The sequence below is a fragment of the Dromaius novaehollandiae genome, chromosome 6 (genome assembly GCF_036370855.1).
Source record: "Dromaius novaehollandiae isolate bDroNov1 chromosome 6, bDroNov1.hap1, whole genome shotgun sequence".
Classification (NCBI taxonomy): Eukaryota; Metazoa; Chordata; class Aves; order Casuariiformes; family Dromaiidae; genus Dromaius; species Dromaius novaehollandiae.
The window spans coordinates 43,587,591-43,875,948 of NC_088103.1; the positions used below are offsets into that span (position 1 = coordinate 43,587,591).

Consider the following 288,358-nt stretch of genomic DNA (forward strand, 5'->3'; position numbering starts at 1 on the left):
GTTTGTGTGAAAAGAAAGCTAAGGCAGAGCTGTGTGTGCTCCCCAGCCATCTTTGAAGAGAATGAGGTGTGTACTTCCAGTTTTACAGGTGACTTAATAGCTATAAGCTCAGTTTAATAAAGATATAGTTTCAGTAGGCTGCCTAAAGTACTAAAGTACAGTTAAACAAAATAGTTTTGCCCTTAACTTTCACCAGGCCCAGCACACTTAAAGATATTAATTTTGAGCAGAAAACTGATTTCTAGCTCTAAAGAATATGTCACATTAGGAACGGTCTTTGTCATCCAATCCAATCCATACCAACTCCTGGGGTGGAGGCCAGAAGAGGCAGGAGAGAAAGGAACCCCCTCTTCAGAGGAGGAAAAGGTGCTTTATACCTCTTATTTAAGATTTTGGGATCTCTGGGTTCAGTTTTTGCCTTTACCAGGAATATTCTCAGCAAGACTGTAAGGCAGTTGCAATCTGTAAGGTGGGTGTAGGTAGTAGTACCATGTGCTTATCCTTCAGTGACTGTCATGCAGTCATCAAAGCGACTATAACTAAATCAAAGTTTTGTCAATCCATACAACTGTTGTGACCTGATGATCTCCTTAACACTTTACAGGGAAGGCACAGGTTTTTGCATCTTTCATGGACATCTTAAATGCCGGAAACCCCAGGTTAGTGGAGCATCTGTGAGAAGTGCCATTGCAATACTATGGCTCTCTTGATGAAAGGGTGAATGCTAATACATCTGAAAAAGTCAAAGCTGAGACAGGTTGCAGCCCTAGGGTCCACACACTGGATATGGTTCTGTTTTCTAATATATGTATATCAGATGAGTGAGATGTTTTCTTAGTAGGCAAAATAATTATCTAGACATCATGGAGCAAAGGCAAGAGGATTGCTGCAAGTGTCACAGACTGGGGTATGACATCTCTGAGGAGGAAGGATAAGAGCTGTCAAAACCACTGATTGCCTTGAAATCCAATTCAGTCTCAGCCAGCACCATCAAGGTCATGTTGTGTTAGTTAAAAAGAGTAGGCCTGACCAGCCTTTCTAATAGTCATTTGGGGTAAATTACATTTTTCTTGGGAGAAGCTAATCTGTTTCCAAATGCCAGTGCTCAAAGGTCACAAATCTGTTCCTCCTAGAGTATGAGGGGAAAATTCATCATTGAAAATGCATGTCAAGGGGGACGTAGGGGTGGAGCATGATTGTTTCCAGCATTTAAAATCTTCAGGATATGCTCAGATCAGCTTTGATTTGAGGACTATTAACTTTTTGTTTGTTTTCAGTGAAATTAGGAACTCTAGGTAGCCCCAGGATTAAGGACCTGGGGCTTCAAAGAAATTGTAAATGTTGTGACACTGGTGCAACTACAGATTTAGTAGCTGTAAAGTTCCAATTTGGATCCTGACATGGTTCAAACATGAATTTCCCAGGAAAATGTTCATCATACATTATTTCATCTGTACATTAGTGCTTTATTTCAGCATAGGCTCTAAGAAACAAATCATTCATACATGTTTACAAATCTGAGATCATTCCACCAAATATTTTAGTTGTTTATGTGTGGCCTTTGTATTTATTAAGTAAAATGAAAGAAAGAGGCCTAGAAGATGATTCCATTGTGTCCTGCTCTGACTTTATATGTCATCTTCATTTTCATCCTTTCCTGAGAAGAATGTAATATGAAATAATGGATTTTCCCCTCTTTTGATATATTTTTCCTGAAGTTATGGAAAATAGGCTCACCAGTCACCATAACAGGGTCCAACCCTAGTTTTCTGCAGAAAAGTTCAGAGCCAAATCAAAGCAAATTCAATAATTAAATTTTAATGACGCGTGTGCCATAATTACAGCTCAAGCTGGGTGCCTCTGAAGAGGGACCCCAAACAAAGAAATCCCTGGGCAATTATAACTTTTTCAGCTTAAGTTTCCCACCCCTCACAGGGTAGTTTAGACCAATAGTAATTTTTCGGTCTGGGGTCTCCTGCTCCTTATTGGGTCTCATTGTTGTTCCTAGTTAGGCTGTTTTTCTCCCTTATCTTTACTGCTGTGGTTTTGCTGATGGTTGTACCTTCATTTCTCGTTGGGTCCTACTGTTGTCTCTCAAGGTCCTGAGGAGGAGGAGGTGATTCCAAACCATAACAATTATCACTGCCCCAGCAGTGAGGAGAGGCTTTGTCCCTCAAGGTCCTGATGCCCTGCACCGGTCTTATTTCAAAGCCTTGACATCCTCCCTTTCGGAGTGTGAGATGCAGGAATGCAGACTGCTCGTAACTTCCTTATCTTCCCAGCTTGAACCAGCTCTGAGGCCCTTTTCTTACTGAACTAGGTAAAAGTTCATTATTTTATCTAAGTGCAGCCTAAGGCTTCAGCAAATTTAGCTACTCATGCTAAGCAAGTTTTATAGAAGTTGTGCTAAGTGGCTACCTCTAGACAGTTTCAGTTCAATTTTCTTTAACACTGAGAAGAGAGTAATTTGAAGTAATGGATTTTTTTTCCTCTTTTAATACATCTCCTAAATGAAGTAAATTGTTCTTTTTGAAGATAGCTTATGTAGTATTAAATGTTTGTGCCACTTTCTCTTCTTTATCTTTGGAATTCAGCAGCACTGATAATATTGTGGTCATAGGCATCAAACTTTCTCAGCTCCTTATGGACAGGACAAGCAGATAATATTTGAACAAAGATTTAACAGAGATATCATGTAATCTTATTGTACATATAGAAGGCTATTACTATGCAGTGTTATGCGACCACAGTAAATGGCATTGACAACCTCATATTTCCTCTTCTGTGTTCAAGATGCAGCTGCCAAAGACTAATTCAAGCTTTCAGTGACAAACTGTGGGGAAATTATGTTTTTAATCACACAGCTCAAGCTGGAGTGCCCAAAGTTATGTTCAGTTTCTATCCATTCACTTAGAATGTTATCATCTGAATAATTTTTCTTTTCATTATGAAAATCCCTAAGAATGTGATAGATCTTTTAACAAATTTTGGTTCAGGACTCACTTTGTAATATTCTTTTTGTCCAATGTGTAGCAGTGTCTAAAATTCATTGCTTTCAATTACAGCAGCTGTCTAAAACAAAATGAATGAAAAAATGCCATTATATAATTCAATAATAATATTAGTGATGATAGCACCTAATAGCCATTGAATACAAAGTATTAATAATCTACTTTTACATTACCTATCTTGCTCCCATAATGTGTTCCGAAATGCTGAGCTGTCTTTGTAAGACTAGCCGCCTGTTATCTTGTTAAGTGCAAAGTGATGGTGACTACCTCACAGAAAAACTCGGGGACATCATAAAGGTAGGGAAATCTGGCATCCTCGTCAACTGCATAAAATCCAGTTCAGTTTACCAGGCTGTTTGGGAACTCCACCTAAATGTATTCATGCATTGCCTGTTAAATGTGGGTAAGAAAGATTATCATATTCACCTCAGATATTTGATGGTGAAATGGTTTTAAATTGAAATTTAAATGAAGGCTAAAGTTACCTTTTATTCACCCCCAAATTTCATTTTCATCTTGGGCAAAATAAAAGTTCTTTAAATAAAAATAATTTTTAGTTTTTAGGAAAAAAACTGATTTTTTTCATTTAAGATTGAAATGCTATTTTTGTTTTAAACACAAAAACCTCTGAAAAAAATTTAAGAATTCTTTTTTAAATAAATAAAACCTGAAAACTTGATAATTTTTACTGACAGTAAGAATAAATATATTTGTAATATTTTCATAATATGTAGTGTCATAATAAGGAATATGATTCCCTCACTCTCTGTAATAACCAATCAATCTTATCTGTGCAAACTGACAGAGAAGCAAACTACTCAGAATGCCTCTGGAATTTACAATACCTTACTCTATATCCCTTCCATGATCTGAAGGATTTGTAGTTTAAAATTATTTCCGCTTGATTTCTTAATGCTATAAATTATAGACTTTTAGTTTTGATCATTTAAGTTTAGATGAATGTCTCTCATCACCACAGTATCATTGATTAATTTATTCTTACAAGTTGCCTGATAAGTAGGGAAATACTACCTCTGTATAAGGCAATTAACAATATACACATGGAACGGCCAAGGATTGAATGTATATTTGCTGCACTGTGGTCCGGGAGCTTGATCTTCGCTGTCCTTGAAGTCCAGAGGGAGACAGATGATGACTGCCTATGACCTACTATTAGGTCATTGATTACATTCCATTAGGAATGATTAGGTCAAACTTTAGCTGTTCTTTTTCATGTGAACTAATAAATCTATGAAATCATGCTAAGCCAAAAAGAAGATTAAGTCATGTTTCGTGGTAATTGCACCCTTCTTACAGTTAGACTAGAATTTTCTATTAAACCTAAGAAGTGTTTCTGGATATATCTCAGACATAAAATTGATTGTCAGAAGTTAGAAATTATTGGCACAATTTCTGACTTTTGGGAAACCTCTGATAATGAGATTGTAGGTGTTAACCTAAACATTAAATTATTCAGTTTTCATGAAAGGAGAAACTGATTAAAATTAATCGGAAATCCTCTTTAATCCAGGTCATGAAAGATCTGGCCAGAGGAGAGCATTTACCATTAGTGCTTTAGGCAATATTAGAATGAGACTTTCTAAAATAGTTCATGCCCTGAAAGCTCTTCTGGCTACTGTTCTACCATTTTTAGGAAAACTCTGCTGGAATGTTAAAGGACAGTAATGTTTATTTTGAATTTAAAATGAAGTCTGGAGCTTCCATTGTCCTGATTGAGAATAAGATAAAACAGACTCCCTCCTCCCTCAGTGACCTTAGGCATGAGCTAAGAATGGGAGAAATTTGGAGAACCTGCTACTTGCCCTTAAAAAAATCTAAATATTTCAAAAGCCGATGTTAAAGGAACTTTACTAAAGCAGAATACATGGAACACAGTAAATTAATTAAAAATCATGATTATAAATATTCCACAAAATTAATGTATTGCTATATGTAAAGCAAAATATAGCTGCAGTGTATATCTTTAAACTCAACAACAACAAAAAAGATTTTTAATGTCCAAACTTGTTAAATTCTAAGGTATTAAGGAACACTAACAGACAGTCAGTTTCAAAGATTAAACTGTGAAGAAGCAAAACATTGCCCTGGGTTCAAGTGACTCCAGAAATGTCAATTGTTTGCTGAACTTAATGTAGTCTGTTAAGACTGCGGTATCATGTAGCCACGACACTGAAAGATTCTAAGGTTAGATTATCTCCACCAGTCCTGGGACAAAGGCAGAGGTATGTCTGGCTGGAGTCAACAAGAAAGTGTCTCTCTATTCTGGGTTTACAGTGATGCCCTATAATCAACACTGTGTGAGCTCTACCCAAGCAGAACAGCTAGTGTGAAGCTACATGTCTGAGAGGGCTGTGCTGACCATCCTCGAACACCATACTGTTGTGTAGGAATAGGTAGGTGAGAGGCACCAGGAGGGCAAGAAACATATTCTTGAAAATTGCTTCTCAGAAAGGAATTTTGGAACATCCCAACATCTTTGAATTCCTCCAGTTCACAGGGACGTTATAGTCCACAAAACATTGGTTTTACCCAAGTAATTTATATTGATTACACAGAAAAATAGTCAACCACTTGCCAACTGTATGGGTAATACACAGCAGGGGGAGGACAGCAAACATTCGATCTAGCTTTTTAGAAACCTTTGATTTATCACTTCTAGATGTGACTGAAATCCCATTCTCCACTCCTTTCTCTTTTCTTTTTTCTTCCATTTCTACTTTGTTTCCCATTTCTAGTCTTTTCTTTTTTTCTATTCTCCCTTTACTTTTGTGGAAAAAAAAGCCTACTGTAAAAAAACAAGACAGCAACAAAGCATAATGAAAAACAAGTTAATTTCTAAATCTGTTTCCCCAACCATGAACTTGTGGGGATACATTTTTAATATCCTGAGTCATTTGTTAATTAGAAGATGTTGATGCCTTTGAGGACTCCTGGTGGTATGATCAAAATTCCAAAAGGATTTGTGTACTTCTAGACTGCTTTGAAAATATATCTCTGCCGTTAACAAATGGGTCAAGATATGTAAAAGCTGAAAAGTTGAAAGGATGTTCAATTGTTTAACCAAAGAGCAAGACAGGAATTGAAAATCATCATCCACAAAGTATGAGCAGTTGCCTCCGGGAAAGACTACAGTAAATATAACAAAGTAGTACATGCAAATACACTGACAAAATCCACTTTCCTGTAAGTGAGTTGAAGAGACAGACCATCTCATTGGTGCAATCAGTTATCTTTATAGAGACTGTAGGGTTGATTTTCATATTGTTCTTTTCTGAAATTAAATTTACATTTTAAATCTTAACTCATGCCATTTTAGTAATTTGTTCTAGCACCTATCTCTGCCAGTCACTGCCACTGCAATTTCTGTAAATTACAACCAGTCATAGCAAGGGAAAATTAAAAATGTAAATGTCTCAAGTTTAATACCCATTGCTGTTGTGGAAATTTTGTTGGCAGCTTTGTTCGTCGGAAGCTTTGTTGACAGGGCAAAAATTTTTCACTCCAAGAATTAATTTGCTGCCATGGTACTTTCTCAGCAGAGTAGCAATGCTGAGGTTACTTAGCATGATACATATTAACAGGTAGGCTGCATTTAGGCAAGCCATGCCCACATAAATCAAATGCTGTTTCTAGGCAGCATCCCTTTTGCCAAGAGAACAATTGGCCAGATGTGCACAGCAAGACTGTTCACATCACAATCTGTGCAAAGCATTGGCTTCACTTCCATGGAAAGAGCAAAAAACCAGAAGAGTTCGAACTTATTAAGAGAGAAAAGAATGGATCAAATTCATTCTTGTAGTAAATCCACTGATGTTGCAAGCTTACATTAGAAAACTTCATTCTTTTCAGAGGCAAAATCATCACAAACAATGACAAGGGGTTTTGTGTCACATTAACACTTTGTAAAAGAGCCAGAATGCTCATTCTTTATTAATGAGGATTCTCTTTCACAGATGTGCTTTGTCCCAGTAGCTGCAAGTGGTTTCAATGTTACAAGTACTTTTATGGGAAATGTCTGGTTTACTAACAATTAAACAACAATTTTCAAAGAAGAGTTGATATGAAATCCACAATGCATCAGTTAATGAGGAGTTTTTGCTAAGCAGCCTCCTGCTGTTTGTGAATCCTTTTATTTGAGGAAGTCTGGATAGGGTACCACTGAATATTGATTATTAAAGACTTCTTATATGTGACTGTGCACACATACTGCAGTGATGGGTAGCATGATTTTTCCACTCATTCTTCAGAGCTACTTACAAAGAAACATCATGCTCCCTCCCCCCACATATCTGCTAGTATTTTGTGATCTATCTGCAATCTGGAAGTATTTCCTGTTACTAGATCCTGTTGTACACAAAGGTTCCTTGGACTCACTGAAGAGAATAGAAAGAATAGAACAGCTATTTAAAAAGTGCAGATCAGATTGTTTTCAGCTTAAACAAAGACACAGGAACTCAATTTGTCCAATGGCCCTTCTGAGGGCTGAAAAGATCTAAACGAAACATGGAAATTGGGAAAAAAGTTGTTGCTGATGGTTAATAATTATGCAATCATACTTTTAACTAATCTTTGTAATGGAATGAGGAATATGTTTAATTATATGATCCCAATGGCAATATCTGAAACAATCAAGTTTCTATTTGGTTCTCTTTTTATTCCTCCCTGCTACCATCCTTGTGTAACTTCTAATATTGCTAAAATAGTGGTTAATGTGCAATATTATAAATTTTAATAAGGATATGAGTAAGGATAGAACAGCATAAACATTTACAATACAAGTAAAATTAGTCTCATCTGTTGCAAAAATTATTTCTTGTGAGCTACTTAACTAGTCCTCCAAAGTTTTAAAAACATAGTGGAAAAAAACAAGGTAAAAATCGAAGAAAATTTGATACCATTTCAGAAGGGGAAAAGGATGGTAAGGCTTTTCTTTTTTTTTCCTTCTAAGTGAGCAGTTATTCCTTGGTAAATTGTAGCAGAACAGATTAGACATCCTCATTCATACCAAACAAAAATCAAGCCCTTGAGATTACTTGGTTTTAATTACTTTACAAAGGGTTACAAAAGAAAAGATTATACTTTGAAACTGGCTTTCTTCCTTAAAATCATATAAGAAATTGTGGCTGTCAGCCATGGAAATCATTGCAACTATCCAACTTGTAGGATTTTAAATGCAAATAAGCATGTAAAAACAGTTCTACATCTTGGAAAGTCAAAGGACTTAAAATCTTCTGCAATTTAAAACTTCATATTTAAATGAAATTTTGACAAATACAAAACCTTATCAGTATGTGTCTGCTTATTTTTTATGGTACACTTTGTGCATGTAAATTGCACTTACAATGTGCATGAAAGTTTCTTATTTTTGGCAGTAATATATGCTTACTAACATACTTAAATGACTGAATTATCCTTTAAAGGAATATAGAGTAATCTTATGCTTGTAAATGAAAGAATATATATATGCTCTTTGATTTAGAATTTGTCTTGACTCTCTTCTTTTAAGAAGATAAGTCTTAGAAGAAAACCCATATGTGGACGTTAGGGACAGAAGAACTTTAGGTCACCATGTATATCTGAGGATATAAACTTGTATGGAGGGTAACATACATTGGCGCTGACATCAGCCAATTAATCATGCATTTAGCCAGCCAAGCAATAAAGATTTTAGAATTTTTGTCTGACTAAAATATGTACATATAAATGCTTTTAATAAACTAAGCAGAAGAGATGCCAGTGTGACACCTATGTTCATTTTAGAAATATAGAATGCTACTAGCAAAATAGAAAGAGCCAAATCTCTCAGTCTAAATCCGTATGGTGGTGAATACAAGTTAATGGCAGATTATGCATGGGCATAATGGCTTAATGCCAAACAATAGAACAGAATAATACATTAGAACTCAGAGTAGACTTTTTTTCTGCATTTCAGTAATAAATGTATTTATAAGTGATTCTGTAAGGTAGAGATTTGTAAAATACAAAAATATATTTGTAAAGTATAAAAACATATCATTGAATAATTAGGCAACAATAGTTGTTTGGTTAATTATTTTAAAGATAGAAAGTCCTATCCATCAGAACTATTGATTCAAATATTTGGCTAACTGGCCATGAGTTAAGCAGGAGGGAAAAAATTAGACAACCCTAGATGACAAGAATAGAAAAGCTTTTGGTTAACATTAAGGTGATGAAAAGCAAGCCTATAAAACTACCAAAACATATACTAAGGTAGCAGACCCTGCTGTGTCAGGCTTTGGTAAAGCCTTTCAGTTATCTACTAGTTTTTTATCTTACCCATTTATCTTTCTTCTCCCAAACTCTATGCTGCTTGTTTTCTTCACTTGCTTCTGCTCATGACTGATGAGTCTGAAACGGTCATTTTGACCAAAGCACTCACCACTGAGTGACACAGGCAGTGGAAGATCCCTCCTTCCTTTACTCTTCCCCGTCAACAAATATGCGGAAACAGGGGGAAAAGTGCCTTCTTTTGGAGGCTCAGACCTCTGCCTTTTCAGCCAAATAAAGAGGATGATTAATTGTGGTAGTATGTTCTGTTTCTCACACAAGAATTTGGAAGGTGTTTCCTCCTTTCCAGAAGGTGTGAAGCAACCTCTTCCGGGCTGCCTTTCTTCTTGCATGGACTAAACAGCTCTTGTTCCACAGAAGAGCTGAGCGGAGTGAGCAGTGTACCATGTCTTGGCTTCTGAGCTCTCCAAAATAAAGACATCGACACCCACTTTGTGGGCGAGTAAGCACTGCACAGTTGATCACTAGGGACAGGATTCTGGCTCCTGCTGGGGTTTAAGCTAAGTCTTACAAATTAGTTTGCAATAGACAGAGTTACCCCAGAATGGTCATCTGTAGCTTGGAGTCTTACTTCTGAGCACCTCTTTCACAGTCTGTACAATGTGTGAACATTGCCTCTCATGGGCACAGTGAGCAGTCACAACTGCACTGCACATTGGCTGGAGGCTGGAGGCAGATTCAGCCATTTGGATGTGAACAGTATTGTTTCACCATCATATTCAGTTCAAACTGTTTAAAGCTTAGGAGAGAAAATAACTACAGAAAACCAGGAAGAGAGTTTCTTTGAATGCATTCATGCCCAGTCATGGCTGAAACTGACTCTGTGAGGACTATCAGGCATAACAGTTGATATAACAAAACAGGTTTGGTATTGTATAAAGTCTTAAAAAGTCCTCTGACTCATATATATGAAGCAAAAGAAACAGATGCTTTTTACCTGTCTGAATGCAAATAAGAAGTTTTGAGCTGTCTGCATTAAAATGTCAGAGAAATTTTAAATTGGAAGTCAGACATAGGAATTTGTGATTTCATTTCAGAAATTATTTGTTAATAATTATTTTTTATATCAAAATCAAGAATGCCTTGTAATACCACCACTCCGACTTCAAATCTCCCTTGGCTTTAATATTATATGACTCATGCTAAATATTTAAATATTTTTATAAATTTTTTCTGCTCCAAAGCACACGTGTTTGATGTGATTCAGACTGTTCATTCTGCTTTCAAATATGGATATTTTATTTAACTTCTGTAGAGACTAGGGAGCTAGAGAACTTCTGTACTTTTGTAATGGAAAAATCATCTACGATAGTCCACTCTATGTAAAACATCTGTGTTCCCCAGTGCATGCAAAATGTAGCATGATATTGAAAGAGAAGAAACATGGGAATGCAAGAATGACAATGGAACAGAACTGATAAGCAGGAAAAAGCTTTGTGCTTTGGGCTCAGAGCGTTAGATCTGTTGATCTTGTCAGTGCAAAACTGGCTGCTTAATTCATATTAAACCAGATATCAGTCCTTCTCTTCTCATAGGAGCTACAGCAATATGTGTAAGGGCTACACTAGCTCAAAGCAAGAAGGTTTTACTTAAGCCTTCTGCAGAAAAAACTACAGAGACATGTTTGCCAAATTGCTACAGCAGGAAGAAAGAGCTTGTGGGGGAATAAGAAATAAAATGAAGGAAGCGCTTTCAAAAATAGTTGAAATCTTAGCCTGTCAACATTATGTTTACCACAGACTTATGTTTACCATGGTCTGGCAGGTGATTTTTGTTGGTCACATTGATCAGCATTGCTTCATTGTCTCCTTGTGATCCTTCACCTTTTATATTTTCCTGTCATCTCTTGTCTTACACTTCAGTAACTTCTTAGGAGTTAGGTCCAGCTCTTAGCTGAGCTTGTTGAGCTCCAGATGCAAAGAAGTTGTAACCATGGACCAGAACACGGTCTTATTTGGTAGTGAAATGATCGAAGAGAAATGTTAGGCTGTGGGGAACTAGGTCCATATTGAAATGAAAATTGTAGCTTCCTTGGTCAAGAGAGAATGAGTGCTTCTCCAGACCATGGAATCATACCTTAGCTTGATACTGCAATAATCTGCTTTTTATTTTGTCAACAACTTCATATAGCTGATCTTTGCTTAAAGCAGTGTTGATACCATTTGTGTGGTATCCATTTGGAGAGGAATGCAGGCTGTTGACTTTAAATAGTTTGGGCACTCCATGAAACCAAAAAGACATGATATAAAAAAACATCATCCCAAGACAGAAGAAAACTAGTCATCTTCCCACAGTATATAGGAAACACCAGTATTCTGATATGTATGTCATTTATTTTAATTTACCAAATATTGCTTAGATAGTTGATAATAGTTAACAGAATGTGTGATAAACTATGAGCAGGTTTTTCATTTGTACCCTCTACAGATTGGTACTTCTCAAATCCTTCAAACTTCCTTTCTTTCATGCTTTCATTCTCCTCTCCAAGGAAGAGAAAGAACTGAGGTAACCTCTGCATCTTAAAAGTATGCAAGAAATGCTTTGCTGTGTTAAGTCTTGCACTACGGGGAGCATGCCGAAACATAATTCTCTACACTGCTACTGCAGGAAGCCACCTGTGGTTTACATCTGCTGCCCATTAAAGTTTAGAAGATGGGAACTTTGGTGACATCAGATACTGTGCTTTTAGTACAGACATGTAAGCCTTAAAACTCATTGCCTTTTCCCAAAGTGAGTTTTAAGAAATATTCTCCCTCTGTCAGTCATCAAGAAAACTAGCAATCTTAGAGAAGTCATTTCTCCTGTACTGAAATCTTCAATGTGCCCACATGGCCATCAGTGTGTACACTTATTAAATGATACCCATTAACAATTAAGGATTGGATAGTCCTTAAACTGTACCAATTTTTGGAGAATTTTTTTTCAATGTCTTCCTTCTGAAGGGAAGATGAATATTTGTCATGTCCCTAGTAAAAGAATATTCCTTTTTTCCCATGCTGGAGGTACTGAGAAAATACTGCTGTAATGGATCTGGGGAGTTTTAGCACAATGAATAACTTACCAGTTTGCAGACTAAATGCATCATGAAGAAGTGAGATGAAAACAGACATATATGGACTGTGTGTTTGCTGGATTAGGGAAAATATTTCCTTACTCCATATAGGAAAAGAAATTATTTTGCTTTTTCTTCAAGCTGCTATCAGCACTTTCATAATTTAGGAAAATAAATGGAAGCTGGATGGGCAGGCTCCAGTGTTAGAGACTTCAGGAGTGGGATGCTTGTTTTGTGCCAGCCCAAGCATGCAGCAGCCTACTTTCCCCAGGATGTAGATAGAGAAATTGTCAATATACAAACAAAAGTTTAGTACTGCTTCTAAAAGGAAGAAGTAATTTATTCATTACTCAGCACTGGCAGAATTGAAGATTTGGCTTACAGTGAAATTTCTTTGATAGTTGTGAAAAAAAAACAAAAAAAAATGTTTGCATATAACTATTTCAAGGTAAAGGTTTCTTACTCTTATGATTTCTTTTCCAGTAAGAATGCCAGTCATCAAGTATATTATTGTAAATATGGCCTGAAGGAACTGGCTTAAAAATGAACATAAGCTTTTCTTCCCGATCTCATGTGAGTAAATGTAGCTGTCCTACTTTGGAAAGGAGAGACAAAGGAAAACTGAAATCACTCCCAGTGCTTGCAATACAAGAATACAGAGATTCCTTTTTGGCAAAGTTTCAAGGCTGCAATCTGAAAATGTTTTGCAAGAAAGAGATAGAGGTACATTTTCAAAAGCAACAAAATCACAGTTAAAATCAATAGATTTTAAACTCCTAAGTCACTTTCCACTCTGGAAAAATCTGACTCCTTAAATTACCTCACCCAGTGTTACTCTGAAAGGTTATTTCCATTTTAGTTTGTTGTGATAAAATCAGTTTTCAGGTGCTTCTAAATACTACTTGTGTGAAAAATTATTACCGCTTTGTACATTCCCATATAAATTCCCCTATAAACATAAGCTCCCACATACATTTATTATAGCTCTGCCCTATGCCCCTACAATGAATGAAGTTTTAAAAGATGTATGTTCTAGAGTACTTTATCTTTTCTGAACTTTTTCAACACTGACTGGGTCATTTCAGGGGAGCTTATTGAAGAGTGAAAGAACACTGTGTTTGCTTGTAGAAGTGCTAGATATTAGAGATTTCTAAGTCATACCTTTCACTGTAATTCCCACTTGAAAAGAGCTCACACTTCTGAGGAGTGATATGTCTCTAACCGATAAAACCCCTCGAAAGAATTTCATGTCAACCCCTGAAGGCCTTTTTTTTTAATCTCTCGTTTTTTCCCTGTGCTTCACAATCTGAACAATCAGAAATGGAAAGGTAAATAAAATAGAGTATGGGAATATTGCCACAATGTGGAGGGTCTTAAAGTCAATTCATCACACAATTGAAGCCAGTCAAACTATCTCATGCATGTATGAGAATGTACTAAAACAACAACTGCTATTATTTTTGTGGCATCTATTGCATCTTGGGAAAATAGTATCACATTTTAAAGAATTGCCTTTAAGCAAGAGGATGTGAACATTTTAGAAAAGTGCAAATAAGCAAGAAGCCAACTCTCTCTCCACTACTTTCACTGAAGGGAAAAAATAGATGAACACTGCTGATGCCACAGAATGTAAAACAACATACACAGCTCGACTGGGACTTCCAAGAAATATATCTCAAGAAATTCACAGTTGGTGAGGAAGGGGTCTGATCTTTATTACAATGACAGTTTTTTCTTTTTTTTTTAATGGACTCTTCAGAGGATGATTTTCATATATATGTGTACATGGTATTTGTCTATTAGTAGACACAGTATTTCAGCAGTCATTTTCTGCCCTGCAATCATTTATAAGAACAAGATATTTTATATGTCAAATATCATGGCTCTTGTGAGGAATTTTTCTTCTACATTACATTTAGCAGTGATCATAAAACTTGCTTTTTCAGCACTATTTCAAAACCAGATCAAGTAATGACTGTACTTATGGGAAACATTAACATAAACTCTTTAAAATCTGAAATCTAAACAGTAACAAATCATAGAAAAAGTACTAAGAATGACTTTATTTCTCTCAGTCACCTAATACCATATGAGAAAGTAGTTTAATGTGTGAAAATCGGTCATTGCAGGAGTCAGCCTTATTGAAGAAAATCTCTTGTGACTTGCCTTTACTCCATTGACCACGTATTTTTTCCTTTTTCTGCAGTTCCTGGACTCTGCTTTAAACTAGCTGCTATTAGCTTCCACTTTTTTCCACTTCTTATGCATGCAATTTTTCTGTAGCACTGCCTCCTAACTGGTCCAGCCAGTATTCCCCACAGACAGACCTGTTCCCCTCTGCTAAGAGGCCATCCAAACCGCACAGTCAGCCATAGCCAGCAAGATGTTTCCCACTGACCTAAGATTCTGTACTGTTTATCACAGTGGTATGCTTTCAGATCCTTTTTCAGGGTCTTCTTTCATCCTTTAACCAAACCTTAAAGGTCATTTGGTATTCTTTCCTTCAGGAGAATAGGTGGGGACCATCTTCAGTGGACCAGCTGATTTTTCTACATTTTTAAAAATATTTGGATTCTACACAGCAGCTGTGTAGAATTATTCTCTGCCACAAATCTGAATATTTTCTTCTGATGCCAATATGTAGATTATATAGATTATATTTTATTTCTGCCAGCTATATGGATTGCCACAGTATCTTCTGATTCTTATGAACTGCCACCCTCCTCTCTTGTTTCCAGGTGGCCATTTTTTGCTTTATTTAAACTGGTAAGGTGACAAATCCCAAATCAAATTGATGAGAAAATCCTCAGCTGCTCTGGTGCTCTTATACCTTTGTTCCAAAACCCGTATCTTATCTTCCTGCTTGTGTTCAATTTATAATTCCTCCAGAGGAGAAAGAAATCATGGCACATCTAGAGATAAGTCACTGTTCATCACTGTACTGAATGAGAAAGAAAACCTTGCACATCCTATTTCCAAAATTCTTCTGAAACTATTTTTTGCTCCTGTTTACCTGCCAAGGCTTTGGTCCCCCACTTAATATATCTCAGTGTATCAAAGAGGACAGAATACTTTCCAGGAAGGCTTTCAAAAGAGCAAAAAGTTTCTCCAAAGAACCCAGACCCAATAGTTAATTGCTGTGCAGCACTCCTAAAAAATGTTTTTATTAGAAAAAACATGGACAATTATGAAGCTGCTAATGAGATTTAATATGTAGTGCCTTATCAGAAACCATGCTCGAGTCATCACCTATAACTTGTCGTAGTGTCAGTCTTTTGTAGTACCAACTGATAGCACAGTAACTGCCATGAGGACTGAAGCCCCATCAAATCTGATGAACAAACTCTTATTTTAATTAATGTCACTGTTTGTTTGCTAAAGCCATTTGTGTTTAAACAGAGACTTGATCCTTCACAGGCTTTCTTAGCCTCTTATTTGATTATTTATATAGCATTATCTTACCAAGCTTTAAGTATCTTCAGTCTCTCTTAAGCTTATAAGACCTTCAGAAGCTCAAATCTCCACAGTATCACCTTGTTCATAAATCCATCCAGACCACAGAATTCACATCCCATTTTGCAGAGGGGAGACACTGGTGCAGCACTCATTATGGGTCAAGCGACTGATATGCTAGGATGTTTGTTTCCTAGCCTCATGTAGACTGGACTTCCACATATCTTGCCATATTGAGATTTTCCATGGATGTCTTCCATCTAAATCCTTGAATCAAGACCCTAGATGACAGACATCAACTGCCAAAGTTCACTGGACACTGGAATCAGACAAGTCATAAATTTTTTTTAAATAATGTGAGAACATTTAATGAAAATGTTATACAAACATAAGACACAAATATAGTAACGGAAGGTTAATGTTTTGAGATGAATCATTTGTCAGCTGTATCCAACCTAAATATTAAGGAGTAGGATATATTACATGCAGTAATTAAAAATACTTTAATGGATATACAAAGGAGTGGAGTTATTGTTACCATGGTTGCTAGGCATTTGAATTTCCAGATTTAGTGAAAAGAAACATTAATAATAACAAGGATTAAGCTTTTCCCTCCCATTTAATATGCAGTATACATGAGGACACTTTTATTTCTCAATATTCACTTTATCAAGTGAATGATTCTTAAAATCAGTCTTTATTATATTTTCCAAGATTTTTTTCATGAAGTATGTCTTAGAGATTTCTTCTTCCTTAAACGTTTATGCCATGGAGTAAATGGGTTGTCAGAAACATTAGTTGATTTAACAGCCTTGAGTATATTACATTGCTGCATATCATAGATTTCAAATCTCAGCTTCACATTAGTAGCCACTGTTACTCTTATTGTACATAAATGTGTCTTAGAGTAAAATGCATCAATGCAAATAAATTGCTTATTAGCCACAGGAAATTTTAGTTTCTGTATATGCCTAATTAAATAGTAAACAAGTGCTTTCTCAGATTGCTAGGTCATTTCCAAAGCTCTGAAAACAGTCAGACAAGCTTGCTTCTCGCTTTCTATCCAACTTCTGGATCATTTAGTAGCATGGATATCTACTGCCCAGTCTCTAGCATCCCAGATACAAAAATTCTATGCCTATCTGTAACAATATGTACTCAAGGTGTATAGAAGGCCAGTGCCTGAATTTCAGCAATAGTCATCAGTGAAAAAAGCTCAGGATTATGTTAGCATGATCGCAAATTTTAATTTTACTTCTGAGGAAAAAACTAATTTTGAAGTCCAAATCAATCAAAGGGGCACTGAGTGTGGATATCTGGGACTGGCATTCTCATTTCCTCCCTCTGTCTGTGAATGATTACACTGATATTTCAGATTTATGTCTGTGTATCTGAGGTATTTCTCAGGAGGTTTTTCATGCTGTCCATGTGCAGGATATCACAGGATTGATGGATCCTATTACCCTTATGCTTTATTATTTTCATGTAGAGCCTCTAGGTTGCAATTTAGCTCAAAACTTTCAGCATGAGATGCTCTAAAAATACAGAGAAACAGACAATCCCTGTCTCAAGACCTCATAAACTGAACAGACAACAGAAAGGTGGGTGACAGTAAATATTCATTGTCTTTTACTAGATGAGAATGGAAGTAAACAGACATAGATTCTGATAAACTCACTGTCACTGGGTACTTTTTAATGGATATGACTGCATTAGTCAGTATTAGACAAGGTGATGTGATTTAAAGAGACTGGCAAGTTCGTGGTAGGAACAGATACTAATCCTTTTAGTCTCAATTCACTGTCTTATTCGTTAGTCCTCTCTTTATTACATTTATGACTTTTCTGATGCTGTGTTTTCAAGTTTTTAACAAACTTATATTACAGTCAAAGTTGATGCAGCAGTAATTTACCTGTTCAATCATATTCTAGTTAATTCTTTCATGGTACCGATACTTGGATGAAAAGATGTTGCCTGGGTAACACAATAATCCTCTATTTTTTTTTTACAAAAACTTTAAATCTTTTATAATTCATTTCATCCCTCATTCAAAGGATTAAACTGCCCCAATATTGCGGTCCAGGATCATTACACTGTATGGTTCCAACTCTTAAGTAGTTTTTGACTTTCTCTTCACAAAAATCTACCCAAGCCAGACAGGAGAGGGAAATACATGTGTCCACATTTTAAAGAGATAACAGACACAATGCCTTTTTCATACACGTAAGAACTCCAGTAATTATGGGCAGTGTGAGTCACACAGACCCAACAGCAATACAGCAGTAGGAAGCTCATTCTCCCCATGTTGTTCTCATATCTTGTTCCAGGTCTCCTCAAACACATACTGGGCTGCACATTAGCAGTGTATACCAGTGGGATGAGATCTTTGCCTTGAAAAGGGCTAAAAGAAGCCCTGCCAGAAGGCTGCCAGTGTCATTATAGCTAGATATAAGAGAAGAATCATAGTTTGATCAGAGGACTGTTTTCTGAATAGTTGTCCCTAAACGAGATTTCCTGAACTCACATCTGAAATCCAAACAGTTATGTTTAACGAAATTTTTCTTTAACAACAGCAGATAGGAAATCTACCTCAGCTGTGAACTCTGCTATAGCAATATCTTTCAGGAAAGTGGGTGAATGTTCATCAGCAAGAGTATTCAAAGAAAGGTCATGAAAGGACACATAAAGGCCAGTGCCTCTCAATGACTGTGCTAGAGTAGTCATGAACACTTGAGGATAGGATGAAATCAGAATGAAATGTAACAAAACCAGTGCTACAGAAATTAGGTTTAATTTGTGAATAAAATAATAATTTATGTTGCATTTCATCATCTTTTTGGACCCTTAAAAAAAAAAAGAAATGCTGAAGGCTAAGAAAAATGTTTGTGGAAAAAAAAACAGCAGACCATTTCAGAAACTTTTCCTTTGATGACATCTATTCAAAACCAAGTCTACCTTCAACCCGCGATGTCTGGTCAGTGAAGAACCAGCCTGATGCACATGAAAGCCACCTCTGTCTTGTCCCCTATCATGCAACTGACCCTACTGTTTTCCTTCACTTCTGCTCCTTCTTTTCTCCCTCTTTCTTACCTTTTCACTTGATTCTGAAACTGATGCCATTGCACAGCACCAGGTGATGGGATGAGACAGCCAGGAAACACCTGCTGAAGGAGAGGGAGTTGACTAACCCAGCAGGATTACAAACCAGGTATGTAAAACAAGCCCCTACAGAGTTTTTCAGGGTTGACCTACTAGTCCTGCACCTTTGTGCTTGGTTACTGCCTTGTATCCTGAAAACCTCAACATTCCTCCCGTCTTTTACCATTCTGCCTCTCTTCCCCTTTCAGTCTGTCTTATTAAAAATAGGAAAGTAACCATGACTTGCAGAACAGCTTAAAATTCAACAGTAACCTTCTTCCTCACTAAGAAAGACTGTTTGAAAGATTTTTAGACTTAGCTGAAGCACATTCACTTAAAGGGAACCTGATAGATTTTTGAGTTTCTTGCATAGGCATTCAAATTCAAGCCTTTTTCCTATTACTCTTCTTTTCCTCTTTTTGTGCAATTTAACCAATACACTTCTAAACTTTGCATGCACTCTGAAGAATAGCTGATACAGGACTAAGCCACTCTTGAACCATGTTTACATGTTCACTGCTGTGAGATGACAAGGTTTACTGATCCCTTTGGCAGTCTGAGACCACGTATTCCAACAGAATTAATGTTTAAAACAACTTGTTCCACTGGGATCATTCTGAGGAAGTTGCTGCTACATTAACTCAGTTCTCACCCTTCCATCAGAGTTTGGTTCAAGTGGGAGGCTTTCTGCACTTCCTCCCCTTCCATCCAAAAGGAAAGCACAGCAAAACTAAGCTAAGCAAGGAGAGAATAAGTGACTGTTAAGTGTATTTTAAAATACATGTCTCAAAGTGGCTAAAGTCTAATTTCTTATCTTTGCTCCAGCTGGATACCATGAAGTATGTGAGAGGAACTGTTGGTTTTGTATCACAAAACCTCTCCTTTGTAATAAGCAATATTACTTTTACTTTACTGTGCAGGTGAGCAATCTTACCAAAGTTGACTCAATAATTCATTTCTCTATTTGCTAAAAAGGTAGCGTTTGTAACCAAAAAACAACAACAAAAGGTGCAGAAAAGCAATGGAAAATGCCTATCTGTAGTGCTAAGGACCATAGACTCTGGGTGATGTAGTAATTTCACTGAATAAACACCTTGACATGAAAGAAATTTCAAATAGGTACTGATAATCATCTGTGAACCTTCAACATATATGTGCACGGTGCCTTCATTCTAGGGTATTGAATAACCACCAGAGACAAAATGCAAAAAATACAGAGAAATGTTTTGTACTTCAGTGAAAGATATTTTAGTGGCAAATAAATTGTGCTTGTTGGGGGGAACTTGTTTTTCTGTCTTTTTAAATAGAGAATAAAAGAATGTTAGTCCTGTTTTCAGGACCATGCCTTTTGTTTCCTATTCCATTTGGTATTTTGTTATAGTCCTTTGCCCTTGGTCTGAATGTAACAAGGCATTAATATTTATGAAAATGGCTCTGTCTTTGCCTATAGGAGGATGAATATCTGTTCACAGAGATCTGTAAATGGTGACACTGCTATCTGTTAGCAAAGGTGGATGTTCCACTTAAGATGGAGCAGTTGGGAGTTTGTGTACCATCCTAACCAAACACTGGTGAGTGCCGAAGAATTTTTTTTTGTGGCTGTGGCTCACCATCCTTTATCAGAAAATGAGCAATAATTTACTCCAATTATCAGCTATCTGAATAGAAAAATTGATATTTTCTTTCATCTTCCTTTTTGCTGTTCTTCTCTTTGCCTTTTATTTTCCATGAAATGCTCTTGTTGCCAAAAAGTTGAGTGACAACTGGTCCTGCGAGTATTTCAGTTTTAGAAAAGCCATGCTTTCCAGACTGACGGGCCCACTCATATCTGAACCCAAGCAAAATATCTGGCCTCCGAACTAGCTGGAAAAAAACCTAACATAAGGGTCCATGCAATTTCTAAAGGGATACAGCTATATCTGCAATGTGGATGTTAGCATGTGATAATGCCTTGTTTATCTTGAAGGCAGCACAGTGCCTTGCAAAAGCTGCTTGTCCTAGAGTGTTTCCTAGAGGATCAGCTTCACATGCAGCAAGACATAATGGGCCATGCAGCAGCTTAGCAGCTGTGCCACAGACAGCCTAGGCTGGCAGATGTGGAGGTATGGAGCACTGCTTTCTGGCCTGTGTTCCACCAAGCAGTAAAGGCATTGCCATAAAGTGTCTGCACTGCAGTTCTATCAGAGAGCTAAAAGGTTGGGAGCAAGATGCTATTTTTTAGTAAGAAATCAGTGTAAACATATTTCTTCTTCGGCCTACAAGAAATACCCTGCTATTTTTGCCTTTTCTGAATAGCTGAATGAAATAGCTGACAGTTGACAGATAAATATGGCAGTGAGTTAGACCTCATTCAAGCACAGCAGATTTCACTGTTTTCTGAGTATTTGAATCTTTTGTACTGCAGACAGTCTCTCTCTTCTTATTCTGCTCCAGTCTGAAACTGCTGCCTTTGACAGCTAAGACACACATGCTTAGCAGCTTTAGTAAAACTGGATTAGGCCATATGTGCTCACTTGGAAGGAGAGTTCCTGGATAATTTTTGAACTTTTCAGTTGACTGCATTTGGTATAAGGAGGCAAATAATTGAGGCTCTGTTCAAAAGCATCTGATTCGTCATAAAGCTGATAGGGCTCTAGGAGTGAAATGTTTCAGACTCTGAAATTTGTATATTCATTTTGTGATTTTGTGTTAATTTCAGCAGAACTGTGAAGTCTCAGCAATAGAATCTTTTTCATAAATACCTTTTTCTATCATCTTTTTCTGAAATTATGAAATGAAATGAAAAGATCTCTATGAGGGTTACAGAGTTAGGCTGTGATTAGATTAGTCTTGACTTCAGATGCATTTCCTTTGCAGAAAAACCCCTCACTTGCTTGGTTTTAAATAACAAAGTTATCCACACTAATGCTCACTATTGAATTCCACCTGAATTCAGGCATGTTTTGAGATATTTGCATTTTCTTTCTTTAGTGCAGCTTTAGAAATATCTGAAGTGTTTTGCTATACAAGCATACTTTGCTGAATAAGGATGTGATTGCTCACACTTCTTTGTTGCATAGGAGCACTTTGCTGAAAGAGAACCTAATTCTCTGAGTCCTGATAGATCTGAAAATGGGATTACTCCTACCGTTTCGGTTCAACAAGGGACACTTAATTAGGAGAACACTTAAGAAGTCTTAAATGCTTGGAGTAGAAATGATAATGCTAGGGTAATAGCAATGTGATTTGTAATGCAAATACAACTCTGCTCAATATCCTACATGACTTAGTTACATATCCTGATTTCAAACAAGGTTTTTTATAATGGAATGTAACATAGCACATTCTCCAATTGTGGTGGTTTGTTGGTGGATCCCATGAGCTCCTAGAGCTCTAGCTGAAGGCCATGGAAATTAAGGAAGTCTCAAAAGCTTTAACAAGGATTATTCCTGCAGTAATTATTATTATATAAAAGCAAAAAAGAGGAAGACTGTGTGTACATCTATATTTTCGTGTCACTTTTTATTGCTCAAACTCACACCAGCGTTATGTAAACTCATGAGCCTAAAGCTATGTAAAACCATAGTTCTGGTTATTTAATATGATTTTTTTACTTCACTGATTTTTATGGTCACCCACAACCTTGTTCTCCATATGAACCTTGTGAGGACATTTGGTGCTGAAGCTGTCCAGAAAGAATTCTCTCTCACTGGGCATCATTTCTTGGACACTTGCTAATCCCACAGGCTTTAGTGGGCTAAACAGCATTATTGACTGTGCAGTTAAGTTTGATATTTATTGCTTGCACAGCAATCAAAAATGTATCACTATATTTACAGGTGAATGAGCAGACTAAGTGTCTCACCTGAACCTTCTGCACTCTTATTTGGCAATGGTGGACAATAAGATGTAAAAATGACCACTGCATCACATCAGCTTTTGCCACATTTTCAAAGAGGTCACCAGAAACCAGTTTTAACTCATCTTCTCAGACACTGATTTTTCCTAAGATCAATCAGATTTCAATTTTTATGAGATATGAACTTCTGTAGATTTATATAAGGCACCTCTGCACAGAGCTTTGGAGCAGGGCGTATTGCTAAGTAATAGTATCTGTAGAAAGGCTCTCTTGATTCTGAGGAGTGTACTTGTGCCATCAGAAGCCTTTCTTGCAAGAGAGGTCAAGAGTGGACGCTGAGTTGATTTTACTGTAACAGAACTAGAAAATATTTCTTAAGATTACTATCAAATAACCATCCCTGTAGTCACTACCCTTCTCTTACAATACCTTCCACAGTCCTTCAGCCTCCTCTCATTTGGAATAACAGCAGCACTTCCTCTTTGTCCACCCTTGATTTTAGAGTGCATACTGCTTACCACCACAGAAACAGATAGTGTCTCTAGTTTTGGTTCACATTCATTGCTGTGCCTCAGTTTCTGCGTTGGTGAGGAGCTCCAGGGAACAAGGGGTCACACGGAGTCCATCCAGCGCACACCTCTTCTTCCCCTCTGACAGTTCTTCTGTATCAGACATCTCACAATATTCCCACTTCTTTCAGCTCTTCCAGTGACTCTTATCATTGTCACAAATCTCTTCCTCATCTCCTCCTTCTCTCTTTGAAGAATCTTGATAATGTATTCAGAGAGACGACTGATGCACTCTGAAATGATTTTTGCCCCACTATCTGACCCAGAAAACTAGTCCACTCTTACATTCTTAATTCTTCAACCTATTATTTTGCTGACACTGTCACCACTTCCTTCTGTCCTTCCCTTCTCCTGGTATCTTTCTTCTTATCTTCAACTACCTTAATGTATCTCTCTTAGGCATTTCATTTACCCCTTGGTTTTCTGAGGTCAAGAAAATGGATGGAAAACTTACAAGGCTGTCAAAAGGAGCCCCTGTTTCTGTTGTGTGAAAAAGTCCTACCCTCGCCCCAAAATACTGCCACAAACCCAAGCCAACAAACCAAGCAAACTACCAAAAAAACCCCTAAAACATGAGTAGCAACAGGATGTCCAAGGATACCAAGTAAAAATACAGGATAGACAAAAAATAACTAATGAGGTTAGTGGTTGCTCAGGATCTTGCAGAATTGATCTCTTGAGGTGTTGTCCTCAAATGGTGGCATAGAAAAAGGAACAAAACCAAACCTCTATTTCTCCAAACACTGAGATATGTTTTGGGATCAGGTTTTGAGAAAGGAGTTCCAGTATTAAACAGTTACCTTAAAATTGTATTGAGTCATGTACTGTATTTCAAGGGCAGATTTATTTAGAAGAGAGTAGGAAAAGACATCAGCTGCAGGTAGTTTCTTGAGTTCCCCCTTTTACAAATTCAGTTGTGATTAATAAGAAAAAAAGAGGAAGAACAGGGCCTATTGCACCTTTTGTAACAAACTGACACCACAGCATTTCAAAAACATTAGGATCTTGCCAACTTTGGCCATCTAGTGGCATCTTTTTCACTACAAAAAATAACAATCAAACAATTAATAGCCATCCCTATTTTGAAGAGAAGCAAAACCCGCAAACAGTACAACATATGTCAACTACAACTCAAAAAACTTGCCTGGAGCTATCTGAATCTGACCATCTTACTAAAGCTGTGGCACAGAGAAAAGATGTAGCTTCCTCCAGTTCATTAAAAATATTGGAATTCCAAACTTTTTTCCATTCAATATAACCGTATAAAACAGACTGAGCACATGGTGTCTGCTGACTGCTCCCGGGCTTTGGCAGGGATCACAGAATACAACTGCAAAGAAATGGTTTGCTGCTCTAGTTTGAAAAACTCCAGATGCTTCAGTGCTTTGCAATCTGGTGCATTCCTGTGCAAGTGCACAGTGTGTGCTTTTGTCTTGTTCTTGCACTAGGATATGTCCGTCTGGATGTCTTTGCCAAGTAGGAACGACAGTTTGGAAAATGGGCAGATTGGAGCATGGATAACACAAGGTAGGGCTCAGTACCTTGTGGTGAAAGGTTTTTGTCACTTCTGAGGGACGGAGCAGCAACACTGTGATTACTGCAACAGAGCTGTTGCTGTTGCCTTTCTCTATTTAACAGGTAACTTTGGAGAAGAAATGAGTATGATGAAAAAAACTAGTCGGATCCAGTAATTGGTTCTGCAGCATCAAGGCACCCAGAGATCTGGCACACAGGGTTTTTGACGTGACAGATCCTTTGACAGATACTTTTTAGACGGGTACCTTTGAAGGAGCAGTTGGACATTTTTGTATTTACATAACTTTTGGTGTCGCGGTTGCAGGCCGGGAGGAGGCACATGGTTTCCCAGAGGTGTTCAGCAGAGGCAGGCTGGGGCTCAGCGATCCCTGTGGAGCGTTTTCCTTCCAGGCTGCAGGATCTTAACTTAGGGAGGCTAAACCTGCGCCCTAGGCCCAGGGGTGCCAGGTGGGCGCTCTGGGTTTCCCGGCTATAGTATCGGCAAAAGGTGGCACGGCCACCGCAGGGGGCCCTGCGCTCCGCCCAGCACGGCCCAGTGCGGCGCAGCGCTGGCCCCCACCTCGGCAGCACGGCAGCCGCGCGGAACTCGCGTTCCGGTGCCGCGGGGCCCACCCGGAGCCCGGCGGCACGGACCGGCGGCGCACCGCCGCGGCGGCGCTTCCTGCTCGGCGGTCGCGGAGCTGGGCAAGGCCGGAGCGCGCTCGGCCATCGCCGCTCCCCGCCCGCCCGTCGGCATGCAGCCCTTCACGGTGAACATCAAGCTGTCGGCGCGGACCCTGACGGGCGCCCTCAGCGCGCCCAACAGGGGGGCGGCGGACTGGTGAGGTGCCGCGGGCGGGGCGGTCGGCCGGGCTCGGGGCCCGGGGCAGGGGGCCGGGTGATGGCGGGTTGTGTGCTTTTCCCCCGCGCGGGACGGGAGGGCCCCGAGGCCGCGGGCCGCCTCTCCCCGCGGCACACCACAAGGCCGTCTTGGGGATCCTTCGTGCCATCCTGATACGCTCCTTGGGCTCCCCAGCCTGCTGCCGCCTTAAGTTGATGGATCCTCTCTCTCTCCTGCATTACTTGGGTCTCTTCAAGCTTTCTGTTAGCCAGAAGGCCCCGTGGTTTTAAACTTTAAGCTGAGGCTTACACATAGGTACTTTTATATGGTAAGTTGTTGTGCGCAAGGCAGGATCCCATTCTGCTAGTCACTGGGCAAACTTATGACAGCCCCCTTCTCTCCTCTCCTGTCCTCTCTGTTCCTGCAGAGGCCAGCAAAGCATAGGCAGAGAGCAGTGAAGTTTGAGCTGCCCAGTTCCCAAGCAAGTACAAAGCCATGTCCTTAGAAGAGTTTATTCTGTTTCTATTCTGATAATAACATTTGTTTTTCTAGGCAAAGGACTTATTGATGTAATAAACTATTGAGGTTTGGGTAGCTTCTTCTGGTTTCTAATATGCGCCTTTTTCTGTTATATTTTGAGTAATGTACAAAATGGATATATACGTTGGTTTTTGTATTTATCAACAAGTTCACCCAACTGTTCTGGGAATCATTACCCTAATGCTGCTGAAATCTGAAGCAGAGAAATTAAAACTTTTGAAAACTCTGGCCTTTAAGTTTTTCAGCTCTTAAAGCAGTGAACATTGCCTGAAGTTCTCTGTTCTATTTTGACACTTTGGTTTTCTTCCTTGACTGTTCTCCTTTGCTTAGTCTTCACCATAGCTTTATGATTGCCGTCAGTGGCTGCATAATCCATCCTGTGAGGTCAAACAGGCCTCAACAGATTTTCATAATTTCTATAACCATTCATGTGTTGTTTCAGGGGGAAAAAAAAGAAAGAATATTTTACTTATCAGCCTGTTCATTTATAAAAGTGGGGAATGCTTTTACAATTTACAGAAGGGGATGTTTATAGATGGACACGAAGCGATGCTTTGTGGTTTCGTAGAGTTACATCAGCAAATGCTTCAGCAGATGGTGCTGGAATTGCATTTTGTAGTGCTTCTGGGTTTTATGTTACTAAGTACCGTTTACTGCTTGATATTTGTGTCTAGTAGTATGAATTCATCTTATCTTTCCCCCAGAAAAGCATTGTTATGGGTGTGAAGTGTTATTTGTTGGTTTTTGCCTGTTTAATGGTGATACATGCTATTCTAGGGGATGGCAAGGTTTGATTGCATATGGATGTCATTCTCTTGTGCTGATAGTTGATGCCAATACTGCTCAGACTTTACAAGTTTTGGAAAGACACAAAGCTAATGTTGTCAAGGTGAGATATATGTGTTTTAAGGTATATTATTTGATTATGGTATATTTATTATTATTCTAAATCACTGTAAATACTTGATATTATATGGAGCTTGACTTTTGCATGAAGTCTGTTATAAAATGCCTGTATTTTAAATGATCTCTTTTATGGCTAAATCAAACCATACATGTTAACATTTTAGCTGATATTGGTGGTGTACCTTTAGATAGATAGAAACATACTTGATTGTGTTGTAGGACACAGAAAAAAATGTTTCTAAGGAGACTCTTAACATTACAAAACAGTAAATGGATCTTTCCTGTTGTGGGGGAACCAACGCAGCATTCAGTCAGGAAGTTATTCTATTTTTTTCTTCTTTTTTACCTATAGAAGATGGCAGCCAGAACTCTGACCTCTATTTTAGCATAAAAAATGGCTAAAAATTAATGTTAAGTTTAGGGCAAACATACTTTCATTTGCAGGTCCTCAACTTGAAATGGCATCAGTGAGACTGTTTAACTTTGGCTCAAGTGTGGAACAGGATGCATTTCTTTGATAAAACATTTGTTTGACCGTGGAGTATGACTGGTTCTGTCAGGGTTTAGGGGAATGTTTGACTGACAGATTTAATGTTAAATAGCCCTTAGCCCAGATGCCATGGCAATAGAAACATAGCCAGTTATGTAGGTGACGTTCACACACCTTTTTGGAAAACTATTAATAGCTAGAAGTTCTGCAGGACACTTTGTAATAATTTTTGAGGGGAAATGCAGGTCTTTTCCTGTTCTTCTGTGCTCTCCATCAAGCTCTACGCAGGTTCTTGGGCTGCAGATGCTGCTTTTTCGTGGTCCATGACCAGCCAGTAGACTAGGATAGAGGCTACATCTCTGCAATCTTTACATAGGAGAGTTGTTCCATCATTTCTGTAGGAACCACTTCTTGCTGAAATATCAGAGGCAAGATGTGAGTCACCTCACTGTGTAGAATTTCTGGTTTTGGATAAATATAAACCTAAATTAAAATGGATAGTTTCGGTCTTCTGCCTCCACTAGGTAATATTTTATATTTTATAAGCCAAAATAGAATAGGCTTCAAAATAATTAACAGGATAAGAATGTGTTTGTTCCTTTAAAATTTTCCCCCTTTTTTTGTTGCAGTGTTGACGTGTATGTTTAAATACTTGCTTACACATGCTGTATTGTGAAATATGACCTGCTTATGTTGTTACAGAGGCAGCACTAGTATTAGGTATTTAAAGCTCATTTTCACAGTTGTTCTATTTTGTATGTCCAGATTTCTGTTTAGTTGACAGATTTGATATAATACCATATTAGAAGGCAGTCAGAAGTTCATGAAGTAAAATAGATTTACTGTAGGTTTTTTTTTCTTTTTTGATAAAAGAAAAAGTGTAAATTGCATGTTTGGAAATTGCATGCTATTTTTTCCCATATATAATTTTCTTTAAAGAAACAATCCTCAGATAGATACACTGAAAGTGTTTGGGACATGACCACTGTCAGTATTTTAAAATTAAACACAATTGTTTTGTCTTTGGGTTTGATAATAACAATTTACTGACTTCTGAGTCATCATTTTCTGATGATGCCTTCCTGAACAATAAAAATCTTAACTTTTTAAAGTGCTTTTGAAATGGCAGTGTATTCAGTAGTTACGCAAGTGGTGGTCTTTCTCTATCTTCTTATACCATAATGTGTTTCTGTGCTACAGAGTCTAAATGCTTTTTTTTTTCATTTTGCCAAGTATATTGTTCAAATTCTACATGTATATATTACTGTTTGTCTTGTGGATAGGGCAATATTGATGTAGATCCATATAAGAACTTGGCCAATAACCATTCAGATAATCACATTGTGACTTCTGAAAATGACTGTATAGTTTAGGTGTCACTTTAGCTTGTTTAGGCAGAATCTTGCAATTGATTATGGCAGAAATGAAGATTGAGAATTAAATTTAAAAATAGATCCTTAATATAAATTTTTAGACTTGTGTACTGTAACATATTTAAAAATAATGCTGATACAGTATTCACAAAGTGTTGAAAGTTAATTTCTTCCAGCACGTTTGTGTATTTACCCAAATCTTATAGGGAGTTTTGGAAAGATTGTAATGATTGCCCAAACATTGCTGTGAACTTAGAGCTCGTGCTGCCAGTATATGTAGTCTATTCAGTGAAAAATCTGAGGTAACATATCTGATTCTCATTAAGAGGAGGTTATTTACAGTTATCACAGAGCAAAGGTGTGTACATGGCTGCTGCCACAGAGTAAATGGCACTCTGTGAATCAATACCTTTGCTTGCCTTTGGCACCTTCTTTGGGTAAGCATATCCTTGGCCTTAGTTATCCTCAGGCTAGCCTTTACAGTGAACAAAAAATAAATTCCTGTGTCTAAAATTGTATAAAAATACAAAATATATACAGTAAGGCGGTAGGAGCTATAGTGATGACTTTGTTCTAAAATTTCTGCTTAGGTTAAAAAATAAGTTGTAGCAAAATCAGTTTTTGTTCCATCATTTTAATGTGCTTCAGTTACATTTTCAAGCTTTGAGAAGTGACTTTATTTCAAACGTTGAAGTCCAAATATATAGTCTTTATATAATTTATAAGATAATATTTCAAAACCACCATCTGGTGGTTTATTAACAGAAATAGGCTCTAGGAAAATGACTAATTTATGAGGAGAAAGAGTAAAAAATATTTTCTGCTTTAAGAAGTAGATATTATATGAGAAATTATTATGAGACCATGATCATTCCACATAACTTTAGATGCATTCATAAGTGATTTTCTTCAATTCCTGATTATTTTATTAAGAATTTATGCCAAGACCATAAGCTGGAGGGGATCTTTAAGAAGTCCACTGTGTACGTTTGACTACGTTAAATTCTTTGTAGTGTAGGTTCACACCAACAAACTTGGTCAATAGGGAATCTTCTCCCCAAAAGACAGTGCTTCAGTTGTGCAGAATTTCATAGCTCATCACTATCTGTAATTAAAAAGCAAAGAAATAAATAATTGTTTCATAATCATTCTGCAATCTATTTAGTGAATTTTCATTAAATACTTCCTGTCCTTTGGCTTCTTAACTTTATCTGGAATAGGTAATGGTCCCACTGAAAATTCTGTCATGTTAGTTTTCCGTGTGATAGTTCTGTGTTTGTGGGAGATTGACAACTTTGTTATACCTGATTTTATGTTGGTGTGTGGATGAACAGTGTGCTTGTAATAAAGTATTTTTCTTTTCTTCTTAGGAAGAGTACTTTTACAAAAAATGTAATTATAGGAAAATTTTTTGATTCACCCCCAAAAATGAGAGGAATGAGGTGTACATTTGTGTCTGTTTTGATATATTAATGATCAGGGATAATCTTGCTCAGTGAATTTGGTGAGATGCAGGGCACAGACTGTGAAAAATAAACAATTCTTGCCCTTGTTTGTCTCCAATACTGCTGTATTTTTGAGTCAGGATGGAGAGGCAATGATCACAGTAAGAAAATAATTCCTTCTAGGAGAGGATCAGGTCATGTGCGGGGTTTCTGGTGGAGCACAGTGTGACTGCAATGAGGAAGGAAGGCTTATTGTGTTAGAGCTGCACGTGCTCTGTTTAAGACTGCTCGCTTTTTATTGTTCGTAACTGCTGACAGCTCCAGCCTTGGGATTTGATGTTTTCCCAGCTTGGTATTTGTTTGGAAGTAGTATCTATTTAATTGAAGAAGAAATAGCTTTGTAGATTTCTGCTGTTACTTTTTTTAATATTACATATTCACAATTCCCATGCAGGTGCCCTCACAGGTAATTATCATTATTATTATTATTTTTGAACAGCGGGAAGCAGGAATTACAAAACTAAAATTTGCAGATAGAGGAGACTCTCCAAGGAATTATTTTCGCTATTCTGATAGAAATATGCTTTAGCTTTATACTCTTTTAAGTATTGCTTACTGTGCGTATGTAATGTTTTCTTTAATTTATTCAGCTATGCTTTTTGAGGTGCATCCTGATCATACCAGGGTAGATGGGTAGCAAAATGGTGGCTAGTCTTCTGAATCCAGTTGTAAATCTAATTCATTTTTCAAGGTAGTGCTGCCTAATGATAATTCTTAAATATATGCTTACACAGATATCATTAAATGACCAGTGAATTAGCATTTGACCAGTTTTCATTTGTATCTTCAGGTTAAATGGGCTAAAGAAAACTACCATCACAATATTGGCTCTCCATATTCTTTACGTTTAGCTTCTGCTGATGCTACTGGAAAAATAATTGTTTGGGATGTGGCAACGGGAACAGCTCGTTGTGAAATACAAGAACATGCAAAACCAATTCAAGGTAATGATAATGTATGATGTTTGTATGGCAGTTACTTTAGGCAGCATTATGTACAAGTCCATCAGCTAGGATTTATAAACTATGCCCAGTTTTGCCATCGAATTTTACTGTTGGGGTTATTTGCCTTCTGTATGTTTATTTACTCATCTTCCGTGTAAGACTTACTGTCTCCTGGACTGATGCCATGTTAATACATTGTGGTAGTATTTTCCAAGTTCTTTTGACAAAAAGTAGCAAACTTTTTATTAATGTTATTGACTGAAATCATAATATTAAGTGTCAAGTACATCTTCCTGTTTTTTGAATTGGGGATCTAGTGCAGCCTGCACTCCATCTGAATATTAATGCCATTTGTAGAGGTATAGTATTTTTTACAGCATTACATTGCTGTAAGTTAGAGTTTTGATTGTGCATGTTTACTTTGATAATTATTTAGATGATTCATGATTCATTATATAGCTACTGCTGGCCAGACATACTAGCTTGATAACGTAAATTTGCACGGTAACCATAAAGAGAGCTTTTTTCTGAGCATCTGTGCAATTGCCTGTTCATAGGAGCAGTAACGCTTTTCTATGCATAGATAGCAATAATAGAGATATATGTGAAGGATTAACAATTGAACAGTCAAGACAAAGAGGAAATTTGGGGTGGATACAAATGGTTTTTGCTTTCATTTGAGAAGATAGTTTAGTAGTGGCATTTGCTTCGTATGATTCTGCTTTAAAAATGGTAGCCCAGTGCAACTGGGAGGGTGTGAAAAATACCCAATAAATTCCCCTAACAGAGTAGATGGGAAAGGAATAATGTTTCTCCTGGCTTCTGTTTGTGTTCTTCTGTTAGTGAGGTGAATGTTCCCTTTCATTAGTTTGCACCTTGTACTTCATCAGTGAAGAAGTTACAGTAGTGGTTAGAACAGGGAGTCAGAAGATCTAGACTTTCTTCCTAGTAACATCACACATCCATTATCATCTTTATTGTTGCTTAAATTGGTGCTGTTTGTATTTGATAGCACTACTCTCCTACTATTGCACCACTTGATTTGGCGGGGACGGACTTGCGATAAACACTTTTCTGTGTATTGGAAACATTCAGGACAGATCAGTCCAAGAGCTGGCTTGAGTACTGGTTAGCTTTGTGAAGGACATGCTACTGTGGCTGGCCTGTTTCCAACGCCTGAACGGCTGTTGGGACTGGACTGCTTCCAGCATTGGACTAGCTCTTTCGAAGTCAGCTGGGAAAGATAACTCTACAACTGCGGCAGCATTTACATGCGCTGCGGCACTTTGTGATTTTTCTGTTTATTGCTACTGCTGTCTATATTAGCAACATGTCTACAAGTTATTTCTGAAGTAAAATTTAGAGTACCTTTCTTTTGCAAAAAACCCCTACCATAGTGAGTTTCTAAGAATAATTTGTAGTTTATTTGGGCTATTTTAAAAAACTTACCATGACCTTTGCATTTTTCCTGTTTTTTATTTTGAAATCTGTCATCTGAAAACCCACTTACAAAATTGGTTTTTTTTTACGTTATGCTTCTGTTTTTATATACCCTGCAAAAGTAGGTACAATATAGTAGCATTGCCTGCCTGTAAGTCATATAGTAGGACACTGAATATTTATTCTTCAGTGCAGTTAACTTTATTAGCATTTGATTGTGTTACAAGTTGTTTTTTTTTATCCCTGACACTGAGTCACTGAATGTTTAACGTGGTTTTACCCAGGCCGTATGAAGCGGTTTTTTTTGGTGTCATCCCCCCTGCCATGTTTGCAGACCTAGTGGAAGCCTTTCAGTCTGCTGTTCTATTGGGTGGGGAAAAAAAGTCAATAACCAACAGAATTAAAATTGTGTTGTTTCCTCAGTCCCTACTTTTATATACCAGTAGCCTATTACAAAAGCAGCTGGTCAACTACTTTTCCTTTCCATCTGAGCCTCTGGCTGTTTTCTGCAAGCCTGCAGAAAACAGCAGAAATGCAGAGACTGGAGTGATCTGGCAGCTCTCTGTGTGTTGTCTGCAAGGGCTTCACAGGATAAAAGCTGGAGCTTCACTGTTTCAGTGAGAAGAAAAGTGGTGCTTCATTGTAAGGCATTCTTCATTTGATCCAAACTCTTCATTTGGCTGAGAAGGAGTCTGGGTACATATGGTGTAACTGAGTAGGACGCTGAAGGTATTTTTTCCCCCCGCCCCGTTTCTGAAACTCAATGAGAAACACTTACCAGCTCCGAAAAAAAAGCTGAATTGATAAACAGAAAAATATCTGAGCAGAAAAGTTTTTTCCACATCTTAATGGAAGGGAATATGCTGTAAGGAAGGTGTGAATTGGTGAGTCCATGCAGTGGTGGGAGCTGGACTGGGGGCGAGGCTTTGCCCATTGCCTGCCTGACTCCTTCCATTGTCTAGTATGTTGTCCCATGTAGTGTGCATTGCTACACAGTTTTTTGGTAATTGTAATACAGCTCCTTTCAGAGTTTGCTTTTACCTCAGGCCCACTGAATTCAGTTAAACCAGTGCAAATTTTTAGTACATTAGAATATGAACGTAATGCTAATGATAAAACATACAGCGCAGATAAAATGATTTAACATGTATCATCTTTTTTTTTTCTTTTTTTAATATGTTCTCTATTGAGTAGCAAATCAAACAATGTTGCTCAACAGGATACACTGAAAATACATTATACAGTCCATTGAGTGTCTTTCATGTTTGTTTTTTAAAGAGAAAAACTGCATATTGAAAACCATCGTCTATGAAGATTTGAATAATTGTTTCTTCTCATCAACTTAGAAACATCTCAAAAGTAATTGATATTTCATACAAATGATATATGTGCATTTTTATAACATCCTGATGTTAACTTTATTATACATGGCATGTGAAGAAGTGGTACCATCTGGTAACACGAGCTATAAAATTTAAATTTAATGGAAAGAAAAATTGAAAGTTTTGTTATTTACATCCTGTGTTTCATATCAGAGACATTTTAGTACAATCATCGTTTCCAGTCTTTTTTTAATCTTACTAAATTTGTTCTCTATTTGTGCAGTTTTATATATTCTGCAAAATTTTAGATTTGTTCGCAGCTTTTAATTTGAAAGCCATTTCTGCCTTTCTTCCCTCTCCTCTCCCTCCTTTATTTTTACTTGTCCTGATTAGAACGCATTGTCCAGGGTGTTCAAGCAATGGATATTTTTTCTCATCTGGCAAGTAAATCTAAATGAGAATTACAAAAAGGGTATGGGAAGAGAGAAACAGAAATTTTCAGAGGGCATCTCAGTACCCATCTCTGATTACACCTTTCTTTTGGTTAACCATTTGTACTGTCGGGCTGTATACCTAAGTATTTTGAAATACTAAAACATTATAGGTATAGACTAAAACCAAAATGCCTCTAATATAGGTATAGAGGTGCTAAGGTGAAGCAATACTTCTTAGTATGAGGTAGCATACTTGATGATATCCAGATGAAAAAGGATTTACCTGTTTCAGTACAGTTTTACTGGTATAGGTACCTCTGGCTCTTCTGACTGATGTAGCTAAGATAGAAAACAGCCTCATATACCTGTTTATCTTAAGTATTTGTTAAGTGAATTCAAGCAGTGATGGTCAGCAAGCTTGCTTCTTTAGACTAACCATGTCATTTAAGCATTGTACTCGTATTCTAGAGTGCAGTACAGTCACTTTGATTTTACTCTTGAACTCAGGACTCTCTGTTAAAATTATTTGAAGTAGAAAATGCATTTTCTTCCATGTCTAATGCTGACACCATTTTAGTTTTTAAATATAAATTTGTTCAATTCATTGTGACTCTGTGATGGTTCTGGATACTACAGTGTGTTGTTTCATATAGAAATTTCCTGGCTGAAAAGAATCGAATCCTTCAGCTGAGGTTTGGGTTGTGTGCATGCGTGTGGACATGGATAATCCACTGCATTGTTACTTGTTACAAATGTAAATTCAGGGAGCAAAAGGAATTTATTTTTTGGAATCAAGGAATGAAAACATGATGTTCATAAGTCAGTGTTTGTTTCTTTAAGGCAAGGTGTTACAGAAGAAGAATAATTTTAAAATAAATCTTTTTTTTTGAAAATTAATTTCAAAGTTGACTGTTTTTCATTCTTTGTCTTGACAGACATGCAGTGGTTATGGAATCAAGATGCTTCTAGAGATCTACTACTTGCAATTCATCCACCTAATTATATTGTACTGTGGAATGCAGATACAGGCACCAAACTTTGGAAGAAAAGTTATGCAGAAAATATTTTGTCTTTTTCGTTTGACCCCTTTGATCCATCACACTTAGCTTGTAAGTTTATAAAATAGTAAGAAAGGACAATTTTAGTACAATAGGCTAATTTGCACTGGCAGACGTAAAAAATACCTGTTTGATGTTATCAAGAATCATGGATACTTATGTTAGTACCACTAGTTCAAGCTGGAGATGAATGTTAAGGGGAGGAAAAATAGACCCACTCTAAGAAATGTAGCCAGAGAGTTTGCAAGAGCTTGGTGTGACCTGAATATGTGTGACCAGGAAAAATGTGTTAGTTAAATGAGAGATATTGAGATTAAAGTAATGGATTAGGGATAATAATATCATTAATGCCAGGAGGAATTCTCATGGCAAAGACAGGAGAGTCTTTCATTCATATTGAGCTGAAAGATGCTGCTGTTTGAGGGGAAAAGTGGACATTGATAGGCAAGACAAGTCAGATGTCTGAAAAGAAATGTTTGAGATTTTTATAAAGGTGGAAAGCATGCGAAGAGCAAGCTGGAGGAAGCCATTTACAGAAACTCCTGTTAAACTGCCATAACAAGGTACAGAAGGCTTGGATGCTGAGGAAGAAAATCCAGTTAGATAAAAGTAGACCAAGACTGAGTAGCATCTTCAACATAAAGGATTTTTTTTTTTAAAGGAGTACAGTGTTACCCTCAGTTTCAGAAGAAATTCAGATGCCAAGGGAGATGCAGTGCATATTTATTCACATTTCAGCAGAAACAAGGAGAAATAATGAGAATGACCATTTTATTCTTTAATTTAGCTTAATTACTCCAGATCTGTAATGAGATAAGGTGCAGAATCAAGGCTTTATATTTGTCTTTTTTTATCTGCTATACCATTCAAACTGGAAAAGACTTTTTGTTCATAAACATGTAGAAAAATCTTAGCTATCTCTTTACAGCCTAAGTGAATCTTTATGCTGCCACATAAGTAATGTGAGTTAATGATTTTAATGATTCTTTGAGCAATGCTCTCTGTGAGAATGGAAATGGTGATATAGCCAGTGTCAGTAACCCTGCTTGCTTTTTGCACTGTGAAGCTTAATGAAGAAGAGTTGATGACAGAGAGTCACTGTATGAAACAAATATGAAAGGACAAACAAAAGGTTTCTGCCAGTACTCTCACATTTTTTTAGTATAGACTTAATTTTGAAAAATGGAGTTTTGTGGATTTTAATGAATTATAATAGACCATCTGCTACCCTTTCAGTATAAGGTGCCTGTTAGCTAGAATTATGCGTTTTCCATCTAGTAGACTATTATTAAAGCCATTATCATTTCTCCTTATTGAAGTTGCATTAAAATAAAACACCATGATAAAATTGCAGATTACGTTTTGCCATAATAAAAACTGTTTTTCTTGATACAGTACTCACCAGTGAGGGAATAGTGTTCATCTCCGACTTCTCTCCTTCCAAAGCTCCTGCCAGCTCAGGAAAGAAGGTCTACATTTCCAGTCCCCATTCCAGTCCTTCTCACAACAAGCTGGCTGCTGCTACAGGGGCCAAAAAAGCCCTTGATAAAGTAAAAATTTTAATTAGTAATGAAAAACCAAGGTAGGTTACAAATATTTCTTCTCAGATATTTTTTATACCTATGTATTCTGTACATATTATTAGATTAAATATTATGAGATAATTTGTAAAAGATCACATTGGTGTAGGAGACAGAATAAAGAAATTGTTGTTATGTATATTTGATCTTGCAAAATCTCTCATTACCCTGTAAAGCCAGTATAGACTTTAATGAAGGAATTGGATTTTGTTCTCCTTTGACATCACTGAATTTTACTTCATACCTTCTGATTGAAAAGCCAGTTTTTACTCTCATTGGCTGAAACTGTAGATTGCTAATGGTGCTGCTGTTATTTGTCTATTTGTCTTTAATCTTGATAATTTTCAAAAACTGCATCCAGTTAGTTCCAGAGTTTCCAGGAATGCCTGGCAACCCTGGGCAGACTTCTGTTGACTTTTAGTGAAAATCAAAAGACAGGAAAAAATGGTCAAAAGCAAGTACCACTGGTTTATAAACAGCAGATCTTAAAGTTAAGTGGCTATTGACTTAATTAGGAGAGGCAGTTACAATATGGACATTTGGAATGAAAACACACACTGAAAGCTTAGCATAGGGAGAAGCTGGATATACGCTCATAGATGGGAACCCTGGTAAAGCATAAGATGATATTCCATGAGTGAGAAGGAAATGGAAAATCTAGAGATTCTTAGAAAGACAGGGTTTGGGAAGTCGTGGGTCTAAGATTATGGGAAATGGAAGATGATGATACAGGGCATTTATGGGGGGAATAGAGGGAACCCATGCTTGCAGTCAGAACTCCACCTATAGACACTAAAAAGAAGGAAATCTTGTAGGCTACAACTGTGGACACCTTTCATGCTTGGGGGCACTATGCAAGTGCAGTAAGAAGCTGAATTCTCAAGGCAGTGAAAGGTACAACACAACTAACAAAATCTCCATTTGTATTGACATTGAATGCAGTGAGTGCAGTTTCTTTCATATTTCAGGTTAATTGATATTTAGTCCTGTATTTAAATTTTTAAAATAGGCAAATGAACCATGCTGTCTAGAAATCAGTACTTCACACAGTACTGCCATTTTTGAAATAACCTTTTTTCTTTATTGACTATACTTTGTTTCAACATCTAAGCTAAGTGAATATAATTGAGAATTTACAAGTGCATATGTCAAATATCAGCTGAACCCAAGAAACACAAATGCCTGCTTTTATTCCAGCGTTTCTTAGAAAACTTGGTCAGAAGGTATGTGTTGTACATGATCACTTCCCCTATTTTGAATAGCTTCTGGTTTCATTTTATTATCAGAAACCTTTGAGGTGGAGCATACCTCTAAAACTGAAGCTTTTGTCTGGTTTGAATGAGAAAACTTACCAAATTTTGCATCATCCTTGTTTATGATAGTAATTGGAGTACGACTCATTTAAAGTGAAGTAACATATTTAGAAGAAAGGTACTATTCATAAAATATGTTTTTCATCTTGCGGAATGGAAGACTGCCCGTTCCTCTCTTAGGTTCTAACCATGATGATTAGCGTTCATCTTGCCTTCGGATCATTGTTGCAGCCTAGTCCAAGTTCATGGAGCCACAATGATATGAGAAGAAGAAGAAGGAGATGGAGAAGATGTTCTTTCTCCCCGTTTGGTTTCAAGTTCAAATGTTAAGCTTTAGGACGAACAAGGCCATTATATAAGGGTTTAATATTGACAGTCGTTCTTCCAGTTCTGTTTGTAAAAACGGCTGTATCATCCCAGCATGTTTTGTATAAGTGGATGGCATAATGTTCTCCCTTAGCTAACAGCTTCATGCAGATGTAAATTCAGAAACACCTTTTTTGGCTGGGGGGGTTGGGGGCGATAAAAAGGGGCTAAAAGGATTTGTTTCTACTGTGGAATGAGAAGGTATATAGCAAGAGAACTGAAAATTAGTAGCGGTACCTGAGAAGAGTTCTGTCACTGTCATGTTGTGTGTGATATTGCAATAATAGGCTTTTTAAATTTAATATAATATAAACAAAATTAGAATGTAAACATATGTACTGTGTTTGTAAATTTTATTATTTTTTAAAGCTAAATTTGTTACAAGTTTGAGGGCTTTTTAGAAATTATCTAGACCTCTTTTTTGTGGTATAATTCTTTTTTTCCTTTTGTGCTTTCCATTTATGTACTAAAAGTATTTCTCAAATCAGTGACTGTGAGTACAAACTAATCAGACTGTATTGTCAGTCAGCACTTAACAACAGACTTTAATGCGTATTTGAAATTTATGCTCCATTTTAGTAAGCTGTTTAAATTGCGAACAGAGCAGAAGACTTGATGCCATGTCATTCTGTAATCATTTAAGAAATTATGATTTTTATGTTAAGTTAAAGGGCATGATCTTATCTTTTTGTGTTTTATTGTACCTGACTTGTACTGCCTCTGACAGAACACCTGGTTTCCAAATATTGAGACAGTACATATGCTGCTGCAACATTATGTGTATTCAGTAATAACAGGAAACCAACAAGTGCAAACAAATGAACAATGCATTTTCTGAATTCTTCTGATTGCATTTTAAATTGTATATGGATGTTGCTAAGGGTATGGTAGTAATCTCTCTTTCTCCCTCCTTTTCCCTCCAGAACAGCACAAAAACTAGAATGGGAAAAAGGGAGGAAAAATTTTAGCAGCAGTGATTTGTCTGACTTTACATAATTTTAAGGAAGCTTTGAGGAAGGAGGAAAAGGAGATTGTCAGGAGACTGATTGCAAACATGACTTGCACTCATGAAACAAGGAGCAATATGTTAGAAGCTTTTAAGGGGGGGATTTGGTGTGTGGTGGAATGAGGAGATTAAAAACAAACAAACAAAACCCTTCAAAAGCGGTGCTTCAAAACTGAACACAGTATAAGAATCGTTAGCTTCAGTGTGACTTACATGCAGTTCATTGGATTACATGTGCCTAACGAACCTCTTTACCTTGCAGCCTCTTACCTGTTAAAATTGCATCACGTCTGACTTAATAGTGCTACAGTCAACATTCCTATATAACATTCCTGTTCTTCAGTAGTTTCTCTGACTTGGAAGACTGGTATTTTAGGCTAGTTCACTTCATTTCAAAATAATGTAATATGTATAATAATATAAAAATTGAAATAAGCAGTATGTTTAAGGGTAATTTCCCATGAATACCAGTAAATGCCATGGTAGCTAGCACTGTTCATAACTGAATTGCTCAGTATTTGAGATGTATAAGAATTATACTTGTTTTCTTTGAATCACGTACTATTTTAAAAATTACTTTATAATCTTTTTTAAACAAAAGTTAACAGTGTATTTTGAAGATCAATGTTGCTTTGCGGTACTGTAGCAATTAAATGGATTTCTGCAGTTCACTAGCAATCAAAATAAGCAATATTGCAGGGAAATTAATCCTGTTAATTTTATTTTGAACTCAAAGTATTTGTTAATACAGAAATGGATTAAAGGTGTTCTTCATTTTGGGGCTACTTAAAGTTTATCTTTGATATATTACAGTGCTGAATCTGTTACACTCAACGATTGTCTTCAATTGTCATACCTGCCTTCCAAAAGAAATTACATGTTGTTACTCTATCCCAGAGAAATTTTGATACTTGACTTGGAAGTGAATCAGACGGTGGGTGTAATTGCAATTGAAAGAACGGGTGTGCCTTTCCTACAGGTAATAAAAATTTGACTGGTTTCTGTCATTGTAGTAGAATGTCAAGATCAGCTGTAAGCTCATGACTCACTGATAGTTGTGTTTTGATTTAGTAAGATGAGTAAGAAAAGTAGTAAACACGGGGGGGGGGGAAGTGGCCTCTGAGCCACTGTTTAATTTAGTTTCCTGACGTCTGCAGCAAATCCATCTCATTTTGTGGTGGTAAAAAAGTTACCAGTGTGGAAACAGTGCTGTGGAAAAAGGACGTTTCACTTTCTGGCAGTTAAGATTTTTGTATACAAGTTGATACTAGCTCTCTGAGCATGTACCTTTGCTTGATCAAATAGCTAAGTCTAGTCTGAGGTGTTAGTGAAGCATCTTTATTGTCTTGGAATCATGAATTCTCACATCAAAAAGGAAGGTTTAAAAAAATCATAACTGAAGTATATTTATGAGAAAGTGGATGTTAAAGAAAAACTCACTGAATTCCTCAAAACCATCTATCTGTGCTAGTATCATTAGCATCATCTGTTGATTCTTCAAATAGATTTCAAATACACTGGTCATCTTTTGAAGAAAAGATTCTCAAACCTGGTTTACATAATGAGGTTCACAATTTACATATGTGCTAGTGACTTTATGAGCTGATAGGCTAGTTTATTTTCAGTTACTTGATTATAGAAGTCTTCAGGTTCATTTAAAAAACTGTTGTGCCAAATTGACTAAATTCTTGGCTTTTTCAGGAATGTTTGGGTGTGTTTTGAGCAGTAAAGTGTAGTCTCCAAAGTTACAAAGAGCTGTACTTTTTTCCACAATATACCATTGTGCATTTTACTATTTGATTAGTTTTAGGAAGAAGATTAAGAAAATTTCCTTTAAAAACATGAGATAAAAAAGTGACTTTCTTATTATTTAGAATAGGTCATATAGAGCTGTTGCCTGGGTTTTTGTTTGTTGTTTGTTTGTTTACTTTTTCTGACACTGATTCTTTCTACATCAGTTTTTTTTAAGTTTGCCTTAGTCACCAGTAATGCAGCTAAGCAAATTCATCAAAATAGTGCCTTAGTGGTAAAGTTCTTAATGACTGTTGTGTATGCATTATGTTCATTTACAGGTATACTTTGCAAAGGATATAATTTTGTTAACCAAATATAATATATCGTCTGTTTACATAGGTAATTCCTTGCTTTCAGCGTGATGGGTTATTTTGCCTACATGAAAATGGCTGTATAACTTTAAGAGTTCGCAGATCTAACTGCTGTATAACTGGAACTCCAAATGAAGAACCAGGTAAGTTTGGTGTCAACAAATAGCCAGAAATGAACTTTGAGGCATTTCAGTTATTTAGAAGCAGTATTCAGACCTGTTGTTTCAGGTTTGAAGGCATCAACCGTCATGCCTTGTTCAGTATGGTGAATTACAGCTCTTCCAGTGTTTTTTTCTCTTAAGTAAATTCATTGAGTATATACTGCATTTTCACAAACTTGTTTTTGGTTTCCCTGATATATAATGCAAAATAAGACATGAATATCCTGAAAATCTTTTCATTACCGAAGATATTTTTTAATTGTGAAATGGCCTAACAATCTGATATACAAATGAAATTTTGCATAAAAGGTGATTAATTTTTTCTTTTTTATCTTTAGGGAAAAATGTATTTTACTGACAACCATAAAGGTTTTTGGAAGTCATTTGGTCTGAAGAGTTGATTTTGGACCTACTTTCCCTTGACTTAGATCTACATTAAGTTCTAAACTATTAAGCCTTTATCTTTTTTTATGGAATATTACAAAGAGTGACTTCTAAATATATATAGCTAAGAGGATAGTAAAAGATGTCTAAAAAAATAGTTCTGTAAATGTATAGTTAAGGGGACAAGAAAAGACGACTAAAATATAATTCTGTAAATGTCATATCCATTGCAAGAATAAACGATTTTTTTAACTACTTTTTTTTAATGAGGTTGGTAATTTTTAGTGAGCTGCAGCACTACTGGCTTCCAGTTTTTACCAGCAAGTCAAACAAGTTTTGGATTGTGAGGAGAAGATGAAGTTTCTGTCCAAATGTAAAACAGTAACTTTTTAGATTTTGCGCGATCCAAGTGGAATAAGCCACTTTAACGACAGAGTTACGCTTTGGAGAACTCTTCAGACCTGTGCAGTGAATACAGAAAAATCAGCAGTATCTGATTTATTTATTTTTCTTCCCTCCCCCGAATAGTTCACAGGAGGCATGTGGATTTCAACCACAGAATTCCGTCACTGTATGTTTTCTGTTCTAATTGTTTGTCTCGTGTGGCACATTGATGTTGCAGATCCCGACCCAGTTCAGGAGCTGATTTATGATTTAAGAAGTCAGTGTGATGCAATTAGAGTAACAAAAACAGTTCGTCCATTCAGTATGGTATGTTGCCCAGTGAATGAGAATTCTGCAGCTCTCATAGTCAGCGATGGCAGGGTAATGATCTGGGAATTAAAATCCAATATTTCTGGCAGAAGTTTTCGGAACAGGTAATGGGATTTATTTTTCTCATCAAAGCTTTCATTTACCAGAGGCGCTTATTCTTAATTTATATTCTAAAAGTAATGATGTTTGTTGTGCTTGTGTGTATGATAGTGTGGCATGTGCTATACATATGTATGAAAAGAAGATGAAATATATCATCCAAAGGGATTAGTATTTACTCTTCCCCCTTTAAAAATAATTTCTTCCTAAGTGGATAGCATAAGGAAACAAAAGATAGAAGGAATATTCAGAGGGAACATTTTCTTCTTATTTGTCTTTCTTCAGACTATACAATTTTCCACAGGATTGGAACCATGAGTTTCAGTCACACAAAAAGCAGCCTGCAAAATTAGTCTGGAAATTACTAGGTTTTTAGTAGGGAACAGATACTCTGCTAGCTTCCCATGAGTTTGACACAGAGCAATATGAAGCTGCACAGCAAGTGGCTGGAATATGGTGGTGTAAACAATTAACATATCTGATATCCAAAGCATTTAGTGTTTTAGATTTTGAGCAGTCTCTAAAAATGCTATGTGAAATAGTATAGTTCTTTGAACATTAAGTGTATTAAGGTCACTTGACTGCAATAAGCGTTTGACTATGGAATAAAATAAATTGCTTACTGGCATAAAAGAAATATAAAATTCTTGATACACTTTTAAATTCCAGAAATACCAGATTTTCAGCGTAGCTCCTTTTGTTGCTAATCAGTGATTTAACGTTTTTATTGTTGGTGTTCCCAAAAGTACTATTAGCTGGATTCTTTGTGATGCATATCCAAGAGTGCTGTTTATGATCCATATGTTGCTGGTTTTTATTCGTTGGATTCGTTGGAATTACATTTCTAAAACATTGATTTTTGTCATGATTATAGAGCTAGGAATAATGGAATAATACAAGAATTACTGGGCCTAGAAGATTCTCAAATATGGTTGGGTTGTACTGAGAAGTGAAAATTCTGTGCCAACTAGAAATATTCTTTAAGGGATTTTTAGGAGCCTTCCTCCTTTGGCTCTTGCTTTTGCTGGATTTGATCTGATCTTGCTTAAAATTTGAACAAAAAGACTGTTAAAGTGGGAATTTAAGGAGAAAAGCTTTCTGTGTGCCTTAAACTGAATTTTTGCATACACCTGGGTGCAGTCCATGGTCTTTGGTGATCACGTAGGCCTGTCCTTAGTCCAGTAAGATTATTGTCAAGGCTGCAGGGGCTGTTCGAGTCCCTTTTATTGGAGATTGCATTGGAACCCCAGTTGCAGTCACTGGGAAAAAATACCCCCAAAACTGATGCATAGATACCCGACAAGAGTATAAACACAGGTAATATGATAAGTTTCTGTTGTACCTTTGTATACACAAAGCCAATCATGCTTCATCTGTTTATGTGAAAGGTATTGCTTCAGTGTTGGCCTTCATTATCAGGATCCTTTATAGGAAGTATTCTTCTGAGCAGAACTTTTGGAATCTGTGTTCTTAAATGTCTAAATATTTCTGATTGCTCACTAGGTGTATTTATTAATGTAGCTGTAAATATTAATAAACAACGTGTTTGAAAGGCTCCTTTCAATGCTTGAGTGCACTTCTGAACAACAGACGTAAATCTGTTTTTCCATGTATAATAAAAGTTACCATTAGCTAAACAGTTACAGTTCGTTAAAATTTAAAAACCCATGCAACTAAGATGAAAATAGTTCTGAATTGTGTACATTTTCTCATGATAGAGTTGTTCATGGAAGCTGGTGTAGGAAGTAATCATTTCAAAATAATTTTGCAAGTAATAAGTAGTGGGGATGCTGAAAGAACAACATGAGAAAATCCCAAAACTCAGGACATGAGTCAGTTTGCATTAGGAACTTATTTTCTTTCTTTTACAGCAGTTCAAGTGCATCACCCTTGTATTCCCCAGTTTCATTCTGTGGGCTTCCTATAGGAGCATACCAAAATAAACTTCCAGACCTATCATTAGACAACATGATAGGTAAGAATTTCTTACACTAATATTGTGGTTACTAATTTCTAGGATTTCTGAATCGTTGCACCTCTTAACTTACTTGAGAACTATGTATGTTGGATTTTTTTCTATGCAATTTTAGTAGCAATTACAAAATAAAAGAAAAATAATTCCTGCTTGCTAAATAAATTATTGATTGAACTTTAAAGGTTTTTTTATTGAGGACTATTGTTCAGAGGTCATGTGCTCTAAGAGAAAAATGTAATTTACATTGGAATTTGGCCAAAAATCCCATTCCTTCATTTTTTCAGAGTAATCTTAACTAGATGAAGACAATTTAACTGATGTATCCCAGGCCTTTGTGAAAGCTAGATAGCTACTAACACTTCAGTACTGAAAAATATTCCATAAAGAGGTGCCATACAGATAATTATCTTTATGTACTGAAATTGATTTTTATTGGAAAAGTGTCTAGTGCTCCTCAGAGGTGCCAAGGTATGGATTTGGATTTGCTGTTGGTAAAAGCTGTCTGTATTGCTGGTGCAGACATCTCTTACCAACATGGGATGTTATCTTACACTTAATCTCCACTGTTTGAAGTTGAAATGATTTTTATCTTATCTGCAGTTTCTGTAGTCATTTACATCATAGATATTGTTAATTTGTACCATTTATCACTTGAACTGGTACAACTGACTGCAGAAGGAAGTGAGATTATATCTTTAGTTTTGCACATCTTTAGTATGTCAGCTGAGGAAATTTCACTCTTAATTTCCAGCAGTGGACTGCTCAGTTTTACTGCTTGAAGTAATATCTACATAAGTCTTTGAATTGTTCTAATGATTTTAAAGTGTTTGTAACTTAGAAGAAAAAAAGGAGAGGAAACAAATAGAAAGTACCCTTGGATGCAGGAAGAATACTAAAACAATTGTAGTTTATTGTTTTGTACTTGCTTTTTGCCTTTTTAGCTTTAGAAATGAAAGTTAATACTGGAGAAATCACTAGCTGAAGTGCAGTGTTCCAGAGTTTCATCATACCTAGTTCAACAGGAAGGAATGCCTCTTTAATTGAACATTGCTACTTTATATGTTAGGTTGTTTGTAATTCTTATTTCTTAACCTCCTGTGTCTGATAATTTTCTGCGAACTCTGAGATTAAAATGTAATACTAACAGGAACTTTAATTTTTAAAGCAGGGCAAGGCACAGCTGCTGGAGAAGAACAGTCAAGAAGTTCTTTTCTGCAAGAAGTCCACCTCAAATTTCTGCTAACTGGACTTCTTTCAGGACTTCCTTTGCCTCCGTTTGCTATCCGTATGTGCCCACCTCTTACGACAAAAAACATTAAACAATATGAGCCACTCCTTGCTGTTGGTAAGTATCTTGAATAGTTTATTGATTACTCTGAAAGTTATATATTCCAGGTTAAATACAACCACAGTTGTATTTAATACATACATACAAATAAATACATACAAATAAATTTCTATCATTTGATCCTGTGCAACTAATCTCAAATAGTGACCCTTGTATTAGCTTGCATCTAAGATAGTCTTTGGATTCTTTTTTTTCTTGAACTCATGGCCTGAAAAGTGGCCTGAAAAATTGCATTACACTAGCTACTCTGTATTTATCCCATCATTTGCTATAATTTTGTCTGTTGATATGCTCATCGTTTTCCATGCTGCTCTCTCTTCATTCTAGACATCGATAAATACACAATTCTGCAGCTTTGCTTTCCTAGAATCAGTAAAGAGAGACTATACATTTCATCTAAGTACCTAAAAGTATACTTTTATGGTATGATTTTTTTCCTAAATGAAGCTATTTTGTCTTATCACAAATGTAGTAAAACTCATCTAGATTCTGCAGTAGTTTCACTGAGCATCTGATTTTTTAAAGGCTGAGTTGTCCCTGTTTAAATATCTAAATAATATTATCTTTCTGTCAAGCTCTTTGAAATCACATCAGGGATTTCACTACCTATCCACACTGACTGGTGTCTATCTGTGCAGTCAGTTAGAAGATTGGAACAGTAGATACACAGGCGCTGTAAATTAAAATTTGTAGTAGGTCGTAGAATCACACCTCCTAATGCTGGTTGTTCAAACATGATCAAACGTATCTAAAATATCAGCTGATCCTGGGCAGTCCTCTAGATTACAACACTGCATGCTGCAGTTTTCTTCCCATTACTTTTCTTCTAACCATGTCTCCAGAGACTGTGCTTGTCAGAAGTCAGACTTGCAGGTTGTTTGTTAGTCTTAAGGTTGCCTGTGCTATAGAGTCTTCTGGATGTGGCATAGGTTTTTGGAGGGAGGAAGATAAAGGTAAATGTTACACAGGAGCTCATAAGCTCCTCATGAGCATGTCACTCCAGTAATGAGTATGTCATACTAATGCATGTATGTACATGTGCAGTTCTCGTAATACTTCTGTTATCACTCAGCCCAGTGTACCATCAGTAGTTGTACTCTAAAATGTAGGCAGGCTGCCAATACTTGATACAATGCTACTAAAACATAACTTTCAATCCTATAGAAGTTTTAACTGTTGCTGTTAGAACAGGTAAAATATAAGATTAAGAAGCTAATAGTAGGTGCAGAGAGCATTCACAGCAAAGTCTGCAGCATCCTACACTTGAGGTACCTGAATGACTCTTTGGGGTTCCATTGTTATATTTAAGAAAGTTGATACGGGTGCAAAGAAAGACCATAAGTCTTTCCAGCGTCTATTAGAAAATTATAATTTCAGTGTTCCCAAAAGTTTTTGATCTACTTTTAGCTAACAGCAACTAGTTTATTGATTTGTAATTTGAAAGAGGTCATTATCTCAGGGACGAGAAAACAGAATTGCTTTAATGATCTGATAAAATTTACTCATGATTCTTCCCTAGGATTACTGATGAAAATGGTTAATACTCTTCCTTGAGTAATCAAAATAAAAACAGTCCTTTCTCCTGTGGTTGGGTATGTGGTGAAAATGCAAGAAGAATCAACAGATTTTCTGCAGGCCCCACAAATAGGTTCAGGAAAATGTCTTGACTCAAAACTAATTTGGCTGGCTGCAGAGAACCTCAGAGGGTTTAATTTGTAATTAAACTGTAGAAATCAAAATACCTATTCTAAAATTACATAATACATAGTAGTTAAAGATGAAAAAAGAGAAATAGCCATAAATCTTGCATTTTCACTGAAGTATGAAAGAAGAGTAAAGCTGGTCTGTATATTTTTTTTTTAAATCACTTTTTGTAGGTACAAGTAATGGCTCTGTCTTGGTGTTTCATCTTACAAGTGGGCTCTTACACAAAGAGATAAGCATCCATTCCTGTGAAGTCAAGTAAGATTTTAATTCATACTATTATCCTTTTGGGAAATGAAAATTATAACATTTAATGTACAAGCAACAAGCAGTGTGGCTGTCTTGTTTCATCAGTAATGACACTCAAGAAAATTGCCTGTTGAGTAGTCTGTCATAATGAGTAATATATGGACTGTATATAAGCAGTAACTCACTATCAAATCTGGAGTGAAAATTATATTGAAATATGAATATTTGAATTGTATCCGTGTAGGCTGATCTAAGATGTGTATTGGCTGTTTTCAGTTTCTTTAGAACATTATAGTACAAAGAAGTCTTTTTAACACAAGAAACTTTATTACAGTGTCTTATTTATATAATGGTCATTACTTGTACATTTTACCCTTTCACATAATGCTGTTTTGTACACCAGCATGTTTCCTGTCCTCATGTGAGGCTGAAACTTGAGACAGTTCTAGCCCTAGCTGAATTTAGCATAATTTTAAAAGATTTTAAAGACCCAATACATGATTCAGCATCTAGCCATCCTAAATATGGAACACAGTAAGTTTTAAAGCTCTTATACTGTATATTTTTAAGTGTGTGCACAATGGCATAACTATATGGCAAAGATACGAAAGATGATGCTTGCTCGATACATATTTCTGGACTGATTTGAGCATAGGAAATAAAATATTTTTAGTAGTAGTAGTACAGATTTATATTAGAGTCGTGACATGAAGCCTTGTTCAGGTTTAGATCCTCATTTTACTGTTCATTCTCCAAAACATAAGAAAAATATGGATGTCTCAGCACAGATAGCTTTAAGAGAGTTCATTATCTAAATATACTTTGAATCTACCACCTAAATCGTGTATGTATAGTTGCATTTGTGGTGTGATTGATAGGTCTTGTAAGAACAGAATTTCCCTTTCTGTTCTAGTGCATTTGAGTTTTACCCTTGTTTCATATGATTAATTACTTACAAGATGTTTTTGCTTTTTTTGTTCTCTTACGCAGCCCAGGGGGATACTGAATCTTGCTTTATTTTTCATTCATGTGACTATAGCATTCAAAATTGACACTGCTGCTAACACTGCACAGATATGGTTAAAAATATTTTTTAAAACCACTACTAACATTTCACAGATAGGGTTGAAAATATTTCCTTAAGATTGGGACGCATCTGAAATACACTTTGAAAAATATTTCCTTATCTTTTATTTGATTTAGATTGTGTGTATTACTGGAAGTATAGTTAGTGTGGGCTTTTCACTTTGCAAGCGTTTTGCAACATATGAACAACTTTAACAGTACATTGACTTTCCAGGAACTGTCCTTGCATAGATGGTATTTGCAGAACAGAATTAAAATGATTATGAATTCTGTTTAATACTCATAGTCAAAAGCAGTCATCTGAGCAAATCTTCGAAAGATTTATTTAGTTTCTCAATTCAGCTTTCAATGATCTGAGTGACTTTCTATACAATTCTGACAAATTCAAAGGAATGCTTTAAGCAATGTGGAATAATGCCTCATAATTTTTTAAATATTTTTGGAGTGCAGCAGCTTTTCTTTCAGTGGGAATTCTTACTTTACCTCCAAAATGTTGGGTTCACTTTTAATTCATAGTATACCTGCAGGGAACAGCATTATTTTAATGTGTAATTGATAATACCCTCGAACTGTAGCTAAATGCCGGCAGAGTTTTCAGTGCCCTGTAGTTTAAAAACAGAAAATAATAAAACTCAGGTCTTTGAGCGTTACAACTCAGGCAGCTATCCTTTGTATATTACCTGTGCTAACATAACACACACAGAGTTGTCTACGTGCTAGTAATTGTGACTTAAAAAAAAAAAAAAAAACACCTCTGCAGAGGTGTACTGTGATTAGGAGGAAGAAAGTGATTCTCTGTCCCGCATTTAAGATAGTACTAAAGAAATAATGGAACAGCTAAATAGCAGTCAGTGACAAAATGAAAACTTATGGATACTCATGAGTATGAACTATGTGGGTGAATTCTTTCTCTTTGAGTTTAGTTTGGTTTTTGATTGGGAGACACAGGAAAGAAACAGCAGAAGTGCTTCAGAGCACACTGAAGAAAAAGTCAGGCTACTGCTGGGAGCATGAGTGAGGGGGAAAAACTAGAAGGAGATTTTAGAATGTGTGCTGGCTGAAAGAAGCCGTGAGTGGAAGATCAGTCTTTTGTGGTTCCTTTAGGATACAGAGAAATGTAGTTAATTTTTATTACTAAAAATATAGTTAATTTTTTATTACTAAGAGGAATTAGAACAACTATGAAATAACTAATTCTGTTACCTTTTCTAACTGGAGCAATCTGAATTTTTCATAACCCAGTGTGGTAAGATAGGTGGTGATAATACATCTTCAGTGTGGAAGAGAATACGTTCAAGGCATATATTTAAAACATCCGTGATTTAGCTTCTTGTTCAAAGTGGTTCATTCTGAATGCCTTTCCTGCTACTTTGGCTCCTTCCCATATAGGTAACTATGACTAGAGCATTGCTTCTTAGTTTTTTGCTGATGCCTAGCAAGTTCAAGGTAGCAACAGTTTTAATTTTTAAACTTAAAATCTTACTGACTCTAACTAGAATGTGTATGCCCTGCAGGCAAAACTTGACGTCTTGCTTGAGAATTACTACCCAACACCCATGTTTTAGCAGTCAAATTTAGGCTGACTCTCCTTTGGGAAACTATTTTGCAAACACTCATCACCTACTTAAAAAAAAGAAAAACAAAAACCCTTTCTCACTTAGAGAATGATGCATGAAAAATATCTGCCAGTTCTGTCTTTCAGATGTTAGTGAACTTCTCTTTTTTTTGTGTACTTGTAAATTATGCATTGCCTGACAAGTGCAAGCAGCCTTGCAGTGAAATCTTGTGTATTCAGAATTGAATTCTCAAGTCATTGATACAGGAAGTTGTGGAAGGAGAAAGTATAAATGAAAATAAATAATAAATAAAAGAGGACATTGGAGGTATGAATGATTGGTGGGTGTCTCAGTGGCTTTTAAACATCTCTGCGACTCAGCAGGTTTCTAGATTGATGCTTATCAGAAGCTAGATGTGTAGACCAAAGGAAGGAACACTCTGCCCTGGTAATGAGGCTCTTTCCTTAAGCATTTGCTAATGGCCATCAAGTCAGCACATGGGCCGGATTTGCTTTAAATCTGATACTGTATGACAGTTCTTAAACTCTTAAATATGCTTACACTTCATAGCATCAGACATCATGTAACTCTAGTGTTTTATTTAGGTGCTTGACATTAAGAAGAAAATCTTCAGATTTCTAAAGGTGTCTGTTTGAGCTGTTCATAGTCAATGTTGGAGAGTTAGAAGTCAAAACTTGATGTCTGTTAGCATGTTATACATTGACTATCAACTATCATTGTAAAGACGTTGCATTTGAATGGTGAAATTTGCAAAATCAGGTCAATCTCTTTAAAGATTTTAAAGATAAAGTTTTCTAATTTCTAATTTTCTAATTTTTATAATTATGTCAATAGTATACTCTCATCCCAAATAAAGACTTGCAAACATTGAATGCTACGTGTAGTTGAAATATATTATATAATTACAATGAATAAGCTGCAGTGATATGTTTCAGAATTCATCAAAAATACACTGTATTGTGAATAGTAGCTTTTCATAAAAATTAGAATCAGTATATCTTCAAATTCTTATGAAAGAGACCAAACTTGTTGAGAAGAGTAAGCTGTCGTTGATTATGACTTTTAAGTTTTGCAATTGAAATGGAGTTTGATTTTTTTTTTAATGTTATCTAGAACTTAAAGTATTCAGCATTTATTGTGTTTTTCTTTCTTAGCCTTTGTCTTCTTAAAAAAGAAAAAAAGTTGTTCTATTGCTGACATTCACATTTGGACGTGCAAAGCATGCAAGTTCTTTTGAAATACAAGCGAATTACTTTTGAAATAATTACATTTGAGGTTGAAAGCATTTTCTGATGATATAATTGAGGTTTTAATTTTCTTTAAAATACTGCTTCATTTCCATTCTTACTAAAGTAATTGAGTCAAGCTGTATGTATAAAATCTCTGATTTATATTTTAAAAGAATAGATCTGGTCTGTAAAGCTAGCTGAATGAAACCCTTAATTATAGCAAATAAAGATGTCTCTTAGGAGGAAACTTTGCATAATGGAAATTCTGCAATAGGGAAGTCATTACTTGTTTCCTTCATTAAACCTTGAACCACTGTCTTCATTAATTCAGTGAATAAATACTTTCTTCAGAATCCTTAGTTGGTATATATTGCAATAAAAAGTACACTGTTTAAGGTGCAAGCAGATTAGCTAAGATTTCTTCTTGATTATGAGTGTCTTGGGATTCTATAGATCTTTTATTGGTATTGACAAATGGCCAGCTGGCAGCAAAGAAACAGGACTTCTCATTCGTTAAATCTGAGCTGATAAATGAAATATAGAAAATGCTTCAGCTATTTGAAAGAGAATGCAGAGTTACTACTAGGAATAGCAGTGTGTTACAATTATTCTGTATTATTTCTAAAAAATAATAATAAAGAATAATAGATAAAAATTAGAAAGGTGTCGGAATTCGTTTCATCCATTTCAAAATGCTGCCTGTATTTATGATCATTTACAGACCTGAAACATCACACATTGCATGCAATCATAAATTTCTTTTTAGTTGTTCTTGTATTACAAATAATAATTACAAATTACAAAAATTGAATACTTTTCATTTCCATTGAAGTTATTGGCAGAACTTTCACAGGTCCTATTTGAAAAGGATTTGGTCCTAAATTCTGAACTTTTCTTGAGAACTTAGGAGTAAAGCTTCCCACTTTTAATAACTTGAACTAAAAAAATCAAGATAAATAAGGAAATAATTTGTATGTGTAAAATATTACAGGAATGCTTTTGCTTTCACTAAGTTGCATTTAGGAAACTTTACAACTTCTGGACTTAATACAGTGTAAGCTGAATCTAGTGACAGTTAATCAAACTGTTATTTTTTTGTTTTGTGTTTCACATATTCTGTTGCAAAACCATGATTTTCCAATTGATGCAACAGGATAGTCATCTTAGAGATAGTTCTTAAGTAATCTGTTTCTGAAGGATTTGAGAAAAACCCAAGTCTTTTTATCCATATGAAAATGAACTTGTGTATATGTTTGTGTATATATGTATTAGAACAGTCTTAATTTTCTTTCAGATTAGTTCCTCGATTTATTTCACAGATAAACCAGTAGAATATTTATGCTGGCACAAAGTATGTGTATGGGAAATGGGGAAGGACAAGACTATCTCATTTTGAAGATGTGTCCTATCACATTTTGAAACTCTTTCTTATATAGTTTTGTGGTCTGTGGTATCCTACTCAAAAGAATTTGCTTCAAACCCATACAGGCTGACACTGTGTTACATTAGATCGTAACTTTGCATCCTTACAACGCAAGGTATTTTTATTTTGAAGCCTTGGCATGATCTAAGAGAAAAATCTGTGTGGGGTTGTCTGCCAGTTGTTTTGTGATAGTTGTCTTTGAATCTGTTCAGTGACTGTTGGCAGATCTGAGTTAATTCATAGTTTTTCCTACTTGGTAAATCACTGATTTCATCAAAGCAGTGCTTTTAGTCCACAACAGTGCTGAGCATCTGTGAGGGGTTTTTTACAAACGTTGTCAGTGTTCCTAACCAAAATTTGTGTTTGACCAAACCAGAATCTAATATGGCAGTGTAGTCTGAAAAGACGGTTTTTATTTTAATTTGGTGACTTTATTATTGTACGTACATCACACTTGTAAATGCATATTTTCTTTTTATGGTAAAATACAGTGTTTCCATAAATTGTAGAAGACTAGATCTATGCTCTTTACCAATTGCATGAAATCATTATTGTATTTCAGTCTAGGATATTTTCCAGCCATTCAAATATTTCTGCTAATACGCTCCATGTACTGTCTTCTGATGACAGGGGAATTGAGTGGATAAGCTTGACTGGTTTTCTTTCCTTTGCCACATCAACACCTAACAATTTGGGGTTAGTGAGGAATGAGCTGCAGCTGGTGGATTTACCAACAGGTCAGTATTTCTTGAGAAATCCGTTTAAGAGGCTGACAGATTTGTTGGTGAGTTACGAATACAAGTTCTTACTACTTTTTTTTTCCTAGTTGTCATGGCAAAAAAAGAATAATGAAGAGAAATTTAACTGATTTTGCTCTTCCTTCCTTGTGAAATCACGTAATGTGTTCCAACTGGTGCTCTACAGACCAATTTCAAACAATAAGTTTGTACAGATGTATGTGGCTTGGATTCAATAAAAGAATGACCATGTGTCAGCAGGACGTTTAGCAATATTCACAGAGTGTGGATATTAGAGGCTTATTTTATTCACAAAATTCATGTTTTTCCAAATATGTTTTGTCATAGGCTACAATTTGTTGTTTCATGTGCAACTGATACAGTGTTGAAGCATATATGTGGTGCCTATCAGCAATGGATAATTTTTCAAGGTAGATCAGGTTTGTGACCAGAATTTGGGTCTTAAAATCTAGCATTTCAGGAAAAGATACAATGATGCATTTTAAGTTGATGCTGTTTGTAAAGTTGTTCTTCTGAATTTAATATACACTCTTTTTGTAGGTTAATACACTTTCATACATAGTATCTCTACATGTGGGTTTGAATGTAAAATGAGTATTTTAATAATAAAATTGCATACTTTTACCATTGGAAGAGTTAAAAATTATATTTTATAATTATTATATAAATTAATATTATTATAATGTAAATTATATAATTGGAAAAGCTAAAAATAAGTAATTTTAAGAATATATACTATTGGTAGTAAACCTGACAGTCTGAGTCTGTGTCTTTTCAATCACTCAGACCTTATGGCACATAACAAGTACATTTGTGATTATTAGTTCAATATTTGCACAATACCAGGGAGTGTAATTTGGGGGATTAGGGAGCCCAGAATAGAAGCACTTCAGTAAGTTTAAATTGTTTTTCAATGTGAAAACCTAGAACCATTAATTTCTAATTGAAGAGCCTGAGTCTTGTTGCACATGAACAATTCTGAATTGCTTTATGTAGCATTTCTTTACACTTGTAGAAAAGACTCAGTTTTTGTATTTCCAGTGTGCTACACAAAGTGACTATTCTTTTAACATGACAATATTGCAGGGTTTTTCTTCTGATAATCTCTTGCTCATTTGTTTAAAACAAAACAGGGAGCAAGGAGATGAACTTTGTAAAATGCATTTCATGTAAAACGTGATTTGGATTTTTCACTTAGCTTTTAAATCAGTATAGAAACATTTATAATGACAAGTGATGAAAGGCTCAGTATTTCCACAGGCAAACAAGTTTCAAATAAATATGAATACCTCATACTTCAGCATATGGTTTACTTAAAAAAAAAAAATCCCTTTTTAAAGCCTACAAGAAAGGCATAAGTACTTAATTGAATGAACATTGGTTCTGCTGTCAATATTAGCCCAAGTTTCTTTTTTAGGGCTAGGAAAAGAGTGCTTATTTGCATTCACTTCATAAATGCTTTGACAAAATTCTTATTTATGTTTCTGAGCTATGAACAACAATAAAGAAAAAAAATGCTAATGTGTTTGATCAGTAATGAAGAAAATAGAGCTTTAAAGTTTCCTGTTGACTGGCCTCTAACTAGTATTATTGATAGCTAGCTCTATTCACATAGATGGTGTAAAATGTGTTATCTAGCTGTGAGTAGCCACGAGAAGTATTTTTGAAAACCTGTTTTCAGGAAAGAGAAGAAACTTGTATAACAATTGCCGTGATATATTTAATGTTTGTAGATCATTCTGGATTTCAGTGGTATGTATAACACCTTTAATTCTGCAACGCTTTGTACAGGTGGGTCAAAATTTTGTTGGAGATAAGATCATGAGTTTGTATGGTTTTTATCGGTGTTCATTGTTTTACCTGGAAAGAAAATAATGGTTTCACTAAGAATAGAATGAATTAATACTTCACCATAGAAATAATTTCAAAACTCTTGTCAATTTAATACTAGATTATGGCAAAATTTACTTCTCTTACAAAATTTGAAATCTACTCAGGGATTTCTAACTTGAGGAATCAAGAATATATTTTATATTGTATTGTCTTCGATTAGAAACTAATACCTCCTTGAATTCTTTCTATACATTTACATAATGCTGGTTATTGCATTAATCTCAGTAGTTGTGCTCTGGAAGTGAGTCTTTTATGAAGTATTAGACAGTGGAGTTTGCGTTATGGTTTAATCCTTAGAAATACAGGACCTTAGCAGTGATAAGAGTAACATAAGATATGGCAGGCCAGTTAGAGATGTTCTGGTTTCGTTTGGTTAACTATTTCTGTTTTCTCCCATGTCACTTTTATTTTCCAGGCAGGAGCTTTGCATTTCGTGGGGAGCGAGGTAATGATGAGCCAGCTATTGAAATGATAAAGGTGTCTCATTTGAAGTAAGTAGATGAGCCTTGTGAAGTTTATAAATTGTACTGTATTTCATGAAGATCCTCATTGCTTACTAGAAATAATCCCTACCAAGAACAATCACTTCAGAGAGTAGAGAAAAATATGCAAACTGCATCAAGAGAAAATATACTTTCACATTCACACCTTCTCTATTTTGATTTAATATTCTCTGGTTGACCTTGTCAAAAACTTAAGAATCCAATTAGATTAGAAATGTTTGATTTTTATTATAAGTCTCCTTTTATATGATTTAACCCTACTTAAGACTAGAAGATTGGGATCAGGGATGGGGTATTTTTCCGTGAGTTTATTAAATTCCTTAAATAAAATATATATTTCACACCTTTGTAAATAATTATCTACTGGAAAACCAGATGTGAGGTAAAGATATCTGAGAAGCCAGCTGATGAATGACCAAATTGCTTCCCATCAAATCCTGCTCATTTTGAGGTCTGGCCCGTGATGAGAGTCCCTAGTCTTTATAATAACAAAAATAACAACAGTAGTATTCTGTAAGTTTACTTTATTGGTGTAAATGTGTTTAAAATAGTGCTGAATTCAATAGAATATTGTCTTTAAATTTTCAAAGGTTTTTCTTTATAGTAGAGAAATAATGTTCTTTAGCTTGAATAGGAAGCATCCTGGGAATTATGTATGTGTTCTAGGGAATTCAGATGAGTTCAACCATATAATGGTCTTCGTAATATGTTAAAAATTAAGAACAGCAATGGTATTAAGTAAGAATAGGAAAGGATAGTTTATTTGAATAAAAATGAATGCAGTTGAGGAGAGTAAATAAAACTATTATCTGTATTTTCATGTTACATGTAAAAAGTGCTAGACCGAAGGTATTTTAGCTCCACAGATGAAAAGTCTGAAGACATGACTGACAGGTGGTTTAGTATAAGAGGATCTTCTACTCATTTATCACTGGATTAGGGAAGTGGCATGCATCTGGAGTAGAGAAATAAATCTATTCAAATTACAGTCTTACAGGCCTGTGGTCATCAACTCAGGCTGAATGTAGCCAAATTGGAGGTGCTGCTGCTTTCTCTGAATTCCTTCCCTTGTCTCTTTACAGTAATTGAGCAGCATCACCAACCTGACAGAAATTTCTGAAAAAAAATTTTTTTGTCTTGAAAGAAGGACTCTTTTCAGGCAGACTCTTTTGCACCCAAGTGACCCAAGGGAATCACAAGCTTCTGTGTGAGATTTGAGCCAAATTAATTTACTCCGCTTCCCCCGAGTTTTTGAGGGTTTCCAAAGTGCTGTTATAAACTTCATGTATGAAGTAAAATGCTAAAATTAAAATGGAATGATTACCGTTGATGTAGTAAAGTCTTGTTTATTTTAGGCAGTATCTAGCTGTAGTATTTAAAGACAAACCCCTGGAAATCTGGGATGTCAGAACATGCACTCTGCTCAGAGAAATGTCAAAAAACTTCCCTGCAGTGACTGCTCTGGTAAGGAATAAGATCTCTATCGCTCGCTGTTTATTAAATCTAATACGTTCAGACAGCATAATAACATTTTGCCACAAAATTGTTGAAAGATTTTTTTTTTTATCTGTAGCATACAGAGAAGTGCTTTCACCCTTCCTTTTTCTTTTCTTCATCTGTTATCAAATAGAGGCAAGAAAAAAGGAAATACTTGGTGAAAAATTGGTCTGCTTCTTGGGAGGCGGGAGGTGAGGAATCAAAGAAGGCAATTTTCAATGAAATCATCATAATTAGCAAAAAATTCCCCAATAAATTTAGGTAGTAAAAATTCATATTTTCCATTTTGCCTGAATGATTTTTCACAGGAATGGTCACCTTCTCATAACTTAAAAAGCTTGAGAAAGAAGCAGCTAGCAGCCCGTGAGGCCATGGCCCGACAGACGGTTGCCTCAGATACTGAAGTTAGCGGTGTAGAATCTTCTGTTATCAGGTATTTCTGATTAGTAGTTCATTTAATGCTGTGTTGTTGTTTTGCTCTGTATACTGTTGTTTTGTAGAATGAAATATTTTGGAACTGATTCTTAGGTACATATCAGGTAGAGCAACTTTCTGGGCTCCTTTTAGTGCCTAAACAACACAGGAAAGCTTTTAAATGTGGAACTTTGATTTACTGCTGAATGAGAGAAACAGTGTAGCAAGTAGGACTTCTGTCTGTTAGTCCGTTAGTTATCTGGTTCTTGAAGTAAAACTCTTATTTGCCCCTTGAACAGTCCCACAAGTATATAAATGAGTTACCTCATTTTTCTGGTAAATTGTTTTGAAGGCGTTTTTACACTACTTCTGTCATTAGTTAGGGAGATCTTGACTTGCAGTTCTGATTTCGGGAAGAACCTATGTCTCACTGTGTTCTCTTTAAAGTTTGTTACAGGAAGCTGAAAGTAAATCTGAGCTGAGCCAGAACATCTCTGCCAGAGAGCATTTTGTATTTACAGATACTGATGGACAGGTTTATCATCTCACAGTAGAAGGAAACTCAGTAAAGGATAGTGCAAGAATTCCTCCTGATGTGAGTTCCAATTTTCTGTATAATTGGTGCTTTAATTTTTTTCAATTGCCAGAGAGAAAAAACATTAGGAAAATACTTTTTAATGGCAAGTAGTCACTAAATTCAGTTGCTTGAAATATGAAATAAAAGTTCTAACTTTGAAGTCTGTAACAATTTTCTGTGTTTTTCATGTTCTTATCGTTTTCTGTTTTAAAAATGATGGAATAAATGGCTTTTATATAAGCTAGAATTGTTTTAGTCCCTGACTTAATTTCTGGATAAATGACACAATATATATTTTTCTTAATTTTAGTAAAGCATATATAAAAAGTTTGAATAACAAAAGAATAAAAGAATTATTTGGCCTATCTGTGAGGTAGACAGAAGCCATGAAGTTTGGTTATGGTTATGATTTGAAATGTGACAATTTCAAAAACATGATTTTGGACATCAATGTTTTTTGATTAAGGTTTTCAAATACATTTTATTTCATTGCCAGTTATTTAAAGAATTTCTAGCCTTGCATTTTTGTTTGTCTTTCTGGATTTTCTTTGTTTTTTAAACTTTTAAAAGTATCTGTAGATGCTTTAAATATTTTGTTTTTTGTTAAATTGTTTTGCAGTGTTGTTTGATTGCTAGTGAAATGGAGACATCCTGAATAGTTTCTTTGTATAGGAAACATTGTTAAGATACGGTCCCAAAATTATGAAAAAGTTAAGAACGTGTTTTTAGAGTTAGTAGCGCTCAGCTTCATTTTACATAGTGATAGTACATAATAGTAATAATAGTAGTGGTACATAATAGTATCAAATTATTAGTTGGAGAAACGTCATTTATTTTAATTTGTTGCCAATATTGTCCTTCGAGAGTTTTTAGGACAGCTTTATCTTTGCTGAGAAATCAAATGTTTACATCATTTGCAGATGAAACTTAGCTGTTCATATTCATCATTTTAACCTGCTGAAGAAGGAAAAATTCTCATCTTCAAGAGAACTGCTTTTAATTAGGTTCTTTGATTCTCTCAATCCTGCAGAGATTAAGTGTAATATATTGCACAGAGCTACTGTCTCTGGCTTATGCCTGCTTTCTTGAAAGATCAAAACAATCTTAAATCAGAGTCCTCACAGTGCCAAGCAATTCAGGTAGCCAAGGGTGTAGCTTTTGTAGACAGCTATTTTCAGAGAGAGCTTTACAGGTAAATGGGGCGTTAGAACCTGTCAGAAAGGGTATAGTATTTGCAAACACTTTTTAGGTTGTAGTAATGTAGTTATTGCTGCTTTTCTGTAGTCATGATAATGAGGGGTGGTTATTTCTGTAAAATTGTGAAAAACCCAAGCTGCCTCTATATCTGTTTATGTGGATCTCCAAAGCATGGTATTGAAACATGATTAGGCACTGTTAATGGATTTTATCTTATGTCATAAGGAAGACTTGAGTGGGCCAGAGCCCTCTTTTATGAGTTTAAATAATTTTTTTTTTTTATTTTTATTTTTTCTATTCAGTCTCGGAGGCATTGAGAAGTTGATCTGTCAAACTGGAATCTTTTTATTTTTGTGTCCTACTGTAGCATACACTAGTATTGTGTTTAATAATTGAAATCTGTCACCTTTGACTTTTTTGCAAGAAGAGACAGAGAAGTGTTTTCCATTCCTTTACACCCAAAATGTCTTAAAAGGAAAAAATCTTTTGAAACATACTGAAGCAAATTTGACTGACTGATAGATGTTTATATTCAGTCAAATTGTTTCTGTTTTAATGGAGCAGAATTTTATCTATTCATTTCATATAATATTTGAAAAAATGAAGTATTGATGTTGAAATGTTTGTTCCTATTGTGCCCTATTAATGACAAGATTTTATTCTGCTTCCTGAATATTTCCAGGGAAGTATGGGTAGCATTACGTGTATTGCCTGGAAAGGGGATACCTTGGTTCTTGGAGATGTTGATGGAAACTTAAACTTCTGGGACTTGAAAGCTAGAGTATCCAGGTATAAATCAAATTAAGCTTGACAAACATGAGATAATGAGTGTTAGAAAGTGTGGGTTTTTTTCTCATTTCTGTTCTTTGCTGTAGATGGTCATACATTTGTGGTGTTTGATGAAACAATATAAGTATTTCAAAATAAAATTTCAAAAATACCTTCTGCCTGATGATTCTTTATATTTCGCAGTTTGTGTTTTCAGCTGATGTGAAATACCATATTTTATCAAAGTTTTAATATCATCTAAAGAGGTTTCTCACTATGGTAAATCTGTAATGGCTTCTGATAAGATGTGAAAAGTTGTAGTATATGTTTCAGGTATCTGATCTCTTTATTTTTCATGATAGTTTGCATAACCATTTGTGTGTGTGTACATACATATATACATATATATACATGTATGCGCACACACACACACACACACACATATACATATACAATATCAGGATCTGTAATGTTTATGCAGAGGACTAAACCACCCAGTATTAGCTGTAGAATGATGAGTGTTAACCTTAGGCTTTTCTTTTCTTAGGGGGATCCCTACACACCGAAGCTGGGTGAAAAAAATACGTTTTGCCCCAGGGAAAGGAAATCAAAAGCTTATTGCAGTGTACAATGATGGAGCAGAAGTTTGGGATGCAAAAGAGGTATGTATCTGTTGTGTTTCAATATTCATTTCTTTGCAAAATACACATACCACTTCTCAAAATCAGGAAGAGTACTCACGGTTTAAGTTTTACTTAGCCATGATTCTTGGTTGACAGCTATATAATAAAGTTGTCTGGCTTTTCTCAGAGGACTTCTAGTTCCTATAAAACATTTTCAAACTGTCATCAAATTAAAAGTACCTTTCACTTATAAAGCTGATATGTCTCTGAGATACCCTTTGTCATTTTCTAGTAAAGTTTTTGAGGCGCACATCGAAGATTTAAGGGGGCGAGCTTCAATCTTGGAATTTGAATCCTTGAACAGGAGAGTATTTTTATGAAAGATTTCCTAACTTCTGTGCATGTTAAAGAGTATGTATTCTTCCATGCATGGATTTAATTTATTAGGAAATACCAGGAAGCTAGACACTAGATAATTAACATTGTCTAGCTTCTCGTCTTACTTGAAAATTCTGTAGTAAAGAGGAATGTTCATAAATCTTCTGGGGTTTACCTCATACGTCTTCTAGGGGATTATAGTTACTATGGGAAAGGAAGGATAATTGTACCATTTTAACTTACCCCCCTGGAGTAAGTTCAGAGTATAAAATTGGTATTTTAATTTTTTTTCTGTTCACTTTGTAGTGAGCACCAGTTCCTGACATGGACATTTAATTTGGGTAGTATGAAAACCTCCTTTGATGATTAGAGTTGGAGCAGATGTGATCAACAACTGTGAATTATGTAGGCAGAGTAGAAACCCGTGGACATTCCTCCTGTAGCTGTTCCCTCTTCTTTTGGGACAAAAGAAAGTGATTTCCACATGAAAGTTTTAAAATGCATTCAGAACTTCAGCTGAAAATCTGTAGAAATATTTTACAGTCTCACTCTTATAATCCTTATAATTCTCTCTTCAGAACTTCACCTTTGCCTACAACCACTTAACCAGTACGTCCAATAATGTCTTCAGTGCTGAGACTGATCAAGCTGTTGTATATTACATCTCTCTAACTCCATACTTTGCTCTAGAACAAGTGAAAGGAAACAGCAGACTGTTGATTATAGTGGAAGCTTTTATAACATTTCCTTATATTAACATTTTTAATGTTTGTGATATTACGGAAGGGTAACAAAATCTGTAACTACTGACATATGGTTAAAAGTACAGTTTAGAAGGTTTTGCTTATCTCAGGGGGTCCTTTTGTTTGTTTGTTTTGTGGATAATAAATCATCCTATTTCCATAATGCTGTATTAAAGTTAGGCCTAAATATATTTCTAGACAAGTTCAGTATTTAACAAAAAAGCATATGTTTATGAAGAGAAAGAGTTAACTGATGAGAACCTCACTTCTGCCCTGATGCACATATGCTAGATTAAGGGACTGGAGTTAGAAGTTATGTAAATTCTTACCACTTTTGCCCTAGAAACTTTATTTCAGAAATCATACCACAAAGGCAGCTATATGGCTGTACTCAAAAGGATCCTCTCCCAGGTCTTGGTTTGGAAAAAATGTTGTCTCAGGGCAATCACATGCCCTACTCCAAGGTTTCTAAATTTTCTGCTTTCCAGAGGAGACAGTCATAAATCATCTTAATAACAAACTTCAACTTTTATTGCAAATTTTGTGGTATGCCCCATGGGAGTGTGACAGAGTGTTATGCTGTATGATAGAGAGCCTACTAAAAATGAAAAATATCTCAACTTTTCAAGGTACAAATGGTAAGCAGTTTAAGAAGCGGAAGAAATGTCAATTTCAGGATCCTGGATGTAGATTGGTGTACTTCAGACAAAGTCATCTTGGCGTCAGATGATGGGTGCATTAGAGTCCTAGAGATGTCCATGAAACCATCATGTTTTAGAATGGATGAACAGGACTTAATAGGTATGTTGATTTTCCTTTTGCTGTTGATTGCTGGATATTTCATTTTGAGAGTGGGCTATAAGAATGTTCAGGACTTTAGTAAACTGGAGAATGGTCATATGTAGATTAGGTATCGTTATATATTTTTCATAGATAGAGACAAATTTTGTAGGCTTAGTGAATATGGGTGTTTTTACAGTAGAAGTTTAATATCCCAAATTAGCTATACTTTTTAATATTTTAATTGAAATATAAACTAACAAAATATGAGCTGCTTTTTTTTACACATGTCTAGAAAATTAGTGTCAGAAATATCAGTACATCACCTGTGTCTCACTGTCTAAATCACTGAAATTCATTGCATGATTTCACAACATCTGTTAATATGTGGAAATGTTTTTTGTGAAATTTCCAGATATTGAGGCCTGCTTGTAGACTAATTCTTTGCTTTCCAAAGTAGATTTTCCCACTAAACTCTAAACTGTTAGTAGTTAATGTTGTTTGACTTTTTTACCGTGCACTTAAATAGGGAATTTAAATAGTTAAACTACATTTTGCTATTTATTACTTTTACGTTTATAGTCTCAGGGGACAAACAGACTATGCAGATAAATGGTAAACACAGGAAATTCTGAGTTGGAGAATGTTGTTTTTAAATTATGAGCCAGTTGAAATAAATGTGCAATGAGTTATTATTCAAAATGAGAAATGTTTTATGTAATTTGCTGTTACATGTGATAAATATTTATGTTCACTGTAGTTTGTTAACTTTTGTCTAAAGAAAAAATAAATTTAAAAATCAAAGATCAACTTAGCACAGTTGTCTGTTAGGATACCTAAATTTAATGAAAATTTGCATTCATGTATAATTATGTAATTAATTTGGGAAAGTTTAAAGGAAAATTAAAACTAAGAACTTACCATGGTTTAATAAATTACAGTTTCTTTTTTGGTAAGTTGCTAGAAACCCAGCAACTTAGGAACGTGGCTGGACTGAAAATTCTATGTAAATTGGTATCTTTTATTTTACTCATGACAGACCACACTTGCAGTAATGACACAAACTTACATTCATGTTTGAAATATTTTTGAACAGAATCCTCAAGAAAATAGTATTCTAAAGATATGGTGGTGTCTTCTACTCCTCCTTAATTTGTTTCGGCTAGGGGCTTCAAAACAAGTTTCTGTGCTGTTTTTGTAAACGAACAGGCACTTTGGTTTAAATAAAATCTTTTTATTTCAGCTGTCAAAGAAGTAGTTTGATCTAATGGCATGTTACTATAACAGAAGAAAAATACTGTATTTCTTGGATGTCAAAAGTCACTTCTCTGTAATCTAGCTACAGCTTTTAGGCAATCATCAACATTTTGCTGCAAGGAAAACAATTCTGAAAAGTTAAAATATTTTGCAAGATTTAAGAGAGTCTGCTGGGGTCTACTTAATGGAGATAGATGTTTTTCAGTTTCATATACCTATTTTTTTTCCTTAGGAAAAGCTTCTTTCAGATTTTGAAATATGATTTATCAGAACAGGCTATCTACCAATATAAACAATGGCACTCCTTGCCACTCTGATAGAATATCGGTGTGTATGTAGTCTGTTCATACTTTCAAGTTCTGCATTATCAATTTGAATAGTCGTGACTCTGGTAGTAATTTTGTGCGTTTGTTCCTCCCCACCCCTTTTTTTTTCTTTTCCTTTTATTTGCCCACAATAGAATGCATCATCCTATATTGTTAGGCCAACGGATTGGAAAGTCTGTTCTTCATTTGTTAGTTGAAATTGAGATGCATTTTAACAGTTCAAAGTTCACTCTCTTGGTGGTGATAACTGCAGCTGCTAAATACAACAGCTTGGACTTACGACTGACTTTTTTGCAACTCTGGTGAAAGGAAGATGTTTCTCACTTACGAGTTGTTTCATTTCTTTGATGTTAATAATCAGAGGATACTGAACTCTGCACTCCGCCCCTGAGAACTCATGTCAAAGGCCAGTCTGCTACGTAGAGCGTCACAAAGGAATATTTGCGTAGGTTTGCCCTCAAAGCAAACAAGAGATTGCCTTAGAGACAGTTTTACCAAAAAATACCACCAATTTCAAGCTGATGAAAATAAAACTATTCTCATGAATAAATAAATCTTTTTCGTATTGTTTCCTGAGAACTCATCCTGCCCTTTCTGTGGCAGCTACCCAGACAGATTCTTTTATTCTGATGCTCTCAGTGAAGTACTCTGTAGAAAAGGAGAGGAGGATAAATATGGTCTATCAACCTGATTCCAGAGCATAATTCTGTGGTTTTCGTTTCATAGAGTAGTAGCTTAGAGCTCTTAGGAGGTTACCTTTCTTAGGAGAAAGAAAAGATGGGAGATTTCTTGAGCACTTTAGTTAAGCACCTTCTTTGTTTTTACTGCTTTACTTCTAGCCAAGGTTAGCTGTACAGATCCCCCAGAGCTTGTCAAATCAAGTATTGTCAGAGAGTAGGTAAATTGTATCATTGTTGTGCTCCTGAGGAACATGTAGTTCTTTGTCTCTTCTTTTCTGGTGTTCCAGGTAACTGCTTTTTTTGTGGTCTTTTTGGTCCTCGGTCCTGTCTTGACTCTTACAATTTCCTTAATGCATGTAGATTCTGACTATGACATACATAACAAAAAAACCCCCCAATTTCTGATACAGGGAACTATGATGTGGGGTGTCTGAGGAAAAAAAATCATTTATCACAGCTATTTTTATTATCAAATAAATGCTCTGTAATATTCAACTATAAAAACTGGTGTTGTAAAACCAAGTAGTCTGAAATCAGGATATGCCAGGATTAAGGTTGCCTGTGATTTAACTCCCATTCTACCTGTATACTATGGCAATTTTTAAATTCCAAAATCATGTTTATAAGATACTTACACCTTTCAGACCCTACTAGACCATTCAGACACAATGACAGTGAATAATTATGTAGTGATGTAGCTGGCTACTATTTATTTTCATTTTAAGTCACTGGGTAGTATTTACTGCATATCATCCAAACCTCATACTGAATATTACTGTTTTCTTAATTTGTATGACAGATAGATCTTATTTGCAGATATAAACATGTATTTAATTCCCATTTTATGCTGAAGAAGATACGACTGCAAAGTGAACTAAAATTGCTACCTTCCACTTGGGTATGGGTGCCCAAATAATTAGTGCCTTTTATGATCAGAATAGTTTTCTGCAAATTGATATTTGAGCTTCTGAGTGTTTAAGTTCTTGGAATATGATCACTTGTATATTCGGTATTTCTGAAGTTTTCATTCCAGCATGGTGGAAAATCCTTTGCCTTCTATGAAATATTCTTGCTTGAATGTAACAATAAGTTTTTATGTCTAGTAACCCATGGTGTGTATATGAAAAGATGTGATTTATGACTTTCTTCTGGTGCTTGCAAACAAGGTGGTACATTTTATGGTTAGTGAATAGAGTGTTATTGCACATAAACCACTCAATAATGAATTTTTCCTTTTCTTTCAGAACCTGCATGGTGTCCCTATCTCCTTGTTCCAAGGGCTTCGTTAGTTTTAAAAGCATTCTTATTGCATCAGCCGTGGAATGAGAAATACTGTCTAGATATTTTACATGTGTAAGGAGATACATATATATATTATACATATATATATATATACATATGAAGCATATATATCAAACAAGTGGTTGACAATGAGGGGATGACAGGTCATAGGTATGTATAGGACATAGAAACAAGAGAAATGAGCAAGGAAGGAGAAAGTCAAATTCTTACAAAGTTCTTGTAGAGGGATAATCTCTTCTAAAGGGATACACGGGAATCTGTGAGCACAGATAGGACAGAGAAGAGGTGAAGAGATTGTGAATTGTGGTGGGTGTAGGAGTTCATAATGTCTGCAGATTTGCAGCAGTGAGGAAGAGATTAGTGCTGGAAGGACTAAGCAATTGCAGATGCATGCGTGGCATTTATATATTTTGTGAAATGGGTAAGGCAAAGGGGTAGGGTTGATGATGGTATTGCAAACAAGGAAGAAGAAAACAGGAAGAAGAGGTATAAGATGTAAGAAAAAGGATTATAAGACAAGAATGTAACTGCTAGAGTCTCAAAATTGGAAGGAGTGTAAGAGAGGAAGGTGATTTAATAGTGAACAAGGCGTTGAAGTTAATGAAGTACCCTGAAAATATCAAGGTGAATGAATAAAGAGAAAAGGGGGAAAAGCAATGTTAGTAGCACTGATTCAGTGAGATTGAGAGAAAGCAAAGATAGTCTTTAATTGTGTTTTGGAACCAGTAACTAGAGAAAAAAATCTTGTATGAGTTGCTTCTGTAAGAATACGATAAATGGATTTCACATACACTCTTGTGTTTTCTGCTACCAATAATTCTCTTCCTTTTCAGATCATATTGTCAATTTTTGTTTTAATGCAGTGATTATCCAGAAAATGAAAATATTAAAAACCTGATTCAAGAGCAACTGAATTCATTATCCAAGTAAGAATCTTCTTATTAAAATTTCTAAGGTATTGCATTCAGAGAAGGCACAAAACCAAAATTTACGATGATTGAAAACTTAATGAGGCAAAAAGCATTATTTTTTCCTTAAAGATAAGCTTTGAGTAATGGCAGCTTTTAGTTTAAGCACATTTAATAACTTTTATGTAATTCCTAAAGATGACCCTCTATTCATTTTTTAGAAAAAAAGAATTTTTATTTTTATTTTCTCTTATATAAAAATAAACCATAATACATGTTTAAAATATATATGTATATTTTAATAAGCAGACTGTCTAGAAGTAGTTTGTTAAATCAAAATGTACTGTTCTGGCTATGTGAAGTGGGTTGGAAGTCAGTATTTTTAACATGGACTTACTATAGCAGTGGCTGCCAACAAAAGATTTAAAGATACTGATTGGAATCAGTATATAATTTCTAACTTACTAGTGAGCATTTGTAGTTTATTAGGCAGAGCTTCTCCATGATACACAGTCATTTGATGTTGGTCCAGACTGTGTTGGACTTGAAGGACACTGCTACCTAAATATTCCAAGGTTTGTTAAGACATTTAAGCTCTGAGGCAGAAAAGACACTTTTGAAAATCTTCTGTTGAAGATATACCTCTAGAGTAATGTTCATACTCTGAATGATTCTTACTTGAATTGCTCTGCTTACATATAAAACTGATTTTGGCATGCCATTTACATTATGAAAATTATTATTTGGAACTAGGCAACAGAAGTTTTTCCATTTTCCTTTCCTACTTTGACTTAATAGGATAGTTTTTCTTTTTTGCCAATCTGAAAAACATGTAGAAAACCTATATGCATACATATGGACCTCTTAAACTATGGCACTGCATAATTACATAGTTATTTGTAATTATTTTAATCTTGTAGCACTGCAACCTATATTACATCATCTTATACACCTATGCGGCTGTTCCCTTTATTACAAAAATAAAGGTTTTTTTGACAGACTGATGGTTGCTATTTAAACTGGTAGAGTGGCTTGCTCCTTGATGTTTAATTATATTTCAAATTTTGTATACTTCCTGTTGCAACTTTTATTTGATAGATGCTTTTTTCAGTTCTGAAAAGGAGCTGTGCATTTTATTTTTTTTATTTTTTATTTATTAGGTAATAAATGCTATTTGTGTTTGGAAAAAAAAAAAGCACACAGCATTTTTACAGATTACTTACAATTTTCTCCCTTTGCAGTGACATAAAGAAACTTTTGCTTGATCCGGAGTTTACTCTTTTGCAAAGATGTCTTCTAGTTGCAAGGTAGCAGAGATTCATATAACTGTATAAAGTGTTTCTTAGTAAAATCTTGATCCTATTAATGCTTATGAATGTGCTTAAATTTTAGCAATTAACTAATTCTCCTCTAACTCAGGGCACTTGCTGAAGTACTTGAAGTTATGCATACATTTGAGTGTTTTCAGGATTGGGAATGGAAATGTAACCTTATTGAGACACTTATTTTCATTTGCTGGGTGTAGAGAACATTCCTCAGTCTTGGTGGTACTTTTGTAAACACAGTTCTACTAACTGCATTAAACTTATTTGTACAGTGTAGCTCAAAACTTCACATCATACAATATATTATATGCAAACACTGGGAGGGCCTGTTTTTTCTTTATTTCAAATTACCTGTTCTGTGTTGTTTTTCTGCTTAAGCTGTAGTTAATTGTAGTTGTCTGTAGTCACAGACTTTTTTCTAATTATTCCTGGTAACTTTCTTGTTATTGAAAGAGGATATTAATGATTAAGTGTAAAATCATAATAAAAAAGCAGTTATACATGTATTTATATGCCGAACATTCCCTTGTAGCTTTATGAACAGATCATTGAATTTGTTTTCTCTTGTAATAGTCTCCTATTTACCTAGTTTACTGAATGTTCCTAATCTTTTTTTTGTAATTTGTCACCTTGTTAATGCAAAGTACTTCTGGTATCCACAAGAATGTATATTCTTTGTATAAATATATTTTGAATATATAACACACATGTGACATATGAAAAATATCTTTGTGTTTATCATCCTGATTTTTTATCTTCTCAGACTGTATGGAGATGAATCTGAACTGCATTTCTGGACTATTGCTGCTCACTATTTGCACAGCTTATCCCAGGAAAAACTTGCAAAACCAGTGGATACAACCATACTTCAGGAAAAATTGGCCAATCCATTGGATATATGCTATGACATACTGTGTGAAAATTATTACTTCCAGGTATTTCAAGGAGTTTAAAATGATATTTAATAAGGATGTGATCATAACAATAAAACGTCATCATTATAACTCTTTTAGTAACTTTGAGCTTTTCTCTATACATATTTCACTTTTATTAATAACATACAGCTTTGGATTAAATCACTCCCTATTTTTTAAAAATAGGGAATTTTTGGAACTCCCGAAATGTTTTCATATTTTTGAAATGCTTATTTTCATCTGTTCTATTACTTTTACATGTCTGATATTTTTTAATTATTGTTATTCTTTGTACAGAAATTCCAACTCGAAAGGGTAAATCTCCAGGAGGTAAAGAGATCCACATACGATCACACCAAGAAATGTGCTGACCAACTTCTTCTCTTAGGCCAGGTTTGTGTGTAATATTTGGATTTTTTGATCTTCTTCTCTGTCTTTTTATATGCTTATGCAGTTCGACTAAGGTTATGTCTGTTTCAACTCATATCGCTTCATAGCTGTATTCCCCCAGTGCCTAATTTTTGCTGTCTTAGTGTGTTGTTACATTGTAGACTGAGTGTAATCACATGGCAGAGGGTACTGTTCCCCTATAAAAATCTTTCCTTGTATCTAGTGACTAGAAAGGAAAGATTATGTTCTGAGTTGCCAAGAAATAACTAAATAATAATATCACTTGGATAGGTCAGTCTGCACTTAGTACTGCCATTCTAGATGTCAAAGGACGTGCTTAAGCTTTTCATTGGAGTGCCTCTGAACCGGCAGGTCTGTATTGACTGTTGAAAAACTGTACAGAGCTGCTCACTGAGACCATGACAAAGGTATTGTTGCATTTGTTCAGTATATATAATTAGCTTGGTTTTCTACTAATGCAGTTGTACTACATCCAGTTCCAAAAATAGCTTTAGTGCTACTGGCATTTGAGCATGCCCATAGTTAAATCTAAAAGGTTGGCAGAGGTGCTTAGTCTTTACTAACTATCAGGAGATAAACTGTAAATGCTGTTTTATTGAATCACTGTACTGGACTGCATTATATATTTAATATGGCTTTTCATTATTTCAGTAATTATTTAAGCCATCAACTTGACTGACCTCAACTAATTGACTTATGTAAAAGTTAGGTACCTCGATATAATGAACAGGCTGAGATGGCATGTCTGGAGAGTGATTCATCCCATTCAGAGATAGGTATCTACAGTTAGTGTAATCAGTCTTCCTGGTTAGGTACTCCTCTGTAGCATCTTCAACAGTTCATGGAGAGGCAGCTACTCTACAATAGATGTTCTTCTCACTTAAGTGACTAACATTTAAATAGATGAATTCCACCTTTATTTTAAAATAACAGACATTAAATGAGTTCTTGAGATCCTGGCCAGTTTCTCTATCTTTTATTTCTTCTGTGCTTATTTTAAATACTTCTTATCCTTTTATAACTCTGTGAAAGATGATGTAAACAAGGAAGTTAATGTTCTGAAGTGAACTTTTCTTTGGCCCCTTCTAGGAATCTCAGGCTGATTAAACATGTTATATTCATGATGAGTCTTTAAATGCTATCTTCCCTAGGGATGCTTTTCTGAAATACAGTCCTAGTCATTGGTACACTGGTAGATATATCTCTAGTCTGTTTTAGAATAACTTTTCATGTCTTAAAAAGTTTAAAATACAATTTAAAGACTTTTTTTAAGTGCCATGGTCAAAGGTGGTTTTGTTTTTTTTTTTTTTTTTTTTCCTCCCTTTCCAGACTGACAGAGCAGTACAACTACTGTTAGAAACAAACTCAGAGAATGCACATTACTACTGTGATTCACTCAAAGCTTGCTTGGTCACAACTGTCACCTCATCAGGTCCATCTCAAAGCACCATTAAACTGGTAGCAACCAACATGATAGCCAATGGAAAGCTTGCAGGTAAAATGCAATTTGGATTTTCTGTTTACTTATGAACTAGTAATTCTGATTATTATTATTATTAAGGCTGCTAATGCAGCTGGGAGAGGAAAATGTCCTGTTATTATAGATCTCGTATGTTGTATATTTTATAGTATGTGCTATATACAGTGATTAACCCAGAAATGAGCAGCAACTCAGTTAAAAGTTCAACTTGTTTTGACTCTTTTTTCTTTTTCTTTGAAACTGTATTTTTGGAGTGATTCTCTTAGCAATTGTTTGCACGCACCAAAAGAGGTTGAGTATGTAAAGCTACATATTTTCTGCTTTCCTAATTAAAAAAGTAAATAAAAATTCATGTCTTATTTTTGAAGTTAAAATACAGACTTAGTTTCATTTCCATTTCAGACCTTGCTTCAGAAAGTTTTTTATGTGTGTTCTTATATGTACATTAAAGAATTTTTTCTAAAATCAGTTTTTCTGATTTATAGAGATTATAGTATTTTTATGATGAGAAGTTCAGTGAACATCCTGTCATTTCAATTTATGACAGAGATCAGTGGGAGCTTTCTGAGGTACTTTGAAGCTCTTCAGCCTGGGGAAAAGCCTCAGCACCCAGAATGTATGGAGAATCAAGTAGCAGAAACTAGGGTTTTTCATTATCTTCATATACAGGGAAGGAATATGAGGGATCCTTTTTCTGGAGATGAACGTTCTGCTCACACTTACATAACAATTCTTTTGGCTTATTATGTAATCTGCTTTTATTTTCTAGAGGGTGTCCAGTTGCTGTGTCTGATAGATAAGGCTGCTGATGCCTGTCGCTACTTGCAAACTTATGGTGAATGGAATCGTGCAGCATGGCTTGCAAAAGTTTGTAATTTCTCAATTTTTAGTTTATTAACATAAACTATCTGCTGAGTATATGTAGGTATGAAGGCTGCTGTCAGTGTTAAAATTCTCAAGTTAAAAGACTGAAGCATCAATTCAAAATAATATGATCAGTTATTTGCATGCATTAATATATAACAGGCCAATCCATTCAGTCAATATTGACAGATTCTTATGTAAGAAAACTGCCATTCATCCTCTTGACTGAAGAGATACGCCCTTTCAACCAAATGACAGCATTGGGGCCTGAAAATGGCTGGAATGTTCAAATATCTAATTTTTGAGCAGTAAATTGTCAAGTTGTTCAGATAACACATATATAAGCTCTACTGGCGTATAACTGCAGCAGCACAGAGCTTATCCTAAACTTCAAAAACCCACTCTTAGAATAAGTGGATAAATACTTGCAGTGAACTTGTGCTAAGCTTCATGCAGTGTGTGTGCTCATTTTAAAGTTATCACTAACCAAATAATTTGCACCAACTTCCTGTATGTAGACATACCTATGGTAATAGTACCTCGACATACCTTTAATTTTCCATATTAAACTACATAATGGACAAGAGTTAATCAGGATGATCTTTCATTGTCTCTAAATTTTCTGTTATGTTCCTCCTGCAGAAAGGATGGAAAAAAAATTTCAGTTTTCTAAATTGATGAATCCCACTCTTAAGAAAAAGGAGGGCATTTTGTCTTTCAATCTTCAGCAAAAGATAAAGATTTTTAAGTTTTTGATATTTGAGATTTCAGTAAAGCTTTGCCATAACAATAATATTAAATAATGGCATGGAAATGTCAAGTGACTTGACTGGGCTTTTTCTCTATACATATTTTTCTTTCTTTTCCTTATTGCATTCATTCAAGGGATTAGTGTATTTTTTAATTATAAAATTGGTAATTTGAGATACGTTATTTCTGCCTGGAGGACTGAAAAAAGGGAAGGAAAAGGAAAAAGAATGTTTTGTTAAGTTAGCATCTGAGAATTCATAACTAGATTTTCCATCTCTTAAAGGTTCGTTTAAACTCGGAAGAGTGTGCTGATGTGTTAAAGCGTTGGGTAGATCACCTTTGCTCTCCACAAGTCAATCAGAAATCCAAAGCCATTCTTGTCCTCTTGTCACTTGGATGCTTTACAAGAGTTGCAGAGATGTTGCACAGGTAAAGCTGAAAAAGCATAATCTATATTTTTTTCTTGTTTAAAATTGTCATTTGAACATACATCACTCAGAAGCCAAAGGGATTTCCACAATTTAATTTCTGACATTTATTTGCATTTAGAGTAGTTGGGTTTTTTTCTTTAATTGACATTCACCTCAGCAGTGCATCATTTCTGTGTGTTTATACTGATCTTTTTGTTGCAATTGCAGGAAAAATACCAGCATTCTAATTTGCTGCAGGCTTTAAGATTGCTAAAACTTTTTGACCAAGCAGTAACAATTTATAGTAGCTATGATTAGTTCTAAATAAGTTGAGCCTTGATCTTTCAGAAATGTTGTATCAAATGTCAGTTCATTGGGTGCAAGGAGGAGTGGGGTGCAGGGTGGTGTACGAAGCTTGGTGAGATAGCAGTGCCAAACTGATGGATGGGAGGGGCGTGCGTGATGGGACAGTGTGATGTGTTGCTATGTACTGCCCTAATACCGCAGGGTAGCAGCACATTACTGTGTGGGAAGCCCTGAGCAGTGTCATTATGTAGTAAACCCTCAACACCCTATGAAGCGTGAAGGTGCTGAGAGCAAGTTGGAGCAATAGGGGAAAGTGACGGCACAATATGTGATGTGGTAGTATGAATATGTGCATGGTGGTAGTTAAATGGCAACATTGTTTAACCCTAATGATGTTCAGAAGCCCTGTAGCCCTTGGTGAGGAAGAGATTTGCCACTCCAGAACTATGTGGAAAGTTTTAGAAAGCCTGTATGCAAATGACTTGATGCAGTGTCCTGGAATACTTTTCTGTTTTCCTCTTCTAACAAATTATTCTTTTCTTTTCTTTTTTTTTTTCTTCAACAGTATGAGGTACTTTGATAGAGCAGCTTTATTTGTTGAAGCTTGTCTGAATTATGGGGCATTTGAAGTTAATGATGATACAAATATCCTTTTTTTGAAATCATGCTTTGCATTTATGTACCCATATACAGTTTTGTATGAACCAATTTTACATGTACTAGAGTGCACAGGAATAGAAATTCCTATTTTTGTTTTCTAGGGTGTGTAGTTTGAAGGGATAACAAGGATATATGTGAAAAGGAGTCCTTTGCATAAATCCATAACACCGCCTTCTCCTAATGTTCTGCCACCGTTTTCCAGTGGTACTGAAAAACAAACGAAAAGTGAAAGAAAAAAGAATAAAAAGAATAAAGAACAAATGATAAAATGTTCTTTGCAGAATTTGGGAATTGTTACTTCAAAGCATACAGTGAGATCAGTGGTTCAGTTGTTTTTTAAACACTGTATTTCAGAAATAAAGAAACTTCAGTACATTGAGTCCTTCTGCACACCAGCGTAGGGTTCTGCTGACTGAAGTTCTTTATGAAGGGTTCAGTTTTGAGATAGTGAGAATAAGGAAAGTTAAAAATCATAATTCAGGATGAGCTGAAAGTGTAATAAATAATTCAAATGGTATCTAAAGTATTCCCCAGTACAGTCTACACTTCTAACCTGGCGTTACGGAAACTCTAAACAGTCATTCTAACTTTTCTATTTAGGTATATGCAGTAAATAATAATGCATATGTAAATAATATTTGATTGTGTTCTATAGACTCATCAGCAATGTCATCTCATAAATAAAAAATCCACTGATAAGTCGTGTAGATGACTTGGTCATTGATCAGATGCATGTGGAGTTTTGTAGTATGTTCATATAATTTCTTAATTTCTTTGCAAGTTAGGAGGTGGTATAATGAGGAGCTGCTTATGTTCATTTGCATTTTATCTCTTTATATTTTATTTCTATTTATATATTACTTTAGTTGATAATACTTCACATGTCACCTGGTAAATGCTAATATGCAGTAAATAGCAGCATTTAAAGCAACTTTTTTTGTCTTTACTTGCACTGGGAAATATTTTAGATGGAATTTAACATTTTGTTCCAGCAAAATTAACAATATTTGTCCTTTTCAGTTTAGGAGAGCTAAGGAGTGAGAAAAAATGGGTTCTGAGCTTTTAATTTTGCCTTTCACTTGTGTTTTCCTTAATCCTTCATTTACATAAACTGATCCATGCTGTATTCGCAGATTATGCCAGGAGCTTGAAGATCCTGGGCTTTAAGCAGGGAGCTATTCTCTTTGCCTCAAAAGCGGGAGAAACTGGTAAAGATTTATTAATTGAGCTCAAACAGCCTAAAGAGGAAGTGACACAAGAGTAACAATTTATCGTTAAAAGGAGATTTCCTGTCAAACAGGGTGAGATCAATCAGGATTAGAGTCCACTGTGTGAAAATGAGTTTTCTCCTGAATTACTATAATAGCTGATATATTTGATATGAGCAAAATTTGTTAAATATGTGTGGAGGCCAGGTTAAGAACCAGTTAATAATACACTTTATCTCATTTTTATGTTTAAATTGTCTTCATCTACAAGAGAAGAGATGGAAGCATACGATAAATTTGTACAAGAATATTTCCAACTTTTTTAACTAAAGCAGAGATGAAAATTTAAAAATTTGCTGAAGGAATTCTAAACATATGTAGAAATCTACATTTACTTCTAAAAATCAAATCTTTATAGATCTTCACTACTATTGTATTTATATGTGTAAATGACTCAATCTGTACTGTAAAAATATAAATATATTTAAAGAATAAATAGAGATCACAAGGCACACAGTTCTTTCCTGGAAAGTCATGTTTTCTCAAATCACATTTTTCTGTTTAAAATTGTTGTTTTTTAAATCAGTTCATGCTATTGGCATTTTCATAACTGGCTGGAATGGAATCTTCACTAGGTTTAATTATAGAAATCGTGCAGTTTATGAAAATCCATCAAATATCCTTTGTTCAAGATATTCTTGTATTCCGTGTTATTGTTACATGTGCGTTCCCTTCACACCTTAGGGACTAAATTCTTCCGTGTGTTGACTGGTTACTGGGATCAAAGGTCTGGAAGAGATCCTACCTCAAAAGCAGCAAGCATTATTGTCCTGCATACTACTCTTGAGCTGCTATTGCTGTCTCCACTGTTACTGATTTATTTCCTATTTGATTGTGTCATTAACAGTAGGCAGAAAGAGCATTGCACAAAGCCAAAATGTTGGCATTCTAGTGAGGTACTTCTTAATGATAACACTTGTTATGGTCCAGATGCTTAAGGATGCCACTGATGACCTCTTTTTCATTTTCGTGCCAGTATTTCATCAGAAGCAAAATAGCTTTTCACAGTATCATAATGTTTAAGTGTTTGTTTTCATTACTGTTTCTCATGTTGGATGTATCTTTTTAATTTATTACTGGATTCATTGAGAGATTTTACAACAGAAGAGTAGATGTTAATGTTAAATCATACTTACAAATTGAAGACTGAAGCATGTGAAAATTATTCTTAGCTAAAAAGACTTTATTCCTCTTTAAATAAAGTTGTGGGAGCTACTGAAGTTTATTATGCAGTAGTGGAAGGAATATCAATGTAAAATGTCTCTCATTGCTTTGAATGTAATTCATGCGTTGCTTAAAGGGCATTGGATTCTCCTTATGTCTGAGTATTTTGTAGATGTATATTCTACCCTCCTTCCTCGAGGAGCACCAGCTTCAGGACATCTTTTAACTCCATGAACCTTTTCATGCAGATCTAAAATAGCATTTCTGATATAACTGGGAAGGTTTTTTCAATATCATTATTTTCAATAACGATGGTTTTTATACAAATTGAAAACGTGAGTTTTGTTGCTCTAAACATAAAACTAAATGTTTTAACAATAGTAGTGTGTCTTGTTTCTTCCTGCTGCCTATTACAAACACCATAAAGTATGAACATTCTGTTCAATGTATTACAAATAAAGCTTATATAGTTACTCTAGTTTGGGAAAATAAGTATACAATGAAATTTACCTTAAGCATTAACTGGAAAACAACAAAGTTATGCAAAATGACGTGTCATTCACAATGGGTTAAATTCTGGCTCACAGTGACTACTACTACAACACTCCTTAATTCCTACTCTGCTTCTCAGAAGCAGTACTTGCAGACACTGTTACTGCATGGTTGATATAAGCACACTTGAATTTTGCCCTCAACAAACCACCTAGAGTTGTTTGCCATTAGGTCTCTGAGAAAAAATCTGCTTTAATATATGTTTGGAATTATAAATGTGATCTTATGTTTTTAAAAGAAAAACATTGCAAAGGCCTTTTAATATTGAATGTTTCTATATACTTCTAAGTGTGAAGACTGTGTGATACTCCATGTTGAAACCTATATGAAGAAAATATAGTGTAAAAGTGATTGAAAAATTCATTTAGATAATAGTGCAGTTACACTACAATAATAAACTACACTTTGAAAATCTCCTGCATATCTTGATTTAATACAAAAATGCCATCAGTTTTACTCGATCCGAATGGTGATTGTGTTAGTTATTTTTGTCATTTTGCCTTCCAGACTGGAACTATGCTCATGGCTAGTTTTAGTAGAGGAAGTGGTTATCCTTTGTTAATATTGATTACATTTTCCATATTATTACTAGTGAAATGTTGGTTGTAATGTTGGTCAAGGTTGTAATTACCAACCTTAATTAACAAGCATAAAATTAATGTCAATGAAATTAGAGCAGGGCATTGTCTACCCTTTCCAATCTTTAAAAGCATGGAAATAAGTGATGAAAAAGAAAAACCTTCTTTTTTATTTTCATGCTACCCTACAGACTGCTAATACTTTTCCTCCCTTTTCAGCTGATATAAGCAAGCTTTGCACATCTTGGTTTTTGTCGAGGAAGCAAGTACTTCTGCATCACTTATATCAGTGTAGATAATCAACTTTTCAAAATATGAAATGCATTTGACAACAGTGCTGAGATCCATGTCAGTGAACTGAACTCTTTTTTTTTTCCCTCTTTGCTAGTTCAGGTAACTTTCCTCTTGGCTCTTAAGGTACTTCTGTCACATCAGCTTAAAAGTTGATTAAAAAAAAAAAAAAACTACAGATGAATGTATGATATGTAATTGGAGTTTTACAGAATGGAATGTGAGAAGCTTCCCATATAGTATTTTTAAAGGACAAGTCTGAGAGTTTGGTATGTATAAAGAAAGTGAATTAAAGCAATAAAAAAAAGTTTCGAGTAAATATGATTTTAACCTCTTTAAATCCCTGTAAAAACTCCTTTCTCTAACCACTATGAAGAATACAAGTTGCAGCCAAAGTTTAGAATCTGTATTTTTTGTTTTGAAGCTTCTATCAAAACTGAAGTCTGTAATGCAGCCACAATTATGGAATCTGTGTTTGTCCCTTCTTGGAAATGAAGAAACAGTAGAGGGTTTGCAATCCAATATATAGAGAGTCTTCATTCATCTCTTTTTGAACTTGGGTCTTATGTTAAGTAAGCTTGTTGTCTGATGATCTGAGCAGATTATTTGGTAGTTATTTTAAAATTTATTTGTGAAAGGCCAGGACCTTTGTTTGTAAATAAGGGGTTTTTTTTGTTTGTTTTTGACTAAATGTCATTGTCGGAATGGAGAATTTGTAAATTAGATTTTATGGCATAACTAGTGGTGGTTACCCCTTTCATTATATTACATGAATCATTTTAGACGTATATGACCAAGATTGTCTGCTTCGTAAATAAATAATGTGCATATGATTCTGCAGGGATGTAAAAGCTGACTTTATCTCAGTGAAGCGTTTTGAAATGTGCATATCTTTTGTGTGAAGCTCATTCAGTCCTGTGGGCATTTTCTTTTTCTTTCTAGATCTGCGCACATTCAACTAGTGTCCTTAGAATCTGAGAGAAGTCTGTATAGATATTATCATGGTTTTTTTTGTGGTATTACTTAACTTAATTTTTTTTTTTAATTCATGATGTAATTTTTAAATAATTTGGACTTACTTTCTTTGATGCCTCCTTTTATGATAATTGATACCTTTTTTTTCTAATAGCAAACAAAAAGTCTAGAAAATAGTCTAGCAGCAGCATTTCAGTATAGCAAGCCCTGATTAGAGTTTATTTGGAAATGGTATGTGAAATGATACAGGCAGTCTATGTAAATTAGTCATATCAATTAACAATGTCTAAAATTGCCTAACTTGGGTGAGCTTCTGAAGTACTTCTCCAGAAAATTAAAATATATATCATTATATATATTTGATTCATGGGGAGTAATCTATGGAAAATGATGAACTGTACTATTTTATTGCAGTGTAAAAATAAGTACTATATTGCAAATAAAATATTTATAATTCACTTTCATTAAAATTCAAAACATTTTTGACAGCCTGCCAATGACTTTGCAACCAGATAGAGGCATATATTATACATCAAGGAAACCTAGTCCAGAATGTTGTGATCAGTATCTGAGTAAACAGTCTAAGATGTTGTTTTGCAGGAGTTGACCCTGGAGACAGAAAAACAAGGATGATCACAGATTCTAGGACAGAAAATGGGTTTGGTTGGGTAATTGCCAGCTGCAGCAAAATTGTGTTCTAAAAGGTCAACTAAAATTTTACCTGATGATGGATAATAATAATTAGGTAGTAGAATTCAACACAACTTGATATTAACATGAACACTATAAGAGAATTCATTAGTTCAGGGTAAAAATTTTGTACTGATGTAAAGATTGGCATAAAATTCTTTAATCAGGCTGATACTGACTCATTAGTATCTTGAATTGTGACTGCTTGAGAGTAAGTAGTTCACAGTTTATACTTAAACGCTGAAGATATAAGCCATAGCTGTGCTGTCTTCTAAGCAGCAAAGCTGGTGTTGCTGCAAAGCAGAAATTTTGAGCAGAATTAAAAAGGAACGAGCTAAGATTAAAAAGAGTTGGTATGTAACATAGGTTTCTTACTGCAGCATGTTTTATAATTAGATTCCATATTCCACTCTATGATGATTAGTGAAAATTGGTACCTAAAATTCCTGTAGAATTTTACCTGTAAAATTCCTTTTTTTTAAATGAAAGCTAAGATAAAGTTTTTGTGCTTAATACAAGCAGAACAGAAAAAAATATGCCTCACAATAATGTCTAAAGGATGTATTTAACTTCATATGGGAAACCATTTAGCATCCTACTGCTCATCAGACTTTTATCCAGGTTATTATATTTTTATTTTCATTAAGTATGCTACATTAATTTTATTGACTAATGATTTTAGTGACTTACTAATCAGGTAAGTTAATGTAGTCTAAGTATTGCAAAGTGTAATATTTTTAAAAGCTGATACAGATGAATCAGAAAGAGATGAGAAAACAAGTAGGCCTACATTGGTTACACTTAGACCTTGTCCTGCAAAAGTTTTTACACACGTAGCTGTATTCATTTGCTGTTCAGTTTATTATATAAGTGAATTAATAGCTTTAGTTAACTAAACACATTATTCAGTTACTATTAACTGTGCAGTGGTTGAAGAGAAAAATAGTGTCAATGTACTTTATTGCAAAAGCGACTCTGGTAAGAAAAGAAAGTCAGAAACTATAAGGCTATAAAAGGTGGCAAGGGTGATTTAGTGAGTGAATATCTCAGAGGCAATTAACTGAGCAGAAACAATGCTGGGGAAAGAGTAGCTTCTGCCTTCTCGCTCAGTAAAGGTGGTGGGGACAGATATCAAAGTCCAGCATAAATTTCCAAGAAGAGTGAGAAATACTAAAGGAAATCAGGAAAGGAGGAGAATTTAACAATTCTTAAATTGAACTGGAGAGGAAAAGCCTTGGAAAGTCCTCTTTCTTAGTGTCTGGGGAAAAAAGACAAGTTTTTTAAAAGCCTAGTGTTAAAGCATAGGAATAGGAGAATGGCAAAAAAAGGAGTGGATGCTGAAGATGTATTTGCAGATACTCAGGGCACCAACTTCACTTTTTATTTACAAAGTAACAGTTTTATTAAAAGATTATTCATGAGGAGATTCAGTGGAACTGTGTTCTCCACTCTTCAAAGTTTGTAGTACTAAAAATTGGGCTTAAATTTCAAAACTCTGTGTTCATTTTCCAAAAAGTAGCTACAAAAGTGATTCAGATTGCTTTCCAGCTACATACCTATTTATATAAATTGATGGTATGTTGTATGTTGCTTTGTGTAGGTGGGATCTCATAGAAATAATAAGTTGCCCCACAGGCAGAATATTTTGTCCACACCCATCGATTCAAAGGGAGAGGAAAGGCATTGATTACTTAACTTGCCATGAGAACTAGAGCAGGGGATATTGACCAATTTTAAAGATTTGACTTATTATTCACTAACAAGAAATGTTAAGGAAAGCTTGAAATACCTTTTAAGCAATAATATTTTGTTTGAAAACCTTTATTGGATAAAGTCATAACAGAAGAAAACTGAGTTGTGGTGTTCTCTTCAATCCTTTTTATTTTTTTAATAACTTTTTGACCATTATATATGAAAATAGGACTATTCAAGAGAATGATGAGAGAATTTTTGCTTGTGTTTACTCTTTGCCATTTTAATACAGGATGAAAAGGCATACAGTTTTTATTGCAATATCTAGTTAGTTGTTACAGTGGAAAATTCTTGACTTACCAGAAGGATAAGATCTGAAACTAAGATTTTTCAAAGCCCATAGGAGGATTTGGACACATATCTTTTGATGTAGTTATTTTCCATGAAGTTCATGTCTAAGCTAGCTTTGCAAATCTGAAACTGAAGTTCCCTAATACATAGGCAGATGTTGCCAATACATACTGTTAAGCTTTGTTCTTCATCTTCAAAGTACTGTCCTTGCCTATTGTGATTTTTTTCCTTTGTGTTTTGGAGGGACAATGCAAAATTTACCAGAATAAGTTGAATTTGTCTCTGTTTCTTTAAAGGGTGATCAAAAGACACAGTCTACTTTAAGTATTCTTAGTAGTATGTATAGAATATTAGGAGATCCTACAAAAGTACATCCTGACAATTTAAACAGAAGACACTAATTTCTTAGCAAACTTTAACAAAAGCAAACAATGAAGAGAGACTGGAGATGTAAAGATACAGTCTGTTTTAAAGAATCAAATATCAGAATGCTTCCAACGTTCTATAATAGAGAACATTGACCTTTTCAGCGTTTTCTATTATCTTACTGTCTCCTCAGTCCATATGAGCAAATTAAGTTGTAATGACTTGGGGGAATGGAATGACCAGAGAATTAAAATGTAAAATATTGAAAAGGACAAAATGTAATGTATTAGTGTAGGTCATAGGTACACCTTATGAGGGATTACAACTGGTACCTCCTTTATCTGATTCCACCTGCTCTGACAATAGTGATAGAAAACGTGTAAATACATCCTATTTAGAATATTTAGAATTTCTTTGCGTTTAACTGGCTATTGCAGATTTTTTCTTTTTTTTTTTTCCTTCTTTTTAATGCTTAAATGGCTTTCCAACTTAGATATGGCAATTCTGGAAGGAAAGGAAAAACATGATTATCCAGAGGAGGGAAGTAACTAACATATTCAAAATGCAGTTATAGAAGGTAAGTGGTACTCATTTTCCCTGCCTAGAGGAAGGGAAGTTAAAGATTGATTTCAGGGTCTAAAACCTGGAACCAGTGATAACAAGATAGTAGGTTTATCTCTATAGTATTCATTGAAATAGTTGGTCCTCTTTCATAGGTTAAACTCCCTCCTCTGCCTTCCCATTTTTTCTCCTTACTTAATAATGTGGAGGATATGAGGGGATTATAATGATCAGATTCTTGGAATGGCTCATGAATAGGGCAGCAGATACTACAGATAAAGTGAGTGCTGTCTGTTAGAGACTCCAAACTCAGAAGATGGGGAAGACAAGGACATTCAAAATACTCTCTAGAGTGACTTTATTAGCTTTATTGGTTAATGTATTCCTATTTACACAATTTTGTTGCCTAATGTCTTATTTGTAGGTAGTGACAGAGAATGCTGAAATTCTCTCTGGAATTCATAAAAGTTGTCTTTGAATAATTGTTTCCTCTAATTCTTGCCTCTCTCAGCCTAGCCAGTATTTCTGATAGGTCTTGGTCCATTGATACTTTCGTATCATAAGAGGAGAAGAAAACCTCTAAAAATATTTTATCTTAATATGTAATACTGTTTAATATTAAATTATTAATATTAACTTCAATAGTGTTAATAACATGATTCTATAGAAAGCTGACAGCAATTTTATTCTTATATTTACTGTTGGGCTTATGCCGTCTTCTTTTAGAAGATCGTGCTACTATTGCTATGGTTTAACTAACTTCTTAAAACAAGTACACAAACTTAGAAGGAATAGATTTACCAGTAAGAATCCTGGATTTAATTTGATATTGATTGGTCAGAGGAAACTGTACATGCACACTGAAATATGTTTGCTTAACTATTAATGGACAGTTTGCATTTTAGTCCCTTATTCCTGCTGGAATGGCCTTCTTTTTATTTTGTTTATGGTCTACTCACTATTCAAGTGGGTAGAATATAGGGTTTCATTTTTGCCAGCATGGATACCTGATTTACATAGGGTGTTTTTTAGTAAAGTAGGTAAGTCCTGTTGTGACCTGCAGAAGGGCGTTGGAGCCCAGATGTTTCTTTCTCTTGAGTCAGTATTAGTTGGATTGGTGAAAGTCTCTCTGTCTTCCCCCTCAACAGGTAGGGCGGGGTGGCGTACACATCACATACCCTTCCAGGCATTCATTCATTCTAATAACTGGCACTTGTCTCAACAGGAATTCTTGGAGAAAATCTCTAAAAGATACATTTTTAGGGAATGTAATGTGATGATCGCTTGGCTAAAGTAGAATAAGGTTAATGGTGTGGCCATATTAATTTGGTAGCTAATTATATTTTAGAGGTGTATTCCTGTCAACAGGTTTATTTTAAGATAGATATTCAGGATTCATCCTTCTCCTCCCTACCCCCTCACTCTTTGCCTGTATCATTCACTAAAATGATAAGCAGTAAAATAGTTAATATGGATCATTAGTATTTTAATTTGACTTCAGAGTTAGACCCATGTATATTTACAGCCTGTATATAGTAGATGGGAAATAAAAGAACCTGAGCCAAAATACAGCATTGTTATCCTTTATGATTTAATTCAGTGGTAAATGTAAGCTTCTCTTCAAATCAGAAGCCTTGAGGCTGTTTTTGTTATAATAGAAAAGGAAATGCACATCTTTTGGGGATGACAGGAAATCTGTTATTAGGTATGTATGAAGGTTGTTTCTTCATCTCATGTTTCATGTTCTGAAATCATGCCTGGTAGGTTTATACTTTCTGCACAAAACTCCACCCAGCAATATTTATGAAAATGCAAATGATAATTTTCTCTACAGGCAGGCAAATGCTTGAAAATAGGGTCATACCAGTAGAAGGATTTCTCATCTTTAACACTGCCAAAATTGGCAACATTCAGAAAGGCAGGACTGAATCAGTTTCTGAAAACTTGTTTGTTTTTTGTTTTGGTTTGTTTTTTCATTGCTATGATTTAAGTGAATTTGTTCAATTGCTGATACCAGCTCTTAGGAATACATAAAAAAAATTATGTGGGTATGCAGAACTACACATGGCCCATTTAATATACCTACTAGTCATGCTCTGTTCTAGTTAATTCTGATTTTCATTTCTTTAGCACCCTTTGATTTTTCTATTTACTTTGAACCTTAAAGGAAAAATCTGAAATAGACGATGTCCCATTTAAGTATAGTCTCAATCTCTCTGAGACGAAGATCCCAAGACACTTTTTAGAGCACTGTTTATGTGTTGCCCAGTACTTCATCTCTTCATCACTTCCAGTGTTCAAGATTATAATTATTGCTAAATATACATATGTAAATGGATGCCATACTAATCTCCTTGCTTAGTAGCTAGCAGTATCTAGTCTTTACATCCAAGCTATGTCAGAAAGTTTTGCTAATGGTTTCCATGTAATATATTTTCTCCAGGCTCTCTATCTCCTCTGAGTTTAGCATTTTTTTTTTCCTCTGGCTTCAGCCTAAGCAGTCTTGCCTCATCAATAACTTGCAAGATTGCAGCTGCAAGTATCATTTTCCAGAATCATAGCTTTGATCTCATGACCCATGCTTATGTATTTTTCATTCACTTCTGTCAGAAACTTGGTTTTGTTTTTCAAAAACTCTTTAGGGCTGATCCTGACCATTCTTATACCCACCTGGTATTGAGAGCTGACTTTTGCATCTAGCGCTCAGGTTTTCACTTCTGAACACCTGTTTTGTGGTTTTTTTTTGTTTGTTTTTTTTTTTTTTGAATTCTCTGATCCTGCTTCCTTGTGTTTGGGAGAAGATCATTTTTTCAAAGCTTTTTTTTTTTTTCCTTTTTTCCTTTTTTCCTTTTTTTTTTTTTTTTTTTAAGATCGAGGGCAAAATAGGAAGTTATGAACAGATGAATGACAGCAAAGTGATCCTGGGAATAGGCTGTTCTGCCTGTGTTCCACCCTCCCATTTTTGCTTTGGTTCTTACTACTGTGATAGGTGAGCACAAAAATGCAGCAATAAATGAAACAAAGAAACCCCCTCCTAAGCAAAGGTGGAGCTATGGCATGGTGGTAGGACAATAAAAGATCCAGTCAATGCTGGGGAGATGAAGGTGAAGAGATGGAAGAGGTGCATATCTGTTCTGTCCAAGAGCACCACTGTCTTTCTCCCCTCCCCACCTTGCTCTTTTTGCTGAGGAAGCTGCTGTGCTGTTGTTGGTGTGTTGTCATTTGGGAACAACAAAAGTAAAGGGTATCCAAAATTCACTTTTTTCCTGCATTGCTAAGAGACCTTGAGCTGGATCCATTTCAGATTATCTTCCTTAATGTAATGACTGTAGGCCAATTACAGTCAAGTCTAGTAGACCCACCAGCCTGACCAGCATTGTCTTATTGTAGCAATCTGTCATCTTTGGCTCAACACATAAATTGTAAATTCCGTTACAGACATCATGTTTGTTCCATATCTGTACAGTTAGCATCTTACTCCATAGGGTTGCTATTGCTGTGCTAATGCAAACTATCCGAGAGAAAAAAGCTTCAGTGTAATTCCGTCAGCCTACTGAACAACTGTAGTCTTGTCTGTACTTTCTGATATGCTTTTTCAGATACTTTGGTACAAATAAAGCAGGTGGTTCAGGAGTCTAACCTCCAGCTGTAAAATACAAAACTTCTTTTAAAAACATGCTGACTTACTCTTTCAGCCAAGTTCCATGCTGACCATTGCATTGTAGGTTTACATATTTTTTTCTTATAGTCAGTCTGGGCTAAAAGGAGAAGTTCCTTTCATCCCTTTTTGGAAGAACAAATTTTACCCAGTCTTCTTGATTCCTTCTATGACTCCTAGATACAGTTTTTCCTTGCGTACTACTTGGTGTTTTACCAACAGCCACCTTTCTGTTGCAGAAGAAAATGGCCCTGGGAGCTAGCTGGACACATTAAAGCAATGGACCTAATGTTTGGAGAACAATTTGGGACCTTTGGAGATGGAAAATATAGTTTATTTAATAGTAAGCTATTTGCTTGTTTTAACAGAATGCCATTTGCATGAGAAAATACTTGTGGGGAAGCTGTTTCAGATTCATTTCTGAGTGATAAGGGCACAGGTATGCAGCTGTGAGTGCGTGAGCTTTCCACTCCCTTTTGCAAAAGATTTCCGCTTCTGGTCCTACCAGAGGAAGTAGCTTTGAAACCAGAGAATTGTTCATGTCAAGGCTCGTGAACACAAGTTTAGGAATGATTTGATCTTTCCTCATAATCAGAAGCATCCTCTAACTTCTGAATTCTAATTTATCCTTCTGAATTCTAATAAATTCTTCTAATTTTGGGGGGGGGCTTTCAGGTCCACCATAAAACTGGATTTTTTCTAACCAAAGGTCAGTGGCTTTTGACACTTGTTGCTACATATCTGTTGCTCTCCTTCCTAGTTTGGGACCAAAGACAAACGGGTGAGCCATAAGCTGGGCTGTTACCACATGCCTTTTTTGTCTGGTGGTAAAGCGGCCTAGAACAGGGAGACTTGGTCAGAACTGCCCTTGTTGGATAGGTTTCAACCTAAAGTCAGAAGTCTGTGCTGAAGAAAGGTTTCTCTGTTTTGTTTTCTCCCTGCATTCATATGCACACTAAGCCAAGAGCAGCCTGACATTACTCTGCAGTTTCTTCTGAACATGTTGAGATAAGTCAGTGCCCTTGAGCATTAATAGCATTTATTAGTTTTTTTCCCTTGACTGATAAAATTCCCCCAAATGCCTTTTTTCTTTCTATTTTTAATTCTTTGACTGATCTGATATATCTTTACATCACTTAGGCTATATCTAATGTGGTCTTTTTCAGGAATAAAGGAACTTGCAAAGCCCGTTCACTCAGATAGCTAGAAGCTTTGTAGTCACACAAGCACAGTGGATAAGAAAGCTGCATGCTAACTTCCACACGTTCATTTCCCAGCCACACTGCTCTCTGCATGTTCCTACTCTCTTCTTTGTGCTGATGCTCCTGTGAGAGTGTCACGAAAGAGGTCAGGTAACTGAAGTGGCTGAAAAGTAAATGGTTTTTGTTTTTGTTTTGGATTCTTTGGGGGGGAAGGGGGGTTAGGTTAACATTTGACTGGGTCATTTTCCTGAAATGGTTCACAATATGCTTACAAAGTGCTAGGGCACACTTAGGAGAATACAGATGTGAAGGTGGGTGGTTAGGGTTGTCTGGCTTTAGATTGCTTGTGCAGACATAGAGCTGCACTCTTGCAGTTATGCAGAAGCAGAATTAATAAAGTAGACTATGTTATTAGAAAAGTCACTTGTAAGTCAACTGATTGAAATCTCTGGGGAGAGCTGAATGTGTGAATAGTTTATTTTTTATTTTGAATTACAAAATTTGAGTTATGACAGCTATATTTGGAGATATCAATAAAATCGTTTGGATTGTAGGTAGCCTATATCAGATGTTCATGGTGTGTCCCATCAGTGGTTAGAAATCAGTAAAAATGGCAAGGTGTGAAGTTACAAATATCTGAATCTTTTTGTACATTGCTGTGTCCTCATTTCAGTAGTTTCTTGCATCTGAAATTTTAACTAATATCTTTAGTGATTGAAGCATCATATCTTGACTTCCAGTTGTTTGCCTACACTCCCTATCTATCTAGTAGGACATAGAACAACTGGTTGATTTCACTTGCAGTACCTTTTTTTTTTTTTTTTTTTTTTTTTTTAAATTTCTGACACTCCAAAAATGGAGTTTTAGTTCCGCAATCCATGAGGACTGTTTTGCCAATCATTAGTATTGGGTTTTGGTTTTTGTATGTTACAGTGCTACACAGGACTTGCAGCATGCAAAACAGAAACAGCTCATTCCTCCAACATTTGGGAGAGAAAGCCAGGCATAGCCATTCTTCTAAACTGGAACAATGTGAAATATATTAATTCTCCCTTCCCTTTAGAAAAATAATGCTTAAGTACTTATCAAAATGAAGAGACTTTTCGTTATGACTGTTTCTCCCAGTTCTGTTTTATGGTTTACCTCAGCATCTGTTTTCTTTCTCCAATCTCCAAAGTTAAGCCTGCTTTTAATTAAAAATAGGCTGAAAGGCAGATTCTTGCACTGCAAGAAAAAGCAGCCTTGCTAATATGAAAAGAGAGCATGAAGGTAATTTGTCAGTGATCACCTGGTCCTGGATGAAAATTTTTTTGGTAACAGCTTTTCCTCCCAGTAGGACTAAGCCAATATGTAGGGGGGCTTTTATTTTATGCCACAGCCATCTCATAAAAAAGCCAAGACAATTTCTTTGAATAAAACTGAAATCATCTTTCTGATTGCTTTGCAGGCACATTCCTCAGCCACAAAATTATTTGCAAAGAACATTCTTCCCTTTCTCATTCCACCATGCTTCCATTTTTGCCGTACATTTTAAAATATTTGTATTTCTGTGAAATTCCAGTGCTTTGTAATAATCTCTTATGTGACACCTATCTGAACCCAAGAGATACTTTGAAATCATTATCTTACAAGTTAGCATCCCAGGCACACCCCATAGGTAATCTGGTTCTCAGTATTCTTCAGTTTTTATTTAAAGACACACCGAAACAGCTTTAAAAAAAAAATAAGATGAAAAAAACAAGTGCAATACAGATACAGAAGAGGAGACAAAAGAGAAGTTCAGAATCCACAAAAGATGAATGAGATGACTGAGATAAGCTGGAGAGTCTGCAGAATAAGATGGGTATCTTTTCTATAACCTGAAGAAGCCAGAGAACTTGTCTTTTACCTTCTGAAGGCAGAGTGAATGCTGTGCTACTTTAATTCTGAGGAGGTCACTAGAGAATACAGACCACTCGAACTGAAAGGGTACTGTAGGGCAAAAGCACGTTTCCTGCTCTTTTAAAGTTTATGGTATTGCTGTGGAAGTTGCACCATCTCCTGACTAAGGAGCTTGGAAGGCAAGGGAGACTGTTGCTCAGCCAGCTTTGGATGTTACAGCCACATCAGAATTGTATGTTGCTGTTGTCTTCCACATCATTCTTGATGCCAGCCCTTAAATACAACACGCGCTGCAATGTGCAGCCAGGGAATGCTGCAGGTGCCTGCCAGCTGGAGTGGATAGGGAGAAACATAGAGCTTCCTATTTCAGTATACTTCCATAAGCACAAGACTCCCTTGATAGGCCAGGAGATAGTAATGCCCTGTATTTCATCATGACTCTTTGGCTACAATAGAAAGTCAAAGCAGGAAGACAGCTAGCTGACTTCTAATGTGAGCACATATATCTTACCCCCTTTTTATATACACAAAATAGGTAAGTTTACTCACTTTTAAATTTTCTATTCTCTTGTTGGACATCTCCCTTTCAGAAGCTTCTAATACAGATCAATCTCTGCATTATTTTTTAATTACCCTAACTTCTTCCCTTCCCCCCCCCCCTCACTTCTGTAAGCTCTCTCATGATCACTTTTCCTTTCCATATTCACTTTCCTGAGTCCTGGAACTCCTGCCCCATGGGGAGATTTAAACAAGTCACCATTAAAAGTTATAAGAATGTGTTGTTTCATTAAAATCAAAAAGGAAACATTGCAATTCATACAGGAGAGGGCAGCAGAGATAAGGAAATGGAGAGGCTGAAGAGGAAATTCACTTGCACAGTGAAATAATGTGAACTGGGTTTTTTTTTTTCCTTCCTACTAGAAAACTTTCACACAGATTCAGTCCTTAAAAAGTGTGACAGCTCCAAGATACCAGTCAAGCAGGAGCAATCTCAATTACGGATTTTAGTGTAATTTATAACTGGCTGCAGGCTGTTTGGAAAGAAGAACATCAAGAGTATCCAGTTTTCTTACAAGGTGATAAGAGTTGGAGTTGTTTTTAAACACTAGGCCACACCTCAGCTGAAATGTGCTTTGCCTTGGCAAGTAAATAATGCTCGAAAATGCATTAATGAGCATGATCTTAAACTACTCTGCATCTAATGCCAACAGAGTAAGGTTTGTTTTAAAGCTTGGTGGCTGGTCATAGTCAAGTCTAGTTCGACTTATCTCTGTGTTGAAGAAGCCTCTTTCAATTATTAATTATTTACAATAAAAGTGAGATTTTCTTCCTAGAAAATACTAAAAGCAGATCCAATGAACAAAGAAATTACAGCAAATACATCCTATGTTCAGGTTACAAAAGTAAGCTGTTTCTTCGTTTACCTAAAGGATCAGAGGATGCTGAAGCCAGTAATCCACAGTAAGTTGTTGGCACTATTCCTGTGTAGGAGTAGAGATCACAGTAGCTTATTTTGCATGTGTAGGAAGAAGAAAAGAGCATAGAAAATTTATGACAGGAAATTTTTTTTCTGTCGGTTTTCAAATGTACATACCTCAGCACTTGCTGGTATGGGTGGTTCTGGTGAATAGTGAGTAAACTAGGGAATTTGGTAGCACAGCTAATGAGAGGCAGTGAGTTTTGGACAATAGATTTGGATTCCTAACTCTTGCATCACTCACTGAACACTCTGCATTGGCTTCACAGCATCCCCTTTGAAGAGAAACCAAACTGAAGCTACTTCTCTTTCAGTGTACAGGCATGTTGCAATACTTAAAGCCCTGTATGAAATGATTCTGAACCCAGAGCAGTTTTGGTTTAGCAGGAAACAGTGCCCTGCGTTTTCAACTGGAAAACAAACAGAGAAAGACTCCCCCCCCCCCCCCGAAGCCTCTAATATTTCTGGCTAGAGATTACAGTCTCTACTGGTTTTGGTTCTTGAGGCCTAATTCAGCCCAGGCCGTAAGTAGGGTTTCATTTTAACTGTCTGAGTATTCCAGTGGAGCTTTAAATGAATGGTAGTTCCGGGGAGGTTTGTTCTTGTGCTTAAAGCAAAGCTGCTTATTTGCTAGATACAGTTTTTCAGGTAGCACGATCAAAAGTGCTGAGAAAAAAAAAGGACAGTGATGAAATTGTCCTTAAATAGCTGATATTGAAAGGATTTTCACCATTACCATGACACCATCTTCAATTAGCTTGTGCCACATTCTGACTTCCCCAGAGTCTCTCATTTCCTTGCCCTTTTAATATTGCAGGCTCATGAATTATGTGGGGTGGGGACCAAGGAAGGCATATTTCTATTTTTCATAACAGTCATACAAGACCCAACTCTAAATTTCTGAGAAAAGAGCACAACCTACCAGCAAGAGAATGCACCAGAAAAAAACAGAAGAAAAGTGCTGTGTAGTCTTTACACAAGAAGGGTTTGTGACAAACATGAAGGTAAGTATTGTGTAATGTTTTCTTTCAATAGACATAATTTATTTTATAAAGCAAGTAATTCTGTTTTAAAGCACAGATCTGCTAATACTCACACCCTGAGTCTAGAGATTTAAGAAATGATTATATAGAAAGTGCTTCTAGTCCTTATTGAATGTTTATTGGCCACATTCCAACTTTTAATTCATTCTGGGATCCTGTTTTGTTTCTGTCTGAATGATCACAGGATGGCAGTGTCTTAGAGCATTATTTCTGTCTGAGGGGAGATTAAATTTCGCTTGTGTTTACAGGAGTTTGAGGTTGGCACACTGCAGTGCAGAGAGGAGAGGAAAGGAAGGGTGCCCCCATGCCACACAGTTTTGAAAGCCTCCATATTCCAAACACGAGATGTTGTTTTGTCTTGGCTCTTTGGAGCTGTGCTCATTTTGGACTTGTTAACCCACAAGTCTGAGGAGATAGTAAAAAACTCTGAGCAATGGGTATTATTGAATCTGTCATTTGCAGATCTAGTTGGAAGCTAGCTCAGACTGATAGCAATTGCAGCCCAGGAGAATGATAGATAAACATGATGTAACCACTAGTGATACCAAGGGGAGCTCCTTTTCAAGAGGAATTCCTGATTCACCAATACATTGTTTTCTTGGCTTTTGTGTTATGAGAGATTTAGAGGTTAAAGTTCATTTCTTAAACCTTTGAGGTGATCCCAGCAATAAAACTGGGGCATTGTTGACAGGGCTACATCATTTCACTTGGTCTGTACTTATAAGACAGAAGTCTGGATTTTTTTCTTTTTTATTTCTGGTCATTTATGCTTGTATGATTCAGGAACACCTGATCTGAAAGAGTCCCTTTTGCCTGCTTTTTAAAATGTGTGTTTCTGATCTCTTCTTGCTCTGTAAATATGAACTTCCAAAGAGGCCTTTCAATAGATTTATTCACAGGTAAGTATAAATCTTTCAAGTCCACCTTGACTGCTGGGAAGGCCAGAATACTTACGAAGACAAACAGGCTGTGATTAAAAAAGGTTCACATCTTATTGGAACTTCCACAAAACTAGTTAAACCAAGCTTGAACACTGTATCTACTTGATGCACAACCACTTGCAGTCTGCATGTAGTACATGCACGCTTGGAATGGGACTTTAACTTGTTGCTCTGAAGAACCGATCTGACGATTAAAGCTACTGGAGAGTTATGGCTAGCAGAAGTAGGACTGCCCAGAAGGAGGGAATCAGTGTAGTTTCCTAGTGCCAGCAATAACATGAAATGAAAGTTAGGAAATAGTTTTACTTTCTTAATACTCTTCTAGCTATATGACTGATTTTGCCTGCTAAGTCTGTGCCCTGCTGAGGCAAAGGAAGCTGAACCAATTTTCCCTTATGGCTTAAGTTAACTTTTGTCGTTTGTCTGTTCTCCACCCCTGATCAGGATGGATATTCAAAGCAACCCTGGCAGCTGGACATTTTCTCTCTTTAGGCTGAGATTTTGAAGGGATCTGTCTGTGTAAGGGGCATTTTTGTTTGTTTGTTTGCAATGTACAAATGCAGTAATGTGATGCTCTGCATCAAGTTTATGTGAATGGGTGCCAAATTCACGTTATATGGGATCCACCCATATAACTTGGCATAATATTAAGAGTACTACTAATCTGCAAAATGAAAAAAGACACACACACACACAAAAAAAGACATGTTACTATTTTATATGTTGTTCCTGTATTTTTGGTATCTAGTAAGAATATGTTCATAGTAACCAAATGTATCTTTTTAGAGAGGTGCCTCTTTGTATACTAAGTATGTATCTGTCTTCCAAAACATAAAATTAGGCTTGATCAGAAAAAAGCAAAAAAAGCATAAACTGTTTTTATTTCAAAATTTCAATGAAGAATTGCATTTGTTTGTAGAGACATTTGACTAGCTGTACAGCTGTTTATAATTTTCATCACTATATTTTTAATTTTTTTACATGTTGAGCATAGCCCTTTCTTTGTCATATTGAATTTTCAGTTAAAATTTATGTCCGAATCACTACTAGCTTTGTTTATATGTATATAGGAGTAAAGAACCATACTTCATGGGCTGGGGTGTTTTCCTGAGACAGCTGTTTGCATAACATACAGTACTGTTAGGCACTCTTCTTCAGGGGCTTCTAGCCGTATTGCCACTTTCAGAAACAGCACTTTGGAGAACTTTATAAGTGTATTTATTTGTCATTATAAAGCTTCTTAGTGTATATATAGAGTGAGCAAGTGACTTAAGGTCTTGGCCAGTTTTGTTTGTATTAAAAAGCACGTAATTTCCCCACTAATACAAAACAAAACCAATATTTATGAAGCATAGCTATGGCAAGGAGTGAACATTACATTGCTCCAAGACTTGCTATCATCCTTGATTAAGTGCCAGAAAAAGCACTGTTGGAGCAAAGGACAGTGACAGTTTTAATGTTGTGTATCTCAGAAACTATTGTAGCTGGAAAGGCTGGAGGAATCCCAATAGCATAAGGCCTTCCTTTTATAGATTATAGTACTTCACGTATCATGACTTGGAAATGACATAACTTCAATCTGAATCACCCTTATTGCTGATTGTTTACTCAGCTACTTTTCAAGATAGTTTATTGCTACTCATTTTTGTACCCACTAACCATACAATAGTACTGGATTCTTACTTATGAGAGGAAATGGCTTTACTGCTAGCAAATCTTCCTTTCCTAGTGCTGTTGCAGTGTCTTCGAAATAATAAAATGTTTCATTCACGGAGGAATGGCTTATGCTGAAAGACTCAATTCCCTCCAAAAACTTTCCTTCTCTTGAAGTCTCTGTAGGGGTCCGTCCCAGCCAGCTCTTTTCTTATGTTTCATGCTTTTTCGATATGTAACTTTTGAAAATGATTTGCTCATCACTGTCTCTGGAGTAGACGATGTTATGGCAGTAATTATCTCAGAATGGATGCTTTGTCACAATTAATTGCTTCAATTAATGTCCTTTTGGATTTGTGGTCTTTTTAAATGAAATATGTATGTGCAAATCATGGGCTGCTGTTTTCTTTAATTTTCTTTTCCAAACTTTTTGTTATTTAAAATTGTTCGCTCTGTTTTCTCTGAATAACATTAGGTTACAGGTTCTCTATGGGAGTCCAGTTCAGGATTCAGCAATAAAAATGAGGGAAGAGTTAATTGCTTGGGTTCAGTCCCATAGTATTGTTCCGTCCTCTGACTCAATGAGTAAAATCTTTTAAATGAGATTGCTGATGGGAATAGTTGTATTCACATGAGGTGCATAATCTGCAGGAGAGCTTTTCAAATTCACTGTGATACATCTTCAGAGTGTAACTGAGTGTAGCTCTACTGAAGCCAATTGCATACCAACCAAGGATCTGCCTGAAGATTTATGTACAACTCCCTCACTAAATTCATTCATGCTAAATTATTCAAAGAGAATGAAATGAAAGGGCATGTTAAAACAAAAAAAAAAAAAAATCAGGAAAGCAAATTCATATTTGCTTTGAATGTTTGTAAGAAAGGATTAGATTCTTTTCTGCAACTTTTGGCAGGTTCAGCTCTGGCAGTAATTATTCATAGCAAAGATGGATTTTGTATGAGAAAGAAAGAAAATGCACATAATTCCCAGGGAGTCTAGACAGTCTATGCAATTAAATTGATCTCTGACGTCTCTGGACTCTGGACAGTAGGAAAGGATAAAAATGAAATTCACATTCAGTATTCATAAATTCTTAAGGCCATCTAGTCTTCCATGATGCCATGTGATTCTGCATCTGCTCCATAGTTGCTGGTTGGGCAGGAGCCCATCTTTCAGAAAGATACCCAGTCAACATTTAAAGTCTCATTTAAAATTACAGTGTCTGCTAAAAAATGTGTGCTATATTTCCAGACTGAATTAGTCTAGCTTTAGCTTCTAGCCATTCATCGTGAAGTCAAGCCGAGGGCATTTCTGTATGTCAGGTCCAGAGATCTGTTGGATGCAAGCCAAGTCTGATCCTCTTAGCACAGTTGATTAGTTTAGACATAGTGTTTTGCTATCGTGGTTACCTGGCTTCTGAGTCAGAGTTGATTTGCACTCTGCCAGCATATCATGTAGGCATGCCTCAAAATTTCCACTGCTGCCTTCCCCTGGTTACATAACTTAATCATTTCACTTCAGAGTACAAAGGGCACTGTCTTTCTAAGACAATGTTTGTAGTGAAACTCAACATTTCTCGTGCCTTTGTGTAACAGAGTTTATTTCTTTCAAAGACCCCTCCTGAAGCTCTGCATGTAAGTCTTGCCAAATGGCTTGCTGATCTTTTCCTGCTTCCCACTTGGAAGCACTTTCATCAAGGCATCATTTTACTGATGTCTGTCTGAGACCTGCCTGAGAGCTGAACTGAGATTTTCATTGTGATCATATTTCAGTTTCTGAAAATCATTTCTGGACTTCCCAGCAGTAGTGATTCCTGCAGCAGACTCATCCAGCAGTCTTTTTAATCTCAGACAAGGTATCTACCCAAATCAGAAAAATCCAGGCCTGGATACACTCAGAATGTTCCCTATGCACCTAACTGTTACAGTGCAATCACTCTGATGTGTCCTTAGTCTCACATTCTGTTGGCATTTCTAGACATAGAAGCAGAAGTAAGTATTAGGTTGCTTTCCATTTCTGCGTGCTTTCCTAGCACAAAGTTAAAAGCAAGGAACCCTCCACACTCCCCTTCTATGAGGCAGCAAATTACTTGCGTGTTCAACACTGCTAGTCACAGAATGAGACAAACGTTCCAGTGGCAGTAGTGACTGCCATCAAGGAATATGGTTCACTTCAGATACTGTTTACAGACCACTTAATGGAGAGTCTGACATGTATTTGGCATGGCACTGTAGAGATTCACTTACTTTGTCCCATGCTATCAAGTGAAATTCAGAACACAAATTCAAATTGAATGGAAGCATTATGGAATCATTAGAGGTTGCTGATGGATTTGGGCTTTTCCTTTTTGAATGCAGAAGCTATCATCTCTCCTTGCTGCATCTCTTATTAGCTATCATATTTTCACATTATGTACCAAGCAGAATCCTTTTACTGTGACCATGTTCCAAATTAAACTTTAAGATTCCAGGAAAATTCTAACAAATGTTTTAAATCAGTCAGAACTTAAGCTAATGAAAAAGGCGGGAGAAATGTTCCTGCTGTGGCATTTATGTTTCTGCTTACAACACAGTATCACTTTCATCTGAAAGGCTGGCCTAAGTTATTTATGTTACATATAACAGGACAGAAGTTTAAGACAAAGCTGAGCAAATGTCAAACAATTTACCATGGAATGGTTTCTTGTTAGGAGTCTCAAAAGCAATGCCCCCCTGTTTTCTGGCAGGAAGAAAATGAAGCAGGAGATGAACATGCAGCAAGTCACTTCCTTCTTTTTCCCTCAGCTTACCCATTTGTAAAGTGAGGGTGATTTCTGTATTCCTATGGCAAATTCTCTGAAATCCATAGCTAAAAACTGACTGTAGGATTTTACAAGGGCCTAATGGCAGATTCAGTCAGAAAAGACAAGCTCTATATCAAAGTGGATGGATTATCATATACACTTAATGTACTTTATTGTATAATCAGTTGTTGCTATTACAAAATCATAAGGCAAGAGAAAATGCTGCACTGGTAGTATTTCCTGAATCTTTATTTATTATGTTCTTCGGTGTGTACCTCTCGCAAACACTGCATATGTTTGGCCCTGCTATTTAAACCATCACTGGTCACTACAGGTCACAGTGTAGAAATGGTCCTAAAACATCCCACTGTGAACAGATTAGAATTCCATAACAAGCTAGTAGCAGAAGAAAACACATATAAGCCACCTGTAAATATATAAGCCATTTCTGAATACATTAGGGCCAGAAAAGTGTTCTTGTTAGTGAAATGCACAAAGCTGCACAGATGAGTTTTTCCAAAGTAGCATAGATCTTCTCAACAGACAGGTCAGGCTCTTTCAAACAGACATAAAGTTGGTTAGCTTCCTGAAAAGTAGGACAATCTCACTAAAAAATAAGCAATAGAGATCATCTTAGGGCAAGATAAATTAAGGGTCTGGAAAAACTTGTACACAGAAAATTCTCCTTGCTTACAGAAAGCCCTGACTATTCCAGGGCTGTCTGGCTCAATTTTGATGAAAAATATGCAAAATTCACCAAAATCAATTGTGCAGTAAAAGCAGCACTTTTCCAGTAAAATCTTTCATGTAGACAGGACAGTGGTGCCTGGTGAGACTTCCGTGCATATGATTTTGAAGCATGATGAATACATTCTCGGTATTTGGCTGTTTGTGGATTATTTATCTACACTTGAAGAAAGACCAGTGAAAAATCAAAATATTTGCTGAGGTAATGATAGTGTTGTTAAATAGTTTTATTTTACTGGATTTTTTGATAAAGATTGACCAGCTTAGAAATGCAGACTGACATTTAAAAACTTTTGGATTATTAAGCCCTCTCAAGCTTTTGAGGTTTTTGTTTAAGTGAAGACAGCTAAGCTGTGTTCCTCATCATTTATCTCTGGTGTATTCAAATGCGCAACAGATTAGCGATGCCTGTTTTAGTATTGATGAAAAGCAAAGAATGCATTAGAATGCCTTTATCCAGCAAGGGCCTGGTTTCCTTTGCTAACTTCCATTATTTTCCTTCTTATGTGAAATTGTATTCGTACAAACAAATTGTGAGTGGAATATACTACAAGCACTAGGCCTGATCCTAACAAGTTTAAGTTTATTGGAGGTTACTGTTAATATTTTTTCACTGGCAGCATTTTTGGAGCCCATATTTAAAACACTTACCAAAAATAAGTCATGAACTATTTAAGGTGATAACTTTAGATTCCCTTTTATCCCTCTAGAGAGCCGGGCCTAAATTAGAAAATCCGCTCATACATTTTGATTTTTCTAAACAGGTAACAAATCTGAATTTCATTAAAAAAAAAAAAAAAAAAAAAAAAGCTCTGCTACCTCCACTACTATTTTTTCCTTATAATTTCTTTCAGATATACAGGATATGATAGAACAAAATTAACAGACAGATGAAATAGTCCCTTTTGAGCTTTTTGGTAGTGTCCTTCTAGGATATCTAAAGTTTATGAAACTTTATTGTATGGCAGCAGGGAAAGAAATTATAGAAGCCGAGGCTTACTAAGCCTTCACTCTAGAATTCTACGCTGTGACATGTGGAAACAAAAATACTCTTTCCTGCCATGGATGGTCATAATATACTGTGAGGTTTCCTACTTACTATACTAGCTGCTCTATTGAGGAGCAACATTTACCACCCACAGGAATTTGTTTTACAGTGTGATGCTTTGTACTTCAGCATCTAAGTTTTGGTAGGACAGATGTTTCATGACCTTCAGACTGTTTTTGGTCCACAGGATACTAAGACATTTGTGGAGGTCTGTTTGATCTGAAAGTAACTCTCTATTTCCATCTGGTATAATCCAGCATATTTCTTTACCATCTTCTAAAACCAAGTTATTTGCTTTTACACTATGCCCTGGAAAGTATTCATAACTTACAATCAATCTATGAACCTCTGTTTCTGTTGGCAGATGTTCTGCTTCTGTGGACCTGACAATAAAGGCATCTTTCCTGTAACCAGACCTCAGCTGGAGCAGATCAAAAATTGAGAGATGAAAGGTCAGAATTTGAAAGATGAACAAAATATTTCATTTTCACTAGAAAATGTAAATTGTGTGGACTGAAATTTCATAGCAATGCATCTGATTCCGAAAGCAGATCTTACTAAAAAGACTGTCATGATTAGGATGTAACTTGGTCAAGAGAGGACACTAGAGCCAACTCGGAAGGTCAGCAGTTCCACATACCTGTGAGCAGCTGACAACCAAGTAAGTAGCTGGCTGCTAACCTATTAAATGTTCTGAAATATTTGCTTTCCCTTTGCTTCCCCTCACCCCAAAATCCACAGGAAACTTTTTGGTTTTCCAAACCAAAGCTTTTCCAGAATGAAATTTCTGTTGTAATTCCTAACTTAAGAACCCCTCCCTTCCCTCTCTGTCTGTCCCTATTTCCTCCACAGCCTGTCTACAGCTGGGACGGAGAGTCAGCCTTAAGCCCTATTACATCTCCAGTGACTCAATACATCACAAAAGTACTTGGCAATGTCTGCTAATGATCATGCAGTAATGTGACCAGTTCACCAGACTTTGAGCCAGTGCTGGGACATGAAGTTAAGACAGGGAGTACAGGGCATTAGCCAATGCTATTCTCACCAGCTCCAGAAAAGTTTTCTCTGAAATGGTTTATCCATACTCCAAATTGGATGAAGCCAAAAAGGGAGCACTAGCTTTAAGGCATACACAGTATATACTTAATAAAATAAAGCTTTCAAGAAAGGAATGTATGATCTAATGCAATCCTAGAGCAACAGTAACTCATGCTTCAACAAGTTGCATGCATTTTAGTGTCTGTGTCTGATAACTTGCCCCTACTTGTCAATCATAATTATTTCCCACTAAATGAATGTTCAGCTCTTAGTGGTCAAGAGATTCAATGCTTGAAAGAGCAACCCCTTGGCTGTCAACTAGTATATTTCCTGACGTGTAAGTTACTCAGGTAGCATGTGAACTTAGCACAAGTTCAGCTGTTATTACAAACCCCTGTTGGATGGTATATGCATAACACAAAGTCAGAAGAAAAGTCAAACTGAAAACAAAACATGTTTCAAATAGCTGGAAACAATTAGAGCTGAAAGCAACAGGGCATGTGATACTATCTTTGTCATCCGGAAGCGAAAATTGCCGAGGGAGTGTTTTTTTGTTTGCTTTTTTGTTGTATATGTAATTCTCCCCCACCACCACCTCCCCAGAACCTAGGCAAATATACACTAGGAACAGTGCAGGTTGTTTGTCCAGGGGCAGAAGATTAAGCATCTGACTTCTTATGGTCTCTTTCATTTTTTGTCTATATAAAGCATTTTCACTGTCTGTATAAAATACATTCTCTAGTTTAGCTTAAAAGACTTTGCCCTCAGAGTCCAAATTGGCATCCAGATATTCTACTGTTTTCAGCCATAAACAGCTTCACACAGATGATACATCAGAACTATTAAAAGCTTTTGTAAAAGGGGAAGACTATGCTCCTGAGTTATTTGAAAGTTCAGGAGGTGAAAAACATTTCCTGCTTCTATAAATGCCCTATTTGAAATTAAAGAATTTCATTACAATGGTCATTTGGAAGCTGTGGCTAGCAGTTATCACTTTAGGTGGGAAAACTGATTATGGTTTTGACAGTAGCAAAATAACAGCTTATGTATGAGATCGGTAACTAGATTGGTGACTATCTTCATAAAGGTATAGTTCTGTCTTGAACTGAGCTTTCCTTTGGTGTCAGCATGCTTTGTAAAGAAAATATTAAGGCGTGAGTTTAAACATCAGTTCTCAGCATGTGGGTTCTTCATCTGAATATTCCGAGAGAAAACTTAATTTTGAGGGGCAGAGGGCAGATGAGGGAGGGAGAATGAATTCTCAGTACTGTAGGGATCATAGGAAAACTCAGATTGGAAGGGGTCCCAGGAGGTCTCTAGTGCAACCTCCTGCTCAAAGCAGGGTCAGCTCTGGGGTCAGACCAGGTTGCTCGGGGCTTTAGCCAGTCTGGTCCTGAACACTGCTAAGAATGGAGACTGCACAGCCTCTTGGGGCAGCCTGCTCCTCTGCTTGACCGTCCTCATGGGGAAAAAGTTTTTGTATTGGCACGTTAAGCCACGTGACTCTGGGTATTTGAAATCATGAGGCAAATGTGATCACTAGTAGCCTTTCAGACTCTTCCCTTTCTGTGAGATGTGAACCTACACCATGTGCCTTTGAAAGCAGTGCTTGGTCATTAGACTACTGTTTTGGGAGAGAGTTTATCCATTCTGTCCCGATGGAGCTATTGCAACTAATATCATGCATTTCTCAGTCAGAGATAAGGCAAGCAGGAGTCCATTGATTGAAGCCCTTGCTGAAGACAGCAGACAAGAATTCTGGCTGGCATTTTGCCAGCATTTCAGCTTTCCAGTATTTCACATGGGGTATTACCTGGCAGGCATGTTCTGTTATTGCCTGTTAGATTGAGTCCATCAAGCAGGAGGAAAACGAGTAATGGATTCATAGCACCAGATGGAGTTTTTGCAATAGCTAGTTCCTGTCTAGACTCAATGAGTTTTAATTGTGAAAACACAGCTTTTCTAGAGACTTTTGGTGCCTTCATCATCATAGAACACCTCATCAGGGTTTGAGAGACTTTAATTTTTGCAGTTGGGTAACTGAAGTGGCAGGTAAACATCAATGCCTCTGTGGTCTAGGGCTTCTCTCAGTAGCAGCCAGAGCTTTTCTTGTTGATTCTGCGCATTCAGTCAGCTACCAGCTGTGACTCTTCTAGCTGGGTCGTGGACTTCATAGCTGGTGCGCACTGGGGACAGCAGAGCAGAGTTTTGCCATTTGTTTTGCCTCCTATGCTGCAATGGTGCAGCAAAGGACAGAAACTGCATTCAAATTAATTCTGAACTTTAAACACTAAACTAACTAAAGAGATGAGAAAGCACATGGGTCTTTTCAGACCTTGAAGTGTTTGGCATGCAGATATTTGATGTCTCAGTAGGATTCCTCCATATTTAAATTTAAGCATCTGTTTAACATTTTAGAGTTAAGAATTCTGAATATTGTATAATCATCTCTCTCATGTTGGTACCTGTGATAGTATGTATATATTATTGATACTGGCTGTCTGGAGGTAATTTGAGCTCTGTTGATAAGTTCCTAGGGTTTTCTTCTTTTTTTCTTTCTTTAATGTTATAGAATTTAGCTTAATATACATATTAAGCTAAATATCAGTACACAAATACCAGTTTCTATTTGTCTATTTGAGCTTGTTTGTTTGCCAGTACTGACTCCTAGGAATGTCCCTTACCTGCATAGACAGTATGTATCCAAAATGTGACTGACTTTTAACACCCACCAGTCATCAGCCTTTATGGTTACTGGTTAATAAATTATTTGAATAAGAGATTTTTTTAATGTAAAGAGTTACAATGTGATAATATATTTTGATGATCTTTTCTATGACTTGTAGATAGGGCTTTTTATTATTGTTTACATGTTAAAAATTAGCATAAATAAATTGCCTTGTTTTCTGACACTTGAAGAAAGACCAGTGAAAAATCAAAATATTTGCTGAGGTAAGGACAGTGTTCTTAAATAGTTTTATTTTACTGGATTTTTTGATAAAGACTGACCAGCTTGGAAATGCAGACTGACATTTAAAGCTTTTTTTCACAGCAAGGCTTTTTTGTAAATGCAAATTTTTTATTTTAAAGCATTAAGGGAATCAGAGCAAGTCCTAAAAATGTGTATTCAAGCAAGTGGTCTTTACCTTCACAATCCTGTTACTATAGATGTGACTACTCAGATGACTGAAGGTTGCAAGATTGGATCCAGAGTAAATACTTGATTTAGTGGGATAATATTCTAAGTGCTTTGAAATGTTATTCAGGGTAATAATCCAAAGTGTACTTATAATTTACTGGGAAATGTTTGCTGTTCCCAACTTACCTTTTTTTCCTTCTATTGGTACTATTTGATATATACTTACTCTAGCCCAATGTATAACATAAAGTTATTTTCCACTCATTTTAAATGCTTTCAGATTAAACAACCATAGCTTACAATATCATTGTTTTCTTTAAAAATCAAAACAAAACCCAAACCTTTTCAATTTCTTTCAACATCAAAGAAAGGGCTTAAATTTCGAAATTAAAAAGTAAAATACAAACACCGAAGTTTAGTCTGAGCCATGAAATGGATTCTAGTATGTTCACAGCTGTGTTTCCAAAAAGTTGTTTTGAAGACACTCATGGCGAAATCTAAGGAACCATTTACATACTTCTATCATATCAGCTAAGAAGTAGGTGAACTGGTCTTTCTTGACTCCATATCTTCTAATTCTGCCAAAACTGTGCAGAGCACTTCAGGCTTTTGCATATTCTGTTCTGGGATATCAACCACCTCTCTTGTTGAAATTCAATTATTGTGCAGCCAAGAATACCAGCATTATGGAGCTAAATGGAAAGGAAGTGGTACTTAGGCTTGTGGCCAAGGCGACTTTGGGGATACTCGTTTGGTCCCCATCATTGTTGTTTCTGTCAGGTGGAGTCAACCTGCTTGGGTCTCTTCCAAAAAAATGTAAGAGGAACAATTATTGTGTTTAGGCCAGTTGGGCAATTCTGGCCACAAAGGTTTAGGTACGGCATGAATCTCTCCATGCTATGTCAATTCATCTTTAACTAAGGGTCTCAATTCTGCAAATACATCTCTTAAATGTTGTGCTTTCTGTCAGGAGTAGTCCTGCTGAAAGATATTATTACTGAGTATAGCATATATATTTATATTTTCTAATATGGTATTTGCACATCCTAGTAACTGCTTGGTTTTTTAAGAAAATGATTAAGAAAATAATTCTCTACAAATCTGTCCTAGGACATTTAACTGTTTACTCCTTCAATAATATTTAAATTTCTCTCTAACACATATAAACTCTTCGAGGAGCTATTTACCAACCTGTGTTGCATTTTTGTGTGTATACATGAATGCAAAACACATGCACAGCCAGCATTTTTTTTTTTTTTTGTATTGTACTTGGGACCAGATATTTTTGCTCTAACTGGACTGAACATGAGCTTCCATACATTTCAAGCAGACTTTTCAAAGAAAAGAGGAGCCTGGTGAGTGAAAAGGGGAGAATGCACAGAATCCAGCCCTTTACCTTCATCTAACTTATGAATGCCTCAACAGATTTATTTTGTTTTGACTATGATGGTGAAAACAAATTCACTGCTTCCTTAGGTTGAGATCTTATCGAACAAACTTTAGTACAAAGTACACCTTAGATTCAAACTATAAACCCTTGAAAACAGAGGCTTATAAGGACACTGCTGACAGAACTTTTAGTATTGCAGCAGAGTTGATGCCATTATAATTGGTTAAAATGATCTCGTTTTTTAAGGTAAAGATTTGGATCTGTTGTTACACAGTAATGTCTTGAAAATAGAGGGAAAACATTACCTAGGCTGACTCACAGAAGTGCTTTAAAAATGCTACTAAGATTTAAGGCATAATGTAAATCCTATAAATCTACTCTGCATTCTTTCACTGGGAATGACTAACTTTGATGAAAACTAGGGATTGTAAATCAAGAACCTAAATAAGGGTTTTTTTGACATGTAAATATAGATTATACATTAGCCATGCTCTGACTTGACTGCCTCTTGATTCCATAGGGCACCCACAAAGTTTTTATTCTTTATTGCAACAGTTTTGCTTATAAAAGCTGGTAAGCAAAAATTGTAGTTTAGCATTCCTCTTGGGAGAAACTATTTTGTAATGATTTGGGAGGGCAAATTGTTTGCTGTCTAGCTGTTTTGCTTTTCTGCCTCCCTATTCATGCGTCTGTTGCTTAGGATTTTGTGGGTGTGTGTTATCAAGGAAAGACTAGTACTTCTGAAGGCACTCATGCAACTTTCTAAACACAAATTAGAAGGAAGCTAACTAGAAGGGCTAACTAGAAGGAAGAACACACACACGCACACACACACACTTTTCAGTGTATATAGGGAAAGTTTGCTCTGTTTCTGAAGATGTTTTAAGACGTAGCTTCCATGCCAAATTATACTTCAAAATCCATTAAATGTCCTTAGTAAAATGCCAAAAGCTTTTCATCGTGTTATCACATATATATTTGACCATTTGCATCTTTGGCCTCAGCTTAATTTGTTTTCACATTGTATTCTTGTCTCCACAGTGTAATTCATACAGTACAATCTTGCACAATGAATACTCCCCTACTGCTCCAGCCGGCTTATCTTAACAGAGACCAGGCCTGCTGTTCTCCCAGCAGCCAGCTTACTTAACCTTATCTACTTTACGCTTCTATATTTAAACAAGGAGGGCTCTTTGTCGCTGAACTAATATAAAACATAACTTGACTAGATGGCTGACTCTTAAAGAAAGGGCATCTATCACTTTTATGTGGCATTTCAAAGAAGGAGGCTGAAAGACAAAGAAGGGAGTCTGTCTTAATGTAAAACTAGCAGTTTAATGATTAACTTCTCTTAACACTTAATCAGTTTATGGTAGAAAAAACAACAGTGCATTGTAAGTGTTACGTTAGGGAGTTTGTTGCACTGTCTGAAGTGATATAAAAACCAGATATGGCTGGTGTACAATAGTGTATGATTCATTTCAAAAGACACATGAATCACAGAATGGTTGAGGTTGGAAGGGGCCTCTGGAGATCATCTAGTCCAACCACCCTGCTCAAGCAGGGTCACCTTGAGCATGTTGCACAGGTGTGCAGGTGTGTTTTGAATATCTCCAGAGAAGGAGACTCCACAGCATCTCTGGGCAACCTGTTCCAGTGCTCAGTCACCCTCACAGTAAAGAAGTTGTTCCTCATGTTCAGATGGAACTTCCTGTGTTTCAGTTTGTGCCTGTTGCCTCTTGTCCTGTCATTGGGCAACACTGAAAATAGTCTGGCCCCATCCTCTTTACACCCTCCCTTAAGATATTTCTATACATTGATAAGATCCCCCCTCAATCTTCTCTTCTCCAGGCTAAGCAGGCCCAGCTTTCTCAGCCTTTCCTCATAAGACAGATGCTCCAGTCCCCTAATCATCTTCGCAGTCCTACGCTGGACTCTCTCCAGTAGTTCCATGTCTCTCTTGTACTGTAAAAAAGTAAAGTAAGTAAATGAAAGTAATACTTAAAACAGGAGGATGGGGAGGACTCCTCTACTCTTCAGGAGAAAGTTTTGGACTGCAGACCATGACCTTTTTGTACACTTGTGATGGTTATATCAGGCTGTGCAACCTCCTTGGACCTCAGGCCCTTTGTGGTTGTCTCAGGACAAGTGTCCTGCTTGTTCCAGAATCTCTGCAGACCCAAAGGAGAGATTTTGCTCTGCAGAGAGAAATGTGGAGCAGGGGCAGTCAGGCAGCTGCCCTCTGTTTGTGAAAGGAAAAGGACTTACTTGAACTGCTTGTGGATAGAAGGTGTTCCTTTGCAGGAACTGTCACATGGTGTGCCCTGGCTGCTAGGAGGCATTGAAAAAGGACTTGGGGAAATAATGCAGAAAAATATTCTTCTAAGAACTCCATTGTCCATTCTAAATAAAATGAAAAATGAACTGAGTGCCCCTGGATAGAGATCACCTAGTGGTGGTTCCAATAGGTGTTTCTCTGGGTTGAAGGAGGTGTGCATCTTCTGAGATGTGTTTCATTCCAAGTGTATTGTATGAGTCACTGCAAAGGACAGTTCAGACATACTTGCCTTGATTTACCTGGGATGGAGTTTCAACAATATGCAGTCTGTGTTGCCATGCGAAATTGCAGCTTGACTTTTGCATGCTTACGTTTTGGCCTAAACTTCTTAAAAGGTGTTTAAACTTTCATGAACCCAGCCTATGCTCAGGACAGGGGCGTCTTATTATTAAACACTTTTTCAATGTCTGTAACAGCTTTCACCCAAAGACCTTAGGACACTAGCATACACTCATGATTAACTGCACACTCTGCATTCTGTCCAGTAGAAAACACCTGGGAAAGCCATGTCAGCTCTGAATATACTTTCCCAACATCAGGACATTGTAGAGAGAGGGATCTGAACTGAAATCTGATTTAAAATACCTCAGACACATTTTGAGTGGCCCTTTTCTTTAGCATGATTTAAATCAAAGTCATAATAATGACTACTCAGGAAAAATATAGATACAATACAATATACAACTAAAATCTGTTTGATGATTACGTTGTGAGATAAAGGACAGTCCAAGGTTTAGACTGCTACTGTATGATTTGAAGACCTGTTTTCCAGGGTTTTCTTTCCCTATTACAAGATATTTGAGGAGGAGAAGGAAATTGTTATGCCTATTAAACGGGTAGTGCATTTGAAACAACAATACTTTCCTACAACAGCATTGAAGAATGACATCCATACCAATGTTAGCTAGAGATCACAGATAATACATATTCAGTTGCTTCTGTTGACTTAAGTGGTATTCTCTCAGCAGTGAAAGACAACATGAGTGCAGTGGTGGCTTCCCTGCCTTGCTTTATGGCCTTCCTGCAAAATAAAAAAGGCCTTGCAAACTTTGGGTCTTCTGTCTAGGTAACTGGATTTTGTTTCTGTGAATATATCGGAAGGCAGCTATCAACACTGATTCTTACAAGGTCTTCTACCTCCTTTCAATCTTTAGGACACAGCTAAGTATAAAACCACAGTGTTCCACAGCCGAAGCTTTCTGCCAGCTTTCTTACATGGCTGAAATTTTGTAGCAATATCACCTGTAGGTGTGACTGACAATTCCTAAAACCCCAGAACTTAGAGGTGGAAAAGACTGTTAGGTCACCAGCTCCATTTCCCTGCCGGGGGGGGGGGAAATATGCTGTGGTATTTCTGCAAGTCTTAGAGCAGAAACAGCTGTGCCAGTGCTGGTTGTCATTAGTTATTTTATTTGTGAACATAAGACTAAATCCTGGTGGTTCTGAGCACCAACGTCTTATAGCATTGGGATTCCTAATAGCTCAGTTCTTTCCAGATTTGGGGCATTACAGTCCGAAACATGATTTCCTGTGATCTTGTGTCCGGAAGAGCAGAGGACAATAAAGCACATGGATGAATCAGGTTGTTTACTCAGGGTGTAGTTTCTACAGCTGGGAATGGTTGTACAGCTAGATATACCCACTCAGTATGACACCTTAGTCTGGCCTTGCCTATTTTTAAATCAGAGAGGAGTTTTTCTATACTTAAGTGTATTGTTTCCCTCCTTACTACTTTTGTACTGTGCAGATCACTGGGACCTTTATTTCATTTCCTGCAAAGGGTGTTTCAAGCTATTTGTTACTAGCTAGATGTTAACACATTTTGCTTGAAATTGTAAGGTAGGTGCTTTTTTTTTTTTCCTTTTTGTTTCTTCAAGTCAGAATGAAATTCTTTTACTGTTTTATGTCACTTAATGTATCTGAAACAAAGAAAACAGAATTAAAGGAAATAGTAATTCAACTTTTACTACAATATGAAATCCTGTTTGCTCTCTGAGTGCACATCAAATGTTGACATTAACTAACAGATATGCCACTTCCATGCCAGGGTTTCATTCTTTGAACATGAGATCAGGCTCATTCTGTGAAAATAAATATTAAAGAAAACATGCTCAGCAAACTGTTCAGCTCATAAAGGCCCAGTGCTAGGAAATCTGGGCAGTGGCTTCCACCCCCACTGAGGCTTCCTCAGCTCACAGCTCTCGCTTTCTGAGATTTGCATTACAGCTGTATTTATTGCAGATAGCCAATATAAGCCCATATTTGTTTAGTTACATGACTTCAGTTTCCACTTTCCCCCAAACACTGTATTTTGAATGAGTCCTTTTCTAGACACTGCAAGTATCAGTACCTTTACTATTTTTCAGCTGCTTCTGTTTCATGATAACCTGGCACTTTCTCAGCTTGCTTTTTTGCAAGGAAGCAGAAGTGTTTTTTCAATGTTCTTTTCTTTTTGAGTTTCTTAATGTTCCAGAGGTGACCTTACAATTTCCAGTGTGCTGCATGTCTACTATACTTCTGCAGCTGTACAGAAATTGTATGTGGCACACACTCTTCTTGCCTAATCTTCAGAAGATATTTAGTCTTTAGGATACAAGAAACTAATGTACCTATAGGAAACTGTCAGTTTTTCCCCTCAGCCTTGGATCTGATGCACTTTGCTGTAGAATGATCACTGGTTCTAGGTGAGGAATTTAAGAGCCAAATTCAGCTTTGGTAATGACCTTTGAATACATCTCATCAGATGAATTGGACCCAATTTCCATTGTCGCCTCCCCAGACCTCCCCCACACCCCAAGGCAGGCAAAGCTACAACGTTCTAGAGAAATGAGGTTAGGTGGGTATGAACAGTTACTGAGGACATTAACCTCATCCCTGACTAATTCTGGTCAAGTCACTAGAGTTGCTTCAATTTTTCCTAGCAGTTAGTTTCCAGCCTCATGTTACCTGACTGTGCCTGTGTCTGATCTGAGCTAATGCAGTGTAAGGTTGGAGCTCCATTTACATTAGACCATTCTGAGAGCAGTCTCTGTCCCACTCCATTTCATGGTGCCACTTTATATTAATCAAACTTGCTAAGTGAGGGCAGCTTTCTTCAGCAGGTTAGGGAACGGCCATTATCTCATAGCAAAGAACTGGAGTCATATAATACTGAACAGTTTTCATTTTCCTGGACAAGAAACAAAATTTGCCACTCAGTAAACATTATATACCACATTTTTAATTTTATTATTTATATCGTCGTAACAGCAAGAGGTCCTGGACAGCCAGAAGCTCCATAATATCAGTGCTGTGTGTGTATGCGTATGTATCCTTTTTTCAAAGATTTCCCAAACTTAGGCCTACTCTTCAAGGAACTTCCTGTGGGTAGACCCTCCTTGCTTTTAGTGACACTCTGTGACTATCCTGGGAACCAGCTCCTTTCAGGATCAGGGTCTGAATAAAGGTTAGATGAAAACGGGTAAGTGAGTAACTGTCTAATATGACGAAAAAGGAGAGGGAAATCCTCTTCCCTAGGGTTACATTTAAAATTGAATAGGGAGCTGTGGGTTGAAAGGTTAGAGAAAGAAATTATTTTCGTTTCAGATGGAATTCTTGTAGGAGGAGAGTGTTGAAATGAGGGAGCTCTAGGGTTAAGAAGGTTTCTATGCTCAAGTAAGTGGTAGCTGAGAACTTACTTTAAATAATTTGAGTAAAATTGGTGAGCAGGGAAATTAATTTCTTTTCAAAATGATGTGGCAGAAAGGCAAAGCCTTAGGTTACAGCTCAAACAAAAGGAAAAGGTAAATGTTTTGCATTAAATCCCTTGCGCATTTCATACTTTTATAGACAGCTTTGAAATTTATGGTGTAGATGCATTGGTTTGAAGTACATGCTTACCTTGCCTGACCTCCCTCATAATACAGGCCTTTGAATCTGACCCTGTAATTTCTGCATCAAGCACCTCTCTGTCTGAGCTATAACATGTCTTTTAGATATCCATCTAGTCTTGACTGGAAGACTGCAAATAAAGGAAATCCATCTCATCCTTAGGTAGCTGTGTTTAAATCACTATGATAAGCCTGTATATCTAAGGCTTTCCCTGAGGACAGGACATCAACAAGAATTCTCAGCGCTCGTGGAAGGGTAAGTCTACAGAACCAGTCATTATTTTCACCAACCGCAGAAATGAGTAAAATCAAAGTGTTGCCATAGGTGCCATACAACACAAATGTAACATCATTCTGGAGAGGAATTTAATCTGAAACGTATTCTTCACAAAGTGGAAGTCTAAGTTAATATTTGTTTTTTGAGGCTGATAGTTTGGTGGCTAGACAGTTATACTACAGTGAGAGCAAGCTAAAAACTCTTTGAAAAAAGGAGGGCGGGTGATGTTCCCTTTGAAAACAACTCTTTTTATTTTTTTGTAGTGCGTATTTAAAAATGACCTTTTTCTGTCCCAAATGAAAAATTGCTATGAAAATATTTCACTTTCTCTTTTGGGATTTGAGGACTTTTAGAGGTTCTTTTTTGGTTACCTATAGGTTTCCCCTATAGAGAAAGGATGGAAACAAATGACTACGTTGTTGTGGGCTGCTACTCTGTCCATTCCTTGTGGTTTCTCTGTACCAGGAGCACCTGCCCCTCACTGTTCACTTGTTCATACTGGGGACTGCTGAGTGATCAGCTTGCGTGTCCTACGCTGGAAACAACCAGCAGATTTCTTCTCCTCCTTCTGTATCCTTCCTGGAAATGAAAGCACGCCATGAGCTTCATAACAAGGTGTTTACCATCACCAAGTTTATTACTCCCCCGCATTGGCTAAAAAGTTGCCCCCAGCGAGCAGAGCTTAGACATGTGCTCAGCACTGGCAAGAGGGCAGGGAAAGGGGCAGATGCAAAGCAGGGGAGCTTATGGGGCTCTGGAGAGGTCCCTGCTGGTGCCAGAAATGTGCTGTCAGTACTCCAGTAACACAGGACAAACAAAATTTAGGAGAGAATTTTGCCAAAACTGCTGATAATTCTGGCTCATTCCAGTTATGTGCCCTTCACTCTTGAGCCCTTCAGACAAACTGCATGGGTCGTTACTGAAGAACTGCAGTACCTAAGTTGTCTATTTTATTATTTTACACATGCTTTTTTTATGCAGACTGTGCCTGGGATGACTCTCATTTTGAACTTCAAAATATTTTATGATGTGGTGATTTTGTGATAAAGGTAAGCTTTATACACACACTGTAACATTTTCCAGCATTGTGGTGTCTATGCTAAAGATTTAGGTGAAATTTAAGCCCAGTTGAGAATGATGAGAACAAAGTTGTCTGAGGTAGCATTACACTGATTGTTTCTATTTCATGCTGATGAGCTCCAAGTGATGTTACTCTCTAATAGCGGGAGATATCAACCCAAATTTTAGTTTTGTTTTCCTTTCTACCAGCATCTGTGAAGAACTATATTCATAGTTTTTCAAACCTGAGCATGAAGTTTCAGCTGGACCAATTTCCATAGCATTAGATGATATACTTTCTGTATTATTTAAATGTTATAGCTTTTATCAAAGTTTGACCAAACATTCTGACTTGAATGATCCAACGGCTCTGTAACTTTTTATATGGATCTTCTGATATGTTTTGACTTATCAAGGAGCTATGTTTTCTTTTCCTTTTATCTATTAATTCTTTACTGTAAGCCTCAAATGTTCTTACTTTTCTGCCTCATTCCTTTTCTCTCTCCCACTTTCCTTAATACAGACCTTCTGTTCCCAGCACACATCAATCAAAGTGTAAATCCCAGACAAAAATAATCAGTGTGTGTGGCTGCTGGGTGCAGCTGGAGTTGCGTGGCAGCAGCCAAGAGCTGAAGCTGCCTCGTTTGGGGTTGAATGAAGGCACACAGCATGGGCTAGGCCTCAGCTGGTGTCAATCAGTGGTGTCTAGCAGTGTTCCTTTGGTGGGGCTCTTGGGTCTATTTTCATTGCGTTTCACTGGAAAGGTACATGCTCTTACTGTGAAATAAGTCCTGGGTGACTCACTCAGAAATAACAAGATTTCCTCTGTGGTGACATATGAGTAAAAATGCTCTTTTCAGTGACATCACTACCTTCAGATACCTGATGTCACTTTACAGTCAAATAGCATTAAGCTGTATATTTCCTATACAAGTTTTTCCTGTATTTTACTTGTTGTTCCATCAATAAGATCTGATGAGTGTAAACTAGAAGACTTAAATCATATGGCTTGATAGTAAAGCAATTGCCATCATCTTTTTATTAGATTTGTTTTAGCTGGGCTTGCTCTTCCACTGATACTTTGGTTTCTTTGTCTTCTGCTGTTTTTCCAATTATAGATAATCCAAAAAAGATTTTGCAGCATTTAAGATTACTGAGGTAACCTCTAGGTCATACTGTTCCATGTGTTTCTGTGTTCATCTGGACTGCTTTGGCATTACATTCACTTTCATGCTATAGAAAGAGCTGTTCCACAGTTTTAGTTAATCTTTGGACAAAACAACTAGTAATGTTCATAAATGACTGCACAAGCATCTGAAAACTATTCTGGTTAATTTAACTACAGAAGTGTGATGAATCTGAAAAATATGAAGGAGCCTTTCTTCAATTTGGGAAAATCTTTTTAAGGCTAGCAAGATTCCCTCTGCCTCACCTCAGAAAACTATCCAAACAATCACTCTTCGGATTTTTTTCTTTTTTCTTTCCCCCTTTTTTTTTCTTTCTGTCATTAAAGCTTCTTAAGAAGAGGATTGAGTAGGTCACCATCAGGTCAAGAGGCTTTGGTTATGAATGCTACCTTTCATTTGCTTGAATAGGTAACCGCAAGGCCCTGCATAACATTTGGTATGGCCTTGTGTCACCAGTCATTAGAGATGAGGTAAGGTGTTTATGGATGGAAGTGTCAAGTGTTTGGTTCCATAGCCCAAAATTTTATGCAGTGCATTATTTCTTCCCCTGTCCATCAAAAGTTTGGTTAACAATGACAGAGAACAGCTTTGTTAAAAAAGTAGAACAGGCTGGATTTGTTTAAGGGCAATTATGTCAAATGCAGTTGGTGGTAAAAGTACATTAAAAACAGTTCTAAATGCTTCTAAGTAAGGGACTAGAGCTGTGGATCTTATTTTAAAAACTTAGAATGTCTGAGGTGAAAAACGTAGAAGAAAAATGAGAGCTGTTTGGATACATGTGACATGAAGACCAAGGAAGCTAGGGGGAAGGATGAATGAGAGAGATCGGAAAGTAGGGTGTCATGTGCGAATCTATCATAATGCAATTTCAATTATTTTTGGCTTCTTAAGAGGAAGTGTTTAGGATGTTATCTGAGGATATACAAAATACCGAAATCCCTAAGGAAAGTTACCTTTCTGGTGCATAATATGATTAAGTAAATACAATTAGCTAGTAGCCTAGTTTCAGGAAGGAGGACATGTAGGCTACTGAAGTACCCAATAGTCCATGGTAGCTGCTAACAGCAGTTTAACATGACTGGAAGAATTCTGGCTGCTTAGAGTTGCTTATATGCAACTCTTTTTAAACTTCTATTATTCCTACAATACTGAAATCATAAAAGATTTATTAGGGAATTTAAGAATCCTATACATAGCATACCAATACATTAAAAGTCATCATTCTTAGGTCTAGCTGCTGCTTAGAATTAACCCAGACTGGAAGTGAATGAAATATAAATTTTGTATAGAATAGCAGGAATATGCCCTACATGTGGCATTTGGCCACAAAGCTATACACTTCAAGGAATCTATTGTGCCAAAAATGTAAAGAGTTTCCTTTTTTAGCAGGCCACAAGGAAAAAATGTATAGATTACTGTCCTGTGGAAATTTTAGAGAAGTGCTCTTCCAGGTCAGGAACATGCTGGTACACTGCTACAACTACAAGTGTTCCTTTCTTTACAGGCATTTATGGGCTCTTCAAAAGATAAAACTTTTTAGACTAGTAGGGATTTATTTCACCTGCCATTAACTATTTAAAAGTTAAGATTTTAGTCCAAACTAATTGTCTAGCTTAGTTAAAGGAAAGAGAGCCTCCATGTGGCAATTCTTCCCACTCACTTGTAGATGGTTATTTAAAGATGGGATGAATACTAATGTGTTCATTAATCTGTCTTCATGCATGAGAAGCAGAGGACCTACCATGTTGTTAGGCAGAGCATTGGAAATATGAAGTAAAATGTTTACTTTCCAAAGGTAATTAGTTGCTAGTGAGGTCCTGCCTATTTTAGGCATTACTTTTAAAGGAACTGGCTAGATTTTGGCAAGTGCCAGCCTGTCCAATGATTGATGATATTAAAAAATAAAAGCATTTAATTTGGAAGGCAGTATCCAAATAACTCCCAGTGGTTTCTAAATCATATCTTGAAAAAAAAAGCCATGCTGCTCCTGCAATAAAATTAAGAGAGCAAGGTAGATTAATACTGTCCAATATAATCATCTGACTTCCAGTTGCCTCCCAGACTGTGTTGAAAGTCTGAGTTAGTTAGTTAGATAGCTCAAGTTGAGAATTCAGAAGCAAATTGTGAACAGCCTCCATCTACAATAACCGTCAGACTAGATATATTTGGGGTCTGCTTTTCTATGTCTTATTGTAATCAGTTATTTTTATTTTATTTTGATTGCTTAACAGGATATCACTAATTATTGTGGAAGGAAAGTTAAATTAAATCAAAGATTTTCCAAGAGCTTATGGGAAGTACAGACTCATAGCCCAGGAAACATTACCAGATTCAAGTCAACTCTACAGTTTGTGACCACAAAAGTGTTTTAGGAAATTTTCTTTCATTTGTCTTAATTTTAATTATCATGAGGTGCTTACTGAGATGCCATGTGTAATGCTTAAGTGACCTGCTTCTACTTTACAAGTGAAATTAGCTAAAGACAAGCAAGGTTTTGTGCAGTTTTTTTCTGGGACATTGAGGGGAAGGCAGGTGGTAAAGCAGTCAGTGCCAACTATTACAGGGCTGCCCTTCTGGAAAGTGAAGTTGAGGTGAAAAATGTTACCACATCTCTGGTTCACCTTTCCCCTCTGAGCCTCCCACCTTGAAGGGAACCTGCAGTATTCAAAGGCTGGCATTGTACCTGCAGCCATTCTAAATAACGTAAAATATGCCCTGTTTCAAGGTGGGTGGGCAGTTAAAGCTAAGGTAAACAACCTGCTTTGCCAAGCAATATTTTTTTAAGCAGTAGGCAAAATGCATTTCAACACATGAATTTCAAAAGAAATAACCACAAAGATGTGGAAAACATCTGCAAGCCTTTGTTGTATTGGATTGTCTAATTGTAGTGCTCCCGATGGGAGTGCAAAACCCATCTATAAGTCTTCTGCAAAATTGTTGCAATAGCATCTGTGAAGCAGGTTAAAAATGCAGCTATCAATTGGTCATATTTTCCTTGTGAAAATGAGCATGGATTCACACACAGTCTCTATGAATCTGTATGCAGATTACTTCCCTCTTATTAATGGAGGAAGGCAGGATAGAGGAAGGGCCAAAAGGGATTGCTGTCCCCCACCAGAACACCCCAGGATGGCACGCCTGGCTGTGTGAAACAGCACTGCACATTCGCCTATTGTGTTTTAAGATCTCAGCCTCAAGATTTACTTACTAACATCCCCAAATACAGCTGTGATTCCCAGATGTCATGACAACAGCATATTTTTATCAAATGTACTTTGTCTTGGATAGTTTCATTTCATGTCTTGGAATACCATCACTTTGAATGGGAAAGAGATGACCATTTCTATAGGAACAAACAACATTATATAACAAGTTTATAATTATTCATAGATAAGGCCAGAAGGGAATATTATGATCATCTAGTCTGACTTCCTACACAGTACAGGCCAGGCTGCATTGTTAAACAAAATCATATATTTTAGAAAGCTATCCAGTTCTGTTTAAAAGATTTCAACTGATGATGAAGCCATTCCTGGGGAGTTCTGGTAGTGATTGATTACTACTGAGTAAAAGTTGTCCCCTTTCTTCCTGTCTGAATTTGTGTGACTTAAGCTTGCAGTCTCTCAATCTTACCATGCCTTTTTCTGACATGTTAAAAAAATCCTCTAATATCAAATTTTTTTTGCCCTTTCCTCTTTAGCTATAGATTAGGGTCTAGATAATTGCAGATCACTTTTGGAATTTTAAATAGATCTAGCTTCTAAAATTATTTCATTTAAAACAAATCTTCCAGTGCTTGCATCATTCTTGCATCTGCCCTTTAGTCTATCTCCAATTTTTAAGTAACGGAAGTTATATATACAGTTCTTCCAGATCCTTTTAATTTCTCCTTCTGTCTACATTTCTTAATAAATTTTCCCCTTCATTCTAACAGGTGATAGTGTGAATCTAAAAACTTGCACAAAACCGTGACTGCCACACCACCCCCAATATAATAATGCTGCTTTTACAGATCTGCTTTATTTGATAATGTCATTCCAGCTGATTAGTGCAGTGCTGGCTAGTGAACCAGCATGATGCAAGGCAGGGCAGTCTCTGTTACAAACGCAGTTCCGGGAGGAATAGAAGGAAAACAGAACAGCCTGTTCTTGCTGGACTCCTGGATGTTCAGATCTTCATAAGCAGAGCCCAAAGTGCAATAAGTTAGAATAAACAGGATCACACTGAAGGAGCCTGTGACTACAAAGTAGGTCCAATGCTATGAAAAGCTTTGACTAAAACATCTAAAACAACAACTCTTAGGGAAATACCATAGACACTTACAATACTAGTTAATGTCATTGCATCTCTAAAAAAAACATCACAGCACTGGTTCGAAATCATGGCAGTGCTACAGCTTGGAGTTTTAGAGGTCTTGGACTACATAGTGTGTTTAGTAAAAGGCCTTTTTCTGGACTCTACCTGCAGGATCTAGTGTGTATTAGCATCCTATTTTACATGCATACGTAGCCTCTCTCTCCCCCTGATCCAAGCAAACTGGAGGCCATGTAGCCGTGATTAGCATGGCAGTGATTTTAAGGGAAGAACTCTGCAGAGAGAGTGGGATATGGTGGAATAAGGTTATATCTACCCTAAAAAATGCTCTGTAGTTCCCCCCCCCCCCAAAGGGTATAAAAGATTATAGGTATACAAAAATACATTCTTGCCCTGCATCAGTCAAAGCTACTCTGCATCTTTATTGGCCTGAACAAACACCCAGTGAAAAGATCCCTGTTAGATTAGACCCAGAATGTGGCTCTTGTCAAAAATTTACTGTTCAGATTTCAATAGCATAAGACTCTGATCCGTTTCCTGTGTCTACTTAGAGTCAGATCTATTTACTTTGCTCTTTTAATAACCTACTGCTACTCTTTAGGGGTTTTTCCTCAGTCCTATAGAAGTGGAAGGCAACAGGGGTCTCTGCTCACATATTTTGAGATTTTTAAACATTTTCATTATAAGATCTTTTTACAAAGTATGACCCAGAAAATATCAGGCTTTACATTCATATCTTTTTTTGAGCTCTCAGTGATCGGCAGTAGCAAAGCTATCCTTTCAGTGCTAAACTTTACAAGTTTGATCTAGAAATAATTGCAAGGTAACACCAGGATACAAGTTTTACAAGTTTGCTTTTCACAAAAGTGCACCATAACACACATCACTGAGCTTTAGTGTTTTGTATTTGTTTTCTCAGCAAAAGAAAGATCTCCTACCTTTATTGAAATGGTATGAAAAATACCCAATTCAAAAGCATAAAGAGGACATTTGAGACTGAAGTGACATTTACCACCTCTGGGTTTTTATTATGTTTAAAAAAATGGATACCAAGTGTCTAACCCTTTGAAGTTTTCTTCCATGGATTGTTTTCATAGTCAAAATTCACATATGGTTACATCTTGATCTTTTACTGTAAGAAAGAAGAGAAAAAAGCTTATATATCCATCTGCCATTCTAGGACATGGGTGTGAGCCATACATTGTGATTTGGTCAGATTGTTTCATTGCCCTACAGGAGTCAGAGAGTTTTTCCTCTCAAAGTTCACTTTCTCAGATAGACTTCCCACTTCTGTTATATTACAGAAATAAGAAGCACGCAGTGCTGCATACCTGTATCCAGTAAAGCACCTCTGAATGTATAGTCCAGAAATGAATCTTTCAGGTGGCAGAGCTGAATTAGAAGTCCTACCAGTAATAGATCTCTTCTGGCTCTGATTCCTGGGATTATGTGACTATAGGCAATGTTACAATCAGTGTTATATGTCACAACAAAGGCAAATCAGAAGATAAAAATAATTCCGAAAGCATGATGAATAGGAGATAGGAGTTTTAAACAATTTCTGTGTTGCTTTACAGCAAGGAAATTGTTTTCAAATTGAGATCAGCGGTATGATAAAGGTCCACTCTGTCAGGAAGAGAGTTGCAGAGGACAGTGCTCTGGGGAAATGTTGCATTGCTTAAGCAGAAATAATACTGTACAAATGCAATCTTGAAAGTATAATGCCTGTTCTCCTGATTTCAGTGCATTGGACTTATTTCAGTTTAGAAGATTATAGAAAATGGTACTTCTGGGCTTACTGTGCTAGTGATAAACACAGAAGCTGCTTAAAAAGTTTTCCAGGTTAATTTCATCTGACAGGTGACTGATAACCCTTTTTGAATTAATGTAACATTAATACAGGATGTCCCGGTAGGCACAGGTTCTGTGCCTTTCCTACTGGCAAGTTATAATATGATACAAGTATCCAAGTGCCAAAAATATTTTTTCTGTTTTGCTTGGTATCACACAGTGAAGTACTGGAATGCTAAACAAACAAAATGCAGCCCGTTGCCATCAAAAGCTTGTCATGCCAGTACTGAAAACTGATCCATAAAAAGCAAGGTCATTTCTATCTCTCTGGGCAGAAAATGATGCTTTTGTTATCTTTGACAAGTGCGCCAAAGGATCCAGGTCTGTGACTGGGGCTGAAATACAAAAAATACTAACAATGATGGCTGAACCAGTGTAAAATGGCTGGCTAACTTCCCATCATATTCTGAGCCCTGTCGTTGGTAGAAATCTAGTTTTCTAATAACCTATGTCTGGGTCTTATTGGAATTCACATGTAGAGACTGCTTGCCTTTTCCCCTACCAGCAAAGCTCTGTTCTTTCAAGGATGACAGGCCAATAGTATCCCAGGGCATACTGAGCTAGTGCCAAATTTCTTCTTTGTGGATCAAATAGCAGGAATTGGAATGAACCTTCCTCAAATTCTCTTTCAGGATCTCCTCCAGGCTAAACTTTGAGGTTTGCATAACTCTGAAAACTAATCTGACTTTACCTTGGCAATGAAGAAGAAACCTCTTATTTGTGCCAAACAAAAATATATTTCTTCTTAGTAACAGCTTTCATTGCTTATATGTCATTTCTATCTTTCCATTTCTTTTCTCCTGCTGTGATTTTTCTGTCTTTTGACTTATTTTTACACATACTGTTTGAGACATGCTGAGACAAGAGTAGGGTACATACATTAGTTTATCAGAGCATGTGAATTTGATGTGGTCAAACAAAATGTTTAAGTAAGTGGTCTGAATGTGCTATTCAAAGCTGATAGATAATATGAATAAACTGAAAAATCATTTTTCCTTCAATTCTTGAAGTACCCCCATAAACCTCAATAAGGACAATCTAAGCCAAATGGTCTCAAGAAAATAAGAATGTCACTTTGCAATTAATAGATAGAACTGTATTCTTAATACAGTGTAATACACTGCCAGAGTAAAAGTAAAGAAGTTATCATTTTCATTTTCAGTTGAGCCAAAGAACTTGTGTGATGCTTTTCATTTTCTCATATGAAACATTATTTTTAGTTGAGGTCAACTACAGACACACAGATGTCAAGACATTGTACATATTGCCACTTACATTATATGAGCAGTTAAAAGAAAGCTTAGTTCAGGACCCTGATCTGTAGTGGCAGGAGAGGGCCTGTGTCTCAAATGTGCATACTTATTTACTCAAAAAAAGACAGTTGCATGCTTATCTGTTCAGTGATACAGCTGTGACTGCTTCCTGGAACTGCGTTCTAGCAACAGCTCTAGTGGTAGGTTCCTTAGAAATTCCTTAATGTAACAAGCTCTATAATAATAATATTGAATTCCTGGCAATTTTCTATGTCCTAGTGTGTTTCAAAATATCACAGATATGCCCTCCTTTTAAATCCCAAATCAGATGTCTAGGAACTGATCGTGCCCCCCTCCCCGATTCACACTTGAATCTTTTGTGGAAGAACAAAGAGAAAACAGTCGAGCTGTTCATTAGGTATTTAAATCAAGAAGTGTCAGAGAGGCCATACAAAGAGTGGAGCTGCTACGACAGGTTAGGAACAGGTTAGGCTGGATCACATCGATCACTAGTTACAGCTTTAACGCTATAGAGGAAAATTACTGAAGCACAGTATCAGCAACACACAGCTTTCACTGCCCCTTTGTCTGTCAGTGCTGTGGGTGATGGAGTACAGGTTGTAAGTCCTTGATGTTAAATATGGTAATGCCCAATGGAGTTAAAGTTAATAATAAAGAGAAGAACAAGGCAACAAAATGTCGAACAAAAGGGGCGTGTTTAAGTGTTTTATTTGGGAAGGCTGAGTTTTTCGTTATGATGTAATGGACAAAGAGTTTAACAAACACCAAAAGTTTTTAGGTTTTCTATAATTAGATATAAGCTTTTTGCAGTAAGAATTTTGCATAATTATTCAGCAGTGAAAAGTACGTATTCTGTATGTTCTCTGCAAGCATTCTCTCTCTAATCTTCCACATTAGTAAACACTTTAATAAACATATTAATAAATAATCACTTACTGCTTTTGAATGTTTCCTGTTGCTGTTTGATGTCATTGAGCTTAATTTGTCCTTTACACCATGATTAAGCTTGGCTTGCTTTTTTTTGTTGCCTATCTTCTCAGTTTTTGTAGTGTGTTGATACTTGTTTTAGAATTCTATTTAGAATAGATACAAATAGCAAAATGGAGATGTCACTGAAACAGATAGGGAGCCTGTGTAATGAGAACTGAAAAGTAATTCTCTTGCTCTCTTCTCCAGATAGATTATGTTCATGAAAAGAAACTGTGTTTAGAGTAAAGGGTTCACTCTATGTCAGGTTATTTTTTCCGAAGAAAATGGAATTCAGCAACAGATTTTTGGTATACTACATCACAAATTCAAAGCATACCACTCCACAGAAAGAGATGACATGATCTAGAACCTCTCTATACTATTAGATTTCATCAGAAAAGTTTTCTATAAGAAATTATGTTTCCATAAACAGAAGATACATTTATTGACCACACAAGACAAAATCATGGTTTTGCAATCTTAATTCCCCGGCCCATAATGACATTAATTGAACTAAAGTTATTGGTTAAAAATAACTTCTCTGTATTTTGCCTGCAACCTGGCAATTCTCAGCATATGCAGCTGTATCCCTTTTGGAGAGGAAAGTCATGGCAGAAGGTACATTGACACTTAAAATAACCCAGTTAAAGGTCAATGTTGTCAACTGTCTTTGCTGATCATTACTAAAACGTTCACTTGGATGGCATGTAGTGTAGCAAGTTCGAGATAGCCCCTGTATGACTCCTTCGGAACCTAAGTTAGGTACAGCATTACAGAATGCTAACAATGACAGAAAATGGTGCAACAGGGTTGACCTGTTCTCAAACAACACTCAAACACTGTATCTCAAATAACCATTCTTATTTGTGATGATTCGTCCTGGAAAACTCAAAAATTGTATAGTTCTGGATTCGAGTCCTATGCAGCAGAAGTTGAATTCTCAGAATTTGGTGGTTCATTGATGGAGTTTTACTGAGATTTAATTAAGTCAAACAGAGAACAGAGAAATTTCAAGGAATAATTAGAAAAAAGAGATGGTTAATGGTTTGTCTCAGTGGATCCTATTTAGTTAGCACTGCTTTACTTTTACACCTGTTTGTTGCAGTGCCTGAATTCAGAGGATTTGATTTCCAACTCTCTATGTTCCATTTGGAAACCTGGTGAGGACAAACAGCCTCCCCCCGCTGCCCCCCAACCCCCCCCATACACACACCGTTGCCATTTCTGACCCTGGTAAGGCAGCATGACTTTGGAACTGATCATGCTGTTGAATTCAATAGAAAGTTCCTCACTTCTGCTGGTGACTTACCAGCCATTTCCTTTGCAGGATCAGTGTTGTTATAGCCAAGCTGTTATCAAAGAATGCTATTGTGGTGTGTGGCATATTAATTTGACACATCACTAGTTTGGAAGTAATTATTTTAACACAGGTGTTATTTACCTGCATGTATAATTATTTTCTCATACAGGAAGCTATAAGTGTTCCAGAATGAAAATAGTTTGAGTTTAATAAGAAGTCCACTATCTAAAAAGAAGTAGATTGCCTGACCAATAAAGCGGTATTAGTTCATTAGTTCATTCATTCATTAAACATATTCTGAGATATATGTCTTATATTTCTATATAAAGGTCTTGTAGAGAAGAACTTTTGATTTAGGATCTTTTTTTTTTTTTTTTTGTGAAATCTGGTGATTTACCTGGTTATTGTGTGACTGACTACACATGAAAACAGATGCTGAAGTTTCTTTGGATGTTTAGTTACCTTGAAGTACCTACTAATTTTCCTAGGAGAGAATTTGAAATTTTCATATGTCCTAAGTCACATTTCAATAATTCAGGACTGTGGTTCAGCTATTTCAGGTCCATTGCACACCCCCCACGTGGAGAAGCCTCACATAGCCTTCTGTCAAAAACATATGGATATAATATAGTGGGAAAGAGAACATTTAGCAACAACCAGCCCATTTCAGCTCCTCTGAGAATGGTATCAGATTCCTTCCCCACTGGAGCTAGTCAGATCAAATTAGACAAAGAGCCTGAGTCTAAAAGTGCTGAGCATCTGTAGTCCCATTGACTCACTCGGAAATGTAGGTACTCAGTCGTTCTTTGGAGGTTAAATTCCTCATGCATAAATAATTGTGCCTGGCTTTGTTCTTCAGATAGGTCATGCTTCTGGTGGTCAAAGGCTGAGATCTGTACCCATGCAGTGTAGGCCAACCTGCCCATTAACATACTATACTTGAAGTGAATTCACCCTGTCTTTAAGACTTCTTTGTCCTCTCAGCTTCCTTTGTTTGGAATAGTCTTCCTTTTCCTATGAGCGCAGTAGGGTTTCCCTTGGCTTCTCATTATCAGCTTTCTCACATTCAAAAACCAGTGCAGAGTAGGACCTTCTTTCCTCTCTTAACACAGAAGAAGAGGTGCAACTACCAAACCTTTCCCACCTTATTTGTGTTTTCTCAATGCCATATCTTGTCTGTGAACCTTCCTTTGCACCTGAATTTCCTGTAAGCTTGGGACCCCTTATCTGTGTGTTCCCTTACCTGAGTAAGGCATTACTTCCCCTTAGATGAGGAATCTGTGTCCCTGCTCCAGAGCAGAAATTTATCACAGGCCAGGACACACATTTGGGACTGAAGAGTAAGTCTTTTCTGCTGGTTGGACTCAGACACCACTGCTGAACTGATGTCCACAGGCCTGGAAAGGTCACCTTGGTATAATGAAATTCGTAGGCAAACACAACCTTGTGTCCACTCCTCCCATGTTTTAGGCCATTGCCATGGCCGAAGAGACTGGTCAGATCCTGGCTCATCACTGGTATGGTTTCATGAGGACGTTAAAACAATTAGGCCAAAACTGTGCCTCAGTTTAGGCTTCACTGTGAGCGCCTTGGCTGCAGCTATTAGTCCTGATTACTTCCTCTGGGCATTTTGTGCCTAACACCTTGTTATAGTGTCTCCTCAATAAAGGCTTAAATTAGTGTTTCTAGTATTAGACTGAGTGCATTTATCTTAGGCTAAGAAGACCTGCCATAGTTAATAATTATGCTATAATTGGAACTTGCCTTCTTTGACATCACCTCCCGACTAACTAATTGAATTGTGTCTAGTTATTCTCTCTCACTATTTTTTTCTGGCTATTCTGTTCCAGCTTCAAAGGTAACTCCCTAGCAGTATTAAGCTAAAACTGAATTGACCTGTCTCAGAAACAAAGACATGAGTTAATTTTTTACACTACAGAATTTCCTGAACAAGTTAAGCAAATGAGGTAAAAGTTTGTGTTTTTGTGCATAGTGGAACGCAGTGAGTTCTTCTGTCACCCAGGATTTTGAGACCCAGTTTTGCTGTTGTTTTGCTTTCAGCATAATTATTTCCGCCAGCACAAGATGGGTTTCAGAGGCTTCCAAATCTGAATAGTAGCATTATATTCTCTCACCATGTGTAAATGAATATGAGTTGTAGAATATTAAAATTTTGTTCTTGGGGTAGTTCAGAGCATATAACACACCCTTCAACATGCTATTTATAAACTGGAGAGAGAAGTGAATGTCTCAATTGAAACAGCCAGCTGAATATGTGGCTTACAACATATAATGTGCTTGCCTTATAATGTTTGCATTTGTGGGAATATTTCTTTTTCCTGCACTTTGTCATGCATTGATTTTAAATGACTGATCCCTTGCACGATAGCCTGTGCATCTGTGATACAGGTGGCAGGCAACCTATGGCATTCTTGAATTTTTAAATAAATAAGTTAAAATAACAGTGATTGAAATTGTGGCTATATTAAACATGATATGAATAAGCTGACTTACATAAAGACAGCTATAATGCAACCTTGAATTCACTATGGATTAGGTATCACCTCATCCATTATTCTAAAAACATTTCTGGGGAGAAAATGCTAGTTGACTACCCACAATTTTTCTTGGAGCGACAAGGGAGATGTTTTGTCCTTGAAGTCAATTTGTTAATTTCTTAAAAACATGAGGAATAGTGGAACATTATGTTACTCTCTCTAGATATACACAGACTATCTGAATAAAACAGATCAATTTTCACACAGAGATTATTTATTCTGGTACAACAAGCATGTCATATCTCCACTAAATGCCTGTGTAAATCCACAGCTGATGTAAATCACCAAATCTTCATTGACTCCTATCTAGATAAAGTGTACCCTTCGGAAATGCCTGGCATCATTACCAAAAGGGTTAAGCAACAACAGACTAGCCAGGATCTGCAAATTCAACTAACTGCCTGCAACCTCAGCTGGGAAGCATCCTTCCCACTATGGAGAAATTCTGTGCAAACTCATCTTGAATGACTTGAAGTGTGGTTTTTCCTACTCTAGAAATAGTACAGCCATGTCAGATATCCTAGAGGACAAAAATATAATTTAAGTAATGTATATTACTTAACAGAAGCGCTATTCCAAACACGCTGCATAAATCCATACTCTTGGTCATAGCAACTGAAGCAATCCCCTTTCCTCTTGGGAGAAATGGAACTCCTGGCTCCATGTCTTGTGCCTCCCACTCCCATCCTTGGAGTGGGGTGAAAGGATTTAGGAGACATTTACTGTGGCAACAGGCCCAAGCCCATTTATTTAATTGCAGAACTATTTTCCCTTTTTGTGAAGGGAAAGCACACAGCCTTTCTTTGTACACTACTTCGTGGTATAGTAGAACCTTTCTTGATAAATGCAAGACTTTTGTACCTGTATGATTGACTGGTTATACTAATGGACCATCTGCTTCACTTGTTGCTGTTCACGCTGTGATCTTAAAGGCTATCCTCCATCGTGTGATGTATTTGGGTGCTGTTAGATTTGTATCTAGGTTCATTTCAGGTTGAGATTTTTCATAGTTGTTTAAGAAATTAGGATGCCAAATTCCCAGCACACTTAATTGAAGTTGATGGGAAAATAACATTTATACTTTATAGTAAAGGAAGTAGTGCAACTTCAGCTTAAATGGCAATACTTCTATTTGAATGTGTTTGGATTCCTAGAGTTCTTCTCTCTCTCCTTATCATTTGTACCCACTCTTCCATTTCTCTTAAGAGAAGGAAATACTGTACATCATCTTGGAGGAAACTACTGATAATGAAGCAAAACACCACAATGCGGAAGCAACAAAAGAGAACACACTAGCTACTGCTTCTGCTTTGTCTTACATTAGCTGTGCGATCTTACCATGTTTCTCTACCACTGCACAGAGATATTCCTTTTCTGGGGTACTTCTGAGAAGTCATCATTCTTTAACTGTTTGGGATTTAAGACTAAAGGGACTACACAGTTCATTGCTATGGAACATTACAGCTTAAGTAGTTATAAATTCTATAAACTTCACAAAAATAACATCAGACCCAGTTGAATGTTTGGATGCCTCACAACTTGCTACATCCAAGTTTAGGACATGTTCTTTGGTGCATATCCGTTAATATAATGGTAGGAAATTATTTAGTTATAGGTACCTAGAGCTCTTTCCTTTTTGGACTATAGATGTTAATAGTGAATGCAAAAAACGAAGTCATGTCTTTAATTTGTTTTAAAAATAAAACACTGCTCCCTACCTACATGATACCTTGAGCTCTTTCCAAAGTTCTATAAATGGGCTCAAAAAGAAAACCCTAGATCTATGAAATGTGGTATGTTGATTTAACATCTGGAAATACTCGCATGGTTGTCATCACTGGCTTTCAAGACAGTGAAACAATAAGCTTTGTGATTTCTAGATATTCACATAAGGAGTACCTAGTAGCATCATTGCTAGTAAATAAAAGATTACATTTTCTGCACTGGAGACTGATGTTTTAAAGTTCGGGTTTGGGCATTTCCTGTCAGCCTGTTACTAATGCCTAATGTTAGGAACTATTTGTTGTTACTTTGTAACTAGAGAAGGCACTCCAGTGCTCATTAGGTAATCTTTATTGGACCATTTCAGCCTTATTTGTATGAATACTACCCTTATTACGTGCTTAGTTCCATTTATTTCATCTGTTAAAATTAGATATTTCCACTGCATCCAGAAAGCATCCATGCACTTGGCTACCAGGCCAAGAACTTGAAACTAAATGTTAGAAACTGTTTTAAAGCAATATCTTTTACAGTTTACTATTCCCATCTCTTCTGTTCAGGAGAAAGGGTTCCTAATGCCTGTGGTACTAGTGCCCCAAATGGAAAATCAAAAGAAAGAACACACTGACAGCTGTGATTTTATTTAAAGTAAAGACTGCACAGGTAAGAAAGTGAACATTCAAACATTTCATTTTATACGATAAAATATGAAGGTAAAATCCCCATGTTCAAAGGTCCCCTTGCATGTTATTTTTTGCCAGCTCTGGCTGCTTTTTGTATGTTTCCTAATTGACTTAAAAACAAATGAGAGACCGAAAAAAGAAAGTAAGCGGTTCCTGGCCTTTTTACCAGTTTAATCCTCTCTTTTCACGTTTGCCATGTACTCCTTGGATTTACAGTCTACTGTTTCAGAATGTTGTACTGAAAATACCAACAATACAGAAGAAACAGAACATTAGTGTGCTCAAGCAGTGTGACGTGAGGAAATGGCTAGAGAAAGTAAAGGACTTTCAATTAAACAACAGAAGAAAACAACCAAAGCATTGTTTATACACCTTTGTGTAGAAAACATCCAGATTTACATAGAAGACTAAAAATTGTGCTTGTTTCTTTTTCTATTAATTAATTTTTAAAGAATTCTTTTTGTTTTTCAGCTAAATCAATAAATACAGAATAGAATAAAAATAAAGACAGTCCTTCCCTACAAACATTTCGAGGAGAAAATGTCCTCTGAATTTTAACAGATGTCCTTCATTCACACAACCTGCAGCCTATAACATAGGCACTGGCACTGTAGCAGTAACAGGCATCTTCTGAGAGTTTCTTTTCATATACATCATTCATATTGGTATCAGCTAAATATGCCACAGATAAAAAATTGATAGAAAACTATCCAACTGAGCTTTTAAAAAAGCTGTGCTAGATCCTGCCAGGATAGACTCAAGGATATGGTGTTTAATCATTCTGTATTCTTGGAGAAAGGACCAAGATTAAAGCAGTGAACTAAAGGATATGAAAGGTTAGGAAAAATACCATGTGCATGAAGCAAGGTTACAGATGGACTTGACCTTCATAACTGTGTGCTGAAATACCCGCTTAGGCAGACAGCTGGACATGTGTTCCCTTTAGAAACTGGGCAAACCCTTCAGTTCATTTCACAATGACCATCAGATCATGCTGATGTTCTTGTGTTAGTTTACATTTTAATCAGTGACCTGAAGATGGCAGTCTCTAAGTATCAAGACCAATATCTAAAATAATAGAGACTTCCTATTTATCTGTGAAGAATTATAGCTTTCTGTACTGAGCTTGATTGTTCCTAAAAAAACTACAATAAGCAGATAGAGTGGTGATGTGTGTTAATCCTAAACTCAGCTAGAGACCTTGCCCTACCAACAAATACAACAGCCAGGGTTATGAGGAATTACTTCCAGTAATTCCTCCAGAAATGAAAATAGTGGTTCAGGATCTCATGACCTACATTGTGAACTTAATTCGTAGCATTACTGCAAGGAGTTTGTTTGTAGAGATTTTCATTGTATTTACTATTCCAAACAAAGGAAATTCTTGGTCATTTTCTTTCATTGCAACATTTTCTTGGAAGATTCATTTGTATATTTTTACTTTCTTTTTGTTTGTATATTCTGTATGAGACATGGAAGAAATTTCAAAACAATGCATGAACCAGGATTTTCCTTTTCAATATAACATCTAGTCTTCAAAAGACTCTCATATATGTGGATTTGGGACTGTACTGCTAAACTAGAAATCTTTGGAAGTTGACACAGATGTAGGGTTTCCAAGTTTTGGGGTGTCCCATTTGATGATACAAATGGGTTGGGTTATCAGATGATATAGCTACTATTCATCTCTTTAGCATTTTGTTTGCTGAAACCTTCTGAAGACAGCTACTTCAAATTGAAAATCTTAATAAAGATGTCACTTTTGAAAATACTGACCTAACAGTTTTGTCTTTTCCAACTGTGTTATGTTATACCACCTCAAAAGTAAGTAGCTGATTTATCAATTATTTTGGACATATTCTCATGGCAGTTCTGTATTATTATGTTCTGGTAAGGACTTACGCTACAAAGCCAACAGAGGCCTTCCTAAGCATGAAGAAAAGGCCTGGCAGGGGAATTCCTTGTGACTTTTCTATTCCTTTTTGAATATGATGATATGAATACAACATTTGATAACACTGCATGTGCTATGCATGTGATATGAAAGTCTTCCCAAGACTCACAGCTCATCTACATGTCATACAGTGATATGGAAAGGATTTGGATCCTTTATTACAGGCAGATACTGTAGGGTTTTTTAAAGCAATTCCAGTTCGAATATGGATGTAAATGTTCTCTCTGAATTCTTTTTCAAAAGAAGATTTTGGACAGAAATTAGATGAGCTAATCCATATGTTATAACATATGCCATACCAAGAAGAATGAAAGATATTAAAACCTGGAAGCCCATTAAGATACATTACATTTAACCTACTTTAATTTTTTGAAACAGGATTCCTCTTTTATGAAATAGCAGTCAGTTCAGCTTTTCCAGCTTTATGCCTGTGTAATGGAATCATCCATCAGCATGACTGGTGATCATCTAGGGCTTAATGAAGGAGATTCTAGCAATTATAAATCCTGATATGTGAAAGAACAGGCCGACTTCAGGAGAGTTCTACTCTAGCTTTGTATCATGTCAGATATCTCTACACTTAGGAAAATAATGTAATACCACAAGAGCCAAAGATTTTTGTGCACAGATACCTGAGCTGACACAGTTGCAGGATAGCCCCTTTCAGCTGGAGTGTAAGGCTTTGTGGCTTATGTGAACATTATACTAATGCTTGCAGCACACTTTTCAACTGCATGGTGCAGATAGGCCTTGTATTTTCCTGGAAGTAATATTAGCCAGACAACAGAGCTTAAAAGAATGTTTTTTTTTCTATGTTTGAGAGATTGGAGTCAGTCTGGATTCCCAGCACAGGTACCACCAGCCTAGCAAGACTTTTATTCAGTCTAGAAAAGTGTTTATTCTTACAGAATGGCCTCTTCCTGTATCCAGAAGTTATATTATTATGACCTTGTAATAAATATTTCTGTTATATTTTATTCTGCAATTCAATTGTGATTGAAGGTGTTCAGTTGATAAAGGAAACCAGAAATTATTTGTGGAATAAAAAAAGGGGGTGTCTCTTAATAGTCATTTACAAAGACTTTTGGGTAGGAAAATGGAATGATACTGTACACAGAAAAGGTGTTGAAGAGGAAGGATCCTGGAAGGACACAGACCCAAATGCAAAAGGAATTTTCAAGAAGAATGTAACCAGAAGAAATATGACTGTGCTACTATTTTTCAATATCTATATATCCTTATATTGATGAAAGTAGAATGCAATTGGCTTTGGAGTCTTCCCAAAACTATGTATTTCTGAAGGGCTTAACAGAAGCACTTAAACCAAATGACCTACTAGACAGAAATAAGGAAGAAGGTACTTTTATGCACTGCATCTTGGCAGTAGTTATTCTTTTTTTTATTCCCTCCTGAAGCCTGAAGTCCTACACTGGTTTACTCAGGGGCTCAGCTCTTTGAGGAAGGATATTAGGCAAGAGTATGACTGCAGGTCTCTCACAGAGAAACAGAGGAGAGAGAACGCTGGCGTCTACAAATATGCAGGAAGCTAAAAGCACAAGAGGCTACCATGGTGGACTGCAGACGCAGCATCCCAGTTAGTGATATTCTGTTCCAACTAGCTGTAGGCAAAGTTATATAAGAACGCTTAGGATCTACTTCCATCTTCAGTATAATATGGCCTTCTATTTTCCGTGGTATTGCTAACTACCAAGTGAATAGGAATGAGCAGTTTTTTTAAGGCATGTATAGCAGTATGGTAGAGCCAGCCACAAGTGAAACTCAGCATCTGATCCCACCTGATGAGGAGAAACTCAATTTCTGGGCTGTGAACAGGTTTAAACTCACTCATGTATAACTTCAATTTTAGCATGCAAAATGCTCCTAATTGACAGATATGTTCATTACAAATGGATCCTATTTAATTCAGCTGCTAGTAGTTCACTATTTAGATGTCATCTCTCTGTAATTCAAATATGGCTTATTTACTGAAATTTTCCTTGCATTGGAAATAGGACCAGCTTACCGTAGAAGTGCACTGGATCATTCTGACAGGTTCAGAGAGTGACCTTCCAGAGGGCCTACTCCATGACTCACTCTGGCTGCTGAGGCACTATCACAAAATCCCTTGCCATTTCCCACCTGCTCTCAATAACACTAAAAATAGACCTGAGACAACAGTTTACTGGCAAGCATAATTAAAGGAGCATTTTTCTTCATTAAATTTATGTTAAACATAATCTAGTACAGAGGTTCCATTCAAGGAACAGATGGTAAATGCAAGGTAATACAGAAACAGATTAAACGATAATGGCAACAGTAGATGTATTTGCACAAAGCACAAAGCTAGTAGATGCTAAATGTTTTTTAAATGTCCATTTAACTCATGGGAAACAAAATGATTTCTTAGAAGTGGTTCTGAATTTGTTCACATGCAAAGTACTTTAAGGAAGCTACAGGATAAAAGGCTCACAAGATCTCTATCTATGAACATTCTAAGTCTACTAAATGTTGTGAAGAAACTTCTGGTTTTACTAAATTATGATATTAAATAAATAATTTGCTTAAGCAAAGAAGTCAAGTGGTTAAAGCATGAGAATTAAAGCTGAGGTGTATGGACATTTCCAGTGGGAGTAACTGCCATCTTGAGAATGGTACAGCAAGATCTGGTTTGCCTCCATCAGAGTAGAGCCAACAGCTCTTTTGGTTGTGTGGCCTTTCTTTTCCAGTGTGGCTGGAGGGAGCTGACAATGTTGCAGTCCTTGGGAGTTGAGTGAATGTTTTAGGACCAGACTGTGACAGAATTTCTAGAAAAAGGGCAACAGAAGAGTGTTCCCCTCATTCCTTGTTTGGCTTGACAAGAAAATGTCAGAAAAACTCTTGTTAAAACTCAAGTTTTCCATTATTTTGAAACAACATCCAAGGGAATTACCACAGTTATTGTAAAAAAAAGAAAAAGCCTTGGACCCAGACTCAGATGACCAATGCTCTGCCAAAGACCGTGCTGTTATATTTCCCACTGGCTGTGGCCATGCAAGAGGGGCAGAAGGAAAAGGACTGTGTGCAGCTGGACTGTGATGTCCACAAAATCACCTACTAGATGGTTGGATTTTCCCAACCACCCCTTAAGAAGCATGTTCTCAAGCTCCGTTAAGAACATCACTGATGGCAGTCAAAGACAAGCTGTGAACGGAACAGGGAGATCTTGCTCTTTCTGTTCTCCTCTTTTAGTGTGCTCCCCTCATTTTCTTCCTTTGCTCTCTCCCTCTCATTTCCCTGTTTTTCGCTGTGTATGTTTTGTGGTATGTAAATTTATGCAAGTATATTTATACTCATGCAAACAAAAGTTATTGCTTTGAAAATATTACATATACAAATATCTGCAGAAGAAAAGCCAGTGAATGGATCTTATACACTGAAACAAAATAAAGCAAAACAAGGAAAGTCCAGATTTATTACAAAACTAAAAACCCACAGCAATTCCTGCAAAACAGTTTGCTTTAACTAGAGTAATAATTCTTTGAGACAGATTATATGAGCCCCTTACACATGAGAAATTGTCCCTCTGATAGTGAAATGCAACTCAATCCAACAAGGAGATACAGCTCTGATCTTTAGAGCTACTAGACTCGTTGGCTAGAAAATGTGCCTTTTTGTGTTGCTACAGAATATAAAAGTATTAACTTTTCAACTTTCTAAATACAGAAGATCATAGAGTTTTCAGTTATATAATTTTGGAGTTTACAATGATGAGATGCCACAATCTTACACTCAGAGGAATGTGCAGATATCATTTTCCAAAGTACCTAAAACTTGCTGTGTGTTGATTCAGGGCATTCATCTGGGTGAAATCTAACCCATATGAAAATATGCTCAGATTTGAGCTAGATTGGCTCTAATCCTTGTTATACTGCAGGATCACAGTAGTACCAGTGCTGTTGCAAGGAAGGAGGTAACTGTAGAGCTGGAGAGAGAAAGAGGGAGGGTTGGACTGTAGTTTAGCTTTCCATGGGAGCACACCTCATTGAAATACAAGATTCCTGGGTCACACTGATTTAGTGCTTACTTTCCATGAAGTAAGAGTTTGACTCTAACTATTTTCCTACCCCTCCACCCCCTATTTCAATTCCTCTATTCCTTCTCCAGTTTGTGAAAGCCCTGCTTGAAATTTCATAAAATCCACTTTTCTTAGTTTCTTTTTTAGAACATTGCACTATTAAAATAATAAATTCTTTCCTTTCCTTAGCAGCCTCTAGCATATATAATTTTGGCTAGCAGCTTGAATAAACACGTCTCTTCCCATCAGGGCTGCATAAACATATTGGGTGCTGCCTGATCCGAGACACCTTTACTCTTTCTTAGGCATTTGTATAATCTACTGCAAGATGCCATGGAAACTTCACAGTCTCCAGCATAACTGAAAGTACTAACTCCACATATTTAATGTTTAAATGCTCTCTCTCTTTCATCCGACTTGGAAAGCAATCTTATCACCATTTGTTTTATATAAGCCCCACTTCAGAATGAATTAGAAATACCACTCTCCTATTTTTTTTTTGGTCCGTCCAGTCCCTGTTTTCTGACTCTTGGAAAGGTGATAGTGCTATTTTCCATTTAGGGAAATGGATATAATAATGTTTTAATTGTCTCCAAGGCCAGAATGCTAAAAGGGCCTGAAGGAGTTGGGTGCTTGAGTGGAAAGACCTCAGCAATGTGGAGGGCCTACTTCTCTTTGAACATTTAGCAGAAAGTATGCATTTCTGGGATTTTCAAAGGAAACTACAGGGGGTTGGCACCAACCTCCTATCTGCTATCTCCAATGCCTTAAAACCCTTCACCTCCTTTGAAACCATATTGCATACATGTACATTTTGACATAAGTATTCCACAAATAACTGTAAAGGTCTATGAGGCACCTTACACTGGGACTTTGGTCATAAGATGTGAAGCTACTCACTAGTCTGGTTGCCATCATGAACAGTGAGGACAGTGAAAATTCAGCATATCTAATCTCTTCTTACAACCATTAGAAGGAATGTGAAATGTTGCACTGAGAAATATAATCTCAAATGGAAGAACTATATAGACAACAAGTGGTACATTAGGGAGTTTATTATTTCAATTACACTAGAATTCACCAAATAAACCAGATCCTTTATCCAGTCTAGACTCTTTGTGTCATAACAACAGCTTAACAACGTTATATAAACTTAGCTGATGATTCTTTCTGCTTTTTTTTAAAGCTGTTTTAAAAATTTTTCTTTGGTCAGCTGAAGTCAAAATTTTGAGGATAAAAAATATCGGTTATTGAAAACCTCTGCTGTGAATAAGGTATTCAGTTCAGGGTGGAGATTTCGCTAGTGATAAAAGAGACCAGACTAGCCAATAGCAATTCTGGTTACAAAATGAGAGTGAGCAACCCCGATTTTGTTGAATAAGTAATTATTTAGAGAAAGTAGGACAGTTCCAAAAGAAGAAAGTACCAGTCCAATAGCCTAATCGTTGAACACCAGAATGGTAGGAAAATGACTTGAGCCTATGTTAATTACAAGATACTCTAACAATGAGGCAAGCATCAGCATGATTCCCTAATTTCAATTATTTTCAGTAAGTTTTGGTTTGGTTCCAGCAGCTCCTCTGTTACTGCAGATGTGCACTACCCCAGTCCCCGCATCTCTATGGAAGCTCTACTGTGAGCGCAATCCAGGTGGAACCCAGATGAAAGCTGTGCTTTTCTAATACTTCACATACTAATAGGTCAGATGAAATAACCTAAAGGAGGAGACTATTTTAAATGTCCTATCAATTTATTGACTTTGAAATGTAAAGAGACCAAAACCAGAATTTATGGCAGAATTGCTTAAGAACTTAGCAAATAGCCTATTTACATTATCATTAATAGTAGCCTTAAAAGGATAGTCACACCCTAAATGAGCTTTGCACAGTACACACATATACAAGGACAAAGTCCCTGCCCAAATAGCAAACAGTTGAAAATAATTTATTTCCTTGTCTATTTCTTTGCAATAACAAAAGTTTAAAATAGAGTTACTGAAGATTTAATTAAAACCCCCAGTGCTACCTACAATATTGAGATACATTTTTCAGTGCACTTCGACCTTCATGGAGCTTGAGGAAACATTTTAGATTTGTAGTCACCTGAAACACCTGTTGTGGGGGTGAATAAGTTAAAATACTGTGAGATGCTCTGGCACTATCAGCGTTGGTGGGGACAACTATGAGATATATGTCAGTGCTACACTTTGGCAGATGGCCCATGGTTTTGGCTCTGCTGCTGTCTTGTGAAAATGAAGAGCAGAACTCTGCTCTGCTTGGGAGCAGAGATGCATGATTAGCTATAACACAGCTGCAAGGACATCCAAAAAGATCTCATTTTAGGGAGCAGCATTCTCCACTGGAATATAGTGAGAACTTTTCAGGCTCTGACCAAGATTTTCAGAACAAAATGTTCAGGTGTCCACTAATTTTTAGGCATACCATATTTTTGGGCAACTGTCCCAAAGACATGTCAACTTGAATTACACAAGTAAAGCATAACTACAGCTCCACCTGAAGGTGACAAGAACTATGGCTCCCTACTTCATAGCCCCGGACCTGCTGCCCCTTGAAAGTACCTTAGTTGTCTCCTGCCTCTGAGGTACAGTTTATTCTAAGGCTTAGTTGGATAGTGTTTCTGTTACTAGTTGTTAGAATAAGACATCGATTGTATCATGCATTAGAAAAAGTCCTAATGAGGCTACAAATTCTTTCCAGCTAAGCAGAATTGTGTAGAACCAGTTAGCATATTTCTCTGGGAAAATTCTTTTTACTTTGAATTATGCTGGGTTATTTTAAATGTGATTGCTCAAGGACATACTTGGTCCATGGTGTTTTTTTATTATAACATCTTTCTGACTATTGTGCTCATTTTATGTAAGGACATAAAAGCCTTCTTTGTACAAACTTTCATCCTTATGGAATGCCAGCTAAAAGCAGAAGCAGCATCACAAGCAGCTGTATTTGAAATAGTCATGTGATGTCCTACATGTGAATAATTGAGTGGAACTACAGAAAGACTCCACCCTCCTCAGTCTTCCTCCTTCATGTCAGCTTTGTAACTCAGAAGCATGTGCACACTGCTTCTGTTGCAGGCCCGCATGTTGATGAGGAGACAAATTGTCTTACCTGATCAGATCCCTGAATTAAAAACTGAGACTGGCAACACATCAAGTAACTAATTTATTCCAGATGTAAGCAAATGCATAACGGCAGGTATATATTGGAATTTAGGTCAAGCATACAAGAGGGACCAATAGCACTGAGCCACAGGCTTTAATACTACCATAATCAAGAGACCAGGCAGGTTTAGTCCTGGCAATTGAAGTGGAAAGCTGAGAATAATTACATAGCCATAAAAATAGTCCCCTTGGGCATTCATAGTCTGCCCAGATCACTAGAAATGATTGTGATAAAAAGCATAATGAAATAAACAGATCTGATGGTATCAGTCAGAACATCTATTACAGTAATCATAAAGCAGACTCTGCAGAGAGATCTTGGGGAGGAGAAGAGGAATAGTGAAGACTAGCACGTGGCAAAGTGCAGCTACTTAGCCATTTGGGCAACCAGATGTTTTAAAAGTGACCTATATAAAAAATAATGATCAGCTGACACATTAGCTGTAGCAGTGCACTCAGAGAAAAAAATCTTAAATTCTATGACTAATGTCAAACATTTAAAAATAGTTATTTGGAAAACTGCTGTTTATTTCAGGCAGGTGTTCGGTAAAGCCTTTTCAGGAGAGTGAAGATGTCTGTAGAAATCTAAAGCATACAAACTAAAGGAAATAGCCTTAGAGTCAAGAAGTAGGCTGTAATGTAAATTATTCATAGCTGGAAATTAATAATTAGTCATTCAGTGACAGAGGAGACAGGAAGCCTGGACAAAGTGTTCATTAAAAGGTTGTAGTCCCATTTTCAGGCAGGCTGGAAAGTGATAACTAGAGTCATCAGCCAAAGAAAAGCCAACAATGCACCCAATTAGGAAGAGGTCGTCTTGCAGGACTAGATTATAAATCAGAGAGTCTTATAGCTCTTTGAATAAAGCTGTTTTATCCACCGATCCAGTGAGAAATTAAATGAAAAGCTGTAGACACCATCCATAGGTGAGCTCCCAAACTACTCTTCAATGAACAAGGAGTCATCTACTCCTTGAAAGATGTCCCTCAGCTAACAGAAGTCATGTAAGTCTATGGAGTCACTTAGTTACGATCATGTGAAGCACACAGATGTATAGCGCTAGGGCATTACTGTTTAATATTGTCTTATTTTCACTTTGAGTATTTTGGGGCAGGGGCCATAGTGACCTAGGGCTCTATACAGTAAGTACTAATTATAGGGCCTGTATGCTCTCTGGTGACTATGCTCACGAAAAGGAAATAGAATGAAAGTTTTCAATTAAATAAGGGAAGTGGAAATGTATGAAGGTCATAATGCACTAAACAGAGCTGTGTAGAAAAGCCAATTATTTTTAAAACTGAAGTTTGATCTTTTTAACACTTCTAGAAAAGTTTTGTTATCTAACTACTCTCCCACCCAAACCAAGTATTTTGGGGGAAGATTTGGGGCTTTGAAACACAAAAACTAGAAAATCTATTGAATCTAAACCTTTTTTTAACTAAAATTCAAGATTTTTTTCCCAAAACCATTTGTAATGAAAAAAAGATGAAAAATCTGCAAAATTTTCATCTCAACCTGAAAGTATACTTCTTATTACAAAAGATGGTTAATAACATGTATAGTAATGTAAGTTAATTTAAGCCATTAAATTAACTCAGTTTCATAGATAAATACAACTCTGTGTATTTGTTACTAGTGAATTCTCTAAGGGCTTATCCGTTTGATTTTTTTAAGGGGATATACATGTGGAAAGACCACTCAAGGACCGAAAGCATTTGAACAATGATAGTCTGCATTTCTGTGTCAGGGAGACTGTGTCAACAATTGATGCATAATGCTTCTTTAAGCCTTAGCCTTTATCCATCTTAAGCAGTTATAGGTAAAGCACTCAAGCTAAGGGCTGAGGGTGTTTTTATATTGTATGGGACTTAATTAGGGGCATTGTTCACGTTGTGCTTTGAGTTTGTTTTGTAAAAAGGCAAACCATAAAGGTCCTTCTGAGCAAACTGTATATAAACTTTTTGCATGTTTTACAGAAGAGAAAATGTATATGAGGGCACCTATAGTATACAAAGAAACAAAGTGTTAAATTCGGTCACATATCTGTAGGAACAGGTCAAGAAAGGGGTTAAATGGAGTGGAAAAAATGAGGGACAGAATATTTAGGAGACAGAAATAATTATATAGTGAATTTTTGGCATGTGGACATTCTCAGAACATATTCAGTCAAATGTCTTTATTGTATTAAAGTTGGCCAGTTTATGTTATTTGAGTGGCATAGCAGTGAAGATGATTTTTTAGGGGCCAGAGGGAGGAAATTAGAAGACTACATATAAATCAACAGAATTGGAAAAATTTCATAATATAGAGTTGTAACAAATAGTGTTTTAAAATATATTCACTTATTTGAAAGCCCATACCAAAGCTGCATATAAACTCACAAGCTACCAAGAGTTTGAATAAGAGACTCTGGGGTTTTACTCATAAAAATGTGCTGACATGGTTGGGTTAATTTTTTTCCATTAAGTTTAATGGCAGAATTGGAATGTATGTCCATGCATGACTTGAAAGAAAAAATGTCCAACTTGTGAAGTCTGGTACCAGCCAGTGAATGAGATTATAAGAATGGGAACATAACATAGGGCAAAGCTCCCATTTTTCTCCCATAAAAATGAGTGATCATACTGTCAGCAGCAAATGTGATCTTACTCTAGTGAATGCTAGAACTATCATGCTGCATTTCCTGTGGCAATGCAAAGCTGATGGCAAAGATACACACATTCACTTCCTCTTGACTTTATTTTCTTTATCATGTTTATTTTTAAAACAAAAATGTCACTTGTAGATAGTGAAAAATAAATGGAACTAGGCTCATGGAAAGGGCTGTTTTTGCTGCAAATCAGTTATGTCCTTACCAGTTCCAAATATCCTGAGAAAAGTTGTTGGAAATACTTGAAGATTCAGGTTATAAATCAGTAGAAACCCTTACTCTAGAAACTCTGCATAGTGATATGAAAACCAAAGCATATTGTTGCATGGTATGAAATGCAGGCTTGCTCCTGCTCTCACATTTATCAGTGACCACGGCAACATGGCCTTCAGAGGTGCACCTCAGCTGCTCTGAGCAAGTGCCTTGACAAGGCTGAGGTGACTGTGTATCCCTGGGGTACCATGGGCACGAGGAAGAGAGTGGATTTTAACCTCAGACTCTACCATCTACCCACACAAAGCAGGGTAATGAGGAATCACATTGGAGAAGTTACTTTCACTCCAAATATGATACCAGATGAGACAAGATGAAAGTTAATCCCTCACTAGGGAGAGAAGCTAATGAATTTAAACACTAGATAACAAGAAAATACTAGCTCCAGGAAAATACAATGGGTGGGCCCACTGCTTACTAGTGCCAAAATCGAGTACAAATATTTAAAAACAATATCATCTGTAAATTATAGGGGTAGAAATAAAGCAATTACTAAAAAGAGGTAATTTGTAGCATGATAGTGGCAGAGGTGGAAAGGTCTTCATTATACTGACTGCTCTCATTAGAGCTATAAAATGTAAACGCTGTGCACGCGGTTGTCTGCCATCTGCAAGGCCTGGCAGCCTGCAGGCTGGCTGTATGGGCAATCAAATTTGCACATTATGAATGATAAGAAAGCAGTACAGTGGCAGAGGCAGCTCATGATGTGCTCTACCATGCAGGTGGTGTTTACAGATAAGTGCCTTTTTGGAATGAACACTTGAGGTCAAAATAATCCAGGGAGTTGTTTGAGCAGAGAGGCAAACAATATTAAAATAAATATGAGCTCATTGTAACCCTTACTGTTTAGACCGTTGTGTTTATGGCAGGCTTCCCAAACAGAGCAGTTTCCCTTTGTAGTCGTGCAATGCACCTGCCACATCTACAGCACAAACTCACACCTCTGTTTTTGCATTGGTAATCTATCTGAATGCCCTAGCTGTGGTTATGGGTTGGGTAGTCAAACGAACGAGCACCCAGATTAGCCTGCTATTTCATTAATATCAGTTTCTCACAGAGACCAGAATTTTTGCTATGGTTAGAAAAAACATTTTTAGTTGTTTCCACAGCATCATACGCCAATAATGTCTTTGAGGGACCAACAAAAAGAATCAGTGTAATGTACGTGTCTCTTCCTTTGGAATTACACATTTAGAAGATCATTAAATATGGGCAATGTTATTTTTCGTACTTTGAATCTTAGTGAATAGCACATCTTTGAACATAGTTTTGTCTGAAAGCCCAGGTCAAATATATAACATTTTTCTTCAATCTAGTAGTAATAGCTATGCAATGGTCAATGTACTCAAATTTTTGTCAAAGACATGATGCTTTATTTCTTTTAAGTAGAACTTTTATCAACATTTACCAGAAAGCTGAATTAGGACACACTAAGTTTGGTGAGATCAATTCTGTGATATTATGAACCAATCTAAATATATGAAGAATCTAAAGAGTTAAAACAAATCGCCAGCTAAAGAGCTACCTGAGTGAAAGTTCTTTAATTCTCAATGCATGATTTAGTGCTGATTGAGAATAATACCAGGCACTGAATCCATTAACACTCACCAAAATCTAGTCTTTCTAATACTGGATCATTTTGTCAGTGTTTTCTTCTGTGCAGGGCTTCAATAAGCAATAGCTTGTTGTTAGCACTTTCAGTGCAAGCATAAGACCTTACTGGCTCTTACATCTTCTGAAAGGTATCCACCTTCCCTGTTAATTATTACACTGTTTTGTAGGTTTTGATGTATTAAACAAAGGCTGCCCTTATAGTGCTGATTCTCTTTTAACATGCTGCATTTACAAAGCTTGCTAAGCAAGAAGCCTTGTAGAAAAGATTTATTTGAGATAAGTATTTCTTGTTTTCTGAATGTGACAGAAAAATGAAAACCTAAAAATTTCGAGCTGTCATCCTTACTTTTAAACAGGACTGGGGAAGAAGTGTTGCTCTGTTTGGGTCAGAGTACAGTCAAAGACTTGACTTAACAAAATATATTTATTAGTAAGGAAATAGTTTAGCTGCTCAAAAAACTCTTAAAAATACCATGCTGGATATTTTATAATATTTATTATAAAAAAGAAGAGCATAGGAAAAAAAGTTATGGTATGTAAAGTAAATGATAAGGAAACATTTAGGTCATCTTTCTATGGAATCAAAAGCAGAATGGCATGTAGTTGATGGTCAGGTTTGGTAAACATTCAACTGTTCACTATCAGGGAAACTTTACTAATTTTCTGTTTGGAGGCTGCAGAGATAAGAAAAATGTACTGCCAGCTTTTTTAATGATGTCAGATCCTTAAAGCTGCCTTTTGACACAGATATTACAGAGATGGAACAGTCTTCTATTTCCTTCTAATAATAACCATCATTCACAGGAAATTATGTTTCCAAAGGGTACTTCACTAGTTGTAAAATACACACTTTTAGAAATATATACACACAAATGCATATATAATATGTATGTATACATATATATACAAGCATAAATATGTATTCACATATATATGTATATACACCCACACACATATATAAGAGACCATTTAAGATGGACTGTTCAGTATCGCCTGTACAGGGCTTCCTGGGGGTTGTATAGAGCACTTCACTGTCTCAGGGATTTGCACGGCAATCTACTGTGAAATTACAATTTTTTTCAGTGCTCAGTGGCTGCTCATGTTTGGGGCATTGCAGCGGCAGGAAATGAGTTTTATGAATGCTGATGATACATGATTGGAGCCCACTGCACAGCTCTCTTCCCTCCACTGTGGAAGAGGGTTCATCAGCTCTGTATCCCCTTCGCCCCTCTATCCCACAGGTTTTACAGAGCTGCTGGAATGTCCTGGTGTTTGTGTAGAGTTGATACTGGGAGCAGCAACGTATGGTGCCTTCTGGGACAGAAATTGCTGCCTCAAACCCATCAGCGTAGCAGGATCCCTGCTGCTCCCAGCAGGTTTCTCTTTGCAATCCCACCCTTTTGCTGTCTTTCAGCAAGTCCCCCCTACTATCCCCACTGCTCCATGGAAGCTACACTCTGAGGCAGTCTCACAAGGCGCACCGCTAACAGAGAGGGTATACACCTGGATGGACTCGAGGCTGCTAAGCCACACGGTGTGTGTGAGGGGGGCTTCAAAGCAGTCTGTGTTGCATGTAGGAAGTGCTGCTCACTCTAGGAATAGCTGAGAGGGGACTGTTATATTTTACTGAAAAACTGATAGCATGGGGAGTCATTGGAGAGTTTGGGATGTCACTGAGATGGGTGCTGATGTTCAGGGCTGCCAGCTGCAGGGATGCAGGGAGCAGCTCAAGCCCAACCTGGTCCAAGGTGGGAACACTGAATTTTTCTACTGCAGGGATGAAGAGCCAAAAAAAGGCTAGGGCCGGTCTGGGCTTTTGCTGCCATTTCAAGGTGAAGGAGTGGTTTGGGAGGGTAGAGGGATCAGAAGACCTGGGTTTCCTGTTCCTGCTAGGGGGAAGAAATGATGGCAATGACGGATACTGGTGGAAGGCCCTCTTTTTGCTTTCCACAAGACGGACATCCCAGATGGACACACTTCCCTCCTGTTTTAGCACTGCATCTGTGCTAGGCTGCTGTGCTCATAGCCTATGTCTAGAACTAGCTTGGGTTGGTAAGTCAAACCTTAAGAGATGGCTCAGACCCAAATAAAGGTAAGTAAAAGGAATCTTATCATCTCAACTGCAGGCAAAAAACTCACACTATGGAAGTCACAATATCGAGAGATACTGGAGTATTCAGATCCTACATAAAAGGAGCTGGGTGTTAAATTCAGGTGAAAATACCAAGATATCAGATTTTTTAGTTTGCCACCTCAGAGCTACCCCAGAGCATTTTACTTGCAATCAAAAGTGGTGCCTGCAGACTACAGATATATACTAGATGTACGGGTGAAAAACTTGGGATTATGGCAGGAAGACATTCCTGAACTCAGTTACGAATGATGTTATGGACCAGCTATAATTTGCCACACCCAGGCACTTGAGACTGCACTCTTGGGGCGGGGGGGGGAACGGTGTTGTGAACTGAGCAGAAATGTAGAAAAAAAATCAAAACCTAGAAGCATCCTTTAGGTAAAGCTGTGTTCAGTCTAGTGCTATTGATTTTCACAAATATATTCTTATTAACTTAAGCTTACAAAGTTTACCTGGATTTTGACTGTGTATTTGTTCAGTTCTTTTAAGTTTTGGATATAAAGAGAAAAGGGACATCTCATCTTTCCCTTTCCCTTCCCCCTTTCCCTTTCCTCTACTCTCCTCTTTTCCTTTCTTTCTCTCTCTCTCTCTCTTTCTTTTGTATTAAATTATTAAAATAGGGTTCACTCCCAAGAACTATGAATCAGGAAAGGGATTCACATTGGAACAAATCATCTCTGCAGGTCTGAGGAGACATTAGGATACAGTTTTGTTGATCTTTTTTTTCTTCTTGTTAGGGGTTTTACAAACTACTGGGCTAAATTTATCAGTGGTGCAAATGTTGTGTCTGATGAACTAGTGTAGGAAGATCAGAAATTAAGGTGTCACAATATTAGAAGGCCAAACTTGTCATATATCATTCAGCACAGCTTACATAAGAATTAAAGAATTAAAGAAGAATTAGAGTAGGTTTGTGCTACCCCCTGCACTCCCTGATCATCTCAGCTGATAGGGCTGATTCTGTCCCGGAGCTAGTCTATAGCAATCTCTCAACTTCCATAACGATGAGTAACAATACCTAAAAGCATTAAATGAATCACTGGAGCATGGCGCATTCCAGGTACTTCTCTGCCCAGAATTTCCCTCCTCCTTGCCCTGAGACACGAGTAATCACAATGGTGGCATCCAGCCAATGTCCCAGTGGGGCAATGCAACACAGCAAAGCCTGGTGCTTCCAGCTGAGCATGGTCTATCTCTCCTAGTACTGTAAGGTGCCTGGTACATTTTCTGACACTCAACAATTGACAATAAATAATAAAGGACATACATGATAGATAAATTTAATGCCTCCCTTTTATTATATGGAGTAAATGATGCACATAGAGAATAAATCACCCAAGGACAGGCGGGAGTCTATGGCAAAACTGACAATGGCATCCTGAGCTCACTGACTCTCAGCTCAATGCATGAAGAGAAAGGACTTCTTCCCTCCCTAGTGATTAGAGTGCAAGCAATCAGCAAAACAGTATCTGTGCTTCTTAAAAGTCCCCGTGGAAACAAAGTGAAGGAATTCCACAGCAATAAGACAGAGAACTCTGGATTTTTTCTGTGCCAAGCCCTTATCAGCTTACTTGTTGATGACAAACATCTGTGTCCCCTTCAAAGGCAAGCAGAGGTACCCTTTAAAGATTCCTAGTCTTATCCACAATATTGTTGTAAGAAACACTGAACTGGTTGATTGCATTTTAGGAGCATCTGTATCTGTGTGTGGTCAACTCTTCCTGCAATAAGTCTCACACATGCTGCAAATATCCGCACATTGGGGAGTGACATCAAATGGTCCCGTCGGATCATGGGAGCCTGATTCTATTATCATTTAAACTGCTCAAATGCCAGAAGAGCTGTACAGACCTTTACACAGCTAATCCTTATCCTTGCCTGTATGGCATTTGCTTACATGCACCCAGCCACTGGTGAGACACCTGTCACTGGAGAATGAGGAAGAGGAAAGTGTCATTCCTGCAGAACCAAGTGAAGGGCTTAAGAGATTTTGTGTTTTGGATACTGAAAGTTTAAGGGAGAAGGCTGGGATCAGTTCAGAGATGTTATATTTCACCCCAATATTTGCTTGTTTGTTCCTATCTAGTTTGCCTTTTAGTTACTTCTGTGTATCATCTTTTGTTTTAGGACCTTACACTTGCTCCTCAGCTTTCACCATCAGTGATCATGTGATATTTTGTCTATAGCATCAGCTTGCAGAACTGACCTGGTTGCAGCAAAGCAAATGTCCCATTAACCATCAGACCAGGTTCCAGTCTGCCTTTGCCTACCTATCCCCACTGCACATGTAAGGTGAGAGTGTAATAACACTTCTCATTAGATATGTTTGTGTGCTTGTGTACAGAAGACATTTCTAAGCTCTTCCACTGGTCAGCCATGGCTACTGCAGTACTACATTAAGGATCCTGTTCTAAATGCAGGAAGTGCTTGCAGGAAGCAAGAAATAGAAGCACAACTGATATGTGGTATGATATCCCTTGCTAGCATGTATGGCAAAAATAAGAGGTTCTGCTTTCAGTGTGTCCAATAATTTCATCAACTTCTATACACGCAGACCTCGCAGGTACGTCAGTTTGAATTCTGATTTATGCCTCTGAGAGCAACAATGACAAATACATTATCATTCAGTAACTAATTTTTCACAACTCCTCTTAGAGTAGTAGGCTCTAATAGCTCAGATATCTACTTGAAATCAATAAGTTTAAAGACTTTCTTTCTGTGCTTTTGTAAGTCACTTTTGACGAATTTAACATCCATATGACATCAGAGTTCAAAGGACACATTTCTCTGTTAAAGTCAGGGTTAGAAGAGAGCTGCCACTGAGTTAAGTGAGACAGACTTTAGGATGACATTGCTCATAATTTCTCAAAATATTCCTGGCCCTGAGTCAAAAGGCGCTGGACCACTGTATGAAAGCTGTATATTTTCTTTGACTGATACTGATTTTAATTGCAGCTAATTAGTATTGGACTGTTTACATACCATGTCTGTGTAAGGTTGAGAGACTGATGATATCTGGTAGATGATACATATTCCAGCTGTTAGAATGGTGCAGTGTTTGAAAGTTAATTAAAAAAGAAAAACAGATAAAGAGCGGAAGTAACAAAATATGTAACTTAAAATGCTGTTAAAATGTCACTGTTATTAAATTTAAAATAACTCTACCTAAAACATTGTTTTATCACATTCTTTTTTACATCTGTACAAAAACCTTGGTAAAAAAATCTTATCCTTTTATTTTTAAATGACACTGAACGAATCCTGAGTACTTAAGTGGTTAACTTTGAATTGCCATGCTTTTTTGTTAAGTCAAGAATACTAAGCTTAATCCCCATGAAATTGAAAACATCAGATTTTATAGCCATGAAAATGGGACTTACAATGGAAATGACAGCTGACACTCAACTGAAACAGATATATTGGAGCAAAATTTGAATACTCGATTTTTAATTCATTAAATGATTTGTTTAGGCAGGAGTTGCCGTCTCAGTCATTTTGTTTAAGGTAACAGTCAAATATCTTATTTATAAAAATGCTTTCTTGGTTATTGCACATATAGCTCAATTTAGCATTAGGTGTAAGCAGTAAACCTGGAGATATTTTAGGGGTGATTAAATTAAAAAGAATTTCATCTTAAAACATGCTAACACACCTACAGAATAAATAATTTCCTGAAGGAAATGTAAATATAAAGTGATGAATACCCTAAGCTGATGAATAACATAGTTTTAAAAAAAGCATGAATCAGATTATTAACACTTATTCCTGCAATCAATCCATGTGGGTGGACCTTGCATCTGGAAAAACCTTAGCTGACACCTCTAGATCACTGTGTGGTTGTAAAGGTCCATATACACCCACATACGGATGTGACTACGGACCAGGGACTAACCATTTAGCTCTCTTTAATCATTCATATCCCAGTTGGATAATGCCAAAGAAGGTCAAATATCATTGACCACAGTGTTTGTGAAAACTTTCTGCCAAGTACAAGAGAAATATATAAACAATGAATGTGACTTTGCTCATGTTCTTAGTCACTTCATTAGCAAAACCAAGTGGTTATTATGACTTGCAACACTTTTCTTATTTTAAACACATTTTATTTACAAAGTATTGGGTGCGTGACTTCTTTTAATTACACGTTTTGGTAAGGAACACTGGGAAAGCCCAGAGAGGTCAGAACAAGGGTCCTGAATTATAAGATGTTACCCTTAAAATCAATCCCTACTGGAAAAAAATATGATGATTGAGAGGTCAGTGGTGCTAGGGGAAGCATTAGATAAGCCACAAGCTATTTGAAGTAATGGTTCCTTTGATCTGCCAGGCCTTTCGGTACATAAGGCAATCCAGTGGTGGGCTAGAGGCCTTGCTAATCTTCCTAATGATATGCTTAGGATGCTTAAGGTTGAGGTTAAAGAGGCTTTTCAGTGCAGCTTGACTTGTGAACTTTTGATATAAAGAACTGACCTTCTCCTCAACGGTATTTGCAAAGCATCTGTTCACATTAGCAAATGTGTGGGCAACTGTATGTATGAGCTTGGGCCAGAAAAGTCACATTAGAAAGAAAACCCCTTGATTACCTCTATCCATTAACACCACAGAAGCAGTCCCACCCAGGGCAGTGATACAGTAGGGTTCCCACAGAGTTCTATAAACAAAGTGTATTAAAAACAAGGCTAGTTTGGAAGCCTTGAGGGAAACAGGAAATCAGAGAGCTGAGTTGGTCAAAATCTCTGACAAGTAATACTGGACAGGGTGGTTGGCATAGCACAAATGTGTTTGGGAAGACTTAAGCTCCTCATTGCAAGGTCTAATTTTTTAGGTTAATCTTTAATTTTACCATTCACTCAAAACCACAACCAAAGTCAGGCACAAGAGCAGTGTCAACACATGACTAAGGAACTTAAAAGTAAGCTTGGGAAGCACTTAGCCACAAGAGTTTGAGAGTCATCCAGAAAAAAAAAAAAAAAGAAAGCAATCCGTTTTGGCACCACTGAGGCCTGAGGCAATTCATTTTTTCTAGAAAACCGGTATTCAGTGTCCTGCTCCTGCACATGCCCTGCCATCTGACCGAACAGAGCAAACAGAGCACATCCATGTCCTTCAAACCATGTGAGATTCAGAAAGACAACCCACCAACATAATGCTATAAGAAGCCCAGTTAGTCAGATTTGCTCAGACTGTTGCTGATACACATGAGTGCACTAGTTCAGCAGTCATGGCAACTTTCATTCCAAAAAGAAGAAGTTATCAATTGCATTGCAGTGTAGGTATGGCTCTTTGGCTAGTAGCCCACAGATGATACGTAGCTCCCAAATGATGACTAAGGGGCCTATTAAGTGTCACAGATGTCATAGACTCTCCTGTGTGCCCCATGACACTTGTCAGATGAGTGCAGATGAAACCTGGGTAAACAGCTGCCTGAGACAGGTAATTGTGGGATGCTGTCACCTCAGGATCACATCAGAGATGGTTGGAGTGCTGAGAGAAGGAGCACACAAAGGTGGAGCCGGGGCATGTCTTGCAACATGAATATGACACTGGCTGGTAGCCAGTGAAGCCAAAAGGGACAAAATGAGATCCAGGAAGTTGGTGGGAAATGCTTAGTCCTTGGGATTGAGGGATCTACGGCAGCACCATACAGCAAGAAGGTAGGGCGCATTTGCCCCCACACCCAGCTCAAGCCAGAGCAAAATCTTTTTCATACAAGCTGCTGGGATAGCTCACTTACTCCCAACTTTTGCCCAAGTGAGCTTTCTTAATCAACTAATTAAAAAGCCCCATGTAGTGGTTCAAGTACTTGCTCAAGAAATAGAAAAGCCCCTTTCTTCACCTTCCTCTGCTGGCAACAGTTGCAACCTACCTGCTAGTCTACTGGGGGTGGGACAACCATCCCCCTCCCTGAGGAAGATGAATGTCCTTAATCAAAGGCTGAAGAATCATACTCAGATGCTTTCAGTTGCCCAAAGACTATTTAGTTGTTTCATGCAAAGTAAAATAGCTTTAACATGAGGAATTCCCCACTTCAGAGAACTGGACATTCTAGTGGTTAGTGTTAGAGCATGTCTGTGGGAGGTAAGGGATGAGTCACCTCTCCAATGTAAAAAAAAATTGCTAGGGTTTTTCATTACAGGTAAGTCCTTTAGTCAGTAGTCTACAGGCAATGACTGAAACACATTTTTTGAGGCACTGCTTTTGAATTTAGGTGTCCTGAGTTTGTTGTTGTTCTTATTTATTCATTTTTGTTTTATTTATGGATTTGTGTCATTACGTTCCTGAGTTTCACTTGAAACGACAGTGTGACATCCTGTTTTACACTGGCCTATTTTTATGTCTGACTGCACCTGAAAGGGAGGTGTGGGTTTTGTTGTTGCTGTTTTGTGTTGTTTTGTTTTGCTTTGTTTTGCTTTTCCTGTAATTGGTAGGTTTTGAGTAAATCTACCCAGGACAGACAGGCAGGGAATCTTATGAAGCCCACTACAACTTAAGGCTGAGGTAGGTACTAGGCTTCTCAATGATGATAAGGCTCAGCTTTGTGTACATGCAGAAACAGGGATGTAGGCACTTTGGAAACTTCAAGAGCAAACTCCCAAATACCTAGAAAAATTAGACAACTGCAAATCTTACTTGAGTTTTGAGGGTCTAAACTTTGGGCATCTAAAGCAATAAGCTGCTGCTGTGAATTTGGTAAATGCATCCCTCTGAAACTTGGCAAATCCAGATTCAGCTTCCAACATGCTTCCAAATGCACTAGCATTTTGTGTGTGAGTTATTCAACATGAATACCGAGAAAATATAGCAAAAATTTTTTAAAAAATCACCTTTCTAGTTCATTGCTTGGGGAACCCCTTCTAATAGGCAAACTTTTGTCTACAGTCAGTAAAGTAGCATGCATTAGTAGTGTGGCATGAGGTGATGTAGGGTAAATATCCCTTCTTTTAGGAATCAGGGCTGGTGGCTTTACCAATACTGTCTTGCCAGTATAGTCTACTGGATAAAATGAAGGACTGGAAGTTCTGAGATAGCTTCAAAAGAACTGAAAGGGAAGTAAAAGGCCTGATCTTATTTAAGACACGCTCTTCTTGCCTATGTCTCAGCAAGCCCCATAGAAGACTTACGCATGTAAACAAACTATCACAGAGGCTAAATAGGGCTGCTAAGTCAAAAGGTGAGATCATGGAAACCACTAATCATTTATTGCCTCACCTCAGAGGCCTCTGAACTACATGTGGCTGTCACTTTCTGACTTTAAATTTCCCCTGGTTTTGGGCCCGTCTGCAAACCCAGAATTACGTCGGTGCTGACACTGCCAAACAGCCTGGCACGTCATACACTCCACCGAGCCTCTGAAGGTACACATCCCCCCACCTCATCCTGTGAGGGCCGCTGTGAGGGAAATGTTCCCAGATTACATCTAGCATATGCTGATATATTAGTCTGCTCATAAAAAAAGTATGGTGGCTGCTACTCTGTTTCAAAAATTAGTCAGAAAAAGAAGAGACAGATTGTTATTTTTAAAAAAAAAAGGATATTAACATAGGAAAGGGGAGCTTTCCCATTCACATTCAATGGGATTTAAACCATATCTCCTGTTTCTGAGCAGTGTGGCCAACAACCAGACTGGAGATTGTTCTGGATTACAGTTCCTCCCTAGCCACCCTGCTGAAGCTATGTCAAAAAGTATTCAGCCCCCTTTGTGTTTGAAAAGAGAGAAAGGCAGAGAGAGATTTTGCTTACCTGTATATCTAAAATTTTGACATTGTGAGTAGACAGAAGTAGTCATTTGAGTTCTTTAATGCCTAAGCCTAACGGTGTAAAATCAAGGTGATTTAGGTGCCTAAACACCTTGGAGGATTATAATCTGTCAGAGTGAACCAATATCAACAAGGCACAAGTTGGCTGAGACATCAGAAAATCAGTTTTGACATTTGAGTCCCACTCAGGCAGTGATTCTCTTTGTGATACTGGGCAGAATCTGAGAAGCTGGGTGTCCAAGCTCTAGTGCTAAATGCTGTGGCAAGATCTTTAACAGTGTTCAGTATTTAGCAGTGCACATCATTATCATATTGGGAGTGAAGTATCTTTAAAAAAATGGATCCTGAACACTTTAGTTTATCCATTTTCATGCACTCAAGTAACAGCATATTGGAAAATGTAATAGGACCATACCTGCATCAGTTAAGTTTTACATTTGTAAGACAGTAAGATGAAAGCTTATTAACACTCTAATTTCCTGGTCATTCTCCAAGGCACCTCTTGTGGGCCACATCATTTCAAATATGAAATGCCACCTATGTGGAACCAGAAATAGGACTTTCTTATTTACTTAAGCCAAAAGTAATTCTCAGAAATACATCTTTCTCCTATGTATGTCAAAAACTAAGCTAGGAATACGGCTATAATTAAGGTTCCACAGGCAGATATAAGTATAACATTACTCTGTAAATTATCTCTGCTGTAGATATTGCTCTCTTCCTCATGAAAGTTTCTGGTTTTCTGTTCAGAGTGCCTAATAGTAAATGTTGTCACCTGTACTGACTCCCACTTCCTCTGACAAACATGTAGAGATTCATATTGTCTGTATGTCTGTTTCTCAGAGACAGCAATTCACCACCACCCAGAAATGTTTGGAAATGTTTATTTGTGTGGATGTGCATGAACACGGAGATAAGTGTGTGGGTGCATGTTTATATATTTAACTATGCAGAAGTAAACTTTCTGGATGGAAGCTGATAAGGGTCAGATGAAAGTAAGCACTGAAATCATTGCTTAAATAATAAAAAGTCCTTTTTGGGTCCCCATAGAAACAGTGCCTCACTGACATTGTTAAAGCATATAACTAGGAGCTGGATATACAGGGAATTATACCAGATGCTCTAAATATTGAATAAAACAGAGAACGTGAATTGGACCAAATCTTGAACCTATTTGCATAAAGGAAAGATTAGTCAGCTTTAAAGGGGTGCATGTTTCATGCAGAGGGAAAAGATGAAAACAGCAGAGAAAGAAACCAGAGCTGAAACAACACACAGATTATGTGCGTTATCATAACATAACAGGTAAGGCAGGCATAACAACCATGGCCTGTGCATGCAGAAAATCGAACAAAGGAAAAAAGTTCAGAGAGTGTAAAATTAATTACCTTATACTTATGAGGATACGTGGTTATGTGGTCAGATGGGAGGACTGAGAGCCAGGAGGCTGCCGGCATCTGACACCAGACAAGGATCTGAATCACCCTAGGCCAGTCCTATGAGCTCTTTGTGCTTCATGGAAACCAAAATGAGCTAGGCAGAGTCTCGCTGGAAACCAATGCTACATCTAAGAAATGTTTTCCAAATCAGGTCATGAACATGAAGATTGCTCTGGAAAGTACCTAACAGAGCACTTAGTATGAAAAGCCATTTTCAAAAACCTCCAAAGAAAGAGAGCTTTGGCAAAAGTATCCCAAAGCTGCTGTGAGCAGTTTTAGGGCATTCCCTCAGAGAACTCTCTTCTCCCAGTAATTTTTTAGTGTCCCACTTCCCATGAGACTGACCCCTTAGAGAATATGGAAGTAAAGTGGCTATTTTCTGAGCTACTCTATTTTATTCAGAGTTGGACTGCAGTGGAGGCCAAAACAGGAAAGAAAATCCAGTTCCACTGAAGTCAATGGCCAATCTTCTATCAAGCTCCATGGGGCAAGATTTCTTCCTACTGTAGATATGTAAAATAGATTACATGAAGAAATCAGGAATCATATTTCTGAGTTCTAGTAATAATAACAGCGAATTGATGCAAGTTTGAGAAGAATCAAATTTTAGTCATTCATAGCTTTCAGCAATATTGATCTTCTGCATTAGCAGTCGGCCTCTGATGATGTGCAGTTGCTTAATTCTTTGTGTACTTATGGCAGTTTTATTGGCTGGCTTTTAGTGCTGTGTGTTTCAGTGTGCATGAGTAGTATAGACTTACAGTTTTTTTACACTGGGAAGTTTTGGGGAGTGCGTTAATCTGGGCTGTGTAACGTGGACAACTGTTGTGCAAGGAGAACACAGTTTCTGCTTAAGCTTCTTCCATTTGGAATCCTTTGCCTATCCATTTAGGGATTTTTCTCACTGTAGAGTATACGATATCTGCTTAAATTCTGGGTCTTTGGGGTCACACTAAAGAAAGCTCTCATTTTTCTACGCAGTCAGGTAGGATGGGGAAAAGAGTCGAACATTGTGAGCTGGGATGGTAAGCAACAGGCCAAATATAACTATTCCTGTAGGAATGCCACCACTGGAACACAGCCGGGGAGACCTCTTCCTGAGGCCAAAGGCTGCATACTTACCAAGGACAGAAACAAAAGCCCAGGTTGTTGATAGGATTGACACAATAAATATGAAAAACAAAGTGGCTGTAGCTAAGAGGAAAGTGGGACTGTTGCAGTGATTTCACAAAGAATAAGATAGAAAAAGAAGTAAGAATGTAAAAGCCCTTGAAATGAAAGGCATTAATGGAATATCATGGAAAAAGTAGGGGGCATGCATATCGCGGTTGACAGGTAAAAGCTGATTTCCTTTTGAGATTCTGTTTAGTTACAGATGTGGCAGGAAGTTTCAGTAGAAAAAAAAATCACAAAAACCATACCAAGCGTGTTGAGAGGTGTGGGTAGAACAGTGTCTGTTACAGAAACAAAGGCAATATTTGTATGCTTTAAAAAGGGCAATCATTGACATACGTGACAAGAAACATAAAACAGTTCTTTGATTTGAGCCACAGACAGTTTTCAGGCAGATTTCAAAGTTCATTCACTCAAACATTGAGTCAGACCCTTTTTGACATAAGGGGTCTCATATGTGAAAAAACAAATCTAGTCTGTGGTATCTTAGCCAAAGCACATTCTAGCCAGAAAGGAGTCAAAGGGGATCCTTCTACCATGGCCGGTTGCTGCAAAGACAAGTCTGGACTTCTCCATTCCCAGCTGAATCAACTGGCTGCATGCTTTTATTTCAAATGAGGATGGCTTAAAGCAGTGAAGGCAATATCACCGTTCTGAAGTTGAAAAAAACAAAAACACTAAAACACAATCTGCCTTGAAGCAGAAGAAGATGAAGGGAGTTGAAGAGGAGGATGATCAGCCTCCAGGCCCCTTTCCTCTCCCAAACCCCTTTACCTGGAAGCAGGAGGGCAAAGGCAGGTACTAAGCTGAACTGGGAGTACTGGCAGCAGGCTAGCAACTGCCTGCTTTACCTAAAGTCAGTGCCTGGTCTCAGATACTTAATTTTTGCCATCAGTGGCATAGGAACAGAAATGTATTAACAATCTGTGGCTACCTCATGATCAGTCTCGTATGCTGTGGTGCTACTTTAAAGATCAGTTGTAAAGGGCTTGTAATGTTTCTACCGTTTGGAGGAAGCAGCAAGCCATTTGTAATTGCCCAGGGGTGATATGCTGTTACATTTAGACATTGTAAGAGATTCTGGCTGGGTGTTTCTCACCAATATTACATGTCTGGAATCTCCAGCTTCAGGGCTACAATCACCTAGTTTATATTTCTGCTTGTCAACATACGCCTAAGTGTGTTCCCTAACATCATATGCCAGAGAGGCACCAGCATAACTACAAGGATGGAAATTGCCCCAAACACATTTGCCATAAGGTCTTAGAAGTGAAGAGAAGCTTGATTCAGTTAATAATTAATAGCACATTTTTGTAAGTAGAAAAACTCATGTTGTTTGTTATAATTCATTGTTACAAAATTTGATTATAGTCTGCTGAATTTATGAGGGAAATCCTCAAAGCTCTGCTTATTTTTTGGTGCCAGAAGACTCAGTTTTGTTATCCTTAGCAATAATTGGTGATAAAATGAAGAATTTGGTATGATTTATACAAAAGAGTTTATATCTTCTGTGTACATAAACACTGTTCCGTTCATACCATTAACTCTTGAAAGTTGAACTGAGAAATACGTGATTTAAAATGCAGTTTAAAAGCTAGTGAAGATCAAAAATGATAAATAGCTTGACAATCTTTTTGGAAAGGATGTAAGTCTTCATGCTTCCAGGACATAAGATAACCTCTAATTAATGGGGGCTAATAAGAAATTTTTCCTGTCAGCAAGTTATTTCATAATTGCCTGCTGTTAGGTTTCCTGTACTTTTCTCCAAAGCAGCTGGTACTACTTCTGCAGGAACAGTACAGTTAAATCGATAAATCTCTGACCCAATTCTATATTTCTAAGAATGTCTTTTTGATGTGAACTTTTCACCAGCCCATGACCTAAGTTCAGCTTTCTTTGTAAGATTAAAAACTGCTAGAAGTCAGAATAAATGAGTTGCTTTCATTTAAGTGCTGTCTTCATTTGTGACAGGAAATAAAAAACTAAATCCTTCAACTCGTGTGTTGGCAAGTAGGAAGGAAGACAAAAATAATTTTTTCAGTGACTTTGTCTTGAAAAGCAGTTACTTACTTACCTTTTTAAAAGGGACACACAAAGCACATGTGCATTGTTTCATCTAATAGGGTGAAATAAACAGTTTATGCCTTGTGAGGATATCTGGGAAAAAGAAACCCCAAGAAGCATCTGAGCTTTGGAGCTGCATTTAGTAAGCCTCCCCACCTTTGCATTTGTCTTCTACTCTAACACTTACCATTTTCTCCTGATACTTCCACTTGTCTTCATCAAAACTACTTTTGGACTAAAATCTCATTTTTGCTATATCACAGTTAGGCCGCCAGACTAGCCTATTGTTTGTGGTCATATAAAAACATATGTCCTTGAGCTTTGGAGCTGCATTTAGTAAGCCTCCCCACCTTTGCATTTGTCTTCTACTCTAACACTTACCATTTTCTCCTGATACTTCCACTTGTCTTCATCAAAACTACTTTTGGACTAAAATCTCATTTTTGCTATATCACAGTTAGGCCGCCAGACTAGCCTATTGTTTGTGGTCATATAAAAACATATGTCCTTGAGCTTTGGAGCTGCATTTAGTAAGCCTCCCCACCTTTGCATTTGTCTTCTACTCTAACACTTACCATTTTCTCCTGATACTTCCACTTGTCTTCATCAAAACTACTTTTGGACTAAAATCTCATTTTTGCTATATCACAGTTAGGCCGCCAGACTAGCCTATTGTTTGTGGTCATATAAAAACATATGTCCTTCAGTCTAAAGATAAATGGAGAAAATTGGCCTCTAGAAGTGCCTTTGCCCTTTTATCTGTTATACAAAGATACTAAGGAGGCTTAGACTAGATGCCTAATTTTAATCGAAAAGAATCTCATTTTAGGTATCTAACGTACACTGGGAAAGAGGTTTCTTAACCTCTATCTGATAATATAGTTTAAGACAAAAACATATCTCTCACTTTAAAAGTACAGAAAGTAAGGATAGAAAATGGAACATTTCTAGTGAGTGATAAAACTGTGGAAATACACACCTTGTTTTGGAAGATGGTCCCTCATGTATTTCAGGGTCTGAAATAAATAAAGGAAGACTTCACTGGACATGAACAAGCTTTGGATCAGCACTCTAGGCAGTTCAACAGAGAGACACTTTGCTGAGGTATATTTGCAATTCCCTCCCTCCACTCCTTCCTCCCATCAATGTCAGAGCATGAATTATACTCTCTTTTTTCTTGTGTAGACATGCACCAGGAAAAATGAGTCTTCTGTTCATGCTTCAGATCACTATGATTTCTGAAAGCTGTACTGATAGTCAGTTACTAGCCATGAATAAAGCCTTCAAACCTTATTCTTACAATTACAACACTAATTATAGTTTTCTTAAATAAAAGGCTTCTATAAACTATCATTACCCATAAGATTTTATGTTGGCAGTTACCCCATAAATTGTGTAAGGATTCTACCAGGGGGCTGAATTAACCACACATTGCCTAGTCAATCCTGTTATCTGTTGAAAAGAAAAAATACAGTAGTTATGGTTAATACTAGAAAACCAGCTATGCATTCCCCCCCAACCCGAATATCTGCAGAAAACTTATTTAATATCTGCAGAAAACTTATTTCACATTTAGTATGCACTGTTTAGTTTACAGTGTTGGTCTAAATTTGCAGCTGATGTAAACAGATGTTAATCCACTGAATATTGATTTCCATCAGTTCAATGTCTGGCGCACAGTGCCGAGTTCTCATCCCTTTGTATTTAATGTGAGGTGTGCTGTTAACCGTCACCTACAAGGAAAACACCTCTAATGCCTATTTTATTTTTCTTAAAGGAAACAGGGAACTTTGGAGGATAATTCTGGTAAAAAGGAGACTATGCCTATGTCCTTGTGAATGTTTAGTGTTTACACCATTCATTTGTATGCAAAAAATATGCATTGTTCAGGGCTGTATCACAGCTTGCCAGAAATAAATGTGCACTGGAAAGGAGATGGTGTCTCAGCTTCATAGTTTGCACCCCTGTATTAATTTCTTCTGTCTGGTAGTCAACAATGCTGACACTTAACAGGAGAAACTGATCCCTGGTGTAATTCCAATGACCCCCTGTAGAATTACCTCATGACAACTCTTATCTACTCAGTAGTAAGCGATAAATTAAACAGGACTGGAAATTTGGAACCATTTCAGAACTTAGGATATATAGAGGTATGGTGCTAAATCAGACATTTTCTTATCATGCTCTGTAAATCCACACTCCCTTCCTGTACATAATCAGGTATTTTCTAATAAAACAAAATACACATATGTAACATAAAAAAATCTTATTCCTGCTTATGCAAATACAATTTTGTGTGTCACACGCTATTGCTCTGTGAATTGAATTTTGTCATTTGCCTCTAAAATTTGGTCATTTGGCTGCATGGCAATGACTTCCACCTAAAACAATTTACTTCCCAATTACTTTACCAGGCAACCTTTCAAGTAATTAAGAGAATTAGCAATGTATTTTCGTGCTTTTAAAAAGTACATATGTGAAGAGTTTTAAAAAATTTCAGTATAAGATTCCAAGAGTGGCACTTTGCTTCCACTTAGATTTTTGCTGGGAAAACTATCAGGAAGTTCTATTAAATGTATAATGCTCCCCAATCTATATGTGTAAACCAGTTACCAGAATTACAAATGCTGCAAGACTACCTGCTTTCTTCCACAAAACAGTATTTTGGGATTTTTCTGTTTTAATCAATCCACTTGTGCTCCACTGTTTGGATGAAATATATATATATATTTACACACACACACACACATATATATATTCTGTGCATATTCCTGTTGTATTCTATGTGCCTGATGATGCCGCAATAGCACTGGAAGATTTTCGTTCAGCCATGTCTTCACTCAGATCTCCAGAGTGTATCCTCTTGTTCCTTTGGGTAGAATTCAGAACTAAAATTGCATGTGCTGAGGGGTTGCTTAGAATTAAAATACACTTTGCATATGCATAGAACAGACGTGGAAAAGGGCATGATTATGTGGAAGTAGGAGCAATTACGTGGGAATGAGCATTGAAGCACTGAAGTTGTATGCCAAGATAAGTAATTAGTGTACACTGTATAATTCTGCTGCAAGAGGTGCTTCAATTTAAGAGCAAATTAAAAAGATTGAGGAGAATGACTTAAAGTTACTAAAACATTTCATGATTATGAGGAGCACTTTAATTTAGGAGATAATTACTGGTATCGTCACATTCTAGCATATTGAAAACCTGAAGGCATTACAATTATGTCTATGTATGCCCCTATTGTGCACCAAATTCTGGATTCCGAACATCTATGTTTGCTCTTGTTTTACAAGGTCTTTTTCTCTGCTTGGGCTTAGAGAGTTCTTGTTACTCCCTAATTTTCAGGCATTTAATGAGAGCAACGACGAATTCAAGCCTAGGATCTTTGAGATGTTGCAGTGACCTCGCTCACATCCATTTAAAGCAAATATTTGGTTTCCGTGGGTTCTGAAAATATGTACACTTTTAAATACACAGTACATGTAATGTGGAGATAGTTTTATACAGGCACAGCTCTGTCAGTTTTGATGGAGTTTCTACAGATTCATTGGCAGAGGAAGGGAATAAATACACTTTAGTCTGAAAATATAGCTACAAGTGTATATAAAGTAATTCACAGAAAGATTCTTCTCTCTTTACTGGAGGTGAAACAGAGAATTGAATTCAGAATATACTATATGCATACATATAATATACACACACACACATGAGAAAAGAGAGAGAAAGAAAGAGGATCCTTTGTTGTGTACTCAAACTTCTTTTTAGAACCATGACAATTTTTAATTAGCAGTGATCCTAAAAATACATTTTTGCGCTCACATTAGGATTGAACTAAGGATACTATGGAGCTATAAGTCTGTGCTTCTATTATCATACCTAAAGCTCAGTACCTGGCGTTGTAAAAGAGGCACATCTCTTGCAGAATGAGCAAGGAATGGACCCAGCAGAAGCTGAAAGGCTGTGACTATGGAGTTAGCTATTGAGGTAACTTTACATGCAAGCAGTGAGAGAGCTCTCATAGTGAGCTCATATCTGGCCCAGAAATATTTAAAAGGCATCAAACAAGGTCTCTAATAACTTGGAAAATCTAATCACTTGGGTGCATAAATCTTTCAGAAATCAAGGAGAAATATTCATTCATGTCACTTTGTTTAGTGTGAATCCCTCTTGTTCAAAGATTTTTCTTAAATGTTTACAAGATAAATATCCAAGTATGAAAAAATTAGAACAAATTCAACATTCAAATGGGACTAAGAGAGAAGGAAATAGCTGACTTAATTAGATTTTAAAGGATGATTCAGACCAACATAAATCTTAATTAAAGGACAAAAATAATTACATGTAATTAATGCCAAACTATCTAAAGCTAAGGAATTTAGTTAGCCTTGAGCACAGTACCTAACACACCCAGTGCATCTAGCAGATGCTAATTTAGATCATGGAGTTTCTTTTACGTTTGTAATCATTTTTAATGGTGACATTTCTTTTCCCATTAGGGAATCAGTGCTGATATCATAACCAAGCAAACATTTCCAAAACATAGAAGTGTTTATATTTTGCTACTCCTGAAGCTAAAATGATATTGGTCAGAAACAAGTGGCATCAATCATTCTGCCATTGGATATATGGGCATAAAATTAGTAAGATGAACACCAGGTTAGATTTTGTAACTTTTCTAGCCCTGTCTGCAACTCAGTAGAGCTCCTCAGCCGTGGATTTATTTACAGTGGTAGGATAGCTGTCAAAACCTTAAATGGCAATTTTTTGCATCAGTGTTATAATTGAAGTTTAGTTCTGACTGCAAAGATTTAATTCTCTATGAAGATCTGTTTCATACCCATACTTTCCAGAGCATCTTAAAAGACATTTTTCTTTCTCCAGTTTTCTATTGTGCAAGCCTACTACATGTGTTGGAAAGATCGATAAAATATTTTGCCATTGACAAGAACTACAGTACCACCAGATGAATTGACTGGATTTAAGAGTATGAATTTTGTTAAATGATGCAGGATGCATTTTGATTTAGGCAGTACAAAAAGAAAATCTCTGTTTCTTGAGTCAAGCTCTACTCTGTATATATCAGGGGTTTTTGGTTACAGGAGTTGAAAGCTAGTGTATATGGTAAGTTCCCCCCCCCCCCCCCCCCCCGCCAATTTACAGGGTTTCTTAAGCCTTATTTTACAATTAACAAATGATGGAAGTATGAATCAAATCTTACCTTTCTTCAGACCTCAGAGACATTCAACCATAGTGGAGCATAACGAGTCCCTTTAGGAACAAAGGATGGATCCAATTTGATTGTGAATTAAACCTCAAGGTAAAGTCTGACTGGGAAAGGGACAGAAAAAATCAGTCCTAAGTTTCCAAGGCAGACTAGTTGTGGTAAGTATTTGATTCCACATTCCTCAAAATGAATGGACAAGTCTCTGTTCCCTGCACCCGTGGGGCTAGGCCCCCTTGTCTCCCTTTGTCCAAATGACAGATGGCATAGATAGCGAATTGCCTAAAATCAAGAAACAGGGATATAATTTTCCCACATAGAATTTCAGAAACTTGCATGATGCTCAGGTTTAGTTTGGACGGCTGCAAAATCATGCAGCAGTCAGGCAAGTCCCAGCCCGCTTGGCATTTACAAGTGTGCTCAGCTGCCCCCCTCTATCATGTCGCCCTGACTCCAATCCCCTGCATAAAATGGCACCAGAAGTTCATTTAAATACACGGGACTTTGTAACTCAACTTTGCTTTTGGCAGTAATTGGGCTGGAAAAGCCTGAAGTAAAGTCAGCCTGCTCCCCTTGGATTCTTGCTATTTGAGTGTGGAAAGAGTAAGGCGAACAATGTAGTTCTCTGACTAGTAGGACCATTTAGTTACAACATACCTCTATAATTACATTGGTCTGTACTGGACTCCAATTCTTCTTACTGTGTTCTTGTTGCAGGCCAAAACCAAACTGATTAAAATCTGCTTTTTTATATGATTTCTCCTTTTACTCTGTTGGTTACCTGTAAACAGGAACAATATGGCATTCTGCAAACCATTTGTTTTACTTTGTAAAATAGACTGTAGTTATAGGCAAAGCCCAAATTCCTAACTCCCTGTTTTCTTGGGAAGTGCCTCAGGGATTCACTGCCCATTACAGACTTCTGCTGTTGGCTGACAGTGGGGCCAGGCGTCTGCCTGCGTCCGACCTGACAAACCACCACCTTTATACAGCCCCCCCCCCCCCCCCCGCAACCTCCTCTTCACTTACATACTTGATACAGAAGTGTTTGAGCATCCTCGTTTTTCCCCACTTCTACGTGGGACTGCGACCTGAAAGGCCTTAGAGAGAAAGGCCATGGAGAAAGGCTGTGCCTGATCCCCTATGCATAGGGGTTGGTTTGGTGCAGAGCCATCTGCCTCACCCACATGCTAACCCTGTGTGACTGATTCCCCTTAACTGCTTTACCTCTGAACGGAGATGTCATCAGGGTTCCCAAATGGGAAACAAACCACATCAGCATATCCCTGGGCTGCCAACCAAGAGTGGGTGATCTTGATATTTACTCTGCAGGCTGAGCAGGCGATAAAAGGCAAGCAATCCCTCAGTTTGCGCAGCTTCAGGGAAGTCATTTCTGTTCTGTGATAGAAGAGGTTCTGCAAAGGTTCCCAAGGGAGCCAAGAGCATAACTGCCATTGGCAATCAACAGAATTAGCCCTGTTAGGGCACATTTGAAAGGCCATCTGAAACTGTTCTATATGCCGGGAAAAGACTGCTATGTTCATGCTATTCATCAGATTCCCTAGTTGTAAAATGAGGTTGATATTCACGATGTTATTATGAGAACTAGGGGAAGTTGTTCCCCATTCTCAGTGAAGGAAAGCAGTATGAGAATGTCCTAGTACTCCATGCTTTCAGACAGAAGCTATATAATTAAGTGCATCCATTCAGTTGGCCAGTAAAAATCAGGTTATGAACACCTTCCTCTCTGAAGAGCAGTACTTCACGCATGCACTCCAATTAAAATTAATGGGACTGTGAAACCAACCATTGCCCAACAGAGTATCCATTTTATATACATTCATTGTGCAATTAGGAAGGCAGTTATAAATCTGTCCCCTTGACCTGTGGAGAGATATAGAGAAACTTGTATTTTTACCATATAAATCCAATGCCTAGTTTTAAAATTTAGTTTTCATATTTAAAAATGCAGAAGTTTTAGATAAAGATACTTCTCTTGCTTTGCTATGAATATAATTTTTTTAAAGCCTGTCTACGTCAGAAGACAGAATTTAGGCACAAGCTTAGCAAAATATAAAACCTCAAAACATGCAAATAAAACAATCATTTATGTTATATAGCGCAGTAAATATGCTCCAAAAATAAACTTGGGTGTGCTTCTCCAACTTCAGTATTACATAAACTAAGTACCCTGCAGCACAATTGGACTGACTTGAATTTCAAACTAAAACAAATATAAATTGGGATGTGTTTCCTGTTACTGTTGTTATACTTTTTCTTTTAACTTTAAAAATGCATTATATCCCATAGTACTAGATAAGTGAAAATTAGAAGTGTGATTTAAAGTAGTGAAGTAATTACATTTTATGTTTTAGATTTCTAACATATGTCTATGGAAATGTTCTCACCTATCCCAGTTTACTTTCCCCCTCCCAAGTGCTTAAGCATGGATAAGACATACCTGGGAGATGCATGTGAGGGCTTTTTCTTAAAAGAATTTAACCCCTGACTTTTACAAGCAGAGACTCGATTTCTAGATATGAGTTCTTTGCCTGCTTTGCAGTAAATTATATTTTACAATCATGTGTAAAACTGCATCCAAGTCTCTATTTTGCATGACACTTGGAGTTCTTTTTTATTGACTTGTATTGCTTTTTGCCAAAGTCAGAATGTTGGAAGCAAGGCCAATGCCATGTGAAGAAATGTCTAAAAGATGAAGATTGCTTAGGGTGGAAATAAAAGGAACAAAATAAGCATGTCCCTTTTTATGGTCATATTTACTTCACAGACAGCGGAATTAAACTAAACTTGCTGTCATGAGAAGATGAAGCTATTTTCATGCATATAATACAGTTATTAGCTATAAGAGTCTTCTTATTCAGCAGCAGCGCTGGATAGTGATGGGTGTGGAAGACAGCTTTATCTCAGCACCACTTATTTCTCAGACCTCTTCTCTACTTTTGATTCCTCCTAGCCTATTTGCTTTCTCAAAATCATTTCTTTTCTCATAATCTTCCCCCCTTTATTTTCCCTTTTTTTCTGAATATGTGTAGGTTATTTGAAGGTATGGATTATTTGAGGATATGACTTATTTTAGGAGTATATTTGACTACTTGTACTTTTAAAGGGCTATTTTAATCCATATCCATGAAGATAAAACAAATTCATACCCTTAGTTCTATCTAAGCAAGAAAAAACCAAAAAATCCTTTCAGGATATTTGCTTTTACCAGCCATCACTATTCCCTCAAGTAGATGAACAAGAGGAATTTCAGGAGGTGAGTTAATTCCCCCTGTTTTTATGCTGCATCTTTGTGAGCTCTAGATTTCAGCATGGGTGAGAGCAATGCAGCGACTGCTCCGCTGATGATAACTGATCATGCACCCGTTGTTTGTTACTTAGAGCACTGAAGCTTTTGCTCTCTACTCACCCTGATCTAGTCCCCAGCATGTAACTTTTTACATCCTCTGTCAGTGTGAAGAAACACACAGCAAATGAACCTACGAGACTCTTTGCATGAGACATGCCCTTCTTAGGTGGGGACAATTTCCACTGGCAGATGAAGGCTACATTCTGCCACTCCACTCAGTCTGTATGACACAAATTGTTGAAGGAAAAAAAGAAATATTTCAATTTTTTTTAGTTTTTTCTAAAAGCAACCTTTTTTTTTTCACTAGGGTTTTGAACACCTTTGCAGAGGAACATGAATGTGTGAGCTTAATCCTTTTTTCTCAGATTCAGATACCAACTCCCAGGCAAAACCCTCCTCACATTTAAAACTTCCTTGCACATTCTGCTTCCCCCATATATACATACATTCAGGAGACTTAGGACTTGAGAGGGAGGAACGAAGGAGGCCGGCTAAGATGAGGGATATCTGATGACTTCCCAGCAATGCCAACAATCTCAGCCTGTGTTTGCTGAATTTTTCCTAGCGTGGCCTGAGGTTTGCAAATGCATCAAACCACAAACCAACAGTTCTGTTTGCGAAGGCCAGAACCCAAGATTTAATATTTACAGTCAGAGAAGCAAATATTTTACACATTTCTACTATGTCTTTACTGGGTTTAGGGGGGGGGGGGAAAAAGAACAGCTTTCAAAGCAAAATTCAGTTAAATCCATCCAGTCTCACCTCTGTTCATATTGAAATCAATTTGGACTGTGAGTTTCACATTATTTCAAAGGAAAATCAAAAATATCTCAAGTTCACCCTTTAAAAGGCACAAATTCACCTGAAGTACAGGTATACTGTAGGGCATGTAACCACTTCAGTGTTTGCCTACTCCCGTGTCCATGCTGCTAGCAATACCTCAGCCAGTTAGTTTAAAGCTTTAATGGTGAGCTTAGTTCTGCATATGCCATCATAACATGTGCTGCTTTAGAATAACATAGATAAGGAAATACGCATTGTTTCTCAGAGCTCTTCAAAACAACCCATCTGTATCAGTCTATATATATTCATGGTTTTCATCACCTTATGATATACTCAGTCTGGCAAATATGAAAACAAACAACATAAACAGAAATACACAAGTTTTTTAGTTTTCAAATTATTACCATCTGTGTCATGCAGGTGTTTCATAACCATAGAAGTGCCTGTACATTCTTGTAAATAAATGTACCTGGACCAGTTATCCAAGGTGAAGCTGCATGCTACTATGGGTAAGTCATTTTTGGCATACAGGTTAGTAGCAAAGAAGTTCCCTCAAGTTCCTTTGCACTCAACTATCCAGTATAGCCTCAACCTGCAAGAAAGAATTTTAGGAGAATGAAATAGAGACTATTTTTGACACTGACTACCTTTCTTCTGGGAGATGCTCACTCATTGTTTAGAATGGCATTTTCTTTGGCCTAGCAATTCAGGAGAAGTCTCAACCTCTTCTTCCCCCACTTCTTGAGGTGAGAAAAAAACCATAGTCACCGTTAAGCTTGAAAGCATCTTGATGATTCATAAATTAAAGACAATATTTTGCCCTTTCCAGGTAGTGAAAGGAAAGATGTTGCTCAAGTTGTCAAGTAGTTGTGCTCAGCATGGCAGAGGCCATTCATCTGAACAAATAATCTGTACAGAAACCTGCATATAGAGAAAACAAAAATCTATGGCCTAAGGATGGCCATAGAACTTAGAAAACAGTGTCAAAAGCAGCCACAAGAGCACCTGATAGCATAACAAAACAACTTATACTGAACTAACAGAACACTAGGTTAATGGCTTCAAGTGAGATACTTGTTATCAACAGATAAAAATTGCATTTGCTGAATAAAAAATAACAGGTTTGATGAAGTCATACTCTTTAGCTGAGCAATGGTGGTATCCCTTGTGGGCATCCAGTTTTCTCCCAGAGGGCTGAACTGATTATTCTGACTCAGTTGCTGTTTACCTAGAAAATTAGATAATGCAGCTAGCAGAGGGCCTAGTTGTGCTTACTGGGTGCATCTGAGGTACTAGGAGTACTCACTATTACACAGAGCTACTTCTTGCTTATTCAGAATCAGGCCCAGAAATCTGGAAGTGCTGTTGAAGCAGAATTGCTTGGCCAACAAAGACAGTGTTTTACATGCCCTGATCTGTGAAAGCCAATCTCTGCAAGATCTTTCATGCAAGCTGTTGAGACACTAAGACGAGCTGACCATTCTCTCTGGCCAGGGATGAAGGTAACAGCATCTTATCCAAGATAGACACTGGGGAGAAATTCTACCCAGCTGCATTCGAATATGTTTCCTTGTTCCCTCGGAGCAATTGAGGGTAAGATTGAATGCCACATCATTTACCAGACAATACTAGCATATTTCATTTCAACTTTCCAATAGATCTATGCTGCATAGGGTAGCGAAAAACATTAAGGCAGCACATGAGAAAGAATAAGACAGGGTGAGAATCCAGCAAGAAGAGATCTAATGGAGTGAAATCTAAGAGAAGAAATCTAATGGGGTGAAATCTAATGGGACTTCTACCTAGCAGAAGTTTTTTCAATGTTCTGGAATGGGATTTTATACTTCAACAGTGGTTAAGTGTCTACACTGATTTCTGCTCTACCAGCTGTTCTATATTATGCGATGATCCTGAATGTTCGTCCAGGAATAAATCCTTGACTAGAGAGAACTAAAAAGTAGTACAAAACCTTATTCAATAATAAATAACACTGCAAGGTCTAAACCTGAGCCGCCTAAACAGAACAGGTTTATAGACAACAGAAATCAGAACACCTCTGTCACTTGGTTTGAATTGATATAACTGAAAATAACACCTCAGAAAGAGCTACTCTGTTTTTCTTTTTTTTCCAAAATGTAAACATTCAGTTTAAAATTAACTTGTTTTGACTGAGTAATACAAAGGCAAAAAATGAAAACAAAATAGTCCTCATTTTGGTGCTAATCTTTCTAACCGAAATGACTATAAATATTGCCTGGGCTTATGTGCTCGTTCTTCCTGGATTTGTGAGGCAGGCCTCAAAGAGAGCTGCCCCCTCAATCACTGACTAAGCTCCCACAGCAGTGGTGTCTGGTAGAAAAATAAACTGGATGTACTGTACACAGGCACTCAGCCAAAAGTACCTGGAAAATGAAAATCATACTTTAAAGGGGAAACACACAAAATCCATGCTCACAACACTTATTCATTGTGCAAGTACCCTCATTAAATATTAGATGGTAAAATGTAGGTAGAAGAAAGTGGAGGAATATAGTGTTAGTTGTTAAGTGCATTAGTCTGTAATGTACTGCAGTATAATGTCCACCATCATTACCAGCCTTACTTGACCAGAAGTTTTTGCAGTGAGAGAACTCCTCCAAGACAGTCATGAAATTTTTAGTACATCTCATGTTATTTTTTATTCCTGATAGTGTGCTGGCGTCCTGGCAGGCTCAGATTCAATTAGGACACATTCAGCACTGTGTGTATCACACTAATCTTCCATGCAGCAGGACAGGAGGATCTAGGTGAAAGTCCTAAGAGGAGCTGCAATGGATAGGAAGGTGTTCACAATAAAAAAAGTGTTGAGTTATGGGGATATTGAGTCATTTGCTGTTCAGAAAATAAATGCAACGCACTTGCTTCCTCGACATTTAATGGCTCACTCTGAGAAAGCACAATCCTTCCTGGGCTGACAAGCACCATGGAAAGAAAAGGACAATTTGCACCTTCCTCATTGGTGCACACCGATTTGCTGCCTTACTCAAATTCATTCTTTTTCTTTTTCTTTTTCTTTTTCTTTTTCTTCCTTCCTTCCTTTTTCTTTCTTTCCTTCTCTCTCTTGCTTTCTCTCTTTCTTTCTCTTCCTTTCTCTCTTCTTCCTTTCTCTCTCTCTCTTTCTTCTTCTCTCTCTCTTTTTCTTTCTTTCTTTTTCTTTCTCTCTCTCTTGCTTTCTCTCTCTCTCTGCCTTTCTCTCTCTCTTTCCTTCATATACAGCAGACTTTATTCTCTGAGACTTTAGAGAAGGAGATTGGTTAACTTCGTCTCACTGCAGAGCAGTAACATCGCTATTTCAGTCCAGTGTAGAGCTTCACCCTACAAGATCCCTAATGCCATAAAATATGATTATCATTAATAGGATTAAGAAAAACTGTGTCTTTCAATCATGCCCTACTATGCTATACTACTATACTACTAAATTATGGCCTTAATTTTTGACAGAAAGAAGAAAAAATTAAAAGTATAATGATTTATGCAAAGCTTCTTTTGTTCAAGTCAGTGACATTCAATAGCTGAAGGCAGAAAGAAAATTACATTCTAATGAGAAATCGTTTATCATGCAAGACATGGGGAAAGAGGAAATAAACCTCCTTTAAAATAAAAGAGCTATAGAGGTGTTAAAAAAGTATGTGATTTTCTGGAAGAAAAACAAGCTGTGCAGCTTGGATGTTATGATGTAGAACATCATTATTTAAAAAAGCAGGCCTAATTGCATAATTTGACATTTTAGCACAGATTAATTCTCCCTGTATCAAGCAAATAGTCAGACTCACACGTGGTTAATTCCTGTAACTTGACTGAAATGGAAAGGTGCATTCTTACAGAGACTTAGTTGTTGGTTTTGTGTTTTTTCTTTTTCTTTTTCTAAAGGAGTGATAAAAAGTAGACTGAATATGCAAAGAAAAAATGAAAGTGAAGAAAGGTCTTTTGTTCATTTGACTAATCTTTACATTAAATCTTTTCTTCCAAGAAGCGGATGTAGGATCAGTTACAGCTCTATCTGAATATTCTCACATTTTTGTAGAAGAGCCAAAGAATATACTGTTTATAGAAATCTTGAGAACTGCTTCAGGTGAGATGACAGATACAGCACCGACTTCCTACCCCTTGTTCCCCTCTGCTTGACAGCCAAAACTAAACAATGCAACTTGTGAAATAAAAAAAAAAAACAAAACAAAACAACAGCTGTTGTGTTCACAGCTGTAGTTTGTATCCAAGAAAATAGTATGTCAAGAAATGCTCGCTAGTCAATGCTAAAACTCCCACTGCTTTCAATGGAAAGACAATTTCACCCCCTGCGTAAAGTGCAATCTAATCTCTCATAGCTGTGGTAACAGTCAAAAGGAAAAGGAGACAAAGGCATTACCGAGAGGAATGGAAGTTCTATATGAAGTTGCCTTTTTATCCCTTAAAAGTTTCCTAGATTATTTTAACTGGTAATTAATACATATTTTTGTAAAAAAAAAATGTAAGAAATGAATATTTACAATTTAAACCCATTTCATTAAATACTCTAATAGGCAGCAAAATGGCAGTGTGCGAGTTTTATGTCAACCATTGATATAGGAGGCTATAGCTATACATTGACCACCTGAACGGAAAATGCAAGTCAGGCACTAGTTTCATGTTGCTTTCCTTCTGTCTGCAATGCCAGCTTAAGATGTTCCAACAGGAATATTTTTACCTGGATCAGTTCACTGATCTGATGTATCACTAATACCAACAGACAATTATGGTGGCAGCATGAGGGCAAGAACAAATGTCTGGAAGTGGAGAAGTCTTAATCTGGCATTGCTGGTGAAGAAAAGAAAGAAATGGAAGAGTGCTTTGTCCTAAGCTTGTTGTGAGACAGAAGGGACAAACACACAACTTTTTGTTATCTCACTGTGTCAGTGCTTGTGCTCAAGTATATCAATTCTTTGAGGAAATATATCACAAGAAGTGCTTGCAGCATGACCTAATATGAAGGAATTAGACATCTTTACAGCAGTAGTCTTTACTGTGACTAGGGTTTTGATACAGGAGATAAACAGATAGCTCTTGGTGGAAAAGTCTGCTGATTCTGTCTTTACTTATGGCTGGCACCGTCAGCCCTTGGCTATGGTAGGCAGTACATGTAATGTTTTGCAGCAAAGAGCAAAGTAAGAGAAAAAGAAGGGCCATGAGTGACCTCCAGCAGAGGAGGTCAAAAGGAAATAGTTATAAGGAAAATGCATCATTTAGCTTCCTCTGCAATGGGCTCCAAATTTTGGCCCAGTATTTATTTAGAAGCTAACTGCAGCAGAAAGTATTCATTTCCTTTAGAAAGAGTAGAGATTAATTCAAAATGACAAATTCAGAACCATAATTCTTTTAGATTTCACTGGGGGACTTGGGCTCCAGATTTCAGCTTGGTCCACTTTAGCTGTAGGCCAGGGGAGCTTGGCCTTTCTTGTTGTGGAGATATTCCTATGAGTTTCTCCCCTCTACCAAACTGGTAACTTTTCATGCTGCATAGAAATGTTATACCTTGGAGATTTCTATTCTTTTATTGAGTTTGGTTATGATAGACCAATGGTCTGAGAAATTAGTGGCGAGATTGATGGATAAAGAAACAGACAGACATGTGGCTCTATGAACTGATTTTTAGGGAACTGGGTTAAATTTCCTTAAACAAACATTCAGTCGGAGACTGGAATCCAAAGCTCCTCTCTCCCTGCAGAGTATTTTTTTGCCTGTAGCAAACGTTTTTTTTTCCAGGCATGAGCCTGGTATCCACAAACATCACAGGTTATGCTGCATTCATGGCAGAGTTATTCAGTTCAGGATGCTCCAATGCATAAAAAAATACCACCTGTTAATTTTAGTCTCAGCACAAAATTTGGGTGTGGATAGGAGCACAGCGCCCCTTCCTGAAAGGTACCAAGACTTCTTGCAAGAAGTTGAGACACAGGGCTATGAAACAACTCTACAATGAGCAGTGAATTAGATTAGAAGTTTTTAAGGCTCTCTCATTTCTGTATAAACCTGCTTTTTTTGGCCCAACTGCTGCATGGCAGTTAAAGTGTGTGGTTAAAAGAAAGCACGTGAGCAGACCTAGTTAAGTTCCATAGACTGCTTACCTTCTTCCAATGGGAATGAACTTTAGGAACTGGAATCTTTAAATTTAACAATATGAATGTTTTCTTACATGAAAAATATGACTTTGTGTCTAAATGACACATGAAATGGTCTAAGGGATTGGCGATAATAATTTGCTTTATAGAAAGAATGTCAATGTAAATAGCCAAAAGGGACCTAAAAACATTGAACTTTTAGCCTGTTGCCAGGTGTTCCTTAATGTATCCAGGAGACATCATTTGTCTTGTCAAGTGAAGCCTTTTTCACATATTACAACCTTTTCCTCTAGATAACCTTTATTAGGTTATAGTGGGGAATTAGCCCTTGAGCCATTGGGCAAGACTGTTTCATTTGTATAGCAAGATATGAAATTTGCTTATTTTCTTGGCATAACTTCTTCCTACAGGAATGTCAGTTTTGCACAGGTAGGCAGTGGATGGCACTTTCAGAATATTTCAGATTTTTCATCTTTGAATTCAGATCAGTTTTGTGATATTTAACTTGAATGTAAGAGTTGCTAATCTTTTCTGAACATTTGACTCTTTCATGGACAGGTACTACAAAATGCTATCATTGTTAACAGTTGTAAACATATTTTTATTGCTTTTCAAGGAGATGGGGTAAGTCACTTCCCACTGACAATTTACAAACCTTGTTAGGTGAACATTTTAGCAGTAGGAGCAAGTAACCACTAGAACAATCCAGTGACTGGAAATGCTTCCAAGTCTTTAATCCAGCGAAGAGGCCTGCCTGGAAGACACATTTAAGCCAAACTTAAGTGAACAGCCTCTATGGAGGGATAACTGGTAGGCCTGTTTAATAAAATGAGTTAAACAAGACAATATAGACAACAAAGTAGTCTCTTCTGAGAACCAGAGTATAAAAGACCTCTTGTCTCGGTGTCATTTTATGTGCTTTATGTGGCTTAATTTCTCTCTGACGGGTATAAAAGACCACCCACCATGTGGCACATGGCCACTATTTTTGTGGAAACTATGATAAAAATCGATGTATTGTGGTTATCTTACTGGCTTCACAGCAGGAATGGAGAACGGTCTTGTTCTCACAGTCCCTGGTCCAAGATGATGGGAATAGCTTTGTTGACTTCACCAGGCCTTGGAGCTAGCTGTTAATAAAAATATAGGATGATAGTGAAGAACAAACTTACAAAACGCTTGACTGGCAGCACAGGTAGGCTGAAGGTTTTTGCTAAACCAAACAACCATTTTAATTTAATTTCCACTAGAAAAATAGGAAAAATTGAATGCTTGCCATATGGTGAAAATATGTTAAGCTTCAAAGAAATAGAAATAATTAAATACAACTATGAAACGTTTTTTAGGTTTGAATAGTATGCCAGTTTCAATGTTATAAAACATATGCATATAATCCTATTAAAGCTCATTTGAAAAAAAGGGAACCCTTTGAATAATGCAAGCTCTTAGATCACATTTTTCACCTGTGTATTTTGTTTTCACTTTAATCACTACTGTTATAATCAAAAAGCTTGGTGTGATTTTGTGTACCTTTGACACACATCAGCTATTTCAGTTTATTTTACAGGTAGTGTCAACATGAACCAACCTTTGAAGATATAGGAATGAAAACTAAAAAATGAGTAAATATACCTGGAAACAGTGGGTCACTCTGTGGTCATAAGAAAATATTAAAACCAAACCAAAAACCAAGGACCTAATGAAGAAAACATCCTTGTTTGGGAAGTATACTACAGCTTGCCACTGTACTTCTCTAAGTAGGGACTGACAGAAGTCATAGGCTCAGAGGCGGTCCTGACCTGCAGCCCAAGTTTCGAACACAGCAGTTTCTGCAAGTATTAGCCAAATCTGTGCTACTGTGCCATATACTTGTACTTTTCTGGCCCTGAGGGGGACACAGACTGCCTGGCAAAGCAGGGTGGAAGGACAAGGAAGCTTTAGGCTGCCCTCTGATTTCTGCCCCTTTGCCCTGACCCAGAGAACTTGTGCATCTTCTGTGTGGCACCACAGCTTCTCTGCAGCTGTAGTAACAGAGACAGCCAAGTAGCCTGGCAAGCAGAAGACTCCAAATACACAGTTTTCAAAAGCAGGAGAAACCCCTGAACAGCCGCTCTGGAGTGTGTACTTCTTGGCTTGCAGCCTGGGACTGCTGCAGCACAGGGGTATGCCCCTGAGCATCCCAGCTGACACCAAGGTTGTGTCTAGTTCCATTACCATAGCTTTGAATCAGGTAACTTCATGCTGGCATATACCTGCTTTCTTTGTCTGTACTAGCATCTATACCATGTAGATGGCAATTGCTGGAATCAAGACAACAAAAAGAGAAAAATGTGAGCTTCTCACTCCCTTTCTAGTTCTACTAGCCTCACAGGGAAAACTGGTGACCCAGATCAAGGAGCTTTATGAATACTTCTGGCATGAATACTGTAAATGGCATGTTAAAATGCACTCACACACACTAAATACCCAATTTTCCACAGATAGAATCCCCTCCCCAAAACCTCTCTGTACTAAAAGGTAGTAGGTCACATGAATACTTGAGGAAAAACTAATGCAATGGGGAAGGAAAATGGCTATATAACTTTCCCCACAGTTGTTTTTTTCCTGGACATGAAGACTTATCTTACACTCCTAGACCTTTCCAGTAGCTGCTTTTCCAGCATGAGCGCCCCTATCACTTCAGTCCCTCCAGTGGATAGAGGGGGCCTGTCTGACTACAGCAAGGGGCTGTAGTACTGTGCAGTACTTCAAATGTTTTTTTACAAAGTTTCCCTGAGTGCAGGCCTTTCTGGCCTACATTCATATTTTATCCAGCAGTACAAATCACTAACAATGCTTACCACTTACCCTTTCTCCTTGATTACTCTTTTTATTTATTACAATGGGCTGATGTAGAGAGACCTCAGACAGAACACTGTTGCCCTAATATATCTGACCAAGATATAAAAATGTCAATCATGTCTCAAGCAGTTTACAGGCCACTTTCAAGTTTGCATTGGAAGATTCACCTCTCCTTTACATTATCTGTAGAAATGAAAAGCATAGTAAATTTTCCAAATGGTTAGCTAGGCTACGATTTGCCTAATTTCAAAGCCTTTCCTTTTCTGAACCTTTATCCCATAATAGCTATGATAAATACTTTCCAAGATAAAGCTGTATTTCTATTAGCTTTGTCACTAATTTGATCACTAAGGCTACATTCCTTCCATTGCTTTTCCTCAGGTTTGGGTCTCTGTTGATTTAAGGCAAGGTATTTGCACAGAAGCACATCCTCTCTACTGATGCCAATGGACTTATGCCAGCTTATCCTAACTGGGGAAAACCTGCCCTTTTCAGCTGTTCCACAGTTTCTTCTGAAGGGGTTTCTCTGAACACGTTCGGTGCTCTTTGGATTAAAGTGACTACAGAAGTGTAAAATATTATCACTTATTATTGCTGTTAAATAACAGCCCTGACAATTAAGAAAACACTTTTGGAAAGAGCATCCATGCATCTCCCCCTCAGCATGCACCAAACAAAGAGCTACACTGTTTTTCCCAGCAACACAAAAAGTCAAGTTCCTAAAAGCTCAGTCATAATTTTGGCTTTACAAAAGGGATTTTAAAACGTGTCTTTTGAACAGTCATTTGGGTGGTCTACCTACCACAGGATTTGCAGTGATAGCTGTTTTGTTTATAAGAGTAAGTGTAATAACAAAGCTTGTATATTTGCTGTTGTTTTGGGGGTTTTTTTGATGGAGAAAAATGAACCATAACTGAATATTTCTTTTCTTATAAAAGCATATCAATCTATTGTATAAAAATAATGATTTCAAGGTATTCAGGACATTTCCTGCAGTAGAGAAAACAGTAACTGGCTTTATTATTCTCCTTGAGTAAATATGGGTCAATATATTCTCCTCTTTAACAATATTAGACACATACACTTACATAGTAAAATACACCAACTTCAACAGAAAGAATATAAACTAAAGTGCAAGAGAATATAAGCCTATAAGACTGAACTAAATATGAGTACTTTGCTAGCGCTGCTTAGAAACAAATGCCAGCAGCCAAGTGTTGCTCTACAGCAACTACCTGGTAATCTTAAATATAGGAAGTTAGCATTTGAGAGGCCTTGCAGTTTGTGTCACTATTTACAGCAAAGTAGACAGTGCTTAACACTTGCCATTCTACCAGTCTAAATGGCTATAAAGATTGCAAAATAGCAATCCACAGGCTTTGTCATTTTTTTAAAAATTTTGCATTCTATTATATTCTTACATCAATAGCACTATTTAAACTGTTTGCTGAGACCTGCCTACATGTGTAACAAGTTCCATCGATTAACTGAGAGTTGTGATTAAGTGTCTGACTGACATGCTGATAACAGAGAAGATATCCCAAAATAGCTGAAACTGAACATTTTGCACAAACACTCTGAAAGGAAAGGACCAGTGCTTTTGTCCATACTTGGCATTCCGCATGTCATTTTAAGCAGGGGAAAAAAAAAAACTCACTGAATATCCATGGATGACAGAGGGATCTAAAAGGCAAATTTATATAAAAACTATGGGATAAATTAACATTACATGAGTGTTGCAATCAGACTTCCTAACCTATGTGTTTCTTACTATCAGGTTTTCTTTTTCACAAGACCCTCATAAGTGTAAACTCTCCATTGAGCACAGGGGAATACTTATCCTCTATAGCTACAGTTGGAAAGCCGCTGAAAAAATGTCACCATCCTCTTGGATTGAGGAATACATATAGAAATGTCACTCAGTAATCATGACTGTACTTAACAGCAGTTTTCCTGCAAGAGTTAAAACAACTATAATGAACACTAGGTAAAACTTACAACACCCTGCTAATTAACTCCTTCTGAGGATGGTCAGCTGAGGTCATATGAATTTATTAAGGTTATAAAACAAATAAGAAGGAAAACTGAGGAGTTTCAGCTAGCCTACTTACACTGATTTACTCTCTATCAAAGCAGAAAATCAGTAGAGCCTGCTTTTTGGGGAAGGCATACGTGCCTGCTCCAGTTCTCATTTAGCTTCACTAGCTATTTAGAACAAGAAAAGAATGCCACGAATTTGTAGCTACACATAAAATGTCTAAACTACTGACCTAACAATAAGAAACAATCTCTCCAGGAATTAGCAGATTAGAGGGAGAAAAAAACAGCCAAAAGTTAGCATTGACAGATAAAAATGGACTGCAATTAGCAGTAAAGATTAAATAAAGCTAAGAAGAAAGAAATGTGCTGATATTCTGGACCACTGTTATTATTACTCACGAACCCCACTGCTGGTGGGAAACTCCTGCGTTTCCTTATGAATGCACTCTACAGTAACCTAAATAATACAGACAGTAAGCTTTGAAATCCATTGTTTCTGTGGGCATCAAAATATCTAATGAATGTGGCTGTTTTTCTCCTATTACAAAGACTGCGATTTATTTAACCTCACTTCTGGGGAAAAAAAAAAAACATGTTTTGAAAATTTTTTTAAAGTCAAAGTTTAATTTAAGAGCTGGTTTCTAAACAGAGAGTCCTGATAACTTTCGAAGTTTCACAAGTTACTCAGAAAAAACTCTCAATAGCTGGAGCAGTTAGCAAGAGCTTCAAGAAGTAACAAGCCCTGTAACCCTTACACAGTTGTACTAGGTTGAGACAATTAGAATTTGCAGACAGGTACAAGATTGTATCTTGTTTGACAATGGAAAACATACATAGAAATAAAGCATAAGCCAAGCTAGCTAACTGTAGATGGCAGTTTGGAGGCTGACTTCGGACTGATTCTGTCTCTTAATGGAGGAAGGAAAAAGTGTATATTCATACCAAAGAGCACTTTCCATTAATAGTAAGGTGCACCGAAGACATTTTCTACTAATCTATAGCCTAAGTCTACATGAGGAAAAAAAAAGATTTAAGTGATGAACTTTGAACTACTACCATTCAAGAATAAGATCTGGGGATCGGAACAGAAAATTCTATGAAAAAGTCAGCTCAGTACTCAGCAACTGTCAAAAAAAAAAAGGAAAACAATGTTATGATGCTAGGAAAGTAATAGAAAACAAAGCAAAACAAAAGAACATCTTTATGTCAACTTATCAGTGTGCATGATGTGCATGAAACTTGAGTGCTGCATGTGGTTTTTGTATCTCCTGGTCTCAAAAGGATATAATAAAACAAAAAAGATCCTAAAAAGAGCAGCAAGGATAATCAAAGCAGGGCTGGATTCTATGGAGATAAACCAGGATGGTTCAACCTGGAAAAAAGACATCTGAGTGGACATCCGGGGTAGGCTGAATACGGGACTCTTGTTCTCTGTTCATGAAATAAAGGAAGCAGGTAGCAGGTTCAGAGAAGTTAAAAAGGAATGCTTCTGCATACAGTGTGTAGGCCTGCTGTAGAATTCCTTGAACTAAGATGTCAAAAGCCTGCATGCATTAAGAAAATGCTGACTTGAATTCATAGAAGAAAAATCAATGTAGGGCTCAAGAAGCCCAGAGGAGCTACCTCTGATTTCTGGGAAGTCCCTAAGCATCAAATTGTGGGAAGTTAGGAGAGTACTCTTAAGAAATACTGCCACTATCTTGCTCTGCTGATGAAGTCTCTCCTTTCAGTCATGGTCAGTGACAGGGTACCTGCCTAAATGGACCCGTAGACTGGTAAAGCTGTTTTTAAGCTATGTTAGGTTCCCTTTAGTCCTGTAAAAACTATGTCAATTGCCTGCATAAAGAAGCAACATCAAGAAGTATTTCACATAGTACCTATTTTCTAGCTCAAATTTAGCAGCTATAAATATAAGGCATTATGAAACAGTACTCTAGGATTTACTGTCAGGTATTCTTCACACAATACTGATCACAGAATTATCTCCAAAAATGCATTGTTGAGAGAAGAGGCCTAATATCTAAACACAGGAATACAGTTCTGAAAAGGAGTCACACAGATCATCAATTTAAGTCCGCTAATATTCTAAGAACCAGGTCATATAATCCCTTTTATAAACTGTTCAGGCTTCATTACGGTTAAATTTATTGGCCTCCATTTTTCCTGGAAGGCTGTTTCAGAACTTCACTGCTCTGATGATTAGAAACTTTTTAATTTCCAAGTGAAATTTAATATGACAAGTTTATACCATTCTGGAGAAGTGTTACAGTTGGCCTCTGTACATGCATCATAGAACAAATACCAACAGGGGAAAAGAGCAATTCAAGTTAAAAAACAATAATAGCACCACGGTATCCCAGGCCAAGCACTTTCCCCCAATTTTAGATGCAGATCCCACTGCAACCTTTAATTCTTAGGTAATAAGCTACTGCTGAAGTAACTCAGTCTGTTCTGATCAGCTCTGTTTTATATCTACAAATGTGTATTAACCTCTTTCCAACTAATGAATCACTGGGCCTGTTATAACTCTAATGAAGAGATTTCTTTCTGAAAGTGTTGATAATCCAAACATGCTCACTTGTTTTTCCTGCCTTGAAATACACTGTAAGTGTAAGCACATCTCTGGAGAGTTTTTCTGTAGAGATTGAACCAGAGACCTTTGGATCTGAATGAAGAGCATGAGCATTTCCATTTGTAGCTAAAAGAACAGCTGTGGTAGATCAAAGGTATAGCATACTCCAATGCTTCTCTATATGTGACCTACTGTAGAGGGTTAGCCTGTAAACTCTTTGGTCAGAGTTGCCCTCAGACTTCTCAGCAGTGCAGACAAAACTGGAAGTAGCCAAAGGCTGGGGATGAGGGGTGGGAATTTCTCCTGCTATCAAATAAGGAAGAGGCAAAGCTGGAAGAAAAGATGCGGAGACCTGGCTTTGCTGCTTCTCTTGCTGTTCAGACACTGGGAAAGATGGGAGCACCAGCTGGTGTTTCGATGAGAGGCTTGTCGCTGATACTCTCCCTAGGTATGCTCTCGAACATACACACGCTCTGTCTACTCCTTTGCAGAAGGAATGGCAGCAGTGTTCCTGGCTCTCCAGGGCACTGGCAGAAGGGGCGCAAGTAGCTGGACTGTGGCTGCTTGGCCACCATTGTAGAGCAGTCTACTGCCCTAGGCAAGTTCTATTTTGTCTAAGATTGAAGCCAGCCCTATTTTGTGGGACAAGGACTATGCCTTCCTTTTAAGATATAGCACAATAGAGCAATGGTCTTGACTGGAACCCTTGATCACTACAAAAATATAAATGTAAGTGCTCCTTGCAGTTCATTCTCTTGGATATAAAAACCATGCCTCTCTTGCAGGCATTTTTGCTGTTCCTCCAAGTATAGTAAGAAGAGATGGGTGGCTCTGTGTTCCCGCACACAGACAGCAGTGCAGAACAGGCACTGGCCTTTGCACATACATTGTCAGTCACTTTCCAGAAATAACTACGAGTAAATGAATTTTACTTATAGCTCCTAAAATTTACAAAACATTTGCCATGCTATTTATCGTGTGTTATTTCAAATAAAACCCTAGACCATACAACATTTTCAGACCGATCGGGGACAAAAGAATAGTGACAAGCAGTTTTCTCACCATGAGGTTCAACAATACATTGTTTTTAAGTCCATTCTTAGAAATGATTAAAGGCAGCCAAATCTGGAACTAACACACTTTTCAGTAACACTTTGACCTAGAATTACTAGAAGGAAAATAACAATGTACAATAACTAAGAAAATACAGTTGTTATCTGAGATCTGTCTCATAACAATTTATTTTGCTCCCCCATTTGCTTTCAAATCTCATTTTACAGCACTTGTAGTTCACTTATATCCCACAGCTCTGTTAGCTGTCCAGACCTTCTTGTTCTGTCCTCCTGCAGATGATGTGCTGGGCCCAACCCTACAGAACATTCAGCTGGCCTAGGAGAGGATAGGATAGGATCCTAAAGATAGGATTTGGGGATGGTGATGCACTGAAATAGCAGCTCCTAAGGCATTCCTCTCCTGGTTATTTGTGCATGGCAAGCGTGACAGTGAAGAAAGAGTGTGATCAGACCCGATGATGAATCTCACCCTCCACAGCTGTGTTGAAAATTGTTCAGTCACAGCTGAAGATCCGACATCTTGTTTCTCCTGTATCAGAGCCAAGGTTACCAGGCATTGTGCACATTTCAAATGATAAATCACAAAAGCCTTTTGCTCTTGAGTCTTCTCTTTTATCAGTGTGTAAAAGCAGTGCACCACTTTACAGCCTCACCCAACACTGGAGGCTATAAGCCTCCCTGTTTGCTGTTGTTTTGGTATAGAAAGAACTAGGACCTGCAGTAATGGTAATTGCCAGTAACCTTCCACATCATTCTGGAAAGAAAAGTTTTAGCAGTGTCTTTCATTAGCTAAACTAAGGGAATAAGAATAGGCAAGTGCTACCAATTATATTTCAACACAAAACAGTACCTTCTTCAGCATAAGCTAAAGGCCACAACTCCATTGTTAACAGGGGTGTTCTCAAAAAGCTTTGAACACACTGGGAACATTAAAGAGAAGATGTCTCGCATGGGCAATTACTCAACACATCTTTAAAACTGCAAACACTTGTTCACATGTGGTGAAAATTAGAGCTGTGAGCACTTGGGAAAAAAAATCCCACCTGGCAGTCACACTCTTTTTTACTTTAGACTTTTATAGGAGCTCTCAGAGCTTGTTGGTCCAGTGAGAGCTGAACCAAAGTCAATGGAAGAAACTGAGAGAAAAGAAAAAGAAAGTGTAGAGAAATGTGCTATTTTTGTCCTAAGTTCAACAAGCTTTCTCCTCTCCCACTCTGGTCTCCCCACTAAAAAAAAATAGAAAGAAAGAAAAATATGCATCTCTAGGTCTAAATATAAATATCGACAGCTCCATTGGCTTCTTTCTCTACTGGCCTGAAATGGTAAGGAATTTGAAAGCTTTTCCATCTTATCCTACAGGTGGGTTTGCTCAACAGCATTCAGCAGGTCTGAGCTACTCTAGGAAAAACAGGGCACAGTCCAATAATTCTTAGAACTTTTTTCTTCTGTGTAACTTAAGGAATAAACACTGGCCAGAAACTCTAGTACAGTTGCATAGAGCTAATATCCAGCACCTCAGACAAGCACCAGTCTTGGTGAGTACCAGGCAGCACCTACACATCACATTCAGATTATTTCAGCAGTAGAAAAGACTTAATAAATGAACTAAGCAGCTTAGACAGGACCACAGCTTATAACAGATCCTCCAGATCAGCTTTAAATACTCCAAGACCTGAGTCATCTAACCATCTACTAGCACCCTGTGCCATGTCTAATACCTATCACTGTAACTTTTCTGAATTTCATCACAGCATTCCCCAATATATATATCCTGCTACTATCACAAAGAATATTTATTTCCTTATTTGGTGTCACATGTTAATATTTTGTACCTCCCTAATACTGTCTTCTCTCTCTGTGCCTTGATTTAAGGTGCTGAGGACAACATGATACAAGAAACCATGGAAAAAATGAAGGGATGTATGGCTGTTCCAATTGCACTTTTTATATGTCAGTTTTAGAAAGCTGGGCTTTAACTTCAGTATACTAGCAGAGCTCTAAAACAAGAAGACATTTAGAACAAGACACTGTCTTTATTCCATCAAGGGGAGATATCTTCAGCTTTATTTCACTGACTGTTTGACTTGGTAAATATTAGTGGAATAGACACAGAGTTATCTAAATGGTCATGACTAACAAATGGCTCAATGACCAAACTGGCAGAAAAGCTGTCTGCACCTGAACATATTCACAAGAAATTTTTTTATGCATAAACAGTTTTGTCTATTAGATCATCTTTGATTGTACTACAGACTCTATCATGGAAAAATTCAGTAACGCTTATGCTATGCCCTCGGCTACTTTAATAGCAAATATACAGTCTTTCTCGCAAATGAAGACTTCAATTTTCCTGCAGCAAAATGAAGAGTAAAGTTCTCCATGATGAAACTATACTATTGAGTCATTTTTTGAGATGTTGTCAATAACCATTGCTTTAAATAAACGGTCCATTTCTAGTGTTAGCGGACAAATGTTTTCTTTAGAAAGGGATTAATTAGGTACAGAGGCATCAAGTACTCAGTTCTGGCAGACACTTCCATATTAGAAATGCACAGATCATAGTGTGAACCTTTCCCTATATCTCTTCCATATAAATACCCTGACAAATTCATTAGTGCATCCAGTCTGGCTGGATTTACCACCACATAAAAAATGACACTTTAAGAAGCTTCTTGAGCTTTTTAAAAACTTTGTAAGGAAGTAAAAAGCTAGATGGAGCTTAGCTAGGCTGAAGACAGGCATTTTGAGCCAAAAAAATGGAAGTGCTGACAGTTTAAAGAAAGAAAGAAGTTGGAGAACAAAGAAGATTTGACTAATACTTTCTTGGTCCATCCAGAGGCTTGTTAGAATACCCCTTACATTTACCTTAGGGGCTCATTTTAGATAGCAATATCTGTCTACCATTGTTCTTCTACTCTCTCTTCTAATGACAAAATGCTGATAGCTAGTAATTATTCTAAATACAAATACTTGTAATATAATAAAGTTGGAATAGCATCTGTGGCGGATAGAAGTAATTTGATGGGCTATGTTAGCTACTGACACTAAAAGTACAGTTCCTGTTTAATATTTCCAGTCTGGAGTGTTATGGGCAATAAGCATGGTAATAGGAGAGCTCTAACGGCCACTATGAAACGACATGACTTATAGCACTGTGACTTGTTAGGTAACAAAAAGGTTAAATTCTGGACTGTCCTGTCTCTACACTCTTCCACTGCTTAATACATGGTTTAGTATGCTTACTTCTATGAGAGTGTGATAATGAAGCCTGTTTATAAGGCAACACTACACAAATGATAGTCTCATATGAAAGTATGCTTGTAAGAGTAAAATGAGGCTATACCAAACTCTTAGGAAATAACAAGTCCAAACTGTAAGGTTGTTGCTGGAGATGTCAGTACAGAATGAAGAGCTTTATGTGCGGATTCTTTACTCTACCATGCAAATTTCAAAAGTGATGACATACAGAAGGAGTCATGTTACTTCCCCTGAGACTTGTTTGTAATGCCAATTTACCAGATGATGTGGCAATTACATTGAGTTCAGTCACATACAAATGTGTTCTTGAATATGGGTATATTGCTAACATCTGTTGTTAGTATTAAGAAAAATTTGCATTGCTGAAAACTAAATCCCAGTTAAAACTGAGCACTTACAGTCTTTAAAGATTAAATAAGAAAATCAGTGTAATTCAGATATTCTGTAAACACACAAGGGCCGTCTGTGTTGGTTCATTCATTCATTTTACAAGTTTTAAATGCAAACATATCATAAGATTTGAGATTATGCAATGCCAGAAGAAATCCCATGTCTAACCAGTAAATAAGATTTTTTTTCCATGGGATATTTACTCTGTAAATTATGGCTCAGAAATTAGTATCAGACACACTGAGAATTTGTGAAAGATTATGGAAATACATCTCTACAAAACAAGTTGCACAAAAATTGCTACTCTCTCTTTTTAAGTACTTCTTAGAAAATATATCTTTTCAAATAAGAAACTGGGAAATCTTTGCATCTGCGGTGGTCACATTTCATTGCTTTCACTTCTTTTCTGTTTTGTCCACATTTCCCTCTCTATTCCTCCACATCATTCTTTGCAAACAGCATTGCTTTTCGAAGGCTTCTTTAACTGGTCGAATTAATTTCTAGTATAACACATTACAGATATCCTTTCTAACTGTGACAATTAACTTGTTGGTTGTCCTGCTTGTCTTTTAGTTGTCCTTAGTTCCCCAAAAAAATCCTCAGAAAAAGAGGTCTGGTAGAGACTGAACTCTGCATGAGACTGACATCCTCTCTGTTGCTGCAGTAGTGTGGTTATAGCAGCAGGCATATGCCCTGCAGCTCCTTGCAGAAAAGGGAGACACACATAATAGACCTTGGTAGAGCTGCTTCCATGGATCCTTCTTCTCTTTCCCAGGGCATCGGCTGCTGCAGAGTACCCCGTTACAACAAGCAGGAAATGCTAAGGTTTGCCATATGTTTTTTCTGTGGCCTTGGTTATGCCTATCAGGAAGACACTGTACTTTTGGCATGCCATAAAATTTCTGCTTCTGGATACTACATGATACCTGGCATTCATAAACTTAAATTATAGGATTATCCATGACTTACTGCCAAAGAACAGAGCACTCAGGACATTTTGTGTTGGTTCAGGACAGTTATACCAGGAAGTGATAGCTACTTTCCTAACACTTACAGTAGTCTACTCGGTGGGCCAGATATGCCAAGTCATATTTAGGCTATACAATTTGGCAAATCTATGGAATACCTTTGACACACTGCTTTATCATTTAAAAACAAATGTGTTGTAAAGAGGTTTGCAATTATATTTTCCAAAACTTTTGAATTTCTTCTCTCAAGTATTCTCTGCAACATCGCTGGAATAACTTGGTGCTTGAGTTCAGAATTGCTGCCAGCATCCCATCTGAATATCAATTCAAATCTCTGTCATGGTGCATTTCTTTCACACAGTTCATCTTGGGCCAACAAAATGATTGTCTTTCTCCCTAAACCACATCCCTGTAGAGGTACAGCTCCCAGTTTGAAACACATACCACTCTGGGGCTGTAACGTAACCACACATGTTATTATGATAGAACAAAATGGAGTCTGGAAGAGGGAGAGACACACCAAGGGCAGGAAAAAGACACACTACAACTTCTTTTCATGCAGTCGAAGAGAAATGAATCATTCTCAAACAGTAGACATCTAAAGGTTGGATGGAACAATTTCTAAACATTAGTCAGACCAAAAACAACACAACGCTGAAATAATGAGGATATATAAGAAACCAACAAAAGCCAGGAAATTCAAAGCTGAGGCTAAAATTCCACTCTTAATTTAGGACTGTTTTTCTTTTTTAAAGAATACCATTCAACTTGGTCCGGGCTGTGTAAGGTTGTTTTCTTAAGGTTTAACAAAATATACACCAGTTGAAACTTTTCACTTTTTTTTTAAATTTCTTTGCAAATAAAAAGGGAATAAATTATTAGGTTTTTCAGTTTTATATGTGTTACTTTCATAACTCAATCACAGATCAAACCAGCATTACACAGGGTTGCAAAACAGACAAAATGTCTCTGCCCCTGGAGTTGACAAAAGACAGATGATACAAGCAGAATGGGGAGAACCAGAACATAACAACACCGTGTTGTTACAGTAACAGTGCATCAGAAATCCAGTAGCCTGAAGAGTGTATTCAAGTGCCAGAACTGATTTCTCAGAAGGGCAGGAAGAAATGCAAGTTATAGTAGCAGACATATAACCTTTCTTTGAGGAAAGTTAAGATCTATCTTGCTAGCATAGTCTTATCATTCTGTAGAAATATATACTCCTTATACAATACACTGAAAACTCCAGATAGGTACTTGTATGTTGGCCATCTGCTATGTTGAGAGAGGAAAAATACCAGAAGAACTATTCTCCGTTCCTCTTTGTGTTCCTAAGCTGGAGTAAAGGAATTTTGTTTGTATTTACTTTACAGTATCCAGGCTGATTTGTATTTATATAAGGCCAGACACAGGCATGTTTACTCCTGTTAAGTAGTGCGTTAGTTTGCAAACAGTCCCAATGAATTCATCAGGGCTGCTCATGAACAGAGCAATATCTAGCACAAAATGCACCAGCAAAAATTGACTCCAGAAGGGTATCTCAGAGATGTAACTAGAAAAGGTGCTTTCTCTTTCTACTTTACATAGTCCCCAAAATACTTGATCACCGTCTTACTAGTTACTGAAACAGAGGTTTTGCTGAAGCAAAAGGATGCATTTCACCCCAAAACTGTTAATAGATCAGGTGAACCAAATCCCTGAATGCTGGAGAATGATCCCCTCAGCATCTTCTCTTGTCCTCATCCACCCCATGACCGGAAAAATACAACACACATTTAGATCGACATGAGATGCTGTTAGAGCTAGATGCCACAGGAGAGGGAAGTATCCTAGTTTGTATGTGCACAGCAATCAGGTCCTTCCGTGAAATCGCCCTCCCGCTGAAGGAGAGGCAAGGAAACAAGAGTCAAGTCCCCTTTTAGAGAGCGGAGCAGAGAAGGTTCAAAGTATGGATTCTTTTTAATATTTTTTTCTGCTGCTGCTCCAGGCCATGGGGAGCTGTTTCTTATCCCAGCCAGCTGTCTGATGGATGCTGCACAACAGGGCTGGCAGGGAAAGACGTGCAGGGAACACACTCAGGTAACGGGCCAAGCAGAAACAGATAGGTTTTGCAGGGTGAGAAGTGTTACTGGGCATGGATCTTGCCCACCTTAGCATACTTACTGATTCAGTTTGTGCTCGCTTTTCACCTCGTGCTTTCTTCCATTCCTCCCAGCTTTTAGACTGCTCCTACTTGCTTGAGGTTGTTTCTTTTCTCTAACTATAGAGGGCAGTATTGGTGAGCTGTCAGACACAAACTAGCAAGGAAAGATTAGAAAAATGGGAAAAGTTCATAACCTAGTTCTGTAATTTTTGCAGTGGAACAACTAATAACACCAGAAAGCCAGGACGAAAGCCATTAACATGGTAAGGTTAATACATCAGATATGGCCATCTCTAATACAGGTATTTTTTTTTTTTTTTTTTTTCCAAAGAGAAAGTTAGTGAAGCATAAATTTTGTTAGGAAAACAAATTTTGCATCACTGCTTTAGACCTGACATTTTTATTGAAATGACATGACAAAGACATTGAAAAATGCCAGCTCTTTGACATTTTAGAAGAGAAATGGGGAGCTTGCAATTAGGTTTCATTTTTAATTATAGAAGGCTTCAGAATAAAAGAATATATGATGTGTCCTGAGGCTACCTGCATATTTTACTCTCAAGTTACCTCTAATTCAGCAATTGAAATGCAAGAAGAGAGCTTTCACATATAACAAGAAATGTCTATCTTAGTCTATCATTCATTTGGCTCTGCTCCACAGAACAAGAAGTACTTTTCATTCAGGTGTATTTATGATGAGTAAACTTGACCAGATGTTAAGTCTTCCTTTGTATTTCAAAGTGTTTTATGGCTCACATTAGTCAGCTGGAAAAGGGCAGATCATTTATATTGCCTTGCATATTTTTTCAGGTCCAAGCTTCCCAAAGGAGCATGGGACTGTTTGAAAACATATAAAATGAAGAAATGAAGCTATTACAAATATAACAATGGCTAGCAGAGGAATGGATAAACCCCTCTAATTTACAGGATGAACTGTGTTAATATTGAACATTATGAGACTATAATTCCAACAGTTTGTGCATAAGAGCAAACTTTTCCCTCTCCCTTGCCCACAAGGGAGATTATAGCAATAATTAGAAGCATATTCTCTTCTTCGAGGAAACAGTCCTGATGATGTACATAGATAAGAAGAGAGCCATTGGCTTTTCAGCTTTATAAGGGGACGCACAAACACTGTCACTTTTGAAGTCTTGGCTTTAATAGTAATGTTATTAAAGGATATTAGAATGCACATCTCTAAGGGACACAGCTCTTTTCCCCTGCAGAATAAGCTATTGATATTAGAAAAGTAGTTTTGGATTTTCTAGACTATGCAAAACTCTGAGCTAAAATTTCGAACACCTAGGTCCTCTAAAACTAATTGGCAGTGCTGACATCTTGGCCTTACTTCTGAGCACAAATGCTCCTCACACTGGGCACCAGAACACTGGAAGGGTTGGAACGATGGAGCTGAGACTGAATCTAAGGTCACAGAATGAGACTTGAAGGGATAAGCCTTTACCTCAACCCAGCCCTTGCATGGATATCTTGCAGGGCCAGGAGCAAATGTAAACTGGGTGGGGATAGAGGCCCTCATTAATATACTGCCCTGTGCTGTACATGCACTGGCTCATGAGGTAGCAGAGGGAATGCCCTTGTTCCTCCCTCCTGACGGTCATGCCTGCAGTAAGCTTGTGCAAAGCTAGGGGTGGAAATGAAAGGCTTTGTGAGGACAAGGCCAACAATTAGAGGTAGTCTGTTGAGGCCTCACATCTTACCTCTTTGAGAGCTTAAAACCATCACTTTGTTCCGCCCACACTCCAAGCTGACCAAAGCTGTAACTGTTAGCACAGTGCCAAGCCTAAGCTAATGTGCTTTGCCTCTTGCCACAGCATATTAGCATGGGCTCAGTGCCATGCTAACCACAGCTATGTGGCATTTGGTCAGCTCAGATTGTGGGTAAAGTGAGTTCATGTCTGCCCACATACCATATATACATATCCTCAAGCCTGCTACTCTGTTCTAGACTATCTGAAAAGTCCCACAACCAGGAACTTTACTGTCCTGCTTGGCAGTCAGACACAAAGATGCTCGTAGCAGAGTAAACATCCTGTAACTGTCTAAGTTCCACACCACTTCCAAGATTTCTATAGTGCAAAGCAGATTTACACCATGTGGTGGCCAGGAAGAGGGTATTTTTCTGTATTGGTATGAAAATTATGCAAACAATATAATGTTTACTTCATTTCTCAGTAGAACTGCTGGGACCCATGATCCACTCAAATAATGTAGTACCTTACTGCTTAGCCCCTTTAAAGATCAGTACAACTGACTGTTAGGATTATTATTTAATTATTGCTATTTGAATATATTCAGTGCTTTGGCAGGAGAGGCAATTTCAAGCCTCTAAATAATTTGTATTTTAGACTCTTTAAGGTTTCAAAAACAAATTGAGGGTAGAAAGATTCTCCCTGAAGATAAAAGAAAAAGTGATCTGTTTCTAGCTTTATGCATACAAACTACTACAAATACTCTGACTGACAAAAGACAAACCCTTCACTTAGATTATATTAGAGTGTTTTGTTTTGCTTCTATTTTATCAAGCCACCAGTCTCTTAGAAACACAAGCTGGGATACCCCTTGCTTCAGCCAGGACAGAAAGTACCCCAGAAAAAGCAGGTATTCACACTGTGCTAAAAAGAACTTTCCTTAAATCCTAACCACATGGGTCAATCAATAAATAAAGAATAATGTAGTACAAATAAGGCATAATGGATTGCAAATTAATTTACACAGATTAGATAACTATTGAATGAGAAATTAAATGGAAGGAATACTAATCTGTATTTTAGATAATAGTAACAGGTGTCCCATCTATTAGGGAAAAATCTTATTTAAATTACATAAGTTGCACAAATGACATTATTTGCAAATATCTCTGGGAATCTATAATGCATCATCACTTTGACAAAATAAGAGCTATACATTCTATTTTTTTACTAGTTATGATCTTCGAGCACAAAACTAGAAGAAATTTTAGGAACATTTCCTCTTACTCTATTTAACACCTAAAAAGGTAAAGTTCACTAGACTCATCTACCCCAGAAGGCTAGAATTATCAGATTCATTCTGGTACTTTAGTTTTATACTCTTCCCAAGATTATTATTTAATCACCAATAATACAATAAAGAGAGCTAATTTTTTAGTTAAGAGGCCATCAGATTGCCACAAACTATATTAATGACTACAAGTGACATTTGGTGATGTTTTATCTGGTAAATAATTAAAACACATTCTGGTAGAGCAGTCCAAATGATTCCAGAACAATTTTCACCCTGACAGTAGTGCAGGCAATGTTATGCAGAAAGCTAGAAGAGTAAGTTTTAACTTGAAGTGTTGTTTCAGTTACCCATTCTGCAAAAAGTTTTTGACAATTTAATCATATAGCTTCTTTTTCCTTTAATCTCAGAAAAGTTTGCTTCTCTTATTAGGACTTCATTGTGTTCTTTTTATCTGCTGTTGAAGAGAAGTTATGGAAATTACGGAGTCTTAAAAACTTGCTAGACCCAAGAATATTACTAGACAAACAGCAAACTTAGCATCTTTGATTGCTGTCATGTAGAGCTCTCATGCTCTCAAGAACTTTTGAACCTGAGGAGAATGAAAACAAAGATTTAAGAACTGATGAGCAGCGCTGAAAACACCTCAAGGTCTGAACTGCTTTTATGTGAGAAAATAAAATGCAATTGACTAATAACTCCGTAGTTCTCTGTTTTGATTGAGATTGTTGTAAAGAGTCTTTAGATGTTTCCTTGTTAGAGGAATCCTTTCCGGAAAGTCTGCCACTGAGAAGCAACAGCAAATACCCCTTTCTATTTCAGGTACTCAAAGGCAAGGTTCTATAAATAGGCATTTCTAACCCATCAAACTAGTAGCAAAGATCAAGGAGCTAACGAAAAGCAGTGTATTTTCTGATCTGATTCAGACATCTAAAGAAGCATTTAGAAGTCATTACACTGCCAGATGTTTGGGCATTGTAACATTGCCTGCACTAACACTGTGGACATCCAGGAGCTGATGTCAGTCACAAGCTGACATGGCTGCTTTCTACAACGTACATTGCACCACTACCTGGGCTAGAAATAGAGAAGAGCTCCCTAGGGCACTAAGTAAGAAAAATAACACAGTATGCCAGACTGCCACCTTTGAATCCCAAACTCAGACCTTATAACTTTGGTAAACAATGAATGTCTGCACAGGCATGTTAGAACAATCTCCTTATTTGCTTCTTCTGTTTATTCCAAGAGGGAGTAAATCTCTTCAAAGAAAACACAAATAATAAGCACCATCAAACCAGATTTTACCGACTTATAATTCTTAATCTTCTAGAGTTTGCATGAGGTTTTCAGACCCATGATTGCTATTAAATATAAGAAAGGTGATCTGGCAGAAGGTCTATCCACCAATCTGCAAAACAAAGCTATAGTTCTGAGAATACATTATTATTTTCCTTTTAATATTATCATTTTATTAACTTAAAGAATAAGCTTTGAAATGATGCCAGGAATTTGCATTAAATCCCTAAAATGAATAAAATGAGTCAGACTGAGATGCTGCTCTTATGTAGTTCTGTGTTGCCTGAAGATGAAAGCATAGAAATCTTGGACCCTTCTGAGACTGCTTGCCTCCAGCATGTATGCCAGGTATTATGGGAAACAAAGTGTTTTGCTTTTTCCCACTGGTCTACAAGTGGTTAGAAAAAGAGAATGCCTTGTGATGCTGTTCAGCATAAATGCTTATGAGATGACTGTAGGTCATTTTTAGGTCATGGACTTGCTGAAGTAATTCCGTGTTTGGAAGCCTAACTCAGAACTATATATACTATAGGAATAGAGTGAAGCTTATAGATGGAATTTATTAAGGCATTCACACGGAAGCAATACCATAGGAAACTACTGAATCCAATAAGTTCAGATGTTAGTAACATTAATATGCCCTATTAGAAACACAAAACTTAAGCATGACTGAGTATGGTAAACAATGTATTTTTTTTTTTTTTTTTTTACTATGCATGGAAAAAAAACAGTTTAGATGTGGATGATTCAAAAGATGCACTAGTATATCCTGGTTCAAGAGATACTTTCCGCCTGCATATCATTGGTCAGCAGGCTGGGGAACATATGCTAAATTGAAGCCATTCTGCTCAAAGGGAGAAAAAAAATGCAAGCACGAGATATTTTATATAACTTACTCTCGCTGTGTTGGTATAATAGTGTTTCATGCACAGTCTGTACTTTATAATATGTTATAGGTATCGTTGTCTACATTGCATAATATAGACTTTGTCTAGGCATGGTAGTGAGGGTGCACAGCCATGCTGCCTCCCTGGAGGCTTGGCCCTCAGTTCAGATGGGGACCTGACCAGATCATGTCATGGCTCACAGGCCACATGCTAGGGTTTCCTTCTTATGGAACCAGCATACTGTGATAGGCCTGGTCTGAATCCAGATTTTGTTTGGGTAGGTATATAAACATCAGGATGATGCAGGTCTACTGATCTGATCAGCCAAAAGGAAAAAGTCTTCTGCTCAAGAAACTCATCTGGAGGCCAAATCTACAGAAAACTAAATTAATTGGTAAATTCAAAAATCAATCAAATTAGCAAATTAGATCACAAGGTGTTTTCTTAGGCTGGAATGTGCAGGACAGCGCGTAGACACCACTTCACTGATATTTCCATAGGGTTCAGCATTCAAACTCTGTGAAACCTGAAACCCTCCATGTTTGGACTGCTCTTTCAAGTCTCAACAGACAAGCACAAAACTAAGTCCTGTCATATTCCTTTGCGCTGTAATGTACATACTACGGCATTTGTCATGAAAGCAACAGAAAAATACAAAACTTCCTCCTTTTAGATATTCCTAACTTGCACAGGGCTGATATTGTGGAAGCAAGAGTGATTATAATGTGTGATGTAAACTGACATGAACGTTACCATACGTGTGAAAAACAAAACTGTAATAATAACACATTTCAAATGGATCAAAATGAAAAAAAAAGAAGAAGAAGGAACCATCTGACTATTTCTCCTTCTACCCACCTAGAATGTTGCTAACACAGAGCTGTTAATTCTCCGGTAGTTTTTCTAGGTCATCACTGTTTCACAGGAGGTGTTATGAATATTACAGCCATGAGCAAGTGATGATTGTGTGTATGTCACTGCTGTTATTTTCCCAGAAGTGTTTTCTGGGAAATGTTTACAGAAAGAGAATATAGATTGACTATTTATACATATCTGATCTGATAACACCATGAATGATTTCACTTACTACAATCTGATGGAGTGATGTTTCCCTGCTTTTGATGCATGCTGTGCGTTGGTATCTGAGCAGGCAATACTGGTGTGATTCCTATTACATACATTTTCCAAACATTCAGCAGTACTAAGTCCAAAATATTTGGACGTGCTTTCTAGGAAAATTAAGGACAAAACGTGAAGTAGACTTTTTGGTGTCAGTCGCTATACTGCTAATGTGGGATAGCTCTGCTGGCTTCTGTGATTTATATTGACATAACTGCAGTTAGAATCTGTTTTATTGAAGCCTACAAGAATGTAAAGCACAGCTAACATTTTTTATGGAAGTTACTTTTGTGGTTGATCTACAACGTTATTTCTAAAGTTACACGGAAAAATACATTTTTATAATTGTCTATGAGACCGAATTCTGTAAATCCACTACTGAAGTCAGGAGAAAAATTTAAATAACCTGTATTGAATTTTGAGCGACTATAATTTTCTGACAGTTTTGTGCGTAATGCATTTGGAGTGTAAATAAAAGTCATATCCTACAGAGCATATTGGTATTCTATTCTTTGACAGGAGACTTTTAATTTGTGTTATCATTAATTTTTAACTGTTCATTAATGAAATACGTCTTTGTCCAAAGTTAATAATCAAATTAATAGCTGGGATAATAAGAATTCTGGCAAGAAAAGGAAAAATCAGGAGAGAGAAAGGAGAAGGGGGAAGCTGACAAGTTAATGATCCATTAAAATAAATCCTGGGTCAGTATAGATCCTGAATGGTTCATTACTGCATAATAAATGTAATTGATAGTCATAAAAACCTATGAGGAAGCAAGAGAACTTTCTGTCAAATTCACTGGATAGATGTTTAAGATGTTTCTTGAATGTTTTCAGTTGTATCTTATTGGTTGAAAACTTTCTAGTTGTTAAAACTATTTAAGTATTTAAACATAAGCATAACACCAGCTTTTAAATTAAGAGCTGGCTGCATGTGTCACATAAATGGCTGCCTACTTGGATTCAAGAACCCCAAAAATGAAGGGGAGGAGATGGAAATGAAAAGTCCCATTATGCCACTGAGTTTGTTTAAAAAAATAGCATAGTATAATTGGAGACTTGTTACACAAAATGTATAATTATATACTAGGGAGAGAAATAGTGTTGATTGGGATAGAGAGAAAAGGCTAGGTACTTCTCTAGATAAGGTTTTGGTTGGAGCATTGTCCAAGTGCTATCTGCTTTATACAGTAGTACCACAGATTGCACCTGCCGAAGTTAATGGGTTGGACGTGAAGTTCAGACTGGGACTTACATTTGGTCATGTAACTTTTTCTACTTGGATATCCATTGGAGAAGACATTTATGTCTCCAGAAACTTAGTTTTTGCATAGTACAGAGATTGCTGAGTAACTTCCAAAAATGTCTTTCTAGAAATGAATGCAGCATAGCTGAACTCTGCATTGCATGGGATGTGAAAACAGCATCATACCCCAATGCCTTTGCCCACTGATGAACTGTGCTGTACAGATTTAATGAGCTGTTTAAATATACTAAAGCTAGTTCATGCATCTCCAACATGACAGGCACGGATATGTGATTGCATTGAGATCTCTCAACCTCAGATCCATTTTCAAATTCTCCTCTTTCCTCCAAACTTCCACTTTTGGAGATGTTTTCCAGATCCAGGCCTTAAATAGGTCCTAAACTGTCTTTAGCAAATATCCATTATAGGTATATTGCTGACACAGTAAAGCTTAATCAGAAATATGTTCCTAAGCACTAGTAGTTAACAACATATAAGCCAGAATTTTTTACAGCTGCAGATTGTTCAAATGGATATTTAGTTAAAGTTATTAAAGCCATACTTTGTTAAATTCCTCTACTTTCCACAACCACATTAAATTATTTATGTATTTACAAATCAAGATGCTTTTTCTTTGTTGCATACACGCCTATCCAACTGCAGAAAATGTAATTAGAAACCAGCCAACCAACATGGTCTTGAATATATAAAGCACATATTTGTTTAACATAATGATTCAGTTACACAGACATCCAATAAGGCTGAAAGACAACTCAGAGTACAGTAAGAAGGACCTGCTTTTAAGTATACACTTGTCTTTTAAGAAGGGCTGCTTGGTATAAATTGTGGGAGTACCTAAAAAGGCTCAATTTGGAAGTAGAGCCTGATATATTATAACAAAATGAACTCTGAATAACAAGAAGAGATAGGATAAGATTTTAAGAACTTTTCTTCAGGGAGTTTGAGGTTGTTACAGCAAGGGCATAAAAAATAGTCTGTGGAATGGTAGGATTGCAAGTAGCTTCAGCATGGAAGAGTAAGACAAAAAATTCTGCTACAGAAAAACAGAGAAAATATCTTTCGTCAAAAAGAAGGGAGGAAAATCAGTGGTCAGATCTTATATCCGCAAAATTTTTTAGGAAATGATCAAAAAACATGGGAAGCTGGGGGCTAGAAATGGCCTGCAGCTTCATTCATCTGGCCCATGTCCTCATGATTGTTTTTTTCCCTGTTGTTATTGGATAATATATGTGTGCATTACCGTGAGGTCTGCCAAAAGTGTCTGAAAGGCTCATTCAGCCCTTAGCAAGGAAACCTTGGCCTAGAGCCATCTGGCTGGTTTTCCAGGAAAGGAAAAGTTCTCCTTGAAGGATCTAGTAGACCTGCAGACTTCTACTGTAGATAGATAGCTCAAACTGAAATTTCAGATCCAAGCCCCAAAACTCATGCCTTAAACTCAGATTGAGAACATACTACTCCAGACTAATTTTAACGCACCTAATTAGGAAGGCAGATTAATTAAATTGTTATTTATCATGGCTTGTGAAGAAATTTTATCTATTTTACATATATATTATAATATATATTGTGCAATATATAATATACTTATCATATGATGTATATATTTTATAATATATATAATTACAATAAATATATATATAATATCTATTTATTATATAATGTACCAGGAGGGATATCTGAGCTAGTGGAAGAATTGCTGCAGTATTCTGCAACTACAGGATAATAACTAAGAGAAAGTAGATTTGGACTTTCTCCAGTAGGATATCCTTGCAATTTTGCTCAGACCTTGGCCTAGTACCACAATTCAAACTGATTATATTGAAATACAAACCCAAGGAAAATAAAGTGTAAAGTTTTTGGTCTTTAAAAAAAATTGCTCAGAGTGTTGCAATACATTCTGATCCAAAAATCATTCATACTTCAAGTGACACAATTATATAAAATAATGCTGTTTTAATAATTAACATATATAATGGTAGTGTTTAAATGTACTAGGTATGATAATATATTTTTTATATTTTGATGAATGAAAAAAATATTGCTAGTGACATATAGCACTCAGCAATTCAGTGCATTCTCTCATGGTGTTTCTCCTCATAAAGAAGCGGCAAAAACTATTTTTAACCTAAGTATAAAAATAAAATATATTTTTTATAGAAAGAGAGACATTTTGAAATATGTATTGCAGAATTAGATATATATATAAAGTGGTTACCTTCCTGCTCATATCCTGATTGGCCCAAGCACATGATCACACAACAGAGCCTTTGTTACGTTTTTAGCAAGAGCTATTTATACCTTTAGACAACTAACCAGGTAGAGATTTCTTTGTCAGTGTTTCCGCAGTTTCTCCTAAAGCACTGCATAGTTTGCAACCGGTATGTAATGTCCATACATATATATGCACATTTTACATATTACACACACATGCATGCAGCTGCATGTTTATATTTCTTCTTTCAGACTCTGTTTGCCACTTTCATGCTAACTTTGCAAAGAGCATTTTGCTTTAAATTGAACAATACAAGTCCAGAAAAACAGCTCGAAGTCAAGGAAAGGTTTGATACTGATCTCAATACTCCCAGAATTTTACTGAATGTCTAGCTCGTTTTACTGGTGTAGGTCAGATCAGCTTGGGCCCTTCTTCTTTTTTTTTTTTTTTTTTTCCTTTTCAATAATTAGTATTTGGTACAGGCTGTGCTAAAATAAAACCAAAAAGGACAATGATTGCTTTAATACATTATTTCCAAAGGTGGAATTTGAGGAAAAGAAAATGAGCCAATGAGCGGTGAGCAAAAAAACCTTTTCCTGTTTTTGTTGTTGCTGTTGTTCTACTACATAAAGGGCATTAACTTAGCTGGCTTTAGTTAAAGATAACGCACTGCAGTTCCAACAGACTGACTCAGCTCAGCCTGTTGACTGTTAACGAAGAGCATTTTGCATGAGTTCTTCCTTTAGAAAAGTGTGATTTGTATTCAAAAATTGAGATGGAGGAAACACTAATTGCTGTAAGACTTCTAGCAAGCTTCATTACAGTAGTAACTCTGTATTCAAACATTCCCTATTAAAAAATCACCAGTTAGTTAGAATGATACGTTTGAACAGAAATGTAAACATCTACAGATAATAATAGGTTTAACACTGCTTTCAATGGACACTTAACTTCTGTTAATTTCTCATGAATATGACTAATGTATAATTATTCTAGCCTTTTACACTCTTGTGCAAATAAGGAAAGCTGTTACTATAATCCAACCCCCCTCCCAAGCCAGGCTATCTCTACAAGGGATGATAAGCAGATGCGGAGATGTTTGGTGGCTGAGTCATTAATTTTTCCCCCTCTCCTACTGCATCATCTCACATGGGCAGGAGCTCTAGGTTGGCAGGAGTAAGCTACTCTGCTCCACGCTCATGGCTACAAACCTCTAATGCACAGTGAGAGCCTGCTCTGGCTTTCTGCCTTTCTGGTCCATTCCATTTTTAGCTTAGGAACCCTCTGCTCAGGTGACAACAGATTTCGTATCCCTTTTTTTAATTTATTCCTTTTTGTCCTCAAACTGTTACTGCCAAAATGGGATAAAGGTTTCTCACAACTTTATTTCACATGGATGTTCTCATGATAAATATGTTAAAGGTAGCAATGCATTTAGAAACTACAGTGAGAGGAACAATAAAAGAACTTATGTTGACATATATACCTGTGTAACTAGAATTCACACTGAGATCATATTCATTAAGGAAGCTGATAAAGCAGATGTTATTTATGAAAAAATCTTTTCTTTTCCAAAATGCAGTGTGCATTGAAAGTACATAATGGATGCATTGTTAATATACAGTGAGTGGATACAATGTTTGTGCCCAAGCTTAGTGAACTGTCGGAAATGTTTCCGCTAAATCTCAATAAGAACTTATGATCACTGTTCATTATGTACTCAAGTTCTAGGTTTGCTGCCAAAATCCTATTTCACAATCATTTACCAAATTCTGGGGGTGTAAGAAACAAAATCAAAAACAAATTCAGACTTTCTCTGAACCGAAGCTTGCTTTAAATGAAGTGATGATTTGTCTATTCACAGACATCATCAAGTGATGCAGAACTCAAACTAATGGGGAGATTGCAATAAGATAAAACAGTTGATCATATCTGCTGGATCTTATCCCCAAGACTGCTTTCAGGAGATAATCTGGAATTTCTCCTCGAGATTCTGGTACAATTGCCCTTACTGTGTATTGAAATCCATCCCCATCATGTGAAAGAAAACTTGGTTGGCTATTTGGTTCTTTGTTGAAAGCATCTTTCTTTGCTTTCCTTTAACAGAATATATTAAGCACAGGGAGAATGTGTGCAGGGCAGCAGATATCTTGGCTACGTTAAAGAGTTTGTCTAGCATATGGATCAGAGTGTTTTTGTGTGGAAGTGGGAAATCCCTTACTCGTTTCTCCACCCAGTCCAATCTTCTCCAATCCAATCTGTTACTGTGAAAACACAATGAGAAAAGAGTATTGAGTCTCAGTGCTCTGAGATGCATTTATAGTGTTTCCAAATTCAGTGGGCTTTGAGCAGTGGATCCCAAGAGCCAGCGCTCCTAAAAGAGTGGTCTTACTTCCTGTGTGTTCATGCTACTGTGTGCCCACCTGGAGCTCAAATCACAGCTTTAATCTCCCCACCTCCCCAAGACTCAGATTTTTAGATACTGTTGTCATTGGCCTTCAGTGAGAGTAGTGGTCAGTGTCATGCGTGGCAATTAGCAGCCTCCACAGCAAGAATATCCATGAGTTGGTGTTGCTGCATCTTCCCAAACTTGGCACCGGGATGAAGTCCCTAGCACAGAGCAGGCAGGTGAAGTACATGTGTCAAAAGATGGATGGTCATGTGTGCAGAATAGAATAGAGGCATCACACTCTTCCACAATCCTGCCATCCAGACAGCTGCAGGAAAACACAGTCAAGGGTGCTTACTCTGACCTCATATTGAGCAAGTCATAGTATTGGTTGGTATTTGCTTGGGTAAAGCAACTTTCAGTAAGTTCAATAAGTCAGTGAACTGGCGAACCCACCGCTGCTCCCACAGCCTGTGTCCTGCTCCCCTGCGCCGTTTTGTGCCGAAGGGCTTGTGGAAAGGCGCTGGCCACTTGAGAAGCCTTAGCCCTGTGATAGCTGTATATTCACGCATCTGACGGTACTAATATTCTTAAAGGATGTATGGTAGGATGCAGAACAGTCTTTGTTTATTAAATAGTCTGTTGTATCCCTGGAGCAGGCAGCCCCAACTTGGCCCTTAAGATTCACTCTCTATATCCCTTGACTTCGATGAAATAAGAAGGCTCGGTATAAAATAGTGCTAAACTTGCTCTTCTTTCCAACTGCACTTACATGAAAGGTGAAAAGAAATACTGCCAGCTCTTAGATAATTGCTCATGTTACTAGATTTCAGCCCCTTTTTAAAAAGGAATTTAGCCATTATCAAAGGTCAGCTTTCAGGCTTTCCACTGAGAAGTTCATAAAATACATATAAAGCCCGATTTTAGTTTGTGTTAAACCTATGTCAGGCAAATTTAATAAAAAGCATTTTGGACAGTCATGTAATGCTGGGTCCCAGATGATTTTGTTATGGGACCAATGCAAAAAAAAAGGATTGCACTCTAAAAACCTTCTTGGTCACATCTTTCTTACTGGTATTTATGCCATTTTTTGAGAGAAGTTTAATCTAAATCTTTTATCAAATGTGGATCATGATTTTTTTTACCATATGACTACCCTTATATTACAAAAAGTAAGACCAGACTGTAGGTAGATGTGTAGGTCATTGCCGCACGACAAGAAGAGGAATGCCTCCAATACATTATCATTAAACAACATCAGGATGGAGCTGTAAGGCCAATAGATGCACAATAACTATTCATTTTAACAGTATTTTGGTGTCTAAATTCCCAAGATGGCTTTAAAAACCTGAAGCCAGAAAGCTAGAGAGATCAGGCTAGGGCACAACTTGTAGCAGAGAGAGATTTGAACAGCCAGCACTGATCCGAGTTTCTCTGAAGTTTGTTGTCAGAATTCAGTTCCAAGGTTTTCACTTAGGCCCTTATATAGGTTTTTCTTTTTTTTTTTTTTGCATTTGACATTCGGTGAAGGCATTTGCTTGCCCTCACTGAATGTCAGTATATTGTATTTTGTGTCTGTTTTGCAAGTCTATAGTACATACGAGCTAAACGTGTAATGTTGTGTTGCTGTGGGTGTTGCTATGATGCATTTAAAAATTATTTTTATTAAAGCATCCACTCAATGAAATATGAACAGATGAAAATTATTCTGAAATATGGCAATATAGGCAGTATCCAAAGGGATAAATAATAGCTGTTTCCTAGAAACTGTATAACCCTGGCTTCACTGGAACAGCAGTATAAACATGTTAAACTGGGAATTAATGAGAGGGTATGAATCCAGACCAATACATATGACAACAATCAAAAGTAACAAGGCTCACAGGAGCACTGAAAAGGGCAGTGGGCAGAATAAACTGCCGGAAGAACAGGGACCAAAGGATGCCAAAGGTCTGAAAGCCCAATGGACACAGGCATAAATGTGCCGAGAGGAAAAATAGGAAAATCCATAGAATAGATGGTGGATACATAGTATGCTACGAAAGCATTTTTAAAACACTTTCCATGCAAGGAGTATTAATTGAAAATATTCTACATAGTTGTAGAGGTGGAGTGAACAGGTCCGGAAAAGTTCCAGGACCTCTAACCATAGAGTGCCCATAAACACAGAGGTCTTTGGAGACCCTGGATGTGGCTGCTGTTTTGCTGACTATGCCCTTCCTGAATACCTCATTTTAAAAGTTCAGTCTGCAATTATCCACCATCCTCTTTCCTCCAAACAGCACAAATTCTGGCTGAAAGGTTGGGAAGTAATATTTAACATTTTTATATAGCATTTTACATGTCCCAGGCACAGAGAAGACATAGATTCAGCCTGACAGCACTACAGTGAAGTAGGTGGGTAATTGCTACTGCTATCCCCTTTCAAAACATTGGAGAATTGAGGAGACTTGTCCTCGGCACCTATCCAAGCCAGAACGAGGACTCAGGACTATGGGGAACAACCTGTGCTTGTCCATTCAAACCAGCTCTTTGACTGACCGGGAGATGGGGTAGAAGAGGGGCTGCAGAGAGTGTGAGTTGTTCAGGGAGGACTGAACTAGGTTTCTAGATACACCAATTTAGAGATAATTCTTCAAACTTCTGTTTTCTTTTTTCTCTCATTTATGAGTCACACAAAATTAATTGCATGGTGATGTTCTGTTATTATATAGTTATGGGACTGTTTAGTGAGTCTTTATAAAAAAGTCACAGATGTGCGCTGAACCTGGAAAACCTTGTAAGCTATAAAGTTCACAAAATGACTGCTTTATGTGAGTGGGGTCTGCCCATAACTTGATGAATGTATTGCCAGATTGAAAGGGAAAAAATCTGTAGTATGGCAAAAACTAGGAAGGTTCATATGATTTGAATTAAATTCAGATAATAACCATACTTGGCTCACTGGTGTTTGGAAAGAGAGTCTGAAATTCTCCTCAGAGACATTTCTCAGTTTAACTTTAAACAAGAGCTGTGACTGACTGCTCCTTTCAAAAAGGAAGAAAAAGAGTTCAACAATTTAAAACCTTTACTAAAGTCTCTTCTCCCTTTCAAAATCTATTTCCTTTTAAAATTATATTTATAGATAAAGGGAGGAAAAGAGAGAAAGGGAGATATACATGTTCATAAACATACTCATCTATGTATGTATCACTCTTTATAAATATATATATTATAAAAAAGATACATTACTCTGTGTGTGTGTATGTGGACAAGCCATTTCATTTTGTCTGTGTTTACCCAAATACTTGAGCAAGCAACTGCCTGGCCGCATGCAGAGGCATTGTGGCATTGCAATTGGGATACATGCACTTGCACAAATATTAAAAAATCTTACACAGATCTACAGCAAAAATATTAAAACCTGATTTTAAACAATATCATTTGTTAGTGAATTTTTATGAACAAATTTTATTGCAGTGGTAGCAACACTAATTATCTTGCATCAGCTCTCTGGAAATAAATTTGCTTTATATAATTACGATTCTTACAGGTTGGGAAGATGAGAACAGCACAGTGGGAAGGAAGAGCCAAACCAACTTGAGGCTATAAGCACACTCCCTCCATTCCAGCATAACTTAGAGCAGCCTCCAGGAAGCTGTAATTTGTGTTGGCAATGGCAATTTCAGTAAGTCCAAAGATCATCGACATGCTATGTGATTAAGCAGTGCCCTTCCACCACGGATATTCCCTGTTTTTCCAGTATTATCCAGAAAAGCTTATTCTATAGAAGGATTTTCAGGTCAGAGAAATCTTTAGCTACTCTGTTTGACAGCTTCAGAGCTCCTTTGTGATAGAGGCAAACTATCAAATTTGCTTCTAACATTAAAGTGCACCACTGGCACCAAATTGCTCTCACATCACAATGCCTCTTGTAGTTGCAAAGAGATTAATAACAGTGAGAAAAATAAACTGCTAACAAAGGAATGTATTGTTTGTCCACAATCACACTATCTTCCTGTTCTATATACATGGAAATGCATAGTTTCCCTTGATACATTTCACCAGACCCTGCCAAAATATTTTACAAGCAAGTGAATCAAAACAAACCATGAATAAGAAAACAATTCCTTTAAAAACAAGGGTAATCACGTTAGAATTTATATGTGTGTGTGTGTGTGTATGATACAATATACCCAATGTTAAATAAATAGCTTCTGTATTCTAGGCATATGAAAGCACTAAGCTATGAAGACATAACCGTCCCTTCAAATGCATGCATATTTCTTCTCTTTTCATATTTAGTCAATAATCCTTTCTCGACCCCCAAGTGGTACAGATGTGTTTCAGCAGCTGTCTTTGCTTTCTCTGTAATGTGAGTTTAATGGATGTGTGTGTATAAGAATGCCCTATCATCAGCTAATTAAGCAGTTCCTTCCAGATTACTGAAATGTACTTAAAAATGATGTTCTGCCCTTAATACCTGGACACAACACCACTGAGCAATGTGTTTCCTATCCTGAAGATATTTTCTGATGTGTTACTAAGTGTTCTGTGACATTATTTTTTAGATTACCTGTTAGAAAGAAACCGGTTCCATATTGGTCCTGTCAGGAAGGAGAATCTGTTCTCTTTTTCCAACAAATTTGTTGAGTTTGCTTCTCATATTCTTTCCTAAAATATCATTTTATCAGTGATTCATCTTGCATTCCATAGCCTAAAGTTGGAGGAGGGAAGGAAGAAATAAAGGACATGTGCCAGCTTGATGGAGGTAATAAGGGACGCAGGCAAGCAAAATGTGTTTGAGTTACGCTGAAACCAAATTCACTGTGAATATGGCACTAATTCTTCCTACAGATGCATCTGGAAGCAGCAGGATCTGTATGTGTGTGCTTGAGGGTAGACTTGTGTCACAATGGTTAGAAAACATTGAAGGGAGGTAGCAATGGGGCACAACAGTTTGGAAATTTGCAGAGTCCGGATCCTAAATTTGCCTCTTTATTGGCCTCCAGTAATGATGAACTCAAATCATCCTGCTATAACTTCCATGTGTTTAGTATACCTTATTTCAGTTAAAACTTATTGTCCTGCGTACCCACGAATGACAACTGAGATGCATTGCAAAACAGGTTAAAATAAACAAGCCAGGCCTTGAGGGCAGCATGGAGAGATACTGTGACAGAACAGATAATCACAGCTTTCTCCAGCTGGACCTGAATGGAGTGTCTGAGTTTATGTCTGTATTTAAAAGTTAAGCCACCTCACAGGGATCTGCAGCACTAAGAAAATAATAAAACCAGCAACATACCATGCTATGGTAAAAAAGGAGTAGGAAGTGGTAAAGATGGGTGAAACAACAGTGACTTTAGAAGGCTGTGTTTGGAAAGAAAAAAGCACAGCACTACAAAAGAAGTACAGGTGTGTTGAGCAGAGAAGGTGGGCAGAAACAGGACTGAGAGAACCCCGGGGAAAGGGACACTATTTGAAAGAAAATATGGCTTGGAAAACAGAAACCTGGAACTCCACCACAGACTGGATAGAAGGAATCGGGAGATTGGAGAGACTCAAGAAAAGGAAATAATCTGACATGATAGAGCCTCACAGACAAGTGGATGAAACAAGCCCTGAATGCTGTAATAGTGCTATCATTGTCAAGGATTCATGTATTGTGGTTGTACCTTTTTTGACTTTAAACCATTCTACATGCATCTTTCATGAATTTTTGTACTGATGATATCCTAGAATGCCATTAAACTGCCCTATTTCTCCTAAAAATGAAACCTGTATCTCAGGTATTACATGCATGGCCTGATTCAATTTCAAGTTCCTTTGCAGGCACAGCATGACAGCTTTTCTGTGTTTTATCCATCACTCTGAAGGTCCTACGGAAAAAAAGTGGTATCTGTGTAACACCGTTAGCATTCTAAGAAGCTGATGCACACCCTTAATTTTGCATTTTGTTTGTCAAGTTTCTTCTGTCTATTACTAGATGTACTCTTTGAGGAGTTAAGCTCAATAAGGTTTAATAGAGCAAGGAACTTAATCTTAGTTCCAAAAAGATTTAAATGTTTGACATTGGACACATCTGTTTTGCTCAAGGGTAATAGATTCAAGCACCTGCTTCAATCTGTTCTGCTGAACTACAGCTCCTAATTGTGAAAAGACACAAGGGTCAAAGGACACATTATTGGCTCGCTGGTCATTCTTTTGTTATTTTCCAGAAAACATTATTCTTGGGAAATATCCCAGGCACGCTTCCTTATACACACACTATCAATCCCTTGCTGGGTCTACATTATTATTCCAAGAGAAGCGAAAATACAACAAAATATAGACAATGACATTCAAAATGAAGAAAAATTAGATCATATTAGTTCTCCTAAAAACACTAATACCAAGGAAAAAAACAAGGAATACACTAGTAACTGTACTTTACCCTAACTTGCGAATGGGATTGTTCATTTTCTATCTGCTTTGCTAAAAAAGCTATGTGAGGTGTTGCAGGTCTCCACTGAGAATCCTTAACATTACCAATGAGAAAACAACTGACTGCTTCCTTGTGAGTGATGAAAATGGAACCTATCAGAAATTTTTGTTGTGGAAAAAGCTTGCCTGAGGCGAAACAGAAATGTGGTCCATAATACAGCAGGTGTAATAAGTGCTGAAACAATGCTGAACAAACCGTTCTCTCTGGGCCTAGTGACATGAAAACTTTCACTGGCAGGTTGTATACTAAATAGAAGAAATACAGTGAACCCGAGTGCATGTTCAATCCAGGCAAATTACTTCTATTTTCCTTGTAAGCACTAGTGACGTTTTGTTTTAGCTGTTATGCCTTGCATTATTTGAGTATTAATTCTAAATGAAACGTATATTACTTCCCATTTATGGTCATTCATACTTGCAGTTGGGTTAGGACTCTGTGTACAACCAAAAGCTTTAAGCTACCTTTTATCCGTCTGTGTTCTGGGGCAGCTGGAAACCTACTAGCCTCCTAGGGAAAGCTAGACCAGTCTCACAGCTGACTTAAATCCTTCCCATGTATTCCCATGGCTTCCCATACTTCTCCAAAAGAACAGATTAGCTCCAAAACATCAGCTTGGCTCCCTACCCAGTATCCCAGAGAGATTCAAACTGGGTCTAATGTAATGGTCTTGCGTAAGCCAGGGTTTGCTCTTTTGCCACATCCCTGTGTGGTCTTCATTTGTACATTTAAGGCATAACAGGGTGGGCTTTCTTGAGAATATGGCCCTCCTTTTCATCCTCCAGTAACAATGCTTAGCAAGATGTTGGAGAGGTCTGGAAAAGGCCCCAAATTCCTCTTCGTCAGGTGAATGCAACTTTATCTCACAACCAAGAGCAGCAGCTGGCAGCGTCTGCAGACATGCTGGGACCGATGCTTTGCTGGCATTAAAAGCAACATAAACCCTATTAGCTTAGGGTACTCATTTTTCCCCCATATAATTTCCTTCTAATGTTCAGAATAATACTGTCCATGCAACTTTCCATGACAGTCCTTATCTAATACCTTTTAAACCTCTTAAAAAATTTCAACCAAATCTGACAAAAGGGTATTTGGTCTCAAAAATCTATGAAAATAAATGTCTAGGTTGAAAAAAAAAAAAAGAAAGAAAAAGATTGTATTAATTTCTGGGCCAAACTTGGGGGAGCAAACTAAGTGCAAAGATATATAACTGAAGAGCCTGTCACACTATTGTAGGCTGAGTAACCTGGAGCTGATTTTTACAGATATTATGTATGGTGGGGTGTGCAGATGTGCATGTGTGTAGCAGGAATTTCTCTGTGCAAGAAGGGATGGCTCATCCCTGAAAATCCACACAGTTGCTCAGCAGGGGCACACAAAGGCATTAGAAACCACCGACTTCTCTTCTGTTGGTTTTGCTGCACAGAGAGACACTTGTTTTAAACAGGAGTCCCAGTTGCTGGCAAGAGACAAGAACAGTTTGTGTGCATAGGTTGATACAATCTGACAGGATTATCGAACTTTGTCTTAGCTACCCAGCAGTCGAGTTGCTCTAGGAAAATTTGCAGGACATGTCCCAGTTAATTCTGACAGTTTTTATAATATGCATGACAAGAGACCAGAGCAGAACAAAAGATTAAAAAGTGAAACAAACTATATTTTGTTCATAACAGATGATGCTTCCATTTAAAAGAATGTTTCCTATCCGTAATAACATGATCATGACTTCCAAAAATAATATGCCAAAATTTTCCACTGAAAAGCTAGTATTATAGAGTTAAAAGGGCAAATATATCACCTATTACTCTTTTTTCTTTGTATATTTTTACATTTCCCATAAATTAACATAACAGCTCTGTGTGTATGAAATATATCATAAAGCTGTGTTTAAAGATTTTTCCAACTATTTGTGAAATTTATTATTTTAAAAAGTTACAATAGACAGAATCACAGTGCTATGATAGTATTACCTGTTTAATTTTGTCTCTAATAATGACTTGTCGTGTTGGAACACTCCATTTTTAGCTCAACAATTATTGAAAACTTACATAACTACTCTAATAATCCTTCGAGCCTTGTTTGTCCACCGGATGAAACTTATTACTGAGTGTTTCTGAAACTTTTTATTATTATGTAGAAGTTGAAATTTCAAAAAGATAATTTGGGGGGATGTTTGAAAAAGTAGAAAACATTGAGAAAGAGGGTCTATTTTCTATGGGCAGGTTCTTCTGTACCTAACATACCACCTTTCAGGCATTTACTAGAAAGCCCTAATGAAGCATAAATATTTGCTTAGAGGGAGAGGAGAAGTCAGTAAGGGTTAGGCATGCAGCCCCAGCAGGAGTCTAATGGTACCCACTGATTGTTTGGTTTTATACCAGTTATTTTTATGCTCTTCTCTTCCATTTCTCCTAGCAGCAAAAAGATGTATAAAGTTGACATACTGTGCTACATCCTGAGAGGGTAAATGTGTGAAGTTTTCAGCCTCTGAGCGGAGTCACTGGTATTGACAACTCCTCCACCTCTGCACAACTGCACGATGGAAGCAGCTACTGACTGGGACTTGCTGACTGGGTGGTCAGTTAAAAAATCTACATTTCTTTGCTCTGCTCTAAACTATGGCAGTGCTTGAGCCTCTAAAAGAAGTCACAAGAAAATATTTTGTATCTGTTTCAGAATGCCCATCCCATCAATGTTTTTTTACCAACATTTTAAGTGAAAACTGGAAAATGACTCAATAAACTGGTTTTTTAAATACACACATATATTTTAAAGCTGAGAGAGTGAAACCTGAAGAACACACTTTCCTTTTCAGTACTAAGAGTAGGCAGATTTGGGAAAATTATATCTGTATTGCATTTAGTCTAACACAGATAAAATGACAATCAAGCTAAGATAATGAGTAGCTTGCTGGTTTTCTTTAACCCAGATATATCTCACTTCAAACTCCAAAGAAAGCTAGAAACACATTAAGCAGAAAATTACTAAGATGGATAATTAAGTTTTATCAAAGAACATATCTGCAGGCATACATGCACTGGCAGCTCTTCCATCGTAAGTTGGTATTATTGCAAGAAGTAGAAACCAGTCCTTGTAGGGAAAATCATGCAGCTACTTCAAGAAGAAAATATTTATACAATATTAAAGGACTGATTTTCCAAATACCTGACATTAATTTAATGGAGATGGAAATCATGCCTACATTCACCCATCTGTTTGATGAAAGTTTTGCTGAATATTTCAGGAAGGAGAAATTGGATTCTTTCAAAACCACTACGATGACTTACTCAAAAGCAGGTGCTACAGAAAATTTTATTACTGGATCCCCACACACATACCTTTTCCCTTCAGATTCAGATAATATAACATGAAACAGATGCAGTTTCCAGTTCACCTCCCAAAAGGCCTATTCCAAAAAAAGGCTGACTGGTCCTTTGAGTTGGAAGTTGAAATCCAGGTCTCTCTCTTCCCCTGCATATTTGAATGAGCTTTAACAAATCACTTAAACTCTTCTGTCTGTACCAACCAAAAACCTGGAGCTAGTAGACACCTACAGAAGCATTACATGGCAGGAGGAGGAGGGAGGAGTTGTGTCATATATATAATAAAAGATTCTGAGTTCTCTAGTGTCATTTCATTTCTATATGCTACTTTTCTATGGGATCAGCTAGCACGAGATGAAGCCCCAGTCTCACAAGAGTGACTATTTACCTGGAGCTCATCTGAGAACTGCCTCTCCCTGCAAGCTCTCAGTACAAAGCTGGGTTTCCCATACTGTCTGCTGTCCTGAACTGGCATGTGTGACATATGCAAGATGAGAGACATAGTGGGAGAATATGGGACTGTTTTCTCTCCTCTGTAAATTGCTTAAGAGCAATTTCTTTGCATTCAGGAGCAAGAGGATAGTGGTGGTATATTTAGTGAACACTGATACTAAGTTCTTCTATGTGGGCAGAAAGGGAAGGAAGGGTAGAGACTCTGCCCTCCTGCCCTCTGCAGGAGCCAGCACCACAGGCCCAGCAATGCAGCAGGAGGGCTGTCAGCTCTTAGAAACTGCTGTAACCACTGCCATACACCTTATGCCTCTACAGCATGTGTGTGTTCCCTGCCGTCAGTGCTGGGGTATGATCCTCTGCCTCACTTTCAGCATGGGAACCTCACCTTTCACACAGGGTGAGAGCTGCTAGGATTAACTTGCGCTCTTTTATACAGGCCACTGCTCAAAAAAATACAGCCAGAATTTGCAAGACCTTTCAAGGCGTATTTAAAAGGGGAATTATCTGCATTTAGCTAGATGGAAAGTACCGGTCACTGGAATTTCTCCAAAAATTCTTTTTACAAAGTAAAATATTTGGAAAGTACATTTGCAATCAGTTTAAAGAAAAGCACATTTTATATTAAAACCTTCATAGTCAGGTTAAAACAATTGCTTTGACTATTATTTTCTAAAATGGTGTGTTACAAGATCCAAGCACAATATACCGTAGCTTGCAGAGCAGAGTTAATAAACAGGATAAGGTTTCACCAATGCAAGTTGAGATTCTGCTTCTCTTTGATTCTTCTCCTTTTCATCCTGACCCATGCCACTACGAAGTAAAAAGAGCATGCATCACTGTAAATTTTTGAAGATGAAAGTTAGGGTCATATTTATGAAAAACAGAAATTTAGACCGAGTTTCCCAAAAGCAAGGCTAGATTCATAAGAAAAGGGGAGATGATTTCCAAAGCTGCTAATCAGAGTAGTCCTGAAGAGCTATTGGGCACTTAGCCTTTCAGAAATTTTCCTGACTTTTTAGGAGCATAATGCTTGTCAAAAGCTCCTAAGTCATGTAGGCGGAAACATCCCACGGAAAAACTAGCGAAAAACTCCCCCCCTAAATCTTGTAGGCACTTTCACTCTTTAGACCGGCTGGCCTCGATCAGTTCAGTGGCAGGTTTCAGCAAATAAGCAATTGCTAATATCAGTGCCTGAGCCAAACTTCTCATTCAATGATGCTTGTGCAGAGCTGACAGTTTCAAATGAAGCTATAAATTTACCTGTCATGACAGAAGGCAGAAACTGTTACTGCTACAGTTATAAATCCAGAAAAGTCTTTAAATATTTTTAAAACCATGTAAAATGAATCAGATTGTTTATTTTATCTTTCTTGTTTTACATATGCTATATTGGATCTATCTGAAACATAAGAGAAGAAAATAAACCATGCCAGGCTTTGGCAGTGCTAAACCTAGTGTTTTATAGTCTTCTAAAGTTAAGTGTGCTACATTAAATGTGCTAAGTGAAGGGAAGAAACAGCTTTGTTATTGTAGAGGGTCTTTTGCTTCTTTCAAATGGCAAAGGATACAAAAATAATAATAATAAGACCTCCTTACATTATAATTCACTTACATCTTGGAGGGTCTTAATGCACTTTAAGGACTCCACTTCTGAGGATGACTTCACTCAGCATGGATATGTGCTGATCCCCAGGGTGCTAGCACAGCAGTTATTAACTGCACCACTGTGTTTGTAGAGAGTGGAATAAGAAATAATATATCCAGTTCAAAATGCAGTGGGAATTTAAGTAAAGACACCAGGGACTCCAGCCAGAACATGGGGACTAACACCCAAACTCCTGCAAAATGTGCTTGTAGGGTCTTCTAATGGCCACAAGCACTTTTAGCAGAACATTGGTTTTATATTTGAGCACATCCAGAAACAAAGCACCATCCAACCATTAGCTGAGTCATGACTCAACCAACTGGTCTGTCCATGGGGTATCAACTGGCAGAAAACACTGGGTTTGGAGTCAAAGCTGCACAATCAGCCCCAGCTCTTGTACCTTGCATCCTGAGGGAGCATTTTAGTCAACTTAATCTCCATACCCCTTCAGCTATTGATATATTTGCAAGACTGCCAGCAAGAGGGAAAACTCATTCTAATGTCTGTGGCAAGGTATCAGTCGTTTCTCATATAGCATGGGCAGAGTTAGTTGAAGATTTCCAAGATCCGTGGTGAATGAAGTATATCTCGATGAGTGACACATCCAGGCAACCTCCTCTCCAGCTTGTTTGGGTTCCAAACTTGTGGCTGAGGCTGAGAATACCTACTAGAGCCCAGCCCTCCTCAAGACAGGTCCGTCTGCAGAAAAACTCTGCCATTTGGCACCGTCTGCAACAAGGCTTTAAAGTCAGTGCATTTTTCAAAACAGCTTTCCAAAGTGAAATATTAAAAGGTATGAAAAGTACAATTTGTTTTGGCAAGTACCAGTCATAGTACCATCTTGCAGTGCCACAAAGCCTGCTCTGTCCTGGTCCGCCTCACATGATCCCTTGTCTTAATTCCTTGTTTTGTTCTTATATTGGCTGTACTAGAACATCCACACTGAAATCCATGCAGAGGGGTGGTGACGTGCAAGAGGAGAGCAAAATGCTTTAGGTCTGCTCGATCCTTTCTCAGTACTGTGCCAGCCTTCTTTGAAAAGGTAAGCTTGTTCTTGGCAAAGTCAACAGGGCTTTGCTCTGTATGTATAGCCATTTCCTGGAACAAGTGTAATCAGTCCTGAGAAGATGTAAAAAAGGTAGTAGCTACTTGTCCCACCTTTTTCAGTGTATCTTGCTCAGTTTCTTCAAAAAATACCCAGCATGGAGTCTTTTATCACGAGAATTGCCTGCTAATGTCTATGGTCCCATTTAGAGTTAAAGAATAGGGATAAATTCAGTAAAGATGTGAAGGAAAAAGGAGGTTAACTTGTCATTGCCATAGTGCTAACCAATCAAATCTAATCATGAGTTTCTTACAGAGAGAAATGGAGGATTTGGGGATTGAGAAACGTGGAGAGTGAGACCTCACTCATGGAGGACACACAGAGAGGACAGTTGTCCAATATTTAAAACTACATCAAGATCACTGGGAGACCTGATGTGAGCAGATTACATTTTGGTCAGATGATAAACCTCTTTTCTCCATGTTTCCATGCTCTGATAGAAAACTTCCCCTCAACAGATTAGGGGAAAGATTTGTTCTGTCCATGCTCTGAGCCTGCAGCCCCCTCCCAACTAACACCTGAAATTTCCTGGTCTTAGAAGGTGGCGATTCTGTGTAGACTATTGGTTTAGATTCCTGCAGTCAATAAATAAGACCCCAGAAGTTCCCCCTGTATGGTAGGGCTCCTATAGGGGTTAGGAGCTAAATTACGCAGAGACCCAGATTAACACTGGCATTAGCACAGCCATAGCCACACCTTTCAGCATCATTCACAGTGGTCCTGGGCAAAACTCTTCCTGTCAAAGGGCACTGACGCCTGCCAGGAGCGCAGGTCTCCCCACACAGTCCAAGCCTGCAGGCCAGGCACAGAAGCCCCAGCTAACAGCAGCAGAGAGCTCCTCAAGCCCTGGGCAAGCAGAAGGCAACTTTTAGCACAGGTAATGTGATCCAGACCCCACCTTGTCTAGGCTGAGAAACAAGCAGAGGCAGAGCCTCAAAGAGCTAAGTTAGCTGGCTTCAAGCCCAGAGAGGTGAAAACAGCTGCCAGGAACACAGCAAATCTGATGCTCCCAAAACTCCTGCCAGGTTCCAGGCACAGGGTCCCCAGCCTTAGATTCCGGTAATGAGAGTAAATGCAGCAATGCATATTCAAACAACCTACAGATCAGATCATGATAAATTTGCATGAGCTCTGCACCTTTAGTGTTACCATGTATAAGGCAGGGTTTGAGAAGATACGTGATAAAATCCTGAATTGTGGAGAACCTGAGAGTAAACAAATAATTTCTGTTTTTCTGTCAGTACAAATAGATGGAGTAGATGATATCAGGAGTGGTATAGAAGGACTCATGATCACCTTGATTGTTAAAACCAATGAAGTTGCACTAAGGCTCAACCAGGACAGAACTTTACCCTAAAAACAGAGGCAGGTAAGCGGCTTCCAGGCTGGAAAAAGTGCAGCAATGAAAATACAAGCCAAATTTTGGTCTTTTGCACTTTAAATCTCTGTGGTGTCTCACTCACCGTATTCCTTGTACTCTCACACAATGAGGCATGAAACTCCAGAAGCCACTCTAATCAGATGTGATCGTAAATGAAAATAACATATATATATTCTAAATGTGTATATATATATATAACCCCACACACCTACTTCTGAAACTACACTGTTGATATCCAAGATCTTCATCAATGAAGAAATCGGTTAGAGTCCCCTTTTTCTTTCTCTCTGGCACTAACAACGTTTTTCTGGGATAACAAACAGAAAAGTATGCTTTGCCTTGAAAATGTTTTGAAATGCAAAGCCTCTGAGATGTCCAAGCCTCCAATCTCCCTAAATATTAGTGAGCACCAAGGACACAGACAATCTGCAGGACATGGTTTGCAATTAAGGGCAAAAAAACATTGCATAAACCTGAACACAAACCTCAGCTTGTATTTAGAGGTCGTGCCAGCCCAGGCTGATGTTCACATTCACAGTGAGCACTGAACCCAAGCTAAGTCAGAGCTGGTTCAGGGTTCAGTGCAAATGTCTCACACAGCTATATAAACCACCCGATACAAGCAGGATCTTGGACTCAGTTTAAGAAGTCTGTGGTATTCCAAGAAAAGCAACTTGCACTTTGCCAACTGCGTCTTAAATGGAACTAAGCATTATTGAGGTATGAAATTATTTTATCCCCCTTAAACACAGATTTACTGTAGCAATGGAGATTCAAACACCCTAACAGTACAGCAGTTAAGAACAACAGCTATGAAATAGTCACTGGAATTTAAATCATCAGCTAACAATACTGGGTTTGTAGCACATTGTCTTTTTATAAAAGCAGAATATTCACTAGTGTCTCAATATTTTAAGGAAAGTTTTTGGTATACTTCATCTTCCTTTTACACATGCCCCCAGCCATCAAAAATGTATGACTGCTTACTTTTTTTTACTGTTTTTTGTTTTTTTCTCAAACTGTCAAAACAATTACCTCATTGGAAGCCATATCTTGGCATAGAAACAGTGGAATGAAGAGTGATTCTACCCTGTGGACAATGAAATGAGCTGTTCAAGCTGGCTACCCTTGGAGAGCAGCTTGCTCCAAAATAATGTGGGGGATAAGTGATTGCACTGACTCTTTTTCATTTTACAAAACAGATCAATGCTTGTGAAGGGATCAACCTGCTTTTCTGAGTTACACACAGCAGAAGGAAGACAGCAACCTCAGAATAGTCAATGAACTGGGAAATGTACATTTCTTCTGAAGGTTGTGATTTCCTCCCACTGGTGGCCTTGAAACAGAGAAAAGCTAATTTTAACGCCAATGACATAGAACATTTTGTAAGAGGCACATGTTACCTCAAGATGCATGAGGTATGAGTCTAAGTTCATTCCCATTAATAGCGGTATGAAAAAGGCAATAGACTGATTTGATGAAGAGTGCCCCTGAACATGTACCCCCCCGCTTCACATCCTTACAGTGGGATTTTACTTTTTCCGATCACGAACAAGAGGTCATGGATGAATTAACCCCTTGTTGCTCCTAGCTGGTATTAAAAATATTAAAACCTCTCTCTTCCTCTCCTTACAGGACAGAGTAAAGCAACTGCTTCGCCACGCTTGCTGCAATACTGACAGACTGGAAAATATCAAAGGTCCTGATGCTGCAGACCAGAGTCACATGAAGTGTCCTAGACTACATCTCTACTGTGTATGATACAAGTCTAAGCAGTAAAACCTCCCACTCATCACAGTTATGCCCAAAATTAGGATTCAGGCAGATGTATGTCTATGCATACAGATGTATATCTCAGCTGGGAGATGGTAAACATGGGAGTCACATCTTAATTTAATTGATCGATCTCTGATAGACAAGATCCTGGACAGCTGTTTAAGGCTTCTCCTAAATTCTGTTCCAATCGTTAACCAAGCAGACAGGTGTAAAGTCACACACACTTTAAGTTAACCTGTTACACATTGAGCTGGAATAGAGAAGTACTCATAAAATCAGCACTAGACTCAGCTGGAATACGATTTCTGATAGCACAGCTGCAACCACTGTCTGCCTGTGTAAGCATGTTTTTACCACTCTACTCCACTGTGGGGTTAAGCTATCCTGTCTTCCCTTCTACTAGTGGAGCAGATGCAGTGCATGTAGAGGTAGGTGCTGGTCTCAGCTGATATCTTTACTAGCTGTTGCTTTCCTAGCCACATATGTTTGAATACTTCTCTTCCTGTGTAGAGTTCAAAGACACGTATATCAAGATGGTAACTAATTGGACTTGAGTGAAACTACAAACCCATGCTCAGACAAGACCTACAGTATACACGAATAATTCGTCAAAGTTTGGACCACGATTGGCTACTAGTGAATACTTGTGCTGAGCTGTATCAGATGGAAAATACATTTTTTTTAACACTGATTTATATGGACTTCAGCATTAGCCATGAGGGAAGTGGCTCTTTGGGGTATTTACTTAAGGTCAAATCCTTTCACAGAGCCATTTGTCTCTTGGTACAAATGTCACCGTAAGTACACTTTGAGGAAATGCAGCCATAGAGAAGGAAGCTTGGACAGTGTGAATCAGCAGCATGAAAGTGGCCTTATGAAAGAAGAGCTTGCAAACTATTATTAACGGACTAGAAAATGTTTTAAAACATCATTAGACAGAGCAGAAGATGTTTTAGATGTATTCTAAATGATTGCATGGTAGGTAACTAAAGAGTGCCCACTAAAGTCATCAGGGACATTCCCAGTGGCCTCCAAGAGGTAGGATCAGATGGCAAATATACCTGCAGTCCCAGAGGGGCACATACCAGAGACAACATTTAATGCATACATTTTTGAACTTCCCAACCGCAGTTGTTCATAATCCATACCCAGTACAAGTGTTTGATCTTCAGAACTGCCAGGCAGCGAGGAAGTACGCTGAGCCCCCATAGGTTCTACTGAGGTGCCAGGAGCAAGAGGACCATGGTTTGAAAATGTTGGTCTTAATCACTTAAATGCATGTGTAACTTCACCAGAGTGAAAGTCTGCTCATCCATGCACAAATGTGGGTGAATTAGCCAGATTTCACAAGGAGATCATGTAACAGAAAGGCAAACAGTCATTTTCTCCAGTGAGTAAAGTCCTCAATCTCTGTCCTCAATAAATCTATCATTTCCATTATTTTTAGCAAGTGTCCAGAAAAATTAACATTGCTTGTTTCATTTTGGCTGTAATGCTTTCTTTTTAGAGGATGAAATAAATGTGGACTTTGCCTCAGAAAACTGCATTGCGAACACTGTTTACTGATAAACTTTATTACTGGAGTGCCTTTAGAAAAGACAGAATGCCAGTCAGGCTTTCCCACTGTGTTACATGTTTCTCTTGGATTTTTCATATTTTAAAGCTAAGTATCACTCTGGGATGTTTGAGGTTAATTCCCATGGAAGTCAATAGCATCAAAAGCATCTATAAATCTAAGAGTCAAGTTCACCCCTCAAAGGGTAAATTGTTGGCATTCTTATATCTCTCTTCAAATACTCAGATAACACAGAAAAACTTAAGAGAACGAGTGAAGAGTCTTCCATACTCTCGTGACCAAGGGCTGGCTGTTCTGGTAATGAATGATAATAGTGGCCTGGTGCTCAGAGAACAAATACAGCAAGGACACTGTCATGTTTCACAGTATCCAGAAGAACCTTTTACAGCTGCAACTTTAACCTTTATCACATCCACAATCTGGGAAGGTTTTTCCAGTGCCTTCCAACTCAGGAAAAGCTCAGCCAGGCTCACGTTTGGGACTCCTTGTGAATCATTGCAATGAGTTTTGTGTCTTGCACTGTCAACTTTCAGGATCTTGATCAATGCCCTGTCCGCAGGACACACAAGAGCCTGTGGCTCGGTGCAGGCTGGTGTGTTCAAACACCAAAGCGCAGCAGCCAGCAGTGACACTAACCTGAGTCTCAGAGCTGTATATGTGCATCAAATGGCACTGTCGATGGAGCAAAGTCTCTTCTTGGCATAGCACTGCAGATTCATGCCTGCTTTTATTTTTCCACTCTAGAAATCTCTGTGCCAACTTACACTGCACTTTGCAGCTTCTCCTTCTATATCTTACCAAGGTTAGCTGAATTATCTATCTCTGAGGCTTTTAAATTCTTCCTGAGTGTGCATAAGTGCAATGGCAAGTGGATAAAGACCTGTCTTTAGGTTAGGTGTTTGTTAAGGTACTATTCAGATACAAATAAAGACAGGGAAGAGAGACATCTGAGTAAGAATCTCTTCCAGAAATGAAAAGTTTTTCTAAGTGGTCCAAAAAAACAGCAATTAAACTGCTTGGAGTTACTGCAAATAAAACACAAATCTTCTTTGCAAGCATAAGCTATGATAAATTGTATAAAATTAATCTTTACCTACAAAAAACCTATATTTCCATTGGTCTCACAGTATTCCTTTCTAGTTCCAAATACAATGTACTTATTTGCAAATATTCATTTTAATTTAAAATATTGTTATAAAGTAAATCAGCACGAAGAAATGACACAGAAACTACTGTCCATCCTACCAGTGACGATAATGTCCCAGGACTAGAACAAATACAAGACACAAGTGATAATTTTTAACCTTAAGTACCAAACTGTCCAATTAGGAGCGTTCTTTAAATTTGACACCAGTCTCTCTGACCAGAAATATAAATATTATCTCCTAATTAGAAAAATGAAAGCTTGTTTTTAAAATTTAAATATAAATAATTAATAATATATATAATATATAAAAATAATAAATAATATAAATATAAATAATTAAATACAATATAAATGTAAATAATTAAATATATCTTCTGGCAAGGAAGATATCTGCAAGGACTGAATTTCACAGCAAAATATTTCTTTCAATAATTATTTCTACCTTCTTCAACTACAAAACTGTCCTGGCCTATCATGCTACATATCATCAGTTTTTTCTTCCTGACTCTGTATACTGTATGGTAGCTATTTTTGGCTATGTAATTAGAGGATTTATCATTCTGCTCTGTCTTTTTTTCTTTATATATAGGCACTGATTGGAATTCAGAACCCGAAGAAGACCCTCAAGACCTTAGGGTCATTTTGTAACAAATTCCACCTTTTTCAGCAATTCTTTACATCTTTGTTATCTCAATTCCCTGCATGTTTCAAACAGAAAATTACTATAGATAATGGCAGTTACTCTTTCATATTAAATCTAGACTATCAGAGAAGTAAAATCTTCCTAGCACATCTCCTAAAGATGGATTAAAGGCCTTTCTAAAAACATGTCTCAGCTTGTGTTATGACTGTATCTGAGATGATCAGATTATCATCTAGCTGATCAGGATAGCTAGTCAGGATAGTTAGAAGGGATGTCCCAACAAAGCAGGATGCTGCCTTAGTAATTCAGCAGGAGGCACTCTCAACTCTGAAGCAGCACTGATCTGGTGCCCTAATAATGTATTATTAAAAGGAAGCATGCTGTTGGAAATCTTGACTGTTGACTGTGGTAGAAAACCTCATGACCACTTGTGGTGATTAATGGGAATAGAATGGAAAAATTAAAGATCCTATCCCACTTTTCACAAGAGCAGGGCTGTTAAGCTGAGTTTTGCGGCCAAATTCCAGGCAGCTACATTCAGCCTACCTAAATATTCCTAAAAGTTATATTTGAATATACTATATTATTCTTAACTTCCTACTCTCCACTGGTATGTAGCATTTCTACATGTGGCTGAACAACAGCTTCATTGTACCTTTGAGTAGCAATGTGACTACATGGGGTGAAGAGTTTTTAGTGTATTTACAGTGCTTCGAGATTATTAAAGGTAAAAAACTCTGCATACATGCAGGATATTTTATTCTTAGTTTTAACTGAAATGGTGAAGATGATAACCCACACCTAGCTAAAATTGAATACACAGTACTATTTACACATAGTTCCCTCCCCCTTTCCTTAATGTAACAGGGAAAAAAATATCCTTTGCCTACTTTTATGATTTTCGTTTTAATTAAAGAATAGAAGTGATTTTTTAAAAAGTAATCCAGTGAATTAAATTGTTGTATATATCAGCAATATCCTATCTAGGAACATATTTCTGAACTCAGTATATATTTATTTTCAGATTTTATATATCTAAGATGAAGAATGTAGTAGTATTCTTGGACATATGTTTTCAGTCTCTCATTCAGTGACATTGTAGCTAAAGGTAGGACTTCCTTTATTCAACATCCACAAAACAGAAAGGATAGTGCTTTGAGCAATGACCAAAGGAAGTAGTTGATAGTTAAAGATGCCCAAGGGGAAATATAAGATGCTGGGCTTTAAAAGAAATTTGGGCCAAAGATATCTGTATTTTGACTCAATTCTAATTTTTTTCTTATTTCAAATATCCTTAGTATGTTATAATCCAATATGGGGAGGCCTGACATGTACACAATATTACTGGTTTGGGATCTGTTTCCAGAGCTCAGGATAGGCTTGAAATCAGTAGTATTGTTTAAAATAACTTTGCGAGAACAGCACAGTGATTAAAAAGTTAAAAAATAGGACTAAATATTCTGATTAGCTGTTAAGAACATACGATTTGTATCTTGAAAATCCTTTGGTGGAGTTGTGTTACTATCCAAATTAGCCTGCTTGGCCTCTTGCCACGGGAGACTAACAGTTAAAGCTGGCAGAGATATGGCCAAGTTACTGGCCAGAAAACTGATAATCAAGTTCATAGAGTAGCTCCTTGGGAGCCACTACAATTAGGGTGTATCACATACATATCCCATGTTAGCTGAACTAGCCCTAGCAGCCCCTGGTTCTACAGGAGCCCAGAGGTGATACAGATGTTTTGTTTAATCGGACCCAAGGACCAGATCCTTCCAATAATGGAAAAAAGAATTGTAATTCCCAAAGCAGGTTGTCACACTCATCAGAGATGTTCAGGGCTAAAAGTAGAAGCCAGTGGTTTATTGGTGGTTTGGGAGTAATTTAATCTGCTTTGACAAATTTCAGGGGGATTTGTCCAGCCCTATATATTTTCATTGAGCCCTTGTGTGAAATTCATTGAATCCATGGAACAAGTGATAGCCGAGCATATACTGCCTCTTGTATTGGAAACATACAAGAATATGTTTGTGAGGATTTAGACATTATGTATTATACAGCAGCCCTGAAGTTTCCTTCTTACAGTTCAGAACATCAGCATGATGTTTTTCTGTTGGATTATGGCTTGTTGTTCACATATTGACCATATATTATAGATCCACTAATATCATTCTACTTTTAGGCATATTCTCACTGCTTGGACTTATTTTTATTGGTTTATTGATTTGTTATCAGATAAAAAAAATCAAGGCCTTTTCCTATATTCTGTTGTTTGTGTCAACTATATGAACTGTGAGTGATTGCATTAGATTTCTCTGTAAAGAACAGGAGGGAGAGGAAAGCAGGTGAGCTGGCACAGATCAGGCAAAATAAATACAAAATACCTACTAGACCTGTACACCAACTTAGCCAAGAAAAATAAATATGGAGAATGCCATGTTTATTTGGCAGATCTGCCAGAAGGGTGGGTAAAATGAAACAAAATATTGAGGCATCAAATCTGCTTTGAACACTTATTTTAGGCATCTGCTTTAAAAACACTGATGTGTTCAAAGCAAGACTGATTCACATGAATACTTCACTTTACTCCGCTGTATATTTTCTTCAAAAAAAAGTTGCCAAACCAAAGTATGTTTTTAGCCTATTTCCCATTTCTGAGTAATTCAAGATTTTGGTCTACTACTTTCACATAACAGATCCACCTGTTTATTTGCTTTTATTTGGGAGGTCACAGCAAAACCTGTCACACCTAGAGATGGAACTAGGCATAATATTTAATCTGTTTCCCACATCCCCTATCATCACCTTTTCTTCCACACAAGAGCTAGTGATTCAGATAGAGTGGTTGCTGGTTTCAAAGTACCTAAATAACTTTTAATTTAAGGCCTCAACTAGAACTTTCTGTATTCGAGATACCAAAGGCAAAAAGCAGATTAAAATCTCTTTGGCCCATCTATAACCAAAATTGTTGTTGCTTTTTTTTCTTTTCTTTCAGTAGAATTTTTCTCAAGCTTCAAGATACCATGAATTAGGAAGACCTTAGATTTCAAAAACACCATCAGCGAAGATTTTTCATCAACATCTGCCCAACTCTAAAACTTTGAAGCACCAAACCAATGAAAGCCCTGAACATGGGTTTGTCTCTTTACATTTTGAATAGCTGGGCTGGACTTTGTCTCTTATGTAGGGTAGAAATACTGACTAAAATGGAAAACAACCTCTAGAAACTACTGGTTCCACTCGTACTTGCCACAGACTTCTTTGTATTATCTATGTTACTGTTATTTCCATCTCCACAGCGTTAACTCCTTTCATCAGAGACACTGGAATGCCATTGTAATTCTGCAGCTCTGAGCTCAGATGGTTTGTATCAACTCCTGAGATCCTTCTTAAATTTTTAATGACACCATATTTTGGAAAATTAGCAGATTTGGCCCAGAGCTAGGTCACACTAATTCTCCCTTAGTATTTTTAAAGATGATAGGATTTTAGCACAGCTACTGCCACCTCTGGTTATTGATTTTGGCAAAACATTCTACAGAACCCTGTTTGTTCCTAATTTGCAAAAGACCACACTGACATTTCATTTCTTTGGAGGAAAGGGAAACAAAGAGAATCAAATAAGGGTGATTAGAGGATAAGAAGAAAGCATGTTTGGAATGAGTCCTCTCTTACTTGTGCTAGGTTTGTCTCTATCTCCTACTTCTTGAGGTAATATTTGTAAAGTACCTTATCTCTTTGGGGCTCAAGTTTTATCTGACGTAACGACAGTGCTGAGGCCAGGCATCATTTTCACTGCTAATATATTCTTCCTGAGCACACAGGGCCATTGTGAATGGGTTCAACTAGTCCAAAATGGAGAACATGCGAGAATACTAACCATTATCCAGACTACAGGGATGTCAGAACAGGTTTTACCTGGCAGTTGCGCACCTTTTGAAACACAACTTGGCAATACATATCAGCTGAACAGAACAATACAAGGTGTAGACTAAAGAGACCTAACGTTAAACCTCTTAGGATTTCTACAACCTGCCCTTCTACGCGCTACATTATCAAGTGAAAATAAACACACTTCCCTGTTACCATGAGGAAGGCTGTTTCCCTGTGAAATTTAACAATTTCCCAATGCTTAGCCATTTCAGGAATATTTTATTACATTTCTGGTTTTCCTATCATTCCAAAATTGTACTCTCCTGATCATATTTCTTTTTATGCAAAAAATACTAAAAGAAGCAAAGCGTTTTAAAAGACTCCATCTTAATGGAGTGTAATTGTTTTGGTAAAAAATATTTGTTCATGCCAAGCACTTTACATGACATAGTAACACAGTGCAATTTAAATAGTGGATGTCCGAAACCATAACCAAAACTATTTTTTCCATTCAAATACTGGAACATTTATTGTGACGCCATATTAGATCTTGCTAGCTGCTAAGCTAACTTCTGTATTGCCAAGCTAACTTCTGTATTGCCAATCAAAGCAGCTATGGGGACAATGAGTGTTTCCTACAACTATCAGTCCAGGGCACAGTACAAAAATCGTTTCTTCCAGCTGCACAGTAATGCTTTCATTTACTTTAATCATTTCATTATGTTCACATTTACCATATTTCTTCTTTTTTTTTCTCCACAGGAGTTCATGCTCTCTGTTTTCCACGAAACTTTTGTAAACAACCCCTGGAAAAAGGGAGGATATAATCACTCTAAAATTTCGTAATAAAATTAATCTTTTTTTCTTGATGTTTCATGCTTTCTACAACCATGAGGTTTAGAACTGTCAGCAAAATAACAGTAACCCTCAAATCAGGGTTCTTCAGAAGGTAGGTACCCCCAAGGTTTCTATGCTATAAAATTTTGTAATCAAATGATTTACATTTTAATTAAATATGTTCAGTCTTTCAGAGAGAAATGAAAAGGATTTTATTTGTCACAGGAAATTTTAAAAAGCTAACAAAGGGATTTTCAGTGGCAGGCAGCCAGCAAAGAAACTTCATCTTGGTCAGTTTTATTAAAGTAACTTTACACTTTTGACATTTGCCTTTTCCCAATAAAACTTCTTGAACACTTGCAAGGATAAGGAGGTTAATATACAAAAACACAGGGGCAGATGGGCAAAAGCCTTGCTTGTTAGTCAAATATCATCCTTGAATCAAAATAGAGAAAACTCCTATTAGCTGCATCAGGCAAGTAATAAATTATGACACACTTGAAGTTCATAGGCAAAGTCTGGACTTGAAGTCCTAACTTCTGTGACATAGCCTGACAAATCAGGTCTCCCTTTACAGTATGGAAACCTGACCTGATACATAATATTATGATTGCTCTAATGGCTAAGGCCAGTCAGAGATTACCTCCTAGAGTTTTATGAATTATTTAGATGCACTAAAACTGACAGGCTTCATACATACATAAAACTTCATTCACAAAAGCTTTCTCTGCAGCAAAAACAGAAGAAATATCTGTATCATGACTGTAATCCAAACTTTCTTAAGTCTTCTCTGAGTTTCCTACAAATCACATGCATGTTGCTGCATGCTGTTTTTTCCATTTCTGAAAACATATGTCATGCAGTGGAACTAATTCCGGAATCCTGTATAGCTTGTGCATAATTCTGCTCAGCTTAGAGTAGAATAATTTATTTGCAGCATATAAAAGAGAGAATCAGTGGAACATTATTAAAGTATTTCAGAATATGATTTCATGAAACATTTAGAGTCATGTTAACAAATATCTGCACAGTTTAAAAGGCAATTAAGAAGCATTAAACAACTTTCAATTTAAAGCTGACTCCTGCTGTTTCAGATAACAAAAGTGTTAAAATGCAAAATAATTTCAGTTACGTTTTAGAGCCTTTTAAGAATCTCATTGGCCTTTTTTTACCTTTTGCCTCAACGTTGCCCTTCAAAGTAAACACTGGTTCCAGTATTACTCTTAAATAAAAAGAACTGGTTTGTGTCATATAGTATTTATAACTGAGACTCTTTGATATTATTATGACAATAAATATAATAATAACATCTCCACTAGTATTTAGGAGTGAAGTAGTAAATTCTACCACACTTTCTCAAAATGAAAATAGATTGTAAAGGAGGATTTGTTTCTGAGGTTTTTCTAACAGATGTTTGATGCCTTAACATTACACAAAGGAAGCTGTCATTGAAAAGACTTTTCTGTTACAATGAGAAATAAGGTGAGGCTACTTAGGGAAAGAGAGACCATGATACTACATTTAGGGCTGTCAGCTAGAAGAATGGGTTTTCACATAAATGATGTCACTCTTGTTATTTGTGGATATCCACCGAAATTTTCTGCTTTTATATATGGACCTTCAAACAACCAAATGTGTTCTTTTCAACTTAACTGCAGTCCTGCTTTCCCTCCATCAGTTTTCACTTAACTCTCTCTGTTAGGATCATCATAATTCAAAAAAGATCAGCCTTGCTAGCCCTCATCCATTTTACGTCCAGCCAATGCTTTCTTCAGGAAGTTCAAAGTATTTCTCTATCTTCTGTCCAGCGTGACTTGTCTCGCAAGGTCTGCTTCCCCATCGCTGTGCTCCCCCTGAGCAATTCAGCTTAACTGCACATTCTCACCTTGCATCTTGTGACTGGCTTTTTCCAGTTTCTAAACATTGCTTTCTCAGTTCCACCAATCCCTTGGCAAGAGAAGGAAGTTGGGAGCAATCCTCCTGGAAAACAGGGCTGCACAACATATCAGTGTGTTTGAGACCATTTTTGCAGTTTGCACCTAAAAAAACGCATACTGCTAACCATTTTCTTAGCATGCATCAGAAAGAGAGAAGGGGAAAGAAAATAATAGCTGGCAGTCCCGTGAGACTGAAGACTAGTGAAATCTGGTCAAAACTTGGAAAAACATTTTATTTAACATTTTGGAAGCCATTTTCCCTATGCAGGACTCTAGAAGATTTCATCTAGGGGGTGGAAGGCGGAGGAAAAGAAGAGGGAAAATGTTTATTTATTTATTGCTTTTATTGTATTTTTTTATTTTCCCTTTTTTTCTTATTTTTCTTAGCTAAAAATCCAAAACATTATTAAAGGTGGATCTCTGGTGTACAGCTTTGTTTTGAAAAAAAAAAGACATTTACTATGAAAAGGAGTTTTATTTGAAAAAGCAGAGATCTAAGAGTACTTAAGAGTTGATTTTGATATATTTGCAGGTTTCATAGAAGGATGCATGTGAATTTCTTTCCAACAATAATAGAATAAAATTTTTTTTAAATGTTAGAAATGTGTCAATACCAAGGCTAATGATTAACTACAATGATTTTTTTTCCCATATTTGCCAAAAGACATGTAGATCCACAACTGCCCATCCCTGTCACACTGGAAGTTGCATATTTGTAATTGAGGGAGGACCTGGATTCAACTTTAGCAGTATTAGTTAAATAATGTCCTGTTATTAGATTTTCAGAATCTGTTCTTTCATTTTTTTATGTTTTATATAATTCTTACTCTAATGAATGTTCAACTAATAAAGGTGGAAAAAGTTACTAAATACTGTTACTTTTTCCATGCCTGGAGTTGTAACTTTCCACAATAAAAGAGTGAAAAGTTGAGAAACGTGTAGTTACACAAACCTCAGAAATGCAGAGTCAGGAAAAAACATGCTTTGTTCTTTGAGATATGCTGAATGCTGCACACATTCAAATAATAAAATCACTTTCACAGCAGAAGGTATTAGTGAAAGGAAAAATTATACAAATTGACATGAGCATTCATTTCTCTCCAGTCTCCCACAACATCTGTCTTTTCCAACATTTTCTGAATGTTGTTAGGTTTATTTTCACAAACTCTACTTTGCATCATAGCTCCTAAACTGATTGGTTGGCTGGGTTTTAGCAGAATAGGTTTCCTACTTGTCGGAGCTATTCAGGATGGTTCTCAAAGGCATAAAGCTCAATCAGTGTTAAAATTAGAATGTATGACAGCCTCAGACACAGTTATATATCACAAAGGCAGCATAGCCCTGCAGTAGACAGCCTTTGAACTTTGAGGGGGAAAATGAGAGCAGATGGAAATTTGTCAAAACCTTATAAATCAACACTTCTAATAACTGAAGGTTCAGTATATAAAACTTATATGCACCCAGACTTGACTCCATACCAAATCCAGAACCAGATCAGACATGGACTACCATACAGAACTATAATCAGTTAACATTCAAGTTTCAGATCTATAAGCAATTTATTTCTAAAGAAAAAGGAAACTAAAATCTTGGTCCTCATTAAATCAGTCCAAGAGTCCTCTTGATTTAAATGAGCCAAGATTCCCACATGTTTGAGTCCCTTTTTTTTTTTTTTAATTGATTAGTCACCTATATTCACTCCCTAGCATGAATGACTCACTGTCCTACAGATTAGGGGAGGGAGTGGATTCACCTTAGTTCTGACATCCCCATCCCGCTCTGTGCCAGTTAATATGACTGGCCTAACAGAGAGTGGTCTTTCTCTGTACAGATTCACCCAAAAAGTAAGAGGTAGGAATCAGTCAGCCATCTTATCCAAAGTAATAGAGTTGGAACAACATGGATAAAACAAACCAAAAGTAATAGAAATTGTATGTAAGTTAGGTTATACAAGTGTGATGCATGCAGTACATTTTCTTCAGAAAAAATGAATTTAAAATTTTAGATTAGGTTGTACACATAAAGAATAAGCATTTTTCTTATTCTGCAACAGTTAATTCATAGCTTGGGTTATCCATATCTGGATTATTGAAAGATTACTGCAGAGGGTAACAATTTCACAACCCCCAAGGACAAATCAGGAATCAAAACGCTTTTTCTTTCCTGGAGCTGTGCAAGGCCAGAATGAAGTCCTTCATCCTTTATTGTGCCCTTGTCCACACCATGCACACAGCAATCAAGATCAGCCATGGGACCTCTGCTTTCCGTACTCAGCACAGCCCACCAGTCAGTGGATTAGCAAAAAAGACAGCCTCAGTGAAGAGTCCTGAACCCTTATTATTTTCTCCATAGTTCCTACCAAGATCAAGTCTGAGGTGTCTAGATTAAGATGTCTTTTAACTTTTTGACCTGGACTAGGGTTTTCTTTGGAGAAAACTTCTGTCAGGCTTTTATTTTATAAGGGATTTTTCTTCTCACATAGCACTCTGAATGTTTGGAGGACAAAACTGACACATTAAATCAGCAGAGAAATAGATTTGTGAGCTCATTTTTTGTCAACAGCATCTTTGAGCTGAGGAAATTCAACCAGTTAGAGAGGAAAGACTGTAGCCAAGGAAAGACGGCTCTACAGAGACAAACCTCAGAAGAGAATCACAGAGATCCTTATGGTCAGCTTTGGCTGGCAGAGGTCAGGGGGAAACAGGTTAGAAGGTTTATTATTTACTGTCACTTGGAGTTTCATATTCCCTTTCAGACACATACAGAATATATACCCTTGAGCTGATCTAGATCAACTGCACGCTTTTGACCAAGCAGTGTTCTCTGGCTAATTTGCTCTCCAGCTGTTTCTTCTCCTTTCCACCTGCACTCTTTTTGTAATCTGCTTTCTGTTCAAGGACTTACATACACTGTGTAAAACCCTCTTCATTATTTTCTCAGATTCTCCGGCTTCTTACTACCCACTCAGTTTCCTTCACCTAAAAGCAGTCTGTGGAATGCGCTTTGGTGGCTCATGTAATATTGATATCTGACAGGGAGAGAAAGAAAAGTGTCTCAGGTACAAATCAGTTATCTGTACCATTAACACGCCATTTAGCATCTGCACAGAAACCAACAAGATTGCATAAACAGTGGTACTGTCAAAAATGCTGTTTGAATAATGCCTTTTATATATAAATTATAAGTTATTATTAAGCAATGATAAGGTTAAAGTTAATAACCATGATGCTTTGGAGGGGAAAAATGGAGGAATTCCTATAGCAAGGTTTTCAAAATCTTACACTGTAAGTTTTTAAATGTAATCAAATTGACTTCTTGAAAGAAGAAGTAAATGGAAGCAAGGTCCAACTTTAGTCATCAGATATCTATTTTCAAAAAGTATGAAAGCGTTCAACTTGTAGTCTCACACCCACTGAGCAGCTACAGATGAGGTAACTACATAAGGATGGCTCTACTATTGCAGACAAATAGGAAAAGTCTTTCTTTGAAACTCCATGGGCAACCAGAGAGTCCCTGAGGACTCATTTTGATACTCACCTTGCATCCTATGGCTGTTCTCATAATAGACTGAAAACAGAGCATGAGTAACTCTGAAGCATGATTCTTTCAAGGTGAATGCTTTCTAGAGTACCTCCTCAGCTTTAGGAATAACCAACAGGAAATCCTGAACTGACTGCTAGAAATGGAGTTAAATCTTCAGGTGAAGACTATGAAATAGTTTGATTGTTTTATCTCTCTATGATGTTTTCAAATCTTGTTAGCAAATCTTTAACCTTTGCCTTCCTAGACTAACCTTGCTGTGTTATTCATCTGTGTATGATAACCACCATGATGTCCACATGAAGCTGGCATACACCAAAGACACTGTTCCTGTGGGGACAGACATGCTGTGAGATTCCCAAAAGGAGGAGGTCCATATATGCTTACCACCAGGCTTCAATGGCTGGTAGCTCTGTTGGTGACACCGAAAAAATCTTCCTTTCTCAACAACCTAGCAGATTCCCCACTGAAATCCATGTAGGTTTTATGCTGCTGATGCCATGTCTTTGTTTTGGGAAGGAAGCAGTGGTAACCTATATTCTTGCTCGTTTCTATAAGCTGGGAAACAGAGACATCCAAGCTGCTGAATTGAGGCTTTCAGGAGGAATAAATTGTCATGATCTGCTTTCCCTGAAAAACTTTGGATTCTCTGAGAGACCACAGTTTTGTAAGATCTTTTTCTTCACCAGTAATGGACAAGTAAACAGTAACCCCAAAGGTGACCACCAACACTCATTTGCATTCCTCTTTCCTTCCTCCTTGTCTTCCTGTGTGCTTACTATAGCAAGGAAATGTTCAGTCCTCAGCTTTAAAATAAACTTTGGGTCACACCAGAGGCATTCTGCTTGCCCTGTATATCTGTAACATTCCACTTCCCTTTCTGGATTGCATCTATAGCTCTCTTCACCTCTGTCTTAATATCTTAATTAATCATATTCTCTCTGAAGTACTTACTACATTACTCCTACATTGTGTACAATAACAAGCCCAAGATATGGTTCATTACTATTGTTAGCAACAACTGTGTTTCTGAAAGTGTTAACTGCTCCTGGCTTCCCTTCCTGATGGTTAACAGACTAGCAGGTCATTAACTGCTAGAAGTGACTGATTTTTTAGGGATTATGTTTAACCTTTTGAATTCACACAGTTCACACGCAAGAGTCATTCTGATGAACATTTTGCTTTGCAGACTGTCTCTCTTATCACTCTTGGGCTTCTCTCATGGTTTTCCACCTTATTATGTACCAAAATGAGGTTTTTTTTCTTTTTATTTGTTCTTGGTAAAGACTAATTTGATTAGCAGAATGAGTGGACAGAGGAAAGGGAAGTATGTATACATGGATCTTCAGTTACTCTTTTAATGTTAATGTTGCCCTGTGGACATTTCTGAGTCAGGTGCCAAACTTCCGGAGATGTCCGTCTTTGTGAGTTGTTATGGAAAGGAGCTTTATTTGGCTGTTTTTAGAGAGAGATAATCAGGCCTTTTTTTAATGGTTGTTAACAATGGAAGTCACCTTTCTAGCCTCAGACCTGAAGCAGGGCTTCCCTCTCCCAGAAGCTCAATTAGTGTTTTGGCTTCTGGAAGGGACTGGGACACATCTTTACTGACTCCTTGCCTTTTCCCAGCCACCTGAGAGGCAGGTCAAGAAACAGCATCCTCTTCCTGACCCACCACTATCTGAAAGACAGAGAAGGAATAAAAGGGGTATTACAGGTTCCTGCATACCCAAGTAGCAGAAAGTACGATCTCATCTTCACTCCTCTCTTGCCTACTCTTGATTCCTTCTGAACTGAGAAATGAAGTCACAGAAATCTGAGTCCAGAAAAAGTATTCTCCAGCTATTAAGTCACTATTCAGCAGATACTATCCATTATCAACTACAGCCCTTGTGACAGTTGGAGGTTTCTGCAATCAAGAGATTGCCTGAAAACTAACTCAGGCAATTTCAGTTTATAACTTTCTCTGTACAAATAAGCATTTACCCTAATCACTGGCAGGAGACTCAGCAACATGAAGCATGCTACAAGTTCAGAAACTGTAAGGCAAACTATAAGAATCCAATGCATATAATTAACAAAACCTCAAAAGTTTTAACTCACTCATGGTTTGTTCAGGCCCAATTTAGGATTTTTTTAATGCTTAAGGCTGACAATACTGCAATATATTTGGGCTTCTGTGGCACTACTGAGTTGTCACATCATACCTATAATCACATTTGATGCTTTCTTTCCATGCAACTCACTTTCTACTTATCACTTACAGCAGTAGTGTTTAATGGCTCAGAAAAGAAAGACCTCAGTAAAATGGATATAGTACCTCACCAGAAGAGAATGTATTGTGACATCAAGCATATATATGTGAGATTAGTAAATTTAAAAAGATTTCAGTTAACATGAACTAAAATGAGATGCATTTGGCAGAGAAGCTGATTTTCTAGCACAGAAAAATATACGGTTTGAATCTTTCAGAAAGTTACTAAAAGCCTGTCAATTGACTCCCTGGTTTTGACCTGTAAGCATCAATCACAGGAGAGATTTAGTCACTGGAGACTTGAGCTTTGGACATCTGCAAAATGGGACCAACCACTAAACTTGCACAGAATATACACAGAATACAAGCACTTGAAACCAAACCTCTAATCCTATAATCAGCTGATCTTGGGGGCATATGACCTCCAGAAGTGCCTTCCTCTTTCAGTGAATTGTTTGCTATGTACCAAGAGGTGTTTCTGGGCACGCTCTACACTGCTCTGGGACCTGGCTGGCCAAGCTCCTCAGCCCCTTGCTCTGTTCCCAAATTCCGTTTGGAATCTGTGTGTACATACGTTTAGATATAGAAAGGTCATTCCAGTGAATTCACTCTATAACATACCTAGAATACAGAAGTGAAATCAGGCTCCCCACTAGCTGGTATCTATAGCTGTCATGTTAAAGCTGCCCAATGACAGCTCTGTATAGTACAGTAACTTGGCTGTTCCAGCGTTGTGTCAGTCAGTGAGAAATTCAGACTCTTTTCTCCATCAGATTGACAGGAATCAAAGTTACCTCCCCCAAGCAAGGGGGGATATCTTGAATACAAGGTATTTTGGCTGGCAGTCCATTTCCTGCCATCCTGTTAAAGAGAAGAGAGTTCATAAAAAAAAAAATTGGACTTATTGCAAAGGCAGGGAGACGAATGTAAGGCCAGTCCTCAGGGTACTCATCCAGAAAGAGGGACTAATGGGTTCTTGACCTTGCTCCCATGACTATTTCTGCATTTTGTATTAAAAAGTCATTGCATGGAATACAGAAATATTTCTTGGCCTATCCTGTCTCAAAGCAGGACACAGTTTCGGTTAAAACTTTAGTGAGCTTTAGTGAGCTTTCCAATGAGTTTGTGATGAGATTCATGTTTACAACAAGACCCCATGGGATATACACATGGCTTTCTGTTAAACGGCATTTGGGATAACTGGCAGCCTGATCCCAGAAGATGCTGCATAGAAATGGTACATCACCAGAGGAACAGGAAACTAGATGCAAACCTCCACCCAGACTAGACACAGGAAGCTGAAAAGCTGCACTAGCGTACCACCCTTTCAATGGAGCCAGGTCACTTTGGACAAGGTCCAGAAACACAACTCAGACACATCCACGATTTTGTCTGGGCCAATACAATTTTTAGTAACTGCTTGTGAATTAATTTTTACCTCTAGCCTCCTCTGCAGTATTCCTTGATTTATTCACCTAGAGCTCTGCGAAATGATTTGTGGAGTACCATCTCACTCTTATTGCAAGCTGGTTAAGCCAGAAACCCTCACATTACTCTATACTTGCTTTGAAGAATGGGCTGAAGGACTGTTCTAAAAATATTTGCTTTTCTGATATCAAAAGAGAGCTTTGATTTAATTAGACATGCAGTCTGGCCATGTCTGCTGCACAACCTTTCCTGGGCAGCGGGGGGAACACACATACTGGCAATAAAAAAAATTCCATGTATCCTTCAGCGTATTAGTGCTTTACAGTTTTCCAAATTAAAGCCAATTACGTGACATGGAACTAGTTTTACATCTCTGTTTAAGTGTTTATGTTTAGTTTTCTTCCTTTTCCTCCTGAGGAATCTTACGGAGGGAGAAATAGTTGGGGGAAAGGAAGGGGAAGGCTTTTCTACAGAGCTAATCAAAACATCAGCCACCACATACTGTTCTGAAAATGGTACTCTCAAAATACTCTTAAATATCACTGTTCCTCCTGTAGTCCTTGAAACCAGCACATCAGAGATGACAAAACGAATAGGCTGGAGACAGGCTATTTTGAGTGCCATCAAAATACCGAGCGACCTATCTGATCCATTCTGTACACGTACTATTACAGTTTGTTTAACAGCAGATCACAAGATCTGTCTACTCATCTGCATACATTTCCTACTTCAAAAAAGGAATAGTAAAAATGAAGTCAGACTCCATTACACATAAGCATATTCTGTCCACGGTCTTAAGGCCCATCTTCAGAACTTAAGGAAAATATCACCACTTCACAGTAAGGAGATGGATAAGAAATTCAGTTTAATGCTGAAGGACATCACTGTGCTATGCTGTGTATCTGTAGCAAAAGCATGAGGTTTAAGATGAAGGATGTGCAAGACTATAGAAATACTCTTAGAAACGATGGCAGTACCATGTTTAAAGATTAAAAAACAGCAGATGAGTAGCCTCGGGAGAAGCTGGTGGAAAGCTGACAATTCTGGTTTTATGGAACATGCACACATTTTTAGCAATTGGTGACCATGTGAACAGGATGATGTATCTCAGACAGTGGCGGTGGTCTGCTCTGTTGGCAGTTATCAAAGTCAGAGGTCTGTTTGCTTCTGCCTCAGCACAGAAAAATGATGACTGAAATAGATTTTTAGGAAAAAAATACACATGGACCTAGAAGAATGAAATTGAAAGGGTTTTCTTTTTTTTCAGAATAACTTGTTAGATATCAGGAAGCCCTGAGGCAATGCCAAAGGGCTGCAGTAGTGCCCGTGATATAGGTAAGTAAGTCCTTTCCTTCAGCTAGGTCCACCGGTGCAGTCCTTTTGTAACTCACATCTATGTCCACAGATGGTAGAGCATCTTCTCCCTTCTCCATGTTCACAGCCATGCTCCAAGCCCACATACCCAGCAATGAGCTTCTGTCCTAAACTGAGCCTCACTAACTCTTGGACACTTTACCACAAAATCTCACCATAGATGTAACATTTCTGGATTCAAGTGGGAAGAAAAACAATGTTCCCCATTTTTTTTCACAACAAAAACTCAAATGTAGGAAAAAATAAATATTTGGAATAAATACTTGATTATCAAAATAAATTTTATTGAATTTTTAAGATGAAGACACAAATTATATAGAATTTAGGCAGACTACTCCTGTATATGTTCCTGTAAGAAGTACTGCCTTTGCTTCTGAGTAGGAGATATACAGATAGAGATGTATAGCACATGGAGGTACCTACGGTGATATACACAATTTTAGTTTCTCAAAAATACAGTTGAGAGTAGTTTGATTACAGTGCATTTTAGCAAGAAAGAGCAAATAATGGTTTCCTAATTTAATGGGAAAAACATAAGAAGTGATGATAGAAAGATGAAGCCAAACAAAGGCAAATTGGTAAAAAGTAACACAGTTCAAACACTGAGGATAATTAATTGCTGGAACACATTAATGAAGGAAGTGTGAGCTTTCATATTTTAAATTAAGACTGAATACCATTCCTGTAGATGTTCTTTAGCCAAATGAATTTATTGGGTTAACAGGTATATGGGGAGAGTTTAAGAATCTACAATATACAGAAGGTATATACAAGCTAATATTTTCTATACATAGTAATATTTATTTCTGTCTTTAAACATTATTGATCAAAAGCTTAAGTATGTGTCAAAATGGTTTTGATTTTAGTGATGCTGAGGCACAAATTTAAAATTAATAGGTACATATTTTTATGAATCAAAATGGTCAGTGTTTATTGTACAGGAAAAAAGCTGTGAATGCTTTCAGTTAGCAAATCAGTATGACAGTAAACAGTGTGAAGCTGCATAACTCTGAACGGTCCCAGAGATTTCTGTTTTTAAAACTCTCAAAGCAGGCAACTGTTTTATGTGAGTAATTTTCTATTTACTAGCACACTCCTTAAAAAATAATCTCTCTTGTCCTCTGTAAGTGTATAATTTAACTGGTATTTTCAAGGTGTCAGCCACTAAGGCTGGTAAAGCTAGAAAACCATGGTAGAAAATCCCATCTCTCAAAATCCTCTATCAAAGCTCAGTAATTCTCAAAGCAGGCTGACTTTGGTACAATGGTATAATATAATCACCTCTTATCTCAAAGTTGTTTTTTCAAGTGCTATAGCTAAGGCATTAAGTGTGAACATCAACCTCTTAACACAATCACCAATTTGTAGCCCTTACATTAACCAGATTATTTTTTAAAATGATAATACTGAATTGAATGATAGGAATTTCTTTTGATTTATTTAACATCATTCCGTAGCATTTTCCAGAAAACAATTACGTTTTCTTACTTAGAGCGAGAGACCGGTTATTGCACAATTACTTTTACAATTGCAGAAGAAACTTTCTAGCACTGCTATGCAAAGGCAATGGGATAACTAAGAACTAAACATGAGCTACAGTTTTAGGCTCTTTGCTTGAGAAATTACATTCTAATTGCAAGTCTAGAGGTTTCTGAAGCAGAGCTCCACTAATGAATGCTGATCCCATTTTAACAGAATTCATATTCAAGGGATGCATGGAAAACTTATTTATGGTTTTGCATGATGCAGAGCCTCAAAACATGCAAATTTAATCTGAGCATGAAAGTATCTGATACACATCATCAAGTGCTTGGACTTTGTCAGTGTCTACTGCCACATAACCATTTTAATTAATCTGGGGCGGGGAGGAGTGAATAATTTATTTTTAATGGCTAAAGCTGCCATAACTGAATGTTTCCACTACTTCTACTCATAGACTTTATATAAACCGTGCTGAAGTCACTGAGCATGTACTGTTGGCTTCAATGGGCCTGTGTGCCCACAGGTTCTGAACAGCTTTTTGAAAGAAATATGACACAGGATTTTTTTTCACTGCTTCGTTGGTCTGCCTCCTCAAATTTTTGAGCATCTCCCTTGCTCAGCTCCATCAGGCCAAAACTGCTTTTTAGCTGAATATACTTTCTAGCTGCTGATTGAAATGATATGACACAGCTCTTAATGTTGCATCTCAAGAACAGTCGCTTGGATTTAATGAATAGGAAAGCAATTTGCAACAGGCAGATACTTCAGCATTTCTAAGACTCCCCGACACCTCTAAGACACCTCAGTTTCCTACAGATCAGTGCCACCATCTGTGCCCCAAGAAGGGGGAGCTTAGTTCAAAGTCCAGTTGATCAATGTTCTTACATGTCAAGAAAAGTATTATTACTGTGAACAACATATACAAGTCTGAGGTAAGCAATCACATCTGCTTTTGGACTGCAACAGCTTGCTTCATTTGACAGCACATCAGTTTACAGTAGCTACCAAGATCCAACAGTTTTGTATTGCAATTCAATGGCCTTTTTGTTTTCTTTTATAAAAAGGACTGTAGCAAATGCAAAATCTGGCTAATAGCTGTCCCCAAGCTACAAAGCTATTCTATCATCAATCATGTGGATGAAGAATGGCACAGCATATTTCTGTATGCTTGTTGGAGGTAGCCAGGAGATGCGAAGGATCACCGCAGACCCAGAGATACCTCATTTTAGGGCTGTCTTTGTGACCTCCCTGAACATATGACATAGTAACCCCTGCAGATGCACAGATCAGCTTTGTGCTGGGGACACAGCAAGTCTGGTGATCCTTGACTTCAATCTCCTTTAATATAGTCAGTGAATTTACTTTAGACTGTGGTTCCTAGGGTTTCCCTTTAGAAAAGAGGTTCTTTTGAGAGAGGCTTTGAAAGCAATTTATAAATAAGTTTTGCAGGGCAAAATTAGTGCTGTGACTGTGAGATGGGCAGCATAGAATTCACAGTTTATTAGGAATAGGGAACTAACAAGGGGACTATGGCCTTGCTTTCCAGTTGCCCACTGCCCCTGTTACAGCTTCAACACCACCAAGGATTGTCCAAGTCATGAAAACTTCTCTGAGATCCTCTGAGTAACAGCACTTGCCAACGAGGCCACAGCAGCCAGGCAAGTGCCCTCTACTGTGTGTCCTGTATCAGTGGTTCCCTGACTCACTGGAGTGGGCTGCAGGAACTCCCTCCCTGTCTATAAATTTTTTTACATTCCAAATATGAGTGGTGTAACACACAGCTGGGACCTGGCCAAGGTAAGCAGTGAGGATCCAGGAGGGCATCGTTCTTCTGCCCTGCACAGAGAATGCAGACAGCCTGTCCCTTCACTTGCACCTGTGTTTGCAAAGGAGTCCTTTGTCATAGTCTGCCACAACACCTACACTACAGCAATCCTGCCCAGGCCAGGGCAGAGGCAGTTCTAGACCACTGACGCTTTGATCCAAGGGTTTCACCTTGTCCAAGAGCCGCCTTCTAAAATGGACGAGAATCTCTCTGTGTGGAATAATTATTCTCATGTAACAGTAACAAGAGGGAGAACAGACTGAGACAAAAAGATACTAACTAGTTGTCTAAGGCCACACAATAAATGAATAGAAAAAGCTCTGCTAGGAATTAAGTGTGTGACTCACAATCTTTCATTGACTCACAATCCTTTGCTTTAACTACTAGATAAGCTTCAACCCAGAGCAGCATTTATTTGTGTACAATACGCCAAAAATTCATTCTTGATCTATGAAAAAAAAGGAAAATGATACAAAGCAGGTTGCCTAGTAAAATGAGATTTAACCCAGTGCCCTTTATCTGTGCGTTAAGGACTCTCTTGGGAGCCACAAATTGGAGCTGTGAGATTATGTGAAAGGGAACAGCATCAAAAGTATAACTCTGATGTATCATAAAAATAATAGAAAAGCCTCTGGGGAATGAAAACTTTTGACAGAATCCAATCAAACCCTTTCAAATCAGGAGCTGTTGTAGCAGTGTGGCCAAGCTACTGCACGCTGCACTGTCAGCGTCCTTTAGGGAATTGAGAAAGCAGCAAGACAAGCACTTTCCAAATATTTGAACAAGGGGGGGGGAAAGAAAACTTGAAGGTTAAATTCACATTCATCCTCTTTTAAATTCTTTCTTTAAACTTCACTCTTCTGGGATGGCTATATATTACCCCTGTTGATCTCGATTAGGAGAATAGCTGGCTAAAGCATTTGCCTTTCTGCTAAATTCTGCATTAATTCATCCTCCAGCTCTATTTCCAGTGTTTACCTCTTTCATCCACCTGTTTGACTTTACCTGACACCTAGATTATAAGCTTTTGGGGAGCTAGGGAGCTTTTCTGTTTTAAGCACTTCTATTATGTCTAGCCCATGAAGCCTAGATTTGACTAGGATTTCTCAGTGCTCTTGTAAAATTATAACAATTATCAAACTCTTTGCTTTCTTAATCTCTATCCTGCACATATATTCTGGCCCCAAGCACGTGAATAGCTCTGTTGGCCAGTTTTCGCTCTCATTTCTATCAATATATAACACAGAAAAATTTAAACGCCCTCCCCCTTTATAACTTCTGCATCACTGTTCCTATTTAACAGAAGAAATGATCACATCACTGCCACCCTAATAAATATCTAACCAATTTTCATATGGAAAAGACAATCCCCTACATTCCTCTACCTCTAGCTGAATTCAGCAAAAATGTTCCTCTCCAGCGAGAGTCTTGGATAATAAAATAGGTTATTTATTGGCAGTGGGTGATGTGTGGATGATTACAGTCTGGTAGGTATTTAAGGGTAAAGTCCAAAATTGCAGAACAAAAGCTGTTTTCTATTCACATTTGGCTCAAAATAACTCAAATGAAATGGACCACCCACAATCTGACACTTCAAGCTGTAGAGCATTGAATCTGCTGAGAGCCAGTTACAAAAATGAATTCTGTAAGATGATATTAAACAGAAAAGGAAAAAAAATGACCCAAAGAATGTATTAAAAGAATGAGCATAATGAGCTAACAGGAATATGTGCACATTCGAGTAGAACTTTTGACCAAACCTATTCATGGTGGATCAAAAAATAAAGGCCTCTGTCTCTTCAGGGAGAAACTCTTTGCTGAAGTCAGGAGGAGCACCATGAAGAAGTCTGTTTTATGGCAGATCCTGCCTGGCGATGAAGCAAACACCACCATTCCCATTGGCTTAATTATTCAAACTGTGTGTTAAATTTGGGCATCCTGAAATGTTCTGCTGTAGTGCAATTACAATAAAAATGTAATTCTCACAGGGCTGAGATCAGTATGTAACATAGACTACACTTTCTCTTAATGTTCAAGGGAAGACTGCTAAACAAAAACTGCATTCACAGTACTACATAAAGCAATATGCTTTCCATCATGACGTAAAGTTTGAAAGTGTTATGAAAAAATCGAGCAATGGATCTAAAATTCATCTAGTCATCACCAGCCCAGACAAACTCGCTTGTATTTGTCAGGGAGCAATTGATGGTATAGCTACTGCTCCCAGAATCTTTTCTTCTTTTTTGAGGTGAGTGTGTGTGTGTGTGTGTAATTAGTAATTAGTCTTATTAGCTTAGTCCTGCCTACTGCTGAATGCCCTGATACATGCTTACCTTTGGCAATGAAAACACTTACAAGCTTGAAGCCCAGTCTGTGATGAAGTGGGCTATTGGATTAAGACTTACAGAGTCAAAATTTCTATACAGGCAGTCAGCTTCAGTTTTAATTTGCTTGTCAAATATCCTTTCACCATTGCTGCCCAGAAATAAAAAATATATGATGAAATAACTCTCCTTTTCTGTAAACCCAGTTCTCAAAAATGCCATGCACTAGTCTTACACATATATCCTGTGGCAAAGTGAGTTTTTTACACCACAGTTGAAGTGCCAATTCATTTCCCTCTCCGTGAAAATTCACCGTATTATAGAAGTCCTGCAAAGCAACCTATTCTATTTTGTCTCACCTCTCCCAGAGATTTCCAGGCAGTTACCAGGAAGCAGTGAACACACACAACAGCTGCTCTGCACGTGCACAGATCAGTGCACGGGACCTGAGAAGGTTGTTCCTGGATGTTCCAGATTTATTGTGCCTGAACTGTAGAACTCATATATGCTAATGTACTTGGCACATCCAGATTTCCAGATGTCCAGCAACCCTGTCAGAACAGTAGGACTACTAGATGCCTGAATATCTTGGATGAATGTACAAAATCCATACAGCAGAAGATATCCAAGCAGAAAAGGAAGGCACACTAAAAGAAGTATAGACCTATAGTTTCTCTCTGTCTGTTTACCATATAAACCCTCTATAAACAGTAAGCAGTATCTTCATTACACTTTGAGGAGTGCAACCATGGAGTCAGTTATTGCCCTTTCATGGGCATTAAAAAGTCATTCTTGTCTTATCAAAAAAGAAACAAAGTGTAGAAAAGAGAATGTATTCAAGCCTCCTAATGTGAGATACCTAAATCATTGTTCACACATCTCATGTTTTACAGTCAAACTGTTTTTTCTGTCAGATACAAACCCTTCTTCAGTACTTTCCAAGTTGCTTACTGTTCTTTAGTAACACTATATCACTATTTCATGATAGAACTTTCCTCTAATACTCATTTTAATAAACAGAAGTACAAAATTAACCCAATAGTTGCAAGCACGTCACCTTCAGCCACTTGTAGCCCGTCCTAATCCCACTCCAGATAACAATGCCAAAATCTGTGGGTAGAATGGTCTTGAAATGACCAGACTCTTCTTAGAAACTATGCACTGGCTGCTCTGGCTGAGTGCTTTAGCAACATACTCCAAAAGGAAGCCTATCTATCCATTCCTCCTGGAGTTAATAAAGCCTAACTGGTTGGTCCCTGTCAGATCCATTTACTCTTTCCCCAGGCTCCAGCTATTCGGGTGCTTCTGCTGAGCAGAACAGAGCAGTGACAGGCAAAAGTAGACTTTGTACAAGAGTCTGAAATACTAAAGCACTTTAATTATCAGAACAAGAGATACACAATAAACAAAAATAATAAGCCCTATATGCTTTAGACATATACTGGATTCCCGTGGTAGTCCCTAATCCTTCTCCTCCAACTCAGGTTACTTCCTTACATCTCTTTCTACCCAACAGCAATATGCTTAGCCTGGAGTTAAACTAGACCCTATATTCATCATGTCCCATGCATCCTTGACAGTGTATATAAAACACTTATAAGTCACTTTCCTTTTCCTGCCCCAATTTTCCTTCACATGGATCCTTTAAAAATCCCTGGTTCATCATCTTTGTCCCTGTTGGTCTTTCTGCTTCCCCTTAAAGAGACATGTGAGAAAAGTGACCCTTCTAGCAAACCACCTGAGCAATTCCTTTTGTTTACAGCACAATGAGTTAAAGGTACTTCAGGGTCCCTGGTCTGCTGAACACATCGCAAACCTTGTCAACAAATGAAGCATTCCACATAACTTGAGCAAGTCTGGGCTTTGAACATTTTTAGCAACTACTTCCAGATATGAAGCAGAGTGAATAAATTACAACTGCACAGATTCCCTCAATAACCACACCATTCCCTGTGTATTATTCTTACTCCTGTCAAGAGCTTAAGTAAGACACTCCCTTACTTATACATTACTGATATGCAGAGAAAACACACTGAATTCAGAATGTATGTGAAAACTGTTTCCTCAGGCAATGTAATTATGGTCTTTGTTGCTTCTCTGGAGTGGTAATGGAGTCCCTAATTGCTCTCCTGACTGATTATGTTGTTCCTGGTGTTTCATTTTCAAAGTACTTAAAGTTCAGGTAAATCACACCTCTCCACATGACCTCTCCTATTTTATGACTCTTTGAAAGGAGTCTTTCCCTCACACTGCCATGGAAAGGCAAAGTCATATATGTTTCTTTAGTACTATTTCTTTTCACATTAGTTACACATTCTAAGTGGAAAAGTGCAAGATATTATTATGTGAAGCCATTATACTATTGTTAAATTAATCTCGTGCAAGTGCTTTGCAGGTTAGCAATGTGCATGAGCATGTGTTTACAATTAAGCCAGTGCTTAAGAGCTTTGTGAAAATAAAGGCCTAACGTTTGTCAGCCTTTGGACATTCAACTTTCTAAAATTACTTACAGTACTCTGGTGTAATCTTGATTTCCTTCTGGGTTTCTTCTTCCTGCTCTGGAAAATGTATGTCTGTTTACAGCATCTGTTGCTATAACCTCTCTGGTAAACAACATGGCAAAGAATTCATATTACGGTATACAGAAAGCCATGGTGTTCTTTCTCAGAAGTGACGGTATTTTTCCTCAAAAAATAGATACAAACCCTAGTGCATGTTTGTTGCTGCAAATGAGATTTTGGCAGATGTATAGAGAGGCAGTTTATTTAACTGTTCTTTCTGCATAGAAAAATCTTAAAGAACTTAATACGAAATAGCAAAATTTTAATAATTTTGCAGGGCCCTTACCACTTAATTTGAAAATTCTATTGAAAAGATGATCCCTTTCTGCTAAATCCTGCAGGCTTAAAGAGTAATTTACAGACAACCTTATTAAATATCTGTATAACCTTGTTGACTTAATGTATGCTATATTCATTAGAAATTTACCATTTGAGCTCAAACTACATGTAAATCTGGAGCATGCCATGGGGGTTAATATGGACATTACAACATCTCAGCCTGCCCTCTCCGGAAATACTTGTTTCATTTCTAAAATATTGCAGATGTTCCTATATTGAGTTCCCTGAAGAGCTCTCTGCTCATATAATGGTATAGGTCATGGGGGATCTGGTTCTGATTGTGGTCATGTACAAAACCATTCCCCAGTGAGGGTTTTGCAGTGGATTCTGCTGCGTAGATGATCCAAGAAGCGTGAGCTGCACGTTCCGTTTGTGCCGGGGCTTTTGGATGCGTGCTGGAGGTTACTGCGCAGATGTGGGGATGCGGGCTCGACACTCACTTGTATGACTTGAACAATTCCACACATGTTATGTGGTGGGGGAGGACTGCCCTGAAGCCCTGACGAGGCACAGCAGAAGGTATTTTTACAGCCCCAGTGTCCGAACTTTTCTTCCTGACAAACTTCTGACACAATTAAGAATTAGACAGTGCAGAAGGCATTTGACCTTGAGGGGCAGGAACAGGATAGTGCAGGCACAGCAGCTGCATACTTGTAATTTTACCGTGTTATGACAGAGCCGAGGTTAAAGATCTACCATAATGGTCTCTTGACACTGGTGAGAAGCTCTGTCTGAAAGAAGTAATCTCCCCACTGTATGGAAGGTTATCGCTTTTGGGCAGACCCAACTTCTGGTTATCTGTTTATTCAGCTTCTGGCACAATCAGATTGGAACACTAATATAAAACCAGTAAGACTAAAATAAAGAAGAGCTTTAAAGCCATGGCAGGCATTGCTACAGGATTTAAACTTTCCTCTTTTTTCGATTGCAATTTTTCAACCACTTCTAATCATTACTGCAGTGTGGTGTCTTTCATACTGAACTGAAAAATCAGATATGATTCAAGATACAAGATAGGTGACAGACACCAGTGAGGAGTACTGAAATACAAAGATGTACTTAAGGCAGCAGCTGAGTGAATAATTTGGGGTCTAGGATTTTTTTAAAGCCTAAAGACAGGTCTTTTGAAATTCATTTGGAGTTGAGCACCTAATTCTCTTTGAAAATCCCTTTGAAATCTCTAATCATTGCCCCATTTTGCAGCTGGGAAACCTGGGACAGTGATTTTTACATAAGGTCAGATAATAATTTGCCCTTTCAATCTTTGGAGTTGATCTTGGATTTATTCATTAGTCAAAATTACAACAATTTTTCCCAGTCCTGTAGATCATCTGAAATCAATTCATTGTCACTATTTGAAGTGAGGAATATGAAATCCACATTGATTAAATTAAACTGCTCATCTAACATTTTTGTGGTCTTTTGGATAAACAGCAAACCAATAACAATATGTATCTTAAATTTTATTTTTATCAAAAGTCAAAATTTCTAAGTAACCTCTTTAGTTCAAATTGTAAACTATAGATGATAGTACCCAATTCCTGTGGTGATGTTTGAAAAAAGAACAGAACTGTATATTATGCTCCAGCATATACTCCAAAAACCTACATGCCATATTAACATGAAAGCGTGACGGAAAAAAAGGATTTGCTAAAGAACTGTTGTGATTTTCTATGAAATTTTTATGTTACTTAGCAACAAATTTCTCTGAAAAAATATACTAGAAATAGAAAGATTAATGCTCCGTTACTTCCTTTAAAGCATATCCACGCAAAGTTTCAGTCCAAACAGAAATAGCATACCTTGGAAACTTAACAATCCATTCACTTATTTTTCTGTAACCAATAAAACAGTAGTGCACATTCACTATAGGTTCTGCCACTGAATCATCAGTGACTTTTGCTTCAGCAAAGTAGGTTTGACTACTGTTTGTACAGAGGGTAGAGAGCATCTGCTGGCTAATATGAAGAAATTTCCCAAACTTCTTTAACATGGATTCATAGGGGGATTTTTAGTGATACATAACATAAAAGCTGATATTTGCATGTATGTTTGGTACATACAGCATTCATTTATTTTGGGACAATCCATTTCCTTATCATTACAAGAAACAATAAAAAGAAAAGTCAAAGGAAAATTGACAGGAAAGTTGATAGTCTCAAATGAACAGGTACCATATCTATATTATATACATCAAACAATTTAATTCTGAAATACAACCCATTCTTCATCAGCATACATTCCAGCTGTCTATTAATTTTTCCATCTATTCAGTATTTTCATTCTTAACTACCTGGCATCATTGTACTATTGCAAATTAAAGAGTAAAAACACAGTAAAAGCCTGTTTGCCAACATATTATCAATTTTCTCAAATCTAGCATGTACTCAGCTCTATTCCACCTAGCCTTACATTAACATTGGTCCTATACAGTCCATGACCACAGACCTGATCCCGTTCCTCTTAATTTGCATGGAGTAGCGTATTTTCCAGTGATTCTATAACAAGAAGTATGCATCAAAATTTTATCTAACATATCCAATATTTTAAAAAGAAGAAGTACATAAGATATAGGCAGTCTGCTGAGATCTAGAGATTCAATGAAGCATGAAGACTTTGCTTGGATCAAATACAAATGTGAAGCCCAGCCTAGAAGTAGAAGGAAGGGCCCAAACACAGCATGATGACCAATCCTCCTCTAATCTGATCAAATCCAGTTTTTTGCACAGTGTGCCAAAACTGCATTGCAGATCTGAGATCAGATGTGTAGATTCAGAAGTACATTTGCGGCTCTATATTTCAAAGAGCATAAGGTCTTTTGTTCACAACCAGCAGCAATTTCTACAATTGTTCAGTTGTGCATTTTTTTAACTTGTGTTCTTATGAACATGTTATATTAGCCACCAAAGAAAAGAAAATACTTTCAGGAAAAAGCAGAGATTCAATCTCAAAATAGCATGACAAGCATGTCAGATCATGTTAGATACAACATAAATATGTCTCGGGAGCAGTATATATTTTTATATATATATATATATATATATTGCTTTCCCTACGGCTCCATTTTGATGACTTTCTCTATAACCTATAGACATCACTAATATCTACACTGTTTAAATTTGACTGACAAGAAGGTCTCACTTTCTATGACTTAGTCAGAACAAACAGTAAATAAATAAATGTTTTCTACTTATAATTTGGGGAGAGAGAAAAAAAGAAGTAGAAAATAGCAATAAAAGGCAGGATGACATTACTGCAGCAACAAATTTTCCATCCCAGTGAGTAGTCAAGAGTCAGGACTTTCTCCTCCTTTAAATATAACAACTGTCTAATTTTCAATGGCCAAACTCAAAGTTAATGTGTAAAATGATCTGTAAGAATTCTGCAGCCCGTGGATAGGACCCTTACAGAGCAATGCTTTTCCTTGCCAAAACAGCAGAGCTGAACAAACTGTAGCAGAAATCAGAGGATATAGAAAGCTAGAAATAAAACAGACTTGGGTATTCAAGGGTAAATCACAGTTTGCTTTAGGGGCACAGACACTGCTTGACTCTGCACCCACTGAAGACAGTTGAAGTCTTGCCGTAGACTTAGGGCAGGACCAGACTCTATGGCAGAGAGGAAGAACTTCCTAACTCCACCTTTCTGTTCACAGCAGCTGACTGAATGCAGAGGGAAACACAGGCTACATCCTTTCAGTGGCTGGCAGAGTGGAGCACACCTGCACCTGCGTCCCTGGAGGCCCTGAAGCAATTCCGGCTGAACGGCCCAGCCTTCCTCCGGGGCTCTGGCTGCAGCGCAGCTCCTTCCTCAGACCACCTGCATCTGGAAATCACAATACATCCCCAAACATCTTTTTACTCCTCCACTGAAGCAGTCAGCCTATTTGGTCATGACAGATTCAGTTGTTAGGAGTATGTCAATTTATGATGGAGAGTAACCAGAGGTATGCATAAAAATTAAGGGCATAAAATGCACAGAGTCGATTCTGTAATAGGATATTATTCCCACATTTCATCTCTTCAGGAAGGTTTAGAAGGTTATAACAGTTCAGAATGTGCCATGAAATCCAAATTGCAATCATAACATAGGCTGCTTGGACAAACAAGACAAATAAGATTTCCAGTTTGAGAATCTGCAAGATTTCTGAGTTAGCTGACAACATTGTAGGACTAGGTCAAAAAAATGAAGGGAAGAAAGTTTCAATTAATTCAATTTTCATGAGATGTTATGGTGATTCTATCCTAAGTAAAGACCACACAATTTATTAATGAGCTAAGTGCAATTGTATAGCAGAGTTACAGGGAAATGTACAATTACAATTCCCAGGAGACACTCTCCACCTACATATATTAATATTCTCATCTCAAAACTAATATTTTTAAAATAATTTTAAAATAATTTGTATTCATAAATAGAGCATTTTCATTTTTGGATATTTTCTCCCAAACTGGAATAAAACAAGGGTTGAAATATCAGCATTTTATTCTCAGCTCTGCTTTAACACTTTTGTGCTCAACACTTTTGAAAATCTTGACACTTCATTAAGTGGTTGGTCTAATATCTAATAACAGATAAATATTAAGAAATAAGAAGCTTTGACTAAGCCAAACCCAGTCTTTAATTACCAATTATCTGTCTACTAAATTATATCACAATCAAAGTCAGGATTTTCCTCTTTAATTTCTGCTTTATTTAATGGCCTCTTTTAGGATATAAAAAACAAGTGTGTCATGCAGACAAAGCCAGAACTTCTATTTAAATGAGTTAGGAAAGTTTATACAAACCATGCACACTCAAACAACTGTGTAGCACATCTATAATATGTTCATTGTTCCTAAACATAGGATTTGTTATTGTACTTTGACAGATCAGATTGTTCTCTTTTTTAATGCTTCACTTAATCTGTGCACACTGTCTGTTCTTAAATAATTCTAGTGTCAGTTTTTGTGATGCTATAATTTAAAGGCCATGTTATAATTGTTCCAAAGAGGGTATGCTGAAAAGAAAGAAAGAGAAGAGATGTACAGGAAACCCCTCTCTTACGCCAGGGGAGAAGCAGCCAGAATACCAGTCTGTGAACCCGTGGTGCATTGGGGAGAGGAATCCAGGAGGCTGGCGCGGCTGACCTCTTGAGGGGTTATTATTGAATGGACTGGGACCATGGCCAGTTTCGCCTTTTCCATCCAACAGAGCTTTCCCCCATTTAAAGTGATTTTCTGTTCTAGTAACTCACTGAACTCTGATTTGATTTGCTATTTCAATAAGAGACCTATGAGCTTAGTGGTCTTCCAACCTTCAAATAAATTGATTACTGAACAGTGTTAGACAAAAAATGCTTATTTATCTTTTTCCTAAAAGAAATATAGCATTTTACTGTATTCAAATATACATATAATATGCATGCTTCCTCTCCTCAAAATTTTGTGATTTCTGGTTGGAAGATACCATTCTGCAATAAAAATATTTTGATCAAGATTTTTTTTTAAAACTTCAATTGACCTCTCAATTTTAGGGCAAAAATTCATTTTTATTTAATTTAATAATTCCATTAATTTTTTTGAGAATTATCTTTCATACTTTGTCCACAACTTTTTCTTGAGAAGAAAGATTACTTCAGCTAAACTCTCTCTTTGAAACTTTGATTTAAAAGCTGGGCTGAGGAAGCATGAGTGGTCCGCTGCAACATTAGAACTATACTGCTGGAACCCTGAAATGGCTAAAAAAATTGAAGAGGACAAAATCTCCCATTCAGTTGCTTACTTTTTTTCCAAAAGTAAATATTTAAATTAGGTGGGGGGGGAAAGGAAGAATTACTGATCTTCAACAAACTGATGTAGATGTAGAACATCTAAAGCAACCCTGTAATTGGAAGTCATGATAAGCCATACTCATTTATCTTCACTGGAAACATAAAATTTCATATCTCAGCAAGGATGGAACATTATTTTTGAAAGACAGAGCAGAAATATCAGCAGAGGCTAAAATTTCTACATACACAAAGAATTTTCTCAATAAAAGTTTCAGACAAACATTTGTCACTTCAAGAAATTTTCATGCAGACAATATTACATCTTTAAGAGACTAGAGGAAAAGGTACATGGTCATGGGATGTGTCCTTTTTTCACTAAAAGATAATTTCCCAGTAATGTCTTTTCCTAGGAATGGTTTCAACAAATTGCACAGTACTCTGCTCTCATAATATGGGCACATCTACAGATTGTTTGCCTGGGAAAGATAATTCATAGTAAAGTAGGTGTGACTTTATAACACAGCAGCAATTCTGTATTAGCAGCCCACATGGCCAGCTCAGGGTGTGAGTCCCCATGAGGTTTCTAGCCTACACTCATCATCAAAGTTCCTTTTAGTCAATCAAGAAAGACGGATAATTGCAAAGGATGACTCCTAATGCCTCTTTTGAACATGTAGTTTAGCAGATAATGAACTGCCTTCTGAAAACACTTATCTCTATGTAATATACAGAAGACACACTGCTTTTAGACGATCAAACTTGGGTGAGACGGACAAGCTAGCAGTGTTGGCCCATGAAAGTTAATTCAGTGAGAGCTATATGAGGGCTACAGACAGATAGTGCCCTGTTGTGATAGTACAAGAAGAGCTTAGACCCCAGCGTTTTTTAGGTATTTTAGTTCTTACACTTTCTGTGCAGAACAACTAGTCTTGGAAGAATTTCCTATGGTGCAGTAAAACTAGTTTTCTGCAATCACATTTGTCCTATTGTTCCATCCTCTCACTTGGCACTACGTACCCAGTTCCTGTGCCGATCTGATTAGATCAAATTACATGCTTTTACTACTCCTACAAGCTAATGCAGCAGACCTACAATTAAGTGTGGGATGGTTTAAGGTCTAAATGGAACTAATGTCTGGCCCTAGCAAATGCCCCAGGTTATTTTTTTTTCTTTAAATTGATATTTTTTTAGGCTGTTTTCCAAAAGTTAAGCCCCTGAAACACGTCAGAATAGTGAACCCACTCACCCTATCCACAATTATTGTTGCTCTCAAGCCATTTTTAGTATCTCTGACAAATTGCTGAACATACAATATTGCCCTTGTAAGGGAAGAATGAACTGGAAGCAGCAACGTGATGTCATTCAACCTTGTATAATATCAGCATTTAGAGGAAATATATTTATTAATGTAACCAGGGCCATAGGCTAAACACTGCAGCCTTATTTCTCTCCACCTTGAGAACTGAATACGTTATAGTCACCAAGCTGCAAATGAATTGAAAATATGAAAAAAACCCAAAAGACCTAAAAGCCCCTCCTCTTTGGCAGGAAAGCTAGAAATACCAGAGGTGTTAGAAGCCCTCTGGCATTGCAATTCCTGAAATTATGACAGTCTTCAAATTTGTTCTAGCTAGTTAGTCTGAAAGCTTCCTAGAGGGAAACAGATAAATGGATAACAACATGCCTATTGCCCATAGGCCCCATATGGAAAAGCAGTATAATTTCAGTGCACTGATATGATTACATTTAATTTGCTTGCTATAAGTTGCAGCATGTCATGTGCTGAGGAGGACAATCAGATAACGCTCTGAATGGTGCTCATGGAATTTGGAGATCTTGGCACTAGTACTGAAAATTAATGGCAATGTGCTCCATTTTGCCTTGAGGTAGTTTTGCACTGCATCTTGTTTCACTAAGTACTGTTGTTACCAGCACGATTATTAAAGAAAAAATAATTAAGGATCCAGAAACTTGGAAATGTGAGGAGTCAAAGACCCATTCGCCTACCTCTTCCTCAGTGATATCTGAATTTTATTAACCAAACACTCTGCATATTTTCTTCAGTCCAGTTTTTAGTGGAGCAAGAAAGGAACCTTCTATACCCGTTCCAGGACCCTCAAATTTGGCAACAATTTAGCCCATCTTCCAGGCCTTCCAGTCAAATGAATGGCTGAGCTTTCTCTCACTTGGAATATGTTCCCGAATATCCTGACTCACGTTGTCCTCACTTCCCTTTCCCTTGCTCCTGGTGCTGCAGGCTTTATACACCACATTTGATAAGTAAAAAGAGCTACCCAAATCTAGGTACATTTTTATTCCTAGTACTGGGATATTTGATTTTCCAAAAGCTTCATGTTCTATTTCCTCCTTCCATCCATTATACAACTCTGTCTCCTGTACAGTAGTTAATAAAAATAAGCATCTTTTCACATACATAGAATGGTCTGAAAGTGCTTATGAATACTGTTTCACTAATTAACAATTGATTGATTGTTGAAACCATGAAGAGTTAATACAAGCCTCTTTTTCTCTCTCTCTTTTTTTTTTTGCCCTGGAGACCTGTCAGTATGTAATTATTTTCCACACCGATGAGTTTAAATTGTTGGATCTTTTCCAGCTATGTTCAACCTTCAAATTACATTCTCCTACTTACTCATTTGTGACAGAAAGAGCCCCTTGGGTAACTGGCCAGCCCAGTCTTTTCCAGTCTTGCTTTTTGGTAACTCCACCCTCCATAAGATCTGTATCCCTGAGCTACTCCACTTAGCACAAAACATTTCTGTTGTGTAACACATCTTCCTGCACATTGCAAAGGACTTGCAGCTTTCTTAAGGTCTGATCTTGTCCCACATCACAGCGCACAGAAACCAGCAACAAAATTTCCCTCAACTTTCAATGCATTATATTCAGGCAAGAAGGCCTGTCACGTTTTTCATTTTTTTGCAAACTTTTAAAGTGGAATGAGCTCAACTCACAAGGAGTTAAGGTTATTTTTATTATATGTGTCATTTCTTTGGACATGCAGGGTGCTCTCAAACATACAGAGTGAGGGAAAACAAATGTGGTCTGCTATAAGCTTATTTTTTTAAGCTAAAATGGGATATTAGTCTTTATTTACTTTTCATTCATTCATTCATGACATATGCTCTTTCACTTCCATTTCCAGACCATACAGCTTTAGATACAAAAATGTGGTGGTCTGATGGAATGTGTTTGAAATTAAATGTGGTTGGATTTTCCAGAAAGAAATTACCATAGCATCTCCCACTAATTCTGACTGTATGAAAGGCAGGCTAGAGCTCTAACACACCTTTGCTATTTGAATGTAGAATTCTTTTTTTTCTCATCTCTTTGAGGTGATTATTTTTTAACAATGTGCCATCAAAAGCATGCAAGACTTAAGCACTTCAGCATTTGTTCAGGGTACTATTTTTTTCTATTTCATTCTTTCATACAAGTAAAATTTGGATGCTTGCAATCTTATTGCTGTATATTTGCAGTATTCTTAAACTCTTTGCATGGCCTCTGCTACTAGCCACTGTCAGAGTTAGGAGACTGCATGATGGACAGACCTCTGATCTGATTCTATCTGACCATTTTTGTAAGCTTCCTGAAAAATATTTTTACACCTTGATCAGAGCAATTTTACCTTACATTTTCTATAAACTATATTCAGACTTCCACAGATTCAGAGAAGGTACAGTTCCATACACCTCAAAATTAAAATTATGTGGCTGAAATTATTCAGTCTTCTCCTTTGCACCATAGAGCATACCACTCATTCTTTAGGGAAAACAGCACTGTTTCCTCTGTCCAAATAAATGATCACTAGAAAAATAAACCAGAACTGTAAACAGATTCTTGGACAGAGGTGTGCACGCGGGACCAGAAAGCCATCTGCTGAAGTCTGTCTTTTTTGTTTGATATCTCCAGGTCTATTAATACACAGTTAATTGGGATAGCAAAAGATAATTTCAAAAAGCTTAATAAAAAGCCTATTTATCTAAAGAAATCATCTTGCCTAGAGGCTACTGAAACAGTCAGTTTGAATCACTTTTTTACAATAGTGCAGTAGGCATGGTTTAATATAGTTTTTTTATAGTTTAGCTCACCATGAAAGAAGTGTCAAAATAATAGAGTATAAAGCACAAATTAGGAAAAAGGTTAATTAGAAAAAAATAAGGTTTGGTGTGTTGGATCCATTGTAGAAAATAAAAGGAAAGAAACTAGAAGGGTGCCATCCACAGCAGGAAGGCATTTCTGATACCGGAGTCTTGTTGCTATCCATGAGGAGACAATGGTCACTAACATGCATTGCACAGTACTGCAATATCTTAATATATTCCCTATCAATCTGTTGCTGTCTCCACTACCTGCTCTTAAACAATATTTTACTGCCACCTCTCTCTCTTCCTGATGAATCCTAAAACGCTTAAAATTCTCCCACCGGGACGTGGGAGGCACAAGTTCAAAGCCAGACTGCAACTTCAAGTTGTATGATTCATGTAAGTTAACTGCGCACCTAGCCAGAGAGCAGGCTCGCGACAAAGCAGACGAGAGTGAAGAATGGGGATCACAGTAACAGGTTACTTGAAGCAATTAAGTTTAATATGAATTGAAAAGAAAGTCACAGAGTTTCTCTTCCCCTAGGCTGGGTAAAATATGGAAGATCTCAAGTAAAGATATCCTCTCTGTTTCGATTTATAAAGCAGACAGAGAATTCCAGGTAACTGTATTGTCTTGTACAGCTGGTAATGTCGTATGTCAGAGGGAGTTGTCAAAAGAAGTTTAATTTTATTCATTTTTCTGGTGTGTTTTCTTTCTTTTACGCAGTGGTGTTGGTGATATGATTTGGTTCCTTTCAAACCGTTCTGGATTTCAAATCCTCTGGCTTAGAAAAAGATCCTCTATGAACACCAGAACTTATCCAGACTCTTTCACATCTAAGTCTGCCATCAAAAAATATAGCCCATCTTGTTCTTCATTTATCATAAAACTTAGTTATGCTTGCAAGAAAAGACACACTGCACATTCAAAAAGAGACACTTTGAGACATTTTCACTTTTTTTTGTTTTGTTTTCTTTGGCACCAGAGTGTCTATGTTTAGTTGTGTGTCCTCTTGCCAGACCTGGGATATTTGGAGTGATAAAACTAACATCACAGGAGACAGTGCAGAATGTATTAGTAAGAACAACTATATCACACTTTGTATACCATATAAACTTTAAAAAAATAAGAAAAAGAAGCAAAAAGAAAGAAAGAGAATTCTGCAGGCCTGCTGAAAAAAAATTGGACTACTGAAACAAATGCAAGCAATTGAAAGTTTTGTGAAGGTCTAGGAAGAAACTTAATGTCTGGCTGCAGAGTCTGCCATCAACGCAATGTAAGCAAGCAATTCATATAACAGCCTGAGAAAAGCAATGTCATTTTTTTATTCCTAAGGAAAGAGGCAATTTAGGAACGAATTTCACCATTTATCTGTGTAACAGAACTGTGGCTGACAAATTTTCTAGCAAATGCGTATATATATGTGTGTGTGTGTGTGTGTATATATATGTGTATGTACGTATATATGTATTTGCATGAGGTTCTCTAACATCTACTGTACGATACAGTCAGACACAATTCAATCTTAAACTAATTTACAACAAACTGTTGGGAGTTAATTCAGCAAACCAAAAAAAATACTTTGGTATTTCCAAATTTAAAAAAATTCTCAGTGGTTTTGTTCAACATCAAATTTCAAAATATTAACTTTTCCTCGCAATAGAAAATGAAAGTTGATGATGAAATAACAGTACTTTCCAAAACATGATTATTCTGATTTTGCTAAGCTTTGCTGGGAATAGTGATCCTCTTCTCTCTCTTTAGGCCACCACAAGAGATTCTTTTGGGGGGATTTATTCCTACTTCTCTTGCCAAGTCAGCTTTGCTGTTTCCAGAGGGTCTGCTTCCTCAGCTCCAGAGCAGTCTACATAGCAGAGTTAGAAAGCTGAAGTCCGGTGGCCCAGATAGCCCACCTGAGTTTCTAGATACAATGCCAACATTGATCAAACCATTTGTGACCCATCCAGTGTTCTTCCCTTGGAGAATTTCAATGAAGAAAACCTTTTTTCTTAGAAGCTTAAGTGCCATTGTCCAAGACAAATAAAATGAACACCAAAATACATAACTAAAGATTTATCTCTGGGCAACTGAAGGTAATTTGAAAGTCTCTGAATTTTAGAAAACTGTTCTGTTGTGATAGTTAAAGGTTAATAAAGAGCATGGATGGGACATTCATAAACACCACAGGAGATGATAGATAACATGAGTGAGCAGTCTTGCCTTACGTTTCTTGGCTGTCACCAAATGTCTGATGTCATTGGACAAGTAGCTTTTGAGTTTTTTCTTTCTGACCTTCTCTCTCTGCTTTTAATATGGGGATAATGATTATCACTTTATTTGCTTTGTGAATGAAGAATGCCATGAAAGAGAGAGCACCCCCATTCCTCAAATATTTTTACACACATATAACTCAATATAATCCAGGCCTTAAGTTTTACTATTAGTCATACAGGTGTTGGCTGGAAGGGACCTGTGAAGTTTTTTAGCCCAGTTTCCCACTTGAAGCAGGCTTGTCACCAACACTAGCTTGGGTCATATGTGGCTGCCCTGAATGATTCTTTCTTACCCAGTAAAGCCCAGATTGCAGAAATAAGTAGGGTTCACAGAAGTAAGATGGACTCACATTCATACTAGCACAAAACCATGCTGCTTACTTTTCTTTTCCTTTTTAGACAGGTGGTGTTTTCCTGATTCCGTCCCTTTAAAAGCAATTTTGTGCCAAACATCAGTAAAAGGATTCTGGCAACACTTTTTAATAAAAAGCAAATCCCCCTTACCACTTTTGATATTCATTTTAGTAAAATTAATCATGATGAATTCATTCAGCATGTCGCATGACTGCTGTGTGTAATTTCTTAGGAATTCCATTTTCATTTAACATTAATTAAAGAGCACTTATTATAGTGTTACCAAAATTAATTCCCGGTCTGCAGCCCTGTCTGCCAAGTTTCAACCTTCAGCAAATTATTATGGGTGAATTATAGACCCTGGGAAAATGAGGTCTATAATGGAATATTAACTATAGTGATGCATTCATCACTATATTACAGCAAGGGCAATGTTCAGGGAGGCCATGATTATCTGAAATAATGCATTCTATGATCCTGCTTCTGTCTAGCCCTTTAAGACAGTTATTGAAGCCCACAGAAATTACAGATAGTTAGCAAGCTTGTTTAATCCAATATGGTTTGTAAGACACTCTATCCTTCTTGTTTAGAGTCTGTTTGATTATGATACAATGATCAGACTCAGGATATTACCTCTTTGGCAACTCAGCTTCCTGCTGCTGAAGCTGCACAGACACCATGGCAATATTTTTGATACAGCCCAGCAGAGCTAAGTGTCGTTCATTAAAAGAAGATTTATTCACATGCATCTGTCTTGAATCTGTCATATTCTCCGCAAAAGGGACTCAGGCATTTAATATGCCTTTTTTTTCCACCTATGACATTCACCATGGAGTATATAATCTTAATTTTCCCATATTTTCAGCACCAAAATAGCAGTTTTGTATATCTTAAAGGATTTTGCTATATCCTGTTTTTGCAAGAAATCATAGCTAGGCCATGAATTATATAACAGACCTTCCAGGAGGAGAGAAAGAAGGTTGAGTGTTACTTTTCTTCTTGTTTTATGCAAGTTTACACGTAATTATTTGGTCCCTTGATCTGGCATCTGTCCTATAAAATTCTCAACAGATCCAGATCCAAAGCCTGCCTGCTGAGAAAATAAAAAAAATCAAGGGAAAAAAGAATGATTTTTGTCAAGATTAGGATGCTTTTTTTTAACTGAATGTAGGGGAAAAAAGTACAGGAAATGCTGTATAAAGACTAGACTAGAATGACAAGACTGAGTGTTGCCTTTCTTTCCAGTCACTTAGCTAACGTTTCTCCTAGGGGAAGTTGTTCCCCAAAGTGGCACCTACAGACAGAATTTCATTCCCTAGAACAATGCTGAACTTGACAGGTACCTAAAACCCAAGTACACCTAGGGTACATCTACACTGACATGCGACCGTGGCCAGTCTGGCTCTCACACAAGCCAGCCACGCCAGACAGGCCCATTACAGCCCCACTCCAATCCAGAACCTGAATAGCTAGAGCTGATGCATCAGTCTTGCTTCTAGTCCAGAGCTGCCTTGTGTCTCACAGGCTCCAGGAAAAGTCAGAGGAGATCTGACTGTGAGGACACCTGTCTGTGAAGGCAGGTCCTGTGGTTACCATCAATAAACTCCCATAGCTACCTACATATTTGCTTCCAGACATGAAAAGGAACCTTAATTTCTGTCTCATCCTCCCTGGGATTCAAATCTGGATGTGTCCCCCCTCTGCTGCGTTGGTGAGGGTTCTTACCCACATCGCAGGTCATCTACCCATCTCCTAATAAGAGAGAAGAAGCACCTACCATGCAGTTACTAACAGACTTGGTGGGGACCCAGTTTCAGATCCTTCCTTTGTCTGAGAGTACACCTTTCTGCACCTTTCCCAACCCAGGACCTATCCAGAAGGAAGTCCAGGCTCCTAACTTGATGCTGCATGTTTCAGAAAACATTTCAATATTTATGTTCAAAAGAGGATGACTTGGCTTTAATGCAATGTGAGCCTTCCCCTCCTCACACATATGGGTGCAGGAAGGAGAGGAGGAGGAAACATGCAGTACTTCTCAACAGCATGAGTGAAGGAAATCCGGGTGTACATCCCAGCATGCAGCATCAGACCACTCTACCACCTGAGCACCAATCCAGCAAGGGCTAGCTGCTGTCTCGAGTGCTATGATTTGAGGGTTGTTCTGAGAGAGTGGCAGCAACATACTTAATAGGAAACAACAATCCTCACTGAGGACTTCTTGGCAGATCTTCTTCACTACAACACTTCCCTCAAGCAGCCCTGAGACTACCTAAGCTGCCTCTCCCACGGCTTGGCTCTTGTATATCACAATCACTTTCCGTACTTAGCCAGAAACTTACATTTGGCAAAATCACATACACCTGAAAGTAATGTCGTTCTGAAAACAACCTGTAGTCTAAAAATCATTCCTCAAAAATGTTCAGCTATAGCTTACAAAGAAACAAAAGTAGTTCTTAAACTGCTACAACAAAAGTGGTTCTGTGACTATGCTTCTGACATGAATCATTCAAACTGACAGGTTCTACCTTCATATAACCTGTAGAAGGTTTAAAGGATGAGCCTGTGATTATCAGATTGAATGTACTAAAACCACCATGAACTTAGTTAGAAATCAATGATTAACTACTAAAATTTTAGCTCCACATTTATTTATTCCACTTTAAAAAATTGAAGAGAAACAGTTTAAGATAGACATGAAGAAATAGCTCCACAGAAAAGAAATATAAAGCCAGCTTTTCTCAAACCTTAATATTGCTAAGTATTGAGTCAAATGGGTGCTACCAATTAATGGGTGCCAGGATACACTAGAACAAAATACATTAAGTTTTTTTTTTTCTTGCAAGGTGACATCCATCACATGCAAGCAGCAACTTGCAAGAGTTCATTTTAAAAATACATTTTGTGAATAAGCACTGAAGTCGAAGTTCAAAGCAATCATCCATGCATTCCAGGCCATGCACAGGCACACATCTGAGAGAAGGGAGAGGTATCACTAACATTTTCAGGTAAGAAGTTTTTAGGTGCTTTTCACGGGCTTCCTCTAAACTCTGCCAACACATGCCTTTGGTATGAGTAAAAGGCTCAGCTAAGAAAGTATATTGATCACTAACAGGAAATGTGCTACTATCTGGTGACTTATTTGAATAACATTTTCAACAAGGATGTGAGTTTCACCTAGTTGATGACAACGGCTCTGTGAACAATATTTCACTCCACTATTCGATTTAAGCCCACTTTAGGCTTCTGAGTAGTTGGACAAACGCCTAGTAAAAGTTATTACTAATCACCCTTTCTAAATAGATTCATGGTTGTTCTGCATATCACAAAAAATACGTTCACAGGAAGTTCACTGAAACAATTAATATTTCAATGGAGTCTAGTAGTAGGTGTAGTAAGCAACAGCTGTTTAACAGGTTAAAAACACATTTAACTTACCAAAGGAAGGAAAACATAAACAAATAAACTGATAATTGGTTGCAAATCGTGCTAATCCAGGTACTACTGTGTAGTAAAGAACTATGGCAAATTTAGCTCTTTTTATTCTTTAAAGCTGAGAGTTTTTCTCAGGAGTTGAAGAAAATTAAGTGCCTAACATGGAATTTCCATGTCTTAGACATGGTATTAGCTTTTTGTGGGGCCATTTCTTAATTTCCTTTGAAAATCCTGGGGCCTGAGTCTAAAGATCCAAGAGTCACCCATTTTGGCAGAGGATCAAGGCAGTTTAAGATAGCCTATCTCCCCTCAGTTGCCTAAAAGATACACTCTTTATTAGCTCTGATTTCGTTCCAAACCAAGACTTCCTGAGCTGCGTCCTCCAGTCTGTGTAAGCAAAGGCCGGTTTATGTGATCAGAGAGGCTTGTTTCCTTTGCTCTTTGGAAACTAGGATAATTCCTCCACAAGGGCCTGATGGGGACCGGTTGAAATGGGGAAAGGATGCCAGCTCATTGTTAGAAATGGGTCAAAAACACTTCTGCAAACTACCAGTCAGGTGACAAAACAGGCATACCGACGGTTGAGAGACGTGAAACAATCCCTGTTTTGATAATGCAGCACACTTTTTGGCAGCTCTATCTGTCTTAGCTTCAACTTGCAGATGGAGTCATTCAGTTTCTGTAAGCTCTGAATGAGCTGTCACTTGTCTATCCACTTCATAATTACATAGGAGCTGCTATAAATTCCAGAGATGTAGAAAAACTCTTCTTTCCCCTCATGCCTTCAGATATACTTACTACTGAATGTTTTAAGGAACAATCTTGGAGATAACGGGCTTTCCAAAACAGAGATGGACAAATCTATGAAACATTTATTTGGTCAGACAGAACATTTTTGAGGAGGGTTGATTTTAACAAAACTTCCATTATGAAGCTTTCTTTGGTCTGAGATGGAATTTCCAGTTCAAAATAAGGAGAAGGAATTCAATCTAGAAAATCCTGGTTACAATAATGTTCCTCTCTGAGCCAAATGACTGTCTTCTCATAGACTATTAGCTTTTGGGATCAGATTGTCAAAGATACTTAGGCATCTGAATTCCATTTCAGTGGAAAAAATCTGAAGGTTACAAAGGAGATAGCTACCTTCCAGTTAGGATTTAGTCCTCTATTTAGTTCTCCACATAATGGAGATGGCTCTGTAATAATGCTAGTACACCCAAAAGATTTCCTCAGGCATTGATCCTCCTTCTGATGTTGAGAAAAGAAGATAATACTCTGGGCCAGTGCGCAGAATTGGCTCCATTCAGTATCACAGAGAACTGGGAGGCTCTGACTTACAACCTCTTTATTCAGCTGTGGTGAATGTGAGCTACTTTCTTGCATAGAGTCAAGCCTAAGTGAGTAAGAATGTGGAATATTTGCAGTGTTGCTCTGACTGGTGTGGTTGGCAGCACACTGATATTTTTCCAAAAGCAAATGTTGGCAACTTTTAACCAATTGCTAAGAATTTTTTTGTGGCAAAATTGGTTATCTTCAACAAAACTTCTACTATAATCTACTATTTACAAAAATGCCGCTGAAGTTGGTCAGTTAGATAGCAAGCTTCTTAGCCATTTTCCATTACACTCCATATAGATGAACTGTTTCTCTTCCTCAGGATTCTTCACATTTTTTTGTTTGTTTGTTTCAGAATTTCAATTGCATATATCCAAATACACTTCTTTTGTCCCTGTAAGGTTTTATAGCTCCCACCTCTTCCCATATGGCCCCCTTAATAAAATATACTTTGCTTGTTATGAAGAAGAGGTGGCCTGGGAATTGTGGTTATTTGAGAATTGTCCATGTCAGCCATTCTACACCATATGCTGAGACTGCACTGGGCAATGGCACATCACTGATTTCACCCCTTCATCATTTGTTAGCTTCTTCTTGTTTTGATTTCCCTTTAATACACACAATTTGTTGGAGTAAAGGGTGGAAATGGGAAGCTTGCTTCCATGACAAATTTTAAAAATCAGAGTATTGTGAAGTATGTGTCATTCAGCTGAAATGTTGCTGATAGATCCAAAATGACTACTTTTCCTCACATTAATCTTTCAAGAGTGTGTTCAGCATCTATCAAAATTTATTCTATAAACAGGATTAACTTTTTTCTCCTCCTCTCTCTTTCTCTTTTTTTTTCTTTTTTCTTTCTTTCTTTCTTTCTTTCTTTTTTTTTTTTTTTTTTTTTACCATTTCAGGTAATGATACTTGACTTGCTCCGTAACATGCAAGGAAGTCTGGTGAATGTTACAATTGTTTGGCAGACAGGAAGTGACTGCATCATTAACGCTATCCAGAAGTAAGTGGTGATAAACCCTGGCACGGCAACAAAAAGAATAGCCAGAGTGACACGAGAACTTGTGGAGTACATTCTGCAGTTGAAGACAGAAACCCACATGAACTCAAAACATAACCAGTTCAAATAAACTTTGTCCCTTGCCAGCTATAAACAGAATAAGTTCAAGAGTGAATATTTTGCCTATGGCATGGAAGTGAAGTGAGATAAGATGGTTTTTGCACTTCTTTTAATAAAAAAATTAAGTACATTTTAGCCTTATTGTAAATATGTTTCACAATATAATTATAGCTATAATCAGTTCTGAGAAGTCCAGTCGTTCCTACCATCTTGAATTTATCTTTCAAGAATTTCCTGCTGTTATTATCTTACAGCTCTGGCAGTTTAATTGAGACTGAATGGCAGCTCACTCTGTTAACAAAATACAATATCAGACTCATAGTTTGGACAGAAACAAAATGCCTCAGATACTTCCTCAGATTCTGACGTGCTGCTCATGTTTTAACTTTAAGCTCAATAAGCTACATGACTTTCTACATGGTGTTCACGCTCCTATATGCTGCTTACACTGAATTATTGCTGTCATTCCCCTTTTAGTGTGAAATATGAGCCAGTTAATGGATTTACCTTATTTCCATTCAATGTGGAAAGTCCAAACTCAGAAAGGACTGCAAGAAAAAAATCAACCTATAAGTAATGAAAAAAGAAATAAAACATTTGTAAACTTACATATTTATAAATGAAGCAGTTTTTGACCTTTTAATAATGAAGTATTAACTTCCAATAGATACTGACTTGCTTTATGCATGAATCCTCTCCATTCTAATCTATCTATTCTATTTTGGAGTAATAGCTTGCATCCTATCACATCTAAAACAAACTTTTTCTAATGAGTTCAAGGGAATCAGAATATTTGCTCTGGCATCCAGGATATTTATATTTCACAGACTTAGCCCATTCTGGCATAATCAACAGCAGGAGAACACATTAACCTTTCCTCAGTGTTCCTAACTCAGCAAGTTTGATAGCCAAGCACAAAGTCAGGTAGTCTAGATAATTATTTAAAAAAAACAAGAATCAAAGTCTTGAGAGAATGACATGAGATTCTTACCTACACAGAATAAGGTTAAATATGGACAATATTTCAATGAGAAAGGTACTGTCCTGAGTTTAACTCTTTCATCTGTCTCAATACTTATCATGTTTGTTTGTCCAAATTGATTAAGGTTTTCATACTAGCACATTAAAATATAAAACCAAAATGGGAAAGACTAACTTATTTGATGGCAAATGCATGATTCAAGCACAGAAGGTACCAATAGTGTAAAAGAGTGTGTATGTCTGCACACAGTGCATGCCTACTTTGTATCTTGGAAGCTCAAATACAGCTTTCTAGCAGCTCTGGATGGCTGGGAGAAAGAATGAGTTAAATGATAGGCCGCAATCTTTTACAGTAAAATTATCAGAAACATCTGACTTAGGTGGCCCAACTTCTCAGACTATCCTAATTCTCTGTGAATTATACCTGAACCTTACATAGTCTCTAAAATGCAGCTTGGATCTCCTCTACGCTGGGCAGTGCAGCAAGACAGAGAGATCCCAATTTAGCTCTGCTCCAAGCTGAGCTAAAATACAGTAGTGCACTGAATGAAGATATTAGCTCAGGTCTACAAAGCACTATTGGCACTTGTTAGGATAGTGCAACCCATCTACCTAGTGCTAAATGAAGGCTTATTAAATGTCTCATTTAGGATTTTAAGCATTACTAGCAGTGCAATCTTAGTAGAAGATTGCAAGTTCTTCTGCAAGTCATTGCAGGGACATAACTTTAAACATAATCTTGATGACTAACTCTTTCTTTCTCTCCTTTTTACAAAAAAGAGGACTGAGTCCACCCCACCATTAACCTAACCCTCTACACACACGTCCAGTTCCTTAAAAGGGAAGTGGGTGATATATTCATGATCAGCACGATCAAACTGCTAAAAGCATAAGCTACCACAGTGAATTCAGAGTATATCTGAAAAATAGGTATACTTGGCACTTTTCTTCAGTTCCATGTTATTTATTTTCTTTCCCTGTGTGAATTCAATTAGAAGTTGCCAGGCATGCCTTAGAAAGATGCAAGAGTCTTAGGTTTGAAGAGATTGCTTTCTGAAATAGATTTAGGTTCCCAAATAGAAATACATACACAAATGATTTTTTGAGTTACTGAAACAAGTAATCTAACATGACACTTTTTTAATGAATCAAAAATGTAAGAAGAAAATTGTTTGTGGTGGAATGCAAAGATTCATTTCACCTCAGATGAAACATTAACTCACATTTCAAAGGGAATTTCACGTGTTTTATTTTGGACACACATAATACTAAAACTCTTTAAATATAAATGTGCAAAGTTTAATTTAATAATGGCTGAAATGACTATTTGCAAAGCAATCAAGGCTCCAGTGCTTAATGTTATGACTTTATTGTTACTGGATCTCAAAAATCTGTTACAGTACTTGGCACTACTAGAGCTTCCAGGCTATCACAGTAATTGTTGCAGTGAGGAACTTATACTAATATAAATAATTTTGACGACCCTGCTAAGCACAAGAAATCTTTGAAGTCTTTCAGTCATTGCAGGGACATAACTTTGAACATAATCTTGATGACTAATCTTTTCTTTCTCTCCTTTTTACAAAAAAGAGGACTGAGTCCACCCCACCATTGACCCATCCCTCTATACACACACGCGTCCAGTTCTTTCAAAGGGAAGTGGATGACATATTCATGATCAGTATGATCAAGCTGCTAAAGGCATAAGCTACCATAGTGAATTCAGAGTATATCTGAAATATATGTATAATTGTATCTAGCCACAGACAAATGGGTGGTGAAAGCATGTTTACTTCTCTGCTGGCTTATGAACCAGATACTTGGGAACCCAGCAGCACTTGTGAATATGTGTAATAAAAGCCAGGAAAATTCATGCTGACAGGAAATAATACCACTGCCAAGCTTGTCTGGGTACCTCATCCCACATATAGGCCCATTCAGGATTAATCCCTCAAGTTCCTCCAGTAAGAGAAGCATAATCCAAGCCCTCAAATGAAACAAATACAGGTAATCAAAAGTGACTCCATCTTCCTCACACAGAGCCCACAGATGCTTCAGCTAGCCTCATACATCAAAGGCAGCTGGCAGATCTAAAAGTGTCAGTGGGAACACCTGTTCTCCATCCACCACAAAGAATACTTCATTAACACAATTACTAAGGGCTCTGTGCTATTATACAGCCCTGAAAACAAATTGTCTGGTGTCAAGGAGACCTAAGTGTTCAAACGTTACCAAAGTTGCTTGCTACAGCTTTAACCTTTGCCATAAAAAAAAATTCACTGTAAGTCTATAACTGTAGTGTTTCCCAACTTGAGTGTCTTATTTCTCGAGAAAGCATTTGATAGCTCTGCTTTCCAAGTAGTCTGCTGCTCTCACTGATCAACTCCCACGAGTCCTGTACATTGGTGCTGTATCACTAACCAGAAGGAACATGAACTCAGGGGTTGTTAACTACTGCGGCTGTAATCTCAGGATATACATTTTTGTTGTGGTGAGTGTGCATATTCAAGGCAGCCTTCAGCTAGCTAGTTTCCACCTAGAGTACTGCTATTGGTCTAACCACAGCCACACAGGACTAAACAAGGACTTGCTCAGTCCATGCAAGAAACTGAACATATACTTGAGCCTGTAGCTCATGTCAAGTTCTAACTCCTGTGACTATATTCCTAGAAGTAATCACATCAGCCAATTTAAAGTTGTCTAACTTGGATATATCTGCCAGTCAAGTGAGCAGTTCTCTTCCTGGTTATGGCTCTTTTTCAAGGAAAAAAGTTCAGTCCATAACTTACCAAAACATTCAGTTGCCTAAATGTAAGCATCAAGTGCCATTTAAGATGTTCCAGAACATCTGAGACACCTTCACAGGACTTGTAAATAAGACATAAGACCTCTGGGAGACCAGGTTCCTCAACAGCTGGAAGCCGGAGTACCCTAGGGTATCTCAAGCGACAGAATAAGTCTATGTTAAGCAGCTGAGTCCACATTCAGTTTGACAGAATACCAAGATGGAAACATTTCCTAAAAGCTTTCTTTTTGTAACAGCTATTGGTCAAAAAAGCTTAGACAAACATCAAGGACAGCATCAATAATAGCTCTGGAAGCTCCTGATGAAGGGTTTTTCTATTTTACCACCTCCTTTCTCTTTCTTTATCTTTTCAAGTTTTCAAAGACTTTACTGAAGAAATATCTGTCACATGTGGAAATTTGTGTCTCTTTGAAATCTCTTCTTCTTTGAACAGTCCTTGTCTGGGACTTGCCCAAATCCAAAAAGTATTTCACCTTCAAATCTCCATTGCAAGTTTAAATTAAAAAAAATCACAAGTATATAAAGCATCAAGACAGCTCCCTAAGATCATCAAAAGAAATTATTCCATGAAGAGGCCATCATTAATCTAAGCCAAGATAGGGTCTCAAGCCATTCCTTCTTGAATTTTGTATGAATTAGTCTTGGGGATTTTTTTTAATGCTGGTTTTCTTTAGGGGTTTTCTGTTGCTATTTTCAGCAGTTGGTTGTCAAAACTTTTTCTGGAAAGCATTGCTGATATAAACAATCTACTGATCTAATCTGGTAGTAGTCCTGTATTTAATTAAAGCTTATAATATGTCTACACATTAAGGGATGATTTTAGCCCTTGAAACCCACATATAAAGCCAAATTCTTGGTTTGTTGGAAATGCTTTTGGGGCAAAAAATAAAAAAAAATGTTTCAAAATGCCATATTTCAAAGAGTTGCCACACAAGTAAATAAAAAGCTTAACTCCTGTGGGAAATCCCATATAATGGATTTAAAAGATGAAGAAAATCCTGGTGTTTATTCAGTCTAATGGATAAAAAGGACAAATTCACTGGGTTATCACAATGGTGAATTGTACAAGAAGCTGAAATGGGCCACATCTGACAGCCAGTGAAAAATAACATTTGTGCCCATAAAAAAAAAAAAATCATCTCATGCTGTATCTCATATGGAAAAAGCCAATAGGAGTCCCCAGCCAAGCTTTTTTATCACTGGACTATCTTGATTTATACTTTGTTTGAAGTTCTCAAAATGAAACTTTCAGTCTCTCACTCGCTAAAAATAAATAAACTTGCCTTTGCTGGTTAAGAGGCAGCTGACACAGGCAAAGTTCAAGCATTCAGCAGTTATGAAAAGAATAGTCTAGGGATTACCTTTTAGTTCTGTAGGAAGTAAGTATGACTTCTATATATTTAAGATCCAAGTCTGCAAATTCTTATTAATAAAATAGTCCAGCCAAAGTTGATTTTTGAAATGTGTTTGTAGAATTTGTCCATTTTCTGTGAAAATTAAATATTACTAATGGAGAAATGCACGGTCTCCATGTACATTTCATTTTCTCTATTTCTAGGTACCTAATAACAGTTGAAGCACTTATTGTACATCCCTTATAATAAAATGTTCCCCATACACCATAATATTCCTTTCTTCTTTAGATGTAAATTGTATATTCTCAAGCAAGTTGTAAGGAAGTTCAATAAAGCATGACTTCATTGTATAGTTTACTTGGGTTTTTACTTAACTGTCATTCATACATAAAACCCTCTTGCCTGTGGGAAATGGCAGTATTTGTCACTTAAACTGGATGGCCTGTTCTCCACTGACTGAAATAATGTTTTAACTCGTAATCAGTTAGCAGAATGGCTGCAGGCTACATTATTTGACTGTTGCTAGTCAGCCAGTGCTTTCCCACCTTTCTCACATATGCTTGTCTCAAAGGATAGCCAAGATCCCTCCCAGCCTGCTGGGAAGCACAAACAGGCACTCTCATATCCTAGGATAAGGAATACAGCATGAAGTCTGAATCCAGACTGAATAGAGGAGAATATGAACTCTCTCACTATTATATATTTTTTTTAATAACAAATTAGGCAAACCTCTGCCAGGAATGGTTTATGGTAGTTTACTGCTTTGGGACTAGATGACGAGGTCCACGCTTGCCCTCCTGCTTAAGATTCTAATTTTCACCCCAAAAAATCTGTTGTTTATATAGGCGGATACAGCATCACTAATTCAAACATGATTTTGCAGAGTTGCTATTGCACTCAGGCTAGGCCAATAAGCACTCTTCAACTTGGATGTTAGTTCCTGAGCTACCCATTGTAGTAAGACATACCCAAATAGGTGATGAATATAAACTGCACAGTGTAAAAAAAACTTTCAAGAAAATGAGTTAATGACTTGCAGGTCAGAAGACCCAGATACTTTCAGATCAAGAAGAGAGAAAGTGGTTCAGAGGATTCATCATAGGAAAAGAGATTAAGTTTCTCCATTCCCATCTCATCCCTCCTTTCTTATATCAAAATGATCAAGCTTGAGCAGCCACATGGACTTCTGCTCCAGATGGTAGAGATGGGCTGGTCTTCCACACAGAAAATATTCAAGTTCAACAAAAAATCACAGATGAAGACCAATGCACCATTACACCTCACAGCTAACTCCCCCCTCCCCCGCAAACATTAACACTTTTCAGATTCCTTTTTCTATCATTTACTATTTTTCTTTTATTTAAACCTGCTCACAAAATTTAAAAATGTGGAAAGTAAATTTTTAATCTTGCAAAAACTATTTGCTAATTCCTTTGGATTTATTTTAGCTTCATAGTGGTGTTGTACTGAGGTTAGTCCTGTGGGGTTGCATGATATTTAAAGCTTGCCAGCCATATGTCATAATTAGAGCCAGATATCTAATGTCCAGCAAATAATGTACTGAGAAAAAATCTCCTCTTTATCCTATTAATAAAGAGAATATTTTCCAATTTTCTCTACTTTAACCAGTTATCTTAGGACACTATTTCTTAACACAGAAGCTAGCAGAAGCTGGAGGACAGAAGTGGAAAAGTTGAAATCCATTAGACTACCCCACATACGTGGGCCCTGAAATTCCTTATTGTCCTCACCTTTTGCATACACAACTTCATAATCTTTGAAAGTGCCTCAAGGGGCTATTTAGCTCAGAATTTCACAAAGCAAACTATGAAAAAGAAAGAATATACAGAATACATCAGCATTAAAGGTTATGTGTTCAAGGGATTCTATTTGGCAGCTAGGTTTATTTCAAGCCCTAATATGAACATTGTTAGACCTAGAAAATCAACAACTTCTGCTTAAATTTCTTTAAGTCTCAGAATTGGCATAAGTAATATTTAGGCTATGTTGTAGACTGCTTCAGAAAAGGTGGAAGTTGTCTTGCTTGAAATACATACTAAATTAAAAAACATAAGGAAACTATTGTGCTTGATTTCTGTAGAATAAAGTACATGTTACAGAATATGTGCCTCAATAACTCAAACTTTAAATGGTATGGCGTTTCAAGCCTTAAAATAACAAAGCTACACTCTTGCAGAGGTTATACCACAGGGGGGTGTTCATTTCCCTTTGTCTTAAATGCATAAACTCAAAATCAACCCAATACAGTAAATGATGTCTGCCCTATTGTCCTATATAAACACTCTTTTGTTATTCTTTAGTGAAAAGCTGTGTTTAAAGAAAGCCCTGTATGAATTCCAATAAAGAAACTAGTGTAAGAAAACCGGATTCATAAAATGAACAAGAACAGCTCTACTGTTACATCGACTGATGCTAGAAAGCCAGCAAAGTCAGATAATATTTTATTTGGAGCTGAAATGAACTGTTGTGAACTCTGACAAAACAGCACTTCAAAGCATTCTGAACATACTGCCACGAGCATAAGGAAATTTATCATGACTAAGAGCCTGACTCTGACCCTATTTACACTGTCTTTACTCTGCTGACTTCAGCTGGATGGAAGATCAGAATTAGAGTCATTCAGGGCTATCTCTGTTCTCTGCGATTTATAGAAGTACAAAAAAAAGACAGCAATCATGCCTGATACATCTGCCCTAGCAGCTCAAAAAAAAAAAAAAAAAAAGCAAAATTCTATATAATATTCAGGCAACCTCATGGGTGGCCCATGCAGGAATCAAAAGAACTGATGAAAAGAAAGATTCAGTGATACTGCTGAATCTTTAGAAATCCGTACTTTCTGCGAATGGGATACAGCCTACTATTATGCAGTCCACATGGTTACATTATTTTTACTGAACCTTAGAAATACGTCAGTGTGGATAAATTAAAACACAAACCACGGTAAAAACATTTTAAGCTTTTTAAAAGAATTACATATTTTTACAACCTCAAGCCTATTATGGATTTCAAGAAGACTAGCATATAGCAACTTGACATTATTAAGATGATTATTTATTAATGATTTCTTTGTTTCGGTACCCCTCTGGTTCTCCTGAGACAACATCAAGACCTATCTGTGCTATGCATTTCACAGACAGAAAGAACGGCCTTTTTCCCCCATAAATCAACCGAATAACGCAATAGCTGAATGCACATAAAAGCCAGAACACAAGAGGATTGTTATACAGCAGGGTATAAATTGTATTGCTAGATGTCCCCAAACGTTCTCTTTTTGGACCTTTACAATTTTTTAATCTATCCTCTGTATAAATAGCCTCAGACATGGAAAACAGTTGAAAACCTGCAAAATTCCTTGATGGCACACAAGTGAGTTAACAGTAAATATAGCATAGCCACTGAAAAGAATTCAAAGGGCTTTGAATCTTTAGATCTGATGTGTAATTTACCTGACACATGGCACGTGAAACTTAATATAAAGCAATGCAAATTGGTTACAGAAATGCAGCTCAGAAGTAAAAAGCGAAAGGGGAAAAAACACAGAGAGGCTTAATAACACTGGACACCCAATAAAACAATCATAGAAACTGGCCTGCTGCCAATACAGTACAAATATACATGTCCATGAAACCGATAGAGCAAAAATCCCACCAACGCCCCACAGGGGAGCAGTTTTAATCTTAGCCATAGCTATGATGTCATCAAAAGCTCATTCGTTCCTTTTTTTTCCTCCAAAAATGAGCACAGCCAAGACAACTTGCACAATGAGATTGCTCTCTGTACACTAACATATGTCAATTGTGTGGTGGCTGGAATGCTGATTTACGTGAAAATAGAATGCAGTTTTTAGGAGTTCATCAATGTTGTGCGCCTTTCAACAGTATAGTCCATTATAGTTTTAGGGTCAGCTGTCAAGGCTAGGGAGACCATCTTTACATTGTATTAGAATGCATTATCCCTTCACAGAGCACCACAAAGCTTATTTACATCTATGTTAATGACATTGTCCGTAAGTGATGAATTTCATTCTTCATGTATTTGTTCAAGCCAGTTTTACTCTCCTCTAGCCCAGAAACAGCAAGGATATGTGAAATATGTGAAATTTCATCTCTGCAAATAGTAAACATTTCTGGAGTGATTTAAAATACCTTTTTTAAGATGTACCTTGAAGTCTTTTTTTTTTTTTAATCACTCCCGAATCCTTTTAAATTCCACCAGATAGCATGTCTCTAATGGGATTTCATAAAATACTCTTGTCTCTCTGCCATTTTCTGAATGTTCTTTGACAAAACACTTTTTCATTTCCCTTTGCCCCACTATCTTTAAACATTCAGAAACACAGATTGTAATGCCAAAACCAGTAAAGAATCTTACATGCAGAATGAGATAAGTGCTTAACCCTGTTTCTTTGCAATTAGAGCTTTGCAATATGACGTTGCCTTGATAGCTAAAAAGTTCCTTTCATTGGCATGCCACTGCAATGTGCTTTTGCAAATCTCTTGATGAATCCCAGGTTAGTTGAACTGTTCAATTATAGCCTTAGCCTAATCCTGCTAGCTAAGCATTAACACTGGCAACCTCCCATATCCTAATCCTGTCCCACTTGACATTGACCCACACTCAGTCCTTAATGATGTGTGCATTAGCATAAATCCATGCAACCAACTTTTTAATCAGGAATGCAGCAAGAAAGTAGAAAATACATAACAAAAAAGTGATGATCATTTTAGCAAAAAGACACTACTCTCTCCAAACATAGGCCTGGCACACACAGGTTTGAATTCATTTAAACAAATAATGTAAATACACAAATGTTTTAAACTGTTGTAAATCCCATAACTAAGCTATTACAAGGTGTCTTGAGCATGATTTAAAACTACAGGGAAATCCAGTCTGTGGCCAGATTGAAACTGTTAGAATTAGGCAAAAACAGAGAAAATTGAAAGACTTTTATGTGATAGACTCTCATCCTCCATAATTCACTACAGCTTGGGTAAATGATTCCTTCAGACCTGCTGTTGACGACTTAATATTCCCTACGATAATGTTGTCAGGTGATAACATGGAGCCAGCCTATATGCTTTGATCTGAATGGAAAGGTTGCATAGACTGCAACATTTGGAAAGAGACTCTCTTTGGGGGAAAAAAAAAATCTCAGCTAAGCTGAAAGATTAGGTGAAGAGCATTTCATTGTGGTCAAGATAGAAGTACATCGGCTTCAAAAAGGTCCAAGTTGCTTTCCCTGAAGAAGTCCTGCATCATGACAGAAATTCTCTCTTCAAAATATTACTGAGGCAACCAAAGGTACACCAGAACAATCCTAAAGAACCTTGAACACAATTTTTAAAATTAATACTATTGTCAAAGACGTTCTCTCAAATTTCAGAGACATGAATTTATGGCTTGTACAAACTCTGGTTTAAACGTCTCTCAGCATCTCTCCTTAACTAACCACAAGACCAGTGAAATTACTCTAGGTTTCTACATCCATACAGCTAAATATGTTTTCAATTATTTTCCTGGCATAGTTAAAGAAGGATTTTGACAGTCTAAGGCCTTTATGTCAGGATAGTAAAAATGTGTCTTTTAGAATGATACTGATACTGTTCTGTTACTGAGTGTCTGATACAGTAATTGCAACAGTGAAAGGCTGGATAGTCCCTGTGGGTACTTAAGGAGAGGAGAGGAGCAGAGCAGCCTTCATACACAGAGATTAAGGATATTTTTTCCCTGTCTGTAGGCACGGGGTGCAAAAGCAGACAGAGAAGAGTAAAAAGATGCAAAGGCATAATTTTTCCCCTCAGCTACATATGCCTATTTGGAGAAGGTAGGAGTGCAGGTGTGGGCAGCTGACAGCGTGGTTCGTAGGAAAGATGTATTTGATCCAATTTTTCCATCTTCCGGGGAGCTCTAATTTTTAGTAGGAATGGCCATGTTTTGCACTGAACTCAAGATCAGTGCATTTTTGTGTTGAGGAGTTCTCTTGCCATGAAGAAAAGCCTTGAAGGGTCAAGATTAGTCCAGTGAATCTCATTTAATCTGAAACAGCAGCAACAAGTGCTGGCTAACAGAAAAGTAAGACACAAATACAGAGTGATCCTTGTTTTCATGCTTAAGTTCAAACATCTTCCTCATGTTTCATAGGCACTGATGCACCTGTTTGGAGAGAGAGAGGGTCCTGTCTGAAGTGTTTTTGAAAACATTGATGCTTTGGACCTCACAATTTCCTGTATATGTACTATGAGCCTTTTTCGTGTTTGCTTTAAACCTGCGAGGTAACAATTTATTAGGTATCCCGTAATTCCCTTACTTTAAGAAATAATTAACAATGCTTCCCTAATCATCTTCTATGCAGCACTTGCAGTTCTACAGACCTGTGTCATATCCTAGTTTCCACTCCTATGTGTCATACAGACACATGCCATAATTCATGTGTCATATTCCAGTTTTCCATGTCATATTGCTGTTTGCAGCGTGCAGTACATTCTGACAGCTTGCACACAAATTATAACCTCATCTCTAGAACATATCTAAATATCACATACTGAAACTGAGGGATCTGACCTGGCGAGCAATGTGGTAATAATGGTGAAAAACCAACACAAGTTGGAAACTGGATATGAAAAGTAACCTAACTGGAAGCTCCTATACATTAGAACTCAGGGATTAATTTAAAATTTGCTTTCAGGTATTACGTTTACTAAAATTGCTTTCCTACTTTGACTGAATTGCAGTTATTATCACCTACCTCAGGTGACCAGAGATAAGCTTAGCATTTGTAACTTGAGAATTTTTCATAACATAAGGATTTCATTAAGGGCTTCCATATGATACTCCTGTGTTTGTGTGCACACACGTGCCCCATTGGTCTTTGTGTGCATCATCAAATTACTTTACTTTTAAAATTAAGGTTGGCTTTGTGCTTAATACAGGCATTCTGGAACTATCAGCTTGTGATAAAGAACAGCAAAAGAACAGAGCAACTAAATCTCCTGAGACAAAAAGTACTACTGTGCATGAGTGTTAAATGCACTTAGCAGAGTGGTCAGTTAATAAAAAAAGCAACTAGTCCCTTTAAAAAAGTCTTTTCTGGGGTGCATCAACTATGCACAATAATCCATTTAATAACATACAAACTTGAACTTCAGCAAGGAAAAAGAACGCTGCAGCTATTTCAGATATCAGAATTCTCTCTGTGTGTGCAGAATACCAACTACAGAAGCAGATAAAGTGCAAACTGCCAACAAGTCTCTGTGGAGACCATATTTGAAAGGAGTGTTCAATTCTGAAACTGCTGGTTGGCTCTAGCTATTTTGCCTGGCCTTTACTTCTCTTGTCACCAAAACAGAAATTTTAGTTTTGGAAGCTACTACATTTTGTCTGGTTTGACCCAACAACAGCCGAAAGGTAGATGACTATGTATTATCAGCCCTCTGGGGAGTACTGTATAAAAGACTACTAAGATAGAGCTATCAAGTCCACCTAAACTTGGCTAAAGCAAGTTTCTTTCTTTTAGAAATGATAAAAGACCTGTGGAATAAGGGTAGATCATTCATCACCAAACAAGAACCCTTAAAATTATCCCTTACACAGTTCTACTTGACAATCCATTCTTTATCACAAATGTACCTTATGTCGCTACTTATGTCACTACCACTAACCTGTTTGTGTTAATAAAAAACAGACCAGCAAAATACTGTTCTCATATTCATGAAGAAAACCTCCACTGATTTTGGAGTTGTCCATGGCTATTAAAGCACTACGTTTGGCTTAAATATTAACATAAATATGTTGTGCTGCTATGGGTTTTTTAGAAAAGTTTTAAAGAAATTTTCCCACGTGCTCTTCTCTTAAATGTTCTGGTGTACAATGAACTTTTCCAAAGACATATTTAAAATACATATATATATATAAAAATCCCATTTAACTCCCCAAAGTAAAGGCTAAATGGGATGGTATCTATTCCTTCTGCAGACTAGCAAATGCCACTCTTTGTTACCACCTTTCTCTAGGTGCTAAAAGAGCATTAAGAAAGGAAATGAAAGAATAAACCACTCTGCATAATGAGAAAACAGTTTTCCTGCCTTTACTGCTCTTTCCTAACTTGGTTTTATCTCTATGGATACTAGATCATTAATAAACACAGGGAAAGTATGTGTGTGCACTTATGCAGGGTTGTAGCATAATTAAAAATAATAAATGAATGATAAAAATGGTGGGAGTCTTACTATTTTACATTCTTATTAATATATCAATATATTAATTACCTTTACTTAATATTTGTTAATTTATTCTTCGCACTTCTATAGTTCTATTATTTTCATTAGCACTATAGACTGAGTCAGTAAGTGGCTACAGTTACACAATATGCTTTAAAGCTGAAATATCTGTAAAGTGTTTAACTCACACTTACGATTGATAAATACACATATGCTATGTATCTAGGCATATATCTGAGCATATATGTAATACTCACGCACTTTCACAGATTAAATACAAAAACAAAACATCCTTCTGAAGATCTTCCTAATTCTGAGCAAGCTACACTCCTGCCTAGTTCACCTGGCTAAGAGCGAGAATGTGCGGAGCAAAATTATTACTCTCAAAAAAAATTTTGCAACCTCCTCTATAACATAAATCTGACACTCCTTCATTCTTTCTTTAAACTTTCAAGCCTGTATTTTGCTTCCTTTCCCTCAAAAGCACACCCATGGGGTTTTGGACATTTTTTCTGTTCCTGACAGGGCTGCCAGTATCTGATGGCAATTTTTGCATGGGCAGAATTTCCCTGTAGACAAATGGTCATGTTTCTCTTTTCCCAGATTATTTTGTACTCTTACTGTTCTGCTGTGTGAGTGGTTTCTGGCCAGGAGAGCATTTTGTCCTATGTGTCATATGCTGGAGCACTCCCATTTTCCTGCTCATAATAATATTAACAATAATAATGTTAACATTCTGAATTTGCAAAATAAAAGCCATAGAGATTAAGTCGTCTAATTAAGGCATTGAAGGGAAAATCCAGACATTGCTACTGGAGATACCAGTTCTATAAAAAGCATTCTTCTTATTTCATTTAAAGTAATTTCCATGATATTGAAATGGCTAAAAACTGAATGGCAAGACAAAGCCACAATGTTCTTCAGCAGACCCAATGCACCGACGTAGTGGGGCTTTTAGAAGCAGTGGCTGCTCAGCACAACCCCAATGCCACATTACCAGCTCAGGTATTGTTGTCCCCTCCTTATATCAGGAGGTGGACTGTACCACTAGAAGAGATAAGGGGAGAGGGAGTGCCACACATATGAAGATAAGCATCCTCCCGAATGCAGAAGGCAAAGGCAGGTTAAATGACATGACTGAGCTAGATTATGAAAAAATGTACATTACACTCTATAACAAAGTAGTTTCTTAGCACTCCTTAACTGTCCAATAAAAGAATAACCCTATGCACCTGTTCAATCAAGTTCCTATGCTAACCTGATCTTAAACATCGTAAGTAACTACAAGCATGCAATTAGTACTAGAGTTTCTGAGATGATTCAGACATTCATGAGGTTTCATAGTACAATCCCAGCTAGGGGCAACCCTGAAAAAGCCCCATGGTCTCTACAGCTATGGACATATTAGCATAATGCTGTACCCAGCTAACTCGCCTGCTCAGGTACTGCTGCACAGTGCTGAATTAGATGGCACAAACCAGATTTCACTATAGTGGACAGAAATCTTTCTGCTGTCTTTGATGAGGGCTGCACTGAGTCTTATTCACATAGCTGGATGACTTGCTATGACTAAGAGCATTACATCTTCTTTTAAGAGTATTTAGTCACTGTTAACTTTTCCAGTATTGGCGCCAGCATTTCTCATCTTGTTAGATTAAAAAACAAAAAAAACAAAAAAAGCAAACAGTGAAGACCCTGGCAGTGCTAGAATGGTGGTTTCATGGTTGTAGAAATCCTAAAACTATCATGTATTCTTCTAGCACATGTGTTTGGGAGTTCTAAAGCAGTGACTTCACCCACAAGTAGTTCAACATTTTACAGAGTTACAGTACCTTGCCCTCAAGAGTTTTCTATCTTAAATGACAAAAACAAGAGAAGCAAAAAAGAACAGAGCAGAATGGAAAAAAAGGGGTCTTTCGTTCTTTTGCCTTTTGTTTTTTGTCATTCATTGTAAACAACTGTTATTATGACAGTGAATTAACTAGTATGTCTATGAATACTGAAGAATTATAGTATCTAATTTAGCACCTAAATTGTTTTACTTTTTAATGATAAAATCTTTCTTTTGACCTTCAACAAATACTTAAAATCCCTAGAATTTGTTTTACAGCCTCTTATAGGAGCCGGTCCAACATTCAAAGTTTTCTTATTGACTTCAGTGGGAGGTGGTTCAGGCCCATATTTTTCTCCGGTGATACAAATGTCATCACTTCCCAGAAAGATGGCAGCCTCCAGCCTTTGATTCAGAAAGAATATATATATTATATTTAAATATGAATATAGGTATATTTAAAAGTATATTTCAACAAGGCTGAAGAATGTTTCACTCCCTATAAACATAATGCACTGCTAGAGTGAAAAAGCTTTATTTTTATTCTGACAATAAATGTTAGCACTAGCCCTGATCCTACTAATATTAAGAAAAAAATCTTGTTAAATGAAAGATATGGAAATACTTGAGACCTGGCATTTATTCATTAAAACAAGTACATGGAGGGGTGTCAGTATTAGAATAAGAAATATGCTATTGTTACTGATGTACCGGGAATAGCTGTTCTGTTTAGAGAGCACTATAGATAAGTTTGAAAAGAAACGATCCAAAAGTTATAAAGGCATTCAAAGGTCAGCAGTAGAAAATACAACGCATACAGACCTAAGTTACTGAGAGGAGACAATTCGGACAGCTAAACTAGTACTAAGGAGAACTGAGAATGAGTAAGTAGAAGTTAAGCAGTGCATCAGGCAGGGGTTGGGAGGTGGGAGGTTGCTTTTTTTTTTTTTTTTCCTGACTCAGAACAGTAGGATTTGAAAGCACTTTTCCATTGAAAAAATACACAAAATGACAACAGTGGGGCCCAGCTTTCAAGTCTACATATAAACATCGGTGCTTGTTTTTGAAACTTGTGGTCCTTAAAACCTTATATTTTGTTTTCAAGCAGCATACCCCCTGCCAAGAAGTTACATTTTTTCCCTCTTTAAATAAGCAGCCAGGGTAATGGCACGATGAACAAATTTCATTTCTTTCTGTTCAGTTTTTTCCATCTTTAATACAGCCTCCAGCAGGCCAGATGGCACCAATGCAATTGCTAGTAAGTCAATACATCTGGCTGCATTCCTGAAATGACAAATCTGATGGATAGAACTCCAGCTCCTATACAAAGCCCCTTTTCAGAACGCTCTCCCTGGTACTTGTCTGCTTTAAGCAAAACCTAATGTGTGAAAACAAAATAAAATTGAGCTCTTTCACCACCCCGTGCTAACGTTTCATTTGCAGTGTTTTTATTAACGCTGCTCTCTCACTGCCCTGCTTCTGTACCTCAACCTGAATCTGCGGAGAGCTCTTTTTGGCACAAGACTGGCTCTGTTTGAAGGCCTCCATGCTCTGCTTGCTCTGGAACTGCTAACAGTTCAAAGCAGGTTACAATAAACACTTTTGGTTTTTCTCATTAAGAGCAGCAAGATTGTTTAGGAAATTGTCCTCAAAGAAAGAACAGTCTAAGAAAAGCAGGAGCAAAGCAAACGCTTTTTCAACCTCAGCAATCTCTCATCAGGCAAATTATGAGTTAGAAATACGTGTGACCTCTTACCACCATCAGAGCAGCAATCTGTCAGCAGGGCGCTACACCAATACTGACGCTGCAGTGCCATCCATATAAGGTACGATGGACTCTATAGGCTTGCACGGTATCACTGTATTATTTACAAATGCACATAGAAGTGTCTGGAGGCGGCTGGTCTGACCTGCTTGACAGAGGGATGTGCAGCAGAAAACTACATCTCACAGCACAGCATGTCATGACCATCTCTTAAACAACAGTAGACTTTATTTTATAAAATATATATAAAATATATATATATAAAAAAAATTCGAGAAAGTAGCTAACACCAGATAAAATGCAAAAGCACAGAAAGGGTGTCACTCGTCTGAAGAAGAACTGCTCTACAACGCATAACCACTCTGCACATTGAAAGACCGCATGAGGTGTGGTGCTTCTAATTTGTGTTGCGCCATATTTATTCATCACTGGCAGATGCAGGACAAAGAAGAAATTATTTCTGTGTTCACCGCAGCCACGGCAATGATAAATAACAAACAACAGACAGTTGTGTGTCACAAAATCCAAGTTATTTAAACATCCATTATGTCCAAGTGGGGTAAAGCTGAAACTATTGCACCCCAAATACAAGTCATCCTTACGAGTCTCAGCAACCCCATCAAGAGCAGTGCATTTCTGTCTACCACCTGAGCTGAATATGATCTTGATCCAGAAAGTTAAGAGCGCAACAGACAAAAATGTATGATTTCGCATATAAGAACACAAATGAAGACGGTGAAGCTCTTCCAACCTTTCTACAATGCACCTAGGCTGTATTTCCCTTTATTTCTTAGGGGGGCAAAACAATTCAAGTGGGGCATTTCAAAGAGACCTGCTGTGTTCCATGCTCAGCTCCAGACAAATAGTATCAGACATTCAGGGCCAGGTCCTCTTTTTTATTAGCAATAGGAACCTGCTGATTTTTTTTGTTTTTGGATAGTTCAGTATTATCAAAATTAACCCTCTGTTTGAGTTGATTTCTTTGTGTCTAGTACTTCCATGAATAATAAAAATGATAATAAATACAGCCACAGCTAGCACACAGGACCAAGGATGTGCAATACAGATTTAGCACTCATCCCTCAGGCAACAGGGGAAAAAACACAGCATCAGAGAACTATTCAGAGGTTAGGAAGCACAAAAAGAGAGCTCCAGTTCCTTGACTGTCAGATCCCAATTAACCACCATAGTTCTTAAGATTCGTACTTGTCAAACCCAGATAATGTTATGGATACCCTTTAAGAAGCTGCACTAATCTGAAGCATTAGCTAGAAGCCAGGAACTTTGGTCCTCGTAAAAATGTATTCAGGCATCTTTGGTCTGTTTCTCATATGTGGTGGGGGAAGCTGAGAGAAAAGGGGGTTTTTTGTTTTTTGGTTTTTTTAATTTCTTACCAGATAACATTGGTAGTTTGAATAGCTAGATCCACATTTTTCACATTTTTCAACTAGGAGTGAAAATAAAATCCTTGGACTTATCAGTAATTTATGTGTAAACAATTTAAACATTAGTTTAAAAACAGCATGATATTCTGAGGGCAAAAAATACTTCAAATACCTTAAATATCAGAAAGCAGCAGAAAGAACCAAATATTTTTCATTACCAGCTGAAATATAAATATACATACAAATACCTAGATATACACATGTAAATACCTAGCCAATGTGCTGTTGTATGTTTTCTTTTTTCGGACGGTAAAAAGGATATCACTAAATTTCCACCTTATGATTAATCACCAGAAGTCTTCACTGACATATTTCATGTCATTGTTTTCTGCAGTAAAGACTTCTGAGAGACTTGTATGTTCATCTTTTCAGGTTCCATCTCTGAATTTGTTCTGAAAAGGTTTATGCTTCGGTGTTATCTCCATACGCTCGTTCTTTCAGCTCTTAAGTAGAACTAAGTAAAAGAAGTTACTAGGAACTTCTGCTGCTCCTGAAATATCTAGCATGGGTCAGTGCAATCAGTAACAGAATCATACATGCATAACCCTCCCATCTTCTGAGGAAAGAGTGTATGTGTGTCTATACAATATCAGACTGAGCTACTATTCTTTCAAGTAGCACCGAGCATCAGCAAGACCTGTATGAGTGTTCTCTGACCATCTTAGCCTAAAAGATTAAAATGAAATGACAGTGGTCATTATGGGGAAAGTGTTTGGAAGAGAGAAGAACTAGTGGATAACAGGAGAGAGACAATCAAAAATAAGGGGCTCTAGGAAAGGAAGAATGAATCCAGAGACTGAAAGGGCCTGGTTCTTCATGGCTTTGCATCATAGTTCTCTCACTGTCTCATTGTTTTGTGGATCTCATTTATTAACCATTACTTCCTTGCAATCTACTGCACCCATTAACTCTTTGACTTTTAGATTCCTTTAATCTCGGCAGGTTGCTTTTTTGGCTGTACTTTAAGAAGATGACATTTTCTATAAATAAATATTTTCTATTTCTCTGTTCATTCATTCAAGTCAAATGACACATTTTAAATTGCCTGTTTCTTCTATGCATTTTTTGCCTGGTAATATAATCAATTAATGGAGTTAAATCACAGAATATGAGAGCATTCTAAAATAGCAGTAAATATTTGCTTATAGAAGCAAAAATAGAGAAAGAACATTTTCTCTTTTCTCTTTCCAATCAGCTTTAGTTACAGAGAATCCAAGTAATTCTAATTTTCAAATATATTTAAATAAATTGTGGACATGTATACTCAAAGTTGAAATGATTTTTCAACGCAAGCTTCATTTTGCAAAGACTAACCATTCCATTTTGATCTTCTGAAATCAGAACTTCATTGGCCCTGTCACCTCACTTAATTTGCTTAGTATAAAAAAGCTTTAGAAATTGCTCTGGTTTTGAATATTAGTCTGTTGATTCATGTATTAAAGTTTAATGCATAATGATTGAGAAGAAATCTCATCATATTAAGTTACCTTTCAGGATATGGACACATGTCAGCGAAAAAAGGATAGCACACTAGCTATATTTTGAAAGAGGTTTGAAAATCAAAGCAATCACTTTGAATGTGTTAGTAATAAGATGAGCATGTAAATCCAGACTTTATAGGCACTTAAATGCTATTAGACGGTTGTGGGGTTTTTTTCTTTTTTTAATCTGCCCTTAGATATTAAGGTGGTAGGAATTGTGGAAAACAGATGGCATCAGGCCCTGGGGGTTCTAATTACTGGAAAATTAGCATAGCTGAAAATGACATAATCCAGGTGAGCAGCTATTATGTGTTAAAGTTTGAGCATTATTCAAAACAATAAACAATATATTGAAACGGATTGTCTTGTGATCAAGTAACCGGACTGGGACTCTGGACATCGTTACTGCTTGTCCCAAATTTGACACAGATACCTTGTATCCATGGGCTTGCTTAACTTCTCTGTACATTACCTAGAGCAATGAAGCCACAATCCCAGCAGAAACCTCTAAACATTACTATAATGCTACCACCAACAGAACAGAAAACAGTGCCAGCTATACTAGCAGTGTAAATGCATCAGAACTTTTGGGAAGTTTATATTAGGATGCAGTTCCAGCATGGAGGAAAACAGCTTCCCACTGTAATCTATTCCTAAGAAATATGAGTCGGTAGTTCAATGTGGGCGCTGTTACTTTATGATTAGCGTATCACAGAGATTCAATAGCATTAGCAAAGGTAATGACTCTTTATCTTATCCAACAAGATTATCTACCAGGTCAAAATGCATCACTCCTCTCCTGTTTTCTAGTCTGAGTTGGGTTAGGAAGCTTTTGGCAGAGGCTGTGTAATTTGGAAGATAACTCTTTCGAATATTTCTGTAACTGTACTCAATATGTAGATGCACTGTCATAACTTACACAATTTTATCTAAAGTCTGACCCATGATGGTTTATTTCAATAGAAGAAATGCTGCTGGACTTAAGATCATTACTCACTTGAGTTAATTTTCTTAAAACACTGTGTCCTAGATACTTTTATCCCTGGATTTCAACAAATAACAAATTGCAGATATCAGTTTTGACACATGAAGGCTCATATTCTGAGGGCTTCTGAGCTCTTTGCGTTGCATAATACAGCACTCTCATATTCACTACGTCTTGCTGTGATTGCACCTCCTCAGGTGCAAAGTGTCCTGGATTCAGATGTTCTCCTCCACGAAAAGTGCGTCTTGGCGTCTGATACCCTGGTGTACCTGTGTAACAGATACTGTGCTATCAGTACTGCCCAGCATAAAGAAGTCCATTGTTCTTGGCGTAAAAGAAGTTATATATATATTGCATCACTCTCCAAAAAAGGTTGTTCTGAAAAAAATGTAGCATATATGTACATAATTACCAAATATGTGCCCCATTATTTTAGGTTTCATTTCAAGAGAAAACAGAAAACTGAAGATCATATCGAAACAAGACCAACCTGTGGCAATTATAAATAAAGGTGCTTTTCAAGGTCCACTAAGCACTAATCATACCTTAGATTAAGGAGAGAAGGAGAAACCACAGGTCTAAGACTGTTTAAAGGGTATATTTTATACTATTAAGAAATATAAGACAGAGATGAGCCAGTCTGAGTTCTATTTAATTTGAAAGATACTCATCTCTTCTGTGTTAGTCAGAGGTCTCAGGATACTGTATGTTTTTCTTATAACAATGCACATATGAAAGACAGTGAGAAAAGAATATTTCAGGAGAGAAAAGAGGAACACAATCTTGATTAATGGCTAGTTTCTTCCCATTCTCCCCAAAACCACAGTTTATGAGGCAACTCCAATATTCTAACAAATTTGCAAGTTATTCATCTAAAACATATTTAAGAGACATTTAACCTCTGTTAATTCATCAACTGTCTTATGTCAGAAAATATATAATGGGAAAGTATTTACTTGAAATATCTGCTCTTCCCTGCAAAGCCTTTTTGAATTAAACAATGCATCTTAATCCCCACTGATGGGGAAAAGCAGTGATCGGGTGGTCCAACGTTAATATTCTGCGCTGCTTTTCTGTAGAAAAATGTTTGTTTGTTTCCAGAGAGAAGAATCTTTGTCCAAGTTCAAATCTACGAAAGACAAATGTTATGCTTCAGCTGCAGTATATGACACTGTGCTGGGTTAAGCTTTACTGGTCTCTTGGAGTATTTTTCTCATACTACCTTAGCATTTGCATGGTTCTTCCAACGAGTGATGGTCTGCATAAATTAACTGCACCTCTGTGCACGTACATTACTATAATCTGCTCCCCAAGGACTTCTTTGATAACAGATATACAATTGCATGTGTTGAATAGAAATGTTTTCTCCTAGCAAAAATAGTCCCTCCATCTACAGCAGGCAGTTTAGAGTAATAACAATTTCAAATATTGTACAGTGACAAACTTGTTAGATCAAATTTTGTTGATCTAAATAAGCAATAAAATTTTAACATTAGCCTAATGGCGCAGATCTAATGATTTAGTGTAAAAGGCTGGCAGCCTTTTTTGGTGCAACGAGTAGGTTATTCAAGAGCTACTAGTCATTCAAGCCAACTGGAACTGGCATCCTTCTGCCAATCTCAGCACAAAGTGGTCAGAGTTATCCCTTAATCGGTCACCTGATCTGGATAACAGCCCACACTACCTCTTCTGACAAACTGTTCAAAGGCCTAATCCAAATCCTACTTAGTCCCACAGGTTTTTCTTCGCGACTCCAACCACATCAGACCAGGCTTTGATGCTGCAGCGCTTACCAAATCCCCATTCTCTGTAAAGAATTAACCAACATGCACCACTGCTAAGACAATTACAGGTTTCTGCTCTGTTGGTTGGGTGGGAACATCTCAAAACAAAGTTAAAGAGGAAAATGTCACCTTTGAATTGGAAGGAGGTTGCTGTTGTAGCACATTATTGTTTAATGTAAACAATGACATTAGAGACAGCAAAAGTTCGCAGCTGTATTATAAACTTTCTTCCATCCCCTCTGCTTGGGAATAAGTCATCCAAACAAGTCCTGGCAGTTTTGACTGCTCAAGAAACTTTATGGCTGAGCGCTGCACAGATGATTTACTGCTAGGTCCCCTTTTTCCCTTAAGCTTGCACTAGACTAGGAATTCAAAATTCTTTAATGGAGGACAGCATACTCGCCTTTTTTTTTTTCCTTCTTCTCATGAGAAAACTTGTTTTATAGTTCTTGTGAAATAATTTGTGGTGTCTGATTACAACATGGAGCTACAAATCCAAGTCTTAAAAAACAGTGTCTCACTCTCTTTCTTTTTTATTTTTGTGTTCAGCAATAATATTCTTGTTCTAATGAGCCAATCATCTAGGTATGAGTACACACAACTGCTTAGAAAAAGAAGCTAAGACGAACCACCCTGTTGCATCCCTGACATTGTTGTGATAGATGCTGGTCTAGCAAAGCACGTAGTTGATACTCAAAGCTGTTTATAAGCTTTAGGCCAGCTGGTTTCTGCTTGTGAAACAGTCTGAAATATGAAGCCAAAACTAGGCCCTGATGCATAAGGTACTTCAGAAGATATGTAATTTCAAGCACAAAAGGACACTGCTTTCCCTGATCAGAGATTTAATTATGGAAATATTACTAGAATATCTTTTACTTATTCATTTAGTCTATGAAAGCAATACAGTAAAAATATTTCTTTCTGTACAGACGTGAGTAGAAGACCACATCAAAGGAAAAGTAACTATCGCTTTTAGAGGAACAGGAGTAAATATAAGCAAAATCTATGTGAGTATATTGAACTCACCCATCTGGAACCACAGCCCAGCTCCTTCTAAACCTAAAGATAGTATTACAACTGCTCTTATGCTCCTGAAGCCAATGTATACGCAATCCCTCACCTTAAGAAAACAGATGGCCACCCCACGACCCACCTTTCTCGTGGTCTACTCCTTTGCCAATGCCAACGTGGGATTTACTGAACAGTAGACATTGCACTGATGCAACAATCTGTCAAAGGTCACAACCACCAAGGGATGGGGATGGACCCAGAACATCCCACTGCCCTCCCTCTGCCATGGATTTGCCCACCAGGCTGAGGGAGCCGCAACTCACCCTCCCCTGCAGCTTGGACTTCCCCTGCAGTGGGTCCTGAGGCTTTTGCCCCAGAAAGGGTGCCCTGGGTGCCAGCAGCTCAGCACAGACCAGACAGACCCTACCCTTCTCCAGCTGTCAGGACCGCACCGGCTGGTTCCAGCTGCAAGCAGGTGAGGCTGTTCATTAAATCTGCTTACAGCATAGTGGCTGCAAACATAAGGCTAGATCGATTGTCATTGACAGCCCAAGGCAATCCAGCAATCAAAGAGTATTTGCTGAAGATGTGTGCTGGATTGTTTTGAAATGCCATGTGTTTCATGATATTCTGCTGCCACAGTATATAAGATAGAGTGAGGAATTGAAAAGTTCCAAGAGACATTTAACTACAGTTCAAATTCAGTTCTACAGTGTACATGCAAACACCTGCAGCTACAGACCCTTTTGACATACACGCAAACTTCTGTACTGAGCACATTTTCACAGAGGCCAACAAGATCCAGCATGTATACAGCGGTTGGTCCACATGGAAGTGACTAAAGGAATGGGAGCAGTAGATAACACCATCCTGTATGCCCATCATTTCTGCCTGGCTTTTCTACATCAAAATAGTTATTTCCAGTATGAAAAGTAAGACTTAGTGAGAGTGGACTTGAAAAAAATAAATCCTTTCAAGATACCTCTCAAATGGTGCATATAACGCCCATTTCTAAATATCTTTCCAAAGCTGAGGAGAACAGAACAGAACAGAAAAGAAAAAAAAGAAAGTACTTCTGTACCCAATAAGGACTGCAAAAGGAAGAAGTTGGCAAACACCTACAGACCTATTTTGGTTTTTTTTTTAACTTCATTTTTCATTTAATAAAATGCTTTGAAAATGGCTAACTTTCTTTTCTCAATATGATTATTGTTTCATCCACCTTTCAATGAGAACTGCATGCTATTTGGTAAATGGATTAGAATTTTAGACTGCACAACTAAATAAAATCCAAATAGCTCTGTCTTTATACTGCAATTTTGTATTTTAATTTCTTGCAATATTAAATATCATGATATGGCATGACTTTTTTTGACTGATGAACATACCTGTTTGGAAAATGAGGATTTATCATAGCAAAAGTTAGCTCCAATAAAACAGAATGGCCTCTTTTTTGCAGTTTTCTGCCTGCAAAATTCAGACTGAGATCTTCAATTTCAGTTTGAAATATTTCAACCTGGCTTCTGAAAAGTAAAACATGTCACTTTTCCAGGTTCGGGTTTCATGTTTTTCTCCTCCCTATTCTTTTATTACTTTCTCTTTCCATAAAGAATGAAGAGGTATGAGATACTAGGAGTGCACATCCATCTTTTTTATTCCTCCAAGACTTTTTAGTTAGAAAAAAATGACAGATATTAAGGTGGTATGAAAGTGGGATTGATGAGACCTATTTTTAAGGGGTAATCTCTAATTTAAAATAGTTTTAAAAGTCAAGTACTTTATGTATAAATATTTCTGAGGAAAATAACCCACCCCCCCAATAATATTCCCAAGAACAAAAAAAGAAGTCAAACTAAACAATTAATTTAGTCAATGGATTATTCACTCAGCTCTAAACAGCACAAAGGTGTTGGGGGGAACAACTTGTTCATTTTTCCATTTATTGTGACTAACGTTTGGCTATATCACAGTTTTTGCTGTTTATGTTAATAACTTATGTTTCCGATACTACTGGCTTTAGAGAAAAGGGGGAGGAGCTTTTCAGTAAAACATATCAAATAAATAATAAT

At 37.3% G+C, this 288,358-nt stretch overlaps 1 protein-coding gene and 3 long non-coding RNA genes across 9 annotated transcripts; 3 read left to right on the forward strand and 1 right to left on the reverse strand.

The window, feature by feature from the left end:
• The first annotated feature begins 25,459 nt into the window (after positions 1–25,459).
• Positions 25,460–79,200, forward strand: WDR11 (WD repeat domain 11). 5 transcript variants are annotated; one of them, XM_026105530.2, is made up of 29 exons: positions 25,460–25,747; positions 27,065–27,176; positions 31,352–31,505; positions 35,637–35,810; positions 37,155–37,341; positions 40,838–41,003; positions 42,158–42,272; positions 43,297–43,492; positions 45,362–45,462; positions 46,631–46,807; positions 48,688–48,772; positions 54,709–54,815; positions 57,145–57,220; positions 58,588–58,696; positions 59,038–59,162; positions 59,591–59,738; positions 61,600–61,706; positions 62,233–62,347; positions 64,059–64,230; positions 67,717–67,825; positions 68,638–68,700; positions 69,924–69,989; positions 70,771–70,942; positions 71,219–71,314; positions 72,662–72,827; positions 73,582–73,679; positions 74,710–74,855; positions 75,708–75,787; positions 76,909–79,200. In XM_026105530.2, exons 1-29 carry the CDS (start codon positions 25,662–25,664, stop codon positions 77,064–77,066), a joined length of 3,666 nt encoding a protein of 1,221 aa, XP_025961315.1. In that variant the 5' UTR covers positions 25,460–25,661; the 3' UTR covers positions 77,067–79,200. The 5 variants fall into 5 exon arrangements, with proteins under 5 accessions (XP_025961315.1, XP_025961314.1, XP_025961312.1 ...); XM_026105529.2 differs by having other exon boundaries at positions 25,461–25,747; positions 46,628–46,807; XM_026105527.2 differs by having other exon boundaries at positions 25,462–25,747; positions 45,359–45,462.
• Positions 79,201–93,237: 14,037 nt separating this feature from the next.
• On the forward strand, positions 93,238–131,742 carry LOC112986314 (uncharacterized). 2 transcript variants are annotated; one of them, XR_003259980.2, is made up of 6 exons: positions 93,238–93,512; positions 101,088–101,384; positions 112,661–112,753; positions 113,756–113,823; positions 129,569–129,671; positions 129,908–131,742. It is a non-coding gene; the product is annotated as an uncharacterized LOC112986314 (long non-coding RNA). The 2 variants fall into 2 exon arrangements; XR_010389790.1 differs by having other exon boundaries at positions 129,569–131,742.
• On the reverse strand, positions 107,086–163,532 carry LOC112986313 (uncharacterized). Its single transcript, XR_010389789.1, has 3 exons — positions 163,206–163,532; positions 158,964–159,000; positions 107,086–108,255 (listed from the first exon to the last, which is right to left on the reverse strand). It is a non-coding gene; the product is annotated as an uncharacterized LOC112986313 (long non-coding RNA).
• A 52,430-nt stretch (positions 163,533–215,962) lies between these two features.
• Positions 215,963–218,635, forward strand: LOC112986325 (uncharacterized). The gene is made up of 3 exons (XR_003259983.2): positions 215,963–216,042; positions 216,525–216,740; positions 216,958–218,635. It is a non-coding gene; the product is annotated as an uncharacterized LOC112986325 (long non-coding RNA).
• The last annotated feature ends 69,723 nt before the right edge of the window (positions 218,636–288,358 follow it).

Coding starts and splice junctions, on each gene's coding strand:
- WDR11 (XM_026105526.2), top strand. CDS start 25,662: ATGCAGCCCTTCACGGTGAACATCAAGCTGTCGGCGCGGACCCTGACG. Junction 37,342..40,837: donor ATTAGTAATGAAAAACCAAG/GTAGGTTACAAA, acceptor GATATATTACAG/TGCTGAATCTGTTACACTCA. Junction 41,004..42,157: donor CGGGTGTGCCTTTCCTACAG/GTAATAAAAATT, acceptor CTGTTTACATAG/GTAATTCCTTGCTTTCAGCG.